Here is a 288358-nt window from a genome sequence, read left to right as displayed (position 1 = left end):
AAAATATTCTTTTCTGCATTTGAGGGTGGTGCTTCAGTACTTTGCTCTTACATCTACCTGGTAGAAATTGAAAATAAGCTACCTGTGAGGTTTTCTGTTTGTGTGGATGTTGCTGTTTAAACTCAGCTCTAGTTCAAGTGTTTCAGAAATACTTTGCTTCTCTTAGTCTTGAGTCTGATCTTCAGAAGAAAAAACAATAATGGTAAGATGTCATTTGTCAGCTGATTAAAAATTAAGTATGGTACAGTGGAGGCAACAAGACTGCAATGTGATTTCTTTGACTCATTGGTTCAGGTTACTTTACCAGAGACCCCAGCAATCTGGTGCTGATGCTGGATTGGATTAAGCTGCTTGATATTTTGTATTTGGGATTAGTTATAAAGAGATAAAAATCAGCTCCAGTGGTACTATTATGAAATATTTGACGTCATTGCCTCTCTTAGGCAGTGTCTTAACTTCTTATAAAAGCAGTGAGTGAACAATGAGCATTTAGCAGTTGTACTCTGAATTGTGGGTGTCTAGCTAGATTTTGAACAGACATACAACATTTTGCTATTTGCTTAGTACTGTAGCTGCTCAGGCTTTATTTTTCCCAAGAAAAATGTGGGAGGGGGAAAAAATTACATCTTATAAACTACCAGGAGTAGAAGCCTGGGTTTCACAGAACAGTCTCCACTAGGGGAAGATAAATTTTCTGATAATGGCAGTATACTTTGTTTCTATAGACAGCAAATTCAAAGAACACTTTAGAGTAAATATCGAGCCATACAATACGTCTCTTGGGATAGACATTAATTTGAATCCTGAATGATGTATCACTCTAATAAAGTCAAAGTCAGAAGGAGCTGAATAAAGGATGTCCTTCACCTGCTGCTTGGCCTGTCACGCATTTTGGAGATGAAGTAGTGGATTACATTCACACAACTAATGAAAGGTCTTAACAAATGGGAGGATATGCTAAAGAGACGGAGCAGTAGGTCTTGCTTCAATAAGGAACCAACTGTTCCCAAAGTGCTTTTTTTTTTCCTTCCCCCCCGTGATTAATCCGTATTTGAGACTGTTGACCCGAGTGATTGTTCCCAAATGATCATCTTTGCTTTCTCTCTGTTTAGTTACTACTAATTTAAAGCTGAAGCTCTATGCTTTCCTAAGATAGTTTCACTTGTTCTGCTTGTCTCAATAGGTGTTTTTAGAAGACATGTCTTTAATTAAACTTGGGAGGACTTAAAAAAAATCCCAGGGAGGGTTTTAGCACAAGGAATGAAGAACTGCTGAAGTTTAAATATTGAAACATTTTGGCAGAAATAATAAAGTACGTTCATTACATTTGCTAGGAAGAAGGAGGCTGGAATTCAACAAACTGAACAATGGCAAAGATTTAACACTTGGGTATAAGAACATCTTAGAAATAAATGTAAAGGGTGGTGATTTTCCAAGTGGGACTGGAAGTAAAATTAAAATCAGCTCAAGATGCATGAAAAGATATTGCATACCATTTTGGACTTGTGTTCTGTGATGCACTGACATTATTTTGGCAGTATGAAAAGTAGCACTTTTATAACTGAGTTCACACTCTCCTACTAATTCCAGCCATAGAGCTAGGACAACATAACTGGTGAAGAAAGATGAATATGATGGATTGGATAGAGTGCATGGATTAATAGGTGTCAGAGCAGAGAAAAAATGTGCAATGAAGAGAAATGGGGCATGGGAGGAGAAGGAAAACAGGTGTTGTGGCTTACTAGAATGTTTATGGAATTTGGCACAGAGCATGATTCCATGTTCACTGAAGCTGATGGCAAAGCTCCCATTAACTTTAATCATGCAGAATCCAGACATTTCCCAGGGTATCCAGAAGAAAGTAAGAAAGATTGCAGGGGAGCAAAATAATCATGAAAAGATGGGAACTTGGAGAACAGCAACACTGAAAAATACCAGCTTGTCAGGAGCCAGCCAACAGAATACAGTGATTTATTTATAATAATCTTACTCTGTCTTATTGACCAAGTGAATACAACCTCAAACAAAGGTAGAACTGGTTTAAAGAATTCCTGTTCTGTCATCTGCATCTATCTAAATAAATGTCCAAATGTCAACTCCTATGAATTAGCATGGCTCAGAGCAGTATGTCCAAGCAGTATTTGTTGATTGACTGGGATGATCCAGAAAGACTCTGTATTATTCTGTGTAGATGCTTCTAGCAATGATGAATGTCAGACAGTAGTCACTCATTCTTCCTTAAGGAAGAAGAGCTTGTCGGGCAGACATACACTCTAAATTTTGTGTGTTCAGGCTGTTTGTGGGTCCTTAAATTTGGTCAATTCTCTTCCCTATCTAAATGGTCTTTTAAAGGCGACGAAGGACATCTGGACAGGACTGGTGGGGTTCACTACAAGACATCTATTTTGAATACTACCACTTCAGTAGGAGAATGACTTCAGTTTTCCTGTTGAAACCACAGTTCTCTCAGTCTGTTCAAAGCCACCAGGCAGCGGGTCTTAAATTTAGTTTTGCCATGTATTGGTGAATGTGCCTTCAAGGTATTATTAGCCTCTGAGCTGTATCTGAGAGTACTTGAAAGTTATAGACTGTAAATAATCTATACACCTTATGCAATAGGGAGGAATTCTCAAAAACAAATTAAAAAGAACCCAGCCTGATTTGTACTTAAACTATCTCTCTATTGTTTTCTGTAGAAAAATCTGAATCACAGAAAAAGTGGAAATAAAAAATATTCTGATTAAGGGGTTATGAAACAAGATGCTTGGTGATATCTTGAGAGCTGGGACTGCTTAAAGGAAGGCTTTATGAATAGTGGAGAAAGTGGTATTGTTTTTACTGTTATTACGTGGTATAGCCACATTCAGTGGCATATATCCTTTTCTTTATTAGATTGCATGGTTCTGGAAGCAGTGATCTATGATCAGAAAAAGTCTTGGATTAGTTTACTTCTAAAATTCAATTGTCCAAAGTCACAGCACTATGAACAGTTTATAATTATTTTTGAGAAGTATGTGGGAATAGGAAAGAAGAATTTTTCATGGACTGTACCTAATAGTTTGGACCTAGGCTAAGGGCCTTATAACAAAAGTAGTCTGTGCCATGGTACCTTTTTGTCTGGTGTCAGTTACAGGACGCACTTGGTGTATGCAAGCTTACAACCAGGGAGAATTCAGCACCATTACTGAACGAATTGTTGAGAGGGACTAATGCAGCTGACTTTTCTAACAATTATTTCAGGCAACATAACTTTCGGTCTCTGGCACCTGGCTTTGCTCTTCATGAGAGCAGTCAGCGGATGCCAGGCCTACTCAATGAATCCTGTTTCAGCATACATGTGCGAAGCACTTTCCTATCCCTGTGCAGTTTGGTTGCTGTCACAGCCAAACGCTGCCAGCCAGGATGGTATCGGCAGCCCTGGCCTCCCTCTTTTGTATCAGAGAGGCGGTGACTGGGCTTTTTTGACTGCCTGTCTTTGGTTTGCAGGTTGTGCATCAGGCCAGGATATCTGTTATCTCTGTTACCAGCCGGCATCTCCTTTCTGTCTGGTGAAGAGTAGGCTCTCACTACCCCTGCTGATGGCTGTGATGTGGTACCCCTGGGACTGACCCTAGTGCAGATCTTAATTTCTGGCATCTCTGGGAGGGACTTGGTGGCTGCAGCAGCTGTGGCAAGCAGCCAGTTCTGCTGAGGACTGCCACAACTAAAAAGGCCATGTATAAACATCATAAAAAGAATCTGAAGGTTGCAATTTTGGCAACTCTGGCTTTTCAGTAGTATGAGATTATTTAGCGTTAACTACGATTTAATTCTTAGCTATCTTAGAACTTGCAGTATAGTACAATGGCTTGAGCCAGCCTGAAGAGCAAGGACACTGCACAATTAACGATAGCAAATATGCACATATTTTGCATTAATATGTGTTCAGGATCAATGATTATATACATTTGTCTAATTATCATAATTACAATCCAGTTATTTCTCCACATCTGAAAAACTGGTACTTTTTGGCTGAGGTATTGAAAATGAAAGTGCCCAGTCATCATCACCTTTACAATGTATTAATTGCATATACTTCTGTCTTGTTCTGTGCCTGGCTTTCATGTGCCCATCCACGTATATTTATTTTGTGAAAAGTGTGTAATATTAGATATAGATTTTATAGGCTGTTTTCTTATAAGGAGATCACAGTATTTATGTAACCTAAGAGCAATAAAAAGCAAAGGACGGAGGCAGTGTGCACATCAGCCTGAACACGGAGCTTGCTGAAGCTGTATTTGCTAAGCAGATGAAGAGCCCTGGGGGCAGGAGGATCTGCTGGTAGCCAAGCACAGCACTGAGTTTGTGAGAAAGTGAGCACTGGACCAGACTAATACCTTACAGGACAAACCTGTTAACCCAGACAATTATTTTCACTCTGACAAAAACCTTACTTGGTGTTTACTTATTCTGTTCCTTTCTCAGAACCTTTCTCTCTTTACAAGTAAACATGAACTTCACAGGTCTATAATTTAGATAGATAGATGCATCCATCTTTAACTCTCCTTAAATGTTACTTTTCTGTCTGTTACATTTATTAAGCACTTGACCTCGTTAATGCTGACAGAGACTTCAGCTACCTGAGTGCATGCCAGTACCAGCAAGACACTGATTATGACCTTTCCTGGGATTTGAGTGAGCCCTAAATCACAGATCATAAAGGCATGTACGTATTGTCAATGTCTGGGATTGTGTGTCTGGATGTTTGATTACAATGCTGACTGTCCCCAGCATATTCTATGGTCTAGCACTGGAAAGCTCAGCATAATGAATAAGACAGTTGCAAAATTCTGCAATCAAATATGAATTATAGGTTTAATTCCATGTTTCATTATGACTGTCTTCAATTTAATTCTCTAAGGCTGTAGAACTTACCTTATGAAAGTATCTATGATGAAATATAAATAATCTGCAGTACCCAGAATAGATATTTGAATATAGGCTTTAATTTAGTGATAGAAGGAGAAGTCTCTTGATTGTAGTAGAGCAGTGAGTTTCACATGGTTTTGAGTGACACTTTGTATAAAGTATTTCATAGCTTTCTGAATAACTTCTTGACAAAACTGACAAGAAACCTACAGAGAGTTTGTCTCATTTCAAACTTCTAAAATGTCTCTTGGATATAGATGTCTACATGTATGGAACCAAAGAAGCCTCCTCTCTCTCTGTAGTAAATAAAAAGGTAAACACTGGCATGCCACTCATTTAAAAATTACTCTATTAAGCTACTTTTGACATATTGTGTGTAAATAACTTGGGACTATGTACTGTCTTCCCTTGTTCAGGAACACATTTGAAAATGTGCTGATGGCAGGTGTAACAGACCACTACTTAGAAAGTGCTGCTCATACATTTTGTGTTGTCTCTACTTCTCCATTTCAAAGTAAATGCACTGTTTCTCCTCTGCCTTCCTCAGACCTTATTTCGCTGATCATAGTTGAAAAACGGAGTCCAATAACCTGAAATTACATTAAAGGGCAGTACCTGTTGCTCTGAAGTGGCAGTAATTGTACCTTGTATTCAAGATTTATGGCAGGGCAAACTTGCTCATCAACTTTGATTTCAGGGGACTATTTAAATCTTTAGCATGAATGTCTATAATCCAGAAACATTTTTGCTTTAAATTACCTGCAATGCCTCATGCCAGCTGAGCAATTCCACCCTGCTGTGAGGATAAACATGTTACATCTGCATTCAGTGCAGTATTTAAAGGTATCATAGATAGTTCTGTATGGAAATAACAGTGTTCATATAAAAGTGTTAAAAATGAGTCCCTGTGTGTTATTCTTGTGCTCACCTCTGAGCTATTTTTCTTCTGCTGTCCAATTAATCTACTAGAAAATGATAGGTTTACAAACGTGCCTCATGTTAGAATTATGATTCCTAAAGTCTCCAGCTTAGATTTGTGAGGTGTTATGCTAGGAGAAGCCAGTATTGCTGAAAACACCATCTCCAAGGGAGTGAAATACACAAGTCACACAAAAGCAGAAGGGAAGAAATATTATTATTCTAATCTCAGTATTAAGTAGATAAAGAACCAATCCAATGAAACTGAATGACGTGCCCCAATGTTATCCAAATTTTTTTTGTAGTAAAGCCAAGGAGATGATTTTGATTTCCCTAGTGCTTAACCCCACCCTTCCTTCACAATACCCTTTATTTTAAAACAATCCCTAAATCCTGTTCATATCAAGAGAGAGCAAAAGAAATTTTTGCATCTCCACACAGACATAGTATTAATTTGCAAAGAATGCCCAAAGCATCTACAGTATAAATCCAGAAATATCAAATAATTTATTGATGTGTTCCTTGTCACCAGGGTCTTTTTATACAGAGTTTTTTGTAAGGTATTTTTCTTTCTTCTTTTAACTATATGTAGAATGATAACTATATGTTAAAGTGTTCAATCTGCTTTCTCATTATTGGCAAGAGAAACAAATTTTGAACCTTCTTCTGGCACATCTCCATCCCTAAATCTGCTGCACATAGCTGTTCTAGCGTTTCCTTCTTTCTCTGGAGTAGGCACAATCACTCTTTGTCCTCTACAGAGCAGATCAGTGCACAGGGAAATCTCATCTCAGCCCCAGTACAACTTGACTCCTGTGGTGTTTCAGTACTGAATTCTGGCCATCTGTATCTTACTGCTTCAGCAAGTTTCCTCTTAGTATTGTCAGTAAGCATTTTCTGCACGCAGCCTTTGCACTTGGAAATGAGCAATGTTGTGTTAATCTAATTCTAGTGCATCATCTAGAGTGCGTAAATTTGTAGGGACACATTATTTGGACCAGAATACATATTTCTTTTCCATTAAATACATATTTCCCCCCCTTGCCACTAGTCTTCCAATCACTTTCTGTTCAGGTATCTGTCCTATTGCAGACTGCTAGTTACTTTACTCAGAAAAGAAACCCTGGCTTCCTCGGAAATATAGTGCCTCTTTATTATTGAAAATTATTAATCAGACCGTGTCCATTATAAGACACGATACAAACACATTTATGCAAGAGGAAGGGATCACAAAGCAGTTTAATTTTTGGTGATGTTCAGCTTGGATCCCTGTCACCTGCTGAATATTATGTACACAATCTTCAGTTGTGCAAGAATATAAATGTGCTTTTGAAGAGGTAAGCAAGCTTCTTTTACAGTGACTTCTCTATTGCCATTCAGCAAAGGTGTGTTATTTGTCTCATTAGAGATCTTAAAAAAAAAAACCAACAAAAAAACCCCAACCCTCACAAAATCAACCGACACAAAACAAACTAAAAACCAATAACACATTTGCTATTAAAAAATGAAAAGCAAGATTTCCTCTTTGCAATTAATAGTGAAGTAACAACCAGATGTCTCAGTTAGTGATGGGATACCTATTTCATTAGCTATTCTTCACAGCAAACAGATGGTTCCTGCCACAAAACACTAAACATCTAAATACATGATGCAAAATGAGCAGATATGGCAGTCAGGAAATGCAAAGAAACTCTATACAAGAGGCACTGAGTGCACAACTTAGGTGGCTTGTATGCACAAACCAATGTATGCCTTGATTACCCCTTCAGCTGCAGTAAAAGATGGGGGAAGATGGAAGTGGACAGTTCAGTAAAGCAAATCGACAGCTTCTATATAGACTGAAGCATCACCTGGCTCAGCTTGACACGTGCAGCTGAGAGCAGAGGGCTTTTGGGCACAGGCCTTCTACATTTCCAGTGCTACAGGGTCCTGGAAATTGCTGCAAGTGCAGAGTACTTCCTGCTTCTGGAAAGCCAGTGGTCTGTCTTCTCTTAATTATACATGTTTTCATCTGTTTATTGAATTTGAGTTCAACAGAGGGGCCTTAACTATTCCAGAACCATAAACTCATCTCTTTTTGAGCTTGTGAAGCCCGCTCCAAGAAAAGACAGACACGCTAGTGAATGTGTTCATGCATTTCTTTTCTCTTAGCTCTGGAGCACCCTTTATTTTGCAAAATGACTGTTTTGCAGAAAGAGCGTGAGGGGGTCCACTGCAGACTCTTAACTGCTGTAAGGACATGTGGTGTCATCTTAGTGATGATGAAGATAGTTGCTGTCATACAGCCCTGCTGCCACATGGCTGTTCCCAGCAGCTGGCTGGGCTGGCAGCTGTAGTTTTGTCTTTTCATCAACAGTACAGCTCCAGAAGCTTATTTTGTGGTTACTTAAGAAACAAGTTTTGTTCAGATTCACTGCCTTTGCTTGTCTTACTGACAGTTTTCCACTGCTCAGTTGCATGGTTAGGTTGGTAGGCTCCACACTTTTTCGTAATTTGTGGGCTTGAGTTAATTCAAGTTAAATGTTCAATGGGATTTTTTGACTGAACGTGATGCATGGGATGCCGGTTATTTTCTGTTACTCTTTTCATAGTTGGTAGTGACAGAGACCCCTGTGGTAGGGAGCAAGCAATTCTTAGCCTTACTTAATAGTTGTCTCATGTATCTGCATCATGTAATAGGCTACACAACCCTACTGAGTAGAAATAACTTGCTCAACAAAAATAAAGGGAAAGAAATTGCATCACGAGAAGGTGGTTCATAATGACCTGCATGAGATTTGCACAGAAGTGAATTAATCTGATCTATACTGACCCTATTTAAAAAGAAAAAGTCCTCTCAGATGAGTGGAAGAATTCCTCCTGATCCCACTAGGTGTTGGATGAGGGCATTCGTGGACCATTCCCCAAACTTGTTCAGAAAGTTGTAACTTGAGTATTCCGTGAATGTCCCAGAATAGGAATTGAATCTCTTTTTTTTATTATTATATTTCATGTCATATGAATTTGTGTGTGTATATATATATATATATATATATATATATTCCCCCCCCCCCCCCGCCCCCCCCGGACGATGAATATAACTGTCAGAAGAACTAAATTGGGCATAATGGGTGCTCCACAGCAGCTGAAAGTCCTTGGGTGAAGGACTCCAACTGCTGGCTTGTGCTGTGGTCTGGCACCTGTGAGCCAAGTGTGGTGAGAGCCTTGGATAATGAGAGAGGTTGATGAATGTAGGATAGTTTAGTTTGAGAAAGATTTTTTTTTTTTTTTTTTCTTTTTTTTTTTCTTTCCTCCTCATAACAGCACAGCAATTTGGAAAATATACAAATACATTTTAAATGTTCGGCTCTGGTTGTCAGATTTATTATTCTTTTAGGTTATTGCAGATGGTAAATTGTTTTTAATCTTCTTTTAATGTTCTGGACATTTGTTTATCAATTCCTTAACTTTAGGAACATCTGTATTTTGTTCTCCCTAGTATTATTAAAGTTGTGTCACATGCATCAGATTCACTTTCTGAATATCATTATGTGCAGCAGTGCTACCAGATTAGCGATGATTATGCTTATGAACTACCCATACATTTAATTCTCAGTTTTATGCCAGTCTGTAAGCTGGCTGAGTGGATCTGATTTGCAGCATTGCTGTTTTCTGCAATATGCAGATGATTAAGACCTATAATTAACTAATGATCTATACAGCAATTCAACAAATTCTTTTGCTCTGATTGCCTACTCCCCACAAAAACCTTTCTGTAGCTTCACAGCAATTTCCGCTCCTGGCTCCTTCAAACCTCAGCTATGAAACATCTTTTAATTTATAAAGGAAATTAACATTCCTCTTTATAGTGGCGGAGGTGGCTGTGCAAACCTCACAGCTTAGCATGGAGCATGAGGGGAAATAAAAACCCTAACAGCCACTAGGTAAAAGAAGAGGTTTTTACAGCTATCCTTTAACTGCAGCCAGCAGAGGTGTCAGCCAGCTATCCTCTGCAAAAGGTAAAGTTATAAACACAGCTTCTGAGGGCAGGGTGACCTGGCATTTCTGAAGTAACCATAAATGTAACATCTCCTTTAAGTGACAACCTGAAACAATAATAGCGTTTAGGGAAACAATGGCCTGTTAAGAGCAAGTGATGCTGGAACATGAGGAGCGTTGGCCGTCCTTGACTTTCTGACAGCCCGGGAGCCGGTGAGGAAGCGCAGATGGAGCCAGTCTGCGTAGGCCTCTTCACACTCACTTTTTTTTTTTTTTTCAAACAGCAGGAAAATATTGAAGAGTGCCAAAGTCTGAATGAGTCACTCCACATACAATAGGAAAAATCATAGAGCACTGAAGACCACCTTAGATGTGAGTTCAAAAGAAAAATGTGTATACACATCTTGCATGTATTGCTGATCTTCTTCCTTTAAATCCCCACTATGAATTTTCCAGGAAAACATGTGACAAACAACAAAGAGAAAGTTCTCTGATTTATATTGTATTCTAGAATGGTAGAAGAAAATGTTGGAAAATAATCAGGGCGATGTTTAAAAAAAAAAATATGGGGGCACATCTCAGAAAAGTTGATTTAGAGCCCTACCAATCTCCTATTTAAATCAGTGGCAAACCTCCAACTGGCTTGAGAGAGAGAAGGATCCAGCATGGAGAAAACAGACTGTGAACACATTTTTTAGCTTAGTCCGTCCGTCCCCCCCAACCCTTTTAAATGACTGAAAATGTAAACCACATTTAATGCAACTGGTTCTCACAGGTAATATGGAAAGCATGCAGTGGTGTTGCAACTAAATATTTCTGTTTTGACAATACCAGAAGCTGCAATAATCCCCAAAAGAAAAGTATAATTACTATGAAGGGTGGGTTTCAGCCACTAGAAGTAAACAAGAAAGCTCATATCCTGAATTAGAGGAAAGGTTTGGAAGAAAAAAATCATGATGGTGGAACAGTATGAAAGGCAAGTAAGAAAACTGAGGTTAAAGCCAAAGACCATCTGCAAGAATGGCAAACAAAGACCTGAATATCAGATTTCTTAGGGCCAATGAAACCTTTGACATCAGAGGAGATGTGCTGATTGATTTCAGTGGCTTTGAATTAGGGCTTTTAATTGGATTGAAATTATTATGCCAGAACATATATAGCAGCAAAGGTCTAAAACTAGATTTTTGCAAGCTGGTGGCCTAGTATGTGTGAGGGAGTCATGGTGGAATCAACAACTCAGGAGATGGTTGTATTTATTCTGCAAGTTGAATCATATTTTATATTTTGGTCTCCAGACTGTTTTGTTACATCTTCGTACTCCCTCAGCATTGACTGAAAAGATATTCATGGTTCATAACAGTTGGGCAAAAATTGAATTCCATCTGTTTCTTCCATAATAAGTAACTGGAATGAAGGTCTTAACAGAGGACTCCTCCTTGCTAAATACCACATCAATGCTATTTGTGGTTTTATGTCTGAAACTCTTGCTTAATGTATTTGTACAAAGAAAAACTGCTTTCCTATGCAGAAGTCCATATGATCAGACAGCAGTGCCAGCTGATCATCCAATCTGGTAAAAAAACCCACAGCCACTTCTGATGGGTAACAGCTCATGTTTTTTTGATGTGTACATCAAGATAATTTTCATAGGATATGAGTTTTCTGTGGAAAATTGAATGAATGAGAATTCCAGGTCTCTCTAACAAGCACTATAATTGTGACAAATTCTTCCAGAAATATGTGTAGGTTTATTAAAATGTTTCCTATTCTTTCATAAATTAGACTATTTAAGCTTTTTCTATCCAACTTTTTTCTTATTTTGTTTTAAATTGTGCTTACTGCTAATCTGCAAGCCAAGTAAAAATTAATGTTTTATGCAAGGACCTAAATGGTAGAATCTGGATGTTGAAAACCATCTGTCATTAGAAATTCAATCTAGTAAAATAGTCAGTTCTATTATTTGGATCTAGAAAGAAAGGTAATACAGAAAATAAACCCAGAGAAACTATGGTCATAGCCATCAAATACCCACAGCTCTAGTGACTCTTGGGGCCAGGGAGGAAGTAGATCTGGGGAGTATCAGAGCAAAGACAAAGGAAATTGGTAGTGACTATTGTATTAAAATAGTTTTGTATGTCTGATATAACTGAGGAGAATGTGAGCTGAATCTTAAATGTTATTGCATTTCAGCCACCTCACCCCAGCTTACTCTCTTATGTTACGAAGCTTATTCCCTAAGTTATGTAGAAATTGGCATAAATTCACTGACAGTTTGTTCTGAGTGATACTAGAAAGGGATGAACAGTCCATAGGTATCTGAAAGTAAGCATTGGCAGCCCCCGTTGACACAGAACTCAGCAGTGCAGTTCTTATATCCCAGTCGTTCCCTAATCATTGCCAGAGATACATAGCTATCTCTAGAGCAAATATTAACTCTGCTGCTAGATAAGATGTTTGTCATTAGAATAGATAAAACAGAAATTTGAGCTGAATATAGCTGTTCCTGACTAAAGGAACTAAAAGGTGGAGTCCAAGAGCTCTGGAATATGCTGGTTTTTTTCTTTTCCTGAGAAAAGAATGGATTGGAAACTATCACGTATTAATCGTTTTCATTATATTTCCTTTCTATGTGCCTCTAACATGTCCTTTCTGTCCAGTTTATGACTTCACATATAATTATAATCTAAAGGTGCAGGTCACCACGTTCAAACTGTTACACCCGTTTCTGGCAACATCCTCATAAATAGCCTGGAGCATATGCTTCCTGTATCGTCCCCTTCTCTTAGGCACAAAGGCTGTTATTGCTGATAACAAATCAGCTTCTCTGTGACTCATGGGAATAAAGAGCCAATACAATCTTAAACGTTTCTGTCTCACCCACAGCCTTACCACTTGATACTGTGTCCTTACTCAGGACTTCCTAGAATGGCGTGGTCATCACCTCCTGATGCTCTTTGGCATGAGTGAAGTCTAAAATGCCCTTGGGTAAAATGACTTCGCTTTTTGGAACAGAATTTTATTTCCTACGTCAGTAGTTTTCACTGATTCCATGGAAACTACTTTCAGGACCTCATCTATTTTCTACTTGAATTTATGGGCGATTTGCCTTTCAGCATTGGAATTATTTTTCCAATCAAATGTTGTTTCTCTGTGAGTGTGTACTTAAAAAAAATAATAATCCTTTAACAAACTAACTCCTAGTCGTCAGAGAGGTGATAAAAAATAGGCTATTTTCAAAAGTTGGCTCTTCTGCCACAGCCTGCTCCTCAGATAATGTGCTCTGGATATCAAAAATAGTGAAGGAAAATGCTTTATTTAGACCATTTGAAGCTCGTGGAACATGAAGGGCTCATTGGCTGAGCTAGTAAATGTTTCTTCAGAGAGATTTCATCTATGTCAGTTCTGCACAGTGTGTTTTGTGGATCCTTCACAGCAGGAACTGGGTATTACAACGAAGATTTCTTTTGATTTTTGGCAGAATCTCACAGATTCAGGGCAACCCTTTAAAGCTGTCTTTGTTACAACTTAATGATGCAAAGCAAATTACATTTTAGCCTAAAGCATATTGCAGGTCTGTTTTTCACCTAGAAAGCAATATTGTTTAAACCTATGACCTCCCCCTGCAAAAAAAGAAAAATAAAGAAACGCAGCTGTGAGTCTGATCTTGAAAAGATACAAAATAATAATAAAAAAATCCTAACAAAAGTAGCATCAGAACATTATTTTAATACTGTACTTGAAAACATTCTATGAGCTCCTTCCCCTTTAGATTCAACCTAAATATCTAGTTTGAGAACCTAGGCTATCATTAATTGCTCCTTTCAAGCAGAACTGGTATAATACCCTTGCATTCCTCAATCCATTTAATTGAATGATCAGCCTTACCTTCTGAAATCCAAGGATCATTTCATAGCATGTTGCCACAATGGTTTCCATTTACAACTCAATAAATATATATACATATGTATTTTAATGCAAAGCAGGCTGAGAAACATAACTTCAGTGAAGGCAGTGTTTGAGAGGTCTGTGACTAGCAGCACTGGAATTGCTTATAGTCCACATAATCCCTTGTGTTTTGGTAGCTGATTTGTCCGGGTTTGTCTCTCATTCTCACAAGCATGTCTGTGTAGCTGTCTGCCGGCCGTGGATTTGTTAATACATGTGTTGCAAACTCCAGCTGAAACTGGTGGAACCTGACGTTACGTAGCTTTTACACCAAAAATGTCAGGTCATCAGTAAATATGTTGTAGCTATGAAAATATCAGTTCCTGAGAGGCAGAGTCACTACTCTTTGCTTCAGATTTTTCTTTCCATATATGTTGGACTTGATTTTATTTAAAAATGTCAATGGAATGAAAAAAAAAAAAAGAACAAAAATCCCAAACAGCCCAGGAACCTCAACCGTGAAGCCAAGCAAGCCGTTCATAATTACAGATTTTTGACTCTTCTGCAAGTAGAAGCATTTGTCCATACGGAATGAAAACTGGCAAATATAAGCCCCATTTAGATTCAGTTTATCACATTCTCAATGTTTTACTGATTAATTAAAAGATCTCACCGTGTCCAATGGCACAATAAATTTAGCACATCTAGGAATGACTTTCTGAGCAGGATATACTAACGTCAGGGTTATTTTCTACCTTTCTCTGATAGTGATCCTACTTGCTGCATTATTTTTAGAAAGTTGTCTGTTGATAAAAAGCTCAGTAAGGATGACCTTTGAAGAAGCCAGGGTGATACTTTTCCCCTCGCACAACAGACTCTGCCTCCCCCCTCAATCCCACCTCAAAGCAGATGCTCCTGCCCCTTGGTATTAAAGGGTGCTACTTCACAAATAGAAGTCAGTATCTGACTTGATACTGTCATTTTCAGTTTCCTAGGGATTATAGGAAACATCACACATATTTATGTGTAGTATATTTTTTCATTGTCTGCTTTGTCCCACATCCCACAGATTTTTCTTTTCTTCTGACAGGAAAGCTGATTTCCACACACTGGTGCTTCTGGGGCAGGCAATAATAAAGCCTGGAATCCCCTCCCTCCACTCAATTTAACAGTAAGCTTTAAAGAAACCAAAGTAACCAGCAGGCTTTCTGCAGTGCATTAGTGAGTCGATTTCTTTATGTATTTTTCAATGTCCATTTAAATACCCTCTCTCCTTACCTCCAGTGGGAGGCATTTGAAGTCCTACCTCAGCAGTTATGGAGGTGTATCCAGTGGAGCAATGCAACGTTTTTCTTCCCACTGCACAGAAAGGAAGAAGAAAACTCTAGATGTCGGGTTGTCAATGGGTTCCTAGTTCACCAGGCTCTCAGATCGTCAAGGTGAAGTGGGCAGGAGGCATTGGCAAAGCCCAAAGATACACTGTAAGTCACGGTAGGAGGAATCTGGTGTGCTGCTGCTGGGATGAAATAGGCTCTGTGGAGCAGTGTTGCAGCTTCACAGTAGCTTAGGAGGATGGATAGGAGGTTTACTTGGCAATTACCATTCAGTCTGATCCTGGAAGGATCTAATTGTGAGTTTGTCCAAGCTTTCCACAAGATGTCTGAGCATTCAGCACCTCAAAGTGTGAGGGCCAGAAATGGGAAGAAAAGGGAAATGGTTGCTCATGATGACTGCCAAATCTCTGTATTTGTACAAATCTGGCACTTTATAAATAGCATGCTATGTCCTTGTAACAGTTTAATAAACTATAAACATTCATTACAATGTTTTCTAATCTAAATGTGAAGATTAGTTGTTGGTGGGGTTTTTTTGGGGTTTTTTTGTTTTTGTTTTTTGTTTTTTGTTTTTTCTTTAAAATGGGACAGGCATTAATTTATTAAAATCTTGGTGGAAGTAGAGAACTATTTCCCTGCTTATCTCCCCTGGGAAATTGGCCCATCAATTTTTAGCTCCTATAAAAGGGGATAGAAGAGAGTTCCCAAGGCCTAGACTTGGAAAGCAGATTGTGGAGGTCCATCTCATCCTACTTAATGCAGTTCAGATGTAGGAGGCTCCACCTACTCTAAAAGATGGTTAGCTTCTAGTGATTTTCCATAACTAGCATAATTAGATCATTTTTAATGCTGTACAGTGTCTGTCTGCAGTGAAATAGTTCTCATGAAGGAACTGACACAGACTGTATATCACAGCATATGTGTGTGCAGGAGAAATTTGTTTCTATCGTCCTATCTTGACCTCCCTCCTCCAGAATTAAATTTTCAGACACACCCAAGTTTACACTGATCCTTAAAAAACAAGCAGTTATGTTTAAAGGAATACAGAAAAGTCATTCTATTTTCGTCCAATTCTTTGACACAGACTGTGGGGGTAATAAGCTTTGAGGAACTGTGGTGTGAGTAATTCCAGTAAGAAGATTTGTAATCACAGGCTGTGTATCCTGTTAGTTAATTTGGAGTACGGAAACCAAGTTCCATCAAAAGTTTGTAGCAGCAAAATGATTTGTCTCCCTTAGGCACCCAACTGAATGCTCAAGGGAATCTGAAATTGGAGAATTAGAGTAGAAAGTGCATCTGGCAGCCCTCAAGCATTTGTTTGCCTCAGTACGCTTACCACACAAAGTCACCACAGTTTTTATTACCTTAAATTGATTGTGAAATGTGTAGAGTTTTGAGATTTCTTCACAACGTTTCAAATACAGTAGTAGAAGGGGCTTTCACATGATTTTAATGCAATTTGATCTCCATCTCAACTGGATCTAATGATGTTTCATATTATCCTTTTTGTTTGATCAAACATATCCTTTCAAAGTAAATCTTCTTGCGATCCTCTCCTTTCACTGCATTTTGGTTCGTACTTGGGAGTGCATGAGTTAGTCAGACTGCATTGCTTGTCCAGTGTAAGCACCCTGAAACCCATACAGCACCAATGGCAGGTCCTCTGTACTACTTGCCAATGTATAGTTATCCTGTATGTACACTGAATCACGTATTCGCGTAACTGAGCATATACCCTGGAGCAGTTTTCTATTCTCCATAATTACTTGGGGTTTAGTCTGGCAGGCTGGTGCACATCTCCTAATTCACTTAAAGCATCTTCCTTTTCACAAGCATGGAAGAATGAGACATCAAACTTTGAGCAAGCCAGCACTGTGCAGCACACAGCGCACTCTTCCCAAACCACGCTGGTACTCTGTGTTCAAGTGGCATGGCAACTGCTGCTATGGAAACTGCTTCCACGATGACCGGTGTCATAACTCCCCTATTTTATCAGCAAGCTATTGCACTTTCAGAATATCCAATCATACATTTGCCTTAACGAGTAGGACGATGTGAGAAAGTCACTAATTCAACTCCAGTTAGTAAATGTGACTGGTTTTTTTTTTTTTTTTTCGGAGTGTACATTAAAATAATTTCGCTGTTTCTTTCTTAGTTTATCTCCATCACATTCAGTTTTGCCAATCGTTTCCCAAGTACTGAGTATGTTAACATCTGTCTGAAAAGCTGCTGGTGATAACCCTGAAGATTTTTTTTTTTTTTTTTTCCTCCTTGAGTCCTCAGTATTGAATCTGAACAGTGAAGCTGGTACAGATGGAAAATAGAGAAGGGGAAATGTGAATATGTAAGAACCTGGAAAATGAGCATTGCCAAAGTCCCCTGCACAATGCCAAATGGAAAAGCTTGGTAGTAATTAGTGACCATCCCACCTCATGGAGCTGAGGACTGAGAGTGTCCTTTTAATATTTTCTCCTCTGCGATACCCCTGCTCATATCACTCTGAGGTATCCTGAGAAATCATTGCATAATTCAGGACCAGGGGAACTGACTGAGAGACCAGTCACTTCACTGGCTTGCTGCGTGACCTTGTATTGTTTCACTTCTGTGTGATGTTATTCTTTCCTCTCTAAATTCTGTTTAAAAATAATTTTTTCATAAATGATTCCTGAAGTGTAATTAACATTTGCAAAGGATTTTGTTTCACACAAAAAAGCAATGTAACAGCATCATGACATGACACTTACTACTTGGCTTTATGCATTTATTATTTGTCTGCAAATAGCTTTTTGGCTCAACCAAAAGGAGTGCTGGATGCAAAAATTCAGTGTCAGCAACTTCATATCCTCCCTATTGCCTTACTCACTTCTTTCTTGAAAAATCTCACTTGTGTTCTTAATTTTACTGAATGCTTGCTGATCAGTTTTCTCAGACAAATTGTGTTCTGCAGACAACACTTCCATACTTGTTGGTGGCAGGGATGGAACCATGTTGTTTTATCAGATTAGCAAATGTGATCTGGGAGAACTTCAGTTTATCTTAATAATCTCTATTTTCCAATTATTATTTTATGTTTCCTTAACTGATCTTTTAAAGAGCTGCCTTTCCACACGCTTTGGATTCTGCCTTGTTTATTTACCAGGATAAGTAAAACTAACACAAAAAGAATCTGGCATAAGAGTCTTCTCTGCTTGGTGCTGCGGTATCAGCGAGTGAGGATGGTACAGTGCCACCGTCAGAGAGGGTGCTGTATCCCATTGTCTCTGCACTATAGAGATGCTCTGCAAAAGTCACTGGATGATCTTCAAAATATCACAGCAATGTCATTAAAGATTTGCCAAGTACGATGATTGGGGGACTGTACAAAACACTGTTTCAGGACTACTGGAATTTTCCATGAAACACGGGGAGATGTGAAAAAAAAAAACAAAGCTGAAAAACATTGCAGATTATAAGCTAAATGTTTTAGTAAAGATTTGTGGATGTATAGGGATCACAGAACTTTGAGGGAAGCCTTCCACAGAAAGAGTATAAGATGATGCTACAACATCTGATGACTCAAATATATAAGAGAGTCAGGGTTTTCTATACATAATTATTTATACATGCATATGTCAACTTTCTATTGCATATCATGTTAAGTGTAAACTGGACAGCCTCCTTCTTTCCAGTTAAGGATTCCCTATACTTTATATATGGCTGCAGCAAAGAAAAAATTAAGAATAAACATAGGGCTTGGTTCTCCAGTAGAAAAAGGCTTTGTAAACCAATAGTAGTCCTTTGCTTAATGAGAAGCTAAGCAGAATATTTCTGCCAGCCCTGCTGGTGTAAGGGATTCAGAAGCAGTGTGTGGCCAAGGAACATAAGGAAGAGTGACCTTGGTATCCTTAAATCTGTTTCTTTCTGTTTCTTCTCTCTTTTGGTGAAGCTGTGCTAACTTGGAGAATTTGTCTTATTGTGATCCAAATGAGAAATAATATACTAGCCAAAGCTGCAAAACAAAAATTAAGTACCTTTGAAGTTGTTAAAATTATTTTAAAATACAGTTTTGAACATTTTTCTTAGTAGTTTTATCCTAAAGAATAAATGTTGAGTATGGTTACATTTTAAAAGCCACTTTAAGTCCAGATTTGATAAACTTTTTTTGTTCTACTTGCTCTCATCTGTCTGTCTTTTTTTTTTTTATGCTGATGGTTTTTTTCTGCTGTAATAATGTGACTGAGGCTATTTCTGTTGTCTGTTGCCTATATGTCTTTTTATAGAATTTACTACTTGGTCAAGCCTTGGGTTTTTTTTGATTGTTTCTCCTCTCAGTTTTAGCTCTTCCCCCCCTCCTATTCTTCTTTTTCTTCTCATATCTTACATATTTATCCCTCTTTTCCAATACTAATTTTTTCCCTCTTACCTGGGAACTCCTAAAATATAACTATTATTGTTTTACCTTTTAACGTCTATTTTAAAATAATTTTTTAATGTTATGTGTAGCTATGTAGAATATATAGAATTATGCCCATATATCTAATTCTGATTTAAGTGAAAAATTAAATAATTTCTTTTTTTTATGTGATCTAACAGGATCAAGTTAATTGACATGATCTCACAGGGTCAAGCAGAGAGTTTGTTAGTACTTACAGTAAAACTGAATAGATTTTTTTGACATCAGGGACATTGGATATTACTGCAGAAGGGCAGAAAATGATAAAGTTAGTGTCTATCTTTAAAGGGACTGAAAAAGAATTATTACCGATGAGTCAGCTTTGATTCAATGCATGGAAAAATACTGGAACTAAAAATCTAGCCAAGTATTTGTAAGTACTTTAAAAAAGGAGAGTAACAAAAGGAGGTAAGTTGTAGTCAACACAGGCCTGTCAAAAATATATTCAATCTATTTAATTTCCATCAGGACTGGCTAATACCCCTTTTCAGTAGAGAAAAGGTATTAGATATTGTTACATTAGTAGAGCTGTGGATATTCTTATAAGCAAAGGAAATACAGTCTAGACGCAAGATGAATCGTTAGAAGATGAATTCAGACTCAAAGACTACACTCAGCAATTTTCTGTGGTCCACTGTCAACTCTTTTAATTAGCTGCCTGGATAGTAGCTTAGAGAGAGTGTTCTCTTACTGTCTTTGTAGATGGCATCCTTCTGGGAGAGTCAGCAAGCGCTTTCAAGTAGGAGTTGGACTTCGAGATAAGCATTAGCCCTGGGAGCATTGTGGTATTGCGTCTCTCACCCAGGGTACAGGAGAAGACCACCATCTTTCCCAAGAGTTCAGTTTAGCTGATAGGGATCACAAATGAGCCTGGTTTACAGCTAATGTCATACAAAAATCTGTCAGTGGGGAGTGCTGTCGGTGTGACAGGGTATGCAATAGCTTCCACTCAGAGAGGTGAGAGCCTTGGAGCTGGTTTGTGGTGTCAGCCTTGGGGCACCACTCTTTCTGAAGGGATGGGCTTTTGGAGGTGGTCATTGGGTGAGCAGCCAAAATGATCAGAACCTATGAAACTGGGAAAGGACCGGACTGAATAAACCTTTGTTGAATCTAGAGGAGACAAGAAGAAAGCACGTTAAATCTTCGAATAAGTAAAATGTTTCTGCTAAAGCTGTCTGCTGTGGATAAAGCAAGAACCAATGAATTAACGGCAGCATGAAAGGTTTTTGTTAGATTTTAGCAAAATGTGATGGCTGATCGTAAGGTTAAATAAGTATTGGGATGGATTCTTGCAAAAGGGTTTCATTACTAAGGGCTTTAAAGGAGAAATTAGAGAAATATCTGTCAGGAATAGCTGACATGCAGTTTGATCCTGCTTGGTGGAGGTAGAGAGCTTAATGAACGACCTTTTTATTTCCCTTCTAGCTTTATGTTTTAAGATTTTATGATCAGAAGAAAAGATTCCAGAGCAAAAAGATAGCTTTATATTTCAGTCCTGCTGCTCACTGAGATTTTGGACATGGAGAGTGTTCTGAAGAGCTGAATTTCACATTTTGAAAATAGGCACATGTGAAGTTTGTTTGACAAGATACAAGAAAATTTAAAGATGGGCCCATGCAACCTTTAGAAGACCTCTATCTCCTTTTCTGTAATATGCTAGCAATTAGGGTGATTCTTCCTCTCCGTAATGCCACAGTGTCGTTTGATTTATGGACTGGCTGATGTTTTTCAAAGATTTTCTTTTTCCCCCCTTCATCTATAAAAACGGCTCTCTTGGAGGCTTTTGATTAACATGGAACAAAGAAACATTATTTCACTTGTGAGAATATTTTTGTGGTACTAGAAATATTCTCAAGGGTGTGAACTTTATGGGGAGTGTTTAGCAGCACAGATTCCACCTATTTTCCCACATTCGCTTTGTAATTTGAAGTTGGAGTTTAAAATTCAAGCATTACCACTCAAAGTTTTTCCTAGTAAAACCCTATTAAAACCATATTTCTGAAACAAAAATTACAGTATGACCAAAACAGTTGGAATGTTCTCACTAAGGCGTATCTGCAATACTTGATAGCTATTGGCATTTTAGATTTATGAAGGGCCAGCTGCAAGACTTTCACAAAACAGAACTTTTTATTTATTTATTATTAACTTTTGATTTGTTTATTATTAATAATAAGCAGAAACATGCATTAGAAAACAAATTGCACATGATAAGCTAATGAGTATTTATACTGTAGTAAATTCCTTGTGCCAAACATGTGATTGTGCATTTGCATAATGACTTCATTTGCTCATAAGTGGTCAGAAAAATGCCCCCCCCAAGTACAAAATTATTTCTTGCTTTGATTTTTTTTTTAAAGTTTACAAGATTAATAAACATGATGAAACTGCCTTTAAGCATATACCAGAAATTAGTTTTGTTGGTTGCTAGTAATCTGCTGTCAGAAAGCCATCAACTCATCCATGTGATCTTTAACTTTGAAAAATACATTCTTTTCTTTTTTCAGATATGTGTAGCTAATTGTTGTTTAATTGTTTACAGAACTACCAGGAGAACTACTGAAATTTGTTCAGTTGTTCAAGAGAGCTTGCCAGCTCATGCACCGATATTGACATCCATCCAGTTTCCCACTCATAGGGAGTTTCCTTTCTATTTCTCACTGGTATTTAGTTCTACCAAATATCTACCCAATGCCTCACTGGGATTTATCTAAAAATTTAACAATATTTAAATAAATCATTGTTTCACTTATTTTTTTTTTAATACATCTTTGATTAGGATGAAAAGTTGGAGCATTTTATAACATACTTGTAAGAACCTATTTCTGTACATGGGAATACATTATTATTGGCAGTGTGATGAAACAAACAGTTTATTAAATATGTGTAAGTCCATTTGCTTTAGGGAAGAACCATTTGGAAGACCAAAGTACTCACAGGTTTCTGTTTTTTGCAATGCCACTGGCTGATCTTGACATAGTTTCTATAATCAGATTTATCTAAATGTTCTTTTTTAATTGAGGGAGATGTATCTGATCTAGTGCAATTCTATCAAAGTAGCAGCGGCGCAAATCACACATTATTGAATGTATAAAATGGATTCCATTGATTGACTGTAGTTTAAATTCTGAGGCAATATAAGAAAAAGTCCTCAGCATGTTTACATACTAGAAGTAATAATAGAACTGGATAATATTTTCAAAATATCTTGTTTATTAGAGCATGCTGTTTAAGATTGTGATACCAAAGTATAACACTATCAATGTGTATTTTATCACATGGATATGAACTATCAGTAAGATTTTAAATTTAGTAATTAATAAAAATTGCTGTAGATTTGTAGTGGGATTTAAACTGGTACTATTTTCTGCAGCAAGTTTATCCCAAAGAATAGTCCTGTTTCCTAGCCATTGGTGTCCAATGACATACGCTCTCATTCTTTTGTTGCGCTTTAAGATTAACTTTAGATTGAAAGTAGGAACCATGGTGAAACTGTTTATATCAATGACACATCTCCCTTTGATCTCGATAAACCCATGCTCCATTATCCTTATATTTGTGTTTCAGGTCCCATGTGCATGTATGACATCATAGAGGTTGTAATCTCACATAGGTCTGTGTTTGCTAATTGTGGAAATGTAAGCTTACAGTATAAAATAGGTGCTTAACAAATACCTGTTTGAAAAAAGTAAATTAGAACTATAGTCCTACAGGACCACCTTTTCAAAACTGGTAATCTAATTTGGCTTTCTGCATTTGAACCTGCAAGCAACATCAGTAAAAAAGTGAATAGGTGCTTATTCTGAGTCTTGTCCAAAACCATTTCAGTGAATGACATGCACCTATTGAGATCAGTGGGCTTTGGCTCACATCCCATCTCATGCCTATAGGGGTTGAGATATGTAAAATAGATGAATACGTAGGTTTAATGGGCAATCAGGTTAGAAGAATGTCACCCTGCATGGTTACCATCCAGCTACGACTTTCTCACTTATGAGTTCTTTATGTCTCTCAAACCCTTATGGAAGTGGCATGAAAGATGCAGAGCTTTCCTTTCTGACTGTTCCAGCAAAATGCTTAAATTGGGTAAAGCTGCATAATATTGTCTGACAGTTTTGAAGCTCATCTAAAAGTCTATGTATGAATTTATTGTTTTGCATGGCAGCAGTCAAGGCCATTTACTGTAAAATGGACAGAAAAGTTAAATGTGACTTAGAAAGCTGACTCTTCAAGAAAGCAGGTATAGAGGTAAATTCAACTCTATAGGATATATTTAGTAAGCACTCCTGAAAGTTAAATAACCAAAGCAATCTAGTTTTGACTTGTTTTCAAAATCTGATATCCCTGATGTTTGGGAAAAATGTACCAGGAATATTTTTGTGAAATTCACGTTCCTATTTCAGGCTTAATTTTTAATGTCTGTCTTGTATGCTAGGTCCTCAATGTAAAGTGCGGAGTATGCTGTCTTTCATCCACCAAAACTCTGAACTTCTTGCTTCACTTTAAAGATGAACAAATCAAGATATCATTTATGATAGGGCTAAGAATTTCCTGACAGCTCATTTCTCTGCCAATAAGAAAATTTTGCCTTCCTAATATGGACCAGATTCTGCACTAGTGATCAAATAAAAGCATGCGATGACAGTGATGTCACTTTTTAAAGATAAAATTGTGAGAGAACTATTGATGAATGTTTATTATAATAACTTGTCTTTCCTGACACGGTATCAATAGTCACATGAATCAGAATTATTTCTCTAAATAAGGATTTAGTCTACTGCAAACTCCCTTGAGATTTTAGGAATCAGGCATATGTCTCTCTTGTAATATTTCTCCATTTTCTGCCTTGGAAAAACCTGGTCTTAAGCAGGTCTGTACTGTTTCTATGCTGGCAGAGAAGGAATATTCTGGAGAGCAGGGAACATCTCAAGGTATTTGGAAATTTACTTTTGTAGACTCACTCCATCCTGGGTGAGGAATATCTTGATGCTAACTGCTTGCTTGGAAATTATGGTAATCCACTGTAAGATAAAATATGGATAAAAATACGTTATCAGTTCATACATACTAAACAAGATAATTTAAAAATTTCATTCTGATGGGTAACAAAGTGAAAGGAAACCCCACCATTACAATCTTGGGACAGACCAAACCAAAAAGATGTTTCACTGATGTGAGAGGCTTTGGTTACCAGAACCATTCAGGCAGGGCTTTCACTTTGCTCTCATCTCAGTTACGGTTACAGCTGTTTGTGTGGATGTGTTATAAAATAGATCCACAAAATAATTCAGGTTAAGAGTAAACTCCTCACAGTGTCATTATTTATCAGTATAATTTCTTTATAAAGTGTGTATGTTTCAGTGCAAAGTGCCTCCATCCTCTGAGACTTGTAATTGGTCTCCTATAGACTGTCAAAAATACTTCATATATACATCTAGATGAGATTAATGCATGTGCCCCACAACAGGCTGTTGACTGAGCCTAGACATATTAGTAATTAAACACTTCAGGATCATAATGTGTATGAAGCAACCATGGCCAAAATCTGTATTGGAGAAAGCCTTCAAGAATATTCTTTGCAAGTAAATTGTAACACTGATTACCTCTGTGATGTAAACCTAAGACCTCTCAATATACAAGAGACCACATATCAAATAAATATGAATAAAATATAAATGATATTAGGTTCTCATTCATTTGGTGGTTTTTTTTTTTTTTTTTTTCCTGAGCAGCAATGGGCTTTTTATCCAGGTATATAAATAATATAAAGAATGAAATGGAAGTGCTGTTAAGAAATCCCAGATCAAATTGCTTTCAGAGCCTGGATAAGTTTTCTGTATTGGGGTTTTTTGGGGTGGTTTTTTTTTTTTCTTTTTTTTTTTTTCCTGGTACACCCACATATCTAATTCTCTCCAACTCCCAAATCTTGTACAGTCTCAGAATAACATCAAATCAATACACATCCAATACTCTTGCTTTTGCCTCAACAGAAAAGAGCTAATGGTGCTGACAGTTGAAAAGCTTTCCAGTTGGCCCAATACGGAATAAATCATCCTGAAAAAGAAGTAGAACTCTTTTCCAGCTATGCTATTATTGTAGTACATTCCATCAGCAATACCTTTAAGTGTTTAATAATACATTATAGCACAGAGAATAGACTAATGGAGGAATCTACCCTTACTACAGAAAAACTGGTGCATACTTTGTGTCTCCTGCTTTTTCTAAGAAAACTACTCCTCAAAGCAGGAACTGTGATTTTTATATTGTAGCTTCAAGCATTGATTCTTTAAGAAGTAAACACATTTAATGTAAAATGCCTGTGTAATTTCCTTAGGAAGTAGTTTAGGAAGAAAAAGGAGTGTAGCATTATGTTGCATTTTCTAAACATAGGTGCTAATTATGACTTTATTTCAAGAGGGTTCTTAAGCATGTGTCTCACTTCAATTCTGTAGATCTATTGATGCTATATGACTTCTTATGTATTAGGATTATACACATGTGTACTAAAGGATGTGGTCTTGCCACAAAAGGAGAAAGGATTTAATCTTGTGTCTCTCATTTGTTCTTCCTTCCTCTCCTGTTTTTTCTTTGCAAATGCCCTTGCCTTTATAGCTTCCTTCGCACAGATTTGACTTCATCTTCTGCCATTCCAGTACTTATCTATCCACTTCTCCAGAGAGGTAATCACACACATTTTGTTGATCAGAAGTGTTAGATGCAATACTAGTTTGGGCAATATCTATTACCTCATCACTATCCCCAGCCCTCCCTGCGTTGCTACCTCTTCAGCAGTGTCAACACAATCATTTGTAGAGTTGTGCAGTGAAACACCTCAGGGTGAAAAAACATAAACAGGATTTAATAGGCATTATTTAACAAATTCTGTTTTCAGGTTACTCATCTGGTTCATAGTGCAGTCTCAGACCTGGCTGGTTAGCACGACTGAGTTGCAGTTAACCACAGTTAACCACTGTACAGCAGTGGAAATAAGTGGGCAGTCATGGAAAGGGTCAGGGCAGTCATGGAGTAGCGCTTAATCTGGTATTTCTGCTAGTGCTTCATACCTGGGAATAAGGCCTGCGGGCGGCACTGCTTTAAGGTCTACCAGAAATGAAGGCAGCCTGATTTCCAGATGAGAAATTGTAAAGTCTGTGGGGTAACTGTAGCAGTTGTAGTTGAGGACAGCCTGACCTCTCCCATTTAGGAGGAAACTATCTGTACAGCAGTCAAAAATCAAGAGATTGTGTCAACTGATAATCATAAATGGTTTCTAAAAAATTATTAAATCCATAGGACTGCAGGCCATAAACAATTGGAGTTTGCTTGTTTATAACTTTAAACTTCTCTCCTCTTTAAACTTCTGCCTATAAAAAGTTGAGATACATGCTGTACTTACAAAGTACTTTCTGAGATCCCATGTGAAGTCAAGCTTTGATATTGTGATGCCAAGCTATAGAATTGCATTGAAAAGTCTGGGGGGCTGGCAGAGATACTGTAGATCTCATATGAGGGTGACACTATCATCCTATTCCTGAAATGAGTGTCTCCCCCAAACTCAGCATCCTGAAGTTAGAAAATAGCTGAAAACCAACAGTATTGATAAGTGATTTTGTGTGTGTATATGAATCTTTAAATGTGCACCTTTTTTTCCTACTCTTTTTATATTTTTTTCTGATTGTATAGTGAGTCCATCTGAATGAGCATAATGGCATTCACCTGCAGCTTTTGGTAATAACACTGTCTGCACTGGAGGATGATGGAAATTCCTTAAGTCTAACTTTTCAGAACATCTTTCAGAGTGAAACTCATCAGGTAGTGTTGTGGTTTAACCCCAGCCAGCAACTAAGCACCACGTAGCCGCTCACTCACTTCCCCCCACCCAGTGGGGTGGGGGAGAGAATCGGAAGGAAAAAAGCAAAACTCGTGGGTTGAGATAAGAACAGTTTAATAGAACAGAAAGGAAGAAAATAATGATGATAATAATAACAACAATAATAAAATGACAATAATAATAATAATAATAATAATAAAAGAATTGGAATATACAAAACAAGCGACGCACAATGCAATTGCTCACCACTCACCAACTGATGCCCAGTTAGTTCCCAAGCTGCGATCCACACCCTGGCCAACTCCCCCCAGTTTATATAGTGGACATGACGTCACATGGTATGCAATACTCCTTTGGCCAGTTTGGGTCAGCTGCCCTGGCTGTGTCCCCTTCCAACTTCTTGTGCCCCTCCAGCCTTCTTGCTGGCTGGGCATTAGAAGCTGAAAAATCCTTGACTTAGTCTAAACACTACTTAGCAACAACTGAAAACATCAGTGTGTTATCAACATTCTTCTCATACTGAATCCAAGACATAACACTATACCAGCTACTAGAAAGAAAATTAACTCTATCCCAGCCAAAACCAGAACAGATAGTTATATAAAAAATATAAAACCGGATTGTTCCTTGTTAAGAATCAGAAACTTTTCCCACCAAAATGTATGGTAATTTTTAAATAGAAGCTGAGTTTTACTATTTGTATGGTATCAACAAAAGGATTATTTTCAAATTTTTATTTAGTTTGCATATCATGAACAGAAAACATAAACAGTCACAGGATAAATTATTTATTCTGGCCAAGTTTCAGCTAACATCGTTCCATATATCTTTTTAAATAAGAAAAAGATTTTTGTAGATGCTCTGTTTTGTGCTTTTAAGTGCTCTTGGCATAAAGGATAGGCATAGAAAAGACATTCTACAGGAAGCTCTTTGCTCTCAGATTTTACCATTTGTTCTTAAGAGCTAGATATACAGATTGGGACAGCAAAAGAATAGCAGGAAATGATAAAAAACCAACAAACCCCAACCAAAAAACAACCAACAAAAATCCCCTAACAAGATTGTTTGTGGGGGTTGTAAATCAGAAGATCGACTACCATAAGCAAAGAGCTATTTTTCTTTATCAGTTAGTGGGTGGCAAATGTATCATTTCCATTTATTTAGTATTGCTTTTGGTTTGCAACCACACCATGGCTATGTTTTACAAGATTAGAATTCACCTGGGTAATTACACCCTATTAGCAAGGTTAAAAGGGCAATAAGAAAGAGATAGAGTGGGAGAAATAAAAAGCATTGGTGGTGTTTTAGTACCAAGAATGGATGGGAAACTGCATGAACTTCACAGTGAAATTGGGATATAGCTAGGGAGATAACGACATTATTCCTTCCCTTTTCAGTTATCTGGGATGAATATCGTTTTTTTGGTTTTGGGGGTTTGTTTTTTTAAAAGAAGTCTGAACTGTAATGGTAAATTCATCCACTCCAGATTGTGGGCATGTTATTCATGGCTGTGATATGACATATTTCCTGATGTCATGGTGGTAATGTTCTCCACTAATTCCTGGATTTATTGCCACACGAAACGAGTCTGTCATATGCTCATTATAAAAGAATCCCCATCAGATTGTCCAGCTGTAGCAAATCCCCGTTGCATTTGTCTTCATTTTAGGAAATTCTGGTTTGTTGCACAAGCGTCCACAGAAATGCTGAATACCTTATATCAGTTGATTTTATTTCAAAGATATTATCCTATATGATATTATCTACTAGTATATGGCATCTTCCTACATTGCAAATAACTGCAACACGTAAGATCTCAGACCAAGAGAAAGTTTACTAACTTTCCTAATGTCAAATACGAAATCCTTGACTCTTTGGTATTTTGGTAAAAGGAGCTCTCTACAGTCTTGAGAGTTTTTGATTGATTTGGCACGTATCTAGCTTAAAAAAAAAAAAAAAAGCCTTTCTTGCCTATGAAACCCAACTCTGGAAGTAATACTGAATGAGGAACGAATGACTGGGCTGCCTGATGCTAAGGGTAGAAGAAAAAGAGAGACATGGAAAATGTAGAGGTATTTTTCTATGATTCCCATTGCTATGGATATATATTATTATCATGTAAATAGAATCAACACATTGGTCTAGAGCTCTGGTTCTGTGTCTGCATTGCAGTTGGAGTTTATTGTTTGTAGAGCAGTGACCTTAAAAGCTGTGAACACAGAGCAGGTTTCCCAAGGTGCCCAGTCCTCTTCACATGCAGAAAGGGTGATTCCTCCAATGAGCAAGCTGTAATTATCCAAGTGTTAGGGGCAGAAGGGTGCTAGCTGAGATACACAGAGGTCCAAAGAACAGAAGATTCTAACTCTGTCATGAATCAAGTTTAAAATTACCATATTTGAGATTTTCAGGTTTGGATCTAAATTTTGTCCATTCTTTGGATTTATGAAGAATTCTGTTTCTACCAAGTGTATCTGTATACTTTCTCCTGAAGAACGTAAATTTACTTCAGTAAGCTAGCTGCTTCTCAGTAGCAAAATATATCATAGTTCCCACAACACTTCTCATTCCTTCCATTTTTTTAAAGTTTCCAAAGCTTACCATCTTGTTATAGATGACAAAATTAAGGACACAAAATATTTACATAGTGTTGCTTTTTACTTATCCATTCTGCAGTTTCCATAGTTCAAGATAATTCCATTTATTCTTCCTGATGGCAAGTGCATTCATTTATTATTTACTTGGATTCGTAGTTTACAGCAAGGATGCATGGAAATGAAAGGATGGACGTCTGAGGGAAGACTAGTTATACCTACTTGACCATCAGCCTGTAAATGACTAGAGCTCTGTATAATTTGTTGAAATACTTGGGAAAATTTCTGCTCAACCTTTTTTCTTATTATTTTGTTAAAAAAAAAAAAAAAAAGAAACTACTTTTGACTAGCAACCAAAAACTGGCAATGAATGAAAAGTAAGGAAAAGGAAAGGAAATATAACTGAAGAGCTGGAAAAGCTGGAACAGAAGCAGTGTCTGAATTTTCTTATGTCAAATTCTCTCAGTTTCAGCTTTCCACCCAGACACTTTGAAGGACTGTGATCATATTGTGTTTGCTAAGAGATATGCTTGCCATTTTTCCTCCTTTTCTTTTGCTTAACTGTTGATAGGAAGTACAAACCATCTCCTCTGTACTTGGTGCTAAAGTGAAGTTGCAGATCTGGCAGTTTAGCTTGGTGCTGATGGCTACCTTCCATTTCACCCAAAGGGAGTTCTTCTCACTGTTTTGATAAATTATAGTTGTTGCCAACAGATCCTTTCCTTCCCTTTCTTCAGCACTGCAATCCAGCTGTCTGTTGAGTACAGGGAAAATAGCCCAAGGTTAAAGCAAGAAGGACATTTTGCTCTTGCTGGAAAGCTAAGTGAGGAGAGTGACTCTGCCTGAAGAAAAGGACTTATCCAAAATACTCTTACTAAAAGATCTTTTCATTCCACTTGACATTCATGAGTCTACTGGTGGTAGTTATGTTGTTAGTGTATAACTCTAAATTGAAGGCAATCATGACAGCACTTTTTTTTAAAGCAAATTAACTCTAGTGGAAACTCAAAATTTTCCTGACATTTTTGGCATTGCTTTAAGGCATGTGCTTGCCTTTAACAGTAGCTCTTAGACACCATTTTGTTTCAGGAAAGAAGTTTTTTGTTTAAGATGGGTACAATCAAGTCTCCTCCTCTATAACAAACTGGTGTGTCACCTTATGAGGAAAGACGTATCTGAGATTAATGCTCTTGAAATAAATCTGAAGTTTGATTCTTACCATCTAGTCCGTACTCAACTTGAGGATCTTGTCATTAGAGGTTAGCCTTTGATGAACGACAACTTCAGCTTAAGCACTGAATAGCAACTCTATTAGTTAGAGAACTCTAATTCAGACTGCAGTACCTCAAGACACTGATATGTATGTTTTGAGTTGTAAGAAAGTCTGTAAAAATAATTATTTATATAGGAAAGAAAATTAAATGGTCACCAAATACTTGCTCAATATTATTTCAGCTGGTGAATTTCTGTACGCTAAGCACTTGCTAAAGGTTTAATGTATTGTTAGTCTTGAAAAGTTTTGTCAAGAAAGTGATAAGTAGCCTTTAACTGTCAGAGCAATCAAGAGTCAAAAGAAAGATTCCAGTTGACTCCTCATAGAGCTGCAAATAAGAGTAGCCTCTCTTTGTGCCACTGGTTCGAACTATACCTTGCTGCTGGTCGGCTTAATGTAAGTTCGATCTTCATTGATCTGTAGTCAGAACTTTCTGCTGAAGATAAAGAGAGCCAAGAAAGGTTAACTTTCTAACATTGTCATAAAAGTTTTCCTGCATCAAACCTATGGAAGCAAGTTGCTTTAAAATTGTTAGTTCCTTTAATGACCTTGCTATAAGTTCTTTGGTCTAAGATCTGAAAACATCTGCCAGAGCCTAACCACAAACGTTCACAGTCCCATATGACATTTTTCAGTTCTCTTAATAAAAATACTAAAATGAAAGAACATTTTTGCTTAACTCTACTGCTGTCATATGCAGAAAGCAGGTGAAAAGTTAATGCAAAAAGGGAAAAGCATAATTGTAAAGAAAAGCTTTGTAGCATGTGGTTCAAGAGCATGCCGGTCAGTGAAACAAAGTATTAGCATGGAAACAATGCCAGAGTAATACTGATTTCTTGCAGTGAACTAATAAACCTTCTCCTGCTCTCCCAGTGGCTTTGCATGAGGTTGATTTAAAGATTAGTGTCTGCATCAAATTGAAATTTGACCCTAAACTTATACTTGAACCGATGCCTGTGGTATTTGCTTGCTAGCGCTACACCTGAATTAAATCCCAGGTGATACATTAGTTGTAAAGGCACTCCTGAAAATACAGTCTTTAGAAGATAATTCACAAATTTAGAAAGTAAATCACAATGGCAGGCCAGTATCATTTTCTGCATGGTTGTATCCTTCTCAGAATACACCCTACTAAAGTTGAAGGATGACAAAAGTGATGATGGAAGACTGGCTGTTACCTTTACACAAAACTATGGATGTTCCTTTTACAGATTGAATTCTGTAAAATTTTAAGACTTTAAATTCTTGCCCGGGTGTGAAACACTAGCTATGTATCTCACACGTAATTGACATTTAGGCATAGTTTTAAATCAAAACCGACTGTTCAGAAATCTCTAAACAATGTTCTGCAGGTAGTGATTTTTTATGTTACAAGCAAGCTTTCTGCCAGTAAAGTATTATTTTTTTCTCATGCTCTTGATATTATTTGGGACTGACTCTGCATGGGGGATATATTTCCCTAAATCTCAGTTTGATTTGCATTAAGAATTAAAGAATTATTAAGTGTCTTTTGCCTCCAGTTTCAGTGAACGATGGGCTAAGCACTAAAATTGTTGCTCTTGCATTGATGCCATTGGATTATACCTAGGTTCCCTTCTTATTTTGAGTAGTAAATCCATGAAATGTAACACTGTACAACTCTTACAATTAAAAAGGGGTTCCTTTCGCATCTCATTATCATATTGCTTGGCTGAGTTTTTAAAAAATAAGCCATATTTAGCCAGAGAAGATTAAAGACTGAACTCTTATGCTGGAAGAGCTTTATGCAACCCTTTGCAGTAGGATGCTCCACTTTGCCCCATAGCTATCTGTCTCCACTTAAATCACCTGCCAGCTAATACATGCAGTTCTCATTTGTTACCATGAAAATGTGAATAAATCTTAGGCATCGCTTCATTTCCATCACTTGCTTGAGGCTCAGCAAGCATATCACATTGCCTCATGCCGCTTTTCCTGACTTTGTATCCTGGAGAACTTTGAACATCTTAATATTTAAGCATGAATGATGCATAGTGAGAACATGTTAATCAAGAATCAAACACTTCTGAAAATAAAACTGTTGTGGACAGTGAATCATCTTCATTCAGTAGTGTTGGTATTGATTTTCTGTAAACCAGCTGTTGCCAGTTTTACATGATCACAGATTTCTGAGCAATGAGCATGCTAATGGGGTTAAACATATAGCAGAATGACTAGGTATACTGTATTTTAGAAATGCAGTTTTTAAAATGTGATAATGAATCCTTAGATCATGACAGAGACATAAAATACTAGGGAGTCTGGCAGTGAATTGTGGCCCATGTACAGATCTGGCCTGAGATGTGGGTAACTAGCTCAAAACTTGAATTACAATTTAAGAATTTAAAAGCTCAGTAGATGATTTCTGTCTCCTAGAGAAAGAATGAGAAAGCCTTCAGCATTTTAAATGCACGATCAATCACCAAGGATAAAATTTACACAGTAAAGCTCCTACTTGCTACCTTGAACAGAGAAGAACTGTTTCCTCAAACAGGTACTGGTGCCCAATGACCACCCTCTGGGTTAGTAAAAGCCAGAGAGTTTTGCCTGCTTTCCACCACTGTGCTGGTATTTAAAAAGACGTATAGCTAAAAGCAGAAAGAAAGTCTCACACAGTGATAAAAAGCCTCGCAAGGTCTTGGACTCAGTTTATCCACCCAGGTGTTCTGGGTTCAGCGCAAGTTTCCCTCAGTTGCACCATGCTGGCCTAGCCCATCCCTTAGTGTGGTGGGATGGGCTTTTCCCTCGCCCTTTTCCCGAAGTGTGGTGATGCTGCTCTCGGGATCTACTTGCTCACGTACGACCTGTACCTGTCTCTCTCACCACACTCACCAGTGCTGAGTTTGTACAGAGCCATCACGGCCACCCCTGCACTTGTGGGGTGGACATGCCAGAGGTGGCAAAGCGCTAAGGCTCTTCACGCAGCAAACCTCTAAAGGAAAAGCTTCATCGAAAGAATAAGTTAAAGTGATTACAGTTATTTCTCCCTGCAGCTGCCTTAAAAAATTTAAGCACTTAGTATGAAATAGTGTTGCTATTATATATATCTTCTCAACAGGATTATTTATTGATGGGAAGTGTAAATTTTTTACATTAAAGTCTTAATGCTAGTAATAATAAACATATTAGGTGTATGTAATTACAGAATTTCACTACAGAAACAGCAAGTATACTTGTACGTTGAAGAAACCTTTGTTTCTTTGTGCATTGAATGCAAGTTTATATACAGCAAAATGCTACTCTAAGCCAGTGTGATTTGTTCTTCCAATTGAATTTAGTGTCTTATTAGAAAATACCACTTTTGGTACCTTTGTATACCTTTATGTTTTCATATGAATTTTAAAAAAGTTCCTTAAGGAACAAAATAATTTTAAAAAGAACCAGTTACTTAACGATGCTTTCTGCATTTCTTACCTTTATTCAGTCCAGTACACTAAAAGGATTTAGGAAATTTCTTCCTTGTTCTTAAGTCCCAGAGACTGTACTAAAAGCAGAACAACTGAACACATTGCTACGTAGATTTTAGTAAATCAACTAATTTTTACTTGAAAAAAATTGCATTTAGACTTGATCATATGTGATAGTTTACCCCAAATACATAGCATTATTTTAGTTAGTCAGGTAAAGAGATCTAATATTTTTCAAAGGTCTGTATTGGCAAAATCAGCAATTTTATTATTAAGACTGTTTACAGAAAGCCGAAGTCATAAATGCTAAGTGAGCGCATGCTTCTGCTTCAAATACCTTTTCACAAAGCTTTTTGTGGTGTTCATGCAGCTTTACTCTGGACCTTAAGACTGCTACTCATGCCTTAGCTTTATTTAGCTCCTTGAAAAGAGGTGGGGGGAGAAAGATCAGACTTTTCCTGCTGAGTGTATAGGCTTGAGTCATCTCTTTTCATCTCACTACCTTTTGCAGAACTGGCAGAAAGAATCCAAGCTGGTGAGGGAAAACAGGTTTTGATATTTCTGGGTAACATCTCCAGTGTTGGCTATGTGGTTCTTTCATCCAAGGCACTTTTATTTTCAAAATGAATAGCTGTCACAATAAATAATCTTTACAGGTTTCAAAGAGCATTATTTGCTCTGTTGAATCTCCTCTATGATCTTGATTCAAGTATCAAAAACTTTTCACAGAGGTGGAAAGCCTTTTCATTCCCAAACCGGGGAAACAGTTTCGGTGGTATAGCAATCGAGCCAGCTTTGCTTACAGAAAGGAATGCAGTTCTCCAGTCACTATGATGGAAAAAAACTTACGAGTCATTTCTACTGTCGCTCTTGTGGCTGTGGTTTCTTTTTCATGGTTCTGTTTCAATCCCTGTGACCTTGCAGCTGCTGCGGCCATGTTGCTTGGTCTCAGAAATGAGGCTTTAGCATTTTTTTCCTTTATGCTGCGAAGACCGTGACCCATTGACTTGTTATGATTTTTTAAAAGCTCTCCATAGAATTTAATCCAGTTGTTCACATCTGGAAAGAAGAAACAGAACTGTCTGAATATTTTTTTTTTTTGCAGTGGGGGGAATGAGGAGGGGAGGAGAGGTAAAGAAAAAGATCGAGATTTGGATTTTAGTTACTTCTACTGCTTGCTGAACTAGTATTAGTGGTTTGTAGAAATCTAACCTACACAGAAGGAGAGGCCCAGTTTTATTCTTCAGGCAATCAAAGTCTAACCCTGGGAAAACAGTTTTAAGATCATTTTACCTGCTCAGATATGGATGCACCAAGGCAGAAAACAGAAGAAAAGGTAGCAGAAGATTCAGGGGCCAGACAGACCCTCTGTGAGCAGTCAGTCCCGTTGGCCCCCCCCATGCACCCCAGACCCCAGGGCTGCACAGCAGAGTCCCCTCTGGAGAGCATCCCTCTCTGCAGTAGAGGTGTCACAACCTTTCTGGGCCACCTCTCTGCCAGGCTCATTGCCATTTCCTGGGGTCTAAGGCAAGTGTTGCTGCAGAGTTTATTTGATTGGGCTCAGTGCAGCACTTTATCTCTCCTAACGGTGTGCCTCAGTAGTGAAGTGCAGCTGATGAAACAGGAGAAGGTGCTCTGGTATCAGTAGCTGCTATCTAATCCAGGAGGCAAGCTGCATTTCAACCAAAAACCACAACAGAAAAGTCGACACCCAATTATCATACTGAAGCAGAGTGAAATTCAGTGAAGATGAAAGATAGATACCCTTTAATAAATAAATCTTGAGGTTTCTCAAGTGATTGAAACAACTTTACTGTACAGAAATCTCCATAGCGAGACACACTTATATGGCTGCTAGCCGAAAAGAAAATACCCCCACATTAAAATATGCCTTCATCCAGATTAAATACAACTTTTTGAGGTTACTAGGGGTTTCTGCTAAAATAAAATGACTCTGTCAAAAGTGGAACACACATCTCCTTAGAAACCTTTATTGGTGGGAATAGACTTTACAGGGGCTCAGGGCCTCGGTGGCTGCACTCCAGCCAGTTAGCTCCTCCCCGCTTACTTAAAATGGATTCAGACAGGTAGCAGAAAAAAGCTTTGGGGTTTGTGTGTTGGTTTTGTTGTTGTTGGGTTGGGTTTTTTTAATGATTTTTTGGGTATTATTTGAAATCATTTGTTCATTTAGCGCTGACTTTTCCAACCCCTTCCCCCAGCCCCACACACTTCCCCCCATTTCTGGGGGGGGAAATTAGTTGCAGTGGGAGCCAGTGAGCTGGACAGCAAGACCACATATTTTACAATCTAGATGTTTTCATTGTGCTAATTTGAATGTAAGACCTGTAATTGCATTGCTGATTGTCAGTGTGTTAACAGTACAGGACACCATCACATACTTCTCCAAGTATTACAAAAAACAGAAACAAGAGAGAGAGAAATAATTTACAAACTAGAAATCTCATGTGGTTCATGTTTATTGGCGCTATCTACAAGCTGACGCAACCTATAAATCTACAATGTTGCTGAAAGTTTATTTATTACTGTGCAGTCAGTGAAATTAGTAATGTTCATGGCAGTAGTTTTCTTACTGAAACAGTAAGAAAATTAGATGGTTTTACTGGCAACAACTACAGAGTTATACAATGAGATCTAGGAAATTCCTCAATTTGTTGGTAGTATAGAAGTGGTGGAGCTAATCTGGGAAAATGCAAGTCAGCAAAAATATTTCTAGTGAAGAAAAATTTATAATACAACATAGAGCTTAGTGTCCATATAAGACCTGAACTTTGACATGTGTTAAGAAAAGACCGGATTTATCTGGCTGCAACCATGAGGTGATATTCATTCCTGTATAATTAGATGTAGTAATATCTATGTGAATACATTTGGTCCTGAACACCAGAAATGCAGAAGAACGCCGAAGAAATACCTTAAATAAAGGGAATGATCAAACGTAAGGGTATTTGTAGATACAGCTAGGTGGCAGGTAAGGAAAGTAAGGTCAGTACAGCTGCATGAAGAATGAAACAGCAGAAGAGATAATATTGTATTCTATAATATTCTTTTCTAGAATATTATAGAATTTTGCATGATCAAGTTCATCATGAGTTGTCATCATCATCCTAATCCTCTGAAAATGACTGAGGTGTGATATTTCTTAGCAATAATAAAGTGGCATAACTTAAAGCAGTGAAAATAAACTGAAGGGAAAAATGTAATATTTTCAAAGGTTATAGTAAATGAATAAATGAAACATTTGCAAGCATCTTTGGAACTACTGTATGTGCATTACTAAACTGATCTGTTATACTTTGCATATTTTGGCAATTTATTCATTGTCATCTTTTCACAAGTCAATCTTTTCCACTCTACCTTTTTATGGTAAGATTGCTCAACATATTTTTGACTTAGTAGTCTATCTAACAAGGTCTGACCCTAAAATCTTCTACCTATTTTATGTTGTAGGTATACTAAAATGAGGCATTATGAAATACAATATTTAGAAGTTGTCAGATGTGTCATAATGGTTGTTTCTAACTCTTTCTATGAAACTAGTTCTACATGTATGTCATTGATTCTTAATATTTTATCATCTGATTCTTTCCAAGACTTCTCTCATATTCATTCATTCATTCTGTAGATAGGAAAACTTATGGATAACTTGGATTTACTCTTACCAAAAAAAAAAAAAAAGTACTATATCGAAACCATTTTGCAGGGCCGTACACCTTGATCAAATGCTGATTGTGCCTGAGCTATAAATAAGGAAATATATGGGTTCACTGTTTATTCCAGAACAGGAAATATGAGATCCAAATCTTATTAGTATAAAGGGTGAATAAAAACAACTTTAGAAAGAGAGTTAAATTAAATGGAAGGAAATTAAAAGCCAAAGATGTTAATATTTTTTCTATTAATGTATTTTTGTTCTCTTGATGTTGAAAAAACTGTCACAAAATTTCATATTGAGCAGTGTGTTCTACCTGTTAATGTTGTTAGATATTAACATTCAATCTGTTTGGACAAGAGAAACTCAGAAGTGATATTTCTACCCTGGCATTTCAAAATCATATAAGGTTTTTGTAGATTTTTTTTTTCTGGCAATGTTCACTTTTTCCAGTAAGTTGGACATCAAAAGTACTGTAGCTGCATAAACATGAGAAATATAAAGAAAACAGTTGATTTTCCTTTAAAATGTATCAATAAAAAGTGGGTTACAGGGTATGTTTGAATATATCTTAGTGGGTATTACTAGGAGTATGGATTAATTTGAGAGCACAAAATTTCTCAAGTGTACCATCTGTTATTTTTAGGTTGTACCTTTATTAATGAGAAATTTGCTCAGTGAAGATTTTGAACAGAGCTTATATAGCACAGTCAAATGGGACCCCCATATATACCATTTACCAGTGGTATAAATAGCAGTTTGGTTTTTTTCTTTTTCTTCACTGACTGCATCAGCTCCTGTTTGAAGTACTCACAGTAACTGTATAAAAATACAGAAGTTGTCAGAGGTGTCTCTGAAACATCAGATGATCTTATTCAGATATGAATAAATTTTTAATATTAGAGGTAGAATTATTTCCTCTAAAGCCAAGTTTGTGAATAGCCATTGTATTCTCAGCAGTCTGAATACTTTAAACTTTGAAGGAAATTAAAAACCTTATCAGAATTTGAAGTTTTGGCCTATCACTACCTCTTCATAAGAGCAAATTCAGCTTTAGTAAAATCATTGTGCTTAATAATAGCATGGAAGATGTCTTTGTCACTTCTGAGGCAGTAGGATAGGAGTGAGCTGTGCTGCTGGTTGCAAAAGCCGTGCATTTGCTTTGTGTGTATTTGGAACACCAGCATTGTGTCTGTGATGTGATAAGAATAATAAGCAATTCTCCTTATTTCAGGTAGTTCTAGGCTATTACTGCCTACCAAATAGAGAAGGTCACTGCGATTTCATTGGTATGGCGCCAGTCAGTGAAATTTAGTTGTTTGGGAAAGCATTTTGCTCTGCATTTGGTTTTGCTCAAAAATAATTGGGAACTGCCAATTCTAAAGCGAAAGGGCCTGTGTTCTTTTATTGAGCATTCTCTATAATTTTATTTCAGTAAAGGACTAAGTTAATGAGTGTTTTATGCAATCCACAGTTGTGAAGTTAAAAAATGAAATTCTAATCTAAAGTGTATAAAAGCAAACACACACTGGAGATTCAATCCTTCAGATGAAAACTGTTATCACTGAAATGAACAAAACTGAAATTATTTTTGCTAGCATTACGACAGCTTTTTGCCCTTTGTGGGATTTCTGAAATACATACAATAAGGCAAATAGTCGTACAACATTTTTTGTATAAAACTCTAACAACACTTTAAAAATATGCATGACTCACTCACACTGACCTTTTCATCTCACACACGTGTTATAACCATGACTAGATGAACAAACTCAGATACAGAGACATAGTTTGAGAATAGTGGTGGAAACGGCTAGAAAGACAGGGTTTTGAACCATCAGTGGCACTTGCCACTGGCAAATTGCAACCAAAGATGAGGAAAAGGCTGAGGTACTTAATGCCTTCTTTGCCTCAGTCTTTAACAGGGAGACCAGTTATCCTCAGGGTACTCTGCCCCCTGAGCTGGAAGACAGGGACGGAGAGCAGAATATACCCCCCATAATCCAGGAGGAAGTAGTTAATGACCTGCTATGCCACCTGGACACTGACAAATCTTTGGGACCAGATGGGATCCATCTGAGAGTACTGAGGGAGCTGGGAGAGGAGCTTGCCAAGCCACTCTCCATCACCCATCAGCAGTCCTGGTCAACAGGGGAGGTCCCAGAGGACTGGAGGCTTGCCAATGTGGCACCCATTTACAAGAAGGGTTGGAAAGAGGATCCAGGGAACTACAGACCTGTCAGCCTGACCTCGGTACCGGGGAAGATTATGGAGCGGTTCATCTTGAGTGTGCTCACACGGCATGTGCAGGAGAACCAGGGGATCAGGCCCAGCCAGCATGGTTTCATGAAAGGCAGGTCCTGCTTGACCAACCTGATCTCCTTCTATGACCAGGTGACCCGTCTAGTGGATGATGGAAAGGCTGTGGATGTTGTCTGCCTGGACTTCAGTAAGGCCTTTGACGCTGTCTCTCACAGTATACTCCTTGAGAAGCTGGTGTCTCATGGCTTAGACAGGTGTACTCTTCACTGGGTAATAAACTGGCTGGATGGACAAGCCCAGAGAGTTGTGGTGAATGGAGTTAAATCCAGTTGCCGGCCGGCCACAAGTGGTGTTCCTCAGGGCTCAGTATTGAGGCCAGTTCTCTTTAATATCTTTGTCAATGATCTGGACAAAGGGATTGAGTGCACCCTCAGTAAGTTTGCAGATGACACCAAGTTGGGAGGGAGGGTTCATCTGCTTGAGGGTAGGGAGGCTCTACAGAGAGATCTGGACAGGCTGGATGGATGGGCCGAGGCCAATTGTATGAGGTTCAACAAGGCCAAGTGCCGGGTCCTGCACTTGGGTCACAGCAACCCCATGCAGCGCTACAGGGTTGGGGAAGCGTGGCTGGAAAGTTGCCCAGCAGAAAAAGACCTGGGGGTGCTGGTTGACAGCTGGCTGAATATGAGCCAGCAGCGTGCCCAGGTGGCCAAGAAGGCCAACGGCATCCTGGCCTGTATCAGAAATAGTGTGGCCAGCAGGAGCAGGAAGTGATTGTCCCCCTGTACTGGGCACCGGTGAGGCCGCACCTCGAGTACTGTGTTCAGTTTTGGGCCCCTCACTACAAGAAAGACATTGAGTTGCTGGAGCGTGTTCAGAGAAGGGCAACCAAGTTGGTGAGGGGCCTGGAGCACGAGTCTTATGAGGAGCGGCTGAGGGAACTGGGGTTGTTTAGTCTGGAGAAAAGGACGCTGAGGGGAGACCTTATCACTCTCTACAACTACCTGAAAAGAGGTTGTAGCGAGGTGGGTACTGGTCTCTTCTCCCAGGTAACAACTGATAGGACCAAAGTAAATGGCCTCAAGTTGCAGCAGGGGAGGTTTAGATTGGATATTAGGAAAAATTTCTTTACTGAAAGGGTTGTCAGGCATTGGAACAGGTTGCCCAGGGAAGTGGTGGAGTCACCATCCCTGGGGGTGTTAAAAAAATGTGTAGATATGGCACTTCAGGACATGGTTTAGTGGGCATGGCAGTGTTGGGTTGACAGTTGGACTCGATGATATTAAAGGTCTTTTCCAACCTAAACTATTCTATGATTCTATGAAAGATTCTTGTGTCTTTCTGTCACTTTACAAGGAAGATGGATTTTGATTTTGCAGATATTCATGCAGAAGGGTTTGTGGTAACGTTCTACTTAATTTTGAAGAAGACTGCATTGTTAACCCAAGCAGGTAAACCCAATGTGTCACAGCCCTTCTGGAATGATCTGACTTGCTTGAAAATCAGAAGAGTTTTGCTATAGAAATACTATAGTCTCTTTATTGTCTCCTGTTTTTTGTTAGGTTTCACGGCTTCTAAATTTTTCTCTTTAACTATGAGGTCTAGGACTGGCAACGGTTGGGGGTGTGGTTATTTTTACTTTGTTTTGTTTTAAATAAAATCTCAGATTCTGCCATGATTATGCACTTCCTGAAGCCGTCTGTCTGCAAAATACTAACCACTGTTGCGACATGGCAACTCTGGCAGAAGGAGGAAACCCTCCGCTGTGAAGACCCTGGGGCCAGAGGAGGTGCTGAGCACTACCTAGAGCTCTTCTCTGGCTGGGAATGAAAGTGCTCCTCCAGCACAGAAACAGGAGGAATATTCCTCCTAATAAATGGAAGGAGTTGCAGGAAACAAAATGACATCTGAATCTTTTCAGCAGCATTATTGTACACACAACAGTTGACAGGCCTCCGAAAAGTGAAGCAAATATTTCAGAAGTCTCACTGTACATGTTATCTGCTCCTCTATGGATGGAAGATAGATTAACTGAAGTGAGTTCTTCCAGTCTGCAATTCTCCCATGACTAGATAAATAACAATAATAAAATTAAAAGCAGTGCTGCCCTGGGGACAGTAAGTCTCTCAAGATTACTAGTTTGTATTTTTACTGCGTCAGCAAGGATGTAGATTTGTAAATATCCCAGACTACCCAAAAGGGCAATAAGTTATTCATCTTTTGTTGTTTTCTTACGTAATATACTTCCTTATTTTCAGTAGAGAAGGAAATATAATGCTGAGAACCAGTGCTAGAAGTTGCCTACTCAGAGTCTTTCTCATAAATACAAGTGAGTCAGAAGTTGCCAATTTGTTCAGGAAAAGCTATGTAACACCACCACACAGAGATGAAAGAAATGTATTTTCTTAAGGATGCCTTGTACTACCAGAGTTTTAAAGGCTGATTAATTATAAAGGTCAGAAGTTAATGTTTGTTTTTAGGATAAAAACTCTGCTTTGGGAAAAACTTGAGTCATTTACTGTAGGCAGTGAAGACTTGGATTACATTAATTTATAGTTTGTATTCTGCCATACATTGTTGTGAAAAATGCCTCCAAAATGCTATTATGTTGAAATGATAGTGTCATAGGAAAGCATGTGTAATGAAGTCTGTGCTAAAGGATGTAGGTATCATTCTGGCCTCATTAAAGTAAAAGAGTTTCACTGTAGGCCTCAGTGAAGTTATGATTTCCACCCACCCCATCTCTACTAGACAGCTACCAGTCTTAAACTGACAGATCTGGCTGAGGTTTCCAGTAAAATCGTTCTCAATTGCTAGCTAAATTGCTTCTTTATGTGTCTTATTTCTACCATCATGTTAGCTGTAGTATCCAGGAAGCTTTTCAGCTGACTGGCTGCTGAAATGCTTATTTCATGCCTACAGGACTCCATGGGCACAGTGTAGTTGCCTAAACTTCACTATTTAGTGCTGTTTGGACTGCTCTGATGTATCTGAAGCACTTGGGCAAAAGAGAGAAGGTCTTCGAAGATGCAAGAATACATGTGAATTCAGTTCAATGAGTCCTCAGTTAAAGAGTGTGGCTAATGTATAAGGATATTAAAACACTATCCTGCAAAAATGTGCAATTTCAGTAAAGCCTTTGTGTTTTATTTTGCCTTTTTTGGTTTAGAGTCTTTCAAATTTTTGTTTTGAAAGTACATTTTTCTTTTAAAATGAACACAGTTATAGCAAATAAAAATGGGATTTAAAGTCTATACATAATATTGAACTCATGGAAGACAAATTCTGTTTTTTTAATTTTTTAAAAATAAACTTAAAATATTGACTTGGTTTCAGCGTGACCACATTTCCCACATGGTATTCTTTAGTTCAGGGCCTCAATTAACATAAATCCACCATTTGCTCAGCCCTTGACTCATGGCAATTACTGCTTTCCCACACAAATACTATGGCAAGGAGATTTCTTTTGGAGTAATTTTCTTAAACCTTCTTCCAATCTGAAGGAGGGATGGGATTTAAAAGGCGCTGTTTTCCTTTGTGTCTTGTCAACTTTGAAGACAGTAGTTTGAGCCAGAGCATTGCCTCATGGCATTGTCAGACCTCTGACTCCTCCCCAGCATTGTGTTAGTAACCTGGACTTCTGGCAAAGAGCTGTAGATTCCAGGGGCTGCCGGATGGTAGCTGAAGATTAAAAACAAATCCTCAAGTGATATTGAAGCTCCCATCTCCAACATCTTTAGCTCCTACGCAACTCTGAGCGCTTGGGCTTTAACTAGGTGGAATGAGTCCTGTTGTCAGAAAGTGAACGGCATGCCAGAATAGGTCTGCTCTGGATAATGACCTTTCTTCTCATTTTATGGCCTTGGTGTGAAGTTCTGATGCCATTTAGTAATAATTTTGCCTTGAACTGAACAGATTCCAGACTTGCTTTTATTTTTTCTCTTGAAACTGGAGCTATGTCGGCTTATCTATATTGCTGTTATAGAAACTTTTGTCAGCCTTTTGCCAAGATAAATAATTCTCTTAGTAACATAAATTGAAAAGATTTCATCTCATTCTGAGTCTAAATAATCTACTGATCTGTTTATCTAATCAGCCCACTTTCTTTCTAATCTGTTACATTGACATCTGAATTTGAGTCTGTTATATGATAGATTAAACCTAATCAAATTGTCCTCTAACACTTTGGTATTCTTCTCAAACTTCCCTCTCTGTTTCTTACCTACACAAGATGTTTCAGAGTGGAGATTTAAAGTATCCCAGACTGGCTTATATTATTTTTTTATTCAAGCTACAGGTTTCCAAACTGTGGCCTATTTTAAGCAAATTCTCTCTTTAGTAAATATCTCTGAAAAATCAAGTTACCTTTTGATCAGTGCTTTCAACTAGTGATGCTGTTTTGTGGAAGTGCTAGCATTATAAAGTATTATATCTAGATGTTTATATTTAAAATCATTCTTCTTATCTCATTGATTTTATTTGTAAAAATCAGAAATACAGCACTCAATCTTTTGGGGAGAGGCAAAGTTATAAAAGCACAACAAAACAGAAAGAAATGCAGTTTACAGTTAAAAAGTTCAGTTTTCTCAGTGTAGTTTTATCACACATTATTCAGACTTTGTCAAACTTTTAGCTAAAGTATGTTAACTGAAGTGACCTAGAGTTATTGTTCAATAGATACAATCATTCTTATTGTCTGTTTCTTATTGTGTGGGACTTTTTATTTGTTAGGTTAGACATGTTAGGTTCTTTGTTTCTGCCTACTTTGGTGTTCACCATGTTAGAGGGATTGTCCCCCTACAAGTTGCTCACATAAGTAATCACATTTTAATCCCTCTAAACTGCTAGAATCCCATTATATTCAAAAGTTTTCTGAGTCTATGGGTTTTATTCTGATTTTATTTTTCTGAGTAAGTAGAATATCTTCATGAAGAAAGGATAGCTCTCTGATTAAGTTATGGTGTAAATATCACTGTAATTCATCTAGCCTCTGTAATATGTTCTTGCATCATCCTCAGTCAAGTCTGTTTCTTTTTTTGGAAGAACTAGAAGATCTTTTTTCTGCTTTAAAAAAGAAAAGGTAAGGGCTTTACATTCTTTTTTCCCAGTTTTCTGTGACACCTCTGTAGGAATCTGTATATCCTGGCTTCTAATCCCTCAGAAAAGGGGGAAATGATCCACTGAGGTAGTGGTAGTAACTTCAAAGAATGAGTCCCTAGAACGTTTTAACTGAGAAAACAATACTTTCTTTATTCCTGCTTGAAAGAGTTCAATCACAGCCTGGATACTTGCAGCTGTATTTGCTATACTTCATGTGCCTATATCTATTTTTTCCATATAAAAAGGAATGATAGTATTCACATGTAGGATTAATGTTAGTAAGAAATCATGAGATGGAGGATGCCATGGAACTGAAAAATGTTCTGAGTATATTTCCAAAGTCCTGATTTTTGTGTTTTTCCCTTTGGATATGAGTGAATTTCCTGACTAAATTGTAACTGGGTCAATGAGTAGATAATTTATTCACATGACTACAAGTATTTTTTTAGAGTTGTTGTTTTCACTGTTTTTCTTCTTGTTTATCATTGTATATATTTAATGATATTGTGATACGTTCAGCTAATTTCCATTGCCTACTAGGTATGGCTTAGTTAACTACCGTGTGTATAGAAACCAGGGAGCAGGTCTTGCAAGGTTCTGTATGGTGTAAATTTTCCTTGACACCAGTAAAGTTTAGCACTTTCATTGCCTCCCAGGACTGTAATGGAAGATATGAAAATATTTTATTGCTTCATTTTAATATTTATAGTTTTGCCTTTCATGTGATGGGATTTGAAACCACACTATAAAGCGACAATGAAATGTGAAACTTCCAAGAGTTTGATTTTTGTATTGAAGGCATCATAGTGTTCCTGTTGAGAAAAGTGGTAATGTGCTGCAATTAGTAACTGAGCTGCAAAGAAGCAGCAGAATTATTCTTCTGAATACAGAATACTCATAAAAAATATACAGTCCAAGGAGTTTTTATTGGTTGGCGGCCACAGAACTTCGTTTTGCCTGGATCAGAACTATGTTGGCTTTCTGGTATTTTTCCTTAATACTCTTTAACAGTTCAGTTTAATCTAATTTTGATGTTTAATATTCCTTTGTTTAAATAGTATCTAGTTTTAAGAAAAATATTTTAAAGGGTATAATTGCACCCTCAGGTTTACATTAACGTCCTGTGAAATAAGATACATGCTAGATTAATACTGATCAGAAATTAACTACTACCATGAGGCCTCTGTGTTTCATCTTGCATTGTTAGCCTGCAAAAAGGGTGAAATTCAGGAAAACATCTAACTTCCCCCTCTTCTTACCAACACAGAATTTGTAATACTTGCAGCAAACCTGATGCCATTTCAATGGAAAAAACGAAAAGGAATATTACGTTTACTGCGATTAATAGCAGAATGAAATAATCTCTGTTGAAAAGCTACACATGAAAGCAAAAAGCCTGCATCTTCAAAAGCACTGAATATAATACCCTTCTGTCCAGCCTGTAGGATTTCTTCCTGGAGTCTCACCACAGCCTATGACAAAAATCTGGACACTGAGATATCATATGAAGAATCAGGCTCTAGTTTTGTGCCTGGTCATTTTATTCTGAGGCCACATAAGTCATCAATTAGCTTATTTGCTACTGGCTGTATATTTGTAATCACAGCATATCCTATCCAGCAACTGACCAAACCTTACTTGTGAAAACTGCCTTCTCCCACTCCCCTTCCTCCCATCCCCTAAACTAAATAATGCTTTTCCAGGATGTTAGAAAATATTTCTGAGTTATTGGAGGAGAGTTTTGGAGTACAATCAAAGCCAAACAGGAAATATTGAATCTACTTTGGTTTTGTCAAACAGATGTTTCAATTTTTTGCCTGAAATCACAAAGGAACTTAGGTGCCATTCTCAAGGTAAGACATAAGATAGGTTTATCTCCTATAACTTGTTAGGCAGTATACAGGCCAGAGCAGATATCTGAATACAAGCATGTGAGGAAAGTGTTCCAATTTCCAGATTTTAGAGTAATACAACACTGCTGCTTCTTCTATTAGTATTCCTCCACTATTCAGTGATTTAGAATTTGATTTTTATTTTCTAAGAATAGCTTCCAAATTACTATTCCAAGTGCTTTATTCAAACTTGAGTTAATGATGAACGCTGTACCCTTTCCATAGGTGATATTGCTACATAAAGAAGTTTTATCCTGCCTTTCATCCTCTCCCAAAATTTTGGAGAAAGTGAATGACACTAATATGTTTTCCTGTATGTTCATGACAAAATAGAAAAAATTATCATCCAAGCCTGGATCTGTTTGGTAAATACACTCAATATTTTCCTTTCTGTGCTCTCAGAAAAGAACTATATATATATATATATCAAAAAAAAAAAAAAAAGAATAGGCTGAGAAGCTGATTTTACATTATTACACATGTGCAATTTCCATTGGAAAACATAGTAATTTTTCATGTAATGGAGTTTAAAAACAAAATTAAAACCATTCAAAAGTAATTTCTCTATAGCAAGCTGTAAGTCCTCTACTTTTCCCACAATGTATACGAAAATTCTTTGTAATTTTGTATGAAATGAGTCCTTTCAAACAAAGCTGTATTTTTTTGGATCTCATGTAAATTACATTATAATATGTTTTTAATTGGAGAAAGAAAGGTACTGGCAGACTTACTGTGTTATGCAAACCAGACCTTTTAAACATGCAGAATAATTTATAGTAACTTGAACTTTTTAAAGTGTAAAAGGATCCCTTGCTTCTTATTTGAGCTTATTGAAGAGGTCAATATTTGTAAAGCCTGTTATAGTGGACTAAAGACTCCTCTGAGAAGAATTTTTTCCCTCAGTTTTGGCCTCTCTTGTTTCATTAACTGGTCTTACTCCTTGAAGCTGCATCTTTTACTCATAATAACACTTCTACATAGGAACTCTATATGCTTCTCAAACAATAATTGATTTAGCTCTGCAATATTTCAATGAGGACTGCAGTTGATGGGTGGGAATCGTGTTCAAGGAGACCTGGCATAATCACTGAAGAACTGTGTGTGATCCTCTGGCATAAGATGTAGGTCTCAAACCCCAGCCCTGTTCCTTAGCCACAGATTAAGGAACAGATAAGATGATGGTAGGCATTATAATGTGTTTACAGTGTTAAGCTCAGTAGGACGTAGAAGGTTGTATGTTAGAGTAGTGTAACTTCTATAGTTTTATGGGGGTGTCTTCAACACTTTCGACTTACAATACTACCATAGTAGAAATATTCAGTGTGACTAATATTTATATTTCATTCTGCATTCTAATTTTCAACTTCATATCAGTCTCTTGAAAAAGGCATGTTTCTGCCTGATTTCTTCATCTGAAAAACATAAGCATGTACTTAATTCTTGTACTAAGACAGAGGTATGGAAGGGTATTAAATGTTTTGAAGATAAAAATCACTGCATTCTTCCATCCCTACCTGATTTGCTCAACAGACGATTCCACAGAGACTAAAATACTAATTTTTTACATTACTTTTATAAAGTAATTTCTTGCTCTTTTAAAATAACACTGCTCTTGGTTTAAGTATTACTGACTCAAACAAACTGATGAAAATGAATTTGTCGTGGATACTCTGTTGCTAAACAGGCTAAGCTCTTTGTGAGTTCAAAGGCTAAACAATTGCCAGAATGAAATTTAAACTTGTCTCTGTTAAACATCTGTGCTCTCAGAGTTACCAGTGATGTGTCCCTTTGACCTGTTTCATTTGAACTTTGCTGGAAGTGAATTTTCAAACTACTAAATCTAACTTCAGGGTGTGAATCACTGCTGGGTGATGATAGGTAATTGGATGGTGAACTCACAAGGGGCATGAGAGTACCGGAGCTCCTATGTTCTCAAAGGAAAAAAACAAAAAATTGTAAAAGCAAGTTGGGAATGGGTGAGGGTGGAGTTTCTCTTTATTATAAAGAAAGCAGATTTTGCAGTGTGTTTGTTTTATGACAGTTAGTTTTTATATCAACCGATCAAATATTTTTACATATCATGTAGTAGTATATGTGATGATAACACAGAAAGATACGGGGTGGATGAAACATTCTTATTTGTAGCATGCAAATAAACCTATTTAAGCAGAAATTTTGAGCTGAATAAGCAGGAGCTTATTCTGCTATTGCAGGACTTGTAACATTCAAGAAGCATTAGGACTTCTGGATGGCTAGACCTGGGTGAGAGCAATCCTTGCCCACAGGCTACTTGGCAGCTCATCAGTTCTTGTGTACCCAGTGGCTAAAAGATACTACCTTAACCAGCATAGCATGGGATAGATGATGTGATATGCACAGCCTCATCTTGCAAAGATGGGCTTTACTAGTTCTACTACCTTTATTTCTATATGAAAGAGGCAGGATTTGCCTCTGTGTGCTGATGAAATTTGCTTGTAAATTCTTTCTGACTAGAACTATCCCATTCTACTAATGAAATTGGTTTCACCTATATCCAATTCTACTGATGAAATCAGTTTCACCTGTATTTTCTGAAACTTGGGAAACCACATCAGCCTCTGGTTTTCTAGCATTCTAGTCATTGTGTCAAATTCTCCTCTTGGTAACAGTCCTACTGACATGATGAGTTTGCTGGTGTTTTGAAACATATATGCTATCTACTATACATGTTTGCAATCTTGTTTCCATCTAAAATGACTTGTGTTAATTATTTTGGCCCTAATATGATACAACAGCCTTCTGCTGGGAATGTATTATCAGTGTGTTTCTGTGTAGATATAAGTTAAGTAAAGTGTGTATTGCTCCACAGGGAGAAAGATGGGTGAGAAGCGGGTGAGGTTTATTGTTGCAGTGAACTATACTAATGGGGATTCAAAACTTAGCGGAAAAGGACACTTTGGGATTCATTCAACAACATTCATAACCTTGGCACTGATCCCAGTGTATCAGTGTTGAACTGAATAAAACAAATATTGGATTGCTGAACGGAGCTTTCTGAAGTGTCTTGCATGTGTTTCTGCTTTACATGGTAAATATTTGTGGATCTGTTTTCAGTTAATGTTATTGACACAGATTAGGTGAGGAAAAGAGACCCAAACTCAAAAAACATTCAGAAGCTTGCTTAAACTATTAGTTTATCCCTTCTAATGCTCTGTGGTACTACTTCAGTATGTATTTATTTCTGTAGAAATACCAGAGTGTCTGATATGTGTTTCCTAACCCTAGCACATTTAATAGCACTTCTGAGAGAAAAGCTTACTGTATGATTGATATCATATTTTACTGAAGACACAATGAAAAACAAAAGGAACAAAAAGTAATAAAACCCTTAGTGCATCTTTGAATCTTATTTCTTTAATGATATATTGCATGATTAGAAGAATAGGAGGATGTGCAACTATTTTCTGTCTAATTAAAAAAAAGATCTAAGTAATGTTGCATTGAACCTCCTTTTTAGAACTTCTTTTTTTTTTTTTCTGAATAAGTCCATTGCGCTCTGGTTCCTGAATATTATGTCAGTGCAGGTTTTCCCATTATGGAAGCCCATCTGTACAGCTTTTCAGCCAGTAACTATGTGTTCTTTTCTAACTGAAACAAAATGGCTTCAGCAGCGCCTCACTTTCTGTTACCTTCACCCACACACAGGCACACTGGGCTGTGATAGCATTTGGCAGTTTTTTCAGATGTTTCTTCATAATTACTTGTGCCTGTTTTCTTTCTCATGTTTGCCTCTGTGAGAATGGCTTACAATTATGTTTATAGGAACAATGCTCTGTAGAAAAGACCCCCAAATAATGTAAATGTTATGTTACTAATTTATTAGCTGCTATTGTGAATTTGGAGGTAGAGTTTTATTAGGAGCACTTGTGCAAATAGTAATGGTTCATAATATGAAGCCTGAAACACGATGCCTTTAAAGCCCCTAAATCTAAGCGGCACTAGTCAGCCTGTCATTGCAGACCGTCCTTGGTAGGTTTGACAGCAAGTGGCTTTTAAAATTTTCTTACTGTGGACAATAAGTAGGCTAATAAAAACACTCACCTCAGCCCATGTTGAAGTTGTACACTATGTTGCCAGTACAGAAAAGCAAAAGCAGCAAAAAATTATCATCTCAAACACTAAGCAGAGACCAACATTTAGTGTGTCCTGCCCTACTTTCCCCAGCAGTCTCTGTGCAGCTGTGAAATCAGCACTGTTGGAGTGGTAGTCCCACCTGGACACCAGTGCCCGTGAATAGTTCACAAGGAGATTTGCAAAAGGTAGAAGTAGACATCCCTTTTCTGTCTCTGGGCTTTCTCTGCAGCAGCTGTTGTTGATAAGACACTGCTGTGTTCATGGAGGTCGAACGAGCATTACAGGTGATGGCTGGACATCTCTCTGGAGGGATGTACACAAGAGGAGTGTTGAAACATGACCCCTCCATTGCTGTAGCTCCTGTCTGAGAGTCTAAAAATAATCCCTTTTCAATCTTCTATGTTGTGAAACATGCAGTCAATACATGAGCTGGTCAGGGAGCTGCCAGCCTACGTCTCACTTCAATTGTTTCCTTGTAACTAAAAAAAGAAAATCACAAACCATCTAATTTTATGTCTTAAGTGGAAAGACTCTTCCTTTTATATTGCTTTCTCAGTTGAAAATATGCAGCAAAATATATAATAATAAATAGACATCAAAACAGCCTGAACGCACTTCTTTCTCTAGCAAGAATATTGGAGCAAATATATAGTAGAGGGAAGTCCTATTAGAAGGTGCTCACATAAGAGTAAATATTGAATTGAAACCATATTTCCATTCCCCACCTTGCTAAAGCTGCTAATCATAAATACCTGGTAAGCTTTCCTGCTATTACATTCAGAATTCTTTGCTTTATATCTATATTTGATAAAATATGATGTTCTGAGGTTTACAATCTAGGAACCAAGTGTCCTGGGAGACATGCATTTTTCTGGAACAGAATACAAGCAATAAATCACAGGAAAGGAAGTCTCTGGAGTAGAAAAAGATAAAGCTCATGAGGAGAAAGAAACAAATGTGGTAGGCATATGTGGCTATCTATACACATTCACAAAACTTAGCCTCATCCAGCTTTGGTCTCCTTAGTGGAAAACTTGCTGAAATGAAAGCTAAATTTAAAGTTCATGTGGATGTGTGTGATATTGCACCTTTAAAAGATGAATATTTACTGTTTCCTAAGTTTATTTGTCTTTTAATGGCATTTGTGCATTCAACACCAGGTAGAGCATACTAACAGTTTCTAGCCCTACTCAAGCTGTTATTGTTGGCATATTCTTCCACCAGTACAAAATCATTTTGGCAATCAGAGTGTGGCCAGTAGTGATTCTGGCCAATGGGTGTAGCTGTGAGAATATGTAGAAGTTCATTGGCTAGGTAAAGTCCTGCCAGAATTTCCATTACACATTATGCTGCTGGTAGGGTTTTAAATATCGGTCTTTGATAGTTCCTTTTGGGCTGAAAGCTGTCATGCATGAGTCTTGTGTTGTTTGCAATTAAAACCCAGTAATTTGGGATCTGAAATACCATATTTCATGATTCAAGTTGCATTTGTACCTACACAATCTGAATTCTTTTTTTGTAGATACAGGTTTTGGTTTTGATTTGAAAGTTGATTGTCTAAAACCCACTCCAACTGGCAAAGGGAGTAATAATGATTTTCTTATTCCTTTTTTTTTTCTTCTTCTTTAAAACCCACCCCAAAACACCCAAAGTAATTGTTAGATCAAATTGGAAACCTCAGTAAATGCAGTTTCCAAGTGATTAGTGTGTGAGGAGGCCATTCATAGAGATATTAGTCAAACGAAAAAGTTATGTGAGGAACAGTTTACTTGTTGAAGTATCTTCCCTCCTAAGGGACAACAGCGATCAGTGAAAATCAGTATCCTTTTGTATGACAAGTAAGGGATATATCCTTTCCTTCCCTTGACCCCATAGTCCCACAGCAGCAGTGGAGATCCTTGCATGCACCTCAGCTGGGCCTGAACTGAGCAGTGCTTGCCTTCAGTAAGCTGACCAGAACAGCAAGAGCTCAAGGATGTGTTTGAGGTGTCTATCTTCAGGGCCTACTGAGCCCTGCAGAGATTGGCAAGGCTGTGGGAGAGCCCAGGGAGTCCCTGAAAGCTTCATTTTAGTAGCACAGGATCCAGACTCATGGGCTATAATGCTTTTGGCCATCAGCTTTCTTGTGACTCGTTTCTGAGGAGTGGGGTGTCAGGAAGGTGGCTTTCTACCCATGGAAAAATGTATCTTCTGGTTCAGTGGTGAAATACACAGAGAGCCCTGACTTTCAGGCTCTGATGTTGGCATGTGGACCTCTAGCCCCAACACAAAGGATCACAGATGATGAGAAGCTGCATCTCTACCACAGGACTTCTTGTAAATTTTGAGCTGTACCCCACTGCTGGCTTATATCCCTTGCCCTACGTGCCCTGTGTGTGGCTTTCAGTTTTAGACTTGCACCAGCGTTGTTCAAGTAGCTTGCATATGCCAGCTCTGCTGACGTCTTCTCATTTTGCCACTTGGAAATTCTCCTAGAAGGAAGCTTACAGATGCAGGCATGGCCCTAGTACTGGGAGCCTGTTGGGCAGGATTCTGGTCTCTGGCAGTCATGGCATAGTACGTGCCGGGGGAGGGAGCCTGCTGGATGCGTCTTTTGGTTGCGTGCTGTTGCGTTGGGACATGAAGTCAGGTCATGAAACGGCATAGCACATTATAAGGCACACGGGCATATTAAGTTTGGGCAGGCTGGAAAAAAAGAAATTGCAGCAGGTTGTGTTGACAGTTTATGTATGTTTAGGACACCAGCACATATTGTCTCCTCTTTAGCATCTCTATTTCCTTAACACAAAACCTCTGTATTTCCCCTTAAAGTAGAGTCCAGGCAAAAAGTAATAGAAACATATTGGGTGGCTGTGGGAGATGGACATGTGATACTCCACTATGGCAGTGTAAATGCAGGTCAAAGCTACTACAGCATTTCAATAACTGTAGGCACAGGTGGCGGCTGAACAGTGGTTTCCAGGTCAGCACTTGCAGAATCCTGCCTAGTTCTTTTTTTGCATCAGATGCTTAGGAAAATTTCATAGTTATTGCTAGTGAACTTAATTGCACCAGCCATTTGGTCTTAAACTGGAACAAATACCACAGCAGTCAGTTTGACAGTAAGCATTTGGCCCCACAGCATAGCGCAACAACCTAGCCATGTCAGTGGGGCAGTCAGTCAGAGGTAACTAGCCTGCATGAAAAAAAAAAGTGCAAGGCAGGAACACCAGGATACAATTCTGGTACCAAAATGGCTCAGATAGTCTCCCATAACAGTGCATTATGCAGTGCAGATAAAGTATCTAGGCCAGGGCAGGCATTCCCACTTCCAATGTTCAGTAAATTAGTCCCTCTATGTTTTGACCAAGTGCAGGAGTGCTTAAAATGCTACAAGTCTTTGGGGGTTTATTGAAATATTTAATCTTATAAAGTGTGCTCATTGAAGGCAGGTACTGCTGTCATCACTACAGATGCAGTTCTCATCACTACATCACTGAAAGTTTCTCCCAGGACTAGTATCTGAATGTTCTGTCCTTACTTCTCTAAGCAGAGAGGCAACAGAATTCAAAACCCCTCATTCTCATCCTGGTATCTTCAGACTCTTTGCTACCACATTTTTAACAACATCACATATAAAATGAATACTCTTTGTGACAATTTTCTGTATTTGCATATTCCCAAGCTTAGATTGCACTTGGAGCTAACCTTGTACTTCAGCATCCAATCCATTTTAAATGTATTTCACAGTCTTACTTTTCTTGATCAGAAGCATCTAGCTCGAGGCATTTATACATTATTCATAAAAACACATACAAAAATTATATTGGATCAATATTCACAAACCAGCAGGGTTTCAAATAACATGTAGGCATTTAGCTCTAAGCTATTAAAGTCTGTTCCAGTTTTGAAAGAACTATTACTTTTAAATCCTCATAAATCTGTGGGAAATGATAATATTGATCCTTTTATTTTTGTCTTGCTGCACATTCAATTTGTATCCTACAGAGTGCACTATGTAACTTTTCCTGAAGCAAAAGGGACAGGATCATCTATACAGGAAACGGCTATGATATATTGCATATATAAAATAACTTTATAGTTGGACAGTGATTAAAAATAAAATGTGCATTGAATTAATCTCATATTTCTGTGTTCATATACATTGTCAAGAATCCCTGAGTAATGTGCTTATCAGGAATTGACAGAGTATTATGCAAACATTGACTTTTTATTGCAGCTTCAATCTGGATTTATGCCAAAAAACCTCTGTTATATAGTTATTTCAAGTAACGAGAGGCATTTATAATGCATTGAAGCATGAACAAATTTTGGAGGCAACTTTTATATCTCTCTGAGGTCTTTAGTTTGCTGAGACCCTGCAGTTGAAGTCTTCCAGGCCCAAGGATTTCTACAATAGTTAGATTTCAGATTTTTTTTTACGTATTAATTAGGGATTTTTCACTGTATGGAGACATATTTTAGGCACTCCCGGTCATTTTGAGAATTGTCTAGGATTCTAGGTTGGTTCAGAACCAGAATCACAGTTTCCTGGAAAACTAAAAATTAAACACACATGCATAAAATATCCTTCTAAAGCAGAACTGTGGAATGAGGTGGTGAAATTTCAGGTGGAGTAGAAGGTCCAAAATTTTCTTTTGAAGAAATCACAGCATGTTTTTCAGCTGCTTTTACAAGCTCCCCACAATGTTGGGAAAACAGCAGCAGTACGGGAAGGGTTTGAACATTGGTCCTTCTGAGCACCTGTGGTGTTAGAGAGTCCATTTGTTGAGCAGTTCTGGAGCCCCAAAGCTGGAAGCTAGTTTTCAGACTTTCGAGTCTCGAGCAATTTGCCAGAGGAATTGCGGAGGAATTCATCTGGCAAGCTAGAAGGAAACCAGGTACATTTATGATCAGACCTGTCTGGTTTTCATAGGAATTTTGTTGGAATTGATATATTCCTGGGAAGCAGTTATTTCCAAGGAACTGGCATTTTTGTTTAGAAAAACATTCTGTCAGAAAATACAGAGCTATCTCTACCACTGGGTTTGGCTGTCATTCTTAGAAATGGTTGGCGAAGATCTCAACGTGTCTGTGTAGAGAACGTTATTGTTTTCCTTTGTAGAGATGAGTTAAGCACTGCCACAGACAAAAGCTTCAGTCTCCTTTGCAACAGTCTGCTTTGACAGCCGGGTCTCCTCTGTAGCTCACATTCATGCATTTGGAAAATACAATTTTCCCCACATCTGTTACAGGGAAGACAAGCATGTTGATAGGCATTTATCTCATCATTTCAAGCAACAGCAGCAGTGGGGTTCTTTATGAGCAGAAGAGCTGGATAACAGCTTCTTCTTCTTCTCTCTATTTGTATAAATAGTTCCAGAGATGCTGATGACTCTATGCCCTATAGCAATGACTGGTTTTGAATTTAAATCTGCTGTACAAATAAGGGCAAGTGCTATTCTCTTTTAATACAGTTCTCATTTTTAACAACACAATTCTGGACAGAAAGAGAATGAGTTTAGTATTGCTTCAATTTGGGCCTAGGCTGGAAAGATAGGATGGCCTCCTTCTTTCCTTGGTAATTCTATTATCAGCTCCGTTGATGACTACAGACGTTGCTTTTTATCCTCAACACAGCTTTAGTAATATCTAGACAAATTTGAAATTATTTACAGCAAAAACTGTCTAGGTTACAAGGTCTTTAGGGTAGTACCTATATAATTTTAGTGTGTACACACTTGGGTACTTGCGATGTTCAAATAGAAAATAATGCATCTGTAATGATATGCAGGTGATATATCTGTATGTGGCGTGTATTGGGTTTGTGTGGCAAGGTTTCAGTAGCAGGGGGGTTACAGGGGTGGCTTCTGTGAGAAGCTGCTAGAAGCTTCCCCGATGTCCGACAGAGCTAGTGACAGCCAGCTCTAAGACAAACCCGCCGCTGGCCAAGGCTGAGCCCATCAGCGACAGTTGTAGCGCCTCTGGGATAACATATTTAAGAAGGGGTAAAAAGTTGCTGGAACACAGAAACTGTAGCAGGAGACAGGAGTGAGAACATAGGAGAGAAACAGCCCTACAGACCCCCAGGTCAGTGAAGAAGGAGAGGGAGGAGGTGCTCCAGGCGCCGGAGCAGAGATTCCCCTGCAGCCCGTGGGGAAGACCACGGTGAGGCAGGCTGTCCCCCTGCAGCCCACGGAGGTCCACAGTGGAGCAGATATCCACCTGCAGCCCCAGGGAGGACCCCACGCCAGAGCAGGTGGGTGCCCGAAGGAGGCTGTGACCCCGTGGGAAGCCCACGCTGAAGCAGGCTGCTGGCAGGACCTGTGGACCCGTGGAGAGAGAAGCCCACGCTGGAGCAGGTTTTCTGGCAGGACTTGTGACCCCACGGGGGACCCACGCTGGAGCAGTCTGTGCCTGAAGGACTGCACCCCATGGAAGGGACTCATGCTGGAGCAGTTCATGAAGAACTGCAGCCCATGGGAAGGACTCATGTTGGAGAAGTTCATGGAGGACTGACTCCTGTGGGAGGGACCCCGCAGTGGAGCATGGGAAGAGTGTGAGGAGACCTCCCCTGAGGAGGAAGGAGCGGCAGAGACAATGTGTGATGAACTGACCGTAAACCCCATTCCCTGTCTCCCTGCACCACTGGAGGGGCTAGGTAGAGAATCCGGGAGTGAAGTTGTGCCTGGGAAGAAGGGAGGGGTGGAAGGAAGGTGTTTTGAGATTTCGTTTTATTTCTCATTACCCTACTGTGGTTGATTGGCAATAAATTAAGTTAATTTTCCCCAAGTCGAGTCTGTTTTGCCCATGATGGTAATTGGTGAGTGATCTCTCCCTGTCCTTATCTTGACCCACAAGCCTCTCGTTATAGTTTCTCTCCCCTGTCCAGCTGAGAAGGGGAGTGATAGAGTGGCTTTGGTGGGAACCTGGCCTCCAGCCAGGGTCAACCTACCTCGTGGCATCACAGCAGATAAGTGTCAAAATTCTGTGCTCTCCGTTTAGAACAAAACCCAGTGTAAATATTTCATTGCAGAGTGGACTGGTCACAAACTGAAGTTCTATATTGAATTCCTGCAAAAAAGACATAATGGTTTTTGGCATTGGAAATTCAAATGCCTGGCAGATGGACTGTGTTCAGTTTACAAGCAAAAAGATGAGTATTTTCTTAATTGCCAGTAGTGCAACTGAGGCTAGTGCCTGAAATTCAAGAAGAGTATATTTGGTCACATGCCCGCAGTCATAGAGATGCTGCATTTAGAATTAAAATAGGGAATATTTTATGTACAACTAGATGGAAAACATTGTTTTCTGTTAGAATTAAGGAAACATTAATTGCTTTTCTTTGGTCTTATTGGTTTAAGTAAGTGAGAACCGAAATTCAAATGGTGAGATCAACTGCTCAGTTGGATCAACTACCTGACTGACCAGTACCTTCTTCACAGATTAACACTGCATTTTTACACTGACATACTCATAATTTCCCGTTCTGCTGGTGGATGAAGCTGGTTTTCATAGTATCTCAGGAGTTTTTTCCTGATAGGAATAGATAAGGAATACTTCAGGCTAAATTAGATCTAGTTAAAAAAGTAACTGCATTTTTCTCACGGAATAGTACAGGCTTCTTTCAGAAATATCTTCTCCCTTGATAAATACTGCTTTCAATTCTTTTTTTTTTATTGGGAAACTACAGTAAAATGTACAGAAAGGAGCTTGTGGTTTTTTGTGGTTTTTTTGTTTTAAATCCTTACATCTCCAGTTTTGAATTTTGTTTTCCCTTTCTCCCTCATTTGGCTATGGAATAAAAAAAAAAAAAGTATGTCATCTGGGACTTTCATGTATATGTTGCCTTTTATTCTAACTTTTCAAAACTTTGTCAAGCTTAGAAAAATAATTATGGGAAAACAAAAAAAAAAGTTTTGAAACTTTGCCACTGTGTACTTAAAGTATGGAGATATTTTGAAAAGACAAAGGGAAGAGGGGAAATATTAACATTATTATTTTTATTGTAGCTAGTATCAAAGCAAAGGGGGGAACAACAAAACCTTAAGAATCTGATATTTAAGCATTTGTGATTTCAGTGTCTTGTAATTTTTTTCAAACTCTTGTCTGGAAAACAATACGTAGCTTTAAAGTTTGCAAGTATTTGCTAAATGGTTTTGCAATAACTTAATGAGCTATAGAAGAACAGGAACCATTTTAAGATCATTAGGTATGAGCTTAACTTGGTCACCTTCTCAATGCTGTCAGGTCCAATTCTTCAAGGACCAGAAAGTACTCAGCAGTGACCGCTCAGTAATGTAGCTCCATTTATATCAATTAAGCTATAGGAATCTCCCCCAGCTGTTGATCTGACCTACATTTAGTGCCTGTCACTAACAGCTATGAGCAGGTTTTATTCTTGTTATCACTGAAGAACCTCACAGTTAAATTAAATTAGGTGTAACATAGAACACCCAAGAAAAGAAATTACTTCCGTGACTGGAAACTTAGCCAAATAATGGCTTATGAGCCATTAAATAAATTATATTTGGCTTCATAGCAGGACAGAACAAAGAGAGAAATAATTCAAATTTATTTCTGCCAGTCTCAAAAATTTTGAAGACACAGGGTTTTTTTCTGTTTTTTTATAAGAGAAGACCACAAAGAACTGTGTACTTGTCGGTGTCTCTTTTTAAGCAGCCTATTAATGTGGTGTACTGACACTTGATACAGCTTTTGAAGTGGTGTTAGCTGCATACTTGGGACGAGAAAAGCTTTTTCAGTATCTTATTCTGTTTTGCAAAATGCAAATTATTTTCACTGAGGAGTCAAGGACTTTTGTGTTTTGTTTTTCACAGAGATATGTTTGCTCATCTAACCTGACAATTTTTTTTTTTTTTAGTTCCGTTTCTAAAGCTACCTCATAACTAATCTTAAAAAAATTCTGTCCACAGTTAGGTCTTGCAACGTAGAGTACTAGGAATGTGACATATTATTATGAACTTAAAAAGAAAATGAATGTGCAGTAGTCAATATTGACCACTTACATAGTGCTTAGTTTTGAATAGAAAAGGTTTCCCTTAAGACACAGAAATGAAAATGTTATTGAAATTGTTGACATGTTTCCATCGTATTTTTAAGAACTATGGATCAAAAGGTGAAAGCAGCCATAAAACTCATGCAAAATGGTAACATCTTTCACAAAATTTCAATACCAGTAAACCTTATCTCTTCCTGCAGAATCCACCGAGGCCATCTTCCCATGCAGAGCTAGCTCCACTACAGTGCAAAAGCAGTATTCTGTATATTTTAACTCCACCCCACACTGAAGTCCCTTAGTGCAGTATTCTTTGGCTGTCATTCACTAACCAGAAGCCAAATCATCTGTGTTTGTGTAACTTGGTAAAAGAGAACTTTTAAATTCTATTCAGTTTAAAGGAGCTTCTGCTTCTAGGTCAGACAGACAATAACTTTTCTCTTTATTGTAAAGCCTTACGTGCTGGATCAGTAATTCTAGGCCATCTGAACAATAATATCTGAACATTATGGTATCATTTATGTATTCCCAAGGAACTAAAATGATTGCCTGAAGTATATTTTTCAGTCAGTCTTCAGTGAGGTCAGGTTTTTTTCCCTGAATAATTCTCCCTTGAAAATTTGAGGCAACATAAATGAATTGCATATGTAAAGACTCAGATTCACATGTCAACTTATCTCAGCAACCACTTAAATCTCTGTTCACTATCCAGCTATGGATGTACAAATGTAAGAATTCATTTGTCAATGAAGATGACTCATGAAAAGTGCGCCTACCGTCTTGAAGTTATACATAATTATTTTTGCACTAACTTTCTATAAGTAATAACCTTGTATATGATTATTTCAGCAATCACTTCCTAGCACTTCTAAATTAAATACTCATGTTTAATACAACTCAGGTGTTCTTTACATCTTGCATGAAATAGATGGTCATCTTTCCCAGTCAGAAATGTCTAGGTTATTCCTATGCCATATAGGAAAGAAGCTTTAAACCCCTATCAAATTCCATTCTTTTTTATCAGTGATGCCTCACCATGTCAGTCTGGCATGTGATCAGGTTATGAAGTAGAAAATTGAGACCCAAAAGGTGATTACAAGGTATCTGTACCATGTTGTTGAAAAAGGTTTTCCATGGATTACATTTTACCTAGCCTTAAAATCTGCCTCTGACTGAACAACAAAAAGCAGAGCTTCTGGACTTTGAGGCTACAAGCCAATCTGATAACTCAGAGTTTTGCTCTGTAGGAAAACTGAGATTGATCAGCTATTGTGATTTAAAACATGTCCCATGTTTTGCTACTTAAGAATGGGCCCCCAAAACATGTCACTAGAACATAAGAAAAATTGACTCTGAAATAGCTACCATCAATGCCTAGGGGAAAAAACCCAACAAACAAACATCTCAGATCTTGCAGTCATGTCTAGAGAGGTAAAACAGGGTTTCTAGTCCATTAAATTTTTGCTTAGATGTTTTTAGTCTGAACCGGATGGATGCCAGGATTTTTCTAATTTCTGGTAGAAATTAGCCAGAATTTCCAAGCAAACTTTGTTTTGGAAACATCAGAGCATGCATGGTCTTCCCTAAAGGAAAGTTGTTAAACACTGGCTATCCAGCTATGTGCTGCAATTGCTCTATTAAACTGGCAGGCTTGTCTGTTTTATCTCTGTGAATGTCATTTTCAATGGGCAGTAGGAGGAGGTCCTAAAATCTTTCACCTCAAGTCCTGGGTGACTTCATTTGGGCAGAATTTGCAGCATGTCTACTGTCAAGTAAGAATTCTCACTCCCCAGAGCTACAGAGCTTCAGGCTGGTCCTGGATTTTCCAGGCTCTGAATCTTAGCTCTGCAACAGGTAGCCCCAAGTGTAATAACCTGTGAAAAATAAAAGAAGGAAAGCAGGGAAGGAGTGGGCTGCCCAAGAGCCCAGGAGTAGGCTGGGCAAAGGTTTACTTGGGCCCTATCCTGAATCCAGTGTCCCTTAAGTCTTCAGAGTAAAACCCTTCAGTCCTGAAAAGTTGTTGGGGTTTCTTTTGGTTCATTGGTTGGTTTTTAAAGTTTGTATTTTTTTTTTTTCTTGGAAAGTTTCCAGCTAGCCCCTCTGTGGAGTGAATTAAATTTAGGTGATGCATGCTGGTCCTGTTATTGGCTAGAATCCAATTTTCCTTAGATATTCTGTAAATGCTTGGAAATTTCTCTGAACAGAAAATTGATGTCCACCAGGGTGTTACCAAATGCTTGACCTCACTCAGGAAGATGGAAAAGAGTTAATCACTGACTTAAAAGTAGCAGTTGACCAGGTACTAGTGGCTGCATTTCATAGAAATCAGTCTATATGTTTGGAACTTTAAAAGGACCAGTTTCCCAAAATTTAATGCCTTGTTGCTGTAAGTAACAGGGACCATAAATTCAAAAGAGGTAATGTTCATGGAAGCTGGCAACTGATTAGACAACCCACCGGATGCCCAAAAAGACACGATTTCATAGACATGAAGAAGTTATGCTGGGCAGAAAATAGCCTGGTTGTAAGAAACTGTTAAAATGGTGCTACAAAATAGAATACAAAATAAAACAAGTTTTCTGATGAATTTAAATAATTAATGACAATGAATATAACTTGAAAGTTTAAAAATGTGTCTGAGTAACAAGAAACTTAAAGACAGATTCATGCCAAGACAATCAGAAGATGTTTAAAACACAAAGAACAAACCAGGAATTCCATTTCTAGACGCAGATGGTAAAATCATAGACCATCAATGCAAAACAGGTAAAATAGTCAATAGATATTTCTATTATATATTTGGAACTAAGCTGTAGCTATAAAAAATTTATAGAATAGAATTACATTATAAAACAATTAGAAAATTTACCTCCTGTGGTAGAGGGGGGAATGAAACAGCATCTGTCCACCCCCACGTCCCCTCAGATCAATAGACCTAAATAACTAACTCTCACAAACTTTAAGAGAACTAACAGAGCCATATGACAAGCCAGTACTGTTTGTTTGTTTTTTTACAAACCTTGTAAGTTATTATACTATTATATTGTTTATTCTTTATTCTAGTGCCTAATTCTACCTACTTATTTCTTTTTTAGAAATTACTCTAAAGAAATTTTATTGAGAGCTACAATCATTTTATAGATATGTCTATCCCACCCACTGAGGGATATTGCTCCACATGTTGAGAGGCTGATGGGTTGGGTAGGTCACTTTCGTGAGCTTTTCTTTAATTTATCATTTTTCATTAATTTTCATATTCAGTTACTATTCTGTTCTAGGAGTATTTTGGGGGGTATGAGTTTATATTCATTTCTTTGGACTGAAGCTGGAGCATTTCCTGCATCATTTCAGAGCTGAGACATTGAGTTCCATTGGCCAGTGGACTGTAACTAGTTAGCAGATGTCAAATCACAAACCTTTCTCATAAAAGTTGTGGAAGTGCTAAATTGGCAAAGATTGAGATGAAGTCACTGTATTTAACTGATGCTTTGCTATAACATCCTTGAAGTTCATGATCAAACATATCCCAATGCATTATGCATCTGCTCAAATATATCACTGCTTAGCAGTATGTTTTTATTGGATTCAGCCCATGCAAATACCCTTCCTAGGGGTAGCATTTTACAGAAATTATATTAATTTCTTCTATGAGCTGTTAGGCTGGAAGTGAAGTCTCCTGTAGAAGAAATAATTGTAATCTAAGATCACAGGTTTTATTTATTGCATTTCAGTCAGGAAAAAAATTAAAAATATGTTTATTGCATTACAGATTAAAATAAATAACTTTAGGAATATCAATGCCACGGGAGTCTTCTCTCCATTTTCGACTCATTTCAGCCAGAAATATCCCTGCTATGTTGTGCTTAGGTCCTGACCTTCTTATAGGTTATAATAAAAGGGTGTTCTTGCCATTGAGCCTCTATTCAGCATGAAGAACTACTCTCAAACCTTATTTCCACTGCAAAAGGTTTCTTTTCATGCTTGCCTGCCATGTCCTTTTGAGACACTGTGATATACTCTGTAACCTCTCGTGGTTGATGCTTTATCACTAGAAATAAAATTGAAATAGCTCTTCACCTAATTTTGGCTGATAAATTTGGCTGTGTTTCTCCAGGGTAAAGAGATGGCAAGTTTTAGGTGAAGACTCCACAATGAGAAGCCTAAGCTGGTAAAGCCATTTATGTTCAGTTATTAAAAGATTATGAAGAGCTCTTTCCATGACAAAGAATAAAACTGAAATTGGATGGTGGCAGTGTCATGAGCTGGTAGGCACAAGACCTCAGTGACAGGCATGGAAGAGAAGCAACCTGAAGGGAATAAGCTCCCTCGCTTGTAAATGCTGACCGGGGATAGTGAGCTAGTGCAGGCTGCTGTGTGTCCTCTGCAGCTTTGGCAGTCTCTGTGGAGCATGTCAGTGCGATGCGCGGCCACCGGCCTTCTACCTATATGCTGCTTTGTGGATGGCTTGAAAACTGCTGCTTGCCCAAACAGGATTTGTATTAGGATATGATTTCTGAATGCTTCCAAGGCACCTTGCGGCTGCACTCACGCACGGTTGTCATTTTTGCATCGTTTCAGTCATATGTTTTACACTATGGTGTTATGTGCCATTGCTTCGTCACAGACGAGGAGTAGAAAGTTGTAGGGCAGGAGAAGGAAATGAACATCTGAAGGTGGAGGATTAGAGTGTAACTTGGGAAATGCTTATAGGAGCTCTGTTGCTGGAGAAATCATCTTGTGGAGTTACACTCTGAATGTGGAATTAAACGTAGCTGCAAGAGACTTCCCTGAACACTGCCCAGCTCCTATGACAGGAGTTCACCTCTAACCAGAAGCACTACTAGCATGGATGTGACTGTGATCTGCACGTAGGGCTGGGCTATGGGAAAACCGAAGGCAGTAATGTCTTTTCCAACTGTAGAAGATATGTGCTCTTCTGCAAAAAGCTACTGTAAAGAGCCATTTTACTGCAGACAGGAATCTTACCAAATGCTTACATATGACATAATATATAATTTGCTTTCATAACAGTAAATTGTGCTCAAACAAGCAAATCTAATTTTATTTAAAAAAAAAAAAAAGGTTGAAAGCGGCACAAGAAAAAGGTTGGTTGATTATTTTAAAAAGAAGTTACTTTATTATCTTAGTTACCACTGGAGAATGTGGTAAGCATTATGATTTAGCTGGTTTAATGTTCCACTTTAAGGACTTTCCAACAGAGTCCCTTCCTGCCCAACACATCCAGCTGAGGCTCCCCTGAGTTTTTTGATTCACAGGTACAACTGCTTCTCTGACGTGCGTAATGTCCCTGGCCATTGGAAAGTTTGGCATTAGCAGGTACAATTCCTTCTGAAGCCCATGAGATATCCACCAAAGTTGAGAGCTGGGTTTTACTCCTGAACTGTAATAGGACCAAAAACTTCTCCGTATGGTGCAACTGAGAACACATGATATCTCGAATCTTTGTTCACCTTATAACTAGAAATATTTGCAGCTTGCTGTGAATATGGTAGCATGTTACAGGAATATAATTGCAAAGGAAAACATGATGAATGACCTTGTCTGCTATCTTCACTACTGTTTAGCTTTGATGGTTTTACATGTGTTATTACTTTCTCTCTAACAATTTAATCTTGTATATTTGCCCTTGAATTTGACACTAATGTATGCAACATTTGTGGGGGCTTTTTTTTCCCAGATGGGGAAAATCATTGTTACAGAACAAAAAAAAAAAATCAATTTCTTAAAAAAATATAACTTCGCTTTGATCCAGTAAAAAAAAAAAAAGAAGCTGCTGTCATTATTAGCAAACCCAAGGGGACCATAAAATTTTCACTGGTGCCCAGATGAAAACATTTGCTTTCTGCTCAAGCTGTTATTTTAAATCTGTCTAAAATTTAAATTTAAATAAGATGTCTCTGAAAAAACTTGTTGAACTGATGTTTTATTTAGATATTCTTTATCTCCTACTGAACAGAGATTCTCCCTATAAACTATACTTATGGGAAATAGTTTGCTTTTGTCTCCAAGCTCTTTTGCATTTAGGACATAGAATAAAATCAGTAGCAGTGCTCTTGCAAAATACCTGTTGCAACAGGGCTGTGTTTTATTTTCTACCAGTCCTACCAATTGGTACTTTCAGGATTTAAAAACATATTTCTAACTTTAAAAGGGAATTAAGCTATTGCTAATAATTTAATGAAATCATTAGCCTTTCCATTTAGCATTAGGAATTCAACATTGTACTTCTGAGAAAGTGACCTCAGTATAAATTGAAATAGAAATTCTCTGGAAAAAAAAAGGCAGCAAGTAGGGCTTTTCTTTCTTGCTGAGCCAATTGCCAAAAGCCCTAAAACAGGCTAATGAAGTTCACTAGATTTAAAAAAAACCAACAAACTTAGATTAGCTTGAATATTCTCAATACTAATTACTTGCCTTTTACAGGGAGAATATATTTGTTGTACTTTTCTCCATTCTCTGTCTACAGCATCTCAGTATTTGCCTCTGTCTCCTTAAACTTCTCAAGCTGCTGTTTTCAGAAAATGTGTTTTTAAAGCATCTTTGGCTTCCCTGGGCATTTTCTCCCAGTTGTGCTCTCCTGCCATTTTTCTGCTAATCTCAAAGACTCTGCACACATGTTCCCATCTAGTAAAATTTTTTTTCCTCAGTCTTGGAAACTTCTTTCAGGCTGTTAGCATGATAAGCTTAACTAGAAAAACAGACAGATAAGGTGGGATATTATTTTGTTGCTTGGATACCATCAATCAAACACCCAGTATAGACTATGGAAGATGGTGCTATTTTTCTTCCTTCTCCATTTTTCTCTTGAAATTTGTAGGGCTCTGCACTAGAATCTCAACATTGATCATATATGTGTTCAATGGGTGTATGGACAAGGTTGGTAAGTAATGTTCAATTAGATGCCCACTGTGAAACTGTCAGTGGAGAATTTAGCCTTTTCATGTTTCAGTACAGAAACTGAGTCTGTCGTCACCAAAGAGCAACTAGCTAGAAGAAAGAAAGATTTTAACACTGGCTGCAGAGAGATTGTATCTAAACGGCTTGGATGTTTTAGATGTTTAGCTCCAGTTTGATGTAGTATCACATATACAAGTAATTCCTGTAAGAGGCAACAGGTTTTAATTCAATTAGAGCATATTCCTGAAAGTAAACCCATGCTTTTAAGTGATTTTCTAAGTAAAACTGTTTCCATGAATGAGGGCCTTAGAACGCAGGTCAGTAAATACTGTGCTTTTCCCCATTGATGCATCACTGTGGAAGGACAATTGGAACAGAAAGGTCTTTCTCCAACCACAGGGAGCACTCAGTTAGTCTTGACTCCTTGCCTCGGAGATGGATGTAGTTAGGAATCACAGTGATGTCCTACTTCATGAGCTGGGACATTCTCCCAGCTTCAAGAGACAGTTTATTATTATGAAGACTGGTAAATAATGCATATTATTTTTCAACATGCTCAGAACTTGGAATGAACGTTGATTGTACAGCTCCACTAGAAAATAATTCAGTCATCGTAGATAATTACTTTAGGTGATGACACATTTCCAGGGATATTTCCATGTTGCATGGATATTTTCCTTAGGGCATCTTTGTAAACACTTGGTCTATAAAGTGGTGAAGATATTTTACAGAATACACATTGGATGTGGTGTTTCTTGGATAGAGAAATTAAGCCTCTCTTTTTCTGTTGAATCACCTGTTACTGCATTTTCATAAGAGTTTGTAGAGGAAAAGCCCTGTCTGAAATTACCACTTAATTAATTAATAAAGCTTGAGTCAACACAGCTAAATCCTGCCTTATATTTAAAAAACTTTTATATCTAATGTGATTTTCCAGAGGAAACTGAATACAAATATATAATATCCATGTTCCGCTCGTGATTGTTTTTCATTATGGTCTTTGATGGCTATCAGGATTTTCTTTTGATGATTACTAAAGCCAACGCTTTAAAGAAATCTTTTCAAATAAACAAGTATCTATTGTTATGTTCAAGTGCTTGTGTGGTCAAACACTTCTGCTGAATAAACTTTGCTTAAATTTCTGTCACTTATTTATATGGAACTTTATTATGCTTGAATATTTGAATCTGATGGTTCCTCCCGGTCTGTCAAGTTTCAACAAGTACTAAAACTACAGTACCAAGCATTTATAAATGTAACTTAGAAATCAATCTGATGTGTGCAGAGACCAGATAAATGTACATCAGCTCAGGTTTCTCATCAGCATTTCTGATGTTAGATACTGAGGCAGAACAACAAAACTAGCATTGGCTCTCTGCAAGGGTGGCTTCAAAGAAAAACTACAGACAACTCTTGGGTCTTATTTTGCAACATGGATCCTCTTCATACATGAGATGGATCTCTTTTTCCAAACAAATGTTTACTAAGAATACATGTTACAACAACTTCTCTTGTGAATATAAATGTGTTTTGAAAAGTTATGCTTTCATTTGGTAGAGTTAAACCACATTCTGTAAGTGAAAGAAAATGCCCCAGTAAAAGCACAAAGTTTACGTAGCATAACTGGGCCCTGAATGAGAGATTTTAAAAGGCACCTGCTAAATTCAGGCCCACTTCTCTTCCCATCCCTGAGCAACCAAGGTCTGCCAGCAAAAATCAGTAGCATAAACTTTGCCTAATATTAGTTCACCCTGCACTGTTTTGCTGCTATCAAAAATTAGCTATTTTGTAATATCTAACAGTTTTCTTCAGTTAGTCTGACCACATTTACTAGTCAGGACGTAGAGGTCTACTTGCTTTATAACAATGCTGATGGTGAGCACTGAAGTTAGCAAACTGTCTCCGTTGAAGAAATAGGTTAATTTCTTTTGTTCTAATGTTAGCCAATGATTTGGTTAAAACATAAAGACCTGGCTCATGAGTAGTTTCTGTTATTTCTTACACTTCTGTAATTTTAGGCTTTTACATGGATTTGGTTTTTAGGCCTGTGGATTAAATTAATACTGATTTGACAATTAGCACTTTCATGCAAGGGTCCTGATATTGCAAATGTTTTCAGAAGTTATCCAACTTACAAGGGAGGGTTTACAGGGCAGTTAGCAGAGAAGTTAGCATGGTTGTTTGATGTTGTGTCAGAACATCTGGGTTTAGCACCAGCCTAACACTGTCATATGGAAGTAGTACATTTCCTTAAACTGGCATTTGGCTTTGTTTTACAAAATTCTTATTACAAAATTTATAGAAAATAATAAACATAAAAGGTCTCTACTCTACAGCTTAGTATAAAAACTTCTGTATGGTTTATTTCAATGTATAAATTTATTTTCTTGCTTGTTCTCAAGTGCTTTTAAAACAACAAAGTTATGAACCTCTATATTCAAATATTAATTAGAATTTATTTAAAAATTATTGACTGTCAATCAAAGCTGTAAATTGTCCACTGAATTCTTTCACTTGTGATTAAAGGGTCTTAGGAGTGACTGTTTTCAGGAGTCATGCAAAATAGCCATCAGAGCATAGGCAGAAGATGAGTTGTCTCAGTGCCCTAGAGATGCTGTTGGTTGGAGGGAACATATATTGCAACCTAAGGCACATTCCCTGAGTCCAAACCTAAAGCCAGACTACAAGAAACAAGTGAACAAGAAAAATGTACTTCACTGAATTTTTTTTTTAAATGAACAAATCCTAATGCAAATTTGTTTGCAGATTCCTTTTTCTGAATTGCAGAACTGAATGGCACTTTTCTACTTTCTTTATAGTCTCTCTTTCTCTCTGCTGTCCAACTACGATGTGCATGAACATACAAAAAAAGACATACTAATGAGGGTCTATTACCCCTTAGACAGTGTCATGGCGATTAGGGCACTTTCTGGAGGTAGGAAAGGTTGCTCAAACTCTCTTTAAGTTTCTCTAGCTCAGAGAAAGGAATGAAATAAGACTTTTTACTGTTCTTGGTGAGCAACATAATATTTGGACAATCTGTATTTCAGCGGCAATCTACAGCAGTCCTGCAGTATTGCTTGTGGACACAGGAAATTGGACACTTAAAAGCCATCTGAGGCTGAAAATGAGTGTAGTATAAACGACCAGCAAAGGTGGCAAAACTTCACTTTCATTTACAGTAGGGAGAGGTGGGCCACCTTCTTGATTTGGTTTATGGGCATCTGGTTTTCATCTGCAAACTTCTTGTCCTTTTATTTTAAAAATTAAGTTTGAAATGTCTCCTTTGGTGTGTGTAGGGGGAAGGTTCTGGTTTGCTTTTGTTAGGATCTTACACCATTTTTTTGCTTGTCTGGGGAAAAAAAGGGTTTCTCTGTTTGTTTGTATCAGGCTGACCTAGGATGTTTTTAGTTTTCAGTTCAAACACTGGAACAAAAGTACTCTCCAAACCTGCCCCACAGCCCCAGCCCTCTGTGTAACTTTACACTAGAACAGAACTGTAAGCCAGCTTGTCTGGCCCATATTTCCAAGGAGAGTCTGATATTTTTTAAGTATCTTCACATCAAACAAAACCACTAACAAAAGAAAGGCATTTTTTGCATTTTAATTCCAAATGAAGGTAGAGGAAGGAAAAATGAAACGTGTGTGTACTGAAGAGCAAAAACTGATAGGAGAGGTAAATAATCTTCCAAGTTTGCATAGAGTAGAAACGAGGCATTGTAACAACATAATATATTTAAAAATATAGCTCCTTTAATCTTCTTGCTGACTTGAATTTCAGCTTCAGTGAGGCTCAAGATCTTGCTAAAGAAATGTCTTTTCCTTGTTGTTTGTGACAGGAGAAAACAGCACTATTAATGACAGGGAATTATTAGGGAAATATCTTGGCATTTTTAATGTAAGAAAGGAAGCAAATCATAGTCATATGTATCTTTTGTCCGGCTCGGAATTATCTCTATCATGTTGGAAGTTTTTATTCGGAAGTCTGTGTTGACTCTAATGATTAGGGCCAGAAATCCTACAGCTGACAGGAAAGTGACCTATAAATAATGATCTATGATGGACTTGTCATTTAGTCACTAAATGAAATATTCTAGTACCTGCTTCCTTTGTCTTGTTTCTCAGTTTCCATCTTCTCTAAGGTTATTCTTTTTGACATATCCCGCTAGATATCTGGTAGGAATAGGTTTTCTTTGTCTTGTAAATGTATTCCATTTCCACCAGAAAAGTACCACTGAAATATTATCAGAATTATTTTTGTAAACAAGAACCCCACTTGAATACAACTGGATACAGTTAGTACTGGATTTCCAAGTCAAAGTTAAATAATTTTTTTAAAAAATAAAGGTTTATAAATACATGTATACAGATACATTAAAAAAACAGGACTAGAAGGAGTTGCTTACAATGCAGTATGAATTCTGGAGTTTTGAGCAAATGAAAAAGTCAGAATTTAGTAAGAATATAAATCTACAACACATCAAATACACTATAGTAATTACCTGCATGCATCCTCTAACTACCACGCTGTATAAAGAAAATCAGCCAGCTCATGGTAACAGCTCTCTTAGCCAATAATAAAACAGTTCTTCAGCAAGGAGTAAATTATTTAATTTCATTTAGTAATGGTGAAAAATGTGCATATGGGATGATAACATCATGTAGCAGCTGGTCTTTGAGTTTGCATCCCAGCTTTTTACGTGGTAACTTGTGTGGTCATGTCTTTAATGATAAGAATCCAACGCTTCCCCTGACACCTCTAATTGATAATTCCTAAAAGGATCTGTGCCAGGTCCATCCACAAAAAGGGGACATTCTTGTTATTGAGGTGGAGAAAGATGTTGGGAGAGAGAAATCTAGCACCACTGTAGTCCACGTGAATTTCACCGTTGAATTTGCTGAATCCAGGATTTCTCCCCAAACTTGCAGTTCAGATCTCCTTTGTTTACTCTGAGTAATGAGACAAACAGAAACACCCATGCCAAATGTGCTTGGTTAACACGCTTTCAGCAAGCCTGCCAAAAGTGAACTCCCCTTGCAACACAGTTCAGTAAGCATTATACACATAGCATTAGCAGTTGACACTGCTTAAAGTACCTTCCAGTACCTAAAGGGGGCCTACAAGAAAGCTAGAGAGGAACTTTTTACAAGGGCATGTAGTGACAGGACAAGGGGTAATGGTTTTAAACTGAAAGAGGGTAGATTTAGATTAGATAAGATATTAGGAAGAAATTCTTCACTGTGAGAGTGGTGAGGCAGTGGAACAGGTTGCCCAGAGAAGCTGTGGATGCCCCATCCCTGGAAGTGTTCGACGCCAGGTGGGATGAGGCTTTGAGCGACCTGGTCTAGTGGAAGGTGTCCCTGCCCGTGGCAGGGGGGTTGGACTAGATGATCTTTAAGGTCCCTTCCAACCCAAACCATTCTCTGATTCTATGATTAAAAGGCTCTGATAGAACACTGCATGAAAGAAGAACCATAAAAACTGGGGTTTGTACCATCTATGTTTCTGTAAAACTTGCAGAAATTTATGTTGGCAAATAAATTAGGGTAGGCTTAATGCAAAGTAATAACTCAGTTATTTTGACCTTTGTTTTTGTTTGTAAGCTTACATCATCGACAAGAAAAGGTGGTATGACTGCAAGATCCCCAGTGTTGTATCTGCCAGTCTCACCTTCCCTCTTTTTTGAAGCAAAGGTGATTACTACAGGAAAAGGAATTATAAATTTGTCTAAAAGTGGCTTAGTAGACCAGATACTTCCTCTTGAGATTATGCTTCGTTGATGGAATAAATCACAATATTTTTTGTTTCTAGTTGAATCTCAAGGATAACTTTTATCTCATGTATAATTCAGCTCACTGTGTTTGAGTAACTCAATACATACGCTGTTCACTCATCACTTGAATTCCAATTTTTTAGTCTACATCATTTTCTGTTGACCTGCAGTAGAAAATATGCTGTGATCTGTGCCATGGCCATTACTTGTAATGTCTAGTAAACAACTGGAGTGACTAACACATGTCTTTGAAGACTACTCATATATGAAAACTATGCTTATGATTTCATTTGCTTTAGCAAGGTTGTACATCTGCTCATAAAAATGTCGATTCTTGGCTGAGCTGGAAATGATGTTTTTCAACTGCAGTGCTGCAGTTCTGCTCATCTGGCTGGTCACACACTACTACAAAAAAGAGGAATCATAGTTCATAACTGGAGATGGAGCTATTCCACTCTTCTTTCCCTTTTGTTTAGCAAGCTTCAACAAATGAGGAGATACAGCAATAGGTGATGAAAGGCATGCTTGTAACAGTGCTAACATTAAAAGCCTTACAAATATCAATGCTGAATCAACTTTCTGTGTCTTTCCTTCTCTAATCAGCTGTACAAAACAGTCCGGGAGATATATAGTATAATAGCTGAAAGAAAGTGGATAGAAACACAATGTAGCTGATACAAACAGGGTGGCCAAAAATGTGTACAATGAGGGAACCAACGGTTTCATACTTGTACTCCAAGCATTTGCTTTAATGGCCACAATTGTGTCGGATGGAGTCAGCTACATTTTAGTCAAACTCTTCATAATGGGCCCTATCTACACACTTATTTTCATTAGAAAGAGTGTAGATTCCACACTATGACCTGGATAGTCTGAATGGCATGTATAGTATTCAATATAATATTAATATTGAAATTAGTTATGATCACTCTGTGACAGCAGAAGAATGAAAGCACATTAATATTCCCAATGCACCAGATGTGTCCTTTCAGACTGTTCAGGTATCACCTAGACAACTAAAGGAGTCCACTGCATTCAGTACCTGATTTCTAACTCCTCATCCTTGTGTAAAACAAACCTCTTCACAATGTGACAAGCAGCTTGCTATAGTGAAAGCATCCTAAAGGTATAGTTTCTCATACAGACAGTGTTTGGTTGCTGCAAAGGATACAGTAAAGGTGATATTAAGAGTACACAGCCTATAATGAAATAAGTTGGTGCATGCATACTTTAATCTGTAAAAAACCCTTTACCATAACAATAATTGAAGGAAATAAAGCCCTTGGATTTATCACCATTTGCCTAGTTGAGAGGACCCAAGTTTGTTCAAGATTAGGCTCTATCTTCCAGGATACTAGTGAGCAATTAATTTTAATTTTAGGATATTTCTATAAGCACAGGACCTAAAATTTGTATAGGAGTGCTTGGCCTATTATCCATCTGTTAGTAAACAACACATTATCTTTTCTTTTCCAAGTGATGGCTGGCCATTTCCTCATTTGCCCATCTGCTTTTGTAACCTTTTATAAAAGGATTGGAAAAATTCCTGTTTTGTATGTTTAGTTAAGAAATCTGAGATTCTGAACCATTTCTTAGTCTCCTTTAGATGCATCATTCAAAACCACACCTAGTAAGCTGTTAGGGGTTAGTAGCACACCAGAAATATGTAGATTTTCAACGATGCAGGAAATAGAGTTTGAATTTCTTGGTCTTACCATTGCAGAGAGTGTTACTCAGCAGAAAATATTTGTTTGCAAAAAAGCTTTCTTTGCCAGATGTGAGTTTCAAGATCGCATCAGTGCAAAAGATTTGAAATGCTTTCCTTTTCAGCAAAACAATTTTAATGGATGATTTTCTGATTAACTTACAGCACTTGCCAAAGCTTTTGCATAATTCTTCAGTTCTAATATATTTGACTGAATAGTAGCCTGCGGAGTAATGTCAAATAAACGCATATTTCAAACAAGAGCAGGGGGAAATGTAATTTTCCACCCACTAACAGGCTGACCATATATTCAGAAGTGGTATTTGGCAGGAGCTTGATTCAATAAGTTATGAATAGCCGCTGCCCACTGTTTTACTACACCCCCTACACAGGGCTGCAGTGAGGACCTGCAAAGTCTACAATTGCAAAGGGGACCTAAATTCCAGGATTGTAGGAGTCCAATATTTGAGATCAGCAGGAGAACTATGAAGCTGGCAATGAACAAGGAAGAAGCAGAACTCTAATCAAGACTGAATCAGTGCTGACGTGATGATTTGAAATCCAACTTTAAAAATAAAACAATAACAGATCTGGTTCTATACGGTCTGATATTGCCACCCAGCCTGAATTACTGTTGACAGCTCATAATTTTATTGCACCAGCATGCCTGATTGCTGTCACTGTGCCAGAGATTTGATACTTCTGAAATTCAAACTGGGAAGGAGAGTAGATCATATCTGAAAATAAACTATCAAGTGAAAATTTCTATGGCAGAGGCTTGTTTACCACATCTTCAGATGGGCAGCTCAGAGAGTCTGGAGGTTGCTGAGTATGAATTCCATGAGAAAAAAATTATAGGTACTATTAATACTTTGCAATTTCCATCCCTAAATCTGTACAATGTAACTGAGCATTTTTCATCTACCTTATGGGTTTAGAAACCAACATGTACAGCATTTAAGGAGAGATTTTGCAAAAGGGCATGAAAAAGGAGTTTGAATCCCAATTTCCTACTGTGGCAGAAGCCCAAGCCCACATAGGACTTGATCTAGCAAGAAACCAAAACAAAACCACTGGAAAGTCATCCACTGATTCCAATTGGATTTGAAACAGACCTACAAGTCAGTTTCAGATCTTAGAGACAGAGAGGTGTAACAGAGCCCTTCCTACATCTGCTAGCTAATGGCCAAAGCAAAACAGTGCAACAGTAACTGTTTCAGACAGGTATAACTTAAATCAAAGGAGTGATCTTCCATATTATTTTCTCCCTTGAAAAACTACAAACTGTTCTAATGTAGCAAGAAATATGAGCTGATTCTATGATATTAAAAAAAATATCCTTATATACATGACCTTTTAACCTTAATTAAAATGGACACTGTGAGGATGCTGCTGGAGTGAAGCACCTGCCACAGATATGAACACCATGAGTTATAGAGCGTGGGTTCCTCTCTTTGTGATGGGATATTGCTTAGCTGCAAGAGCAGCCCCTGTGCAACTTTGCTCAGTTGCTTTTGAAATAGCATAATCTGGAGAACTGTTGTCAGTCTGCGTAAGCAGCATTGGTCTGTGCGTGCAGCCTCCTATTACGGTGTTGCTCTGATATGTGCTATTGTATTTTCCTTTTAATGTTTTATACCGTTTGTAGTGTTTCAGTTTTTCTCTTCTGAAGGATACAATACTGATCGGTCTTGTGGAGGACCCCAAACTGCAATCCTTTGTTTAACAGCACTTCATGAGTAAGGATGAGATGCTGCTTCCTTTATTCTGTTATACTGCTCGATATTTCACAGCAGACTCACTCAGGCCACCAAAATCCACTGGAGGGCTATTTTTCCTCTCTACTTTGTGCAGAAGTGGAAAAATATCAATTAGAAAGTGTACTGATGCTTTCTGGATAGGACTTCTGAGTGCAAAGTGCAGTCCAAAAGACATTGGGAGAAAAAAGACATAAAGAGCACTGCAGCGAATAAGGTAACAGTGAGACAGTATGTGCCTATAGGCTGGCTGCATTGAAATGAACATCTCATTAAAATAAGGCAGATTTGTATAACCAGTTATACTCTTTGTAGTTCTCAATTTTAACATCTTAGCCAATGAAAATGTCATTTTGGCTAGCATCAGTTTGGTTTCTAGTCTAGTGCAGGGCCATCTCCAATCCTCAGGCACTGTCAGAAATACTTTCCTCTAAAACAAACTTCCATGACATTACTTCTGTGTCTACAGGTTTAGGAACATCAGCACTGCACTGCTGATCTTTTAGACTTTGGCAATACAATAAAACAATTACAAATTAGGTGGGGTTTCCCTTTTGCTTTAGAGATCTTGAGCACACCTACTTCCATCCTGACAGCAGCTACTTGACATTCCAACCATATTAGGGGCAGCTAATGCCATAAGAACAACGGCAAATCCACCCAAAAACATTTTGGAAAAGCAACAGGCAGGCTCTAACTGCTTCAGTTGTGTTGGTCAAAAAAATCCCCCAAGTCTACGAAAACTAGATCTAGCCATGTTCTGGCCAGTTGTTTCAAGATGCCAGGACCCAGCCCATTGGTACTTTATTTACATTCCTATGGTAGTACATGGCTCAATTCACATGCTAGTGTATTTATGGTGGAAACATGTAATAGAATTCCAACTGATGTGGCATACAGTCACTTTAAAACTGAGTAAACTGTATTGAAATCAGGGAGACATGAGGTGGAACATGCTATTAAGATAGGGTAACAGAGAAAGCCCAAAAGGAAATTGCAAAAAATACTTTTAAAAAATAGTTTTCTTTCACCGATCTTAAATTTTTTTGTAGTGGTTTGATTTGCTGTATGTCCCTCCATGCCTCATAAGAATGACATCTGTTCTTACTGATAGCCTGCAAACTGCACATCTGCTATTAGAATTTCATATTGGATACCTTCTGTCTTCATCCCGACTTACTTATTTATATACTTAAGGAGTTATGTTTGGTTTTGAATATACAAGCTCTTTGAAGCAAAAGTTTGTGTAAGATCACACAATCTTGGTGTGACCTGGCTCTGGATTTCAGGCCCTCTTACAGTGTCTGTCTATAGTTATATCTATATTTGTATATGTGTGTGTTTGTATATATATATAATAAGTTTATAAGCAAGTTACAGAAGCTGAGTTGTAAGAAAATGTAGGTGAAATTAATTTAAGTTCATTTTGCGTAATTAAATGGGCTGACTTTGGGCCTACATGGAGCTTAAAGACCACGTCCTATTGAAATCTGACTGTTCTTCATCTACAGCAGGTGGTTCAAAGAAAAATGCTCCTCTAGTACATTTTAGCTTTGGGCTGTCTATTTCCAGAGAGATCCATAAACTTTGTAAAACAGATGGCTACATTGACAGCTTGCCAGAAACCTAGGGACCACACTTAGTCTACATAAAAACATGAACAAAATTACTATTTCTACTTATAACACCTCTAATAACTGAATTGAACTGAACTGCTGCTGTTTAACCCCAACAGTGTTGGGTTTTATTGTAAAAAACTGTGGGGGTAAGTGGTGATGACAGTCCTAGTTTAAGACCTTTCCAGGTAGCACCTTAGATAACCCTTTCTTTGTTAAAAAAGCATGAGGGACCTTACTAGAAACTATTTAATTGAGTATGCTGGCAATCCGTGCTGTAGTCCTCTGAAGTGAGGAAATGGGATTTCCTGACATGGTTTGCCAATGCAAAAGGCATTACGTGCTACTAAGGGAGCCCCTGGCCCACCCAGTGCCAGGAGGCTCATTTAACAGTTTTGCTAACATGGTTTTCAGTGCAAGATACACTGCTTCTCTAGCTCGTTAACCTCTTCTGTGTTCTGAATATACCGGATACAAGGGAAAACTATGCTGCATGCACTGGTATATATACCGGGTAAGACTAAGACCAATAGCTTTTTCTTTATTCGATGAGAGTCAAGCAAAAATAGAAGATGTAACAACCATTGCTTACTATAGCTTTCTGCTGACATTCAAATATGGAAATGTTTTTTACTTTGTCTTCAATCTTTGAGCTATCCAGCCAACCTTGAATATTACCAGGAAGAAGTGCCACCTAAATCTCGGAGGCATATACATCAGAACACAGCATATTGTAGCTGCTGTTTCTTAACAGGTTTTTGAGCAGCTGCTGAAACTGAAGGAATTAAATATATATTAAACCAATGCAGCAATAAAGACCAAAAAGTTTTGTCCTAGCAGGGGGCTGAGTACACTTTGTATCATACAGTGTTTACTCCTTCTGCTTTCTCCTCTTGTTCAAACAGCAGGACTTCAAGGCAGACAGCCAAGATGGATTCAGCCCTTCGCTGAGGCTGATTCCACAAGTTTGCCATCCTTTCACGGGCACTAGGCTATACATTTGCAGAAGAGAGCTTGATTGACACTTCAGTGTGATGAAGCATAAACGCAATATTTGGATGCTACGTTTACTGGTAGCATGAAAAAATGAAAATTCCTTACTAGCGTCTTCCGAGCTGCCTGAAGCCTCCTGTGCAGCCTGACCTAGAGCTGACCTTGCACAGACACAGTAGAGGTTTCTAGTCAGCTTGTTAGGCAGCAAAGGAATCTGTGTGCAGGGTGAAGCTTGGGGCTCCCATGCAAAGTACTGTCAGAGGGGGGGTCTTTATTGAGCTCTTTCTTTAACTTTGAAATCCATGTGTGAGATTTGTCTTTTAATGACTGATGGGATTTGCAAGGAATCCCTTTGCTACCATCCTGGACATGTATGCAGTCCTGGGCTGCTAAAGTACTCTTGGCTGCAAGGATGGAGTTGATGATAATCACCTGTTTTTGCAGTGTACCACACAGCTTAGAGAGCGTTTTTTTTCCTCAGTTTCAATATTATGATCAGTCCTCTACAAGCCGAGACGAAATATCTCTGGGCGGTCTTCATAGGTGTCTGAGCCTGCACCAGAGAAACATTAGTACTATGTTGACAATAACTGATTGGGCTGGGAGTTATCTACCAGATTTTGCAATAACTATAGTTCTGCCACAAGTGCTGTGACCCCTTAACTCCCATTGCCCTTTAAGCTCTATAAGTTTTATTGTTAAGAGATTTCCAGCCCATCCCTATTCATTACCTTGGAAACATAAACAGAAGCATTACTGAAAATGACTAATAATGAATTTAGCCTAAGCACCCTACTGGGAGGTAGAGGAGCATTATTATCCCCATTTTACAGTTGAAGAATAAGTTCCAGAGTTCAAGGCTGTCCACCAGATCGCCTTCTGCCAAGTCTGTCCTGCCTATATAACTAAGCTATTAACGTGAATTCCTCTGCTGACCACTAATACAACAGAATCAATTGTCAAGATAGGTGGTCTCTCATGTAATCATATTCGAAACCTTTGAGGCTCACTCTATATTAAAACCAACAGTTTAAATCCTGCCCATAAACTTGCCAGCAGTCACTACAGGTTTCTGCAGCATCGGTTTAATAGTCTCTCTGTGTGATACACTACTTAATTAGAAGGCAGAATGCAGCTGCTGGAGCTTAAGTTTCTGTATCATCTCTACATGCAGCCCCTTTGCAAAGCCCAAAGCAACAGTTTAACCTGACTGTGACAATTGCACTGAGAACCGTGTCCTTCTCACTCTTTCACAGCAGAGATGAAAAAGTCATGGGTATCTCAGTTTTCCATGTAGCTATGGCTATGCTTATTCTAAGCATTGAGAAACCAAGACACTCGTTTAAAAATAATGAGATTTTAAACAGATACTACAGTTTCAGTTCTCTGAATTTGTCTTCATGTTTTGTGTGAGGAGGGTTCATGTTTTTAAGTATTTCCTCAAAAACAAAAGAACTTCAGGTTTGGTGGGTTTCTTCAGTGAAGGAGAAAGTTTTTGTATAATCTCTTGAATCCTATTGCATGGATTTTAACAAAACACCACAATTCTGGGTGCAAAGTATGGAAAAACCTCTCTTGCAAGCACCTTAAGCTCTGAGGTGGTGGTCACAGAAAGCCAGATGTTGCTAGTAGCATAGAAATTAAGAAAAAATCTCATGTGGTAGAATGGAGAAATTAAAAGACTCATTTTAGCTTCAACTCTTTGGCAAAGTAGAAGACACGTAAGGCAAGTTCAAAGAATGCTTGACTCCATATGCTCAAGAAATGGATGCTAGGCAGAAGGAAAATATTTAAGGTAATGTTATTTTGTACATTTTTAGTCTATTGAATACTTTTCTGTTAACTCAGGCAGATAAAATGAACTGTGAAGATATAATACTGTACTCTGGGTAAGGCAGCAAACTGGACTGTAGAAGAGACATTTTGAAAGGATTGAAAAGAAAAATTCTATTCAGAGCCTGTGCCTATGTGAAGAGAGCTAGGAAAGGCATTCACAACATAAAGGTGAACTAAGCTTACTCTGGCAGTATGGGACCAGACTGTGTTCAGTCAAAGATCTGGAAAAAGAAATGCACTGAACACAATTTGTAAACTGGATAATGTTGGTCGTGAACAAAAAGGACAGTAGTACCGCTAACTCAGATGAATGTTTTGTAGCTGCAAGTGGATGCAGTTTCAGTGAAAGATGAGTTGACTACCAACCAAAAGCATGTAGGATAGCCTTTCCTTTAAAATAGAGCATTTAACGTGACAGCAAAATGCTGGAAAAAACTCAAAAAACACACAGATAGATTAGAATTCAGGACACAAGGAGGAAAACTCACACTAGAAGAGTACATGAACCACTTATGACTGGGTATAAGCTTGGAAGACACATAGAAAGGTGCTAAAGAAAAGAGCATCCAGGGTTGGGTTAGAAGTCCATAAAGCTTTTGATCTCACCGAAAGGGGATGTGTGTTAGAGTGGTGGTGAGTGAAAAGCCTTTGATAGTGTTTTCTTGGGAAGAGAGTAATAATCAAGAATAGAGCAGAAGTGTTCAAATTTCCCATGCATTAAGTTACTGGGGAAAAATGAACTATAAAAACATTAATAAAAAAAGAAACACTTCTGTAAATGAAAGAATCAGGTATATGTAAGAGAAGGAAAGGAACTGAGGATAAGGCAAATGCTGCTTATTTGTGTACACTTGATGAATCCGCAGAATTCTGGCAGGTACTACTTGAAGTGGGATCCTTGTTTGCGCATGCATCCCTTCTTACATTTTTTTAGTTTCTCACTCTGTCGCTTGAACAACAAGGTGTTTCAAAGGGCTTCACGGAAAAAATTAAAATTCAAGGCACTAGGAAACCAGTTTCTCAGAAACAGGAAAATGAAGTAAAGTGGTATAAAGAAGGACTATTTTGGAAAGAGTTTGAGCTGTTGCATAAACAACAAATCCAGGGTGCACTTATAAGAAAAATTAAACCTGCAAATTTTATAGTTAAAGCTGCGAAAATACATGGATTCTGTGATTATCTAAAAGGGTTCAGTGGTAAGTTATGCAAAAAATTAAAAAAAGTGCTTACTATACTTGCTCAAAAGAGTAACCTGAGTGTGCTATTTGGAATAGATATCCAGAGTACATGAGAAACAACCTTTATTAAAGAGTTTGAGAAATGAGAGTTAATTAAGCTGCAGCCAGGAAGGATGTGGAATATGGCATAATTAACCTTATCCTATTACGCTTGTGCTGGCAGCTAGGTCCAGGAAGAAGGCTTAAAGTGAGAGGCACTGGACAGCCTTAGGAAACAAGAAGCTTGTCTCAAACTACTGCTTGCCTGAATCAATAGGTCTGGGAGTTTGTATACAAGTGTTGGGATAGTCTGTTGCAGCTGTGGGCTTGCCTGTGAAGAAAACCACTGGTCAGGCCAAATATTTATTTGAACTGTGCTCCCTTAAGAATCTGTCTTAAAGGCTTGGCTTCAGGGTCTTGAACTCCGTGTTAGGAGACAGAGCATAACTGGAGTGGATGCGAGCAAGACCAAAACTTTGGAACAGTGAGATAATTATTTTGCTTTTCTATACAGTATTTTACCAAGTTCCTATACATTACAAGTGGGGCTGTATTTTTTCTCCAGCTTTCTGGTGGTGTGGCAGAAATGTGCCAGAATTCTCTTGCATGGACCTGGAAGCAGCAGGGCCACATTTGTAACCCTGATCTGTGGGCAAACTGTCCTCTGGGGAAAAGAACTCCTGCTAGAAAGGCACATCCCACCTGAAGTATCTGCTTCTGCTATTTCAGCATTTGGGGGGCATAGCCGTTTCTAGTGTTCCAGTCCTAAGAGAAATCCAACAGAAATAACGTGCTGAGCTAGAGATGGGTTGCTAGTTAGAAAAGTCAAGGAACTGTTGTCATTTCCTATGTTTACAGAGCGGTATACCTTATATATGAATACTACATTAACAGCAAGAAATATAAGATGAGGAAGCTGATGGCACTGACTGGGAGCCAGAAGTGCTGTTCTTGCTCCTCCGTGGTGACATTTACACCAGTCCGGTGAAAAAATGTTAATTAAAATAATAGAAACTTACCCCTGACAGCTCAGTGCCTTCATCCCTTTATGCCGAATTTAAGGTAATAGTTTGTATCATTGCTTTCACCTAACTACCATGCTGGCAGGCACTCTGGTGTGAGCTTTTCTCAGTCCGTCCTGCATGAGCTTTTTAAATCTGCTTTAAAGCTATAAATACAGGGATATACACATGTCCATGGTGGGCAGGGCACCTGTTTAAGTCCTTCACTAGATGGCTAGTCACTTGGACAAACAAGAGTGCTGTTTTCTGTAGAGACTGAGAACACCTGTAACCACTGCAGTCACCAGTACAGGTTGAAGCAAGATTCCCCCCACCCCAGAGGTGAACACTGAATCCTGATCTTCACCCACATTCAGAGCATTTACTTTAGCTTCTTTTATCCAGTAGCTGGAGGGTTAGCCTCTCTTCCTTTCTTTTCCAGAAATCTAGTTTCTGTAAAAACAAAGCTTTTCTAGCTGAAAAGTTTCAATAGATTAGATGCAAACTGATTAGTCATTTGGGATGAACAAAACTACATGTTCTTAGTAAATGAAACATTTGTCAAAGTTACCTGCCTAGACCTACACAAGAACGTCTTACTCATGTTTTCATCCATAATGGCAATAATCAAAACCTCCACAATAATGCTGCTCATGAGGTAAAGAAAGACCCTTACTTGTGTTGGGTGGTAATCACAGCATGGCTTTCAAAGCTCTGTTTCCTTGAAAGTTGTATCTAGTGAATAAGAAGTTCCTTCAAGCATTTGCAATCTAAAAGAAGAAACAAAACCCAAAAGTGGAGAATGCCAGTCTTTACTCCATTTGAACTTTACCGTTTGTAGAAGAACACAAGTTATAAGCCTCCTGATAACAGGGAGCTTGGTGCACTGTAAAAGCTGTACTAGGAGAAATGATGATGCATACTGGCAGATGATACAAAGTGAAAGGAATGGAAAGCTCATGAGAGGAAATGATGACAGATGGATTCAAGAGCAGAGCTGAGAATTTGGCACTTGAGGCAAAGCCTAAATGAATTGTGAAAGTCTCCTACAGTAAAGGATGCAGCTGTCTCATGTTATCCACCTAATCTTCCATCTCCAAGAGCAAAAGATCTTTAATGAATGGTGCCAAACTTGTTCTCCTTGTCTTGCATGTGTTGAACAACATTCATAATATGGAATCTGTCCAGTATTTCTCTTTCTAAATGTCATAAGTCAGTCTTCCTCAGACTTCCTGTGGTCTTCTTCAGGGCGGAAGCTGTCCCTTTGCCAACCTCATCTTCACTGGGGAAGCTATACACAGGTTAGGTCCACCAGTGTCCCTTATTGTTCTTACATTGTAATTAAAAAAAATCAAACCATTGATAATGCATATTCTGTTCTTGCTAATTGCTTCAAGATCTCCTATTTCTACAGTAGCAATACCAGGTAAAACTGAACTTTGGATAAATCACTAACAGGGCTACAGTTGGGCCACATAAAATATTCACCTCATTTTTTTGATAGAGTGATTAAAGGGGTGTAATTCAAGATCAGGGTTTTCATGCAGCTGAGGGTACTCTTCACGATATCAGTCCAACTATCTTATATGCTGCTTGCTCTAGGTATTCCTGCTGTTGTCAAGACAGAACATTTGCAATAATACATATGGTATTCTGATAACTAGCGGGTTATTAATCAGTGATAAAGGACTGTCTGAAGGCTTACAAGAGAAATACACCATGTGTTCTCGTTAGTAGATACTAGTCTTGATTCTGTCTAAACTCTTGGTCAGTGCTTGGCTCAATGCTTGGCTCAAAATGGAGGGAGGATGATGTCAAATGCAAATGCAGCTGCCTACAGCAAGTGGTTTTCCCTGAGCTTTAAAAACTTACCCCTTTCTTGTTTAAAAATTTAAATAGGAAAGAAAAAAAGCTTTTGACTGGGTTTGGATTTATCTATTGATTTATTCAGTGATGACATAGCATATATTATTAATATAGCTTTTAATTCTTTTAATTTTATGCATCTAATTTATTGTTGCCCAGTCTCCTCTCTCTTGACCATGCACACACACAGTCTAGATATATTGAGGGTACAAACATAAAAATGTTGTTTATCACAGGTGGTGATCTCCCTTTGGCTTCTTGCCTGGATAGGTAGGTAGCAAATTTGTGTGAGTAAATAGCATGTTTATTTATCATCTGTGGTACCTGGAAAACCCCTGATAACACATATAGCATTAGTATCATTTTTCATGAAGACCCCAGGGTCAGGAAAGGCTATGGCAACTCTGAACTCTCATGACAGAACCTTTAAATGACTAGCAGAAAGTAAAACTCTATGTGCTTTCAATTCTTTGTACAAGTCTGCTTGTTTTGAGAGGAGGGTTGGCCAGAAAACAAGAATTCTATTTGCAAAACTATTTGAGGTTTAAAGTATACAACAATTTTGCAATGGAACATTCACATGACCTTTTAGAATTTCTTATAAGTATTGATTCATTCTGGCATAACTAATTACTTGTTGGGTAGAAAACTTTTCTTGGAGTGTGGAGGATTCCATACTCAAAGTTTCTTTCCTCTAGTATATAATGTTTTTCTTTTCTATCTTTCTTAATATTGGTATTTTATATATATATAGAATGGACAAAATGGTACAGCTCTTACAGAACAGAAAAATTCGAGCCAGGCAGTAGATGGAATCTGAAGCCTGAGTCACCCACAAGCCCTTCAAGTGCTCAGGCTATTAACTGTTTTGGATAAGGCTCTCTGATTTTGACCTGCAAGCCCATTCTGGACTGAAAAAAATCTAGCCAATAGTGCTGACATTGAAACCTGCACATTGATTTGATAAATTGTCAATACCTACAGAATTTTTAAAGCTCTTGATCAACCTGGCTGTGATTGTCTTCTGAAATCATAGTTAAGCTAGATTTAAGAAATTGTCAGGTTTTTAAGGATTTTTTTAAAAAGTCAGTCTGTTTTCCTTCTGGTTTAACATGCCTTGAAAAATATAGAGGACATAGTTCATGTCCAAGCACAAGACTTGTAATTACTGCAATCCAAGACCAGAAATTGGATTAAACTATGCTTATGATTTCTGTATGAAAGTACATCACGCAAGACTTAGATTGCTACACTCAATAAAGATTTCTTTCTGGTTGTTGATTGGTATAAGTTTATTGCTAAGAGTGTGAGGGTAGAAAAGAACTACTTGGAAATTATAAACTGCGTTAACTTTATAGTTTATAAATACTTTAAAACACACTGTAAGTATTCAGTATCCAAAGTGCTGATGTCTTCTGAAAAATTGTCTCCTAAAAAAAAAATAAATATTGGTCCTTCATTGTGGGTGTGGAATACTTTGCAGTTCTGGCTCTGACCTGAACACCTAGTGATACTCAAGCACTGACATATGAATACACCCTCACATCAGCATCCTATTTCTATTTGGCCCAGTTAACTCTTAGAAAAACAAATATTTCTAAACCAGCATAATTTTCCTTGATTCTGGCATGAAATAACTGAGCCACAGCATCTGATGGTGTGAAAGCGCTCTGCTTTCCCTGCCTTGCCCATGTCAAGCGTCAGTCTTCCACATGTTTTCGTGACACAGTCTTGTAGGAGTCAGCAGAGTGCCATATAGACTTTGGCCCGAACAGCTGGATGACTGACTGAATCTGCTCACTGACTTCAAATCACATGTTATCAGTGAAACCTTTGCTGCTGTGTTTCCTTTCATTGTGTCCTTAAGCTGACCATTTCCTGCTCATGTCCTTTAAGCAGAGAATATACAGAAGATCAGGGTCAGCCCCGACGCTGCAAACGCTTCACTTATGGTTTGGGAAGATAAAGCTGTTGTTTTACTAAGGTTTGAACAAACATAAAAGTTGCCTACACTTCTTTTTTTCTAATACAGTCACAAAGAACTGATCATAAAAATTTCCTTAATCATCAATTTTTAGCCAATATTGAACTGATTTCTTTAAATGTGGTGTGTAGTTCCAGCTGTGATAAATGCAAGCTATTGCAATCTGGTGGAGGAACCAGAATGTTTTTTAATGACCCTACACTGTGATCTAAGCCAAGCAAATATAATGATTCACCCAGGGAAGATAAATTATTGCCTGGAAAAATGCCAAAGCATTTTAATTTGTAACTGCAACATGTCTCTCTTGGAACCCATTGTAAAGTGTCTGGGATACGAAGTATTTTCCAAATTGTTATATAACTTCATAATTCACAGTGGGTTTTTTCCCCTTCCTCATCCAGCACAGGCATACATGTGCTTAATTTAGACAAAAAAATTGCTTTAAATAGCCACCTGAAAAGCCCTTTGCTATAACCCCATGGGGAAAAAAAAATTACCTTAGTTGTGATTGTCAGTAACGTTCAAGATTTGAAGTTGGAGCTGCAGCAGGTGTCAGGGGGCCACTTGTCACCACGGCTTGGAAATGTGACAAATCGTCAGAACCGGTTGGATGTCCTAGGCTGTTATTAGCCATCTGTTCACAGCTCTGGGCGGGTCAGCTGCCTGGACTTGACCAAAGCTACCCCTTAATTAGAGAATTTATAATTCCAGCCAATTTAGAGCTGATTTTGTTTATTGTTTATAAAAGGAAGACGCGTCATACAGCGCGGGGCAGACTTGTTTCTGGGATTTTGTGGAAATTGTGGTATACGATTTAGGATTCGACTGCCGGAGTCTCCCCTGGGCACAAAGTGGGTGTGAGTCTGTGCACTGCTCCAACTACCTTCACTTTCTGTAACTTCTTTTCTAACATGTCAGGACTTTCAGCTGTGTAGGAGAAGCTACTGTTCGCCTGTTTATATTCGGTGTATGTCATCCTTACAGTAACCAGGCACGGGGTTAATCTTGCAAAACCCCTCCTCAGCTGCCAGTGCTCATCTGTGTTCCCATAACAGTTGCCAGAGAAGTCACTCACTCCTCAGAAATTTGCAAGGTCAGTGACTAAAAAGGAGTAGGATACTATAGTGTCCCATTCCTCTAGCAGAATATTAAAGTTTCGTCATGTTCCTAACATTTCCAAGGGCAAATAAGTACTTGATAATAGGATAGAAAGAACTGTATTTTGATAGCTCTGGCAGGCTTTCCCTTTTTTCTCTGAAACACATTTGAAAATACTCTGTAGCTAATTGGAATCACTCTGCATACCAAGGGAGGTTGTGATGACGTAAGGATAAGGTTAAACAATATAAATTATTTGATTGTATTGTATACTTTGTTAGCTATCTAAAATATTTTCTGATATTCACTAATATAGAAGGATATTAATAATTCCACTTATATTTTTAAAAATTTCTTAGCGTACTAAAGTGTCTTTTAAGAAATTAATGGCACACTTAAAAATCCTGAAAAATTACGTAAATAATATTTTCTTGTACTAGCACAGAAAAAAAGTAAAATTCAGTTCATTTGATTCTCACTTTTTGTGCTATTGGTTTTCTTCTTGGGAAGAGTGTGGGCAGTGAAGATGATCTAATAAATTTTACATTCTTCTACTGCTTATAATACACTTTCCCTATTAAATAATAAAATGGACAGGAACATGTACTGTGCTTTGGAATGTGATTCAAGCTCGCTCTCACACCTCTTTCCCATAATTAGCCAGCACTATAGCTGAAAATAGCTATCATAAACTGACTCCTTACTATTACCTCCTCCTTCTGCGATTATAGCCTTCAGAATTCTGTCATGGTATACTAATGCAATATGAATGGACATGTTCACCATAATTTTGGTTGGAAGATCAGGGAAGAGAAAGCTCTTCTACTCAGGAATGTGGTATATGGCACGTTTCTAGAATGAGCCCGGATCGCTCATTCTATTTCTGTTTGTACTATAATGCACCTCTGCAGAACAGAGTCATGAAAGTTTTGAAAATCCATAAAATAATAGTTTATATATCTCATATATGACATGTATCAAAGTATAACATGGGCAATTCTGACTTCAGAGAGTATAGTTCCATTGAGAGTTTCTGCTAAGATCATGATATAAATCTTGAGCGGGTTGCACAGTTTAAAGAACGTTTAGATAGAATTCAAGACCCTTAGCTAAAGGTACCCAGGTTTACTTTTACAGTGAATGGATTAGACTTATATTGCATGTACATGTATGGCTCTGCATGCATCCTACCTACCCCTCAGTGCAATTCTTGGTTTTGTGAAACTATATACAAGATTTGGTGATCTTTTCTTTAGGGGTTGAAATGCACAGATTTCTTTGAAGTGGCATTTTTTTCCTCACTGAAGTTACTCTCGTTTCCCACCTCTTCCCGCGCAACTCATTTACAGCTTCTTTAGCATTCACAGAAAACAGGTGTTGGGAAATTCCCATTTGCCTGCACTATTAATGCTGTGGTAGCACAGTGTGACCACTACGCTACCACATATCAAGCCAGCCAGGTTACCTTGGGAGGTAAGACGAACGACGGTTTGAGGAGCAAACACTGCCCCAACAGCTGAGCATCTCCTCTCAGCCCAGCACCCAGAACCTATTGCATACGCTGGGATGGAGAGCAGAGAGCCAGAAGCTGTTGCCCAAGGAGAGGAGAGATGGATCTGTGCTTTGGTCAGTGGTGAGTGAGGATAAATTTGGCAACCAGTGGAGGAAGCAGGGGAACGGCCAAGCTGGACTGGCCTTGCAACTGCACTGTATTGTAGATATACCATGGAAGTCTGAGCTAAGCTGTCTGCTGTGTAACAGTGGCTGTTGTGATGGCAATTGTTGTCAGAGTGACGGTATCACACAGAACTGTACACAACCGATAAAGAATGATATGTTAAGTTGGTGTCCTAAAGTATAGGTGCCACGACGACATGCTCAGCTCTGGATTGAGTGTGTAGGTGCTCTCAATTTATAGTTTCCCTGTGGCTTTTCCTGTTTTCCATTCCTATAAGGACATTCGTTTCAGAAACATTTATGCCCACATTAACAAATTTTTTTTGTGGAAAAGAAGATGAAAGGTAGTTTAGAAAAGTGCAAATTGAACTATATTTTGCTGCAAAGTTTTAAATTATTTTAATATTCATCCAACATTGTTATGTTACTTGTATTGTGGGTTGCGCCATATGGTAGTAGAAAAGAGTACGTTCAATGAAACTTTCTTTTGGAAAAATTAGCTGCAAAAGAAGGTTAGTGATAGGACAAGGGGTAACGGTTTTAAACTGAAAGAGGGTAGATTTAGATTAGATATTAGGAAGAAATTCTTTATTGTGAGGTTGTTGAGACGCTGGAACAAGTTGCTCAGAGAAGTTGTGGATGCCCCATTCCTGGAAGCGTTCAAGGCCAGATTAGATAGGGCTTTGAGCAATCTGATCTAGTGGAAGATATTCCTGCCCATGGCAGGGGGGTTGGAACTAGATGATCTTTAAGGTCCCTTCCAACCCAAACCATTCTGTGATTCTCTGATTCTATGATAAGGTTCTCAACAAAATTCTATAGTTTTGTACTAATATATTCTACAGCTTTTTACTAATTTATGAAGTGAATGACAGCTTCCATCTCTAATCTTTTGTCCTATCTAGGTACTCTCAGCCTGTTCTAAATAGTAATGGAGGAAACCAGAGATGTATATAAAGCACATAGTATTCAGATGCCTATGCAACAATACTTGAATATCTTGGACCTTCCTGAGAAACCAAGGAGGGAAGAAGTTTATGAGAAGTGTGTATCACATAAGAAATAGTAAATGAATTCTCACTTGTATGATACTTGCTGAGAAGCTGAGATTGAATCAGTCTACACAACCTGTGTGACTCTCAAAAAGGTTTACAAAATTTTCTTAAATTTTAGAAAAGCTTATTTCAATGGAAACCAGACAAAAAGGTATGTCACGTATAACAAGTAACAGTCTTCTTGCCTCAGTGGGAACAGTCGTATATGTACATGTTAATTCACAGGAATCCACGGAAGTGCACGGACTTAAAATCAGTATGACTGATCAGAACTGTAACTGGATGGTTTTGTTCTTGATTTCTAAATTAATTAATAATACAAAGTCATTTTTTCTGCTGTTTTATTAGTGCCATTCATATACTAATGAACCTATTATACTGTGAAGGATCCCAAGGAGTTGGAAAACAGTCCAGGGGAAAGAGAAAATTAGTATATGTGGACGGAGGTGGGAGAGGTAAGTTCATCTTATGTGTGTGTATGTATGTTAAACTCAGTGTCTTTTATTTAAAAATGAAAATTAAAAAATCCTTTTTTGTTATGTGGTAAGTAGAAGTTTGTCTGTTTTTAAAGATCTGTTTAGTTAAAGATTTTGACTTAATTGGAGCAAGGAGTGTCTGAAGTCGTCTTTTGTCTGTTGAAGGATAACTAATTTGTAATACGCTCTCCCCTCAAAGGGAGGAGATTTATGTTTCCTAGTAATAGCGGAATGTCTGGACCACAGAATGAGTCTTACAAGCCCTATTTTGAAGAAACCTCTGCCAGTACTGGATTGTCACAGTACTGTTTCCTTTTTCTTCTGTTTTTCATGCATTATTTGGAAGGGAGGATCACACAGCACAGGGAACAGTGGTGTACCATAACCACCACTGAAATAACTACAGTCTGAGAAACTGTGCTCACAAGGACATGGAAGGTATTCAGGTTGGAATTACTGAAGATTTACCCTCCAAAGGCCACATAAATGTTCTTGTTCATTTTCATTTTAGTCATAGTGGGTTTCCAGTTTCTGCTGTGATCCAGTATCGCAATTAGATAGATACTCGTTGGATGCTGCTGGTCACTGGTTGTGCTTGAATGTTATCCAAACATAGCCAGTTAAGTACCTGCTACTACTTGTTCTTTTTATGTGCCAAAACCATAGCTTGATCTGCTAGGAGTCCATAAATATAAATAACAAATTTTAAGGCTTTTACTCGGAAGTTTGGGGTTTTTAGAGAGTAAAACAAATTTTCTTCTGAATCTTGGTCATCCAGTTTCAAACCTAAGTGTGAGGCGCTTTTCTGGGGAAGAGCTAAGTTTCATTATTAAAAGCAATAAAGATTTCCTCTGTCAATCAAATTCAGCATGCTAGAAATCAATGAAAAACAAAAAACATAACAACTTCAAATTATGCCACCAGCATTAAGCGCTAATTGGCCTAATTTCTAAGTTATGACTTTTATTGTACCTTGGCTATGTCTGTCAAGTTGGGCAGAACGAATACTAAATGTGGCATGCATATGAAATCTCTGCTGAGAACTTTTTTTTATTATTATTATTATTTTTAACCGTAAAATTTATAGTAGTGAAAAAGTAAAGAGTAGGATTTCGCATTTCATAATTGTGTTCTCTCTTTCAAATAAGATCCATATTGAAGGTTTCAAAGTTTATTAACATCTGCCAATAATTTGGACTCTAAATATGGATTGACCATAGTGTAATAAAATAAATCAATGAACAAAGAAAGTATTACAGATGTCTCCATGTGGTGACTATGCTTACAAGGGTATTTACATACGAATAGGTCTATCTGTATGCAAAAGCATACCTTGAGCTGCACAAATTATTCACAAGTGCATTTTCTGAATTGAACCTCATTACCCCAAATGATACTGATCCAAAGACATCTTATACTGTATTTTGCTCTTTTACCCTTGTACTTTGAATTCTTGTATTTAACAACCATTGCATTTGGCAATTAAGCACTTAAGCATTGGTAGCACCTCAGATCAGTATATATATTTCAGAGCTATGTGTGTTGTGCTATTCTTACATGATGGGGAAGGAGTTTCAGTCCTTCTTTTCATGAATTTGAGCTGGAGCATTCTCCATATTCAAACACAGGGCCTTTTATTCTCCTTTTGTAGTTTAATTACATACTTCAGTCTTCTCCCCAAATATCTAATTTCATTGAAATTGTTAGTAATTCTATCTTGACATATGCATATATATTGGGGAAAATACACTGAAAGTCTGGACTTGTTAGTGAATTGGAAAACTGATGTCAAATTTATCTTTTGAAAAGTGTGAATTGTGACTTTCAAGTGTAGAAAGGATGAAAGGATGATTTAAATTGTCTGGTTCCCTTGAACCTGTTCCAGTCATCTTGTCATTTTTAAAATCTTTGCTAAGATTAAAAGGTTTTCATTAAGAAATGTACTGGGCAAATTTTGCTGAAAGTGTCAGTAATAGCAGCTGCCTTTCCTTTATGAATTATCAGTAAAGTAAGACGTATTTGGGAGCTTTCAACAGAGAAGAAAACATACTACTTGCTATAATGGCAAGTTTTCGATTTCACTGTGTAGCACCGCTTAAGGGTCATCCTGTTCCCTCCCAGAAACACATTTGCACAACAGTTGCTTAAATGCGAAATGATAGGACAGGGACTTCTGTATTCCTGCTTTGTCTGGGTGCGATGTAGCAGATGAAATAAGAGTATACTGGGTGACTAGCTGACTCTGTGTGTAGACAAAAAGTAATCTCTGGACCAGTTATGGATTATAGGCCATGAACTACTGAACAAAGGGTGTGTTTGAGCTGTTCATTTCAGCTAAGATTTAAGATTTCTCTCAAACTGTTTCAGCTAACTGTTCGCTGTCTAATATTTGTGGTCGGTGACCAGATGACTGAAGGAGGGAAATCAGACGTTTGAGAAAGCCCTAATGAACATTCCTAGGCGTGAGCCTTTGTACAAGTACTCATGAGACTTCTTGTTTTCCGCAAGCATTTTGGCTAAAAAAATACTCACATGTTTTCTGAAAATAAATACAAAAGGTCATAAATACCACTGAGGTGAATTCATGGTTTTTAGTGTAATACATATCTCTGAGTACTTACTTCACAGTATTCACCCATGTCTGAAGAGTAACAAGGGAGCTCTTGGAACGCAAATGTTCTTTACCAGCAGGAAAACTAGCAACAAAATATATCTGTTCTAGAAGGGTTCATGCCTCTAGATCTGAATCTGCCACGTATGCAAAAACACAGAAGACAGTAAAACCGTTGAAGTAAAATTTCACTGTGCCTGGGAAAGGCTGAAGTAAAACAACATTAAAAGTAAATCACATTTAAACTGTGCAAAAAACACTGTATAAACTGCTAAATGCTACTGAGGGACTAGATGTGTTACAGCTGTGGCTGTTGATTTGTGATACTAGGCCATGCAAATGTTCTTCTAGGGACAAATACACTATAGAACTAAAATACAACTAATCTTTAAAATGTATGATATAGTACAGCTATCATTTGTATGAGGTAGGAGCCTTGACTCTGCAAGGAAAATCATTAGAGAGGGATTCTTCACCTAACATTGTTGATGTATGTGATCTTAGGAAATTATCTTCAGAAATGTTAATTTTAACAGAATTGTTGCTCTTGACAAGTTCCTACGTATATTTTAAATGATTCATCACAGTGCTGCAAGCAGAGCAGGCAAATAGGAGCTCTGGGGACTTCTTGGACCTCATTGACTGAACACTAAACACCCAGTTTTTCTTCAATCTGCCAGATGCTTTGTACAGACTGCTGAGCTGCTTCTAGAAATTAAATTAAATGCGAATTTTAGAAACCCTTTAGTCTTCATAATCAACTTACATTTCATAAGAGGCTCTTAATACATTTATGTATCATCATTTAAGCACTTCTGTCTATAAATGAAGCACTTCTGTCTATCTTCTTTTTTCTCTTTTTCAAAAGAAATGAAAATGTAGCAATTCTTCAAAAGAACTGACTTGGTTTACAGAGGTGTGGAATGCCTGTAGCTCTTGTATCCTTAGTAAATGAAAAGTTCATGAGATACTTTATAAACACTTTTAATGAGAGCAGAGCAAGTTAAAATTTGTAGAAAATATTTGATGTGATGTACAAAATTGGGAATTCCATAGCATTATGGGAGAATACGGATGTTATGCAGAGAAATTATTATTCTTAGAAAAAGTCTGTTTTGAATTTTTCAGAAGCTGACATAATATGGCATTCTTTCAGCTACAGTAATATAATGGCCATGGATGAATTTTCTGAATCTCTTCTTAAAATTTACATTGAGTTGGAAAAAGTGAAAATGAAAAGCATCAGGGTGACATGGAGAAGATGATTTACACCTTCTATTCAGATAAGAGCAAAATAACCATTTCCCTTTGACATTCTTACCATTTTTTTTTTTTTACTCTACTTATGGCCTGGGACATTCTTATTTGAACACCCTTTTAACACTACTTAGTATGTCCTTCAACACATGCACTATTGATATCAAAATTCATTGTTTTAGAAACATTTTATTAAGATTCATAGCCTTTGAACTTTGTATCGTTATCTGCCAAAACAAAATGACAATCAAATAATTCTCCCCCCACCCCCTTTTTTTCTGTCCTTCCACTTTTTTTCAACTTCCTTGCTTTTCATTATTACTGTTACTCTGAAATGACTTTATCACAGTGGAACATAAACAAGAGATTAGGTATCTCATCTGATTAGCTTCACAGCCTCTCTGCTTTTCACCCCCAAAAGCTCAATGACCTGCTAAAATATGGTATCAGCTGAGTTTTCTTTGGCCAGCTTGGTTCACTTGACTTGACACTAGCAAGATCAAACTACAGCAGACTGTCAGCATAAGGGATATCCTTTGAAAAACAGAAGTTTCTCTTCTTTAGAGTCAGACTTTTTTCCTAACTCTTTTCTCCTTTGTATTTTGGATTCCCCTTCCCATCTTCACAGGAGGAAAAAAAGCATTTGTATATCTACAGTTGCCCTCACAGTGTTGCTTAATTATATACTGAACGCTTCAGCAGAAATTACAAATCTATTTCGAAGATGAAAAGCAAGTAACAGTTTTTTCTGTATTTTAAAATTCAGATCTCAAAATTAAGAAAATTTTGCTTTTCAGTTTGCAGCATGTTTAAGTAACTGAAAGATAACTCCCCCAAATCATGCTAGTTTCAAATTCTGATATTAACATTGTTTTTTTCTTAACTTCATTATAGAAATGAGTAACTAATTAATTTTGAAATATTACCCTGCTAATAAAACTAGAGAAAAATGTGTGCATGGGAAAGCTTTTCTCAGTGGAAGACGAGACTGCTCTTTACTGGGGGAAAGCCTGTAGTTACACGACATGTGTCTGTCTTTACAAGTACATTCAGACAAAAATGTTTGCATGGTTAATGATTACATTTGCTGTGATAATGACAAGCACACTACAGTTCCATCCCTCCATTGAGGATACCATCTTTCCCCCTTATAAACATGTGTCTAAATATTCTGTTTGGTCCTGAGGGAATCATGAATTCTGAACAGAGTATGGCTTTCCAGTTGATTCATTTGTTCTGCTGGTGCAAATGCACTGATATCAAAGGATTTTAGGGACAAGCTTAGCTTATGGAAGCTGACTGTGTTGAAGGTTTGCAAGCCTCTTCCACAGATCTTGAGAGGAATTCTATTATGACCTAGTAATTTTTTTTTTTTTTTAATTAATCTGGAAATGGAACTGTGTTGTTACGGGCCATATGGCTTGGGACTGTATGGTGGTAAGATATGAGACTTGTTGAAATGGAAATAGTGCTACAGTTCACAAATTCAGGGTTAGAAGAATCAAAATTAGAAATGGAGGTTGAATTGCTTTTGCTGCTTTAGGCAATTCACAGATTTCATGCAGCTGCATAGATTGAATAGGAATCTAGTGGAATTACTAAAAATGGAATATTTTGGTTTGAGCTTTCCTGGATGAACACACAGAAAACCATTTCTATTTAGTGCTATTTTCATTGTTATTCTGCGAGATATACTAGCTTTTTCTATATGCTTTGCAACTCTACCAGAGAGAATGAGTTAGATACAAAAGGAAGACCTATAAATAAACATGTAGCCTGACAAGCTCAGCAGGGTGTCAAAGAATATGTTGACCTACTAATAAGTGAGGGGTATGAATTTTATAGCTGTGATGTCTATGAAATCTCTTCAGTGAACTGTGTATCACACTATCATGTAACGGTTATAAAATATTCAAGTTCTATCCTTTGGAAATGTTATAGTTTACTGAAAGTTAGCTTAAAAATAGCAGTTATTTTAGAATAGTAGATAGCAAGCTAGCTGGAAACAATACTGCTAGAAAAGAAATTTTAATCACAGAAACATAATAGAAAGAGCTGTAATATATAAATATAGGAAAATATGTCTATACTAGCTGAATTTATATGTCCTGTGTCTATCCAATTCCAAAGGCAATGTTATATGATCCCATTTTTTGCTTATAGGAGACTTCTTTTTCATTTATAATGACATTTCCAGCAGATATTATCAGCTCTTAAGTATGAGGCTTGGTGATCCTGGGTATAAGCATTATATATTATGGCATATAAAATTTCAGTGAGTTGCGATCAGTGAACAAGCTCCTACTTCTGAATGCTTTCTTCAACACTGTTCTAACAGTGTCACTTTGTGACAAGTCTACATGCAGGTGAGGAAGAAAAAGAATGGGCAAAAGCTAATAGTTACTGCGCCTGCCAACAAACCAATTAACAAAGGCTCCTGCCTCAAGCCACAGTATCAACAGGCAGACTTCAGTGGTTGTCTTGCAAATGCCTTGGGCTCAGCCCCTTGTTCGAGCTCCTGATCCTTCATCTGTAGCCCCACTCTTAGGGTGCATTATTTCTATCCAGCTCCTGCTGTGGACCACCTAGGCCGGCTTTGCTTCAGGCCCACATACACTTTTTCAGCGACTCTGGGTGCCGTGCCGATTTTCCCCCTTGCCTGCTTTTGGGTTGTGCTCTTGACTTGCTCTCCTGGGGCACATGGACTTCTTCCCTTAACCTCTGATGGTACTCCTGTTTTGCTTTCTCACTCCAGTTTTTCACCCTAGTTATCTGTGAGTATAGTACCTAACTCTTCAGTTACCTGTAATCCAGTCCACGCTTAGCCACTAAGTCTACCTGCTTATGTGCTGCTGTAAAAAGCTCTGTCCTCTCAGTAAATGCCAAAAACAGTCTTCAACTCGCTCCTCAGTGGCTCACTCTCACAATAGAAGAAGCTCTTACACAGCACATTAATGCATGATGGGAGCCACACAGACCAACTTTGCATTTATTTTTCTTAAATAAAACAAAAAAATAAAATTGCTCTGTTCTTTTTTTTCATCAAAGTTGGTGCACAGCCTGACCACAGAAAGGAGCTGGAACCAGACATTCCACTTTACTCAGCATAAAGGGTCCCCACGTTGCCCAGGCAGATGGAATATGTGCTTCTCTGCACAATATGTGTCTTTGTCAGCAGGAATTTCCATCATTTTAAATGCAATTTAAAATGCATTTTCATATTAAATTTGTTGCCAAAACTGTATTAGAGATGTTTGTTTTCCTTCATGCAGACTTTCCAGACATCTTTCTCTTTTTGAGATAACTAATACTGGGTGTGAACTGCTAATGTATAATGATGAGTTGTATTTTGCTAGTCATATCATTACAGCTAATCCAATAAACACTGGAGTGGCTTGATTTGATTACAGTATGCTGCATACACAGAAAACAACACTTTAAGGGAATAGTATATTTTGAAGGGATTCTGTCTGTTCAGTGTATCCTCTGAAGAGGCAGCCTACAGAACCAACGGCTGTTAACATAACGTACCTCTCAGTTTTAATTTATTTTTTATTTTTAGTCCCTATAAAGTTATTGCAAAGTGCAGAGAAGCATGCACACGTGTGTGCAACATTCATAGGTTTGCAGACTGAGTGACTGGTAATAGGGATAGAAAATCTCCCTCTTGTAGGCTACTGCTTCTTAATCTGATCCTGAAAACGAAGCTATTGCTTTAAGGCTGTTAAACTACTTTTCTTCAAGAGGAGAAGAAAAACCCTGCTATGAGTCATCACCTATGGTGTCATAGTCACATACACCTTTCAGCTGGACAAGAGTTGAAGAAAGTAATACGTTAATTTTTAACATGTTCAGCTTGGAAACTAGTAAGCCAAAAAGAGAATCACACATTCATTCCTGTTGCCCATAGTACAGAATGAAGCCCTGGCATAAGATGGTCAGCAGTTGCATCCTAGACCAACCCAATTAAAGTAATATTTTGGAGTCTTTATGAAGACAATTATAGAGCAGTTCAGATTTGGGGAGAAATTATTCACTAAATTGCTTTTGGCTAGTAAAAGCTAAAGCTTACACTGTGAACAATCACAAAAACATAGGTAAATTTCACTTAAGTTTTTGATAAACTTGTAGACTTGGCCTAAGATCTGAGAGTTTCAAGAAATTTTTGATTACAGATAATGCAGACAGGTGATCAGATACTCATCATGTTTTCCAAAGTGACATTGCAGCCCATAAGCTGCGTAAGTTTTGAGATGGCAGCATCTGTGGAAGAGTGATCCTCCTTTACAGAAATGAAAATAATAAAACCTTATTCACTTCTGGGGAGAAATGTAAACAGTGAGAAAAATTGACAGAGGCATGCACTTAGTTAGGGGGGGTTGATCTGTTAGTTCTCTAATACCTGGAGCAGGGGCTATTCATGAGCATAACTGGGCAAAACACGATCTCTCTTGTGGACACATGATATTCTGTTCTCTATTAAAACTTGACTGGAGCTGAGATTTCACCCTCACTTCACAGGAAAAGATACTAGGATGAGTAAAAAAAATGACTATACCTTAAAACCCCCAGGCATTCTCGGATACTCAGGGAATAAGCACAGTGTTACACGTGAGAACAAAATAAGGCAGAGAAAGGAAATCAAGTATTTGCTTCGTCCTTGATTTCTGTGGAACTGAGTCTTTAAAATAAGCTTCCTCACTGCCATTCTTAGAAGAGGAGGAGGAGGAGGAGGAAAGGTAGTAACCATGTCACATGGTTACCAATGTCCTTCTAATTAAAAAATTCAGCCAGGGCCCCACGGGGTTTGTTGGCTAGGCTGTCGACTGGGGGTGCCTACAGGTGATCAGCTTGTAACCTTCTCCCTTTTTCAGCCAAGTCTGTTTTGGTTACAGAAAACAATGATGAAGATACAATTTCTAAAAATATAATTTGATCACAAAGGCAGACGGTTTCATTTGTTCCATTCAGCTACCACTAGCTTGATACATTTTATTTATTCCCTATTAAATGAATGGAACTAAACCAGACATACAAGAGGAGTAGCTTCCTGGATGACAGTTATCCCAGGCTCTGCTGAAGTTTCTTATTTTCCAAAAATACCTCACGGATGAGCAGATTCTAAGGCTCCTAGATTAATAATATGTATCTAATAAAGGCTGATTTTATTCAATTCATGGCACTTTGGTAGTGTAAGTTGATAAAGGGAAGGAAGAGAATCCCATTTGAAACAAAAAGACTTTTAATAAACACTGTAAAGTCTGGAAATATTGTACTTATTGAACTTGAAATAATAAAAATGACGTAGGGATGTTTGGTATGTTACTGATTTAATGCAATTTTCTCTTATTTTCAAGTTCAGAAATTGAATATGCAAGTGGTGATACACCTGTAAGATCTGTGGATAAGAAAGAGAAATGTTTCTGATACAGAGTGCCTTTTAAAATTACTATAAGCCTTTCACTCATAGTCATAAGGATAAGATCACAATTTGCACAGCAATTTAACACTAGTTTTAATTATATTCTAGGTTCTTTTGCACACAGGGTACTAGTATCCTCCAGTTCTGTGGACTTGTATAATGACTTTTTAAAACTATAAAATAAAAATAAGCCTTATTTTCATTTGTTGCTGTTCCCTATACCCACATGTAAAAGGGAAGATGTATTTCTTCTTATAATAGTTTTCATTTCTTATAGCCCTGTTGATGCTCCAAAGCCTCTATTGTAGATGGAGTCAGCGGGTGCTGGAGAGCCTTCTGTCTAATCCATTCTTCCCTTGAGCATAGCGTGGTGTCAGCCGTGCAACTGTTGAAAACCGGTTGCTTGAGCCAAATGCACTTCCTTTTTCTTCCTTGCAATTCTTGAATGTGTTTCTGAGAAAAAATTTTCAGTTACCAGTGGAATAATTTTACTTATACCATACTACCAGATCTAATCCTGAAGTAGTTCATTTGCTTAGCCTGCCTTTAAGAAGCCGGTGGGGATAACAATGGGTTGTAAAAAGGCAATTTCCTGCCCTTCGTGCTGTTGACTGTTGGACTCTGGTCTCTCATGTTAGGCTGTACCACCGCGGGCCCTAGTGCACCCCTTCGCTAGGCAAGGCAGTGAAGATCTTTATGTTACAGAGCTGTAAGAATGTTTACAGTTGTATTTACTGAACAGGTTTTCTGGTAAAATCTTTGCTGCATTTGGAAAAGAAAGAAAGGGTAGGCAAGTTTCATTTACCTACGAGCACACAGTATCTGCGGGTGGTTTTCCATGCTGGGTACGTTTCTGATCACAAGGAAAAAGCCAATATGTCGTTGTGACAGAACTGAGGAGTCATTCTTGTGTTCAGTTCTGCACCACTTTCTAATGTGACCTTTTCCTCTGTATTACAGAATCTTTATAATCAGAGACAATTTCTTAATGTTTAAGACAAGGGGGAAAATAATATTCAGAGGAAGAAGCAAGTATGTCTTAAGGCTCTTCTGTGCTGGAAGTAGGAAAAGACAGAATCAGGATTTGGAAATGTCAAACTATCTGTGAATACAGGGCTAAAAATGAAGAAATATTATAAAACATTGGTTCAGGATTTTAAAGAGCTGCCTGGCTGTTCTCAGACTGAACATGCATGCATGCTTTGAAAGTAGGGATTTGCTACTTGTGAAATATTTTCTTTTTTGCTCCATATCACTCCACCTAATAGGTCTACAAGATATACCTCCGTGCATTGCCAGTTTGAATTACACACGGGGAAATAATCTTGCCAAAATGTTTTCCATCCCTAAGTGTTAGCGCCCCAGCTGAAAGCATGGCCAGTCTCATTGTGGTCAGCCTTGCGGCCAGCCTTCTTTCTCTTTCTTCCCCCATTTCCTTTCTATTGTGGAAGAACACAATAGAAGCTTCACGAAGAGGAAAGTACTTGTAGTATTTAGGGTGGGCCAAACACTAATTCAAGACCAAAGAGGACATTCATACAAATTACGAGATATAAAAATTATGCTCTTAACTAAAAATATCTATGCTTGCCCTAGGTGTACCATGTAGCAAAAGTCTATGCTAATGCTTTTTCCCAAGTTAAATTACTCATTATAAATCATCACAGATATTCTAAAAAATATTTGAAAAAGTAACAATGTGGCAGGCTGCTGTTTATGATACCATCTCATCTTCTACCTTTCTCTCCTGTTTTTTTCCACTTTAATCACAGGTTGCACCCAGACACTGAACAGTGGAAAATATTCACCCAGAAGCAATAATAGGAGACGTGGGCTGAAAACCTCATTTTCTCAGCAGCTTTGCTAACTGTTTTTCAAATGCCTTTGCTCAATCTGATCAAGGTGTTTGGGTTATGTGGAAACACTACAGTTGTCTAGAGGTAGATGACTGCAACAGCTGGCTAAGATATTTTGCTAAACTACTTACTATTTTCAAGGTATTTAATTTAAAATTATTTTGAGCATCTCTGTGCTGCACTGCAGAAAACACCAGGGACAAAACCATATTAATCACCTCTAGAATTATTTTGCTGATTCTAAGGCATGCATGATCATTGAACACTTTGATAAAGGGGTCTTCCACAAACCTCCTCTGAGACAAGCTTTGGATTCTGGTACTAAGATGACTTGCTCTGACTTTTTTTCCTTATGTAAGCGTGTGTGTTAGCCTCTAATGAAGTGTGAAAACTCACTGACTGTATAAGAAAGTCATGAGGAATCCATCATATGTAATAAAGACAGGGCTCCTGGCTGCAAGAGTATATCAGTACAACAGCAATATAGGAGGAAGACGCAGATGTGATTTGGTACAGAGTCAAGGTAGCTGCAGGGGACTCACTCTGAGATACTTAGGTCATGAGAAGAACAAGAATATTGCTGTAGGTAAACAGGACCTTAATCTCTTCCCAGCTAATGACAGAGTTACTCTGATGCACAGGCAATGCTTATATGGGGAAATTATACATTACAATCCTTCTTACCTATGCGTGTACACTCCTACAAGTTTTGTTCGTTCATTTGTAAACAGCTGAATGGTCCCATTGTAGTTGCCACTATGGGAAAGAACATGTGTGAGTTAATTAGAACAAGCTTTGTAAGCCTCAGCTCCTATTGATGTTGCTGCTGTAATCCAAACAGCAAAAATACTGTTTTCAGAAGTATTAGTGAGTCAATATTTCAAGTGAATTTAATGAGATCCTCTTTCTTTTCTTTATATATAATTTATTTTGTCTTTCTTCTTCCTGTAAAGGAAGTGTATGACTTTGTGGTTCCCTGTGAGTTCTAACAAGAATCCTAGGAAAAACTAAGATTGTGTTAAATAAATATCCATTTAGAAGAAACCATAGGGAGTCCAGCAACACATATCATCCAGCACCCCAACGGCCATCAGATCACTACTACCGTCAGTTAGTGATTCTCAGTGCCTAATACTTCAAAACATTTTCATTGATTTTTTTCCTTTTGTTTAAAAATCACCCTAAACTTAATTTTGTTGCCTTTAAAAACCTCTAAGAATTAAAAAGCAACTTTAATAAGACCTTGAAACACACAATAATATCCAAAACCATGTCAATTTTTAAGACTGTTGCATTCAAGTAAAAGCTGAAACTTTCAGGAACTGAAGTATTAACTGGTTTAAGATCACTTAGTTGAAAAGGAAAAGGACTCTACTTCAGGGTAACAGCTGCTTTTTTTCATAGTTTGGGGAAAAGATTTTATTTGTTTTTGCTGTAAGAATTTTGTAGGTGGGCAGTTGACAATTTAATAAAGCAAAAGTAGCTTTTGGACTGGTGCAGTGTCAGAACCGAGCTGTACTCATCTGCTAATCCACAATGAGCTCATTTTATAGCACAGGCCAAAGCAGTGCCAAAGCTATGGTATAACTTAAGAACAAACATGGAAAGAAGACATGAAATAGACAGAAAATGAACACTGAAATAATATAAAATAAATGCTGAAAATTAATTGTCTTTTAATTAAAGACAGAGAATAAAATGTGTCTGAGATTTGACAAAATGTACAGCTGGAAGAGCACTCAAATGAAAACAGTTTCTTTAGCATCTGAGGCTTAATTTATGGCATAGGTTGTTCTGTAAATTAGTTTGTAAAAGTCAAAGTTAAACTTGTAGATTAAATTTAAAAAGCATTTGTTTGGTGGATCTAGGTATACTGAAAGGGGTCGAGAAACCTTTTTCTCAATGTGAGTGCATTATCAGGCAAACCTATATTGCCCCATGCTGTGATAGGAAAACAGATAAGGTCTTTGCCATCTGTTCTGAAGGTCCTGAGTTTAATTCTCCCTGGGAGTTAGTACATGGTGCTAGTAGGAGGGGAGGAATTCATTTGGGAAACTGTTTATCTTTTCTTTTGAGAAAAAAGATTTTTTACATAATATTATTCTAATCAGAAGAGATTTTAAATCATTTCTCTGCTTTCCTGAGGTTTCCCAGTAAATTGTAAACTAATGATTCTTGTAAGAAATAAAAGACTATAGGAGACAGTGATATTTATTGAAAGTGCGCTTTTATTTTATTTGGGCTTAAAAGCAATGTATAAATATCCTGTTTATATTATATTCATGTTGACAAATTTTACATATGTACTACTTTCTAGAACTTAATGATGTCATGATGATTAAGCTCCACTCAGACAAAAAAAGATAATATTCTGATGTCTGAAAGAGAAAGAGCAAATTGGTGATATACAGCAACTGGAATATTCTTTAAAATTTTTTTTTTTGCTTGTTTTACTTTTTCCCCAAGTAGCAAACAAATTTTCAACCTGTTGGTCTGAAGAAGAGCTCTTTAGTCCTGGTACTTTTCTTCCAAATAACAAGAGAATGTAGGACACTGTACTCATCAAGTCTTTTCTTTCTTATCTTTCCCTACCAAAGACATTTTAAACAGATGATCATAGATGTCAGTCATTTAGGGCTACCACCTGCTGAGTTGTTCAAGTGGGTCATGTGAGGGTTCAGTTAAAGCTATGCCAAAGACCCTGTTTTCTTATTATATTTCTACCTTTATCATTGTGTGCGCAGAAATATCTTTATGAAATACATGTATGTGGTAAAGGTTTTGCACACATGTGCAAGGGCTTGGCACTGGCTGGCTGTTTTAGAGGCTTTTTTATAACAACATTCTTCTTGTTCAGCCAAAGTTAACACAGCCAGAAAGCCTCATTAATACAAAGTGAAGCTGAATTTGTAACAACTGGTTCTCCCTGCTCTCCAGTCTCAGAGTTTCCTGACTTTTGCCTATGGGATTGATTATTGGGGAAGTAATAGTGGTATATGAGCTGGTAAGTGATTCCGTCTTGCATATTGATCTTCTCTGACAAGACACCTTCAGAAGAGAGGCAGGAAAGCAATGTGGACGATTCTTGGAAGAATGGGAGACGCAGTTGCAAAGCTCTCCAAGTCCAGAGTTACACAGCTGTTTCATTCAAGCTGGGAATATGGAGATCAAAGGAGCTCTGCACGGTTAAACAGGCTCTCTGGAGAGAGGGAAGGAGACAGTGAGGATAGAGGGATGCAAGTAGGAATTATGAGTCTGCTGCTCTTGCTGACAGGGGCGGATGTGAGACATGGACATAGATCCCAGGGGGTGCAATATGAAGCAATTGGAGTGTTTCCCCAGCTTCTGGGGAATAGTAATCCACAGGGAATGATAGACAGTGAGTAAGTGTTGGGCTGTTTTAAAGTTCTGGTTTCTGGTAGATACTTCTAAGTGGGTAATGCTTTGATCCAAGGAGGCTGCCAGATGCCAGTGGCATAGCTCCTACAGGGACCAGGAACTAACCTGAAGCCACCGCCGCTGGGCTAGTTGCCACTAGTAGCAGCGGTCTGCAGGTATAGCTTCACTTTTGGGTGGATTGACTGCGCAATTGCACCCCTAGAGAAGTGACAGCTCCAGTTATAAGGTAGGATGTAGGGAAAGTGAAGTTATTTGGCATCGTTTCTCGATGGCCCTTATAAAGCTTTTCTTTCAGGAGACAGTGAGAAAACATCCCAGAAGAAAGAAACACCTATATCAGGAGATCTAAAATCTCACATTGTATATATGTAGGTATTAATCTGATTTCCTTATACTTCATTTTCAATTAAGAAAATCTGTCTATTTTCTAGGGTTCACGTGTACAGCGTGGCTGAAAATTCATTATTTTAACAAGATATTACAAAGCTCTTGGAATGACTTTTTAAGATGTGTTTTCAATTAAGTAACTTTTTAATATTATTACTGTTGGGTTTGATCTTAAATAAAGAATAATAGTTTGGTGATTGTAATAGTATTCAGGTTTACAAATTTACACAAAGTTTTTGTTTACATTAAAGAAAAAAAGTCCAGATCCTTACTGTTAAAAGGCATAAATTGAAATAAAGGACCAATGACCTTGTAGTCCAACAGCAAGATCTGTTCTTGTAATCAGGAATGACTTTGAATAGAAAGAGCTTCCAGAAGCCAAGAAAACTTAAATGTTTTGGTTCCCATCTGGGTTTAGAGTCATGGGATTTATGATTCTAACTTATTTAAGTGCTTATAAAAATTTTGCCCTTGCGTATTAAAAAATGTGATCAAGGGCCAAATACACTCAATGTTTAGATATGTCCTTAAGCCTCTTTGATTTCAAGGCAAATTGAGGGCCTAGAGGCTTTTGAAAATTCATTTAAACACCTAGTTCAGCTCAAAAGCTGAAGCCCAAGTTTGAAACTTGTGACAGAGTTGTATATAAAGAATTAATGCAAACATTATGGAACTGGACCTTTGGATAGTTTCGCATCTATTATATTAACTGCTTGTCAATGCTGAACACAGTTTCTTTTGTGATGACACAGATATTACTGCTACTGGGACTTTTTTTTTTTCTGAAAACATGCCTTTTACTTTATTTCAGGATAATAAATTGATTCGTTTAAGTTAGTAGGATAAATAACATGATGGACTTACTTACTTAAATATACATTTTGAATAATTAGGTTTTCAGCCTGTATCACTTCTGTTATGTGCTCTGCCAGTATGGAACTTTATGAATTAAATAAATAGTAATAATTTAATTTGCAATATATTTCTCTATAGTATTACTGTAACAGGAGATTGAAAAGCTGTGATGTAATTTGTATAACTCAAGAAAAAACCCAGTGACTTAAATTAGATCGCCAAGCACCTCTACTTACATTGCTTTAATTTGTACAGTTAAGGAAAGCAAAGGATGAGGTAGCAGAGAGAAGCTGTGGTGCTGTGGGTAGTGTACCTGTGTGTGCACATTTGCAGCTACACTCATAGATGGATTTATTTATACTTTCTTTCATGGCTGATGAGTGTGGAAGCAGGATGTGCTGTAACTAAACAATGCCACAGCTGCCTGAAGATGAGATGGGCAGACTGCATGGTTTGGATGTGGAAGGACTTGACAATTTTCCTATTAAAATTTTCTTATAAATTACTTTAAATAAGAAAGCAGGTAGTGATGGCAAGAATCTTTGGTGATCAGTTTTGGGGCTGGGGGTTTCTGAAATAGCCATTGTCAGTTATTATTCATAAATGCAAACAAACTCATAAATTGGATCCAATATGGCATATATTTTCAGTTAGAACGAACATTTCTGAAACATCCAAATAGTTTTGTCTGCACACATAAGAAAGCTAGCTTGAGATGCTCAAGAAAGAGGTGGTCCTCCTGTAAGTCTGAGTGCTAACATGCTTACTTGGGGAGCATGAAGAGGGTCCACTTTCCCCTCTCAGCCTGGTAAGAGGAAAGTTTTCCCATCCTCCAGGCAAGTGCCTTAAGCCTGGGGCTGTCAGGCATTTCCAAATGGAGATCTCCAGGGAAGAGACTCATCAGGCCAATGGAAGGAATGATTCTATATTTGTGTTATAGTATGAATAATACCTTACAAAAATGAAATATCATCTTATCTGTTTCAGTTCTGTGTCTCTGGACTGATGTCAGACCATTTGTCCTTCTGTTCCCCTACTCATCTTGCATGACCTTTTGAATAACAGCAAAAGAATATTGGTACTGCTCCAGTTTTCTGACGTTGACTCAAGTTATTAAAAAGTCTCAGTCAGAAAATAAAAACAATCAGTTGAAATCCTCTCAGAAACTCTTCTGGGAGTCCTGTGTGGAATTTAAAAATATTTAACTCTAGTTAGCATATGGTTTTTGGACATACTCTGTAGTTACTGGTCCACTCTGAAGAAGTTCATTCTCCACGTAAGATCATCCTTCTTCCCAGATAGAAAACAGCAGTGCATGGAATAAGCTTTTTCATCTATCTGTACTAGTAAACATTTTATTTTTGCTTTAGCCACTGCCAAATACACATACTTTCTTGATCTTCTCAGTTTTCTTTATCAATTTTGCCTAGGTTATTAATTTTAATTTATGTAGTTTATTTCTCTTTCTCCTGTTGTAAATGTGGTACTTTCCTAAATCACAGTGGAGAGGCTTTGTGTGGAGGTGTGGGAACTGCCTGATAACCTGATGGTTGCAATATCCTCCTGGGAGAGTGGGGCCCTTTTCCAAATCAGACTGACCGAGCACGTGAGCTGCAAGGAACTTCAGCTATCAGATATAGTCACAGCAGTTTCCAGACGCACTGGTTAGCCGTCTCCCTGATGTCTCTGCCCAAGTCCCAGCATGTAGAGCAGAAGGCCAAACAGAAGGGCTTTGGCTGGCAAATCACTGTGATATTTGGACTGGAAACCTACCTAGAAGCTGAACCTACCTTCCTCCCTGCTGACGGTCACTTGCAAGATGTTGCCTGACACCAATACTCGCCCATTTCGTTTTGTAGAGTTGGGCCTTTGCCTTCCCGAATTCTCTCCCTCAGTCTGCTCTCCCCCTCAATCCACGTGCCGTTTCATGCAATGGCACCAATATATTTACAGTTAACTTCCTTTGTGCTATTCTGTTTTATACAATGGGTCAATGAGGAGTTTTGAATTTACTGGAAACAGTGCATGCATTTCAGCATGCCATGCTCAGGAAAGGACGGTCAGCACATTTAGGTCTTCACCCATGCTCAAACCAAAACTGAGGAAACAATCTGCGATCCATGCTTTCCTTGTGATCTGTGGCTACTATCAATTACTGTGCAGTTGAAATGCATCCTGGTGTCAGCCTCTTTATCCAAATCACTTTACTGTTCCCTCATTTATGGCAACAAAATAAAACCAAGGCAGGAAGTACCCAAAATAATAGTGGTATTAGTGCATATCATACTAGACCAAAAAAAAGTCTTTGTTGCACACGTAGAACTAACATTGATTTGATGGTTTTCTAGAAACAGGCATCGATAGTATACGATAAAGCTAGAGATAGTGTTTCATTTGGTGGGATCAGTAAGTGCTTTGAAAGTGGAAATATTTAGCATGGAAGAGAGGAGACATTAAATGAATGTATTTTTATTGTACAGCTGGCTTTATAAAATGGCTTTGTAGTTTATTGGTTTGTGCCATGTGGCCCATTTCTGGCACTTTCTTTAGCTGCTCCAGGGAACCATGTTCTCAAGTATTCTCATATATTAATGACAGTTTGTATTGTTTTAGGGGGGAGCAGGTTGAGGAGAGGACCACAACCAGGGCTTGTGACAGCCTGCATTACATAGAAGGAAAGAGTCCAGAAAAAGATTTTTGTTGGATATGAAATAAAAGTCATCAAAAGAAACCTGATACAGTAAGGTTTTACATATTCACAGTTAAAGACCTAAACGGACAAGAGTGCAAAATGCACTATCTTGCCCTTTCAATCACAGAGCTGTATTATGGAAGTTGTCTGAACATATACTTCTGCCAGGAAAAAAAATGAGCTCAAATCTACTATGTATTGTTGAGCTGTTGTATTTTCAGGTTTTATGTTAGGATTTGGTTGCAAGTTTGGAATTTTATTATTCTCCTTTTATTACTTGAGACAGTGAAGGGGGCGAGGTGTTTGCACTGAAAACTTCTGATGTCTAGTTGCTAGGATACCCCTTTTTTTTTTCAAGTCTTTTATCAAGGAAAATGGAATATAATACCGTTTATTTTTTATTCTATCATGGATTTTGCATCAAAACACTTACAGTCATGAAAACTGGTGAAGATTTCTTTAGATCCTGCTTTTTTCTCTGAGCAGTTCGAACTCAGCATCTGAACATAAAACAATGGCTATGTTTTAGCCAAAAGTCAACTGTTTGTCACTATTTATATTTGGCAGGCTACATTTTGATATATGAAAAATAATTTGATCTATTCTGTTTGTACTTCCTAGGACCTTCTGTAACTCAGATGTGCACTGTATGAGAAGTCCCAGACATGCATTTCAAAATTAATACAACCATTTTCTAAGTATTGAATGACTTCAGGGGGAGGGGAGGAGAACAATTTGTGCACATTTAACAGATATTTATAATATTATAATAATTATATCTGGAAAGAAAATTGTTTCATGAATTTAAATGCATAAGATGAGTTGAAGTGACGAATTCAATGTTTCCATAATTGTCAGAATATATATAAGCAAGCATGACCATATTACAATATCTGTTATGTTTCAAGATAGGTCAAGAGAGTAGAATCATAGAATCACAGAATGGTTTGGGTTGGAAGGTACCTTAAAGATCATCCAGTCCAACTGCTCTGCCATGGGCAGGGACATCCCTCACTTGATAAGGTTGCTCAAAGCTCCTTCCAACCTGAACTTGAACACCTCCAATGAGGAGGCATCCACCACTTCTCTGGGCAGCTTGTTCCAGTGTCTCACCATCCCCACTGTAAAAATTCTTCCTTATATCCAATCTAAATCTACCCTCTTTCAGTTTAAAACTGTTGCCCCTTATCTTGTCGCTACAGGCCCTGGTAAAAAGTCTCCCTCCATCTTTCTTATAAGGTCCCTTTATATACTGAAAAGCTGCAAAAACATCTCTCTGGAACCTTCTCTTCTCCAGGCTAAACTCCAGCGCTCTCAGCCTTTCTTCACAGGAGAGGTGCTCCAGCCCCCTGATCGTTTTTGTGGCTCTCCTCTGGAACTGCTACTAATAAGGACACTCTACTTTCTTCCAAAAAAGACCCCACATTTTATTCTGATTCACTCATCATTAAAATATCATCTGTGCTTTATGCACAACTAGATTTTTGAACTGTTTCAGTACTGTATTTCATTTAAGTTTGTGTGAATGCTTTCTAATTAGAATTACAGTTCAATTACTTGAAAATTCTCCCAAGAGCAGCCTCTGCACCAGAAAGAGGACCAGGAAAACACCTATTCTTTGGAGATTTTAGTCCTATCTTGTAACATCAGAAAAATCTTTTAGCAAAACCAGCAGTGACAAAGCTATCATTCTTCTCACTCTAGGCCAAATCTTTGCATGAAAAGAGATACTGCTCCCAATCTCCTACACCACATCAATGAACTTGCCTCACATGCTAAATGTTTTTGAAAAGCCCATATAAAGGGTTCCATTTAGCACTGGCTGAATGAATTACTAAATGCACGTTTATGAATTTTGGTCATCTTCTCACTTAGAAAGCCCAGAGTGCTTTGCTATGTATCTTGGTTTTTAGTGAAATTATATAAAAATAGGTTACTATTTTGAAAACAGTCCACTGGAGTAATGAAGAGATGTAAAAATGCTATGATAAGCATACTTATCCAAACAGCATAATTTATTTTATGTAAGCAGTCAAATCTTGCATCTTTAACAGCTTGTTTTAACAACTTAATTAAGGTTGGATTTTCATGTATTTGGATAGCTGTTCAAGTACAGTCACATAAGTCACGACACCACTTTGTTCACTCTGTGGTCTGAAAAGCATGTTAGCAAGGGATGATGTCTATAAGCTTGTAAATCCTGCTTGGATGTGCTTCATAGAGAGGTTGAGAGGGTCAGCTTCTGAATCTCTGAAGAACTTTGGGACGATAAGATTTTGTGCAATGCTAGGTCAGAGTGCAAGTGGAACTAGTCCATGCCTGTCCGCATCTGACCACGCACCTAGGAGAGTACAGCAATAACATTGGGAGTGTAGTCAGCAGAGCACCCCAGTGCTCTACTGCCATTACCCCAAGATGATGTGTATCAACTGTGTTGCTGGATGCAATTTCTTGTTATAACACGGAAACATAGAAGATTTTTGGCATAACTGTCTTTGTTTGTTTCTCACAATATATCTGTACTGCTCTGAACGCTCAGTGCATCTGAAGTCCAGTGTCGCATAGCATCCACAAGCCCTGTGATATTCTTTCACACCGATAGGGAAAAGGAGCCAACATGCAACAGAGAATATGACCTGCTACCTTTTGTGTCAGAAGTGATCCAAGACATGATCACACTTTCTGATGTGAAAGCTTGTATGGCAGTCTAAGAACAGGTGTCCTGGCAAAACTCATGAAACAGCACCCTAGTATGCCCCAAGGTTCAACTGATTATGGCACCTTTTTTCACCATCTGTGCCACATTGCTTTGTTGTGTTGCTGTGCTAGTCACCACCTGTGCTTCACCCAAAAACCGTGTAGAAGCTGATGAAAGTCTTCCTACTTTGCTTCACAAGAATGCGATGAGCTTTAACTAAATAATGTTTGCAAGGTATTCTGTGGCTCTGGACAAAAAAAAAGATCCTTTATAAATTCAAAACAGTAACATACCTTTCTTCACTGAAACCTTTAGTTGTGAGTGCCTCAAGTTACAGTAGCAGCTTGTACTTACATGATTTTTATGTGGACATTTAAACAAGGCATTATTTTCAGTATTGCTGGACATTATTCTTAATTTAATAAAGCACTGCAACTGTGTATGATCTTCACACCGACAGCCTCAGAGACATTAGTTGAACCCCTGTGACATGCCTGTAAGGTGCAACACAGAGCTCACTGCCTAAGGAAAAGAGGGGTCGAGTGCTCTCTGGATCCTCCCAGTTCAGCGGCTCTCAAAGGGCTGAAGGCATCCTTAAGACTTAGAAATGGTTCTTGGAAGTGGAGTTCCAAGCACACATGATGGAAAAACCTCCAGAAGTGAAGAACAAAAGTTTTTACATCCTTTATGCTCTGTTAACTCTTGTTCCCAACATTAATGAGTTCAACTAGAGTTGAGGAACTTGTTCAACACTGCAGTCCCCAGAAGTTTACATTTCAACAAACATAAAATACGAACAAAGGAGACAAACAAAAAGAACAGAGAAAGGAAGGATATGGCTTCAAACAAATGAAGCCAATATAAGTCAAAATACAACTAAAGAAAGAGAGGAAGAGTAAATCCTTTAAATAAGCAATATTAGCCACAAAGCCCCAAATGAATATGGGAAAAAAAAGAACAAATGGGAATTATTCATAGAAGCTCACACCCTCCTCTGGAGGTTGCAAACTCCTGAATGTGCTGAGACTCTGCAGCCCCTGCTTTTCTTAACCATAACCCCAACACTAACTGTAACGCTTGTCATGCCCTGAACGTACTAATAGGCATTAACGGCCCTGAGCAGCCTCACCTGGGACCCCTGCCCACACACCCCCTGCCCACAGGCCCTGGGGCTCCATTTAAGCTCAGACCTGAGCCTTCAGTCCCTTCCTGAGCTATGCTGGGTCTATGTGTCTGCCTGTCCACCCCTGCCTCCCTTGCTGGACCTTGGACTTGGGTTGCAGGTGGTCTGTTGCTAGCCCTATCTCTTGGGTGGACCCTTCTGATTCAGGCTGTAGCCTTACCTCCGGTCTTGTCTCCAGCTGCTCTCTACTGGAGTGCCTGGATGGACCCTGTTTCCAGTACCCTCTCCTGCCCGTGGTGTTCGTGTGCTGTCGGACTGCACCCTAGCCACTGTGGGCATGGCCTTTGGGGTTGCCCTAGGCTCCTGCCTTGGCCCCCTTTGCAGAGCAGCCTTGCCTGGGCTGCTCCCTGACAGCACTAAGCTTAAGAGGCCTGGCATGCGGAGACAGAAAACATGAGGTATGATAGTCCCAAATCTGTTTCTCTGGGGCTTCAAATGAAAGTGCTTTCAGGGTCTAGAATTTCAGGGTGGAGGGATGTTTTTTCAAAATTATCTTTCTTTCTGCGGGATGGCTGTCAGGACTTGCAGGAGATCCAGCTCTTGGGAAGAGTCAAAGCATATTGAATATCCATTGTGTGGTTCAGGCTTTCAGCTTGAAAACAAGTTGTACATGTAGCAGAGACTTGTACTGGGGGAGGGGAGAACGGTGTCCATTTTGTGAGAGATTTAGAAGCTTAACACATTTAAATTAGAACTCTTATAAAATTTCCTTCAGAATGAAATTACCATTCTGTGTCCGACTTGACAGAGCACTCAGCAGAGAAATGGCAAGGCTGGGAGCAGGGTCTGTAGGATCTTTGTGTTTGTCAGGTAGGCTGTTGGCCTGGGGAATATGGATAGACTCATCAGCATCCTTCTGGCGTGAGCAAGTATGTGAGCTTGTGGGAATCAGACGGCAGGATTTGCAAATAGTTTAATCTGGCAGAATGTCATTAAAATTGAAAGATCTCTGGGAAACATTTAAACATTAATGGATAGGCAAATTGAGAATAGAAAAATGTTCAATAAAAATAACAGTGTTGTTGTTTTCCCCTCCAGTTGGCTCTACTGGTAATTCTCCTTGCATACCATATAGTAGTAGTTGGTATGGTTCCATGCGGCTGGTTTTTTGGCCTGAGGTTTTTGGTTATTTTAAAATGTCTTTGCTCAGAACTGTTGATGGTTACATTCAGAAAACAATATTAAAATAACTTGCAGTCTTAATCACTCAAGAGTTAAGAAACAGAATTAAGACTGTTGAGGCCGTTATAGTTCAGTCCCCGTGTACATTATGAGATAGTCTTTAATTACATGACCTCATTCTTTGTTTTCCCACAGGACCCTGCCTCATTCAGTGTGCAGGATGAACAGTGCTGGGAATGAATCAGCACAACACAGTGAAAGAGTCTGTTGTTTGCAAGACTCATCTCAGTTGTTGAGGAAGTTGGGATATGCGTTTTGAATGAGTTGGGATGTCAAGGAAAGAAAGGATGGTCTTGTAGCTGCGGAAACTGTATGTTGCCCTGGAGAATGAGTTTCTGTCACTGTCTTTGCCAAAAAGATCCTGTGAGGTACTGTTTTGGGGGAGAAAAAGCAAAAAACTTTTCTCAGGTATCCATTAACTGTGAACACCTGATTTTCCTAGAATCTGAGGGCATGGGTCCACATTCTGTACTACCAATATCAAACAAAACATTGAATTTAGTGAGCACTGTTCATTCTTGCACTTTGGGGAAAATGTAGTGTACAATCATAATTAAGAGCTGTTTTGCAAGGGAGTTGTATAAACGCCTCTTGTGCTTTCAATACTGCATATTCTGCACTCTTATTATAGCTATTTGATGTATTAATAACAAAGTTGTCTGTATACACTGTATACACACATCTAAAAGTTAACTGTTAAATAGAACACTAGAAAAAGTGACTAATAGTAAGTTAGTCTTTGGTATATATGGATATGAAATACTAGTGCAAACTACCTAACATCTTAATTATAGGTTTCCTAATTTGCAATGACAGTTTGTATTTATCTTTGTCATTCAGCTGTATATCCTACTACAGTAGCTGCAAACTGTCTGTGAAGGACTTGTTTTCTTTTGCCATCTTTTGAATTAACCTAGTTTATTTTCAGTTGTACGGGATTCTTTTAAAATCAGGGCCCAGATGAAACTGGTGTATCAACTTTCACGTATTCACCTTGCATCTAGTCTGTTCCCCATGTAACTCACTGTGGTTCTCCTTCCCATTTCCATTTTAACACCTATTTTTAGGCATCAGTTTAGCCAGTGCTACAGTGGTGTGGCCAGAATTAATTTTTCCTTATTCTAGAACAAAGCAGAAGTAAACTAGTTGGCCTCTGTTCCTGTGTAACTAGGCCTTACTTCAGACGGGCCTAATCAATGATCCGCACTGTACTCAGAGGTTGGACTGCAAGTGCCAGTCTGCTGAGACGAATTATGGCTAAAATTTGAATATTTTTTCTCTAAATCATAGTATCATAAGACCAAAAAAAGAAATCTTTTTTCTTATCTCTGACATCTTCAAACTCTATCACCTTCAGTAATACAAACAGGGTCTCTATGCCATAGCTCATAAGGGGATTCTCAACTTTCTAAGATATTACTGGTTTCTAGTCCTCATGGTTTGAAGCAACTGAACTGAAAATCGCCATGCTGTTTTACAGTGGAGAAAAACCCCTGCGATTCCCAGAATTTTACTCTTAATTTCTAACTGGTTGATCACTTAGCAAATACTCCCATTTTCTCTTCACCTGTTACGTGACGAAATGTAATGGCAATACATTAGCAGTCTAAAAATATTTCTTTGCATGTGAGCACTTATCGAATCTGTCATTATTCTGCATTTTAGCAGGTTTTTTTAAGGATTTGAACGTTGAAATCTTTTTTTTTCAGTGAGAGTTTGTATTCTGGATTTGGTGTGTCTTACAGCAAACAGTAAAGGGAGATCACCCTGATAGTTCTGCTGGGATCGAATAACCTTTTATGACTCTAAAAATATATATCTTTTTAAGTAGTTATTCATTATAGAAGCTAGGTAAAATCATAAACTCATATCGGATGTTTTTACTTGTGTTTTTATTCACAGCAATCAACCCTAGTCCAGGGTAATAAAAACTGAGCTTTATGAGAATATTGCAGGGTTGAGGAGGGTCCGGATGTGGCTGTGATTGTGAGTATGGAAGTGTGTGTACTCAGCACAGATGGGAAGGGGAATATTGCTGCCACTGCAGCACAAGTACCCTGAGCCACAGAGGAGTCAATCCAGCTGAGTAAGTGAGGCTTCCAGCCAGGGGTGCTCTCACAAAAGCACAGCCGTGCTGTGTGCCACATTGTAAGATGTAGCTTAAATCAGACTCCTCCAAAGCAAGGATATTGGGTCTAGAGAGTAGAGAATGACTTTGAGAAGGCCAGTTAAGTCATAGACCTTATTCTGTTGGGCTTATTCCTTATAGTACAAGCAACTTTGAACCTTCCCATAATCTTCTGAATCTTATGTTAGAATCAAATTAGAGTCTGAAAAAAAATTATGTAATTTAGGGCTTGTCTTCCTCATCTCCAGCTTATTTAGTCAGAGTAATAACTATGGGTCATTTCAAATGGTCAGAGCCGTCTGTTTCCTTAAATCTTTCTTTGGATAGACTCTGAGAAGTGCTACTTTGATTTTTCCTATTTCCTGTATCAACTATAGCAGTCTGATGTAATTCAGGTGGAGGACAGTATTTCTAAATCTGTCATGACAATAGAACTGTGTTCAAATAAATGAATGCAAAAATAATACTTAACCTTTTTGGCCCAGTGTTACTCAGAGACGTACAAAAGCAGAGACTGTGACAGATCAGGTGACATCAGCTTTTCCTTAACACTAATATTAGTAGCAAGCCTGGGGATATAGAAAGTACTGTGCAATTCATTGCTTTCTTTTTCAATGATCAAATCTCTTTGTATGAGAAGGGCTATAAATACTCTCTTTGTTTATCCTGCAGCCCAAGGGCAAATCTATGATAGAGACAAGATTCTGCAGTGGCAGAGTTATAGAAAACTCAGCGTTCTAGTGTGCCATTAATAGGAGCCTCTAAGTACTTTTGAGATGACTTAAAAATAAGTCAGTGCGGCTCTTCTGTTTTACAGACAAATGTGTTAGAGACATGGTGGGTGCGGGCAAAAGAAAACAAAAATGTATATGTAAACAAATCTTCAGAAGCAATGTTTTCTAAAGACTGTGTGTTTTGCAAATAGCAGGTAAAACTTGCACTTAAGTAAATGCCCAATGTGAAATCCACATCTAAATTAAAATTTAAAATAACTTGAAAATGTTGGTTGTGAGCCAGCCAACACTGAGAATCCTCTGTAATCAAGGTGCCTGTCACTTGTAGCAAAGAAGGATAATTCTAGTCTAAATAGATTCTGAGGCTACTACTGCAAAAAAAAAATCTCTCATCTGTTCCATTTCACTTACAAATAGACCAATTAAAACTGCCCACAATCAATGGCTGTAAGTAGCACTTACCATTATCAATTGATAAAGCCATAGCACCAATGACAAACCTTGGTTCAAGCCTGTAATGTAAATGAAAGATTGGGCTACTGGGACCTCCCTGGGACGTGGACTCCAGCACACTCTTAGACCAAGCAGACAGGTCATATGTTCTCTTTTGAACTCCCTTTGAAAATTAGATGGGATTTCTTCCTTCATTATTCCTTCTGCATGGCTGTGTCACAATCTCTCTCCCAATTTCAATGTCATTCTTGAGCAAGTTGTAGCCATTTTTTCCTTGTGCTGATGCTATTTTTGTTATGTAGTTAATTTGTTTCCCACTACGTTTATAGGAAGCTAACATATCCTTTCACATGATTTTGAAGTGCTCTCTTAATAGCCTCCTGGAAGAGAGGCTCTCCATTCCTTTGATCAAAAGAATGGTCAGGATTATATGCACCATCTCAAATAATGTTCATATATACTTGAGTTTGTAATAATGTCGTCAATGTTGCTTTTTTTTTTAATTGGAAATATCTTGCCTCAGATTCTTGGATTGTGTTTCTCTTTCATGGGTAGAGGAGGTTGATAATCATTTTGTCTGACTATTTAATCCATCTCGCTCTTTGATCACTCTTTATGCCTGAGATTCCAGAAAGAATTCTTGTTGTTACCCTTTATTTATGACCTTGCACTCTGTACAATTGATTTTCATCCAATTACTATTACTTTGGGTCCCAAGGTCATTCACTTCCAGTATGATAGTACAGTTCCCTTCTGCATGGATAATTCATCTCAGTGACGTATTATCAACAGATCTCAGGGGTGTATTTTTATTTTGTATAGTAAGTTTATGAATGAAAATATTAAATAATATTTGCCCTATGGTGGCTTTTTAAGGACTCCACCTAGAAATTTATAAGAACTTCTTCTGGTGCAGTATTGCTCTACAGTCTGTGTAAAGAAGGTAGATTCACAGTTTACTTAGCATCACTGAATTGTTGCTCCTTGCAACATTTGAGAAATACTTGCAAATGTTATGGGAACCTTGTGTTTACATCAGTAAGGATGATATTTACACAGAAAATAACTGGAATGGGATCAAAAGGTTTTAAAACTGAAAACAGGTGCACAGGAAAACAACGTAGGCTTATTCTGTACATTTACTTTGGTTGCACCTATGCAATATAGTATTAAAGCTCTTAGTCTGAAATGGGTAGTAAAAGACAAAGTGACAGTAGAAAAATTATCTTTCATTTGGAAAATGACAAGTCTGTGTTTCTTCTTTCTTTGAGAAGAAAAAAATACAGTTCTCTACAACAATATAAAGCAATGCTGACACCTACAGAGAATGTATGTAAATATCAACTCAGAATTTACATTATTTGGTAAAAGAAAAAATATTTTAAAGCAAGCTTTTATAACTGTTAAGAAAAATAAATCTTTATCTTCTGCTTAGGTCAATCCTTGGTAAATCAGATAAATCTTTGAACATAAACCATATGCTTTAAAAATTATACAATTTACTTTCAGTAATGTACACTTCCAATTGCATAAAAATAATTTTTTTACAAATTGATTCATACAGCTGTGAAGGACCCAACAGCCACAAACCAAGCCATCGGCATGATGTACGTTGCTGCACAGAACCCGGTTTACTGCCTCTGATGGGCTGTTTCCCCTTTCCTCCCTCACTGTGACACAAGAGGATTATATTAGTATTACTGGGGTTTGCAGCTTCTGTGCTCAGCCAAACAGGCCTATAAAAACTTCTGTGTAATAAAGACTGCCCACATGTGGAGTAAAGTTAAAGAAAAACTAGCCTAACGTATTAAGGAGAGATTACATAGAAGAGACATAGCTGTTTTATTGAGTATTTGTGTAGCAATATACTATTATGGGTTATGCAAGCTGTGATATTCACCGCACCGGTGCCGAAAGGTGGACTCCTCCTTTCCTTCAAAGCGTAAGATAGATATTTTGAATATACAGAAAAAGTATAACCAGTAATGAATTCTCTGCACTAGTCATTTTCTCAGAGACAATTTATAGGCTTGACAGTAACTTGCTTAAAATGGTGATTTAGCGAAGTGACCAAGGGATAGGAGGCACTAAGCCATTTAAAAGCAGCTTTGGAAAAATGGGAGATGGTAATTGCAGGCTCGTCCAACATTCATGTTATCCTTGCTCCCATTATGCCAACACCTGGGAGAATTTCAACTCCCAAAGGAAATTGCTTGAGAAAGTTTGAAGTAGGTTTCCAGATCCAAACTGCTGAAGATCTTTGAAATTTTTAGTTTTGGCTCTAAGTATGGCTTGGACCCAACTCAGCTTGTGAGCAAATGGAAACTTGGAAGACTGAATGACTAGAAAGCTTGCCTTGGAGTTTAGGGTTTTTTTTAACCATAGAGACCTACAAATCGGAAGGGAATACTACTCATAGTATTGAGGCACGTCATAAAGGCAGGTCATAATTATTTTTATGCAAAAGGCTGAATAAAAAGCCCTCGTTCTAGGCCTCTACTGCTTCTTCGGAAATGAATATATCACAGGACATTAATAAGCGTCTTTGAAAACCAGGTACGTTTCTATATCCTAGAATCTTTTCATCTGATAGATAACAGTGCTTTACCAGTCAGACTGTCAAGATCTTTCCATTGAAAAGTGAACCCTTTGGACTAGTTAATGTGCATTTTCATTTCTATTGGACAATCACAATATTAAAATTCTGGCATGTCTATCTTTAGCATTAGGTAGAATTCTTTGGGGGTTTATTAACGAATTGTAGGAATGAAAACAGCAGATCCAGCCCTTTCACGGTATAACTGTGGCCCTAAAAGCATGTGTACAGCATGCCTAAGCGCATAAACCGGTTTGATATATATATTATGTGTATATAAACACAGATATTCCCATGCATATACATGCATACCAAGCGGGTCTTCGTTGAGGGAACTGCACCGAGTTAAGAAATACCCTTTCCTCTTCAATATTTGCGTGTTTACATTTTTCAGCTTCTAATTCGTGTACGCGTTTTGAACAGAACCATTGTTTCAAATTCCATTGTTCTGGTGGATCTGAGCATGAGGACGACAGCAAAAAAGCTTAGCTTGCCATTTCGGACGCTGCGAGATTAACTTCTCACCAGCGTTTCCCAACGCCAGCAGGCAAACACACGCAGTTCCCACACCGATCGTCCTTATTTGCAAAGGCTTAGGCCTTACAGGGACGTAGCTCAGTCGACGAGCTCACCGAAGCGCAGGCGGCAACTTCATTTGTTTCCTTTCTGGGTGGTGCGTGGAAGATGGACGCTGCCTCTCGCCTCGCCCTCCCTCGCCGAGAGAGCTTACACCACCGGCAGCTTTCTGCGAAGTTGCAGTGCGGCCGGCGCGCCGCCCCGAAGCAGCCGAAGGCAACGCGTTATCGCGCCCGCCTAGCAGCCGCGTCCCGCTCCCTTCGTGGGGGGAAACGGAAGCCCCCAGAGGCAGGTTTCGCCCGTGACCTGGAAACAGTCCGCGCCGTGCCCAGCGCCCGCCGCCGCGGCCGGCTCCGGCCCGGGCCTCGAGGCGGGGACGGGGGGAGGCGGCTGCGGCCCGGCCGCCCCTGGCTCTCACTAGGGGTCGCAGGATGCCAAAAAATGGCGACCCGCTCGCGGAGGGCGGGGGGGGACGCCGAGCTCACCTGCGGCGGCACGGCGGGCAGGCCGGGGCCGGGGCCGAGCCCGAGCCCCGGGGAAAGGCGCAAGTGCCGCCGTCGTGGGGCCGCGAACCGGCCTCTCTCGCGGTGGCTCCGGCTGCTGGCTGAGAGCGGAGGTTTGCCGAGGACAGGAGGCTCGAGGCTGGGAAGGCGGCGGCGGCCGGTTGTTGTTGTTAAATACCCGTGCCGGGTAATCCGTACGAAGGGCCTAGCGCCGGTACGGGTGAGATTATTTTTGTGGCAGAGCATAATCTGGATGCTCGCTGGAGACTTGGCCGGGCAGTGTTTTCTGTATGGTGCTCGCTAAACGCTCACTGTTGAAAATCAATAGTAAGTTTTATTTGTAAGCACCAGTCTCTTCTTCCACAGCGAAGTCCTTGAGCTGCTACGGGTGTTCCACCACTTCTCTAGCAACCTACCCGATTAACTTAATTAGGTCTACGCTGTCTGAAGGACTACATTAAAAATGTAGGCTACATCAGCAATATTCCTTGTGAAAGCTCTGATACTAAAATATAATCACAGGCTGGGTTTCGGAAGGGAGTTTTCTCATCTAGTTTGCCACGGCTTCTTAAACCAAACCTCAGGCATGTTCCTACGTCTTTATTTCCCACACAAACAAATACTCTGTTACTGTGGTGACAGCGAGGATGGCAGTTAGAGAAAGAAATGTAACAAGCAATAACAACAAAAGGTCCAAATTTACTGATGGAGACAACTGGCAAACTGATCTGTTCATTAAAGTAAATGGAATTTGGACAGCAGCAGGGAACTCATTACAAATATATCAAGCAGCCTTATTCCGAGTCAACTGAAATATGCAAATGTCAAAAATTGTATTCAATAAATAGTTTGACATTTGACACCAATTGAAATAACAGTATCGATTTCTAAAGAAAGTTGAGTGACAAAGTAATGGCTTTCAGTGTATTTGTGTACGCATACAGAGAGAAGAAAACAGGCTTAGGAAGGAGTAGCAGTAGCAGAGCTTTTCACTAATTGAAGACTACTTGAATCATTTAGAAGTCATGAGCTATCGCTTCAGTGCAGTTAACTCATAAACCGGGAAGATTCTGACTGTTTTCACTGTTAGCATTTTGTGCAAAATTTGGGGGGGTTATGTCACAAATTTTTCTAGTACAAGGATTTTGATAATAGGTCTTGTTGCATTTATCTGTAATGTCTGTCCTGCAAACCACTATTCATGTCACTTCCTGAAAAAGAGGATCCACATAGATACAAATTGGCTTATGATAGGCTGAGTTAGGGGTTTTTTTAGTTGTTGGGAAGTAAGTGCAGTTTTTATATGGTAAGTGCAATTTTTTAACAAATAAAACGCACATGCACAGACATACTTAAAAAAAAAATATCTTGCCTGTTGTGGCAGTTCTACATAATAATGAACACGAGTACAAACATACACCTTGATTCTTATGCTCCATACTTGAAGATTCTGAGTTGTTCGTATGTGCAATGTTTTAAGCCCATACTCATAAAGTAAAGGCTTCGGTACCTAATCTGAAAAGGGCACTCCTGCCAGCACATGGGAAACCCAAACCTAGATGCCTGGAGTGTATAGCAAATCTGACTTTTCAGATCAGCAGCACATGCAGAAAGTAAATCTATAGTGCTTTTGCAGTGAGACTGGACTCTGTGTTATATGCAACGCAGAACTGTGCATGTGTAAGTGGTGCCCAGGACCTCTTTCACCGTTTTCTTGGAAGGCTGAAAGTTTTATGTAAATGGTGGTTCCATATTCTGGTTTAATTTTGGAAGTGTTTTGATCTCAGACTTTAGTTTGGGTCCTTTATATTGTGAGAGTGTGTGTGAGTGTGTACACATATGTGCACACAATTGGCAATAACTATCTCTAGTCAGTCATCTGTGACATCTCTAGTATTGCAAATTGTATAGTTTGGGGGGGCAAAAAATGAATGGCAATGGATTAGTGCTCTAACTGTGCTGAAGGAAAACTACTGAATTCTGTATAAATGTGTAATTACTGTAAAATATGTATCATTCACAGCAAATGCTGATTGGTGTTTGCACAAAACTATCACCTTAGTAAGTGAAAGAGCATCCATCTTTAAAATACAATATAATCCCCGAATCTTCCAGACAGAGGTTATTAATTATTGTTGCATGGTGCACCAGTGTCTTCTTTTAAAAGTAGTTTATGCTGCATAGTCTAGGAAAATGTTCTATTGTAGTAAAGAAGAATTGATAATAAGCACAGTACAAATAATTTGGGAGAGAGATGGATAATGTGAATGCAATTAAATTAGTTTTACCATAGACATTTATGATCTTATACCATTGAAGATTACAAAAAGGTACTAGCTAAGCCACCTTAAGTATATGAGGAATTTTTTGGATAGCTGCACTGTTTAAAAAAAAAAAAAAAAAAAAAAGAAAGTGGGAATGATACTACCTGTACTAATGAAATGTGTGTTAGACAATGTTGAAAGGGGTAACAGTTCTCTGCTGTGTAGAGAATTTATGTAAATATTACCACAAATAAAACAAGGCTAATAACCACAGGACAATATTGCTGTCATTGATAGTGCTTGCATCATAGTTTCTTGCTGCTTTCTGTAAGACAATTGGTATTCTTCCTCCTGGGAGTTGGTGATACGCCTTATTTATTTTCAGTGATCCAGAGTTAGAAGAATACGTTGTGTCTGTGTAGAAAACCCAATTAGGGCAGGGTTCCTCCATTTGCTTTGATTCCTTACCTCCAGTCTCGGTGTTACATGTTTTCTGTGGTAAGTGCCAGAGAGGTTATCGTAAGTGATCATAAGTGATAAATTACAATGTAAACTAAACCAGAGGTTTTTCATCTGAGGGGCATATGGCACAAAACAGTGAATCCTGTTCTGCAAGGTGCTGAGCTGCTTCATCTTCTAGGAATGAAGATCAAAATGCTCAGCAGTCACTCAAGATCAGGCTCATTAGAGGCTTTCTTCTGTCAAAAATCAGCCACTGACTCCCAGCTATGTGACAGTATGCTGAATACTGGAGGGTAAGATTAACCCTGTACACCTAGTCAGTCTAATAAAAAATGTCGCTTCTCAGTCTAACAGCAACATTTCTTCCTGGATAAAGGGTGAACAGGTCTAGGAGTAGTACTATCATTGTTATGGTTTATTAAACTTACATTAACATATAATTGCCAGAGAAACTATGTTCACTAGCTACCAATGTCTAGAATGATGACTGATAAGTGATCCTGTTCAGCTCCTACGCAAGTCAAACGCAAGTTTGCTGTCAACCTTGACAAGGAGCAGCCTCTTGCAAAGTTGAGAATTGAATCCTGAACACTTTACCAACCTGTAAAAATAAACTACAAACTTCAAAACAAACAGCTTTTAGCTGTTTTTTTGCATGCTAGACAATAAAGTAAACCAAACAAAATGAAGTTGGCAAACATTTAGATGTCAGTTTTTCATCTGGCAGTCCCTATCTATCTTCTGAAGAACTGCAAGCTAAGCTCTGCTAAGCTCAAAGCTCATAGACTTTGTTTTTTAATTAAGAGGAGGGCAGGATGCCTCCTAGTACTTGGAATGCAGCTGGTTTCAGACAAGTGAATATTTAATATGACCTCCTATACTAACCTCCTATACCTTCTAGCTTTGAACATTGCTTTAACAATTAAGCTCTTCTGGCCCTGTGTTTAAATAGCTGTCCACAGCTACTGCAAATTGATTTATTGCTTGATGAGGATCAGGGATGCTGAGCAAACACAGAACAGTTTCTAATTTAAGTAGTGCACCACTGGTTTTGTTGTTGTTACTTGATTACTCGTTTTAACATCAGTATTTGTTCTCAATGGAGTTTTATGCTCTTCTGCAGTTTTTAGAGCATTAAAAATGGAGTGGGCATAACACACATGATGTTATAAACAGAGTCTGGTTGGGTATCTAGCATTAAAATTCCCTGACACTGTCTGCTGATAGATGATGTTTAAGTTGCTTATATGCCTTTGCTTAATTGTAAAGATTTGGTATGACGTTTTGCATGCTAGGTATCTGCTGCAAGCTGATCTTTAGTTTTAATTTCTTGTTCTTCAACCTTTCTTTTAGAATATTAGCTTAAATTATCCAGGTATTTGAAAATGAAACTTGCAAATCTGTGGGTTTTCTCCCAATTAAAAATCATAGCAGTATTTTTGGAAGGGTTTCAGTATGCTCAGTCTTGTAGGAAATGTCGTTAAATCTTGAGCAGAACAGAAAGGAGGAGAGCATTAGCCCTTATGTCAAGGGATGTATCCTTTTTTTTCCTTTTAACTTTACTATGGACTTAAAACTTATCGCCACAGTCAGCCTTGAATACATGCAGTTTTAGCAGCTCTCTTACCCGAGTGTCTCACCTGCAGTGACATTTTACGTGATCATTTTGAGCTGTGCCTTGCTTGGATCTGGAACTTAATTGAGAAGAAGTGATGATTTCACATGCTTAATGCATCTCAGCTGTACCTATGGGATGAGGCAGGGAAGGCTGTCTGACTTGAATAGATGGGGAAGAAGACCTGATCTTGCAGCGTGGTAAAGTTGGCACAAAGCTCCCGAGAAAGAATGCGGGATGTGATTAGGAGAAATCAGCAATGGGAACACTGGATGTATTTTTGGGACAATGAAATTGTTTGCATGAGGAAACTTGGCCTGAGGAGTAACAGAGTGAAAGAAAAGAGGTAGATGGAGGGTTGCAGACAACCAAAACTGCCTGAACAGCAATGTAAGGGTTGGAGCTAGGATAACTCTGTAACTGGGAAATAAGGTCAAGGAGCCAGACCAACTTTGTGGTGCATACCTGGAGTAAAGAACAGGCAAGGAAGGTGAGTGCCAACATAACTAGAAGTTAAATCAGGTGAGGAGGCATAAGAAAAGGATCAACTAGATAATGGTAGTGAAAATAAAACAACAAAAAACCCCAACCCTGCACAGCTGAAGATGAATCTGAGAGTGAGGAGTCCCAGAATAAGATTAAAGAAAAGTGCAACTAGGACAGCTGGAACTGGGATGAGAACCAAACACTAGCATTAGCTAGATAAGAAAAACAAAACTGGGATGAACAGCCAAGACTGAAGAGAGAATGAAGACAGGTTAGAAATAACAAGCCAAGATAAGGCAAAACATGGACATGGGAAGCAAGCAGATGGGAGTGTGCTATTAAAAAACACCCTCTCCCAGAGCTTGGAAGGGATCCCAAGATTCGCTGTCCCTCTTCTGCCAGTAATAACTGTGAAATCCAGTGGTGAAGAGAGACACGTCTTTTCAAATGCTGGGCCAAACATGGGACTACCTACTCATGCTAACAGGTACTGCATGGAGGAGCAGAATATTCAGTGGTGGATGAATTATGTGGGTGTCATCAATGATGGGGCTGTTGCTGGCAGGAATCTGGTCATGTTTATTCTAGAAATGGAAGGAAGTATTGAAGAAAAAGAATTGTGGGAAGAGAAATGCTGTCTAAAGTCTTCTGAGAGCTGAATGGCTTGAAATTTGAGTCTTAGCCCTTGCCTCTGCCACAGAGTTCCTTGATAAAGCTGGTTCAAGGCTTTTAAATTATCCTTTTTGCTAATTATTTTCATTTTCAGATGCCTGAAAACTCCAGGGTTTGATTAGAAGTAGTTCTGGATACTCGGTGAGTAAAATTACTGCATCTGAAACCAGTGGGAACCAGGCCTTGAAAAAATAAGGTTTTCTGTAGTGCCAAGTCCTGACAGGTCTACAAGATATCAAAACAGGCAATCTATAACTCTTTCCCATGTGTAATATTCATATCCTGTCACAATATCCCCTCATCTGAGGGGTGTATTATGAAACTAAACTAATTAGTATTTTTGAAGCACATGAATACTGTAGCAACACGCTCCATAAAAAGCCCATGAGGAAATTAATAACTCTGTATGCAGAGTAGGATCTGAATAAGTGTGTAATGAATAAAGCATGGGGCATGTTTTCAAAAATAAAACAGAAAACACAGCATTGAAGGGCTTCTTGTTAATTAAGCACAGAGGTCTGTAGAAAAAGAAAGTATGTGAACATGCAGTGAACAACTTTAATAATACATGAGTAGATATGGGAGAGAATGGAGAAATAAAGTTTCACAGGTGAGCTCACTGCTGTTAAAAATCAGGCACTCGTGATCTTAACGTCAAAAGTTTAATTTTAGTTTATATAGTGTACTCAGTATATATCTATGATTGTGTATATGCCTGTTTGTTCCTGTAGACAGTCTATTTGCCACAATGCACTTTCAGCTTCAGTATTTCCCTACAGAATAACAAGTTGGGGAATTAGAAACTATTTTAACGTAGTTTCAGCTGTTTCAGAAGTGCTCTAGGTGCCTCAGAGACAAGGAATGGCTTTATCGGGAGACAAAAGCGGGAAGGTAACCAGCTGCCACTGAACTTCCCTGTGTTAGCCTCCTGAGAAATCCCACGACTCCCAGTCTCAAGGAGCTGACCAGCCATGGTCTTCAGTCTTCAAAGCCTTAGGCATGTGCTGAGCTTGATGTTTGTGAATAAGCCCATTGTGTCCACCCACCTAAAACTCCACACGAGATGGAGGCCTAAGCAGGAGACAGATAGCCAAAGAATGAGGAGGAGGTGTAAGCAACGATGTTTCAGATGTATTTTTTTAGTTCTGTGATTGTGTCTGTCTTTCTTGCATACTTGTCCTTTTTTTAAAGTTCTTCTTTTGTGTGGGAAGAGCAGAAAAGCCTCCAGCTTTCTGGATTAAAAAAAATATAAAAATATCACCACCACTTTTAACATAACTGCATTTACCATTATCTGTGTCCCTGTAATGTACCTCCAAATGAGGAAATTTAAAGGAAAAGGGAAAATGCTTGGAGTTTTGGTGTTGCTGTTGTTGTGTTCCTTTGGTTGGTTTCCTTCCAGCTTAAGCATTCTGTCTTCCTGGCTATGTGTTCGTTTCTTTGGAAACGGCTGTAGGATGGATTTTTGATTGACTGTGTTGTCAGATGGATTATCAGAGTTGTGAGCTTTTTGGAATGGTAGACATGAATGTGCAATAAGAAAAAAATATTTTGTACTTAAAATGTTTCAAAATTTTGCATCATGAAAGAAGCTAGATTGAATATTTAACAGGTTACTTGGGGAAAAACTTTATTTTTTTTAGAAAAGAAAGTCAACCGGTTTGGTTACTAGGAAAAAATTTCTCTTCATATGAGGAAAGGTTTTTACTAACGTGACTGATGGGAATATTAATACCTAAGCAATATAGAATAGTTTCTGCAGAGCTGCAACGCTTATTTTAAGCAGTAATTCTAATGTGTGGCTGCTCTGGATTACAGGCAGAAAACAGCTTTTACCCTGACCTATACACACATTTATTTGTTAACAGCACTTACGTGCCCGGATTTCTGCACGATTCCCATCTAGCGTTTCTGAGTTTGTTTCCTGTCTTAGTCAGGGCTCTGCAAGGCCAGCTGTCCTCGGGGCTGCGAGCGGTTTGGTGCTGCTCTGCTAGTGCTGGTGATGCCGAGGTCGGGGGCAGATTGCCGGCTGGAGGCTGGGGGTGACGTCAGCGCCTACCTTGCTGGGAGAGTTAATCTCCCGCTGGAGAGAGACTAATAATCTCCTCGCTGGGGAGACTGGCGTGTGAAGGATCGCATGTTGTACATTCCTCTTCTGGGGCTGTAAAGCAATCAGCAGAGTCAGTGCGTTTCTAAAGCTCTATTGACAAACACGTGTGCTTGTTAGACAGAGGTCGTTTCTTTTTGGGGTGGAGGTGCATAGGCGCAGGAAAGAAAATTAACTTTTTAAAGGTGTGCATGTATGAAACGAGACCGAGCAGAATAACAAAACCAGGTTAGGGAGGTCCAGTATGTGAAACGAGCATGTAATTAATGACACTGTAAGATAAACTATCTCTTTGTGGACATAAAAAACCCCCCAGAAACTAGATTTCAGATGGGATCAAACTGGTTTCTTTAGCAAAACACAGCCCACCACACCGTAACACTGTGCAAGCAAAGGTAGCCATCAACCCCGACACTGCTCTGATGGACTGACAGGAAGGGTCTCTGATAACTTCCTTGGGAGTCAGTTCCAAGCACCTGGGATAGCTGGTCACAGAAATTACATTGAGGAAGAGGGGAAGGGAACAGGCCACAAGTTTCTCAGGCTCTTCTGTGATCTGGCGCGTGGTGCTTTTTGCAGGCCTTGTGACACACAGCAAACTGACCTGCTGGGACAGAACGGTTATTCCTTACTGAAGGCTACAGCCTTTCCGTGGCAGCCACTCGTTCCTTGGCTTTCAACTTTGGAGCAACAAGATGGAGCTGGGAGTAATGCGGACACAACCTGGACGCCAGAAACGTCAGGAAGCACAACACACGGATGCTTCAAAGACACTGATGTTACTCGGTGCTAGACTCCTTAATATGCTCTGTTATTAAGCTGTCATTAGCTCTGTCTTAACCGACCTTTCTAGTTTTAACGGTATGAACTGCCGAGAGTACCTATCTATAGCAACACTAACCCTTTATTCGCAGGAGGGCAGGGGCAGACGGACCGCTCCGGGCAGGCAGTACGCTTTTTGTCTCGCCTTTCCTCCACCGCCGCCACGGTTTTGGGAGCAGCTCGGCCTCGATAGCGGCGATAGCAAGCTGTGCCTACCCCCTCGATAGCGGCGGCAGCAAGCTGTGCCTACCCGGAGTTTGCGTAATTGCCTTTCACCGCGCCGGTGCCGGCACCTGGGGCGGCGCGGAGGGCCCGCGCCCGCGGAGGGCAGGGGCGCGCAGGGCGGCTGCCCGGGAGGCGCTGCGCCCCGAGGCAGCGGTGAGGGGCGCGGCGCGCCGCCGGCTCTGCCTGCGCTCCTGGCACAGCCCCCGGGGAAGGGACTATCTCCGGATTTCCACCCCTGCGACAGGGGGAAGGCGAGCGGGAAGTGGTGCGTAGAGAGCCAGCCTGTGCGGGCTCGGACGTGAGAGAAAGACGCAGGCGCTTCTTCGCGGCAGCCCTTTCAAAAGTCCGTGTTAAATGTGACACCCCGGCGAAATGGGAGCAGGGGAAACTCCCCCTTACCCACCCCTCGTCCCCGTCCCCCCCCCGCCCTTTTCCATGGAAACTCGTAAAAGGAGGAGGAGGAGGAGAGTTTGCTACGGAAAAGTCTCACCTTGGTCTGAAACAGTTTCAGGCGTTTCTGCGGGATCGGAGCTGCCCGTCTCGGGGGAGGGGAGGAGGCAGGCAGGAAGGCAGGCAGGGAGGGAGGGAGAGAGATCTTTAGCTACCTATATATATATTTATATATATAATTTTTTTTTTCCGCTTGATCTTATTTTATTCCAGCAGCACGTATCTCCACCCCTCCTCCCTCCTCCCCCTTCCCTCCCTCCCTCCCTCCCTCTCCAGGTTGATCGGCTGAAATGAGGCTTTGCGCGCTGATCCCTTCTCGGGCTTTAAAACAAAACCCGGCCCCGCGCAGCCGGCAGCGGCTCGGGGCGCCTCGGCGCTGAAGCGCGGCGGGGCGAAGCAGGATACCGCGGAGCGGGGCGGCGGCTCCCGCGGAAACTTCGCTTGGAAAATAAACCTCCACCACTTTCCTGGAGATCCACGTGAGAACAGGAAAGCCCGACTGCAAGATCTCAGCGCTGCTGCTGCCTGCTGCAATTTTACTTTTTGTTTGCCTTGATTAATTTTTTTTTTTTCTGTTTGTTTGTTTGTGCTTACTTTCATTTTGGAACCGGTTCGCAGCTGCTTGGCTGAACTTCTGGAGACCAATGGACCTTTTATATTGCCTTCCTCTGTTTTAAACAAACTATGGACGCTTAAACTTTTCTCTTTCCCCCTCCCCCTCGCTCCTTAACCCCCACCCGTCAGCTCATGGGGCTAACACTGCAAAGCAGCCGCAGCAGAGGGAGAAATACAGAGTCACTGATTTATTTTCCCGTCTCCTAAATTGCAGTTAATTCTTCTCACCGTCCTCCTCATCACCCATTCTCTCGGGCTTTTCTGGCTGCCGGGTGTCGATCCGTGCATTGTTTTATCTGATCTCGATTCTTTTGTTGTTGTTGTTTAAATGCCATGCACTGCTTATCTAGAGAGAAAGCTATATGGAGATAGAGGCATATAGTGAATGCGCGTGTGTTTCCATAAGACTATCAAGGGAGCAGATCAGAAGCAGCCCGGATCCTGACCCTGACTGTATGAATAAGTAAGCAGGATGCTGACGACTGTGTGTTAGTTGCCTGTAAGGTTTTCGTAAGTTAAAGGGGGACGGAGGAGGGGGGGGGACAGACCAGAGACAGAGCTTAGACTAAGTGTTTGTGCGGAGGGGGGGAAGCTCTGACACTTTGCTCCCTCCAGCGTAGCTGCTGCCTCCCATCACTAGGGCTCCGCGGTTTGCTCTGGTGCACCCCACCCCCCCCCGCTCCCTTTTCTTTCCTTCCTTCTTTCTCTCTTTCTTTCTCTTTTCCCCCTCTCCCCGTGGTAGTTTGCTGATGTGCAGCCCGGATCCATCTTCTGGCGGCAGCAGCAGCGGGACCGGGGTCGGCGGCGCGGCGGGCGGCGGGCGCGCAGCGGGGCGCGGGCCGGGCGCGGAGCGGGACGCGGGCAGCGGCCGCCACCACCGCCGCCTCCTCCTCCTCCTCCGCGGGAAGTTTGGCTGGGGTTTGACAGAGGCGAGGGGACGCCCTGACAGACAGGATCTCCCGGCCTGAGTCCACCCCCTGCGCCCACCCACACACCCAGCGACTTCTCCCCGGCGAGGTGGCGGGCTGGGGGCAGGAGGGGCAGCGGCGCTCATGCTCCTCACGCTGTGTCGCACCCCTCTGACTGGGGCTACCTAGGGAGCACCGTCCCTCGGAAGAGCCTCCAGGTGGAGAAGGAAAAAAAAACCCCAAACCCAACAAAAAACAACCCCCAAGCCCACCCCAAACCTGTGGTTCCTCCATCCCTTACCCTCCTTCCCCAAGCCGGCGTGGACAGCTGAACCGGCCGCCTAATTCATCTGCTCCCTGCCCACCACCTCTCTGCCCGAGGGAGGATGAAAATGCTTTGCTGGAGGATGGCACTGTGGCTGGCCGGGTGGACTGTCTGTGGGAAGCCTTCCTCCTGCTCTGGCCTTGATTATGACTACACTTACGATTTCACTGAAGAGGATAAAGCTGAGGCGATAGATTATAAGGATCCTTGCAAAGCCGGTAAGTGACTTCCCCGTCTAACGCAGCTCCCCACCCCCTCCCCAGATGGTGACTTTGTCTCGGCTGTATTTACGGCGGGGTGCGTGAGGGGGGCAGTCCCGGGCTCACCTGCTCCCTCCCCGGGCAGCAGCGACCGGCGGAGCCGGAGCCCCTGCGCCCGGCTCCCTCACCTGGGGAAGGCACCCGCGACCCGCCTCGCCGGGACGGCTTCCCGAGCGCCTCCGGCGTAGGTGGGAGAGGGGCGCGGCGGCGGGCAGGGCAGGGCAGGGCAGGGCTGGGCTGGACCGGCCGCCTCGCTCCGCGGCCCCGGCGGCGCGCCGGACGGGCTCCCCGCGGCCGGCACGCCGCCGCCGCCGCCGGGGACGCGGAAGTTGCAGAAGGCATTTCGGCGGGGCTCGGAGGTTTCGAGGCGGGACCGTGCCCCGCGGCACAAGCCGGGAGCGCGGAGGGGCCGGGCCGGGCCCGGCGCCGGAGGGTGGCGGCGGCTCCTGCCGGGGCCCTGCCCGCCCCCGCGGCGGGAGCGGGTGCCGCCTCCCGCGGGCTCCCTCTCGCCGTCCTCTCTCTCAACCTGTCGCCCCCGGCCGGGCACCCCCTCGGATGGGGCCGGCCGGGGCGGACCCGGGGCGGGCCCTGGTCGCCCGCCGCCCTATGAATATGTATGCGATAAGTGCACAGCCCGAAGGGGGGTGGGTGGGGGGCTAACTAGCTGCTGGGTTTTCAGCCCTGCGAGCCCACGCGTGCCTATCTTATAAGCCGGCTGGTTGGTGGTGCGGTTGGGTCTCCCGCGGCGTGTGCCGTGGGGCCGCTGCTGTGCCCCCTGCTCGCTCGGTGCCTGACCGAGCCCGTTCTGAAAGCTGCGTGGGAAGAGTTGAGTTATTCGCAGAGCGAGTGAGGGCTTTTCTAGAACGTTTATCTTAACTGATTTAGGACTTCAGCCTCCTTAATGCCAGGTACAATTCTTCATCCATTAAAGTTATCAGCAACCAGAACTGACCTCAGGAACCGGGTTCACTGATATTTCAGTAGACAAGTGTATCTCGATGATGCTTCCCCCCTCCCACGCCCCCCCCCAACGTGTTACCAACAACAGTGGTGGTCCATTCTCAACAGCTCTATTGTTAAATAAGTGCTCAAGTTTTCCAGCAGCCTCTTTTGCATTAATTAGTTATTTTATATTCTGAAAACTAGTTCAGCCAAAGGTTGTGTTCGCTATGTCTGTGTGGTTTTGTTTAATTTATTGAGGAGAATGTGGTGAACGTTTATGCCAAATATGCAGACACTATGTTTTTCTAATCACAAAAATATTTTGTTCCTAAGTGTGAATCGTTAGGTCTTACTTGCTTACAACTGAGGAATGCTCAAGCTCAAAAAGAGCAGAAACAACTGCAAACAAAATGTTACTTTTTCCCAATTAGCACTCACAAATATATATCTAAGTAACTGGCCATCATTAACTTGAACGCTTTTCTTCTGGTCTGTAATTCTTTAGGAACATTCATATGCATCCTTTCATATAATTAGAAATGTGTATTTACTCTGTTTGCTGCGGGATTTTTTTAGTACTTCTTGTTTCATAGTGGGAATAATTAAAAATTATAATTCATGATACTAAGTGTTTTAAGGTCATGCATGAGAGAAAGACAACAGTAAAAGACTGTGCGATATGATCAGTGTTGACAATTCTCCGCCATCGTTTTGTTTTGTTTGGAGAAAGAAACATTTGTTTGGAAAGTTGGGCCCGTTGAAATGTTTTATGGAAGTTCTTGCTGCTGCTGCTTCTTCCCAAGGCACTTAGATGCTACTGTGTCGAGAGACAAGTAGATGCATGAAGAGTTAGTTGTGTGTAGTTCCCGTTAGTCTTAAAAGCAATCACTTTGAGGTTTTCTATTCAGTAAATAGCCCACTCACTTTTTTTTTTTTTAGCGTATAGTAGTTCTTCAGAAATGAAAATGTATGTCACTGCTGCACACTGGGTTTGTACCATGTGTGATTTTTAACAAAAATTAGAAGTTCTATATATTAATGAAATTGATCCTCCAACACTATTTCCCAGTTAATTTTCCTGCTAAACCTTCCCTAAATGCTCTATTAATCTTAGCCAGTGAATTACTGATACCTGATCAAAGGTGATGGGCATAGAGGGTGCTCAGCCTCTTTTAACAGCATAACCCAAATGTGTGTTCTCCCTAGGTCAGGTCTTACCGTCCGGGGTGGATTTTGGACTCCCATGAGTAATTTTACCAATATCTGCCATTAGGATGGTTTCCACAGTGAGGCCCTAAAGAAGGACAAAACTAGGCTTCACACTCAGGGGTGTGAGTTGTTCACACTCAAATTTGTATGGTCTCTCTATGCGTGAGATAACAGGATAAAACGGGATAATCCTTGCTGAAGATTGTGTTCGGTGCAAGCAAACTTTGTATCTTAGATATAATTAACACCTGCTTTTACTGCATCTCGAGGGCCTACAGCTGAAGCTGTAAAAGTGCTCTTTTTTTTAACTCTTCAGGCTGGTAACAGTTAGGTCCCAGATATAAGTGAATTTCTGCAACTCAGCCAGATAGGGGAATGCCCAAAGTCAGTTAGGGTTTTACCTAGTGACACACTTCAAAAACTCTTGTGAGCTCCATGCAGATTTTACAGGTGTGCTAGAATAATTTGACCTACCACAATTTGTGAGCAAATAAAATGCTTTGAAACCAACCACAACTAAGATGCCCCAAATATGCTGATGCAAGGTGGATTCACCTGTATTTTAAAAGTTGTTTGCATTCTGTTTTTCTTCAGTGAGTAGTGTTTGCTGCTTAGTTTTTATTCCATAGACCACATGAAAAAACCCTTTGTGATCTTGTGACAGAAAGCACAGTACGCGAGGCCTCAGATCTATAGTTAGATATAGTTATAATTCTATATAGATAACTCTTTATAGATAAAGTCCTAACTCTGTTGAATCAATCTTCTTTTGGTAGGTCCCTTTTCCCCTGTTTTTCCCTTTTGTGGAAGAGCTGGAGAAATTTACCAGAAACAGAAAGCGACAGCCTCTGAGGTGTTATTTATAGGTATTCTGTGGGATTATTTATGGGTATTCTGTGTGTATTTTAACATTTTCATAAGGAAGGCATCAATTTAGTGAGTGTACCTAGAATCACCCTGTTCCTCTGACTTGAAGTTCCCAGAAGCAGTGTAGTGCAGGATGCTATAGAGGCTGAAAAGTACATTTTCTTACAGTGTTTCCAGCTTTGTGAAAAATCTACAGGTAACAGCAGTCTGACAGATGCATAGTAGGGTTAGGAAATGTTTCTGGAAATGACGTTCCCAATGGCATCTAAAACAGCAGCTGTTTTATGCAACAACCCCAAAGTTCAGTCTTGGCAGTGAAGCCAGCACCTTGAGAGCCCTGGAGTAAGGGCTCCAGGGAAGAGAAGAGCCTGGAGAAGTGTTGTGACGGTGTTGAGGAGATGAGTGTTGGTAAGGAAGCTATTGACATTGTGCAGAAGAACTTGATGAGCTGTGTGGTTTCCTGTGTGTTTGTCTGCAGACCTTTAACCTATGTACGAATTTTGGGTCGTGCTACTTCTCCTTATAACAAGTATCCTGGCATGCCGTAACAGCGGGATGTGATGTAACACAGTTTCTGTGCTTCTGATGTCTCAGATATTTCCTCGTGCTTCTCTGCAGGATATTGCCCGCAGTGTTTACCATTGTGAAGTTCAAGTGTAAGGTGTTCATCTTCAGGGTCTAATTTGCCAGAAGATGTGAAACTGGGAATACCATACTCATTGCAATGTCAGGCTTTAAAGAATCTAAGAACATAGATCATGATTTCTATAAATCAGGTATTACTCCAAAAAATAAAATGCCTAGTTAGATTTAAATGGACACTGTCAAGCTTTTCAGATGGTAGCATGCATCTACATTTATCTGTGGATTCCCAAAGATTTTTTTTTCCATTGTTGCCACAGCTTATAATGTATTAAGGATATCTCTTGAGAAACATACAGAGTGGGATGGGTAGGAAAAGCATTTCCCATTCTGTAATACTTGGTCATAGTCTGCACTTAGTTGATATTAAAGGTTTTTTTGAAGGCTTTTGTTTTGTTTCCTTAAAACAAACAAACAAAAAAGACACACACATACATGCTGGTGTGATCTTCCAATTCAACACTGTGAACTATAGAAGATTAGGCAACAAGTCTTAGTTTTGTTACATATCCACACCACTGAGAACTGTTCCAGCCTCTGGGCAGCTGGCTGTCCTCAGATAAATCTCTTCTAGCATTTCTTCTGTGAGGTATTTCACTTCCTAAAAAAAAATGCTGAAGGTTTGGGGAATAGGCTCTAAGTTGAATTCCGTCTTGCACTGGGGAAACTTTTCTCAAGGGAGACTTCTCCCAAGGAACACTTCATTGAAACTTATATTCTCATTGTAGTTACTTTGGGTGACTTTTTTTTTTTTTTTTTTTTACACAAAACACTTAATTGGGATTTTTTTTCTTTCAAATTATGCATGAGTTGTTTGCCTTGGAACAGAGGCTTTTTATTTTTTTCCCAGTAAAGCTATATACAAATGTAAAAAAAAAAAAAAAATAAAGACAAACAATTAGATTTACAGCTTCATCACTTGGGAGTTGGTTAGCTTGCTGTTGTTTGTCTAAGAACAAGTTCTGTATGTATGTGTGCCTGCTTGAGAATAAGAGAAAAGGAAGAAAGCCTCTCCTCATTGTGTCCATTTCTCACTCCTGTGAGAATCTAAGGAACACATTTGGTTTCTTTGCACCTTTATAAATAATAATAAAAAAAGTTTGGTTTGTCCGTAACGGGGACCTCACTCAGGTGTGAAACCTAGTTATGTATTTTATTTGTAAAGTATCTGAACATGAAAAGTTAATGGTAAACATTAAGTATAATTATTATATGGTGTCTTCTGTAACTGCAATCTAACTTTTGTTTATTGATGTTATAGCAGCAGCCTTCTATACTGCTAGGTTGGTTTTTTTTAGTTTGTGTCTTGTATTCTGGGACATGTATTTTCAGCTGTAAGCATGCTAATCGTGCAGTCTGGTAACAAGACAATTCTTCAAACCTCTGATTATACATTTTGAATCTGTTGCATGATTTAGATAATTGAGATCTTTCATCTTTATATTTCAGTCATGCAGTAAATTCTGAAAGGTATATTGTGCAGTTTGTACTAATGTAGAGGTTGTACTGCTAATATCACTTGCCAGATTGACAGAACTGTGACTATTCATGTAGTAAATGCATAGTGTAGGCAGCTGAAACAGAAACAAGCTTTTCTGAATAGTCAGTTCCAATGGCCTCCATCCTGCTGTGGATAAACTTATAGGGTAAATCAGACTACTGAAGAATTTAATTTTTCAGTCATATTTCTTTTTTCAGAATTCTCCACCATTACTTATCTGTGATGCCCTTTAATGTCGTATCTCAACAACTTTGAAAGAAATTTGTGTGAACATAAAGTTGTCTTTCTCCTTGGCTTCACTGAGATTAATTCAATAGCGAAAGTCTGGGAAAACAGTATTAAATGAATATGTTTGATGTTCTAACTTTGTGAATATCCTTCCATACCAAAGGCTCAGTTTCATGTCCAGACCACTTTCCATAGGGATCTGTTTCTGAATATATTTCCGGTGTGTCGAACAAGTGACCTGCAAGGAGCAGTATTACATCACTGCAAAACCAGCCTAATTGACAAATCTAATTGAGCTTGGAATCAGGTCCCCCAGGCAAGCTCAGAAACATTCACCACACCTGGATGTCTGCCTTATGTCATTCTTATTGCCCCTCTGGAAAACAACGTTGATAGGCTTATGACATAATTCCATTCACTCCTTTTTGGAGAGAAACGGTCACGTCTGTGGTGCATGGTATTGAGAGAAGGGCTGTAAAATGGAAGAGTCAACTTCTGGTTTTCATAGGCACAGTGGACCTTGTGGAGGAAAACAGACCTTTTTTTTTGTTGTTGGTTTTTTTTTTGTTTTTCCCTTCCTGGATGCATTACAGTACTCTAAATTTTATAACAGTGAATAAACTAAACAAGGGGAGAAATCTCCATTCTTTGTTTAGACAGTGTGTGTTTTATCCTTAAACTGAAATAGGTTTTCATGGTCTGGCTTTAGACTCATTAAAAATGTTATGGTTATACAACATTTTTTTTTTTATTTTTTTTTTTAATATATATGAAAGAAAGATGATTCTAAGAGTATTCCAGAGCAAAACTAAGCTTTGGGCTTTCAAAGCTTTCAGTAGCATGGACAGTCTTTCGTAGTGTTTTTCTGACTTTTCTCAGCCTCCTCAAGGTCTATCTCATCTACTTTGTTCCAGTTATTAGTGAATGCAGTTCATTGCTCCCATTCTTGACCACAAACAACCTCTCTCCACCTCCCTACTACATCCCTTCAGAGATACAGCAACTGAAAGTGTGCCTAGAGAAGTCTTTGGGTATTTTTAGTTCTCTCTTCTCAGGATATTTTTCTTGGCTAAGAGAGCTGATGGCTAATCTGTTAATGTGTTTTAATGCATGTTCATTCTTTGTGTCTGCTGCTCATCCTCTGCTTCTTTCCCTGTCACCTCTTTCATTGTTCCTATGACAAGTTTCCTTGCTTCTGGATTCCTTGTCCCCACTGAATGTATTTTCTACTTGCTTTTCAGCTTTTCCCTGTGCTGCCTGGCCAGTCACCTAGCCCTCTGTTTTTTTTCCCTTGACATATTCTTCTCTTGCTCACAACTAGCAGTTATTACTACCTCCAAATATAACTTCTAGCTCATCATCAGGCTTTTTGTAAGATTGTCCTCTACTGCTTTGATAATTCTGTAGCAAAGAAACCGGGCACCTATGCTCACAGCTGGAAATGAGGAGGAGGAGAAGGACGAGTGGGCTGTGCATGACCAGCATGTTCTCAGAGGCCTTGCACTGGAGTGCTGCCAGTGGGGCAGCCAGTGGGCTGCCAGTGATTTGTGAAACACTGCACGTCAAACCTTGAAATATCCAGCTATAAATACTTATACAGAACACATACATGAACCTTCTGTCTCTGTTGGACTCAAGTACCTGAACAGCAAGATCTGATGTGAAGACTGTCCTTGCTGAACAATAGAAGTAAGAGTACTAGAAGTACTTGAAGTGTAAAACTTGTATACATTGTAACACACCAGTAGAGGTTGAGCTGCGCAGTGGGAAGGTGGAGGCTGTGCCGTGGACATATGTAGAGTGTCTGTGTGTGACCCTGAACAGGTGTGTAACCCATGTGAGTGGTTGCTCTTGCAGACTACTTTGGAGGCATGCGGATGCTCTCAGATGACTTTTATTGGGATTTTTGCCTGAGTAATGATCTGCAAGTGCAAATCTTGAGTGACTATAAATCTGTGAGCATCAAATGTTTGAGAATATTTGAGCACAATCAGATAGCTCTTACAGAGCAATAATGTGCCAAAATGTAGGTTTGTGGGTTTTCCCTTTAATATTTAAAAACAGAGATTGTCAAGATCAAAACACCAAAAAATCAATTTTTTTTTCTAAAATAACTCCTGATTTTTTTCTTGAGGTGTGTGAAATATGATGCCTAATAGGATATGCAGTATGTATTTAACCAGCTTCTTTTCTATATATACTTTATTGAGATAGTCTATCAATAATTGGCTAGGAATTGATTTTGAAGGTTTTTTATTCATATTGATGGTTATAAATTACATTTGCAGAACAATATGCCTGGTCTGAGGTATTCTTTTAGTAATTTAAAACATATGAACATTCTTAGCAATGATTTCTCTTACATGAAACGCTTAAAATTATAATTTTGCTTAATTTTTGTGTAAATTACATGGGAGTTTTAATTTTAAAATGGTCATAAATCATGCTTTAAAAGTTGGTGCTGCCCAGCAAAATAAGTGACTGTCAGTTAATGGCATGCCTTATCAGGATTCAAACTTTCAGAGGTTTCTGGGTTGGTATTCTCGTATGTCACTGACAAAATATCAAATTTTTAATATTATATTAAGGAATAGTAAGTATTGGAACTCTATCTCATCAGGAAATAATCAACAAAATCAGGACACAAAAATGCAAATGAATGATCTTTATTTTAAAACTTTTTTTCAGTGCGTTTAAATCTGAATTTAGGAATTATTGGTCTTGCTGTCCTGATGATTTTCATCCCTTTTCCTACAAAAACTGAATGACAGAGATACAGTGCTGCATTTGTAAGGTGCCAGGACCTCTCCAGCCACATTGTGGTTCTTGGATATTGTAAACTGTATGGCGGAGTTTAAATACCAACTCTTGGAAAAAGTGAGGGGGCATGGACATCAGCTGAGGGATGTATTTAAAGAGCTGTGCAGATGGGTTACATTATTCTCACGCTGGTAGCAGCAGTTAAACATATTCCTAGTAATAACTCTAATTGTTATTAAACAAAAATGAATCCATTTTTTTGGTGTCTGACTTAATAGGAGCTGGTTAGGTACATTTTTGCAGTCGTAGGTACTGTATCACTAAAGACCTTCAACATTGTTCAACTTCCCCAATAAAGTAGAAAGGATAGGGCATAACAATTCTAGAAAGAGTGGCCAAGAGGCAGAGCTTCTCTATGTTTCCAGATGATGTACTCAGATAAGTAAAGAAAATAATTTCAGATGGTTGTTATATAATATCAAGATTTATTTAAACAGTTTACTTGCACAGCCAATTATATTTGCTTTCATGAAGAGTAGTTTTAGAACAACTCTGCGGGTGTGAGAACATGACGATGAACTGCCCAATTTCTCCATCTGGTAAAATGTCCTTATATTTATAACAAATTTGCATACATCTTCATTTTTACTTGTACTCGCTTTTTTCCCCTTATTCAACATTACTCTTACAGTTGTGCTCTTACTTCAGTTTTATTTGCAGGTGGGTTAAGCACCACTACTTGACAACTGTTTCCATACTTATAATTATCTGTTTCTTCCCTTATAAAGGTGTACATGCATATAGGCAAATTGATAAATTAGGTATTTTCTGTTCAGGCAACCCACTTAGCCCTTTTCTGACTAAGAACATGCAAAACTGCCAGCGTCATGATGAAGGCATGTTACCCATCTTCTTGTGATTCGTTTGTGACTTCATTTTAGTACCAGGATCTTTGATCTGTCCATCAGCCCATCCTTTTGTCATCATATAAACTGCTCGGTCTTTGACTATGCAGCTATTCAAGATGATTGATTGAGGACTAAATTCTGGAATCCTTATTCTGGTGTTACTGATGTGCTGCAATGGCATTATGTTCAGAAAACTAATATAGATTAATCTTTCATGCCTGGAAAAGAAATTGCTAAAAAACCCCCCACAAACCCACAACAAACCCTCAGACAAAAAAATAATAATCAAACCTATAAATAGCCAAGGAACCAGATTCATGTGGATAAGTGTTTTATTCCACAAAGGTTAGATTATTGGAAAAACCGTTTAATGAAAACAGAGTAAAAAGATGGTTAGAAAACAGAAAATGAAAGAGAAGGGACATGGTAAACATGTACAATTTAAGAAATTATACAAGATGATAAAAAAGAAGCTTTTTGTTTCTACTCCTCTTAGTCTGTTAAATCCTGAAGTGGCAAATTCAGAACTGAGACAAGAAGATATGTGGGGTTTTTATACACTTTTTTTAGATTGAAGTCTGCTGAAGGATCCCACTGGGGCAGTATTCGGTTATATGATATGACATTTACATAGATAACAGGGGTATTTGGAGCTCTGATAATTAATAATGATAACATTTTCAAGTGGATATTATACCTCAGGCTTCAGAGTTCAAGCCAGTCTTTAGTAGCTGGAAACCAGGATGAACCCTAATGTGTGGCAAGATTATCCTCGTCTACCTACTGTAGATTCTTGTTTCTTTCTGTGAAGCAGCTGGTGGTGACTGCTGTCAGAGACAGGACCTTGGATATGATCCAGTGTTGCAGTTCCTTTGTTCCTCAGCCCTCCCTAAATGCTATTTCAAAAACTCATGTCTTGTAGCATGCCTGAAAGATAAATGCAATTTGGCTGTTTTGGGAAGTGAATGAATTTCAAAGCTCAGTATGATTGTAAATGCGTTGACCAACTGTATTAGATGAAAATGAATGCAGGCAAGCACACAAGAAGAAAAGTACTTTTACCTGATGTGTATAGATTCTCATGATGAGTCCAGTGGAGCACTTGTATACATGCTTATCTTTAAACACATGTATGCAAATGCTCACCTGATTACCTAAGGAAGTATTATTGAAGCATAGATGTCTGTAGAAGTATCTATACAGGATCTTTAAAGTTGTGTGTACAGATCGTGTGGGTGTCTGTCTTCTTTTTTTTTTTTCCTACACTGGGAAACGCCACGTTAATCTGTGTGTTAAACCTGATCTAGAGGCTATTGAACTCAGTGGGAATGTTTCCAGTTTCTTTAGAGATAATATTTATAGGTGAATAAGTAATAAAGTGCAGAGTTGACTAATTTACTCCCGTGTACTTGGGCTATGGCTTGCTTGTATTCATGTGCTCACATGTTTTGCAGGCACATTAATGAAGGCAGTTGGATTTTTGCCCCAGTTTCTGTAGTTGTCATCACTAACACAAGAGTATCATGAAATCTTACATTCGGTGACCTTGTGATTGCAGGTTCTTTCTTGCTGGACTGGGGTGTGAAAAAAAATCCAGCAGCTTGCAAGAGCATCTGATGGTTTTTGTTGTTCCCCTCCCCCCCCCCCCCCCCCCCCCCTCGTAAGAAGCCTCAGGATAAGACTGGATTTAGATTACTGCAATAATTTCTCAGCCTTTAGAGATAGGTTTCTTCTTGTCATAGCTGAATACTTTATTAATTGTTCAATCTGATGAATGGCTAAAGATGCTGACGAACATGATGGTTGCAGTTGCATATACAGTTCCTTATCTGTGTAATTTCAAGAAATGTAAAGTCAAAGGTAATAAGCCATTTGTTACAAAATACAGCAGTGAAACTGGTGTCAATGTTGTTTGTAGTAATATCAGGAAAATCATGTACCATCAGCTAAAGTTTGACAAGCACTGAAAGTCTCTTCAGTAATTTACAATATCCAAAAATTAAAACATTTCCTATCCCAGAGGCTGCTAGAAGCTAAAGAGATCTTGGAAAACTAGGAGGAACAGGTGTACTGATATCCCCATTTATTTAATAAGTTGAAGAATTAGTTAAATGGTAAAACAAAAACAGAGCCAAAAGTGTATTATTTTTTTTTTCCAGAGCTATGTATAATTTGGATGGATTGCAAAAACCCTAGATTGCAGTATAGACCCAAGTATCCTTATGACATAGTATAATTCAGTGCAAATCTTGCGTTTAACCACATAGTTTGTTACTTTCGTGTTTCACAAACTTTTGTTTTCTTTCTGATGTTGCTGCTTCAGTGTGTTGAACTTTAATCATAGCCTGAGTGAGAACTGCAAATGATAAATGGGTCTAGATTTGACTGAGGATTCTTGTTTGAAGAAAGTCCTTTACTTGGCTTTAGTTACAGAGTTTTCTGGAGTTATTTGGCAGGGGAAGGAAGGAGTAAAATCTTTGCCCATCATGAAAAGATTCTCCTTTTACAGTTTGTAGATCCTTTCATCCCTGAATTGAAGGAGCAGTGGAGAGTTGGGAGTGTAGGAAAGGGGTTTCCTTTTTTTTTTTTTTCAGTCCTTTATCTGCATTCTTGAAGATGAAACCCTTTCACACATGAAATACAGGTGAAAATACAGAAACTCAGTTCAGGTCTTTTGGGTGTTTTCATTCATAGTAACTTTACATTGGAAGAAGCTGAATTAAGTATAAATTGTAGCACTGATGGATCACAGTCTGTGTCTACAGAAGTGAAACTTGGGTAAAGAGAATTTAAAACATAGTCTCCCTTTTGCATTATGAAAGAGTCAAATACAGAGATGCCTCCTTGATCAGTAACTGTGTTTATGGAGATATGCAGATCTTAAGGGGGCTAAAACTAAAATGTTAGAGAGAAATGTAAGCTATTATATGGTGATTTAATTCAACAATGTGTAGAGCCAGCTAAAGTCATGACAATTTTTTCAACTTGGCCAAAATTAATTTTTCTTGGTATTTTTTAGATTTTTAAAAAAGCATCTGTTAGATTTATTTGGAGTATGGTACAGCATTGCATCACATATAATGTATTTTTGCTGATTCATTGATCTAGTCATTCTAGGGCCAAGGTTGTATGGGAAGTCAAAGGTTTCCTGAATTATACAGAAAGACTAGATTATAAACATAAACCTTTTGTTTGCCTTTCATAATAATGAACAAGCTCAGACTAAAGAGCAGCCCTAAGGAAAAAATCAACAAAAAATAACATAAATAGTAATAGTCAGTTCTAACTACATAATTCTATAGAAGAAGAAAAATTATTTGACCCTTGGTTTCTGCTCACATACTCTGGCTTGGCTTCATTGACCTAAAACGTCTTAGATCTTATCAGTGGAGAAACTCTCCTCTCCTCTCCTCTGCTTCCAACAAGCAGATGTCATAGCATGGAGATCAGCAAAGATCTAGATAAGATTTTGAATCCACTTGCATGTGCTAAAGAAACAATTTAACATCCCCATTTTTACATGCTAATCAATTCTGATTCCTTTTAGTTCTTTATGACTGTTCTGGCATCAAGATAAACCCTTTCTACAGCTGGCTGTCCACTGGAAAGGAGCACCCACAAGACTTGCCCCTGCACTGACAGAGCTGCAGGGACTCCTAGCTTCCCAGGGCACTGCCAAACACACGCTGCACCTCTCCTTCCTCTCCTCTTCATAATCAGTTTTGGATTTAGTTTTCCCTCCTGTTTTGGTGTCTGAAGAGTCACAGGTATCTGTGTTTAGCGTTGGATAGGTGCTTAGAGAAGTGATAGGGAATAAACCAACATCAGAAAGTGCTGCATGGGTTATCTGCTGGGGAAGCCAGGTAACCAGGTAAAAACTGAGATGCAAATGAGAGGTGAATTGTCCTGTGCTGAGACCTCTGCAGCTGTAGATAGGCGATTTCCAGCAGAAACTTCTGTAAGTGCATTTTGACTGCAGATCAAACTGCTCTCTGTATTCAGCTGCTGCTAAGGTAGTAACTTTTAATTAAAACAATGATACACACATTAACATTCCTAGTGGTATTTTGTTCCAACATGTCATTCAGTTAAATATGGATGAATTGCTTTCGCACAGATCTTTTGGTTTTGCTTTCGCACGCTGCTGTGGATGGATTGTTCAGTGGCTCTTCAACCTAGTAAAAGGCCATGGCTTTTAAAGATTGTGTGTCTGAAAGCTTGTTAGACTTTTTCTTTCTGTAAGATTGGTCTAAGAAAAGATAGTTACTTTCCTTGCAAACTTTGCATTTCATCTCTTTGGACCATCATAGCTACAGTAACACTGCATTGTATCCTGCCACGGGATAGAGCAGATCCTGGAGGTGGGATGTGGAAGAGCCTGCACTGATGATGTGTTGCGGGCCCTGGATTGTGTTAGGTGGACTCTGCAATAGGGAGCCATGCCCAGGGCAGGGACCCACAGCAGCCAATGAAGGTATTCTTTTTTTCACTTTATGACAAAGTAGTGTGTTCATTTTTTATCTGATTTGTGTGTCCTGGCATGTGTATACAGGAATATTAAGCAATATAAGGAATATTATGTTTGTGTGCTGTAACTTATGAGGCTGAATTCTTCACCCAGACTGCAGTTCCTCTCTGGATCTCTTGTTACTTCTAATGAGATGAATGGCATGGTGACATTCACCTTGATGAGGTCAGAATATGAACCTGACAAAAAATTACATTTAGGGCCACTTTACTGAGACTTACTGGAGGTATGTTTTTTCAACAGTCCATTACAATGGAGGCAAGAGGTAACCAGATAATTGGGGTATAATTTGCTTTTTGGTGTTTTGTGATGTTTTAAAATATATATATGTAGACATTGCAATGAAAGAATCTTTCTGAAGTGGCATTACACTAGACTAATTTCCAAGCGTAAATAGCTGGTTTAAAAAAAAAAAACAAACAATTAGCTGCTGTTCATGCACAGTACAGAAGCAGATAATCCATACAATTTAACTGGGCCCTTTGAATTGGATGCAAAGCAAAACTTTTTTAAAAAGCTTTTGTTGTTGTTCCCCCTCTACAGTGGGAAATTATATAGAGAGAAGATGTTGTAGCAAGGGCAAGCATAGAGGAACTGTTCTGCGCTGTGAGCCAAAGGACATCATTAGGAACACTCCTATTATCTGGAAGCTTGACTTCCTGTCTCAGTTTCCTCGTGGGTCTCAATGAATGGCAGAAGAAATGGAACACTTTCCTGCTTGGCCAAAAACGCCACTAAATGACTCCTTTGGCTGCATGCCACGCCATGCTCGGGAATAAATCCTGCAGCTCCCCCCGGAGTCTGGAGGGTACTTGCTGCAGTTCCTTGGGGCCAGTGGAGTGAATTTTAGAAAGCCTGTTGTAGCAAGACAGACCCAACCTTCCCATGAATGCCGTAATGCTTTAGGTGTCCTTTTGTACATTTTGAGAATTTTTTTTGTGATAGAGTGGTAGACGCATTGACATTTGTTAATGTAAACTTCCATGAGAATTAAGGGATGTTAAAGAACTGAAGTATGTTAGGACTTTCATATTGGGTAAATGACAGTATAGCATGCCTTACAAAAAGTACTAAAGATGTTTAAAATAAAAATACTTTTAGATATGCATTCAATAACTAATTTTCTGGTTCCCCCCCCCCCCCCCCCCGAAGCTTTACCACGTGAATTAGTATACGTACTGAAGTTCTAAATATAGTTTTATTGTAGAGTATAAAAATAGGGTAATAAAGATTTTAGTATGCCTCTTAAGAAAGAATGAAACATAAGTTGTAGACATCTTATTAATTGCTGTTTCAGTAAATGGTGCATCTGTCATCTTCTATGTAGAGAAGAGGATATTTTTAATCATTTTTGTCTTTTTTATTTGTTGTCTTTGGTACGTTTTCTCTGACATGCATATTAATACTCAAAACATTCAGAATCCTATCTTAGCTCTGATTTAAATTAAAGCCACAGCACCAAACTTTTGGTTCAATTGTTACTGTCAGTTCCTATACTTTCTATTTTAACTACATTTGGCATGTAAGAAACTCACAGCTGACTCAAAGGAAACTTGGCGAAATGTACACCATTTCCCAATAGCCTTTCTCTATAATAGAAGAGATACTGGGACAGTGTTTAATAATTTTTGGCTTGTTTTACCATATGCATCCAGGAGGAAAAATGTTCTTGATTCACTGGAGACGGGAAACGCTCACCATAGTTAGCATTCTGTATGTGTCATCTTTCAAAGGACTCATTCTCAAGCAGCTTTTCCAGCTGGAAATTTTGGGCATACGTGGAAAAGAGTACAGAAAAGACTTAACAGCTTGTGGTTGTTTTTTTTTCCTGCTAGTTTTTCTCATAGTTTTACTGTTTATACCTTGTTCAGACTTTCTGGAATTTTAACGTAAACTTAATTTGTGTGACTTTCATGGAGCACCATCAGAGGGGGTGATGTGAAACAGCATTTCTCCCACTGGAAGGGTTGTCAGCTTTTTAGCCTGTGTGGATGCAATCGTGCCATGCAGGCCTGATATTGAGGTCACTGCTGCTTTCAGGCAAACAGAACTGCTGGGTTATGCCCATCTTGTCAACTGGTCCTTTGGTCTGTCTTCAGTCTCCTTTGTGAAGGCAGCTAAGTGCTTTCTGAGAGGAGCTCCCCATGACTGCTAAGCAGTGCTCCCCATGTTGATGCCTGTGCGTTTTGGGACTTGGCATTAGGGAAGCAGAGTGGATGCTATTTTCTGAGAGTTGGCTACAGGAGGAAGGTGGAGACTGCCATTTTTTATGGCAGTTTTTTGATATTAAGGTCCTGATTTTGAAAGCTGAGAGTTGGGACATCTCATTTGTTCCCATCCCAGCAATGCCACTTTGCCCTTTGTGTTGCCGCTAAGGGTCGGTTCTCTCCCAGCCGTCCTTTTCCATATTTCCTCCTGATTCAAAGGAAGAGGGAGAAGACACTCCTGTGCCTACCTGCTGTGCCCAGGGGACACTGGTGAGATGCCAATGACTGTTCCTCATCCTTTGTGCACATGACACAAAATCTAAGATTTTTAACTAGCATACTGGAGAAATGTTGGTGTGTGCTGTTAATGTGGCTGTATTGTCAGTGTCCACAGTTAAGAATCTCTGGTTATTTTAAAAATGTGTCATATAGTTCCACATAATAATTGAAAAAAAATGAACTTCCTTTAGAAGACTTTTTTTGAGCTCCAAGGAGAGGGAACCCTAAATGGTGCACAGGACAGTGTGAATATATGTTTGCATATAACACAACTGTACGTGTATGGTTTTAAAAGTGTGTGTGAGAATGAGGTACATGGCAACTGAATTTTAAGGATACTTGTATCATTGGACAGTAAATTTGATCAGTAATTAAACATAACAGATTCACATATACAAGTTCAACTTTCATATATCTTATAATCAATCACAACAAAATAATATTAAAAGCTAGTATATGATTTAGTTAAAACTGCTGCTCAGATAATAAAATTATGCTTTTGGTAATAGACACGGAAATATATTTATGCTAAATATGAAACAACTGATTGGATACCGCACAAAACATTGCCTTGAAGTATATACAGTACACGTGGACGAAGTTAAAGTACCTATGTTATTCATGCTTTGCTTCTTATGGAAGCAAAACTAGCTGTTACAGGAAGAATCAAAATCAGCTTCATTATAAGGCCAGGCAATTTCTGTTGTCTTCAGTTGAAATCTGCCCCTGGTTTTACCCAAAGGGCTAGGTTTGTTTAACAAACGTAGTAGATTAGATTGTCAGTGGTTCTAATAATTTGTTGTGTAGTCAATTTTTTTCTTAAATGGTAACTGATAGAGAATTGTAAGTTTGATAATGTTTTCTTGTAGGAAGGACTATTTTGCTTCCATGTTGTAGGGTTCCCTGCCACCCCCCCCCACCCCCCCCCCGACTGTAGTTTTATTTACATGTAAGAGAGGCTAGTCTCACCACTTGTGATCTAAATGAATTCCTGTAGTTAAATGTAAATGTTCTTTCTGTAAGAAAAATACAGGCTAACAAATTCTGCTATTGCATGAACAAGCAGGGCAAAATTGTCTCAACTATTTACGTTATTTTCATCCTGACTTTTGAATCAAGGATTTGCGTCCATTATTAGATGTTTAGATTTCAGCCAGGTAAGCAATCTCTGGCCTGTTATGTTTTACCAGTATTGCACATCATCATATTATTTAGCTGTTTAATGTCTGTATTCAATATGTCATATTTATCTTATGATACTATATCACATCTATAGTTTACCTTAAAGGCTTTTGCTTTCCTGAGTTTGTAGATTTTTTGGGAGAAGTTGCTAATTCTCGGTGAAATAAAGCCTGCACAGAGTATCTTCATGTCAGTTTTCTTACATTCATGTAGGAAGAAGTAGGTATTTAGTAGACACACAGTCCTGCAAGTTTGTGAGACGGAGTAGTGCATCTGTATGTAGACTGGTCTATGGATTGATTGGTTTTGATTTTTTGGAATATAGCTAGTAATAAAATGTGATATTTATTGATGCATCCAGTAACATGTCTGTGAGGAAGCTTGTCAGTGCATCACAAGCTTGTAGAAGTGTAATTGAGATAAAAATATTCCTAAGGAGGACTGCCTGAGGGAGACTGTTGAAGTTTGCCCTGACTGGAGCTGTCAAGTTTCTGTTCAACAGAGAAGTTAACAGAGTAGTAAGAAACTGGGTATTTCTAAAATTATTATTCTAGTTGTTGCTTATATAAATGACATTGCATTTTAATTCTTATGTGTATGGGTAGCTGTGGCAGTTTGAAATTTTTGTTAGATCATCAGCTTAGACTTAGGATACTTATTGTACTAAAACATTTGCAAGTTTTGGTTATAAAATGTCTGATTCATTTATGCTATTGTAAGGAACATACATGGTTACAAAGTGAGACTTCACTCTTTTTTAGTGAGATCCATTAAGGTCAATTAAAACTGAGGGTGTTGGGACATTTAGCTGTAGAGTATGTTAACACAGAGACAGTTTGATAAACTGTAACCTGAATAAGTGCATGAACTTGAGTTTTAATTATGAAGATTTCATGGAATTTGGTAATATAAATGAAAAATGGGAAATTGCTGTTATTTGTTCTAGATAAAATCTTGCAGAAGCATTTGCCAGCCACTTCACTGATTTACAAAACAGGCTAATATTAAAATAAGAGTCATAAAATCTGCCTGGTGGACACTTTCATGTTTGAAGATGACTTGCTTTAAAAGCTTACTGTTCTATGTAGCATGCATATTTTTCCTGGAAACAAAGTATGTCTTTATTTTGATCCAGTTACTGTACTTGTGGAAATATGTTTGTGGTATAGGAGCTCATTTTCTAACAAAACAAGCCATACTGAAGTGAACTGCAAGTATGTAGTGAAAATGTTGATAAAAGTTACAAGAACATTACATAAGTTGCTTGGTCTCCTAAATATATTGCTTCATGCCTATTTCTCACAGAGAGAAAATAAACTCTCTGTACTCAGTAGCTGTACCAGTTAACATTTCTTCTGTTGCTTAAGGGCTGAGTCTTGTCCTCAGTCAAGTCAGTGGGAATTAACTTAACATCCACTGGCAAATCTGTCTTGGAACGCTGCTACATTAATAGTTTGGATGAGATCGAGTTGACTGCAAGGGAAAAATGAGCTGTCAGCCATATCTCATCCAAACATAAAACATGTTCATCTAGTAATAAAAAAAATGGTTAGTATTGAGCTAATGCATTGATGGACTATTTTGTGGGAGAATGAAAGCAAATTCTCCACTGAAGTGCAATATACAGCTGCCTTCAAAACCACATTTTTATTTATCAGTAGGAATGTGTCTGTGCCAAATTGTCTGCCCAAAATTGTAATCACCAGTTCAGATTTTGCAGACACTTGATGTGTGTTTATTTTTGTTTTGATTTTTTCAAAGGACACTGCTTACATTATGCACACGTTATAAAGGACAGCCTCTAACTATATATGCAGTATTGCCCTCACTATATACATTTCTTGCTTCTACTTTAAAGTGGCAGACAGCCACATTATCAAGGTCACTTTCAGCAAACCCTTGTGTGCACTCAAGTGTTGAATATTCACTTCAGGCTGCCCAAGAATCATCCTCACCAGTTGGACCTTCTGTTTATGGCTAAAACCCATTTCCAGTTGCTTTTATGTCGTGCAATGTAAAAAAGTGAAACAGCTGGTTGTTTCTGTGTCATATCTGTCGCCTAGAGTCTTACTCTCAGATCTGGCTGCATGGTTCTTAGCTTTCATCGGCAGCAAGCAAAATGCCCGCGCTGCCTGTTGCCAGCACCCAGGGCAAATACTCGCTCTCTGGGGACTCCAATTCCCTGAGAAACGGTAGTTAAGATGGACTAAGAAGAAAGCACCATAAAGCTGGGGCTTGCGGGGGACCTCCGAAGGTTTGCCACCATGGGAAGACAATTCCTGTTGTTCAGCCTCTCAACGCTTGGGCACAGAAAGAAGAGTGAGGACTGAGCAACGTGTTGGGACCAGCCGTAGGAGGGCGAGGAGCCAGATGGAAGGGGCGAAAAAAGAAACGATGTCTTTGCTGTGCTGGTTGTTGGGTAATTCCTAGAGAAGCTAAAATTCCTTATAGCCCAATGAAACGGTCCCGCACACAGCTGGTCATTCTTTTTGCATGTCAGGGACAGGTTTTGGTACAAATGCCGTATTCTAAAATGTACAGGTCCCTCCCGACAGTTTGATCGGTTTTCCAGATAGCTTTAGGTTCAGAAGGGAGTGTTACAGTTCCACACTTCTAAAGATGCATATCTTGTCTTCCACACTGGTCCTCCTTGTTCCCACTCAGGACAATATGTAGGTTTGTTATGGGCTTTTTTTTGTAATTAAAAAAAACCCCTTTGTGTACAGAGCCTTTTTAGATCTGCCTCGGCAGAGGTCTTTAATGAATCCCAGGATTTCTGTCCCTTCCTTTTTTATGGGGAAATTGCGAGAACTCAATCTTTTATTTTTGAATTTGGTGAATGGAAATTTGGAGAGGCAGGGTTTTTTTTTGATCAGGCATGCTCACTCCTGAACAGTCCCTGAAAGCTTTTATTGCCGTCTCAGCCCATCACAGACATCTTTCCCAGGAGCTCACCTCATGGAGTCAGGCTGTTGTGCACCAGTAGGCTGGAACTGGGCATCACCTTTCAGTTCGCCCAAGACACAGGCTTGTTAATAGAAACCCCAGCAATAAAAACTTGAACCCTGACTTCTGAATAATCAGCTAAAGTTTCTTTAGTGTAGGTCTGACCTTTGCCTTCCATCAGCACAACAAACACTCCATAAAACAATAACAGATAAGTAACTTTCATCTTACAAGCCACACTTATCTCCGTGAAACGAAATTGCTGTGTAGCATCTCCCCTTTATATCCAGTATTATTTTTTTTTTCCAAATGGACTTCCCTTCCAGAGCTTGAAAGTTATAAGGTTGTCTCTGGTTTTGTTGGATATATTTAGAAAGTTCCTATTATGTTTTTCTTTTATTTTCTTGTTTATACTGGCTGGAAGAACAAAATTAAAATTTTCATCTCAGGTTGAAGCATAACTTGGTGTGATTGCTCAGCTTCTGATCTCACTACCAAGAATGTCTTGTTTTAGGAGTTGATAAAAATATTTGGCTCTGTTTCACCTCAGTCACTCTTGGCAGTTCTTCATCTGCTCTTCTGGGGTTTCCATCTGCTCTTTTATTCTGCAGTTTTTTTCTTCAGGCCCCAATTCAGCACCAACAATTGCAAGTAAGTGAAAACCTGTCTGATTTTTCTGAGAGTACAGGATTGGATGCAGGTGCTATTCTGCATCTCGGTCAGAATCTTCCAGTAGTTTATCTCATTGCTAAAATGGAGAACACGGCGATTCCCTGCGGCTTTGAGTATTCCTTTGTTCTTCCTCCCTCTCAGGTGTCCAATGATTTAACCTAGAGCTGTATACATTACTTAAAACCCCCCTCAAACCAACTGATCTATAAAAGTAAATATGTCACAAGGGCTAAGTAAAATATTTTTATCTGATGAACTCTTCAAATTAAAGTCCTTTCAGTTGCAGAACAAAGCTTATGAAGTGCTTATGAATACATGTGAAATTAGATTTATTAAAAAGCTTTCGTTAATTTTTTCAGTAATTTCGTACTTGCCCTGTTATTTAAACACTTCTAATTTAAAAAAAAAAAAAATTCACAACTCATAATAAGGGTTATTGATGCTGAATAATCATTTGCTCTCGGCTGATTAAGCTGTTAACCAGCACACTGCACTATATATGAAAAAAAAAATCACACATATACATGACTGCTTACTTATGTATTTCACTTTCAAATGTGCTTCTCATTCTACATATTATTATTTTTTTTTTTAATCTCTTATCCATGGATTTTTTAGAGAAAGCACAATCAAAACTTCCCTTATCTAGCTAGTGAAAATGTAATTGTAGTTGTGTAGTGCTTGTGTACTGAAAGGCATTATGTTATAGTGAAAACCACATATTCGTTACTTGTAGGAGACAGCTTGTCTGACTAAATGTAAAGCTTAACTGGAAGATTTAGAAGGTAAAGTAACAGAAGAAGGAAGAACTTGGTAGTGAATAGATGCATAATGAATTGGTTGATTCAGTGCTTTTCTCATATTTTTTTTTCACCTGCTCTTGTAATGTACATTTTGACATACTGAGAATTTACTTAATTGTAGAAAAAAAAAAAGTAATAATCCAGTGTCTGCCTAGCACTGACATTTATGAAAGCCTCCCATTGAGTTAGCGGGTTTTTTGCCATATAGAATGTTGACAACTTATCATGTAAAAACTTTTCAATAACTTTATTAGTGAAAAAGATTATTGAACAAAAAAGTTATTTAATATGCCGAAAAATAAAAATCTTTAGGTTATCAATTTAATGAAGCATGCCATCCACACAGGCTCTTGTTGTTTTCCTTTCAAACAACCGTTTCTTATATTCCACTAGTACTTTTTGCTCTCTCCTATCTATGGTCTAAACTAGAGAGATTTACAGCAGAATTGTATGAGGAAGATTTTTGGTTTTTAAATTTATCTCCCTTTCACTTTCAAAAATAACCATGAACACTAAAGTGTTTTCCTTTGGTCACTAAAATCATTAGAATGCAATATTTACGTGCCTCTACTAGAGAGAAAGTCTAGGGAGTCTCAAAAAAAAAATCTTTTAAGCTTAAAAAAAAAAAAAAAATTACTAACATGTATTAACAAATCAGCTATTCAGGGTGTTTCCAGGCATAGTGATGTGATCATGGCAGACAAAATCTGGGGAGAAGAAATGTTGAACTGATTCATCTTTCATTCCTTACCCCCCAAATCTGCCTAAGTCAGCTTTTAACATTTCCCACTAACTCTGAGAGTTGAAGGCAGCTGGTTATTGCTCTCCCAGGTAACTGTGCCCAGTGTGCCTGGGGCAGCTGCTAGAAGAAAATTCTCATCCTGTAACTCCTGGCAGACTAAGCAGGAGTGCAGGTGGGGGCACTGCATCAGCACCCAACAGAGTTTGCAGACCTGCCGGCTACCGCCTTGATGAGCCTCTTAGCCCATGCAATCTCCTCTCTCTCTCTCTCTCTGTACCTTGCTGCCTAAATATACCTTCTTCCTTCTATCCATTTCAGAGTGTAAGAAGGTACCTGGTATATGGAATCTGTCTGGGATGTTGCCTCTGTCATATTTTCCAAAATCAGAAGGGAAAATTGATTCTTCCTTTATCAGAGGGGAAACTTGTTCCCAGATTTAAGCCCTGAGGGTTTAAATTAAATTTAGCAACACTTGACAAACCCTTTGTCACAAGAATCAATTGCATACCCCTACTGCATCATCTTCTGTATTCAGAAGTGACCCAGTTTCCACTCAGTTGGTCATGCCATAAACAGAATATTGCAAGTAGGTGCTTAGCGTCACTGCCACCAGTAAGTCCTGAAGGACCACTGCCTGCCAATGTCATGATCAGTAAGGGCTGGTGGATGGTCACTTACCTGCATTGCCGTGAAGAGCCGCTAGCAGGTAGGGGAGTCAACAGGAGGGGAGCTTTCCCACACTGCTGGCAGGGAAGAAGAATGAACTGAAAAGATTTGTTTCCTCTCTTGTTTCTGGAGAAAGTGTGGAAATGACAGGTTTTTGGAGTTCCTGAGGAGAAGAACTATTTCTGAGTGAGGAAGATGTTTTTGAGGAAAGCACTCATGTAAAAACTGACTGGCTTGTATTACAGCTTAATGTGGTAAAACTATACAAAACACCTGGTGAAGCAGAAGCTATGGTCAGAGGCCCATTTACTACTTCATTTTTACTTTAAAAGCTTGGAAAAATTTTGTATTGGCTTCTATACAGCTAGAATTTGTCCTTTGACTCTTTTGTTTTACTTATAACTAATGAATTGTTATCCTAAATACTTCTGTTCTGACTCAGTATAAAAATTTATGGTGGTCAGCATCAATGTTTGTAATATACTGGGTGTCACTGGACTGCAGTGTAAATCATTATAGGCATACATATGTAATACTGCCTAAAAGACACTGTTAGGTGGCAACGTGTAATAGTGGAGTTGGGTTTTTTTTTGTGATTTTAACTAACTTTGCAGATGGACAGCAGCTATTTATAACTTTGCGGTTATGTCCGCCTTGAGTCCAAGAAATTCAGGATAGTGGGTAAAAGAATAATATTGAGAAGAGGGTGCTTGCTTGGATAAGATTTGAAGGCTCAAAGGGAGAAAAACAGCCTTCCCATGGCTCTGTTTTTGCTGTGAAGTACTTTGTGTATAATCTTATCCTAGTTATTTATTCTACCTTATTCGTGCTGATACAGGGATAAAAATGGGATCTTTTTGAAATGGTTTTGCTTCTAGAGTACCTGAGGGCTTCAAATGAAATGTATTTTGCACTCCATCTGAAAAAATGATCTCTTGCAAACTTTGCCTAGGCAAATTCTATATTTGTATGGGTGGATGTCTGGCCTGGGAGATCATCTGTGGTGACTCAGTGCATATGCCAATATGTTGCTATTGACAAAAATGGAAATTCTGGCGCACACAAAATATTTCTTTCAGGGATCGTGTTAGGAGCTGCTTTGGGAGATATGGCCCTATAAGCACAAAGGGTATTTACAGTTCTCGTGGCAGTATTCCAGCACTGGTTCTAGATGGGAAACCAAGCTTCTATGAAAGATGTCACTGTTGCTGTATACTTTATTCCAAAAATCTTCACTTCCACTGCTGTTGGAAAATACAGCATATACCCTGATGCTCACTCAGATACTCAGGTCTCTGATATAGAGCAGAACTGTGTTACAAGTTATGTTGGTCTTCTGGGCAGGTATATTGGCTGAAAAACATAAAGGAAAAGACCAACAAGTTTCTCAGAAAGAAAATGATATGTTTCTGTAAAATTGATGTTGTTAATAGCTTTTCAGTTGGTTTCATGCAGTCAATGGACCTCACATACAAATGCTGTGGTTTTCTGCTTTTATATGTTTGTGTCTTTAGAAAGATGCATTATGCACATTACAGAGCAGGGTTTGGATTTCTTTGTTCCTTTTCTTTTTTTTTTCTCCTTTTAGTCCTTCCATAACTGTGATATTTATCCAATATTCTTGAAATCACTTCCTGAGTGGCCCAAAGCTCCCTTGGCCTCTTCCTAGTTTCTCAGAACCCCTTCCTCCCAGTCTTCCTCAGCTCTGAACTTTTCTTGAGAACCAGCTTCGCACAACGAAAACCCCTCTTCTAACTACACACAGACACAAAATATTGTCACAAAAGAAAACAACATGCCACATGTGTGAAATCAAGTGTGAAAGCAAGAAAATCTGCTACTGCCTAGCCCCTTGGCTTGTTTAGGGCATGATGTGATTATCTGTAGAGTGCCTTGCCCATGTATGGCAAGAGATCAGGTCAAATAAATAAATAAATAATAGTCCAAACTCTCGAGTTCTTTACTCTGGCAGTAAATGAAAGTAAATGAGAGTTTGCTTATGTAAAAAGCTAAATGAGTATGTCAGAGCAATAATAAGACGATGGAAAATACTTTATCCAAATACACTAGTACTGAAGAGCTATAGAAGGTCGACGCCAAACCGTGGATCAAACTGAACGCCCACGACCACAGCTGACACCAGAGGCGGGTGTGGAGTTCAGAGAGAGCCAAAAGTGAACTGGGATTTTTCCCTCTAGCAAAAGGACTGTAGTTTGCATATGTGCTTTATAAATGAAATCATGCAGGAGGTAATGAAACTTCTACTACTTTTTGCAGAAGTTTGTTGATTGTCTCAGCTGTAAAGGACAGTCTGCAGATAGCAAGGAGGAGATTTCCCAGCCACACCAGGAAGGTATTGGTAGCACGATATCTTTGAGCTCTCTCAGTGACAGAGCTTCCAGGGTTGGACTGATGTAGGGGTAAGGTGGCAAAATGGGAAAACTTGGGGAAAATTACATCAAATCCTTTGGCAATCTCTTTAGCTGTGTCTGTATGCCTAAAAATGTCCCTGAATACTGAGGCCAGCTGTTGTGGAGTGGCCCATGTCTGCGCTAGTAAATTTTTGTCTCTCTCCAACAATTGTGGCTGTATCTGAGCTGCCTACCCTTGGCCATGGGCTAAGGGTTGTTTCAACTGCCCCATCCTTCCTGGGAGCTGCTCAGGCGCAGGGCTGGTTGGGATGGACCAATTTCACACTAGGAAACTTTCCAGCAGTTTGCTAGTATACCCTCTATCACTTTGGGACTGTTCCATGCATTAATTTACAGATCCTGTATGTAATTTGTGCATAGTTATAGATGTATTGAATCTATGTAATCTGTAATTTAGGTAGATGTTGTCCATGTGTCCCAGGTAGCTTCATTTTCTAGTTGGCTACATCTTCCCTTCTTCTGATGCAGGTCAGTTATAGAAACAAAGACAAATGAGGCAGCCATGACACACAGAAAACAGTTAACATATTTCATGGATTAATGCTTTAGAAGAAAAATGTGAGGGTTTTGCCTAGTTTTTTTTAAATGTTCGGTTTTCACATGGAGCCAAGTAAAGTACTGGTGTATACTAGAGGAAATTGTGTCTTGCCTCTGAAAATCTCTGTTGGAAAGTGAAAGGGAAGAGGCATATGAGGCAGGAATGTACTTTGTTAATAATTGGTGCGATCTGATATAGCTAAAAGAATTGGGATTTGTGCCCATGTCGAACTTGCGCTGGTGCTCAACTGTATTTTATGCGTCTCCTTACGCTTAAATCAGTGTCCTGATTCCTGGATGAAGAAAGGAGGTTCACCTCTGCTGTTAGGGAATCTAGATGGTTGTTACTGATTACCAGGCAAGGAAGATGAGGTGAAAGGGGAAAAATCAAAGGCAGGAGAGAAGAATCTGAGAGAGGATAGACACAGGGATGGGAGGTATAAAATAGGAAAAAAGGAGAGAAAAATCTCACTTTGTTTATTGATCTGGATGTGAAAATAAAAGTAAGGGAATAGAATAGTAAGGGAGAAACCAATAGATTAACAAAGCCATGTCTCATATTTTACACAAATATAAAAATCTGAAGAAGCTATAAAAGGGATTGGAAAGGAGGGTATAGAGCAGCCTGGAAGCAAAATGCTGAGATTCAAAAAAGGCTAAGAAACTAGAGAACTCCCAAGAGACAAACTACATGGGAAGGAGTTGTATAGAGTTCTTTACAAGCCGTATGGGTTGTCCAGTGGCTGGTGAGGATAGTGTTAACTCTCCCAGGAGGAGAGGGGAAGCCACAGCTGCATGCCCTGGGCACAAGGATTGTCAGGCACCTGTCAGTGAAGCAAGTGAGGTGGGGCCCAGCCTCACTGAACTACGGTTTTCTCCCAAGGCTTTATAACAGGAGCGTGTGCACTGTCATCCACATAGGCTTTTATTATACAGAAAAAGGCAAGTGCTACTGGAGAAAAGCTTGTTATGCAGATTGCTTGTACGTGAAATTTGCTTTCACAAAGATATTCTTTTGTTTCTTTTACTTAGGCATAGACTGTGACAAATGAAATCCCTTTTGCTAAGTGTAAATTTTTCACTGAGTAATGCCTTTATTTTTTTCTGTGTGTGTGTGTTCATGCTGTGCCTGCATAGATTTTGGAAAAAATATTAGTCTATCCAGCCATGGCTTGCCGAAGTTATAATGGCTTAGTTCAATGTGGTGGCAAAACGGGTATCCATTTCTCCTCATCCTACACACAGAATGGTTAAAAATCTCTTCTTACTTGTCATGCAAATATAACTGTCCTAACAGCAGTTAGTACAGGGCAAGCTGGTTAAGGGGGAGTAATCAAACAAAGCCTTGTGTACCTAAACTTCAGTTCATTTTGGGTGCATGGTCCATCAAGCATTCTTCTCTCAGTATCCTTGAAGCCTACACCTTGTCAAGAGGCTGCGGTAACACAAAAGCCTTGTGTACACAAGAAAAGTGTAGCGATTAAATTAAGTAGGTTTAGAGATCAGTTTAGTTAAACGAGGCATTGCCTTCTTTAGGCATTCTTGCTTCAGTTTAAAAGCACCTTATGCTAATGTTTCAAAGTTAAATCAACATAAACCCTTCTTAAAGCAAAAAACTCCAGGAAACTTGGTGTGTAAACAGCATTAATTAGTCAAATCAGTTGCTAAAACAACCCTCTCGGACACAATTGAAGGTTCTTAAAAGAAGTTTCTTCTCCTTAATGCTTTATTGTAGACACAGTAGAAAATTATAGATTAAGATAGGGTTGTTAGTTTTACCTTGATAGTACAACTAAGAATAGATTTAGCATGAAAAAAAAAGTTGCTAGCCCATCTCCCCCTCACCTGTCAGCAGTGTAAAATGCTGGATCAATCTTTGTGCATTTATGTTCTGCTGGGCTTTGTGTAGGATGATGGGAAGACAAAGAATCTTAAAAGTTAATAGGAATGTTGATAGTAAACTGATTACCACTTAATAGCTTCAGCTGAGAGATGAAGAAATATGTAATCAAATTTTATTTTCACTTGTTTGATTTGGAAGTTTATTCCTTTGCTCTCATGTGAAACACTAGGTCAATGTAGTGGAGTCACAGTGACATATGTAGAATATTTTCTGATAGGGAGGATTTTTCTGAAGTAACACTTGTGGAGAAAGACGTGCATTTTTGTCCATCCAGTTAGAATGAAAAAGTAGCTCTTACCAAGTATGTATGAGTAATTGCATTTCTTTAATTTACTACAAACATTTAGTTTTATGACTTTTTTCAATTTTAGAACATATGAACAATAAAATACATATTGAATAACCATTGGTGTGATTTGTGAGATATAGTTCTTGGGTAAGCTTTAAAATATTTGAGACTATACCTACCTACCATTTAGCACAAATAGAGTTTTTTCAAGGGTGAGCCAAGAGAAAGACTGACTGAATGCTACCATTGAGATGACCTGATTTGGCGGAGTAGGGAACAGGCTAGCACAGATAGTAGTTCTACTGAAATTTAAATTAGTTTGGTTTTAGATGGAATTAAAGTCTGCTTTATAAAGACTGCTTCTCAAAATGGGGATATTTTGAAAACATGCTTACTAAACAGTGATCTGAACTTCTGTCTAGGTGTCTGATTTCTATCAGCGGTGTTTCAGTGTGTGGAATAAGAGGAAACCCAAATAAGGTAGAACGTGTGAAATGTTAAAGAGGCTGAATTGATTATACAAATTCAGAGAAAGATTGCAAAAAAGCAGCTGCAGTATTTTTTTAATTATGAAAGCATCTCACATCATAAAAACTGGAAGCACATGCTTTAAGTTAAATCTGTTATTCCATAGGTATTAGAAACAAGTCTAATAAAATTAAATTAAATAAAAAAATAAATTAAAAAAAATTAAGTTTAATTTTCATGGGTGCTCTCAGTAATCCACTTAATTTTTACAGTGAAGACTCTTGTTTGTCAAACATTATTTGATCCAGTTTAGCTGACTAAACAGAAGTCTTTTTGCTGTGCGTAAGGGCCTGGTGCGATAAGATGTTTCAAAAATTCCTGTTGCTAACCACTTTAAATGAAGTTAATTTTTATATGTTTGCTAAAACGGAAAGATAATAGCTTGTGCTTGTGACTTGAACTATTCTCCCACTTGCTCTGCAGCTGTAGTCAAATCATCTGAGTAGCTAAGGTGGGCCTGGCAAGTGCTGTTGAATAGAAGTGGTGGGCATGGTCCAGTTCCTCTGACTTTCTAAGCATGTTATCAATACAGATAAGCAGATTTTTGTCTTGTGAGCACTTAGCATAAGTCAATAAATACAGCTTCTGTTGACAGCCTTGGCCAGTTCCATTGGATGTTCTTGTAACTAAATATTTGCAGGATCAGAATTTATCTCAGTACACTAGTTGGATGTGCAGTGTTTGGTTCAAATAGAGATTATGTGTCCCTCTCTGCATTATGCTTCTGAAATCAAGCTTGAAGTTATCTTTGTTTCAGAACCTCTGATTAACAGCTTGTGGAATAAACTTCTGCTGTTAGTGGAACTGTAAAATAAATATTTATGTGACCAAATTTTTAATTTGTGCTTTGTAGGTGTATAATTTGTGCTTTGTAGGTATATATACAGATTACTCTTTGTGCATATTTAGAGGATAAATTACAGTGAACTTATTTTAATATGTGCAAATTTCACCCTTGTAATCCTGTTTTATTTTGTTTTTTAACCTGAGACTAAGCAGTGATTTGCAACGTCAGGTGTTACGTGCTGTAAATAACTCCCTAGGTAGATGTATTTACACAGTGACTGATTTATAAAATACAGGTTGCAACACTTAGAACAAAGTAGACAAAATTGCTATTCTTAAATGGATAGGAAGGTAACTGCTACATTAAAATAAGAAGCTACAAATGATCCTAAAATTGTGTGTACTTATCTTTCAAATTTCACTGAGGATCTGCCTCAGAAGAGTTTGGCCCTTTCTGTGTCTCTTCCTGTATGCTACTCTGATTAGGTATTCACTGAGGGATAAACTTGAAAGGATTACTGGTGAACAGGCTAGTGGATGAATTTTTTCTCTTGGATCCACATGATGGATTTTGGCACTGATAATCTGCACACGTGATTTCTAAGAATATTTCTCAGATTTAGAAATTGCCGATCAGCTGTGATACTGGTGTTTTTGCGCATCTAAGAGGGGAAATTGTTAATAATTTACAGTTAAGAAAATAAATGTATTTTACCTTTTGGTGAGTTTGGATGAACATATTCTCTAAATTATGTTTTGTTTTCTTCACATAAAATAGTCTCTTAAATACCAGCTGGCAGAGAAGTTGCCAGTTGCCTTTTGCAGAACAGATGATTTTTCACAGCAGTTACTTGATTCATTCCATAGCTGTCATTTTTCAAGGAACAGATTACAGCAAACATTCCTAAAAGTAGGAATTTTCTTCTTGACCCTTATCAAGACTGAGTCTGAAATGACGGAAACTTGCGGAGCTTGTTGCCCGCTATGGAAGAGTTTCTGATTTCCAATCCCTTTTGTTTATCGCTCATGATACTCTTTGGGTTAGAGCCCATCTTTCCCCCTCTGCTCCTTTCTGTTTCCTTTTTAAATGCATGATTAAGTCCCGAAGACATGGAGAGCTTTCCTTGTGCTTGAAACTGCCATTTCTCTCCCATATATATATATAAAAATATTTTTTTTTCCCAGTTCTTTTCTCTCCCGATCGCCGCCTTGTGCGTTAATTGCTGGGCAGCCCCAGTGCCACCGGCGGCTGGTCTGTGCGGGAGCACCGCCACCCCTCGCTATGCGTGCCTTCCTCCCATTGACGCTAATGGGACTTAATCACTCCTGTCAAAGGGGGAATAAACCACGGAGAGCCTGGGCCATCCCTTTGCCAGCGGCATGGGAATTTGTAGCTTGCCCCTGAATGCCTGCCTTCCTGCCCAGAAAGGGAACTTGGTGTCAGTTTTGCTAATATTGGCGGGGTGTGTGATCCTTTTTATGCTGGGCTTCATGACCATGTCTTGTGCTGTCTCAGTTTCGACTAGCTACAATCTAGATGCATCTCGTTTCGTAAATTCCTGGGGGTGGTGTTTTTTTGGTTCATTTGGTTTTGTTTGATTTTGAGGTGGTTTTTTTGTTGTTGGGGGTTTTTTTTGTGTATTTTTCTTTTTTTTGGCGGGGGGGAAGGGTTGTTTGTTTTGGGTTTTTTTGGCTGTTGTTTTTTTTTTATTTATTTAAATCCTGTCATTCCTGGAGCAGCAAGGATGCTTTGTTGCTTTAAGGTGCTAGAGATTATACCTAGCTTTCCTGATTTTGGTGTTACCTGTTCTTTAAACTTGGTCCTTTTGTCAATTATGCATTAGTCTATTTGCCTTTCAACTTGACTGTTTCTTTTCAGGGACTTACAATACTGTTGAGTTAAGGATTCTCACAGCAGATGGTAATGTTACTTACTGTTAAGTTTGTTTGAGTGCTGATTAAGTAAATGTTTCTAACTCTATTGCCTTAAGGCAATGTTTAAAGGGGCTTCATTTTCCTTCTTGTAGTAGAAAATGTAGTTTTAATGAACTTGGTTTTTATTTGTCAAGCACTAGGTTTTTCCTACTTGATATGCCTAAGAAAAAAATGTAGTGATACCCTCATTGTTCTTAATAAAATGGATTAATAAACTGTAAGAGGATTAAGCATTTTAGCTTCTGGCCTTTACACTTAATTTCAGAATACCCTTCTGGTGCCAAAAAAAAAAAAAATGATATGCCAGTGTTTCATGTTCTGCTTTGAAGTACTGCAGTTCTGGAGATAGTTTCCAGGTAAACTAGATGGTTCTCACCTACAAGTGTGTGTCATTTGAAAATCTGTCTTTCATTAATGAGAGAGTGAATGATTCTTCCTTGTATTTAGGCAAATCAGTAATTTAGTGGGTAGGTTAAATTATTCTCTAAATTGAAGTCATTGAAGTTTTGCCAATTAAGACTTTGTGTGATATCGTAATTTACATGAGATCTTGCTTTTCATCCAAGGACTTTAAAACATTTTCTAATTAGGCTCTGCAGTGTTTCTCTGAAATATATAGCCCATTTTTCAGAAATATAAACTAGTACTCAGAGATGTCAAATGATGCTTTTAAGACTAATAAGAAATACTCTTGAATCTTAAGCCCTGCTTAAACTTTGAGATAATGCTGCTGTTCAGACCCCTTTTCATAAACTTCAACAAGTGAAGAATCTTCCAGCTTCATAGGGAGTTCCAACATTGTGCTTTTAGGACAAATTGATGATTGTAATTGCGTGTATTCTTGGTGGTTCAAAGTATCTAAATAGTGCAAGCGCTGTGCTGTGGTCCACTGAAATGATGGTTTTTACAGCATGAGATGAAGGGTATACCTGGGGATATGTTGCCTGCCGTGCAGCGTGTCAGGAGAGGGCAGGTGAGCCTCTTGGGAGCTGAGCTGGTGGGATCTGAACTGGCAGTTTTTGTTGGGAAATGGTCCCTGGAGTGAGCTACATTTAAGACCATGCTTAAATTTTGTCTTGGAAATACCAAGCCGGAACAATTTGAAACAGAGTGAGGGAATGAACTAACAGTTAGGGAGTATGGATAATCACATGCCCTGTGCTCAGATTTGTTTGCTCTGGTCCCCTTTTTATTTAGCAGTGTAAGACCAGGAAGTCCATGAGAGTGCTATTTTTTAAATATCTCTAAACCTACTGAGGTAACTGATAAAACTTTTGACAGGGCCTTAGGACAAACTTGTCCAATGTACAGAGTTTTATGTATGGCTTAATTCAATTACTTTTATTCTGTTTTCTGTAATTGCTTTTAAACAAAGTTTAGTATAGTTTTTGTTTTAAGCCCACATCTTGATTGTCCGTCTGAGTTAGTTCTGAAATTAACTGTGCTTTTCTTAGACCAAATATTTTTTAAGTTTGTCATTGTTTGGTCTTTTACTTCTTAGGTAATTAGTCTGAGAATCTACAGGGAAGATTCTGTCCCATGTCCAATGTGGAACTCTGTTGCCAAAATTGCTAATTACCTGCAAAAGTTATTTCAGGGGACTGTGCAATTTTTGACAAAGATTAAGACATAATTTTGGCAAGCACCTTTAGGTATTCAGGTTGATGAGTAGCAACAGTAATTATGAAGACACATACTTACGAAAAAAAGAAAAGAAAAAAATAGAAAAACACATGAAGCTATTGATTTGTCTCCTCTGTTTCAGTTCACTGTTAGGTTAACATTTCAAATCCTAGAAACATGATCTAATAGAGGAAACAGAGGTAACTATAGTATCTTAAAATGTGCAGAATTCATTAATAGGAACTTAATGCACTGCTATTTTTTTATCTCAACAACATTATTTTGGGGTATTTTTTCTTTTCTTTTTGAAATCACCTTCTCACTTATGTATGTATAATCTTGTATTTTCTGAATTGCACACATGCCACGCTTGCCTGGTGCATGGAAGATCAGCTACGTTGCCGTTGCCGTTACTTCTTGTGCCTTCACTGAAGAATGTAATTATGCTGCAACAAAGAAGGCACAAAGTTGCATATTCATTTTCTATATTGTATCTGAAAAATACTGGGAAGGAAATGCGCTAAAGGATTAGAAACACATAAGATAGCATTTATCTCCCCTAAAGTTAGCCTTCTAAAAGACAGATGTTTAGTTTAAGCTGGTCATTTCTCATCCTGCTGTAATGAGTTGAAAGAGAGAGGTGGCATTATCAGTCAGTCACTAGATCTGCCTATTTTAGATACCTGTGTTAGACAGGGGTGCATGGCCTTGGCCTGGGTTGCCTGTTTTTCTATTTCTTCTTGCTGGAAGGATAGGTGAGTATAGGTGTTTAGGATCATATGAGATGCAGTTTGGATACTGTTGAGTTCAGAGGAAATATCTAGACTTCCCGATAGTCAACATTTTATGCCAAAGAAGAGAAAGCCCAAGGCTTTCCAAAAAAGTAATGCTACCTCCTCATCCTGAAAAGCAGATGGGAGGGAAAGAGCTCTTTGAAACAATTGATAGCTTTCTGTAGTCTGTAAGGTGTTTGGTGATGTGGTTGGCGAGGTGGGACTGTGGGGTAGCCTTCTTTTTATTCAGTGCAATGGAAGTGATGGATTATATAAATCAGCATGGTAGCTCCAAAACCTGTCTTACTAAACCATAGAAAGCAAGTAACAGGTAAAACTGTATATTATTATTCTTTGTTTGGTGAGTGCTCGGGTATTGTATCTATAGACAATAACAATAAGTTTTCAGAAAAGGCTTTCTCAATGTATGTATGAAAACCTTAGATAACTTTGACTTTTTTTTTTTTTTTTTTTTTCCCTATGAACTTTGTTTTTCTATATTGTCATTGTGTGCTTCCTGGAAGTTAGTTTTTGATCCACACTTAATGCTATTTTTGTGTAACAGCTAGTAACTACTGTTTTGCTTTATTTAAATTTTGTTTTGGATTCAAGAAAGATGTTTATTTTTAAAACTAATCAAATATGTATTTATATATTTTCAGATCATTCAAGAAACTTAGTGTTCAATTCCAGAGGTCCAGAATAAAGAGTGGATGGAAGCACAGAACTGAGGCATAAAATTAAAATTGTATAGAAAAACAAAACAAAGTTTATGTAAAACAAATGTTAGGATGTAATGGAAGTTGAGGGAAGATTACATGCCAATTGCAGTCCTAATTTAGCTTTGCATGTTATTGCTTTCAGTCTTCTCTGGGCATTCATAGACACATGTCTGTCTGTCTGTTCATCCATCCACCACATACTTGGAACACAAGAATCACTTTGGGCAACAAAGACAAATCTGTAAACTCTGTGTGAATCTACAATCACTATGTAAATCACCAACCGTACTTTATAGTTAGCATTTAGAAGAGACCAAGCCAAGGACAGGAATTATGCTTACATTGTCATTTGTAGATTAAGTAAATGGCAAATATTTCTGAGTTTGCTTACAAAGTTTTTCCTGCTGTTGAGAACATATAATCAAATAAGTATGAATGAACCCACCCCATTTCCTCAGCATTTTTGGACAAGATTTCTCATTGATAAAATATTAATTACACTAAATTTCCAGGCTATGTACACAAAATATAGGGACAAAAACTTTCTGACTGTAGCTTTGCTTTTTTTATTATTATAGGTGTTAGGAAGTCATGCAGAGCATGAAGTGTCTTACATGGCAATTCTAGGCTGTTGCAGGCATCTTGTGATGAAGGCTTTGATAAACCTGCCAAAAAAGCGGTCATTTATTTATAGTATTAGCACATGTCTGCTGGACAGTGGACTGAGCTTCACAAACACACTTCATATAGGCTTCCTCATAGTAAAATAGTAATGTCGGCTGATCATGAGATGTTCTAGGCTGGATTTCAGCTACTGATTTCAGAACAAAATTGGGCTTTGTTGCTGAAGAGGTGTCCCTTGCACTGTCAAGTGCCGTAGTCTGTGTTATGGCATTTGTCCATTTTGCCCTCTGTGCCTTATTGTAGACTGAAAGAATGAAGATCACAGTCCTCAAATGCAAATTCTTGCAAATGCACTGTCTATAATTTTATAATTGGAGCGGATTACTACACCTGTATGTAGACTGCATGTTGTGTTTGGTATTTTAACATTCCTTTGACTTTTAGGGGAGGGTGAGATAGAGAAAAGCTATTGCATTGCAAATCTTTGAAATTTGGAGGAGAAAAGGCCCTAGAGCTAGCAAAACACCTTTCCTTAATCCCATCCAATTTTATTCAGATTTAGTTGAGTTTAAACAGTTCAGACACACCATTTCCCTTCGCTTGCTTATTTTTCTTCAGGAAAATGGTGTCAACCTGCCAAATCAATGCCTGACCATGTCTGTTCCAGGGAGGGGGTCCCAGGCTGCCACCAAAGCATTAGACTGCATTATGCTGGGAGCTGACTGAGCAAATAGAACAATGTGAGTTGGAGGGAAGCAAGTTAGTGAAGTCCTACCTCCTATCCTTAACTACATCCCCGCTGCCTCTCAGAATACCTCTTGGGAGAAAAAGTTCTCACAATTCCTGGGAAACTTGGAGAGGCAGACAGCCTGGCCAGGCTTACTCCATAAAACCATAGTCTCAGCAACCCTTCTCCCTCCTTTGGGGGCACAAATATGTGGCACGGATCCCACCTCCAGGGTGGGAGAAAAGAGAGGGATAAATTGGGCTCCCCTGACTGCTGCTGGAGTTAGCTTAGCTCCAGGGGCCATTTCCCTCTCTGGGATAAAAGCTTTCCTCCATTGCCAATTAATGTCCTGCATCTCATCTGACAGAAGTCTGTGCTGTAATTTCAGGCTACAAACCCTGATGATGGATGCATGGTTCTTCTTGCTGTCCATATTAGAAACTTTTCTTTTCACTTTTTAAAGCAAAAGCTAGGAAATTACTTTAAAATAGTTTTTACCTGTTTTGTAACAATAGGTAGTGGATGGGTATTATGCCACAATCCTCAGTGATGTAGCAAATTATTTTGTCTTTAAAAATAGTCCTGTAACAAAAAAGATTTAAAATGGCTGCATATCTGTTATTTCTGAATTTAGGTTCTTTTACTGCTTGTTCACATGTGACTAATGTAGAAAACTCTTTTTTTTCCTAATCATAGTACATCATAATACAAAGCCCCAAATAAGAAGCATGGTGCAGTACTTTATTTTGTGGGAAAACTTACCTTTCTTTTAAGGTATTGACTTGTGTGAAATATCATGGGAGAGACTGAAGAGCTTCAGCTCCTCCAAAGGGTTTGTTTCAAATGTACACTACAAATGAAGTTCAGGTAAAAGGAAACTAAACATTATCATGAAAATTGCTGTATTTGCAAAACAACCTTAGTGTTATATCTGTTTCTTGAATTCATTATTTAAGGTCTGTTGGCAGACCTTATACAGAAAACCATGTGAGTTTTACTAGAGGGATAGTCTTACATTTTATAGCAATGAAATGACTAACAATGGATAGATACTTATCAGTTTTACAGAAAATTGTCTTGATGAATTATGCTATCTCTTTCTTTTCAGAAGGAGTAGTTTTTAAATTCAGTTTTATCTAAATGAAAGGTCATCTTAGCATACAGTTCAGATTAGTTTTTCTTCCAAACAAAACACCATTAAATTTTAGTACTGCCAGGTATTCCTGTCATGTTATTGTGAGGAAAGACGCGATGTGACTATTTGGCTGTTAGCTTATCTGATATCATCTTTTCTATTAAAGAGCAGAATGCACATTGCCAACCTTTTGTTATCTAGTTTCCCAACTGCAGTACAGTATCAGGTTCTGCCAAACTGGCTTACGTTTTGCAGGCGCTCACCATTGACTTTAGTTATCTTTTCCTGGTAGTCTGCATCCTGCCACTTAGCTGTAAATGTCACACACTCTTCTTCATTCATGCTTCCTACTAAGAATTATTTTTATTGAAATTGTATACAGTCATATGCAAGTCTGCAGGACAAAAATAATTAAATTTATTCCAGACATAAGTACCGTTGAAAAGACTTTCACAGGGAAAAAATAAAGGTATCATTCTTGATGTTTGTACACTATCTTGTGAGTGGAAAAATGGGAAAAGATGCGTAAGAAATGTCAGTATCTAGAAGATTTAAAAAATTGTTCTAATACCTTAAAGCATATTTCAGTGCGGACTCAGTTTTTTCCAGTTGTATTTGCGTAATATGTACCTAAATTTAGCTTTCATATTTTATCTGCAGGCGTTGATTTTTCAGATGTAATCTGACCCTTTCTGCTTTAATTAAAAAGAGAGGACAGAAATAATAGAAATGGAACAGAAGTCAGTATATGAAATACCAAAAATTGTTAACACTTAACTGGTTGCAGGATAAGTTTCTTTTAAGTATCTGATAGGGTGATCTGCTGACAGATTAAAACTATAGTGTGAAATGCACCATTAAACCACCTCCTTGCTATTTCTGAATAAAATTTTACTATACATCTCCAAGAGAGTTTTGCTTTTTAAGACATTTTACTGCAAGTAAAATCTTGTTATATATCCTTGCAGGAGATATTATGCAAGATTAGGGGAAAAAATGTTATTTTTTTCAAAACCAACTAAAAGACAGCTTTTAAACTGCTTTCATAGCAGGGAAGAAATTCCATGTACTCAGAAGAAAAAAATAAAATAATTTTCTCAGGAAAAAACCCTGCCTTTACATTATTCTAAGGAGTGTCAAAGCCATAATATTCAATAGCATAGTGTACCTACATTTGATAACAGTGTACTGTTGACTGTTAAAGAAGCAAGGAGTGTTAGATGCAAGTGTTGGAAAAGATGTGTACATAGCTGTACCCTATATGTGTATATTAGTGTCCTCTAGCTAATACTTACTGGTAGGAAATTAATTGCTTATCTTAGGTAGCTACTTATCACTAAATATTTGTTACATTTTAAAACTTGGTCAACATTTTTTCTCGTGTCTTTTTTTATGGTGACACAATTTCTGTTAAGGGTTTTGTTTTCTTTAGTTTTCTTTTTTCCTAAACCCAAGCTACCTTGTCTTCCAAACAAATTGGACAGAAGACCCAGTCAGGTGCTTTCTCTTTTTGCTGCTGAGTGCTGACCTGGGATTTTTGCTTTGTTGTAGTATTTCTCTGCTGAAGATGAGGGTGCTTCTGGGAGTTGCATTTTCGGTAAATACCTTTGTCAGTGGTGCGTTATTAATACCATTTGTACAGTGCTCCATGTTAAATTTCACCTCATTGATTATCATAATACAGAATTACTTCAGAAGTTTAGTTCTGCCCTGGTGGAAAATACCAAAGATGCCATTCCGGAAAGCTGCTTTTGCTTCACTGACAGATGACTTTGCCAGATCAAATAGGTTGACAGGAAAAACACAAGTGAGCAGATCAAAACTGTTCATTTATCTGTCCATCATGTATAGCCAAGAGATTTTTGCTGTTCAGATAACTTTACCGCAAGTCAAATCTTGTTATTGTCCTGTCTTGTCTTGTCTTTTTTGTGATTGCCCTAAACTCAGGGATCATGAGATTACTGTGAATCTTTGCTGTCATTTCCTGTGCCATTCAGAAAAATAACGCATATTTCTGTCAAGGCATCTGAAGCAACTGAAACCAGGTGCTAAGAATTCACCCTGTCTTTTCAATTCAGGATTTATACAGGTTTTTGGGGGTACTTTGAAGGTCCAAAGTAGAAAGTGGTTGGAAGTATGTTGTCCTTAACGTGCAAAAGTCATTCCAGCTGGTACCAAACCCGGTCAGAAGTGGAATGGCCACATCTTGTGATGACAATTTTGTAGTCAGCTGTGGCATGCTCGCTGACTAGCTGATTGCCACAAATACCTTAACAAGTTTTTGGGTGAAGCTAAGTTCTTCTGCAAAATGTCAGGCATCAAGGACAGCCAACAGAAGCCAAATCTGTGAAACATAGGCTGTCTCCTTGATGTGTGTATCCTGACCTCTCACTAAGCAGTGAGAATGAAAATGTTCTGTCAGTTTGTGTGTGCCAATTAAATCATCCTACGAAACTGTCTTGTGTGACTGCTGGGATTATTTTCTATATTTGTTAAACATCATAGCGTGTTTTACAACAAGAATTTTGCTTAAAAGCTACAGACAATAAAGAGCAGGTTTTCTGAAAGCACTGGAAGGTGTATATTTAAGCTTAATATTTAAAAAAAAACAAAACACAGAACCAAACTCTTGATTTGGTCAAATTTATCCTCTGAAAGAGGTGAGGGAGGTTCCACATTGTCTTGAGACACGAAGATTATTAGAGCAGCCTGTTATTCTAATTGCCCGTGCTAGGTACATGTTTTATCTCCAGCTTTCTTGAAATTGAGATGGTTTGCTCTTCCAGAACATAATAATGTTACTATTTTCTTTGATCAAGAAACTACTTAAGTTCTGCTGGCTGCTACTTCTGACAAACTCATATAAGAGTCATTTTCTTTTCTCAAGGTCCCTTTTCCAGATACTCCTGGATGTCTCCTTTGTACTGCCTCCAAGGAGAGACTTTGCTCTTCTTGTGGGGTCTGTAGACCAATGACAATTGTTTCTCTTCCCTTTAAACCTAGGGACTGAGTTTGCTTCAAATGCAGTGTTTTGGACTGGAGTTAAGTAGGCCATAAAAGGGGTATTTTCAATTGGTAATTCCCTTTAATGACTGTCATATCAAGTACTTATCCTTCCTTCTAACTGCTAAAATTCTGTCCATTTCGTTGCTTTCTATTGTGTTAAGATGGTACAGGGTCTACTTGCAGCCCGTTTTTTCTAGAGTGCAGAATACAGTCTCATTCTTGGTGAATTTTAGGAAACATGTAGTTAACATGTAAATTAATAAGAACAGTAATAATCCCGGATAGCTCAGTAGCTGTACTATTTGCTGAAAAAAAATAGTGACTTGGCAGACAGCTTTCTTTCAAAAAAGATTCTAAAGGCAAAAGGTAATGAGGAGTATTTAGCTTATGATCATTGGTGTTTTGTAAATGCCTTCCTAGCTCCATTATGCATTATTCTGTAATGATGTGTTATGTCCAGTTTGAATTTTCTTGTTACCAATTTCTATCTCTTTGCTTTGTCTTTTGTCAGCTGGACTAAGAAAAGTCACACAGTGAATAAACTTTTTCTCATGACTGTTTTATTGATGATCAAATCATTTAACATTGTTTCAATGAAGTTATATATACTGACTTCCTCAGGGCTCTCGCTGTACTCCTGAAAAATCATTTGCATGAATCCTTTCTGAACCTGTTCCAGTCTGTCAGCATTCTGTTGAGAGAGCATATCTCAAAGCTGAACTACCTGTTCTGCCAATGGCCTGCTAAGTTTGTTTACCAGGTAGAATACTTACTGTACCATACACCATCCCTCTGTTAAAATAGCTTACACTTTCTGGGCCATAATATTGTACTGAAAATCATGTTTACCTGGTTATTCACCATTCTGCTAATTCCATGTCCTGTTGGTAAGTGGGTCATTAGCAATTTTTATTGTTTCTATCCAGCTGCATCCCCAATGTACCCTGGGCTTTTCCCCAGCTCTCTCCCACGTTGTTTTCCGTGGCTTGCCAGCTTGTTAAGAGACCAAGCAGGTTCTGTTTGATCCATGTGCTTAACGCTTCTCTGATGAGATGGCCAGAGGTACGCAGTCTGGTAAGGTGGCCAAGAACTGCCTCTTAGTTGCCAGCCAAAGTCAAAAGGTGTGCGCTGCTTCTTGGCTGCTGTCAGTTTTCTAGGATACTGCCTGGCTTCCCATAATGTGACCTATGTTCTTCACAGGTACATGCATGTGTTTGCACATATTCTAAGCACATGAGCTTTCTAACATCCACCTGAGTTAGATGTTAACTGTTGTTTTGGACTGTTGTGGATTCAGTTTAGCAAGAAGTTCAGGTCACTCTGCGTTTATGACCTGTCTTTCTCATTGCATGCCTTTACAGTAGCCCCATGCCATTTGCTGATTTTTCGTAAATGTTTCTATATTTTCTTCTAGTTGAAAAATAGAAGTTGCATAGCTTTAAGCTAAGACGTAATTCTTGCAAGAAAAAAGATGCAGCTGAATGATAATTATTTGTACTTAATTATGCCTTCTTTTGTCAAAAGCCCATTTTAATAAATTTAATATGATTGATTTTGTCTAATGCTAGTAATACAGAGATAATTGCTTCAGTTGTGTATGGAAGAAGCGTTTAGTTTCTGGCATGAAATTGTGACATAGCTACCAAATTAAAGACAAAGTTAGTTTATCAATCTTATATTAATGTAGATATTTAAAAGTTTTAAAGTAATTGTTTTTATCTCTATGTGTAAGGTTTGTCTGATATGTTAACTCCTGTTGTCATTATGCCTTTCTTTAAGAATCCACTTATCTTCATTATTTTGCTAGTAATTTTAAGCTATAGCTATCTGTATCTTGCTGTGCAGTAGGACTTCAATCATTTTGATTGAAAATTATAATTTGGTAACATGAAGTATGTTGTCAGTTAAATGCTCTTACAGAAATTTATTGCATGGTAGGAATTCCAGTAATACTATCAAAAAAATTGTACTCTCTGACTTGATATATTTTAAACTCATACAGTAGGAATGGCCTCTTTTGCATTTGTGGTATTGGGTTATGAAAATTGAGTGGTAGTGTTAACACATTTTCCAAAAAATAGAAGTCTAAAGCCAAGTAACCAAGGTCAGCTTCAAATTGGAAGTATCACAGAAAAAAGTTTCAGTAGCAATAGTGAAGGCAATGTGCGGTTTTTAAAATGGTTATTGATAAATTATGGGAAGTTGCATATGATAAAGTTGATGGTGCCAGCAGGGTTCTGAATTCAGTAGCGTGACCGGTTATATATTTCTATGTTAACAAAACTTAAGAGTGAAATCTTTTTATTGTATTACTAAGTGCTGTGTTGTTCGAACAATGAACTTCTGGGTATTCCATGAAAATTTTGATTGGATATGTGATTGGACTTTTAATTTGGATACTATTGGACAGAGAAACTGGAAACTAACGTGGAAAAAAATAACAGGTATATTAGCTCATCACTCATGTTATCATGTTTTGTAGTTTCTGCTTTTACCCACTCAGTATTTATGTTTTGGGAGTTAAATAAAAGGAAAACCCAGTAAGATAAATTAAACCAAACCAGAGATTTCAATATTAGTTCTATTTTTGAAACATGGAGAACAGGAAAAATCCATTTACCAAATGGAAAACTATGTAATCATTAGGAGGAAATGTTATTTTCATACTCCCATGCTGGAACTAATAATATTCGATTCCATACCTGAAGAAAACATATTTGTTGATCTAGCAACAATAGTCTGGCATATTAGTGTTTTCATGTTCGCACACGAAGCTTTGCTGAGACTAGGGGCTAGGGATGCTCTTCGTAGGGCAACGCTGCCTGAGAAATCCCCTGGGGTAGCTCTCTGACGGGTGGTGCGTGAGATGCTGTGCAATACAGTGTAGCTCTGTGCTGGGGCCTGGGAGACAGATTATGGGCTGGTTACCACCATTAGTTAACAAGTAGTTAGCATTACTCTTTGTTCAGTACAGCCTGTGGAAGGAGAGCAATGGCAGCTGCATTTTGCTTTTCAGGATTTTTCTTAGTACTGAAAGTATCCCTGCGGAGTTAGCAGAGTACGTTATTTCCCAGAGGTGTTTGTCTCATTTTATCAAGATAATTTGTTTTAGTGCAAATCCAATAAATAACCTTCGAGGCATCACAAATTACCACAAATAGATTGGATCAGTCCAGTCACTCAGGCATAGGACTGGGAATAGAAGTATTGGTTTTAGTGACTCGGAAGCTTTTCGCTGTTTTCTTCCAAATGGATGGAGTTGTTGCAGGTGGTATAATACTGATGCTTGTTTTGCAGGGTTTTGTTTTAATCTCTTAAAATCCACATTCCACAGATCTTTAACCTACTATACTTTCTCAAGATTTGTAGAAACCTTGCAGTCCTTTCCATCCAGTTTTGGACTGTAAGGCTCTAGCTGGTTTTCTCTAAGTCCCAGAAATGTGATGTACCACTTTGCAAAAGCCAAACAAGCAATCAGAAAAGAAAATCCAACCCCCAAACCCCTCCTGCTAACTTCAGCTCTGATGCCTTAAAAAGCTCCAGAATCCTTTCCTGTCCTGCCAGATGTTCCTCCCATGTTTTATGAAAACAAATGAAGTCATTTTAGCACATGAAGATGTCTTCTGTTCTCAAACTTTGGGTTAGGTCATTTACTGCTCTCTGAAGTGTCCCTTGTGCATTCATGAATTTCTAAGACATTCATCAAAATTAAAAGAGTTTTTAGGATGCCACAAAGACAGTTTTCTGGTATATTCACAACCTAGAGCTAGGTTTCTTCCTTCTGTCTTCCATGAAAAAAACCCAAAACTCTTAAGTCCTGTAGTACAGGATTTTCTTTTTGTTTTCTTTCAAATTATGTCTTGTAGATTGCATGACAGTTTTCTGTCTCTATTCTGCCTTCTACCTCTTTAGCTATTTATTAGTTCTAAGATTAATATGTCAGTTCTGCAGCTGAAAACGAGTATGACATTTCTAAAAGATTCTGCTGATCTATTTCTACTGATTGTATTAAAAAGCTGAATATCTTTAAAATATTGAGCTTTTTTCCCCTTCAGGGATAGAAAGTAATGTACTTTCAGAACTAGACAAGTACAAGATTAATTTATAAACCACAAATGTCAATGATTTTCACATCTGTGAAGGTGCTTCTAATTGACACTTTTACAGATTAATTTTTATATGTCATTTGAATGAATTCTCCACTGAGATTTATTTATAGAAGTAATAGTAATGTTATGATAAAATTCTTTTATTTTTGGGAGTAACATTCTTGGGGAATAAGTTATAACTGAAAGGCACTGACTTTCACAATAGGAGTGTAATATTACAGCTCTCTAATACCTGAAGCAGTATTGCGGCTACCAATCCACAATCTGAAATATTGTTTTATAATCCTCCCTAGAAGAGCTTCAAACAGATAAATTTGTATAAAATGACAGTCTGTGGATATTTTAGTTGTGAACAGAAAATTTAGTTTAGGTGACTGGCATTCCTTTCCAAACCTTGGGAGTGGCCCGGGGTCGTTCACTTGAAATCTTATCTGTCCCAGAATACACTGCATTATTTGAGCACTCTCATATCCAAAGACCAATGGGTTGGCTGGCTTAAAAAGCATGGCTCCAGAGCGCTGGGTAAGCAAATCCTTCCATTTTGTCCTTCACTAGGAACTCTATTTTCAATTACTCTTGTGTTAACTCAGGGAAGTACTTAAAATGAGTATGTGTACTGCCACAATTTTCACGTGAGAAACATGGATGTTTAGGATTATGACTTACAGACTAGGATTCATATGACAAGAGATAGTGGGTAGAAGAAAGTGTATGTTTTGTATGGGTTTTTTTTTCTCCCACATGTAGAGCAGAAGTCTCAAATATTTACAGGAGCATGCCTTTTGATAATACAGGATTTTTCATTTAACATTTGGACATCGTGTGGTAGGCAAAGCTTTATAAACACAGTAGTAATACATATGATCTACAAAAGGGTAAGTGATACAGCAACACGTTTTCTGAGCGCTGAAGTTTTACTTTGTTAAGTGCTTTTCCTGTGGTTTTCTACATATTCATGTCTATTTATGAATAGCTTGCTTTGAAAGCATAAAAGAATAAAGAAAGAATAAAGAAAGAATAAAGATCATCTAGGAGTTAAGGAACCTATTAAAATTTTCTGTTTCCTAAAATCTTAATAGTCAAGGATTTTTTAAATATTAGACCCTAAATGCCATAGGCTAAATAGCAGTCATCTGAAAAGGGTAATATTTAATTTGGCATATTTGTTCTGAATTTTAGCTATATTAAATATTTGTATTTTCTCTGAGCTTGAAGCAAGTTTAGTATTTGCAGTATCTTGTGTAATTCCTACTTCCAGAGATATATTAAGAGGTTATTTGAGGCCACCACTGTGTTGCTGTCAAAAGACACACCCCTCATAGCCAGCAGACCATGCTAGCCCAGGGTGAGCTGGCTAGAAACATCATGTTTGGCTCATGTCCTTTGTTCCAGCTGCTGAATTGTATTCAAAGACATCTAAAAATACTCTGAGACTAATTTAGGCAGTAACATCTTTATTAATTGGAACTTGAAGGTATTAAAAACTATTAAATACTTAATACCTGTATTCATGTAAACAACAGCTGTAATTAAGACTGTTACAGTTGCAATGGGAGAAGCAATGTCCGTGAGTGGGATGGCAAATGGACCATGGTACGCTCTTCCTGCTAACATATGGGCTGCTATTATAAAGCAGTTTAAGAAATCCGGTGGTAAGCAGTACATAAGGAGCTGCAGTGGCTTAATGAAAGAAAGAAAAGAAGAATAATAGACCTGGAGAAAAAATCAGGATCTGTTATTTGGATTGGCCCTTCAGTGTCTCTGTTTGACATACAAACTAAAGTGCTTTATAAAATGAGGATCAGCATGAGACTCACTTTCTGGAAATGGGAAGCTTAACCAAGGTATAACTATTTGCTTTCTTTTAAGATTTGTGAAATTCTTGAACTTTTACATAGCTACCATTTTACACCACAAGTTTGTCTGTAATAAAATCCGTGGGACTCATAGGTGTTTTTCATTACTGGATTGCTTTTTTCTTAGTTTGCTTTTGGTACATTAGTCTGATAATCAGTTGCGAGTAAGTAGCAAACTCTCAGTCCTTATGTAAAATGCCACTGTAAATATGCACAATTTAACCTAATCAATTTTGTGGCAGCTTGGGGGTGGCAATAGTGGTTGCAGCCTCACAAGTTTGGGGATAAAGGCAGTCTTGCAAAGAAACTGTAGGGACAGGAGAAAGTTGAAGCTGTGTATTTTTTTTATCGCCCTCTCCCCGACCTCCTCCGCTTAGGTTCTGTTGATGATACTTGAATTACCAACAGTGCCAAAACCTAGGAAGTGAGTAAGCTTGGACTGCATGCAACATAATTCTCTTCAGAATGGGGCGGTGATTCTGCTGGCTTGCAGCAGAGTACTCGCAAAAGGCTAATACTCTTTACTGTTTAAAAACAAGGATTTAAAAAAGCTTTCAGCAGCTATGCAGCACTAGTTTTCTATAGCAGAATAGCATTTTTTGAGAGGGAACAAATGCAAAGCTGAGATGAGGTTTCATTGTCTCTATCAAGAGGCAAAATATTAGAATGATTGTATAAATTCTGTCTCAAGTACTAGCATGGCTAAAATTGCTCAGAATATTAAGCTATGTAAGATTCAGAAGTATGGAGCATTAAATTCTAACTAATAACTTGATACTAGGCATTAGATAATATCAGTGATTTTCCACTGTACATTTACTGTCGCCTCACTAACTCTGAGGATCTTTTTTCAGTTTCTGTTTTACTTGCTGTGTCCAAGAAATAATTAGCAGCTGTACAGAGTCTCCATGGGGAAAACAAAAAAAACCCACCCCAATCCCTTAAATTACAAATGCTGGGGAAAAAAAAAAAAAAAAAAATCATCTGTATTCAGTAACAAGCAAGCAAATAGTTGTGACGAATAGGACTAATTTCTATTTTAAACCATGGCGTGAATTGGATGATACAGAGTAAAACAATGGTTCAACTTTTTAGTTGTATTGACTAGAATTTGTACTCTGCTAAGAAAAAAATGTGATAGAAGACATCTATTGAATATGTGGACATGAATCTAGAATTATGTTGGTCCAACACCCAGAACTTGCTCTATTAAGCACAGGATCACTGCCAAAAAAAGCAGCATTAAGAGCTGTTTAGTCCCTTTCCTTGTCTCTTCTGCAGAGCTAGGTCGCAGAATGATGTGCTAAAAACCGAGATGGAGTGATTTAAGTGAGGTTTGTGACAAAAATGCCTGAAACAGGAAGCTGCAGCTGATAATGGAAATCACTTCTGAAGCCTAAATAAGGGTTTATTTATATATAGTTTAATAATTCTCCACGTTTGAATTTAAGACAGTACAAATGGAGCAACATTTATTTCATGTGGTATGATGAGAACCTTGATCCTGAATGCCAGATAATCCCTCAAATATGCACTTTCCTTTCTGTGCCATTTGGCTTTCTGCATAAATCTTTGATTGCATTTAATGATTATTCAGGGATTTTCTGTTTTAGAGGTACTACTTTAGCCTACTTGGGATTTTATGTCTGTAGAAAATGAAATACATTTTTTTCATTTCCCAAGGATAAGGAAAAGGTATAGAAGGAGAGGATTTCCACATAGATCAGTGCTGCTACACTGTAACATTAATATGATGTGTTTATTATATTCTAGTGCCAAGTTTTAAAGACAGTGTTACTGTATAAATATGTGGCCTCTTATTGTCATAGCACAATAAAATTACTATGGGAGTTATCTCATTTATTACTGAGTTCCTTACCCACTTCTACTCCATAGTAACAACCTGTAGCACTAGAAGAAAGACATTATGGTTGTGAAATTTCTTGAAGACCAGTATTTCCAAAGGGAGACATCTTAGCTAAACAGTAATTCCCAAACTTTTTTGGTAAATTAGCCTTCCTCTGGGTTGTCCTCCAAATCCCCAGACAGCTACTGCTGCTTCCCCCTGAAGGCTGCTGGCAGTGCCTCTGCTCTGCTGGCTCCAGCCATCCTCATGCTGAGCTCGGTCTCGCCAGTCCTTGCACCAGGACTCTTCCAGGGGCACTGTTCATATCCGACTTGCCTGAGTGTCTTCAGAAGCAGCAAACCCCCAGGAAAACATGCTTGCAAAGGCTCAAGACCTGGGAAACACTCATCTAAAATGCTCCTTCTCCTGTAACGTATATAAATCTATTCCTTCAGCTTATCAGAAACAATAATTTTTGACCCTGTAACTTTGTCACAGAAAGGCTAGGATGTTAAATTGAAGTTGAGACCAAAACAGGTTTGTCCTACACCCTCGGTAGTCTATTCAGGTGAATTTTGAGTGTTTTATTATTTTTGTTCTCCATCCTTGGAAAGGATATTATTCTCTGAAATCCTTACTGTTCAATAATATCTCCATTTTACTGAATGGGTTGGAACTTAACCTTTTAATTTTTTTTTTTGGTTGGTTTGGTTTGTTTTTTTTAAGGACTGGAAAGTGGAAAGACATATAAAGGATTTTATATTTATCCTCTGAAATACAAACATTCAGGCAAAGTCTGAAATTATCTTGGTCTTTCCAGCTCTTCCACCTCATTAAAGTTTTCTCTCTCCCCCCAAAAAAACCAAACAAAAAAAACCCCAAAATCATTGTAGGTGGCTAAAATGAAATACTCTAGCTGTTTGCCTTCTGCATGGTAATGGTCTTCCTAGTAGCCACATTCCTTCTCCTCCTTTTCTCTACTTTGTAGCTCTCTCCCATTGTGCTTCATTTGATTTAATTTCCTTGCTTCATTCAACCTCTGCTCGAACCTGCGTACCTTTTCTTAACGATGGGAGAGAAAGCATGGAACGGATTTGTAGTCCTGATGGTCTTTGCTCAAGAACGTGTATCTCACAGCTTCCACTTGATGTTGGTTTGTTCCCCTTTCTGTATGACAGTCATGTGGTGAACGTTTCCATGCTTGTTGACTGGTCAGGGTGCAGATGCCTAACTCCAAACTCCTGGAAAGGTTTTAGTTTGCAGCTACCTAGCCTGTAAAATGCCTTTGTCCTCACTGGGTCACATGTTTTTTTGCTTAAGTGATCTTTACTCATAACATTGGAACTCCACTTGCTCTTCCCAAGTTACGCTAATATGCATTGGGCTGAAGACCACAAGAGCTGCAAAAGTCTAGGAAACAAAATGAACTTTATCTCCAGTGTCTGATGGTTTGTTTGACAATTATGCTGCAGTTTCCTATCTTCAGACAGTGCTGTTACCTTCCTTCTCTTCTGAGGCTTCAAGATTGAAGCATCAAAGTCATCAAACTAGAAATTGATCTGTGTTTTGAACAGACTACTATGCAATAACACTTCCCCTGTCCCCAAATGCATTTGTGTGGGCGAATCTATACATAGAAACTTCTAGCTCCTTTTTTACCTTCTGGTTAGAAGGAAAATAATATTTCAGAACTCCCAAGTAAAACAAGAAAATTATTTTTCCTTTAATAACCATGCTGAACTGATTGAATTCAGTTTCTGGGACAAGAAACTAGTACTGTGCTCAAGTGATGCACAGTTGTTTCATGACAATGAAAGTATTATTTTAATTTAAAAATACCTAAGTCTGCTCTGAGCAAAAAAAGTGTTGTTAGTCATGTAGAAAAAGTTGTGAAAGGTATGGTACTTCACTTATAAAATGTAATTTATTTTGTGAACCTAGAGAAACTATTTTGACCTGAAGTTTAGACAGTATGAGGAAAATAAAAAGCTGTAAAACATCAGCTGAGTTATACAAAATTCTGCACAAAGTAGATATAGTTGATTAATACAGGTGTAATGGCAAAGAATAAAATAGTTTGTTTAATCCTTTGGCTTGTGCCATGCATTATCAGTTAGCTTGGTAACTCGATTCGGTGGTGCTATTTTGTTTTCTTGGTGTTCAAATGAAAATGTCTAAGGCTTGCATCTTTGGGGAGGCCTTCTAGCAGCTGCTGTGTCTGTCTCAGCTCTAACAGCTGTTTCATGTAGGCGACATGCTCAGACTGACAACTTTCTTTCCAGCAAGGGGTTTTCTCCATTCTTCTATATGCAGCTTATTTTTAAAGTTATCCATCTTCCCATTCTTTAAGGAATAGAATTAATTCAATTCTGTTCCAAATTTCTATTCTTAATTTTAAAACAATAAGTTTTGCTCTTTCTAGTTTTATACATTTATGTATTTTCTATATTTTTAAAAAGATTTCACTTTAAGTGTGATAATTTTACCTCATGGACTCTGTTCTTTTTACTGTAAGAAAGCTTAGCCATATAATTAACTTTGTAGATCTTGACCCTAAGGCTATTCACAGGATAATGGAGTTTCAAAGTAAAATGAAGATGAATATTATAGCATCATAGTGGTCATAGAGGGCTAACTGGGGTAATTATGACTGTTGTGATATTATAGACCTGAATTTCCCCCCCGGTGTATTTTTCTGGCCTCCTTAATGAAGCTAGCTATAGCAGAAGTAGTCAGCATTTGCAGGTGACTGGGGACAGCAAAAATACCCCACGACCCATCAGCCCTCTTTTCCTATGCCAGAAACCACAGTCTGTTATCACTAAATGAAAGGTCAGCAAATACTGGGGCAGTGGCTTCTGCTAGGGGTGACATGCACCGTTCCCAGGAAAAAGGAGAAATATTTCCCTCACTGTCTCTGTTATCCTGGTGGCAGAAGGAGTTACAGACCTAGGAAATGATGGTACTCTTGCATGTGGTTTCATATAAAGCAGGTCAGCATTTGTTGTGGTCAGAAAAATTAGCTGTGATTGCCCTATATTTTTGGCAATCATTGATCTTTCTGAGAGCCACTGGTTTCTTGGTGTGGCTTTCCTTTCAAAGTGATTGATAACTGCTCTTAAGAAAGGCTTGTGTTTCAATTTTTTTTTTTTCCCCACTTTTGACTCTTTTTGCAGTCTAAAAACTAGAAATAGTAGAAAATAATAATAATAAAAAGTTAATAGCAGGATGGGTAAATGGATCTCTTTCAGAGCATTTCTCCATAGGTTTGTTTTGCCAATATCTGGCCTGAGCCAGTGATCAGTGATGAAGAAAGTTCTTTGAGTAGCTGCTTGCTTTGCCAACGTAGCATGCAGACACCTTTACTGTTTGCTTAGCAGTGCCCTCTGCATTCAGTTCAGCAGTTAACCCATTACATGAGGAATAGATTTTACCAGTTACAAAGTGTGTGTGGTGTTGATGATGATCTTTCATTAAAAAACAAACAAACAAACAGAACCCACAAAACAACCAAAACCAAAAGTTACTGAAAGTCAGGAAGCTTGCCAGGTTGAACAGTTTATCCAAGAACCAAACCTTTCACAGAGGAGCTGTTGCATTGTTGAAGAGCCTGTCCTCAAAATACCATTCAGTAAATTCAGGAGCGAAGCTTGTCCTTTAACCGAAGATTGCAACTTCTGTCAAAGTAGTCTTTGCTTTCCTGAAGAATTTTTTTTTTTTTGTACTAATTGTAAAGGAGTATGAAAGCTGCCCCTCAAAAAAGGAAACAGAAAAAAATGGAATTGAAAAAGTCACTACTTTCAAATTAAGAACAAAGTAAAAGATGTAGTTAGCTCAGAGGAAACGGACATCTGTAAAGCAAGATTTATGCTGTATCATGGAGAAACATCTCTTGCAAATTAGTATCCCCTTTCACAAAGATCAAGCTCTACAAATGCTTCTTTTGGTAAGTGAAGATTTTACCATGATAAAGGGTGTCACAAATACTCCATTTTCCTTGAGAGTATTGCTTTCTATTGGAGATGTTTTCTGCTTTGAAAAACTTGGAACATGCCCCAGTGCTGCACGCCACTTAACCCATAGCCCATCTGTGCTATGATCTGATTGCCATGTGCCTGGGAGGAATGTGGAACCAGCTGGCTCTATAGGACGGGGGATGCCTCCCCAGCAATTATTTTTCTTCTCCCGCCTTTGGCTCTACAGCTGGTTTTTGTGTCCACAGTCAGGTCATACCTGGTAGCTTTTCTGTCCTAGTTGGGTCAGTTTGGTAATAACTTCCTGCAGCGTTTGGAGAACAGTGTGAAGGAGCTGCGGTGAAATGTTACATACCACAGATGGGGCTCCACAAGTGTAACTTGGCCCCAGCAGGGATGTTGCCGTGCCAGCACCTTACCTGTAAATGTGAACACATGGTGAAAGGAAGGAAGGAAGCTAAAAGCATTGTGTGTGGGCAACATAGGGGAAGTTTCTAAGAGTGGGTGACATGATGCAGTGGTGAGTTGTAGGTAATGATGTTAACAGGGAGACTGTGTCATTGAAAATTTGAGTAAATTGCATCAAAATTTGCGCTTCTAAGGCTACATCGCTGCCATACATAAGGTAGTTGATTTCAGGGTAACTTCACGTATGCCTATGCGAGCTGTTGTCAAGAGATGCCACATTCAAAAGACTGGAGAATTGTATTTCTAACTGGTATAGAGTCTGGAGGTGTTTAAAATATTCTGCCATCATTATTTCCTTTTCTGATAGAAGTGGAAATGATACGTTCCTTAGGGAAAATGGTGGCTTTCTGATGAGGAGTTTGAAGCAGGAGTCTTGAGAAACAGAATTTGTATGAGTGTTGATGGGCTTGCTATTTTACATAATTTACTTTTACAGTAAGTAGGAACATGGAAGGAGCCAGTCAAAGGTGTTATATCCCTTTTCAGGTGTGTCTGTGACCTTTTGGAAGTAAATCAAGAGGTTTCACTAACACTTGCTCATAGTCACGCACAGATTTGAAAATCCTGCATGGTGAAATTAATGAAGTAGCTAATTTCTTGTTTTGGTGTGTCTGTGAAAATAGGCTGCTTTGGTCTTCTATGTAATGTTAAAGTTTTGTTTAACTTTTTTTTTGCTGTCATATTTTTCTTCAATAAAAAGCCAAACTGATTTGGATAATTATCAAACACTTGATTAAATTAACTTCAATTTCAATTCATAAATTTCTTTTGAAAGTTCTGATCTCTGTATGGTAACACAGAAATTTAGCACATGGTTATGGCTGAAGGTAGCACTCATGACAAACAGTAATAGAAAGAGTTCGGGGTATGGCATGCAGTCTTAGGCTTGTGGTTGCACCTAAGATCTTTTGCTGTTTATTTGCCCTGTCTTGTTCTCATTTTAATGATTTCTAAGAGAAGTGTATTGCACATGAAAATCTTGGAAAGATTGAACTGATTTGAAGAGAGTAGGAATACAAAATCAGGTTAATTATAGCAGTGTAAGTTGTCTCCCTTGTAATGAAGTGAAATTATTTGTACTTATTTAGCTCTAAATTTTCCTTTTTCTATTCAGAGTTAGAGGCAGTTATGTAAGCTGTGAATGGATTGTATGGAACTAAATGTCTCACCAAGACAGACTATAATGCACATAGCTGTGTTGTTACAGGGAAGTACTCAATGACTCAGCTATAGAAGAGGCTGCTAATTGAAACCGCTGCACATGTGGGTTTAGATGAATATCTACCTTGAACCTCGGCCAACACACTTTTTGGCATCTCTTGCTGCATGAAATACTGGTCAGACTTTGAAAAGTGCTGGGTGTCCCACCTCCCACTGAAGGACGTTAAAGGAGCTCTTCAGATTTCAATTTTACCTTGCAGTAAACTTAAATATTTTTGTTGTCCGTTCTTGGCAGCTTCTATGAAGGGGTTGAAGCATAAACTTCCTGTGCTTTCCACTCCCAGTAGCATACCAAAATCTGAGGCTTTGCTTTTAAAATGTCTTCTGATATTGCCTTAATCCTTTCATTGGCATCTTCTCAGTACAGGAGTAATCTCCCTGTCACAATTCTGTGTCTGCTCACAGAGCAAGAGAATACCTGTGTGGCTGATCACAATTTCCATCTCTGAGAAAGTCTAAGAAAGAATTTCTCGAATTTTATTTTCACAAGTTTTCCAAATGTGGGAAAGTTGTATCTGAGTTGAACATTTTTCTAGTCTGCACAGTCATCAGAACAAATCACGTCATGAAGATGGTTTCTGGATCACAGTGGTCTCTGACGATGTCGGTCTCTTAGAGCTGTCCTTGGTAGCTGGGTGCTCCTCGCTTATCCCAAGGTAGAGCTGGTTTTCTTCTGGTTTGTAGGGGCAAACACTAGCAATCTTTACTTATGTGCATTTTATACTTTGTTACTAATATCAGTATGAATACTATCAGGAATATATTTTATTAAAAAATGGCTGTTTATGATTTGAGTTTTAAAAATTAATAATTGCAGGACAAATTGCGAAGGAAGTTTGACGTAGATAATTTCGTTATTGCAATTATAAGGAATATATACTCCTGTATATATTTTTCAGACTTACATGCTAATTGATATTTCAAATCCCAGAATGAGCCATCCTACCGCATATCGGAGCCCCATAGATTTAACCACATGATTTCTTTCTTGTTCCATGGACTTCTGACCATCTTCTATAGAGTCATGAAAGCCTTTTTTGTCCTGGGTATGCTAATTGATTCACACCATATGTGGTACATCCATATACTTAAAATAGTTTTCATCTCTTTTAAAAAAATTATTTACTATTATTTCCTATCCTTAGTAGCTTATTTTATATCTTTAGAATACTGGATATTTGATGCGGTGATGGTCTTGTTGGAAGAGAGTAGATTAGCAAAGAAAGCCTTACAAATGAATCTTAATTATTTATGATAAAATAATAGTTCCTGTTACAAGTAGTAGAATGTGGTTGTAGTTCCTGTGCTTGATCTGTATTTTATAGATAATTTTATTTTTCCTTTCCAATCACATTACATGTGTGGTAATATTAAGGTGCGTTTCTCTGGATGGGAGATATCTTTTCCAACCTACTCATTTTTCTGTGTGTTTTCATGTTTGTGAGCCGATTGTTTACATGTAGGAAACTTAGCTGCTTTACAGGGCAGTGTTTTGTCTATTAATAAAATAAGACCTTTTTGAAGGTGATGTTTGACCGAGGGCTCGGAGTTGTGTGAAAGCAAAACTGCATCTGCTGGCGAAGAGTATTTTCTGTTTTAACAGCTCCACATAAATCCTTTTTCACTGTTACAGAAAAACGTACTTTTACTGTGTAATCAGTTTGTGTCCATCTTTCTGAAACTGATGCATGTATTGCCTCTGTTGAATTTGTGTAAATGTATAATGTAGTGGCCATATAAAACATACCCCCACCCCCAATAAAAATGAAGTTGCATGAAATTTGGTATAACAGGATATATATCTCTTTATCAAGTATTGAACAGAAAGATCCATTTTCTTTTTTATTAAGAACCTATATCTAATAAAAGATATTTGAAATACCTTCCCCCTGTAATCAAAGATGCCTCAGGTTTTCAACAGATTTTTCCGAAGTTTATTGTCAATCTTGCATTTTCAAGTTAAATGAAAAAGCTGCCTGTAAACATCGAGTTTTCCTGATCACCAAATAGATAAGATAAGAGATAATATGAAGCAACCTGAAATAAGTAGAAGTACATTAAAGTTCTGTTTGGATAATTTTGAAAGTTCTTCCATCCTTTTGTTTCCTTTTTTTTTTTTTTTTTTTTTTGCATGCTAAGTGAATTGGTTATCAGATTCTTGTTAATTTTCTGGATGAAACTTATTAATTAAATATCTGTGAAAAATGAGGGAGGTGCAGAGCTGAACAGGTCAATTCTGTCAGAAGTTCCTTAGAGGGAGCTAATAAAGCTCTTAATCCTAACATGCTCTTAGCAAAGTCTTTAACATCATGCCTTGCATACCCAAACAATCTTCTGCTTGCTTTCTGTAAGGTTAAGACTGGTGTGTGACATGGTGAAGTATACAGAGTGACTTCTTCAGATAGTTTCAGGCCATAAAAATTTTAAAGCAGGAGATAAAAATACGGTCTTCTCTAGTTACAAAGTAGTTTGACACTTACACAGGGATTCAAAAAAAAAAAAAAAAAAAAAAGGATACTTTTAACAGTTGTGGGAGATACCTGGTTTTATTTTTTTTGACAATTCAAGTGGGGTTGTGCTTCAGTCTTTGAAGGGCAGAATTTATATTCAGTTCAGACCTTTCATTGGAAAAAAAGGTGTATTTTTTAAAAAGCAGTTATCAGCTCCCCTGTCTCAGTTGCTGATGGTTTGGACTATACTGAAATTAAATAGAATCAGTTAACTGTTGTTTCTTTTGCTAGGTATATATCTTCTCAGTTGCACTGAAATTAATTCAGAAAATCACAGGTTTATTTCAGTAAAAGTAAAATGGCAATTGTTAAATTGTTGCTGAAGTAAAATGAGTTAATTCTATCAAGGTCTCTGCCTTTCATCATGTTTATCTTTTATGTGTTTATTGTCTTCTGCAAAACAGAACTGCCTTGCATCAAAAAACCAGTGGCCTGAAGAAGGCTCCAAACTTTCCATTATATGTTTAGACAAACAATCACATATATTTCTTTCTTCATTCTTAACTCGTGTTTAGTTAATACATTAGAGAACCTAGCTCCTATTGGTCACACAGATTACTTGTTTACAGTTACGTCAAACTTGCATCAGCACTTACTGTTACATTACCATGGTTTTATTATTGTTAAACTTAACCTTGTGCTTGGTTGCTAATCAAAAACTAGCTAGCAGTCCAGATATTTAACAAAAATGGTGTAGCTTTGTTTTCCTTTCTAACCCAACAAAGTTACTATACCTTGCCTGAACACTGAGGTATATATTATATATGTGCACACAAATTCAATGCATTTATGTCAGACAAATTCACAGGGTTCAGTCTTTGCTATTTGTATTTTCATGGCAAAATGAATGTTACCACAGTGAAGTGATAAAGATGCATCATCAAGACTAGGGAGGATATTTTCCATGATTTTTTTTTTCCTACTTTTTTTCTGAAGTTTGATTTGCCTTGGGTTTTCATATTTATACATCAGTATTACACACTGAAACCAAAGTGATTTCTGCTAATGCATTTCCTTCAGTGAGTTATTTGTTGTGTCATCTATTGTTAATTCAGAACCTTCCTTTTGTTAACGCTCAATATTACCAGGAAAGAAAAATGGGCTTGCCATTAAGCTTTAGCACTTCCTTGAGTGTGGTGTGGGCAACCTGTGTGATCTCTGCTGGGGCACATCATGTTTTTGTAGACTGAAATGTTAGTAGTTGCTTCCTCTTCCCATTTTATTAAAGTTTGCAGTCTTTCACTGTGCTTATACAGTGGCCCCTGTTATGAATGACATCCAAGAGAAATCTCTAGAAGGTGTTTATAATAGTAATAATAAATAATATTTAACTCAAGTCAGATGGTCACTACTGACTTTCTCCCCTTGCTGTTCAAAACCCTGACAATTTGAGATCTCTTTCGTAGAAACTTAAGGGAAAAAACCCACCTAGAGCTGCCCCTAGCTCTGTCTCTTGACCTGGTGGTAAAAACCACCACTGGTGAGAGCAGGCTAGCCAGAGGAAAGATATCCCCAGTGTGCCCAATGTGAAGATGAGGAAATAGTGACCCATGGAAAGAGAGTGTTCAGAAATGTGTTAGAAGTGACTGAACAGTTTCAGAAATGGTCTCAAATACTTGTGGTTTCTAAGAAACATTATCTTTTTGTGTAAAAACAATATACATGGAAATATCCATATTTAGGGAAGACAGAAGATATTGGTTATGGTTTTAACTGAAAAGTTTGATTTTCATTTTGGAACTCTGTGTAGGTGATCTATTTTTTTTTTTTTTGAGGTGTTTTACAAGGCAGACCAAAGGCATTTGCAATGTGTTTTCTCCTAGTTGCCTTGCATTCAAGAAAAATAATGGAGATAGGAAGAAGTAGTGCAATATCTGGGAGTTCTTTAGAAATACATATCTTTTTGCCTAAGTGAAGACTTTTTTTGATATGGATTTGATGAAGTACTAATGAATGTGAGCATCAATAAATAAAGAAAAAGGTGACTTTTGCAGCAACAAGAAACTACTGAGAATATTATCTGAGGAATGGTCTCTACAACAGATATAAAGAACAAACAGAGAAAAAGAATACTAGTTAACAATAATGTTTAGGATCAGTTTGAATGGAAGTAGACCAGAGAGAATGATTTGGTAACAGCTGGGCTTTGGACAAGGTTTTAGTTTTATGGAAGAGAAGAAAGCAATTTGCTGTGGAACTGTATAACGACCAACCAAGCAGAGTTAGTGATGTCTTCCTGGATGGGAGAAAGAAAGGAAAGAGTTGAAGATGACACCAAGATTGAACCCAGGGGTTTTGTGACTCTGAGGGGACAAATATTAGAGCTATTGACAGAGAGAGTGAAAAGAGGGAAAAGGAAGAATTTGGAAGAAGATAATAAACAACCACTTCAGCTGATGTTAATTAGTGTATGCTCTGTTGACTTCATTCACAGCAGTTGAGGATATGGCCTGTTGAGTTCAGCTTTAATGATAAGTTTGAGTTGGCAGGGAGATCTCAGGATAAAATCTCAGCAAAAATAGGCAGAGATGAAAGACTGAGGTTATAGATCCCAAATTCTTGCAAGTGGGCCTATATCTTGGTTCACTAAGTTGTGATGGCAGCTTAGGGAAGATGAGTTAGCTATGCAAAAGTTGAACAGAAAAAACCTGAGAGAACCTGAAAGAGAACAGGAAAAGAGAGAAGAAACCCACCAAAAAGGCCAAAGAAAGGTTAAGAAGAAGAGAGACTGGAGCTTTGGGGGGAGAGGGGGGGGGAAGTATTTGAAAGAATCCTAATAGTGATATTAACTATAAAAGAAAAGCATACAAATAAAACAAGAGGAAAATGAAAAAGAAAGGGTTTTTTTCCACTCAGTTTTACAGAAAACAGATAAACATATTAATTCTCTGGGGCAAAATATGTAATATAGAAAGTGATTGGAACATAATAAAAATTACTTCAAATAATTCTCATTTTCAGGAAGATGTTAGGGAACGTAATAATTTCTCAGTACTGTACGTTTTTGACCTCATAGTTCAAATGTTAACATGTTTCAGTGCCTTTTATGCTTTGTTGTATTTACTTAGAGAAAACAACACATGCTGAAAATTTGTTAATAGACTGACATTACATTTAAATGATTGCATTTAGACAATGTGTGAAGAAACTAAAAAGACTGTAAGAATTTAGGAGAATACTGAAATTATTTGTCTTTTGCTAGGTAGTTTTCTTTCTTTGTATAAAAATATAGATCAGTAAGCAAATATATGTGATATAAATATATTTGTCATATATTTTCCCAAGGGTTGTAACATGGCATTATAGTCTTCAGGTTAGTTTTAATGTCTAAATAAATTCTTTAATTAAATTGAGCTCTTTTTTATTTAAAGCTGTCTTTTGGGGAGATATTGCCTTAGATGATGAAGACTTAAAAATCTTTCAAATTGACAGGACGATTGACCTTACGCAGCACTCCAACGAAAGACTTGGCCATAACACAGGTATGATATTTCAAGCTTGTTTTAACTATTTTTCCTGTTATTTACTTCTGCATAGAAGGCACTCTCTCTTTTAAATGTAGAAAGTCAGTATAATGTTTTGGGTAATATTAGTTTACACTTTAAAATGTTATTAAACAATGAGTATAAATTTGTTTTAGGGAAAGAAAAGCTAAAATTTTAATTTTATTCTGGCATTTCTGATTAAAAATATCTTCTTGAACTGAAGAGCAGAAGCTGGTAGGAACCATAAGTCCACTCTGCAGGCGGTTATGTGGGAAAGGAAATTGTACAAAGCTTTGCTTTCATCACTAAAATTTCCTGATAGCAGAGCCCAAATGCTGTATGGAGAACATACGTGGAAACCTAGAGGCCAGACTGGGGGTCTTGGATTACAACCCCTCATTTTGCTCTTTCAGTTCCATCTAAATCAGTACCGAGATCTAGAAGCAACACAAGAATGTGTCCTCCTTGCTAGAATTTGCCTTGTCTAAAAACCAACTATTTATCTGACATTTTAATAGATGTTTATTTGCTATTGTTAACATACAGTGCATTAGTGCCAGAAGGTGCAATCTGATTAACACAGGCAGTTGGATATTCAGACAGATAGATAAAGAGATATTATTTATGTGTAAATATATATGTGTGTGTGTGAGAGAGAGAAAACATAATCATGTCTAAATGGATGTCTGTCTAATGTCTGAAACCATCTATGCTTTCAGGCTCCAATTTGTAATTCGTAACTGAGAATTTGTAACCTGTCAGGTTATGGTACCAAAAAAGCCAAGTTACTTAGGAAAAGTGTGGAAAAAATGCTATTAGAAAATGTATAAATGCATAATTGAGGTTTATTTTCTAATGAGCATGTTCCATATGTTCCTGAACTGAGCTACTATTAACTTGATGATTCCTGATATGTAGAAATAAGGATCACTTTGAGGAATGATCAGAAAGGAATTTTTCAGACCAAAGAAGCAATTCTCAATTTAACCTTTCAATACTGATATATTTAAAATATTTTTACTCTTCCTAATTAGATGTTGTGATTAGACTATTTTTAGAACAACTTGAAAATTTGTTTTATCTCCTTTTAAAGCCACTTGTTTTTTTCAAGGCAGGAACACCTTTGATCATTTCTAGATCAAGACTGGATTTTAAAATGTTAATAGAGTCAGCAGTTTCCCTGCCCCCCTTTCCCCCAAACAAATAGTTTTAATTGGCTTTGAAGGTATTTCAGGCGCTAGTTTTGCTGACAAAATGTAGAGAGCAAGGTCGGTCATTTCCCCTTAAAGTGGATGCAGTCAAGTGATTTCTTTGGCCTGCTGACTTTCCTTTTTCTTCTTGCTTTTCTGTTTTTTTCTTTAACTGCACAGTTATTTTTTTGTCAATTGCCACAGAAAGAATATACATTTCTAAGCTGTTTTAAAATGATATTTAATATTCTATTATTTAATTTTCTTTCCTCATCTGTCTTGAGATTTGTGCATTATCTTTTCCTGTGGACAGTCTCCCATTCAGGATATTGAGTCATCCTACTGAGGATTACTAATGCATTTGGATCAAATTTTTCTACCTTTATTGCACAAGAGGAATCAATGCAACTGCAATGGTCAGTGGGACTGGACTTCAGAGAACAAATTCTGCTGAAGTTAATGATTTTGTAATGGCTCTCAGTGAACCCTCAACATTCTTGATTTTTCTAAAAACAGTTGGAGAACTCAATTTTACAATTTACAAATGTATTTTGATGCATAAACTAGGAGTTGAGCCTGGTTTTGCAAACTGCACAGCCTAGTGTGCTTTTTTTCTCTTTAGTTTCCAAAAGAGTAAATTGCCAACAGCTAACTAGTTGATATTAGGTAGCAACTGGAAAAGGAACATAAAATGTCTGTAAAATAGAAAAGAAATTAATATTTTACCTTAGTTACAGACACAATAAAAATTACAGGCTTGATTTCTGAGCACTTTCTGCTGTTGACCTTCACAAACTAAAGGTGACATCAGGCAGAAGGGTTAGATACTTGGGTGTGAAGCATCAAGAGGGAGTTGCAGAGTCACTTTTTTCATTGCAACTACTAATTAAAAACCCTGAGGCTCACAGGCTCTGATTCACATTATGTGACTACTCCTGTGGGTGACGATTATCTGCCTGGATTTACAAGGTCAGATACTTAATCTGTGAGCTTCTCAGAGCGTGGCTGTGTCATTTTATTTATCATTTTGTCCAAGCAATACACATAATCATTGTAAACAGAAACAACAGTAGAGCTGATAAAATTGTTATGTATATATTATTATGAGTCCAAACTGCCAAATGTATCCTCCTTTTCCTGCCTGAAGTATGAGAAGATGCAGCAAATATGATTTTTTTTTTTTTTTTTTTTTAAACTTTTTTTAGACTGTGGCTTGGCAAGGCTATATTTTATTCATATAAGCCAGATTAGTTATGTGAGATACTTTTTCTTCTTTAGTATTTCACTAAATGGAATACACAGTCTGTGTTAACACAGAAATGATAGTTTAAACTTTTTTTCTAGAAATAATTACATATAATAGTTTCTTTAAGTAAATAATGGATTCTTTGGTTGTTTTTTTTTTTTTTCTGTTATATCTGTGACAGTTGATGCTTTTAAGGATTTTTTAGTATTTGTTTGGAATCTTTAGTTATATGCCTTTTTTTATAAGATGAATGTTAACATGAGAGACAATTACATTAATGATGATCAATACAAGGAATGGAATTGTTATATTCTCTGTAGTGTATATTATAGTTACCGTGCAACGTGTTGGAAAGGAATGTGTTGAACTATTACCTCATCTATCTAAAATGTTTTAAAAAATTTGGAAAATTTTTCTCAAGGGAGCCAGCAGCTATGTGACAGTGCAATCCAAATAATTAGGCACATTGTTATTCACTGAGCAGCCACACATACTCACTTGCCTTATATGGAATTTTCTCATCTGTAATATGATTTTAACTTGCTCTTTAATAAATATATTTTCCACATATATATTGAAAAGTTTTTATGGGAAGTTGGGAAAGGTCTTGTGAGTGGCGGTTGGAGGTTTCAATGGTTCTTTTGTTTCTATCCTTTTACTTTTGCAGTTGTAAAAGTAGTTTGAAATCTCTCTTGTCCTATAACAGATATTGAATTTTAAAATACAACCTACTCCAAACTTCTGAAAATCACAAAACGTTCTGAACAATCCTGAATGATTTATTGACTAGTACAGTATTATCAGTGTTCTTTCTTCTGGTTTACTGGTGTTTGCAAAGGCACTTGCAGCCACAAAAGAATTATACGTGAAGGGAGTATGTGGCAGATGCATCAAACGTACACAGTAAACCCAGAAGTGTGTTGCATTTCTGTAAATGGGATGGTAAATGTTAAAATCAGGTACTTAATAGGTTTGTTTTTCTTGCTCATTGATTGCTGAATTGACACAGACATATATATATATATATATATATATATGCCTGTGAGGTCTTACTGCAATATACACCAGCATGTGATGTTTCAAAGCCTTTAGAGTGCATTGACATCTATTTGCATGCCAACAAAGAAAACCAAATCTTTCATGGTAAAATCAGCCAAATTAAGTTTGTATCAGTTTTGTTGTTTTTTTCTGATGAAACTTTGGGTATTGCTTTCCCTCTTTCCCCTCCCTTAAAATGAGAAGATTATGGCATGCATTCAGGAAATTTCTGTGAGAGTAAGGCTTTTAGCTGTCAATCAACATGGCTCTGAGGATGTCAAGGTCACCAGGAAGAAAAAAAGCTCCAAATAATAATTAGATGATGTAATTGTCATGACTCGTCTGAATAACAAAGACATGTTGGCTTACATTCTGGAATGCATATTAGAAAATTTTTCGGCTAAAAATGTGTTTTTCATTGTCAAGAATACTTGAAGAATTTGTATGCGAGTCATTGAAGAATGTTAAACTTCCTTTAAGATGCATTGCAGTTTTTACAGGGTATTTTCTAATCTCTCCAGGCTATATAGTTACTGTAGGTGTAAGATTCCATGTTTTAAACTTTTTAAAATTCCTTTTCTTTTTTTTTTCTTTTCTTTTTAAAGGTGGCTTTGGAGAGCATGGAATGTCAAAAAAACGAGGTGCCCTCTATCAGCTTATAGACAGGATAAGAAGATTTGGCTCTGGTATTTTCACTGTTTAAATTAGCAGGTTGCGTGATGTGATAATGTATCATGAACATTAATGGTGCTAGTACTTTAACACTTTAAAGCCTTTCTGTATTACTACTGGCATAAACAAACTATAAAATATATAGTACAAGAATAGTAATGAAGAGATTGGCTCTTTGTTGCATTTTCTTAGAAGTCTATTTCCAGCATCAAATCTGGAAGGTAAAATACATAGTTTTAAATCTTGTATTGAAAATTCTTTAGCTTTTTTGTGTTCACAGTTATCAGTTCAACTGAGATCAATACAATGTCTTTTCAGTACAAGTAGGCTGTGCTGCATAGCTGCTAATTTTATGGTTTTGTTTTTCTTTTTTTTTTTTTTTTCCCCTGGATCCAGTTGGGGCATTCTGATTCATACCGTGTGTGAAGCATTTATGGTGTGTTACACTGAACAAACATATTTTTATACTGATCATACTCTTGTCAGTATGAATGTAGTTGAATTCAGCAGGCTATATAAGTGGAATCCCCATTAATGCTGGCTGAGTTTACTCACCATATATGATGCAAGGAGACATCGCTTTAATGTCATGAAACCTCAGCCTCAAAAAGGAAAATATGTGAAACTCCATTGTAATCACACCACATCGTTATGTCTAAATGCATTGCTGCATGTCTTGTAAGATTAACCAGAGCACACTAACTGCCTTTGCAGATGTGCTCTGGTATATAACCTTCATTCTTTACAAGAGAATTACAATTCTAGTATTGCATAAATGCTTGTCACCTTTTGCATGCAATTTGGCATAAATTTCTTTCTTCTAGTTCAAATGAAAGTTGATAAAAAGAATTTTGAATGGTAAATCATCTATAGTAACATGTCATGACGTTCAGTAATGACTGCATATTAAATGTAACAATAGTTTTTCTCTGAAGTTTCTACCTGTGTTGTAGACTGTTGTGCAATTCTTATTTACACACTTACTAATTACAAGGATAAGTTCTTTGCTTTACCTGAGTGCTTTTTTTAAACTCTGAAATTTTCTGTCTTATTCCTGATATAAATTTGTTACGTGTTAGTTGTTACAAAGGCAGGCTTTTCTTCCTGCGTATCAAGAGCTTTCTCCCTGCCTTGTGCTGTTGCTTCTTCCCTTTCTTCTGCTGCTCTCCTAGCCCTGGGGCTATGTCAAGATACCCTACCATGATCCTGCTGGGGAATCCTCCCTGATTCTGACATAGCCATTAACGCTTAGGTGGAACTGGTATCCCAGGGGATACTCACAGGGGGAAGGTGTACTCTTCAATGAGGCGTAAGACTTCAAACCCACTGAGTAGGATTTGTCGACTGCCTTTCAAGTGATCTGTTTAATCAGCTGTCCTGATGTGCATACTAACTTATAAATTGCTTCAGAAGAAGCACCTGTTATGGTGTGCAAGTCCTTATCTAACTATCCTTATCCTCTTTCGTTGTCACAGTAAGTTTCAGCTGATTTGGGAAAGATTTGCCTGAAATAGGGTGGATGGTGGTAATATCTCTGAAAATAGTAGGCATTTTTTGGTCTTGTAAAAAAATTCCAGCCATGAGTAATACTTATCCATAGGGTTCCAAAAGCTCGTTTGTGAAAAATGTATATTTGCATCCTGAAGTGTTGTAGGGTTACTATCAAAATGAATTTTGTCATTTTTGTAAAAATTTTCATCCAAAATGTGTCTACTGGTAATAGCTACAGGTGATGGAGGTCGGAGGGACAAATGACCCTCTCTCACTTTTTCCATGTGTATACAACTTTGCAAATAATTCATCTATTTTTTCCTTGTAATTCCTGATAATAAAAGCTGATTTAATACTTCAAGGACTTCTTTCTGTCCAGTGCTTTAAGGATGGTCATGCACTTGCTTTTTCCAGCTCTTGCAATAAAAATGAAAGGGACACTGAATGCCTTGATTACTTTGGGCCTGTCCAAAGTCTTTCCTTCTTTGTTGGAAAAACCCTTATTTATTTAAAAAAAAAAACAACAAACAAACCAACAAAAAAACCCACAGGGAGTGTTATTTTTTAAAAAAACATATTATTATTATTAAATGAGAAAATTTAGATGAAATTATGCAATGTGCCTTCAAGTTGATAAATATATGTGCAAATTGTTACTGTAGATATGTTTGAAAAATGAAGATTTAGACTCCACTTTAAGCACTTCTCAGAAAACTAAGTAATGATAGACTGTTGCATAACAGCAATGTCCTACTTTTAAAGGGCATAAAGAAATAATCTGACTTTGACCTGCTGGAAAATAATTGTTCTCTTTTTGTGTGTGTGATCTCATGCAGTGTTTTAATTATCATTACAGGCTTTGAGCAAAATAATACATCTAAGGGAAGAACTACTGTAAAATTCTCAGGGAGAAATGAGAAAAACCGCTTTCCCAGAGCTGCTACATCACGAACAGAAAGAATATGGCCAGGGGGTGTCATTCCATATGTAATAGGTGGAAATTTCACTGGTAAGCTTTGTGCTTTGGATGGGGAGAAGGAATATGAATTTTTTTAGTTGCTGCCATTTTTTTTTTTTTTTTTTAAGCTAAAGTCATACTATGGAAGTTAATAGAAGGGTTTCTGTTGGATCAGGCCTGAAGTACATCTGTTCTGAAAATATTAGTCATACTTCAAAAAACTGTTCCCAAAGGCAAGCTACATAATAAAAATGTATAACTATGTTCTAGAAAGGGAAGGCTCTCTTTATTTGCCTAATATCTCTTGTTGCATGTTTGTTTTCAAGAGCCTAAGTAACAGAATGTCATGAAATCCTTTTTTAAAAATGCAGGGTATTTAGTACAAGAATATAACTAATTTAACTGGTGTGACATGTATTCTGCTAAACTGATTTCACTCAACAAACTGACTCAAATGTGCTTTGTAGTTCCTCAGTTTGGTTTTCAGATGGGTACACTGAAATGTGTTTCAGACATTATATATGACAAGAAGAAAGTCTGACTTCAAAATATATAGAACTCTTAAGAGAAAACTAGAAAAAGTTTAAAACATTTGTTATCCCTGAAACATGTAAATGGATCAATATCAATGTAGATGTAAGGTAATTTAAAACAAAAAAAGGAGGGAGAAAAGCAAAGATGGATGGGAAAAGATATGTAATAACATCTTATTTATTGTGCACAATAATACAGGGAACCAAAAGAACCAAAAGAAACATGCAAATGTTCACATATTGTATGAGTATGTATATAGAGAAACCAGAGTCGTTCCTTTCAAACTGACAGCTACAGTCAAACTTTTAGTTTGGGTATTTACAGAGTACTATACCAAATGTGACCTTTCCTTTAGGATTACCACCTTCTGAAATAATGGTAGGAAACTAAATGAAAACATATCATGTTAAACATTTTACCTTTTTCATAATGAAAGATAAATTCTAAAGCTTGGAAAACATTGCTTAAAGATAGAAGAAAAGGGCAAGATGGGATGAAATAACCTTTAATTTTTTGGATCTGACATGATTTGAACTTGCTGTTTGTATGAACTTTGAGGTTTTGTTGTCTTTAAAAAAGTTTGATTGTTTGTTTTGGTTTTGTTTTTAAATTATCCTATGCTGTAACATGCATCTTTGCAAACATCTGCAAGGTGGATCCATTTCTGCTAGCAAATTCATGCCAAATAGTACCATTATCTGTGGATTTCCAGCTCAGAAACAATACAGCTATATTTTTAGTTGCTGCCTGTAAGTTAATAAGCCTTGTTTTTTGTCAGGCCATGAAATTACATTGCTATACTATCTGAAGTACTGTATACTAGCTGGCTTTGTGTTCTGTGGTGAGAACTGGCCTGATTGTTTCTGCATCTAGAGTATAGTTTTGATTGTTTCTGAATGTGTTTCTCATTTTTAAAACAAATATCTAGGTATGCTTAGTATTGTGCCAAATTAAGAATTTCCCCCTTTTGGTGGAACATTTGATTTCCAAAAGATTTTGATGCAAAATGGAGACAGGTCCCTGTTCAAGACAGCATTATTAAAATCAAATGACTTAACTGGTATGCCTGTCTACATGGCTTAGGTTAAACTGGTCTCCAGATTTGAAGGCTGTAGGATTTTTTTTTTTTTCCTTTCTTTTTTGCTTCTGGCTAGATAGCTAGGATCCAGGGTTCCTGAATTTTCTTTCTTTTTTAATTTTTTTTTTTCTTTTTCTTTCTCTTTTTTCCCCAATGTGGTCCACTTCATAATTTCATCTGGGAAATTGCTTGGTAAATATTACATTAATGCAGGCACATAGGCAACACTACATTTTTTTCTGCTGTCTTCCTCTGGTGTAACATAGCTGTGTTTTTTATTGCAGGTTTTATGTTTTCTAGAGTGTGTTAGGTAGTATTGGTCCCCTTGCAGGCAGATACGTTATGATGAGCTGATGGTCTGAGTATCCCTTTAATTGGAATCTGGCAGTACATGGGACTGCCAGGACATAGGACTTCATGGGCCAGTGACTCCTTCCAGGCCGATATTCCTAGTATTGAAATCTGATTTTAAGGAGCAAGATGCAGTTAGAAAAGTCTCTTATTTCATCCCATTCAATTCTTCCAGGCACCCAGCGCGCCATGTTCAAACAGGCTATGCGACACTGGGAAAAGTACACATGCGTGACATTTATAGAACGAAGCGATGAAGAAAGTTATATTGTATTTACATACAGACCGTGTGGGTAAGTGAGGATGTATGGTAACAGATACTTGTGCTTTCAATGTTTGGCCATGTTTGTCAGCTCTGCAGTTATAAGTAAGTATATATATACTTCACAGGAAAATGAATAGACGGTTACTGCATTTAAGTGATACATGTGTTCTGCTTGGCTTTAGGTTCACTGAAAGCAGTATGTGTAGTAACTTTTTGAAGTTACGCCTCTTTTGACTATGTCTAGATAAAATGATCTTGCTATATATACATAGATATGAGACACTTATATTTGGCTCTCTGTCATGCTTTTAATATTTATATGTATTGTTCTAAAGGTATTTCAGGCTTATCATTTGATTATTCTTAGCTTTCTCCATGTCACATGTTGACTGCTGAATTATGTATGGACATCTATCCCATATTCCTTTTCCAGCTTAATTGTTGTTAATTGTAATTTTAACTCTTCTATTGTTAGACTGTCCTTGCCCAGATTTTTTAACCACCAGGTCACTGATGTGTAGAAGTAAACAAACCAGGTTTTACTACTCAATAGTGCAGCTCTCCATTAATCGCCATGTTCCATCTTCAGATATTTCTGCTTACAAGTGCTTCAGTGTCGTGATTTAACCCCAGCCAGCAACTAAAAGTCCCCCACAGCCACTCGCTCACTCCCCCTGTGTCAGGATGGGGGAGAGAATCAGAAGGGTAAAACTGAGAAAACTCATGGGCTGAGATAAAGACAGTTTAATAGGGAAAGCAAAAGCCACGCACACAAGCAAAGCAAAACAAGGAATTTATTCACCACTTCCCATGGGCAGGCAGGTGTTCAGCCATCTCCAGGAAAGCAGGGCTCCATCATGCGTAACTCTTACTTGGGAAGACAAACACCATCACTCTGAACATCCTCCCCTTCCTCCTTCTTCCCCCAGCTTTATCTGCTGAGCATGACGTCGTATGGTCTGGGACATCCCTTAGGTCAGTTGGGTCAGCTGTCCCAGCTGTGTCCCCTCCCAACTTCTTGTGCCCCCCCCAGCCTCCTCGCTGGTGGGGTGGGGGGAGAGGCAGAAAAGACCTTGGCTCTGTGTAAGCTCTGCTCAGCAGTAACGAAAACATCCCTGTGTTATCAACACTGTTTTCAGCACAAATCCAAAACGCAGCACTATACCAGCTGCTATGAAGAAAATTAACTCTATCCCAGCCCAAACCAGCACACTCAGTCAGCTATGTTTGTTATTTATTCCACTCAGAATTCTTAGTTTTATATAGTGGTCAGTGAACTTCCTGAGTGTACCATATTAATTTTCCAAGAAGAACGCTCACTACCTGTGGAAATACTGTACTTCTGATAGTCACCTTCTGTTTGGGTTGTAGGCTCCATAGTGAACAGTTCTCTGTCTTGCTGACTTCCTGAACAATGAATACTTTGCATGCCTGCTTTTGAATTTTTATGGGATAGGGTTGTGAATAGAAGTTTTGGGACCTCCTTGCATTGTAGGAATGATCCTGAGTGTACTTAATTATAGCCCATAAAATTACATGTAGACTTAACTGTTTAAATTACTCCTGACATTCTTCTTAAGGCATAGGACAATGTAATAAAACCCACTCCTAGGCTATTTTAAGAAAGGTGTCACCTTTGCCTTGGAAAGTCTCTGAGCCACAGATCCTTGCAATTGGATAGCTTATTCTACAGGAGCACCTGTGAACTTGCCTGTCATGTTCTTGTGCTCCCGTAGGTCTGCTGTAGACCCCTGTTAGAAACAGTGCCAAATGAAATGGACTTTTTTTCTGACCCAGCATGGCTGCTATTTCAGTTAATGATGCGACCCGTAAGATAGGATTCAAGGACATGACATATAGCTGGAAGAGAAATGGGAAGCAGAGAATAATCGTGATGATTCCCTGCACTCATATAGGTAGAAAGCAATGTGAATTTAAACAAAAGAGTGTGAAAAATATAAGTGGTCTCAGGTGCCTTAGAAAGAGAAGTATGCAGATATCTACGGAGATCTTGGTTTCGTGAAAAGTAAATTCTACAACTTAAAAATGCCCAAAGCCAAATGACAGAAAATCTCTCCAGCCCAAGCACTGTTCCTTGGGCTGGTTGATGCTTCATGAAATCAAGTCAATTTAGGGTGAAGGCTGGATTATAACCAATTTGAACCAGAAGGTTGAAATATACTCAGTGCCTACCTTCAAAGTCACCATTATCCTTTACAGTTAATGTTGTTTTGTTGATGGGTACTTTACAAATTCTAAGTAATTTACAAAGGCTGTAACAAGTTTAAAGTAAGGAAAAAACCAAGGAAGAGTGTGGCTATGAACAGTCCACCAGTGATGGAAAAAACAGGCTAAACAGAAGGGGCAGTTGAGTGGCTTTTTTGGAGATCCTGAATCCATAAGCCATTTTAGGAAAAGCCAGATAAATAAGAACATGTCTTCTCTGGGTGAATGGGAACCACTGTGCACTAACCACCGTCATACAGGGCTGATGCAGGATTTTCCATGGAAAGAGCCCAGACAAAAATGACACCAAACCATCTGCAAACACTTTCTGCTACATGGCCAGCAGAAATTAATCTCAGTTCTTTCCCATAGCACCCAGCTGTGTTGGTTTGTTAGCACATTGTGTCATTATTGTTTGCAGTACCATGGCAGCTAACATTCACAGATGAGGGAGACTTTATTGTACTTAGCACTGTTCAAATTAAAAATTAAATGATAAACCCTGCCCCGAAGAACACACAGTCAAAACATAACACATTTAATGAAACAGAAAGTGGATACAGTCATATATGTGGAAATTCAGGTGGCAATATCTACAAATGTCAGAGATGACAGCATTAGCACACTAGCAAGTGAAGTGTTATTGAGCTTTTGTAAACATTAAGGATATTTGGAAGGACCATAATGCATTATTTCTTGCAGCAGTTCATGGGAAGCTCATCCCAGAAGGGCAGTGATGAAAAAAGCATATTTGAAATATAGCAGCTGGTTATCAGAGATACATGACCTTGCTGAATTTGAGAGTTTACATATCAGCTATGAATGAAAGAGAAGTTTTGATTATCATAGACCCATAGGACTGCAAGGGATCTCAGAAAGATGTCTAATGTATTCTTAAGACAGAAACGACTATACCTAAGTCATTGCTGATATATACTTGTCTAACTTATTTCTAAAAACCTGCAAAAATGAATACTTCACAGCCTGCTAGGAAATGTAGTTCTTCAGTATCCTTAATATAAGAAATGTAGGAAGTCAGGTGCAGTATTTTTGGTCATAGCTAAACCAGATATTTCTTGCTCAATTAAAGTACGTTAACTTTCTTTCCTGCTCACCATGGCCATAGAAAATAAATTATTCCAGTTTCTTTTTTGAAAGAATCTATTATATACTTTGAGACTATTATTATGCCCACCCTCAGTTCTATTTTCTTTTAGGCTAGAAAACACCTAATTAATTTAATCTTTCCTGGTAAGTTGTGTTTTCTAGGTCTTTGATCACATTGTTATTCTCTTTGAGATTCTTTTCAACTAGTCCACATCTTTCTTGAAATTGAGGACTCAAAACTAGGGTGTGTTTGTCCAGATGAATCATTACTTCTGCTGAGCCAGTGCTAGAGCTAATTCATGTATCTTGTAGTCTTTCTTCCACTTGGGTACCTAAGCATGATGCCTCCCTATTTCTCAACAGCTGCCACATTTGACTTGTGATCAGTTGGGATGTGACTCCAAATAAAAGTCAGAGTTCTTTCCACAGCACTAATACGCTGTCACTGGTTCCAGCATGTGCCGTGTTTTGCCCATCTCAGGACGTGAAATAATTCTGTATTTCCCTTTTCAGATCTCTTCTCTAATCTGTTAAAGTAGCTATCAATTCCAGGCTTGTCTTCATGGTATTTAGCAGTCTTTTCTTAGACTGCAAGTTTAAAGAGCATCTTTTCTATCTTCACTTCATATAATATTCCAACCTGCTTCATACCCCGCTTTGTATCAGGGTTCTATAGTTTGTTTATGGGCAGCTTGTGTGGAAAAATGTCAAAAGCTTTACAGCTGGATCCCTCCTTCCCATCAGAATAATTTCATCTATTGCAGTCTTAAACTACAATTGTGTCAGCACGTCTTGTTTATTTAACCAGATTTTGAGAACAGTTAATTATTGAAATATTGTTTCTTAGTACAGCTGAAGCAATTAGTTTGAAATTTTGTAATTACTGATAGTCATTTATACCCATTAGCTGCAGATGTGAGAATAAGAATATAGTATTAAGATACTAGTGTTTATGATTCTTCTACCAAAGCAGTGTACATTGGCATTAATACCTATTACAGCAGCTATTTATGCAGCTAGTTGATTAGGGCAAGTAAAACTTAATTTGTAAACAGGTTCAAAACACTCTTTGTTCACTACTGCTTCTCTAGCCTTATGTTTCTTGTTATCAGATAGTAAGTGCCTGAAGACACAGTCAGTACACTTCTCTGTATGGAAAGCCAAAAAAGGTGTCAGCAAACTGGGATGGCCTATAGTCACATGCTCTTGATAAACATTACCGAGTACAAGATCAAACTTCTTTTTGTATAGTGAGACAAAAAAAGAACAATTAGTCATATGGTTCTGGCATCTCAGCATGCCTTTGATCTGACTTTGTGGCAATTTTTGTTCTCCACTGGAAGACTTAAGCACTTTTAATGAAAAATTTCAGATGACTTATTACAATCACTACCGTATCCTCTTGTATGGGTATTTGACAAAGCTGTCTGAGATACAGAGAGACCAAATCTCTTTCACGTGCTTCCCCAAACATTGTAGACTGAACACCTTCTGAATGTTTTAATGTTTTTTAAACTTGCTAGTATATTAAATAGGCCTTACAGGCAAGTCCTTAAAGTTGGTGAACCAGGTAAATTCATTGCCCGAGGTACCCTTCTGCAGCATTCTTTAGCTTTAAGAAGGTATACATGTTATAAAAGGTGCTCAATCACTTTTATGGAATGAGAAGAAATTCAGAGTTGTGCTAAATAATCCGTTGCACTAGGGCTGACTCATGCTCTCGGGTGGTAATTGACTCTAGCAGCTGGCACTCTTCCTGCCCACAGCAGCTGACACAGCTTCTCTGCTGGTTGTGGCGTGGCCTCCAGGATGGGTGTGACCAAGGTGTAGGTGAGCAGTTGCCCTAGTCTAAAACATAGTGCATTAACATAAACTGAATGAGGGGTGATGCGTGTTAATACACTGGGATAGGCAGCTGTTGGCTGAGGAACAGGCTCAGTTGGCTGTTCTTTATAATATTGGGGTAGTCGTCTCCATGGAGCAGACGAAGAAGCAGTAGCCGCTTCTGGCATCACAACAGGTCCTCTTAGGGCAGTGAATCAGAACATTTAGTAACCATGATTGTACTGATCCCTGACAATAAGCAAATTCATCAAGCCAGGTCATAGCCAATATCTCCTTTGTACAGAATGAGTTGTATATGTGATTGAAAGAGGCGTGTTTTCACCAAGAGAAAAACTCTGCTTCTTCAGTGAGATTTTGTTCGTGAATTTTGTGAACTTTCTCTTGCTTTGTCTAACATGTAGGTGATGATATGCATTCCTAGTATGTTTATGAAGTTCTGCAGCTTTTCATCCACAACTTCATACAGTCAGTGCCATGGCAAGCTGATGTTGTGGTCTATGAGGATTTTTATATTATCACACTCTGAAGAGTGCAGCTTTTTAAAAAAGGGCAACATTGACCCTACCCGATTCTCTCTTCCTTCATATTAATTTAAGAGCATTTTTGACAGTAGCTATGAAATAGTATTACTTAAAAGAATGAGTGTGTTGTTCCAGTCATTTCACTTTCTCTGTCATTTGTTTCTCTTTGCTCACCGTCATTGGTCAGCTAGACTGATTAAATGGAATTAGAGATTCATAAATAGTTACTGTCTCCAACTGCTGTCTGGTGCAATAAAGATTAAAGAGATGAGGAGCTTTAAAAGCTGCCAGTTGACTGAGTTTAAGGGGCATGACAAGTGGTCATACAGCAGAGAGAGGTCTTGGTCTTTTGCCAAACACACCTGGGGTCACACCCATGATATTGCAAATTAATTTTTTTCATAGATTTATTTATTTTAGTTTTCCTTACCCTTTGACTCAATGCAGCTGTTGAAATGATCAGAATCTTGTAGCTTAATTGCATGAATCTGGTGTGCTTGACATGACACTCAACCTAGCAAATCCTAATGACCCTCTATGAGTGTGCACTGCTGCTGTTATTTTAAGACTTGGTGTTAATTCTAATTTTTCTTTGGCATGTAAAGAAATACTCAATAAATTTGTTTATAATTTCTGGGAAGCACTTGAAATCTGTTAAGTAACCACTGTAAGGGAATTACCATACCCATCTGGCTGCTTGTTTTTAGGAGTGGGCCAGCACTAAAAAAATAATTCCTAATGTTGTTGGGTTTTAGGTGTTCAGTGTTAGACCACCTAGAGGAATACTATGTAAAAGATTGCAGTTAATTTTTTTTGTTCTGAAAAGAAAACGTCTTTCAAATGTGTCAGATGAGGTACCCAAAGCCACTACACACATTTGATAATGCCTAACTTCTCTTGTTTTTTGTGACTATAATAGTAAAATGTCAAATTATTTTTGCAAACACCTAAAAGTCTATCTGATCTATGAAATACCAATAAAAGCTTTCAGAGGTGATCTTAAGCACCTCTGTTCTCAAGAAACAATCAACTTTTTGGTATTGTTAATTGTATTTGGTAAATTGGTTAATGAGGTATTTATTTACCATATGTTCTTCTAAAAACAAATCGTCTTAATAACTTAATGTGTTATACAAGCCATTTTGTTGTTCTGCTATTATGGCACAATTATTGCCTGACCTTTTCCAAGATACAGTGCACGACCTTAAAAGGTTAAACCCTCTTTTGGTCCAAATGAAGTAAAAAGGATAGGAAGAGGTAGACTGTAGTTAAATTCTTGTTTTATTCTTTTGCCCTTGTTGCAAATAGTGTCAATAAAAGCAGAACTGGGGACATCATAGAGGGTGCTATCTGGAATATTTATTTATTATTTTTTCCCTTTTTCCTTTTCTCTGTTTGTCTCCAAAGTATCATTTTGCAAAAATTTTACTGAAAATCTATGGAAATTTTGAAGCCACCAAATATGTCTTTGCTAGTTGAAGCATGTAATGTACATGAAGTCAATAACATAAGCATGTTAAAACTATTGAAATTGTATTAAATATTCTACAACCTACAGTCTTAATAACCTATTGATTTGCTTTAAGCTATAAGAAATGATTAATGTTCTTTAGTTCTACACTGCAATTTTTCTCTATAGAGTTTCCACACAGTGGTAAACATGAAGACTCAGCAGAAGTGTTTCAACTGTTTTAAACTAAAGGATTTGTTCTGCCTTTTCATAACTATGCATGGTTATCCTAACTTTATTCTCATCAATCTCTTGCACTGCCATCATGTGTTGTATTCAGATCATAAAGGTTTTCAATTGCAAATTCAGTTCCAGGATTTAAACAAATGTGTTGAGTCTCCAAGGTGTATTTTGCAGAATTATAATTGAATGAAGAGCTAGATAGGTTAAAATCGGTTGTGTGGTTGGGCTTGTAGGGTTGTGGTTAATGGCTTGGACTCAGACTGTGACTGAAAGTGCAGTATCACAGGGGCCTAACCTGGGACCTGTCCTTTTTAACGTCTTTATCGATGACCGGTGAAGAGGTGACGTTGCATGCTCTCATAAGGTTTGCAGATGACACCAAGTTGGGGGACACACCAGATGATAGGCTCAGTGGTAGAGCTGCCACCCAGAAGGGCCCAGGCAGGCTGGAGGAAGTGACCAACAGGAACCTTATGAAGTTCAACAAGGTCAGATACAAAGTCCTGCACTTGCAAAGGAAGGGCAAGATAGGATGGGCACTGCCGGGTTGAGGAGTAGCTCTGTGCAGAAAGCCATGGGGCAGTGAGCTGGGCAGAAGTTGGCCATGGGCCCTGGCCACAAAGGCAGCCAGTAGTGTCTGGGGCTGTGTGAACAGAAGCACAGCTGGTGGTGGCTCAAGGGAAGGGGTTATCCCTCTTTGTGCACCACTTGCTGGATTACAGGTAGACCCTACATCCACTTGTGGGCTCTCAGTACAAGAAAGATATTAATAACCTGGAAGGACTTAAGCACAGGGCTGTCAAGATGCTCAGGAGGTGGAGCACTTGCCCTGTGAGGAGATGCTGACGGTCCAGGGTTTGCTCAGTCGGAGAAGAGTTGGCTTTAGGGAGACCCAGCAGGAGGCCTCAGTTCCTATGGGGAGGGATGTGAGGAGATGCTGTGCCCTGTGAGGAGATGCTGACGGTCCAGGGTTTGCTCAGTCGGAGAAGAGTTGGCTTTAGGGAGACCCAGCAGGAGGCCTCAGTTCCTATGGGGAGGGCAACAAGAAGAGGGAGCCAGGCTCTTCATGGTGGAAGAGCTTCGTGGGAGAACACAAGGCAACAGGCATAAGCTAAAGAAAGAGAGAATCAGACTGGATATAAGGAATAGATTTTTCACAGTGAGGACAGCCAAGCATTGGAGCAGGTTGTTCAGAGGGGCTATGCTGTCTCCATCCTTGGAGGTTTTCAAGAACCAACTGGATAAAGACCTGAGCAGCCCTGGTCTGACTTCATATCTGACCCAGCTTTGAGCAGAAAGTTAAACTGGAGACTGCCAGAGGTCGCTTCCAACCTGAATTATGCAAGAATCAGTGGAAATTTATCCATATTTAGTAGTCTGTAATGTGAATTCTAACAGACTGCATGCATTTTATGCTTTTCTGTTTTTAAAATAACCATCAGGCATTGTCAGTGCATTTTATCTCTTTGTACAAGTTAAGGTCAGTACAGCATAATTACCATAATGATGTACATGACCTTAACATAGGTAGGAAGCCCTAACTCGTTAAGTTCACCTAATATGGAAATGGTAAAAGGCTTTCACAGAATGTGGATTACTTCATCTGATTGTGTTTTCTACCATGGTTTCCTGCAGACTGCCAAGGAAAATGATACATCTTAGTTCTTGCTTCAAAGTGTTCAAAGATAAGGAGCAATGTTTTCTAAAAGGTTTAATGTTTGGGACCTAGGAACTGTGTTTGACAAATTTATTCAGTGCACGTAACGCAACTGCCTGTGACAGTGAATTGGGAATTCTGTACTGAGGACAGAAGGTCTTTAATGGCTTTTTAAATGAATGAACTTTTCTGAGAATGAAGAGTTACTGCAAATTCTACTACTTTTGGCTCAGAGTACAAAGTGTGTACTCCAGCATTCCTTGTCTAGTTGGATGGGACAGTAAACAACACTGTGTAGGAGGTTTAAAAAACAAACAAACAACAAAAAAAACCCCCAACAAAACAACAAAAATCCCCAAACCCTCTTAGGGATCCAAGTACTTCTCTGCCCAGGGTGAGCACAAGTGAATAAGAGAGTATATGAACTATGGTAATTTCCTTATTGCACAATAGAAACATATTCAAAGAGTTTACTGACTTGTGAAAGATAAAAACCAGGGTAAAAATGATATTGAAAATATCTGTAGTGCTTTAATTGTGTTTACATATTCACCTGTAGCCATAGTATTTATTCTGCAAACATGCAGTCTGAAAAATATGTTAAGCAAAACCATGTCAGCGTGTCAGGTGCAAAGGTGAAATCCACTGTGGAATCATGAGATAAAATGGTGTAACTGCTCTAAATTTTTATTTTAATCTTATTTCTGCTATCTGTTGCTCCTTTTTATCACCTGTGCTGTATTTTTAGGGCACATAAGGTAAATGAATAGGTCATAAATACTGTAAATAGTAATTTTGTGTTAATACAGTTTCTACAGAGTGAGGGAAATACACAGAGCAATACACAGGTGTTCTTTATTTTCTTTTACTGTGGCGTGGAACAGTAGCACATAAACCTGCAACATTGACAATGGCACAGAATTGTAGCAGGGAGTCTAAATTACCATTGTTTTTATTTACCTGCCTTGAAGAGAGCCTTGAAGAGGCTTAAGAAAAGCACCTTAAGAAAATAATTAAACATGATATTGCACAACTCTAGCTGAAGCACTGAGCCTGATTCAGTGCTTTGACCTAAAAAGGTGATTCATACCTATCCTTGGAACTATCTAAAGCAGGAAGAAAAGTGTTAACTTATTTTGAAGGTAGGAATACTTGAGAAGCAGTTGAGATAGCAAGGAATGATTTTAATGTGAAGAATAATTTTTCCTAAGAGTATTTTCAAATTAGTTTCAAAATTCTTGATACAACCCTCCTAGGCTGTTGTAGTAATACTTTCCTCTATAAAGTAATTTGTGTGGCCTTTATAATTTTAAGATATTACTATCTTTTTTTGGTATATCTGTCTTTGATTTTAACCATTAGTGCAAAACCAGTATATGTTTACTAAGAACAGGTATTGTGAGCTAAAATGCCATGGCTGTACTTCTCTAATATTCATATTTTAAAATTCTGGTTGTATTAGACACTAACAAAAATCAATGAAGATGACCAACCAAGACTGATTGACTAGCTAGCCAACTAACCAAAGTGAAAAGTGTCTTTGCCACCACAAAACCTGAAAAGGAGGAACAAGCTAAATGTTGTCTGTAGAATTTAATCCGCTGTGAGTATTGCTCCCATGGCTGCTCTTCCTTTATTGCCCACAGAGACATATGAAAGATAGGATCATTCACCACATTAGCATCGACCTCCTCAAGGGCCAAATATATTCTGCTATGTGAATGTTGCATCAGAAAACATGTTTTTATAAAAAAAGACGGAGGAGGGAGAGAGTGGAGGTGATCTGCTCAGTACAATTCCATTCCACCTGTGTCCTGGTTTCAGCTGGGATAGAGTTAACTGTCTTCCTAGTAGCTGGTACGGTGCTATGTTTTGAGTTCAGTATGTGAAGAATGTTGATAACACTGATGTTTTCAGTTGTTGCTGAGTAATGTTTAGTTTGAAGTCAAGGATTTTTCAGCTTCTCATGCCCAGCCAGTGAGAAAGCTGGAGGGGCACAAGAAGTTGGCACAGGACAGAGCCAGGGCAGCTGACCCAAACTGGTCAACGAGGTATTCCATACCATGTGACATCATGCCCAGTATATAAACTGGGGGGAGTGGGGGTGAGGGGATTGCCACTCAGGGACTAACGGGGCATCGATTGGCAGGTGGTGAGCAATTGCACTGTGAATCGCTTGTATATTCCAATCCTTTTATTATTACTGCTGTTATTTTATTAGTGTTGTCATTATCATTATTAGTTTCTTCCTTTCTGTTCTATTAAACCATTCTTATCTCAACCCACAAGTTTTACTTCTTTTCCCGATTTTCTCCCCCATCCCACTGGGTCGGGGGGAGTGAGTGAGTGGCTGCGTGGTGCTTAGTTGCTGGTTGGGGTTAAACCACGACAACGTGACAGATGGCAGAATTTACAGAGCAGAGATCTGCTCTGGGAATCAGGGAAATCAGGCTTTTATTAGGGAATATAATGCTGGCTTGAAATATTTAAGATCTTCAGAGGTGACAGAGAATCAGTTTACAAAACCTGAAATTGTCTTCCATTTTGCTAGGATTTGCTTTACTCTCATTTCTCTCCTTTTCCTAGCATAGTCAGCAGACTTTTTTCTAACCAAAAAGTGGACATCTCAGATAAATGCAGACAGTATGAAAGCTGAAAAGGGCATCTCTGTTCCATAAGTTTATACTGGAATCATGGAAGTGCAGCGGAACAGGAACGAAACATGAGAGCAGTTTTGAAGCGGGGTTTTTTGGGGTTGTTTGTGTTGGGTTTTTTCTTGTGAAAATATGGCTTTCTGGGACTAAGGTTCCTATTACAAGAAAACAGGAGTGAGAGAAAAAAACTCTTTGCACATATCCAGAGCGTTCAACCTCCTAATATACTGTTGTTGCAAATGACATTGTGTATCACCCATAGCCAGAGAAACAAAAAATGAGGAGGGGTTGCACAGTGGCATCACAGGATTCCGCATCTCATTCAGGATACCTTCCTTCTGGATTTTCAACTGCATGCTAAGTGCATCTTTTAAAGGACTACTATTTCACTTGCATCATTTCTGTACCCTTTATAGATGGAACTAATGAAGTAGAGTGACTTTTCAGATCAAAATAAAGCAAACTTATCAGAACTGAGTGACTAAAGTCTGGTGAGTGCTGTCAAGACACACAGCAGAAGTATGGCACAGAAGAAACCTTGCTTTACTTATTCTTTCCTCTTCCCTCTGTATGCCTCTTGAGTGTGCATGGGCAAGAAAGTAGTGATATGCATGGGTGAGGTGGTATGTCCAGTCAACTTTATTTTTATTGGTTCTTTGGGTGAAAAGCAGTTCCTGTGTCATTCTGAGATACAAGGCCACAAGCAACAATTCTATTGAGCATAGCTGGCATCTTTTAAGAAGACCTTGAATAAAAAAAACCCCGCAAACATTCATGTGTCCTTATTGGGTATTCTGAACAATAAGTTGTTCTTGCACTAGATCTAGACTTTGTGAGACGGCAGAAATTGCATAGTGTATTGTTCTGCTGATTTTTTTATATAATATTTTCCCATATTTTAACTGAATTTCCTATATAGTTTATAGAGATATGCATGAAAACTTTCATCTGTGTTTGTGTTTTAATTACAGGTGCTGTTCTTATGTGGGTCGAAGGGGAAATGGTCCTCAGGCTATATCTATTGGCAAGAATTGTGATAAATTTGGTATAGTTGTCCATGAGTTGGGTCATGTGATAGGTTTTTGGCACGAACATACACGACCAGACCGTGATGACCATGTCACCATCATTAGAGAAAACATCCAGCCTGGTGAGATATTCTGAGAAGTATTTTGGGAAAAAAAGTCTGTTTATTTTTGGTGTTTCCTTCATCTGCTCAGCTCTCTTAAAACTGAACGCTGAGTAGCAGAAATGAACTGAACAGCAGAAATGAACATTTATGCCTGCTATTCCTCTTAGCTAGCCTGGTCTCAAGCTGATTCGCAAATGAAATACTGCAACTAAAATATAAGCTTTTCTAAAGATCTGGTGAAGTAGCAAGCCATTAAATAGTATTGGCTAGAGGGAGAGAAGTAGTAATCATGCTCAAAAACTTTGAAGGAAACTATTGCTCTTAAAACCCTTTAAAAGTCCTGTTTCTGTGCTTAAGAAAGGGCTTTTCTTTTGTAGTCTTTAATGAATGGTGAGTAGAAGCACGTCAATAGCTTTTTAGCTGCCCAAGAGGTTTAGACTGGGGAGGTAAGCTGAGGAGGTTGAATCTGTGATAAAGATGGGCACTGTTCCCACCCCTACAGAGCTTGCAGCTTTAGTCAATGGGCTTGGCGTTGTTGAGACAAAGCATCTGAGGAACCTGAGAACTTTAAACTGTGACTGTCATCTCTTTGTCAGTCTAGTTCTTGTGCCCACACTTGTGTTGTGTGGGCAAGATGGGAGGGAATTAGGCATGTTTTATTTGCAGTGTTCATAAATGTGCATGGTCTTTGTGAAACACTGATTTTGACTTACAGGAATTCTCTGCTCAAGAAGGGGTCAAATCAGAAATTGTCCAATGATAGCTTGGAGTATTTGTTCCTACAGAAAATGTTTTAAAACAAAATAAATTTGAGATGCAAGAAATCTTTGCCACCTCAACTAGGACTTGGAAGATGACTGGCAGCTAATACACACTCCCACAAGTCTCTGAAGTCCTGAAAGGGCATGTGCCTTCCTTTTGTTTTCTCTGTGTTATTGACTTGTGTAGATGCCATAAGTGGTCTTCCCCTGTTCTTTTCCTGCGATGGGGAAAATCAGCTGGAGTGCCATCCTCAGCCTCCTGCTCTCTCCTTTCAGTTGTCTCTCTAGTTTCTGGCTGAAACCACTTCTTGTGGTGTGGCATGAGCTTGAGGATCACTAAATGGGATCAGGAAGTCATGACCACCAAGACATTTGAGTTTTGTTATATTATGGAAATTATGTTGGTTAATAATGTTAATGCCACCGCAGTTTTTTTTGCAAGACACCAATGGGAATATGAATTGGAATAAAGGGTGCTTTGCATTTCTTAATACGCTGATTAGGACAAAGAACTTCTGGTCTGGAATTATGAACTAAGTATAATTCTTTTGTTCCTCTTCTGCTTTCATTAAGTTGCAACAGCTGGCTCTTGAAAATGTGACTTTGTAGTGTTTGTATTACATGGGGGCTCAGAGAGTAGACTTTGCTGAAGCAAAGTCTCTTTAGCATCCAGTCTAATGAGCCTATGATGAGGAGGGTTCTTTCGGGGTCTTTGCTGTCAAAATTATTTCCTTCTGGAATTAAGAACCAAGCCAGCAAATTTTATGAATTCTACGTGAAGTGCAACATAACGTATGGGACCTTTATGTGGGTTAGGTGAATGAGAACAGTCTTTCTAAATGCCAAATACAGGAATTTGATGTGTGTTTCAGAAGACATGTCTGCCCTCTTGGTTAATAAAATCACACAGTTACTCCCAAATGGCTAAGATTTATGAATGTCAGTGAGTGATTAGGTTAGGATCTTTGTTGTTTTTCTTCTCCTGTTTGGTTTTTATCTTAAAAAAATAAAATTAAAGAAACTGATTATCAATCATTCGTAGGTCAGGAATACAACTTCTTGAAGATGGAGCCTGGAGAGGTGAACTCCCTTGGGGAACCGTATGACTTTGACAGCATTATGCACTATGCCAGGAACACCTTCTCAAGGTTGGAGTCTCAGGTTATACCTTTTGACTTTTAATTCTATTCCTCTCTGTGAATGCTAAGAACTATGCTTTAAGTATTCCGAAACTGCTTAAAATATCCCTCGCACTATAGTATTCTTACAGCAGTCAAAAAGCACAGCTTGTTTATTTTAAGTCAGAATAATTTAATTATATTTTTAAACATGGGGGTTTTTTTCTGTTCACTTTCAAAGAAGCCTTTTGATCTGGCTTCAGTTCTTTAGATTTTAAGACAAGATAATCTGGAAACATCACTTCATATAATACTCACTTTCTTTTTGTCTCCACAAAAATTTGAATTTAGAAAAAACAAATGAGTGAAATAGTTAGGAATTTTATGTGTAACTTGATCTGCTCTCTTAAAGAGAAATAACTTTTGATGCATAATGTCTGAGTAACTATGGGTTATGCAGGTAGAACACATTATGGTATTGGGACATCTACCATGCAAGCCACAGCCTTTGCTAAGGACTGCAGTCAACCATTTATAAGAGAGGCTGCAGCCTCTTCTCTATTGTTTGTACATGTTGTTACTGTCATCAAAAACATATAATAAAGAGTTCTGCTGGTTTTGCTCTGGCCTGTTGCAGGCTGACCCATTCCCAACTCCATAGTAACTCATGTGGGGCTCGCTCTGAAACTCTGCATGGTTGTGGGGAGCTGTACAAGGAGCTGTTCCCATAGGCTAGCCCTACTCTGGAGAATAAGTGAAGAAGGAGTCTTTCGCTTGGTCTCCTGTTATCTTTCATACCAAGTCACAGTTCACCTAATTAATCTCTAAAAATACCAGAGTAATGTAACTTAAAAGAAACCTCAAAAAATCCCCAACAAAAAATGCTAGTTTGAAAATTATGTGCTTAGCTTTTTTTCCCCCAATTCATGCTTTTTAAAGCAAAACTACTAGACAATCTGAGACTCTGGAATGAACCAAAGACCACCAGAAACCTCAACAGCCTTTGCAAATTTCTTAAGCTTGTTCTCCTCAATATAAATGACAGTATTTAAAAAAAAAAAAAAAAAATCCTACCAAAGTATGTATTCACCATACACATAATTCACCCCTGGAAGAGCGTGGGAATGAGCCATATGAGGTAGATATTAGTCACATTGCTTAATCCAGTTACAGATACCATTACCTTAAGGAAGAGATTATAAGAACGTATATAAAATACAGTAATTTAACAACCTGGAACCCCACCAGAGTCCTAGGGCAATGACAACATCAAGATAATTTGATTTGTGGGCCCTGATCTCACCACTTTCCAAGCTGGCAAAAACTGATATTGCTATGAGTAGGCATGCCCTGCCCCAAGGTACAAGAGGTTGTTACTTCATACTGTTTAAAAACAACCAGCAAACCCTTGAGGTCCTGTATTGATTTGCACTGATTTATCTTGAAAGCGTGAGTTGTGCTCAGTGAGGCATATTGCCAGCTGTTTGTTGTTAGACTTTACTCACCTGTATAAGTAGTAGAAATCATAAAACACCATAAAGTTCCAGTCACACACAGTGATGTTGTTCGTGCTGTATTAAAACTGTTACAGGTTCTTCTCTTATTAAAGTGCTAAGGCATTTAAGGGAGGATTGTTTTAACATTTTTCAAAATATGAATAGCATCAGTTTCAGGTTGTACTAAAAGTCAGTGGAAAATAAAATTATAATTTATAGATACAAACACATTTTTGAAATAGTAATGTGCCTTATTTCTAGTAACTGAATAATGCTGCAAGTAGTTTATTTCACTGTTTAGATTAGGGTAACATCCTGAGATGTTTCTTTTTTTTCCAGATTTCTAGTGATGCCACAAGAAATCTGACTGGGTAAAGAGAGCAGTATGTGCCTGCAATACACAAAATAGTTCGTTTATTATAATTTAAAAAACAATCCGTATTTATAAACAGTATTCCTAACTACAAAGATCCCTACTGTTCATTCATTTTTGGAGCTACCAGTTTTACTTTTCAATAAAAGCCCTACAAGTATACAAGAGAGTATTAAAAAAAATAAAGAGAATACAGAAAGATATTCATCTGTTAACTTCCATTTTACGGGATTTGAGGGATTTTCAAATTCTCTAACATGATAATAGAACCTAGTTTTGTACCTTACTCTTTTAAAATTTATGTGAGACTACCAAGATATTTTGATCATATTTAAAATTTGGGAAATTATGAATAAAACTGCACATTTGGAACTAGTGTGCTTCTCTATTATGTCTAGTCATTTAGGGTAAATGTTATTAAAATCACCTATGGTAAGTTGATATATTTTATTGTAAAGCAAGCAGAGGCTGGCAAGTAAACATTTCTGTTTCAAAAGCAGCAGTGGCTAGAGTAGAGTTAGATCTGTTATAACACCTGACAGAAGAATGATTAGCAAGCGTACCTGACTTTACCTGCTCTTACACATGTAAGTCAGACTTTAATACTTTGTTAGAAGTATATAACTTTGCTAGAAATAGGAACTTGGTGATTAAGAATTTTGTGTTAGGGCCTAATCTATGTATTTTTATATAATTTCATAATTTATTTTTTTCATTATAGCAAGTACTTAACAGCAGTACCTTTTTCCTGTGTAGTCTTAATGGTACTAAGAGATTTTCTTCCTGTTGTCTAACAGAAATATAAAAGCTGATATGTTAACTGATGTACTGAAAGAAGATTCTTTTTTGATAACTTTGCATAAAGTTTGCCAACCTGAGGAATTTTTATGACGTTTTCTGTATTTAAAGTTCTGCATTTTACCCTCTTATTTATGACAAATGTAAATTCTAGATTTACAAAATAGCATTATACATTCCTAAATCTCAGACAGTTTTATGACAGAAACCTGATAGGGGTTTTTGGGGTCTATTTTTATTTTTATTTTTTTTAGGGGCATGTTTCTGGATACCATTCTCCCTTCCCGTGATGATAATGGTATACGACCTGCCATTGGCCAGCGTACTCGTCTAAGTAAAGGAGATATTGCACAGGCAAGAAAGCTGTATAGATGTCCAGGTATTGCACCACAAACAAACAAAAACCACATACTAGCAACTGTTTGACTTGTTGTTCAAGAGGAATGATACATTTTTTTGAGTCAGCTGCTCAGCAGTCTTTTTCCATGTTGGCAACTGACGTAGGCAGTTCAAGAATTGAATCATAAAAAAATCTTATAGATAAGGTCTCTGGAACACAAAGCACTTAAGGACAGATAAACTGTATGAAACAACACTTAGTTCCATGACATTTCAGTCTTTGTTTTCCTTAGTTGTTCAATGACTAGGAAAAAAAAAAAAAAAAAAAGATGTTTAATATCACTTCTAGTTTGCCTATTGACTGGAGTCCTTTTTTATTTGAATTCAAGTAGGGTGCAGAAGGAGCAAATTAAATTATTGCAATCAGCTCTGAACATATTACATTTTTTGAAAATTTGACAAATAACAAGCCAGGACAACTAACTTGTAAACTCTTTTATGGATGCTCTGGTTAGATCTTAGTCCAAAATTTCTACAGTTTTAACAGATACTTTTAGTATTTGAATATCTTCTGCTGAATTCTAGCATCCTGTACTTTCAATACATGTGAATGTTTTATCTCAAAATAGTGTTGGGGTAGAGTTGTCTGTCACAGAGACATCAGTGGCAAGTCTGGGGTAACCCAGAGTCAGCCCTGTGGTTCTCATTGTTCTCTAGTGCTAGTTCTTCATTAAGTGCCGGCAGAGTGGTGGAAATCTCAAAGCAAAAGGTTTTGCTTTCCTTGCTCTAGTTATGGCTGATACCAGTTTTAACCTTTGGTGTCAACGGAAGCACTTCAGAAATGCCATCTCTCAGTCAGAATTTGCCAGCAAGGTCCTTGTGGGAGGCTAGACGTACCAGCTCTGTGCCACATAGGTTTTACAGCCCTCCTGCTCCTCACGGGAATAAATGAAGTCTCAGTAACTGTTTTAAGTCAGATATATGGCTACTTTTTACCACCTGATCAATACAGAAGGACTAAGATGAGGGATCAGGACTGAAGTGATGGAGCTGCTTCAAATTTATATCAGCAAGAGTGGGATCTACTGAAGATCTGGGGCATCTGATGTGCATTTGATGCACACGGTACAGCTGAAATATGCTTTTCCTTTGTGCTGTAAGTACACTGAATCATAATCTTCTATATACTGAGAACATGCACAGTGCTTCCGGGCCTACCAGAGGAAAAACCACTTTAGCACATTTTCTTTAACAACTGTTCCTTTTGGAATAATTTTTGCTCTTTCCTTTTGATACAGAAAGTACTTGAATAATGGCATTCTTCTTGGCAGCATTATTTCTAGTAAAAGTACACAGAGAGCAACAATTTCATAAACACAGAGAATACATACATATTGTGATAAAGACAAATTTTTGAGACAAAAATAGTCTATAGAATTAAAACTACTGTGAAAGTAGCTAGTATCTTATGATCACATTTACTTAAGAAAGAAAGAAAACAAATTACAGCCTAGGCTGTTTAGTGTGTATATAATACTCTAACATGCACTTTCAGTCAACTGAAAAAGTAGTGTGCTTTTTGAGCTAATGTTCAAATAGTTGTTCAGAGAAAATGTCCTTTTCATATAATTCATGAAAACGTGTAATGATGAGTTATCATTTCTTTCAATGTCTTGAAAATCTTTTTGAAAGTTGGTTTCACAGTATTATAAAACCATGGTTGTTCAGCAGTAGTGCACACTTTAAAAGTAAGATATTTTTTGCAGCACTGGTGAACACAGGTCAGAGGGATAATAAAAATGAATGGTTGTTGCAGGATCATGTTCATTTTCTGGCACTTTCCTTTGGCAAACTTTGGGATAAAAGACGTTGGTTTTCTAACCTTACTTAGGTGAGCCAGTCCATAAAAGAAAGTGAGTTTTAAGAGAGAGAAAAAGGCAGAAAGTTTTGCTACAAATTTTAAATAGCATACTATTTAACATGCTGGGGTTTTCGGTTAATATTTTTAATAGAAGCTGAATAACTGAATAACACAACATGAACTTAAACAACCAATAAAGAAAGCAGCTCTCTGAAAGTTGCACGGCACTTGTGATCTAATAAGTTTTCCAGCAAATAGTGAGACTGAAAATTCAGACATTAAGCTTTCAGTTTTATGAAAAGAATCATGCCATCATTGTAGTATATAGCAATAAAATCCCTGACAGTCTGTTATTTTTGGAGGCATGCTGTATTTCCTATTTCAGACAAAAGATGTTATTCATGATGTCTGCTTGTGATAAAACAGCAGTGAATATTTCAAACGTTAATAACATCTGCATTGTTTCATGTGTTCATTTGTGTTGCCTTAAATGTAATACAATGAAAATACAGAAAACAGTAACTTAAATAAATCACTATTTTCCAGAGATGCACACTTCTTTGATAAAGGATTTTGTGGTATTGTGCATGTTTCGTTTGGAGTTCTAGTTATTCCTGCAAGCAGTTTCTGGTCCAAGAAGCCGGCTGCGTTTTCTGGGGCCCATGAACATGAAGTAGAGCTCAGGGCTGCTGGAGAATAAAACTGATCCACACAGCTGTGAAGCAGCTGAGCCTTCTGGGTTGTTTAGCTAGTCAGGGTATTCAGGGTCATTATTCAGGAAAGGGCTTAGTGACCAAGGAACAGTTTTGAGCTTGGTGAAGCCAAGGCATGAGATTTGATAACCTGTCTTTCATCAGCTGAGTCAGTGCCAGGGCTCAACAACCTAGCAACAGCAGTTTTGGTTTGTTTTAAACTTTCTTAGGATTTTTGTGGAAGGAAAACATAATTGGTGTTAGGGATCTGTTACATTTTAATACTGAGTTACATTGTTACACGATAGAATAATAAGGAGAAAGCAAGGAACTAAGTTTAGGGTCCTTCCTCTGCCAATCTTATTTTGAACTTTGAGTGTCTTGGCATTTGAAAACAGATCTTGAACTTCAAGGCTGGATGTATTACAATAGTTTTCAGACTGTCTAATGGAGTACAGAATATGTTTTCTTCTGGTGTAGCTACTAAAATTTCAACACAGGTCTACCTTTATAGTTTTATATAGAAATTGTAGTTGATTTAAAATTCCTATGTAGTATTATAGGAGCAAAAGAATAAGGAAGAGAAATGATGGAGAAGGATACTCTTAGGCAGAAAGAGAGGAAAAGAAATAACTGGGTAGAGTGGGACTGAATAACTGATGGGAAGGGAGGCTCAGATTGGCAGGAGAAGGCTGTTCAGAGGAAGAGAAGGTACATGGAAGAAGTTCAGCAAATTTACAAATTGCCAGGGTCTGTGACAGTATGTGTGGAAGAGAGCAGATGAAGGATACCTAGCCTGGCTCTTTTCTGGGGCTATTGTCAGTGTTCCCCAGGCTTAACTTGCTCCCATCTCTATTAGAATAGAAAAGAGTGTTCACCTTCAAAAGTCAGCCTTTATTCACTACATAAGGAGGATTAAGGTTTTTAGATTAAGACTGTTTCCCTATAAAGGGGAATCAAGTCAACAGTAAGACACTGAGTTGTAGTAAACTAATTTAAGTTTTTTGTTTAACAAGTACATTATCAGCACCAGGTATTTGTAGGGCTCTGTGGCAGCTTTATATGCCATGTATGGATAGTTTTACAGACTTGGGTCTAAGTAAAAAGTATTAAAGATCTTAATTCTCTTTGGAAAAGGGTAAGCTTAAATTAGCCATATATGACAGTATGTATTTGCTAGTGCTATGGACAAAGGAATGAGAGTTGGTTTCCTAAGTGTCCTGGAGGATCTGGGCTTTGTCATTTGCAGATTTCATTATAATCCTTAATGGAACTTGACCGTGTGTGTAGGCCAACCCAAAGAGGTGTTATACACAGGCTGTGTAATTAAACACTGCTGCAGAGTTCACTGGTAGAAATTGCTTTGTATAAGCATATAATCTACCTGCTGCCTTTACACATTGCTAATCTTTACAAGGAGAAGGAAAAATGGTTTCCCTTTCCTTACCACAGAAAGGCTTATCAGAAGTCTAACCTTCTCAAGCTGTAAAACAGACAGGAGATTGTTTTTTTGGTTGGAGTGTGTGAGTGGGGAGAGCTAAAGTGACATTTCTGCAAGCAGTCTAGCCTAGTAAAATTGATATAAGGCATGACATTTGAGAAGGGGAAAAAAAGCATTAGAGAAAACATTGGCATTGTTAATGATTAACAATGGAATAAAAATGTACAAATGCTTTATAAAGCAAAGGTGCGTAAGACTGAAGTTGTAATTAATTTCTTCTGACATGAAATATACTAAGATTAGTTCTTAGGAAATTTAAATAAGTGGTCCTTACTACTCATTTTCCTTCTACGTTTCTTTCCCAAAGTGGACTCCATTACTAATGGACCATTACACGGTAAAATGTTTATAACATACCATTTTATAAGCCTAGTCATGAATTCCATAGTTGCCACAGTCCAATTACAGAGAAAACCTTTACATTCTCTACTGATAGAATTTTAACTGTTTCAATTACCATTGACCCATTGCAGAGGAATGTGCTTTTAAACAAGAAATGCCCAAATATCACCCTGTCTACAGCGGCTCTGGAAGCCAGCCTGGAATTCAGATCCCATAGATAATTAATTCAACTATTGATTAGTGTAAGCTGTTCTTGTTATAGTTCCCTTGAGTAACCAGGAATTTTAAATTAAATGGTAAATATGGTGAAAAACATAAAGCCCAAACATATTTTATAAATTCTAATTGTGTTAATTCTTAGTAGAAGTTATCCAATTAGAAGTTATCCAATTACAATTTTTCTTGAGCTTCCCTTAAATTCAGAGATATTTATGAAAATTTTGGATTGATAGAGAGCTCCCAGGCATTTAATATGGATAGAAGTTAAATTGTTGTATTAACTGGCTTTATTCTATAATTCCTAGAAAAAGATAATGTTCCATGGCACCTTTTGCAACTTAAAATCCATAGTTTTAAGGCTATATACAACTTCTGTATATGGAGCATGGAGTGTTATTAATTTGGAGAAAATAATCCTGCACTCTCTATAAGAGAGAAAAATTCTTAAATGTTTTAAAAAATGTAAAGCTATTATGCTTAATTCATTATATGTTTACTTTTATAAAGGGGTGATTTAGGGACTTCAATAGAGTAAGGAGTAGCTACTCCAGGGTCTTCCTTCTCTCCTCTTGCAGGGCTGCATTTGAACTGATATCTTGTATGTCCCACATATTTGATAGCATTTGGTTTGCTTACATACTTGATATTGTGTGGATGTGTGCATTGCATGACTTCATAATATTTGTGAGTTGAAGTTACAGTTAATTGAAAAAAATGCAATGTGAGCAGAAAAGAATGGACAAACAGCATTCCCCATCTCTCATCATGTCATCTGCTCAAGGCTTGCTTAGTAACTGTAGTGTTGGTGAAATTGTTATAGCTAGAGCAAACAGAAGATGTACTAAAGCTTGAAATAAGGTTGTATGCCTTGTGAGAGTATGCTGATGCGGTGTAGTCTCAATGAAGCCATGCATGGGGGGAAGAACACGAGAGGGCTCTAAAAACGGTGAGCAAAATACTTGGATCCTTGCAGATCTGAGTCGTGCGTGCATCTGCTGCACAGGGTATGTCCTCTTTGGGCTCTGCTTTCCTCTCCTCCTGTATGAGACTACTACGTTTTTCTCTTGGCCTTCTCTTAAGTGCTTTACATATGCGTTGTAAGCTACAATACAGTTCACTAGTGCTGGGTGTACCCATACAGTAGTCTGCGATTTATTTCAGTTTGCGTTCATTGCTGTGTTAGAAAAAAATCATGGTTAATTAGGGATATAGCCTTTTCATTGAAAAGGCTTTGTACAGAAATAATTATTTAGTGCTGAATACCTTTTTTGTATGTGTCATTTGCTGTGGCTGCCTGCAATTTTTTGAAGATAAACCCACATTTTTTTAAATGAGGGGAGGAAAAGAAATTTTTTTTTTTTTTTCTGTTTCATTCCTAAAGGACACAGTGATGGTGATTTTAGATGTTAAAATTTTGGATGCTGCACCAATCTTTCTTTTCTCTCCTCATCACAATAACCATTTCAGTGCCAGAGAGCATATTTAATGCCTTGAATGTAGCTTATGCCTGATATTACAGTGTAGTTGTCAGATTACATTTTTGACACGTTTTAACAAGACAGCCTTTACAGCTGTGTTGTCTGTCTTTGTCATATACAATCTCTTCCATTGTCCCCTTTTATTTAAAGATTTTCCAGATCATTTATAATTCATTGAGATTTTGATGATACAGTAGTTCACCTGCTGGCAGTGGTAGCACTGTAATTTGAAAGCACTACAGATCTGATTACACTGTCAGTCATGGGATAATATTCTCAAATTCACATCTCTCGTATCACACCTGCAAAACTGGTGGGTGAAACAACTTTATTAATGTCAAAAAAGATGACTGACTGAGGTGTACTGGAATCAGTTTTAGTGGTGGGGAATGGCAAGAGCTTCCAATGTTATATTTTAGTGTGAAGAGGAATTATTAACCAGTCTGCCAGCAGACAGTAGCATGACTGACAGCTGAGATATGGGTGCTAAAAGCATCAATAATAAAGAATATAAAAGCCTTTGGTATTTTAGGACTTTACATTTGCTTTGCTTTATTACTCATATCTCTACAAGTCACTGTTGCAAGAGATTTTGTTGAATATAGGATTTAGTTTTCTACACCGATATAAATGAGTGAGTTTGGGTCAGATCAGTCTCTCATGTGGGCAAAGTACTAAATTAAATGAAACCACTGACGAAATTCCAGTGTGGTGCCAATCATGCTGTGCCAGCTTTTGTTTTACTTTTGGTTTAGATCTTAAAGGATGTGTCTAAGGGTGTGGCTAACTTCTTTTTTCACCAAAGTGAAGTTATATGTATAATTTTGCAGTTGATTGACAGCAATGACATTTTTAAGACTGCTGTAATTTTGATTATGTCAGCAGACAGCACACAAGTGAAATAGTTCATGGAATAGAAACATCCTGTGTAAAATTGAATGAATGTCAGACTGGCTGAAAATCATTGTTTTGAATAAATCATTAAATAACTAGTCTGTTTTCCATTCTTCATCTGCAGTGAGTTAAATGTATTCTGAATAGATATCGGAAAGCTGCATTTTTCTCTGTTAGGCGCATTCAATTTTATATTTTTACTCTATTTTGTTTCTTTCAGCCTGTGGAGAAACACTGCAGGAATCTACAGGCAACTTTTCTTCTCCAGGATTTCCAAATGGTTATCCTTCCTACACACACTGCATATGGAGAATCTCTGTGACCCCAGGGGAGAAGGTATTTTAACATTCCCTTAGCTAAACACAGATACTATTTGCAAAATAAAATGTTGCATTTCTTTAGCTTTTCATTTAAGTTTAAAGCTTGCGTAATAATTGAAAACAATGGTATGCCATAAAAAATAGGACCATGAACTATGTGCTATTGACTTTGGTCTGTAGCATTAGAACCACGTCATCTATTTGGTGGCTGTCCATGTGAAATGAAGGCATGATTTCAGTCTGCTACATGTTTGCTTCATGAAATCCTTTTGAAACTGGTTTCCAATTCAGTTAGTGGTTTGGTGTAAAGGTGGAAGAGGTAGTCCAGGCTCCTGAATGGTGTCTTCTCCAGCACGGGCTCAGGCGAGCTGACTGAGCTGTGTGGGGTGGATAGCTGGGCTCTGCCTAAGGAAGCTCTTAGTATGATGAATGTTTCTAAAGTGAAACAGTAATAATGTGGGGTAAAGCAAGTGTCATTGTAGGTGTTCCCCGGTATCGGTTCTAGTGCGTATAGTTTTCCTTTCTGGGCATCATTTTTAGGGGAAAAAAAAATTGGCTTGGTGAGAGCAGTTCAGGAAGAGAAGTGTGCCATCCTAGTGAAAGCAAAACCTGTTCTTCTTGTGTACACTTTCAAAACATGCTAGCTGAATCTTGTTTTAAATTACTGGCTCAAATATAAGCCTGCCTCAAAATAAATAAGGGTAGAGGGAAGGATGGGAAGTTTCACCTGAGACAAAATACGTGGGGGGGGGGGGGGGGGGGGGGAAGTAAGTTTCTTTACAAGAAGCAGTGGCTGATATTAAGCAGTCAAATACAGCCTAAAGACTGAAATATAGAAGCCAGCCACCAGCCTCAGTACTGGACAGTCCAAAGAGAAAACCCAACATTTGCCCCCAGATATTTCAGTTAATTTTGTATGTGGTCTCCCACTCCATATTGGACATAGTTTTCTCCTGAGCGGATTACTTTATTCCATGTTTATTTCAAGTCAGGTCCTGGTAGACACCAAGAATATATGTTCTTGATGTACTAATAGATCCTGAGGAGCTGTAAGAGCATTTGCCACTGTGGGGGATGAAAGCAGTGTCATTTGGAAAGCGTTCGCCCTCCTCTGGGCAAGAGCCAGAGACAGGAGGGAAAATAAACACACTCTGTGCTGGGAGGGCGTGGGTGGCTCTGCAGGTTGGCAGGGAAAAACAAATGAAAACAGATTAATAAGAGAAGGTTTGCGCAAAAGATGCAAATTAATCTAGATAGAAAATTTTATGTCCCCACTGTTTGTGTTGCTTCTTAGACACTGCTATGATAACAACAAAAATTGCTTAGGTTTCTTTTCTGTTCCTCAGTTGAAAATTTAAAAATTTGTAGTGTTCATCTACAATTATTATTGGCTTTTGAAAACAATATTAATATATGAGTTAGAAAATGGTCATGCTTAAGTATTCATAGCACACTCCAACTTCGTGCAAACCTATCTGTGGATGTTAGTGTAACCGTAAGGTATTTGTAATACCATTATGTCTTGAGATTGTAACCACCACTGGAGCTGTATTATACTGTACGAAAGCGAAATGGGGGAAAGCCCCTGTCCTGAAGTCAGCAATGTAAGAAGACTGGCTCCTTTCCCATCTTACCTCCCACTCCAAATGGGGAAAAAGACTAAACAGAATTTTCTAATTGAAATTTGACGTGACAAGTCCTGTCTGTAGGACACTGTTCTGACCTCCAGCTCTCATAGTCTCCATATGGTTCATCAAGAACAAAGTAAATGATATTTGTGCTAGTCTCAAAAAGTCTGTATTGCCAGTGCTGTTCTCATAGGATATTGTCTGTCTTGAGATAAAGGACCCTATTTGCAGCAAGTACTTGATGTGAATAGCAGATAGCAGAAATGAGGTTTAAATCTTAACTAATGCAAGTATCACGGTACCTTGGACACACGTTATGGTTGATCCCAAATTTTCTCAGTAACTGATGATAACATATTCACATTATGAAGGGAAAATAAAAATATATTTAAATTTTTATTCCTTTGTTTGCTGCTTTGACCCTGATAGATCTCAGGAGTATTGTGTGGAGGTTAGACTGTGTATAAGTACATCACATCATGTTCTGAAACATCAGTGAGCACTTTAGTCACCTAAAAATAAATTGAAAAAGCACCAGTCCAGATTGTCTAGCTCTTGTCTCTTATTTATTGAGATTTAACATTGTGCTGTTTGAGCATAGTTTAGAGGACTTCTATCCATGCTGCTTTCTGCAGGTACAGACGCTTCCGATCTTTGATGGCAGGAAATTCAATGGAGGACGGGACTGCAGTGGTACGCACTAGCTGCAGCATTCCTTTTATTGATAGGCATCATAAATTGCCAGCCCAACCTAAAATGTGTGCGTGCCTATTACTAAAACAAGGCAGTTTATTCACCTCTCACTGTCTCTCAAGATTTAAGACTATATGGTAAACAGTTGTACACAGTATATCTATGGACAGAAAAATCTCTGGGGGAGGGTGCTGTTAGTAATACTGTATGCCCTCTGCCAGGGCGAATCCTGCCTTCTGGTGTGTAGAAATTTTGTTGGCATAGGGAGTTGCAACTATGCCAGTGGGTTTTTTTTAATCCACCTTTTTGAATAGGTTACCTTACTTTTCAATTTTCTTTAATGTTTTACATGAATGATAAAATAGGACAGATAAATCCTTGGCTGATATGGGAAAAAATGCCATCTGTGAAAACTTAGTTACTACTACCTGGTATTGCTATATATTTTGTGCTTTCTTATCCCAGGCAGCAGGAGGTATGACATATTCTCCCTGAAGCTGCAGTAGCACAATTGTATCTGCTGTGTAATCAATAATTCCTTAACTGTGCTGACAAATACCCATTGATTGTTTTTCCTATGAAGACTTTCAGCTATCCTGTCCCCTTGAACAAGCTCTGCCTTGTCTGTAGTTCTATTTAATACTTCGCAGAATTGCAAATCAGAATCTTAAATATACTTATACTTGTTTGGTTCCCGACCAGAAATCAAGCTGTGACAGATTGGGGGTTCTGCCTATGTACAGCTAATGAATTCTGGTCAAAGTTAAGGAATTGCTGTATCATCAAATACCTTGGCATGTCAGAGTGAGAAAAGGCTGTGAAGGTTATTTCATATAGTTTCAAAGGCAGGGGCCATTGAGGAGGTTCATTAAATTTTAATGGTTTCCATTTAGATAGCAGCACTTTGAGACAATGACATGACAACACCTAAGTAAAACCATCCTTTTCCCAACTCTATCCTGGCAACTAAGGTTTGGAAAAAGGCAAATTTCCAAACAGAAAACAGAAATCTGATGTTTCAGCTGTGTCATGGAAAATGGAAAACTTGTGGCTAGACTGGTGAGAGGCCTCCAGGCTCTACATAGCTGAGCCAATGGAGGAGGTATAGGTTGTGGCTTTCATAACTTGCTTCCAACAGAGACAGCTGGGTTTAGCTTAAGCAGCTGTGGAAGGTAGCCTGACCTTAATCGAGCTGTCTGCATCTCATCTGGGCAGAGAAAAAGGCTCCCCCTTGTGAACCCCTCTGTCTGCACAGCTGGGATGAGGTGGGCATGGGTGGAAAAGAACAAGGAGCTGCTGAGGGCAGTAGCGTTTTCAGGTATTATGGCTAGATACAAACAGAAATACCTACCTATGATCTGATAATCTAAGGGAAAAAAAAAAGAAGGTAAGAGTTTAGAAGGAATCTTAACTGCAAATTGGATGAGCGGAGGAGAAGAACAAAAATTTGTAGTTGGTGAGGCCTCTTTATTTGAAGGACAAGTTGAAGAAACAGCCTGCAAAGGACAGACAGAATTGCTGTGTGAATGAGAGAATATACAGGACGTCTCTGCCATCCTGAGAAATAGATTCAAACTGCACTTGAAAATGTAATAAAAAACTGAAGCACGGGGAAGCGTATGAATGATTGTACTTTTAGCCAGATCTGCATATTTCTCATGGAGAATAACATGGTAAGTAGGTGGTTTTGGAATTCTGATAATATTTGTGCATTTAATTCTTCAGTACTTGTTCTTGAAGGAGTGCCTGAATAGTAAAGTCCAAATGCCCTGTGGGTTAGATATGTGGGAAAGGGTGCACATAAGGTAGAAGAAGTTTGAGAGGTGTAGCAGTAGGCAAAAGCAAAGAGGTGAGTTGTGAGGTTCCCTTTCTGGGAAGGAATGGCACAGAAAGTCTGCATCCAGGAAATAAGACAGGGAAGTCGAAACAGGAGGTGCTGCAGTTATACTGAAAGAAGCATGAGAGCATGCGAGTGGACAAAACCACAGTAACCTAGTGAATGACAGCTGAGAGGATCAACTAATGCTTTGATGCATGCCATTTTTAGGTAAACAGTTCAATAGTCTGGAAATTGAGTAGTATGGCATTGAAAGTTTTATGTCAATTTTCTCAGTGACACTGGAAAGAAAACATTCTTCCTGTTTTGCAAAATTAAAAAAAAAATAAAAATCATTCTCCATCAAGGCCCTGGTGAAAAACTGGCAAGGGAGAAATGAGAGCTATCTGAAGAGAGATGTATCTTAATAGTTGGATTGAAGATAGAGGTTGTTAGGTAGAAACCCAGATTGAAGTGCTTGCTCTGCTGAGAGTGCATCCAAAGTGTGTGCTGTGCTTACTTGAATCATTCTAGTTGTCCCTCTGCTGTTGAAATTTGTTCTATTTAACCTGACTAGCCACATCCGAAATGGGAAAAGAGTTTTAAAGTCTAGCTTACAGAACTTGCAGAGATATAGGGGATCTAGAATCAAATCTTGGATGTCTCAGAGTTGGAAGTTCAAATCCTTGGAGTTCAACAGTGGACTGTCTGGACGATTTGCTTACTGGCTTTAAAAAAAAAAACCACAAAACAAAACCAAAACCAAACAAAAACCTCCCAAAAAGACACAAGCAACACTCCCTCCTTCCCCCCGCCCCCAATTCCCTACCTGCCTTAGCTGTAAAAGCACTGATTTGATTTATTTTCTATATAAAAACTTTATTGTTCTAATTTGCTGAATGATTAAATGGGTGAGCATTTCATTATCTTTTTAAATTCCATGCTTATGAACACTTCCCCTATCTACATAATGCAAGATATTAATTGAAACTGTTTTTTTCATTAGGACTTAATTTGCTTTTGTTTTTCAAAGTTCAGGGAAAGGGTATCTACATTGAAAAATAGTTCAAGGTATTAGAATATCTATTACTGCAAACCTTTCAGTATAAGGAACATGTTTTCCTTAAATATATTCATTTCTACTGTAATTTCTATTGCAACAAAAAGAAGGGATTGCACAGAAGTTGTGTCTGATTTCAGATTAGTCCGTTTTCATCTCTGAGCTCAGGAAGGAAGCCTACAATATAATTTGATGATTATTCATTGTTATAGGTCTTTATGATTCAAAGTGCCAATGGCAGCCTGGACATGAGTTAATATTACCTAAATATATTTCCAAAGTATCAAACTAACATTGAAGCAGATATTCTTTGCATATAGATCTGCGATTAAATTATTGCCTCCCTTTGTGGCCCTAAAATGACAGAAGGAAGGGGCCAAAAGAGAGAGGGTAGGCTATATTTGTTGCGTCTGCTACACTAAAAACATACCAAAGGTGCTTGCAGGATGCTCCCATGGAGAACACAGTGCTAGAGCAGACTGCTGTTTAAGCAACGCTTTTGCAGGTTTTGTGGATGCATTAGCAGCTTGTGGATATAAATGCTTGGCCGTACTCAACCATCAGAACAGGTATTCATTTATTCAGTGCTGTCCTGATGGTCCTTGGCATGCTTCGTGTCCCATACCTTCATCCCACAAGGCTGTGGCTGCTGGCATAACGTGCCTCACTGTACAGGACTTCTGGCTGTTGGGTTTTATGTGTAGCCTTATAGATGTTTTCTGTTTCCCATGGCATCATGGTAGTAAAGGCGAAAGCTGAATAGAATCACCTGTGAGCTTGGTCTAGAACCCAAATGATCAGTAGTGTCAGCACTAGGGTATAGGGGAAGAAACAGCTTTTAAGATTAAGTCAGAAAGTTTCCCATTCTCCACTGAAAACAAAAGAGATTTTTGAGAATGTAGTTGCTCGTATAGAGGTACTTAGTTATTTTTTTGTGGAAAGTAAGTGAAAGCAAAACCCCTGCTAGCCTAATATTAAGACACATAGTGTTTTGCTCTGAAAGATTGTCTCCATTTTGCATTGTTTGGAGAAGAGTCTTACCGTGACACTCTACCACCTACACACCCAAACCGCTGAGCTTTATGTTATCTTTAAATTAGCTTCCCCCAATAGCTAATATTTTTATCTTCTTAAAATCAAGCAGTCTGAAAAAGTTCCACCTTTCTGGTTTAATATTGTATTATGTTGTGGTTGGAGAGACACATGGTGCCTTCAGAGAAGATGGAAGTAAACCCATCCCATCTGACTATCTGGGCCCATTGTTCCAGTTATGGTGTTCTATATCCTCCTTGCAGCTGGACTAAGGGTAAATTCCTCTCCTTTCAACCGACACTCACAGCTGCTTCATAGGCTGCCATGGAGATGTATTTTTGCAGTGTGAGGTATTTGCTACCGTGCAGCAATTCCTGTTTGCTTTATAATAGCAGGTTTTGATTGTGAGTTCCTAGAGTCAAAGCTAAAAATAAATCCACTTCTATGCTCATATGTGAATAAAGAAGATTTTCAGTTAGGTTGAAATATTTATTAATCTACACTGAGGAACTGATTTGGAAGAAGATAAATTCTTTTTCCAAATACACCTAAATCCAATGAAAGGCTATGAATTGGAAATTATTTATAATATAAATATGATTTTATAATATAAAATATGAATTATTTTTAATCTTGTTGTTTGGACTTATCCCTGAAATTGCAGGACAGGATGCTAAGACTGTCCCAGTCAGTCAGGGTCCAAACTGTAGCTATTGTGTCATCCTGTAATCGAGGATGAATCCTATTCCTGTGTTGAAAGTGTAAGTTTATGGCAGTTTAGGATTAATATTTTTAAACCAAAGTGGGATAATGTAATGGTCTAGGGTAGTCCTGATATTAAGTATTGAAAATATGCCTATGCATAGGTATGCTCAGTAAAATTGAGAGTCCAAGTTCGAAAGTTCCAGAAATGCATGGAACTCAAATTTCTGTATAAAAAGCTTTATTATAGTTTCATTAAGAGTCATTAAGGGACTGTGTACCACTTGTTTTAGTGATATTGCTTTCAGCATTACTGTCTACCATTGTCAATATTTAACTTGTCTGAAAGTAAATTGTCTTGTCAAAACAGTCGTAGGAGACACAAACCAAAATAAAACAACATTTTTTTTTTTTATCAATGCTGATTATAGTCAGAATGTAATGGAAGAGGAATTGGCAGGAGAATTCTCAAATAACAAAATTATATTAGCACATTATTTTACCTTATTAGCATTCTCAAATTTTTATTTCTCAGTAAAAAGCTCCCTGTAAGCAATTAAATGTGAGTAGTCTGTCTTGAATCTGCTCAAATATGTAAGATTAAATAAAAAACCTTTAATGTTCCCAAACAACTTTTACTTACTCTAAGAAATAATTGAGGAGAGGTTAATTAAATGTCTAAGTAGTTGGAATCCTGTTACAGGTGACAACTCTGGCTTCAGTTCTGCAGAATATTGTTGTGATCATTTTCTAGTATTAAACACATGTGATTTAATTAGGTGTTCTCCTCTGATTGCAGATTGTTTTAAACTTCACCACCATGGACCTTTACAAGAGCAGTCTCTGTTGGTACGACTACATTGAAGTAAGAGATGGCTACTGGAGAAAATCACCTCTGCTTGGTATGCAACTGTTTAATGCTGCACTGTCCGTAGTTACCATACTTATTGAGTTCAGTGGACTTGCTTGATGTTGAACCCACAACAAACCTCTTGGTTTTTAGGTGCCCAGAATGTATCTAAACTTGGGGGTGGGAAATAACTCTAAATGGCCTCAAATAAGTTGTTTGTTTGACTTCAAGCCTCAAGCCTTCCTTTCATTGCAGCTAACTGTTATTCAGCTGCATGTGTGGAAAGATGAAAACTACAAAATGTGCAACTTTTTGCTTTGCTTCTGTATATTGAAATATGAAGTTACCATAGTTTTGTTCACAGAAATGGGGAAATAGTATACAGACAAATCTGTAGAGCACGTGATGGGAAATCCACAGAGCATGTGATGAGCACATGCGCTGTGGTTGAGAGCACCCACTATAGAGTTGTGCTTATGAGCTCTGTTCCTGTACTTTTAAAATTATGAATAGAAGATTACTTCTATTTCTTCTTTGCATGTCCTTCCCTGCCCCTGCAGAGAAAAGACATGCAAAGCAATAATGAACTAAGTCTTAGAGTTGCAACTAATACTCAGAAAGCTGCAGCCATCCTTTTCTTGAATCAGAGGGTTGGTGGGGAGATTTCACATGCCACAATGATCTTCTCTGATTGAAACAGGGGATTTCAGAGCATAGGAAATATGAACGCCTCCAACTTCTTGGGTCAGTTTTGTTGTTGTTTTTAGAATGAAGACTAAAACTATTTGTTAGTGTCCTAACGTCCATAATTTAAAACCAGCAAAACAGAAAGGAAAGGAAGCAGATACAGAGGACAGCTTTTTAACAGTAGTGCCTATTTTCTTGGCTTTACAAAGAACAGAAAGAAGAAACAATTAAGACCACCCAGTAATTATCCTTTTCTCTTGTTCCCTTCTCTATCACCTAGACAAACAGAAATTTCACCTATGTAGGCTGAATTCAAGAGGATAATATAGTCCAGGGTCATTTGGATGTTAGTTTTTAAATCTCTTTGGTCCTTAGATACAATGAGCAGTATTACTGTGGCCTAGATTATGTTCCTCTCTTAAGATTAGTACTCACTTTCCCCTTCCAAAATGCCTGGGTTTGTATGTGGGTTTGTGAGCCTGACTGCCATGAAAAGAAGTACTGAAAGCTTTATAATAAAATCTTTGTGTATTAGGTCCTGATCTGCAGAAACACATGTGCTTAACCATAAGCGTGTGAATAGTTCCACTGAGTTGGTTATGCTACTGCTGTTTATAATGTTAAACACTTGTATAAATGTTTGCAGCGTTTGGCTTCAGAGGCGGCAGAAAATGCAGTTACTGGTTGCATGTTTTTAGGCAGGTTTTGTGGTGACAAACTGCCAGAAGTCCTCGCATCCTCTGACAGCAGGATGTGGATTGAGTTCCGCAGCAGCAGCAACTGGGTTGGGAAAGGTTTTGCAGCAATTTATGAAGGTAAGCCTCTTATAGCATTAAAAATATCTTGATTATGGAGGAAAAATACTAACAGGATACCTTCCGCTATTTAAAAAAAAAAAAGTCAGAAATAACCTGATATGAAATCGGTATTTTACTACTAAAAGAGACAGTAGGTGTTAACTGACTAGACAGTACATTTTGAAACTCTTCCCATGATCAGATTTCAGATGACCTCTTTCCAGGGATACCACTGATAATATTCATAAGCATTTTTTACCAGTCGTTTAATTAACCAAATGTGCATGTTCTTGTGCTTAGTGTGTGGAAAGATTTTTTTTTTTTTTTTTTTTTTTTTTGAGTACCTTCTGTTTATTCTTCAGAAAAATCTGACTAAAGTTTTCCATATGCTCTGGGATTACTTAATAGAGACACTCCCACACACTGAGTATATTAGCAAGTCAACATTCACCTGTTTAAAATAGAGCCTCTTTTCTTAAATATTGAATCTATGGTAGTAAACTGTATGATATAGTTGATATTCACAGATTTTTACATGATTACTAGTATGGACTTTGAAAAGTGCATTTACTTTTCATGAAAATATTTTTTATTTATATTAGCTGTTTCTTCAAATTCAGTGTAAGCTTGAAGTGATAAACGGTAGATTAAAATGCATAGGTCATTATAAAATATGAGATTTTTCTCTCTCATTTGTCTCTTCTAAAGGTTAGTAAATATTAATGAAGAATGTTTATTAAATATATTTCAAAGGTGAAAAAAAGTAAAATTTGATTATTTTGACTTTTTAAATATATTCTGTAAAATGTCTAAATTCAGATTATCCATGATTCCAAAGTCTTCCTGAACATTGTAGACTTGTTTAGAGCTGCTAGAAATGCTGAATTATATTCTCTAACTGAAATATGTGTAGTGGTTTAAATGGATTGTGTTTTCAATAATTTGTCCTTGGAAGGCTTTTTAAGTCTTCTCCAGAATAATCTTATCATTAGTTTTAAAAAGGGAAGCATAAAATGTCAGTTTGGGCATGGGGAATAGAAAATGTCATTATTGACAATAAGAATTTTATGCTTTTATCAGCTATCTGTGGAGGTGAAATCCACAAAAATGAAGGCCAGATCCAGTCTCCCAATTATCCTGATGACTACAGACCAATGAAGGAATGTGTGTGGAAAATAACAGTGTCAGAAAACTACAATGTAGGATTAACCTTTCAAGCATTTGAGGTAAAGCCTTTTAACTGATCTCAGAAAAGCATCTAGTGGATAAGTGACAGTGACATTTAAGGGAATCCTCATTAAACCTGTGCATGAATTTAAGAATTCTCTATGAAAAATAAGCTCCAGAATCCAATTCTACTCTCCACGAAACCTTCCTTTCTGCAAATATTTTCAAGAAGATTAAAGGTTTTTCATGTCTTTTTATGCTATTTGAAGTAGAACATTTAATGTACTGACAATAGTCACAGGTTTAGCAAATACATAATCCAGTTCAGCAAGGCTGCTTTAATATTCTGTTAAATAATTGGGATTTTTTATCTTTGATAAATCTTATTGTTAAAAAGGATTGTCTATCTGGAAAGAAACCACTGTGGGTTTTGGCTTCTGTTTTGAGAAGAAATGAAAAAAAAAAAGCCTACTTAAATTCAGTTTACAAACCTTTATTTAGAGAGGAAACCTATATTTAGAGAGGGAAGAAAAAAGCCATGGTGAGTCATACTTGCATGTCTTTAGTGTACATCACTTTGTGTATAAATTTGCTAAACAGCAGTAAACTATTGTGTAACAAAGAAAAATAATATTTCATATGTCTTTTTATGAATACTGATACACTGGCTTGAAGCCTGTAGATAAATTTAGTAACATACTTTGAGTTCACTTGATTTATTTGAATATGCTTCAGCAGTAATGACGTGAACACTTTTTTAAAATCTAAACTTTTTGGCTTTATGGTGCACATAAATATAAACACAGGTATAGTAAATACAGATATAACTTTCAACCTGTAATTTTAGTCTTACTGACAGACTTCATAGGTATGGCACATTTTTGCTATGACTGATGAAAGGTCTGAGTATGAGATAACAAGGGCTTGGGACTTTATCAGCAATTATGAATATAAACAACAGAGTTTTAATAATTTCACAGATTCTACTCCATTTTCCCTTTTTCATATCCTGAATTAATGTTGGGTCTAGTGCAGACAAGATCAGCTCTCCCTGCCCAAAGAGTTTTCCAAATACTATTCAGACTCTGCATGGCCTGACTCAAGACTACTTAACTGAGTGTTTCAGTCTCTCTTTTTAAGCGCTGTTGAAAATGAGCAATGTTTTCAGTAACTTTATATAATTTACTGACTAGATATGGCGCTCTTCTAGTCTGCCATTGGTGCTTGGTATTTTTTAGTGTGATCCCTAGAGAAATGGCACTATGCTTCTGCATGAGAGAGTTGCCAGTGTGTTTGATCTCCATGCAGATGCTCAGCGTTGGTTTAGACGCACAGTACATTGTTGCTTGAATTGACCCCAGTTCAATATCACCTCTGGGAGAATCAAACTTCCATCTCTTCTTATCTTCCAGGACCTTTTTCTAATCACCAAATTATGGACTATTTGCAAGTGTGAAGATGGCATGTTCATGCCTCACCATATAGAAAATGATTAGAAGCAAAGGAGCAGCAAATGAGAGCACAATTTAGTAGGCTAGTGGTTAAGGCTGTAAGAAGAAATGTCCATTTTTTTCCCCCAGACTATTTAGTATTATGGCACTCTCTAGAGGTGAAACACGTGGACTGACACCTCATAAGAAGAAAGAGGAAATTGAGCAGAAGCATAGTTGAGTGCTAGTCTCAAATTAGTGCCCCTGCGAGATGTATTTTGAAATTAAAAAAAAAAAAAATTCCAACAGTAGGGACTTGAAAGGTACATACTTTTCCAGGGAGAGTCTGAGCTGTGATTCCAGAGTGGCAAGATGCCCTTGAGCACCAAATGAGGTGCCCCAGAAAGGCACAAAACTTCTGTTATATCTGTCTTCACAGCGTTTCTTACTGGCTCGTCCACAGGGCTCCCCACTGAGAGTGAGAGTTGCTTTGGAAACTGCTCTCAAGTGCCTTGCCTAGACATTCACCATTGGGTCTGATTTCCATTTCAGGTCCAAGCGCCTGAACGTAGGTGTTCTGTTTTTTGGTACGAAGTCCCTCTCTGGACTGAATCCTTGGTGCACTGCCCAGTAAAACAAAAAGTTGTTTAAGAATCATAGTTCTTCGTGCCAGCTGAGATCAAAAAAAGTAAATGTCAGGCCAAAGAGTTATTGCAGCGTGTTTGTGAGAAAATTACTTCTCTGTCGTTTGAAAGGTACAGTTAAGTAAGAGGAATTCTCATTATCCATATGTAATGCTAGAAAAAATAACTGTATAAATAACCTTCACTTTGAAATGAAAGCACTAGGGAAGCTGAGAATTTCAAACTGTATCAATGAGTCATCTTGTTTTGCCTGCTGTGGGCAGTGCATTTTCCACTGAGTGTGGAATTACCCTTTCTTATTTGGCTGCCTGATGGGCAGCCACACTTTCCAGTATCGAGATGGCAGCAGGGATGTTGGGACTGGTAACTCCATCTTTTTGCTTCATCATTACAACCACCTTTATTATATTGTTCTTTGAAAATTAGCAGTCTTTGTATTTTTTTTTTTTTTTTTAAAGAACTTCTGTTGGCACACGGTCTCACCAGCTAAGACAATCCAGAGAGTTTGTAGAGCTGAACCATATTAATCTTCCTCATTTGAGTGGCCCTCTTAATCTTTGTGCAGATAGTGTTCATTTAAATTATTTTTATGTAAGTCAGGGAATAAAATTTATCTGATCTTCTGATTCCACTAGGCATATATCCCACCCTTTATGACTGAAGTCTGTGACCATATGTTTACCTGTACTGGAATTTGACTCCATCAACAAATAAATTAACAATGACGAAGTAATTGGGAGCTTTCTCCTGAAATATCACGCCTCCCAGATTTGCTCTTCAAATCCTCTTCTCTTCCTTTTTTTTTTTTTTTTTTTTTTTAAATATATATATTTTTTCTGTTGAGGGAGTGCTACAAAACAAAGGTAGTCTGGAATTTTTAACCAAACGTATTTTAGTCTAAAGTAATATTTTTTTTTCAAAACTGAAACAACGTACAAGGAATTTTCTTTTGAGAATGGATGTTGAGAATGTCTCTGGCTTTCCATTTCACCAGGAGATTTCTTAGTGTTTTCCTGTCCTTATGTACCTGTCTTAGGAATTTTTCTGGCATTTTCTCAACGTAGTTCTCTAATGCCACTCAAATCCTGTGTTTGCTCCAAGGCCTTCAGGAGCTGATAGTATCTTTCATTCTCCTATAAGCAATACATTTTTCTGTAAAACCCATTTATTTATGCTTTTTTACATTTGCTAACATTTTGCATATTTCTCCTCATCCACATGTAATATCAATCTTGTGAAATTTTAATGCTCCAGTAAATAAGGTTTGCAGGATCAGCCCAGTTACAACTAAACTCACTGGAAGTCCTTTCATTAATTTGAGGAGATTTTCTACACTTGTAGTAGGAAGAATAAGAACTATTGCAAGTGTAATAGATCTTTGTATGGCAGTGTTCCCAGATGACAGTACCATGACGTCTTAAAACCTGAGGTACAGATAAGCAAAGCACATTTTATACTAGTTCTTTTTCATTGGTTACCAAGCACCGTAACACTGGTTACCATTTCTCAAAAACACAATATTTATCTGTTAGTTTATATATAGGTGTAACAATTTAATCACTTAATATAATAATATTGATAGTAATAATGGCATCACTTGCAGTAGTAGTACACTAAAAATAGATGAATATGGTAGAATGACCACCTTTCGAATTGTTTTATTGAAAATCAATAGCACTTTGTGAGTTGTTTTGTCTTTATAGTCTTAGGAAGTTTAGCAACTTACTGTGATAGGAAATGTATTTTTAGCTGTTGTCTTCTGCTAAAAATAGAGTGATTCTCAGAAAAGAAACTAACAATTCACCTCAGGGAATTTGGTACATGTAGCTCAGAGCTGCCCGTGGCCTGTGAAAAATCATAATTTCCATATTGCCCCATAGAATATGGAAACGTGGAAAAAACAGATGTTAATTAAAAGTCTTGAGTAGTGAAATGACCACAGACATGTGTGGGGAAAATACACAATTTCTTCATTGTTATTAGTAGGCTTTGGACCAGGTCACTTTTTTCTACATCAAAGTGCAATACGATTTTTACTGAGATAACAAGGCAGACTTTGTTTCAGATTGGAATATGATTTCATATGTTTAAACTTTATTATTTAGATTAATGAAAATTTGGAATCATTAATACAGCGTCAAAAATTTATCAGTGCTCAGGTAGACACATGTCTGACCACATTAGCTGCAAACATACACTTGCCATTGAAGTCAACAATAGGTGGTTGCACCTCAGATCTTCATGACTTTTCTCACTCATTTCCCAAACTTTGGCCCAAAGCAATTCCTGAGCAAACAGCTAAGAAATTACAGTAAATGGCAATATGGATTGTGCCAGAGAAGTGAGTGGGAGAAAATTACGTATGTAAATGCTTGAAGAATTGGAAAGTTGGAAAGAAGACAGACAAATTTTGTGTGTGCCATATTTTGATGCCATTAAAATGAAATAAAATCAAACAGTCCCTTCCCCCAATTTTTCCTCTTACATAAAAGAAGCAGAAATCCTAATGTGCTAAATGAAAGCTCCTTAGTCTGTGGTGGTTACTGAGCTTAGTGTTGGTCATAATGCACAATTAGAGCAGAGTGCCAGCAGCCACTTGTATTAACTGTGCAGCTTACGGGCAAGAAAAACTCTGTCTGGAGATAAGATGTGGATTTTTCTAGGTTTGGTTTGGCTTTGACTTGTCATTTTAACAGAATTTGGATGTGCTGAATTAAATTTGAGGCTTCTCCAACCCCTTCACCCTGACTGTGGTCCCCCGTTCCCGTCCCCCCCCCAAACCTACCTCACGATTCAACCACTTAGTTGAACAATAGCTTTCTTAGTGGAATTATTTTTGAATGCTTGGATTTAGTTAATTCTTTTGTAACTAAGACGCTATATTGCTTGAGTAATGTGAAGTAATCCTGCAATAAAATGACCCAGATAAGAAGGCTTTTAATTCTGTTAGGAAAGATACTCTCTCAATAAAGACAGGCATCATAAATTATCTAGGCTCAGGATAGGATCATATTTGGGCTGCTACTGCTTTCTTCTTTCGTGCAATTCCCACTCTGACTCTGCAAATACTATTATGTAAAGAGCACAAGGCTTGCTACCCAAGTAGAAATGCACACATGTCCTCTCACGTATTAGTCTATGTTTGGATGTCATCCAGCAGGACGTTTAAATGAGAGGGAAATTTTCAGTTGTTCTAGTTTCAGTAGGTTTCTCCATCAGTATGGCAACTATTCACTCATTGATCCAGAAAGTCAAAAGAAGACAGCTGAAATTAGGAATTGTGCAACAGAAGCCAGGCACTTCAGCTGCAGAAAAATAATGATGATTTTTTTTTTGTCATCTGTTCTATTGGCTACTTAAGAGCTGATAATTTTAGAAGTGTGTTTGGATCTAATTCTACAGATGCCCCAAACTCTTAACGCACTGTAATTTTTTTACAGTTACCCTGCAACATCAGTGGGTAGCGACAAAGATAAAATTTTGCACTGTGTTGAGGATAAAGGAAGAAGATAATATATTGATCACCACCTGAAATAGCACAGGTTGATAGTGTCTAAAAATTCTTATTCATATTAATCAAAATTGAGCTTTTTAATATTTCAAAACCAACTAATATTTCTGACCTGTTTAGTTGTTGAACCATTAATCTTGTATACTTAAGTGTACATGAGAAAAGAGGACTATACTTGAGCTCAGAGCAGGAATTTGACAGAACATTAGGAAGCTTAGAGGTGAGTGTGTCTTTTTAGTTACTTTTTTCCAGTTAGACTGTTGTGTCCCATGTAACATCTTAACAATTTTTTCTTGTAGAAAACAAGTATAGTTAAAAACAGTCCAGTGATGCTTGTCCATCTTCCTGATGTTTGAACCCTAACCAGAGAACCCTAACCTTAATTTTGAAAAATTTCTATTCTGTTTATTATCATTATTTGATATTTATGGTGAAGTTCAAATAGGTGACTTTAAAAACAATTTTTTACAGATTGAAAGACATGATAACTGTGCATATGACTACTTGGAAATTCGAGATGGAATGAATGAGAACAGTCCTTTAATTGGTCACTTTTGTGGCTATGACAAGCCAGAAGACATTAGATCTACCTCTAATACCCTGTGGATGAAGTTTGTCTCTGATGGAACTGTTAACAAAGCAGGGTTTGCAGCTAACTTTTTTAAAGGTAAATGTTAAAGCATATTTTGGGAGCTGTGAACTGCTTATCACTTTTTTTGTACTAGAAAAATTATGACAGAATATTAAACATATTTCTCAACCTATTTTTACTAATATCAGTTCTGTACAGTCTCCAGCATATTTTTTACCTTGGCATACAACTTTATCAAAACAAAACAGTAGAGGTATTTGAATCTCCTTGTAAAGTATGTCCAAAGAATGAAGGAACATATTAAGTGCAACTTCCTACTCTCTTCGGGTTCAAATAACCAGCTTAGTTCTGAAACATCTTTGAAACATATCTAATCTTGTAAAAAAATGGCTTTTTTGACATTGTGTTAACAAATATTAAGTTAAATATTATAATCACAAATGGGTCTTTTCTGTTAAGGTGTTTTTCTTTTGTCTAAATGTTGTGGTTTTTCTAATCCGTTCGTTGCGTTAGGCTGCTTTATCAATTTTATTACTTTCTCTGAGCAAGGATAAAAACCAAACCAGCTGAGAAATCATAGTGACCAACCACCTCACAGTCTTCCTCCAGTTTTAGGGTGTGTGCGTGTGTGTGTGTGTGTGATACAACTGCAGCTACGCCTGCAGCATTTGGTGCATGGAGAGTGTGGAATTCCTACCCTGTGCTGGCCATGGCACAGTGAAAGCCACTAGCACTGGTGTGGCCATGGTGACACCCGAAATACAGGTCAGGCCGCCAGGAGAACCTTTTTGCTCTTTTGAAAAGCCAGAAGCTGGGGCTTTTCTTACTCTAACTGTTAGTTTTCACTGTAGACAATCATAACCTTGAAGGCTGTAGACATGAGAGTGGGAGCTGGTTTATTCCTAAGAAATTACTTGTCCTCCTGTAAGGAAACAAAATTTCAACATCTGACGAATATTTTAACAATGAATCTCGTGGGTATACTTCAGAGCTGGTAGAGATAACACATTATTCCTTTCCCTCCCCCATCCCTGATGCATCTTGTTCCCTTTAATATCAGTAGAATGAAAACCTGGGATTTGAGGATTCTGTTAATCTGTTTTTGAGTATGAATTCGGGATAATGCATAAATTGATTCCGTGGGAGATAAAGTGCCCTTCAAGTGACCCTGCCGTGGATTTTCAATCTTTCTTTCAATACTTTATACAACCTTTAGATTACGGCTGCCTGAATTATTGTATGCTGCCCACAAAGTGCTTATAAATTAGGTCTGCAGCTGTCAGTAGGTATTGTTGTAAAAAAACCCACCCAAACCCCACAAAGGACAAATTTTTATTTTCTCCATTGCAGGTCTCTTTAGCATTTGAAAATCCTCTAGTCAGCAACCACAGTGTATTATGTAGTGTACCTTATAATAGCATGCATACAGCTTTCTGGGTTAATATCGATCCAGCAATTACAGCTGAGGAAGGTAATTATTTAACACATTTTTGCATTCTTCCCTGTCTTGGCAGAGGAAGATGAATGTGCCAAACCTGACAATGGTGGCTGTGAGCAGCGCTGTGTAAATACTCTGGGCAGTTACCAGTGCGCCTGTGATCCTGGCTATGAACTTGGTCCTGACAAAAAGAGTTGTGAAGGTACAGTGCGTTGCTGTGTTTTGGGCTCTTAAAGCTCACAGAGTGCCATCGCTTGAATGAAATGCTACACCTTTCATATGCTCTGTCCTAGCAGTGCGAGATCTGTGGAACCCAACCTGGAAAACCAGTGCTCCCTTTTAAGTAGTGGTGCCAGAATAATGTCTGTCCACAGCAGTCATGTTCATCCGATGTCTGTCAATAATTTAGCTTTACAGGTTTTGCTGTTAGTCGATCAGGAATGATGCAAAGCAGGACTTCGTACCTTCCCAAACCACTTCTTACATTATTCATACTCATTAAAGTCAAGTCTCCCACCATGCATAGGGAGACAATTATCAGCAGCGCAGTGTGCCACTGTCTCAGAATTGGAGTATTTAACTCTGACCACCTCTGGCTGGGGTGTGCCTGGGAAGCTGGCAGGTTTGAAGAGCAGGATCCTTTATTCTAGCTCAAAGCTCAGAGAAATCCTCCCCACTCCCAGTCCGATTGTGGACTTTTCTTGCTGGAAACAAATTCTACTTTCCAGGGTGAGAAAAGCGTGTTCAAATAATCATTTGGAGAAATAAAAACCTGATAAGTGGAAGCCTTTGTAAACATAGGATTGGACTGAGATAAGCTTTTGCATTCTATACATATTTCATATCAAAGGAAAGAAGCAAAAGCTTTTCATCATTATGCACCAATTATTGTTTGGGTTTTTATTCATAAACACCAATAAATTCAGGGATAGCACAAATTATTCTTATCTCAGTTCATCTGTTAGTCTGAGTAGTGAATGGAGTTTGAAAACTGGAGTGCTCAGAGTTACGGTTTTCTTCTGATGCGATTCACTGGTTTCTCTTTTTTCCAATTTCCTGGCTTTAATTCATGATTTGTCACACTTTGGGGTCATTCTGCTTAGTTTCTTTGCACTTTTTGTTCTTTTGCTTTTGGTTCTATGGGGTTGGTTTTGTTTGTTTGTTTGGTGTGTGTGTGAGTTTGTGTGAGGTGGTGATAGTCCTAGGCTGCAGGCGTGTTAGATTGTGGCTCTCATCAAGCTGGTTGGTTTTTCAGTTGTTGTACCCCTCCCTGCCCCCAACTTTAATAGTGAGCACATTGGAAAACCAATTTATTTAGATGTCTGCGTATTAGGCAGTATGCAGAAAGTGAGGTTAATCTAAGGGGGGCCATGAAGAGAGAGGTTTGATCTCTGGGCCTTTAATCATAAGCCCAAATTTATGTAGGGAATTTGGTTTAGTCTGCCTGCTGACCTGAGTCAGAATGTTAGGGAAGATTACCAGTCTTTCAGAAAACTCTTCCCGCTGCCTCTGAAAAATAAAGAAGGAATACCTCTCCAGCACCCAAACAGAAAAGCAACTCTGGTAAAAGGAGCAGTCACTCAAAGTAGTGCAGTGCAGTGTGGAGCAAAAACCCTGGGCTATCCCTAAAAGCATATATGCATTTGTTCCACATGATGTAGCACTCACTGTATGTAGGTACTGCTTGGGACTGCTGAATTAAAATCTCTGTGTAGTCACAGTGAGCATTACGTCCTAGTTATAGTTTGGGAATTTGAGGGGTGATCTAGCTGTATTAATTCACACATGATGCCAGAGCAGAAGCTTCTAACTCAGAAACTCTGCCCAATGCTTCACTGCAGTGTTGACATGCACAGAAAATTGCTTCATAGTCATCCAATTCAAATCTCCCCCGCTGGCATCATATTAGAAAGCTTGAAGGTTTTTTTTTTTCCCCAGTATTTCCACATTTCCTACCATTGCCTCAAGGAACAATGGAGTGACATTGAAAAGCAGAAATTGAAAACTAGCAGTAGTTGTCCTGACCCAGACTAGATCATTTGGGGGTACAGCTTGTGTCATCTAAGTGCAGTCTCTAAACCTGTGCCTGTTTTTTTTTTTTACACACTGGGGTGTGACCCAGGGTGTTAGTCCCCCCACCCCAGTCAGATCCTTTACATGTATACCAAGAAGTCTTTAGCATGGAAAGTCTGGTGCCAGGAGGAAGACTGGTATGTGTCTGAGTTGGCCAAATGAGCCCTGACACAGAAACTGGAGAGTTCTCCCAGGTGTGTTAGATGAAGGAGATGTAGTGTGTGAGACCGTCAGCTAGACAGGAATAGCCATTTTTTAAAGCATTCAGCGTTAGCACAGAACAGTTGGAAGAAGGTGGAGCTTTCCCCCACCAGCTCTTTAGAAACAGATTTGTGGATGATTTCCAGTGCTGTCACAGTGCTGTAATGGTATCAGTGCTGCAGAGTGTGATCGAGAACCACTGCAAATCCCATTACTTTCCTTTTTAAAAATAAATAAATAAATAAATTTCCACAGGCGGAAAAGATTAATGTGTTTATCCTTTGCTATCTGAACTGCATCCACAAACATAGTAGAGTATTGTTCTGTTGTATGGAGGTGACTATTCAGCATATATTTGGAAATAACAGGGTTTTTTTCTCTGTTACTTGAACATCCATACTTCAGCAAAAGTAATTGTGACTGAAGAGTACGTGACTGCTATTCCAAGGAAGTGACCCTATCTAGTAGGTTATGGGAGACATATACAGCTATATGAGCTGAGACAGGTAGGGCTGATTCTGGATCAATAATTAAGGAGAGAAGCTGGGGGAATGCGAGGCGCATCTTAAGTAGTTCGTCTGTCAGAAGAGAGGTGGTCAAGGTCCTGGGGAGGGTGGTGAGGTCAGAGGACTTGCATGGGAAAAGCTGTGAGAGAATAACCAGAGTCTCTGGAGGGAAGGGAAAAGAATGAATATGATAACGCCTTGTGTAGTCCTGAAACTTATCTCTGTCCGCAAACCTGCAAGCTGTTCAAGATAGGGGCTGTCTCTTTCTCTTTGTTTGCACCAAGCATGATAAAACAAGATTCTGATTAGTCTTAGTCTGTCTGGGCATTACAGCAGTATAAGTAATGAAAGGACTGAATCTTCTCAGTGTGCTTCTGTTTATAGTAAAACACAGTTTCAGTCAAGAAACGATGCTCTCCCTTTTAATTTTACAGCTGCTTGCGGAGGACTCCTGACAAAGCTAAATGGAACTATAACCACACCAGGGTGGCCCAAAGAGTATCCTCCAAACAAAAACTGTGTGTGGCAGGTGGTTGCCCCAACGCAATACCGAATCTCAATGAAGTTTGAGTTTTTTGAGTTAGAAGGGAATGAAGTAAGTAACCGTGAACAGAGCTGCACAGTCTGTTACATGCTAAACAGTTTCATGAGCATTCAAAAATAGATATTGTCTTATAAAACCCTTGCTGACCTTTCATATACTGACAATAACCATAGATATTCTTGTTTTCGTTTTGGGACCGTTTCTGGATTCTTTCAAAACAAACATGGAGAGAATAGCTCTCTTTTACATATCATCTAAATGTATATGTATTACAAGAAATTTAAAAGAAATGTTCTCTGTTGAGTCTCAGCTGACTTTTTTTTATCAACAAAGTAAAACAGAGCAAATGGCTGAGGCATATTGGAAAGAATTCAAGAGAAGAAAATCTGGAGAAACCAAATCATCTTTACAGGCAATGACTACAAAGAATACACATAAGCTGGGGTTAGTGACGGAGTGAGGAAGCATTTAAATCATTTACAAGTATCTCATGGGGGGAATATTTTAAAAGGAGCAGTACCAGAAATAAGGCACAATAGAACAACAGCAGTGTTTGAGCTGGGCAGCCCCTGGAGGCATGGGGGATCTTGTCCCCAGGTTGGGGAGGGGGGCAGGGCAGAGCTCTCCATGTGGTAAGGGCTGCTCCCTATAGCTTTAAACAAAGTGGTGGGGCTCACAGTGTTTTTTGGGTGAAAATCAGTAAAATATGGGTTTCAACGTCAACTTTTCAGCCTCTGTTCTGCTTCCTGGGCACTTCTCTGACATATTGCATTGCCATGCTCTAGACATAATGTGCTGTAGCCATCAAGTTTATCTGGATATTCTTCACACGGCATTAAGAACCCAAATCCCAGGACAATATTTCTGACTAGATGAATTTGTAGCAACATATTTGATATGAGGATGGGCCATGTTTTGGGTATGAGATCTGAAGTGGCAAAGGCTGGAGTTTAATTTGTAACTAAGAAACAAGTCAGACATGGTTTCTCCAAAATATCTCAAAATTATTTGCAGAGGAAGCAATGTGAGATTTTTTTTTTTTTTTAAATAATTTGGGGTCGGTTCTAAAGTCCATGAAATTCCAGCTTTTAATGATTTGTATGTTACACTCATGTCCTGTTATCATTATTACAAGAACTGCAAAAAAGCGTAGTAAAAACTTACAAATCCCAAAGATTTAAATTTAATTACCACTTGAACAAATCATAAAACATTTTTCCTGCACTTTCTTGTACTTAAGCCAGATTTGCAAAGAAGATATCTGGGGTGTAATGAAGTTAAAACAGTTTTCTAAGGTCATACAAGACACATAACTTAAGCAGATATGAAAAATACATACATAAAGGTTTTCAACATTTAGAACTTTGGCTTGATCCTCTCCTGTGCTACTAAATCTCAGCTTTATACTATTAAATAGTAGTTCTAAGAATCGTACCTGTGAAAATCAGAAGAAACATAATATCTGGAACATTCTAATATATTGTCTGAGTGCAGACATAAAACGTATATATTTAGCAAATGTTCTAAATTTTTTTGTTGTTGTTATAGGAGCTCCATTTAGGATCAAGTTTAATATGTCTTTTCAAATATTAGAATTTTAATATTTTACAATTACATTTTACAATTTTAATTTTACATTTAACTTGTAACATTTTTAAAAATATAGTCTAGTATGAAGAAAGATAGACCTATCTGAAATTACATTTCATTTCTAATCTAAAGCTATGAAACCATCAAAACTCACCAATATATTGCTGAAATTGCTGGGACTTATTAATGTTGCGAGCTATATTTGAAAATCACATGCATAAATATGAATTTATCTTACAATTAATATAAATCAGCATGTGGCAGTAACTCAAGTTTTATGAATCTTTGTGTTCTTTATATTGTATAAAAGTAGTTTCAACTGAATTAGTCACTTTACAACTCTGCAACATATGAAAATTGTTCCAGTAACAATGAAGATTTAATCTACATCTAGTATGTATTATATTAAAAACAACTGGAAATGTTGACAATCATTTAATATTTCATAGGGAGAGGGAGCAACAAGGCCAAAACATCCTTTTCTGTAGTTCCACTGCAGCTCCCCTGACATTTCTTTTTTGACTAGAAATTATAATTTATCAAATACAACTTGGATTTACTGGACAATCTAAGCTCTGTATGAATCCTTCTGGCCACTGTTTTCTCTTAAGCTATTAATTGCAGACAACTGGGACGTTTTTGATTAAATGATTGATAGTTGAGCCTAAGAAGCTTAGAAGTTTTTGGGTGGAAGGCTTTAGGGTGACCAAGGGATTATGCATTGAAAGTATTATCACGAGTAGTAGGCCTTGCATAAGGCTTTTTTATCACATTATTTTACTTTATTTTTAACCATTTAATGAAAATGAATGCATCAGCCTTCCAAATTATAGCTATGCTACTGTTAAAGAAAGCTGTATGGTTTAAATAGTGCAGATTTATATATTTATAAATAAATGAATATGTCTTAAATACATTATGGTAAAAACTTATCTTGTAAGTTTCTAAGTGAAAATCAATAATTTTTAAAAATCTATGAAATGCAAGCAGTAGAAGGTTTGTAGGTTCTGGGTATGTGGTTTATAGCACAAAGGTATGATTTTGGGGGGTGAATATTTCTAGACATTAGTCTAATGTCACTGGAATTTTTACTTTTTAGATTAAATAGAAATGCTACTATGCATCTTGAAATTTAGATACTAAACACAGATTAGTATCTATCAAAATATAGTTTTGAATGTAATGCATAGTATAGCTATGCCTCAATGACCTTAAAATATTCTTACACAAAATCAGTGAAAGTTTGTAAGCATTTACAAATGTTTTCAGAGTCAGGGAAAAGTGAAAAAAGAAATCATTAATCTATTATTAAGCAGCATATACCAATCAGCATTCTTGTATTTGTAAACTTTATGCTTTTCTTTTGGCTGGCTGAAAAAAAAAATTTCTTTCTTTTCTCAGGTTTGCAAATATGATTATGTGGAGATTCGTAGTGGCCTTTCTTCTGATTCTAAACTACATGGTAAATTCTGCGGTACAGAAGTGCCTGAAGTTATCACCTCTCAGTACAACAACATGCGAATTGAGTTCAGATCTGACAACACTGTGTCAAAAAAAGGCTTCAAGGCACACTTTTTCTCAGGTATAGAAAATTACTCTTGTGTACCTGTGAGTGCCTCTGAGCATACACTGACTAGGTGGAGTGAATACTATATTTTTGGTATGAAAGTGAGTGGCCTTTTCTGTTATAGTTTTCCTGGTAGCTTTGAATTTGTTTTATTTATACAAACATAAACCACTCTCCTGTGTTAAAATACTGTTCTGAATTCTGATGTCTGTAGAAAATATATGGAATGCATATACATATATATTAAATAACAGCACAGGCATATAAACTTAGAGATATTGAGGAAAAAGCAAATTTACTAATTGTTCCTAAATTTCATTTAGATTTCTTTTATCCCAATTTTTGTTGCTATTTTTTCAAATACCAGTTGTACTGTGATATGAATTACGTACTGTGTACACTTGTATTTTTTTCACTCAGGTTTCTTAATATATTGCATTAGTTATGATATTACCACTTTGTGCTACAACATTTGTTTAACATTATGGGTACTTTCTTGCCAAATTTTGCACTTCTTAATGTTTTGCAGAAGAACAGAGTTTAAGAACTTGCTTCTGCAAAAATATTAGTTAGTTATGAGCGTAATTGCACTGAGGCAGATCAGAGCGATGGAAGTTTATATCATCTGGCAACATGTATTGTTGAATAAAGATAGACATGAGTGAAGCTGAAGATGTGAGGAAATATTTGCATAAGAGTGGTCTCTGCAATTAACCATTGAGACTAGACTATAATAATCTGGCTGTGGCAGGATACCACCTGGTGTTAGTAGTGGAATTTTGCTTAGTGTTTTTCTTGTGTGTTTACACACACACATATGCATAGGTATTTTATCTCATGTAAAACAAAACAACAAAACAGGCCCTTCCACCCACCTGCCCAAGCTGGAAGTCATCCAGAAACATTTGGAATTTGAATTCTGCCCCAAGTTTTTTGACAGCAGTTAAAAATCTGAGTCTGGAGAATCCTGATTATGTTTAGCATGTAGCAAAATGCATTACCAGACACTGTTATTAGCATTCGTTTGCTAAAATATTTTATCAAAGTTGAAATGAAATGGTATTTCATTGGTTAGCTTTAATAACTGATAACTTAACTATGACCAAGTAATAAGAATCGGTATATTGTATAAGTGATGTGGTTTGGAAATTGTCAAGACAAACGGTTTAGACTTTCAATGTTTTCTCATTATGACCACTTTGATGTTTTTCTTAAGCAATTATGAAAGATGAAAAAAAAGTTTTTCACCTTATACAGGGAAATTAACAAACATTTTACATCCTCCAAAACACATTATTTTTTCTAGTAATCACATTTCTGTGGTCATAGTCTTTCACATTCATCTTTACATATAGTAGCATGTTTTACTTTTAAATTTATATTTTACATTAGCAAGAAGCTTTCAAAGTTTACTCCGTATTTGTAGTAAATACCTATATGCACATAACAGAGCTTCCTCCAAGAAACACTTACACAACTAGTCATTTCATGTTGGCCTAGTAGTGCCAGCAGGAATTGTCACATATTTAGACTTTTTTCAAGAGTAAGTATTGACATGTTCCAGTTCTAAGAATGCTCTGCAAATTAAGTTTGTTACATATGTTCAGGATCTATAAAGCTATGTCAGGTAAGATCGGCAATGATAGTTCTGCAATTTGTAAGCTCTGTAAGTCAGAAGTTCTGTTTTGTGGATGTGCTGAACATTTATACGTTTATAGTCAGTTAAATTTTGGTTTTCTTTAAAGTGATAGTCAATTTTCACAGATTTGTTTATTTATTTATTTAAGTGATTGTTTAAATAAGCTGTTAACATTCTGAGTGGGGTTTAGGAAGAAATCAGGCCAATGCTATATGTTGGGGAAAGACTGGGCTATAATTCATGGAGTTACGGAGGTTGTATCAGCAGGAGGTTGTAATCATTTGGAATCCTTATTTCCCTTGTGTTTTTCACTTCTGAATGAAATGTGTCCCCTCCCAGGTAAAAACAGCTTTTTCCTGGTAATTTAAAAAAGATAAGTTTTAAGTTACTCCATTGATCACGAGAATAAGTTCATTAGCCAGGGATAAATCTGAGCTAATGTGGGTTTTTTAATGAATAGAAATGCATTATGTGTCCTGGATATAGAATATATCTAATCCCCTTCGAAGAAAGATAGTTTGCAAATAATCTTTAAGTGTGTAAGTATATAAATTTAGTGAATGCTTCATAACACATTTCTGCCATAATCTCTTCTCTCATTTCATACAAGTTTGGATGATTTGTATTTTATTTTTATTCTTTCTGAATTCTCTTTCAGCTGTTACCATTTCTAGCAGATTCTATTCTTCTATGTTATCTGGCTTTCCCCTTTTGACAGTATTTCCTGATCAAAACAGAAACTTTGTAATGCTTGAGACAAATCAAACTTCTGAACTTAAAGTATCTAAAAAGAGGTTGTTATCCCTGAATATAATTCATCAGACAAAACTCTTATGGCTGTCAGAAAACACTGTTACTGTCTTACCCCTGAATTCCTTAATATGGACATAATATGCTATTGGTCTGTCAATGAAGAACAAACTTGAGACTTCAAGTATTTTGACTTCTGGGAGTTGATAGCTGATCACTGATCACTATTCAGCTGATGTAGTGGTGGTTTTGGTTTTTTTTTCTCCTACTTATATACTTGTGTTCAGAATACAATACTTTCAGAATGATATCTGTGGAGACATACTTAATGCTAGCATCTAAGATACTTGCTGGAAGGCATTTAACACTTTTATTAATTAAATCACAATAGAATGTGTAAGCATTTAGTTATAAAGACATACATCATGAGAAAAAATCAGTAATGAGTAAAACACTGCATCTTGCAGTCTATTCACCAGTAAAGGTCATATGCAATCCTCAGCAAAAGAGACAGGTGGGTAAGTCAGATTAGTTTGAAGATTAGGAACTGTAATGTGCTCCTCAAGCACAGCCAAAGAACTTTTTTTTTTTATTTTTTTGCAACTCTTTTGGTGGTGAATTCTGCAGCCACAGCTACAGTTGAGAAAGCATGGCCCAACTCCAGCTCAGATGACAGAAAGCAGTTTTTGGGTGGTTGGAACCCACTGTGATAAACTGTGAAAGCAAACAGTGACATAGGGCAACAGATGACCTGCGTTAGGAAGGTATTTATGTTGATATAAGACAACATGTAATTACATTTTTGGCTGTAAAATGGTGTTAACAGCCAGACAGGTGCTACTGGAAAGTGAGAAAAACTTTTTTTTCAACATTCTGTAAAATTTACATTTGATGGGACAGTTCTGAAGAAAGCTCAGTTGGGAGCCGTTGCAGGGATCTAACTAATCTCTAGAGACACTCGTGTATATTTATAATCAAGTTTATAAAGAGAAGAAACTAGGGAGTCATGATATATTAATTTTTTAAAAACTTTTATTAAAACTTTTTGGAATTGGATATTTGGCTTCTAAACTAAAAGCTTCCAGTAATTAGGGTTTTATTCTTTCTCTCTTTCTTCTGTCCTCCTCTCTCTCTCTTCTGCTTTTGTTACAAGACACTGACCTATTGCAGTCTGTTGGGCCCATAAGACTGGAGGAGTGTAAAATAACTTCATGAATTTACTCTAGGCAGGAAAAAAGATAACAATAATATATATTAAAAAAAATAATTCCGTGACGTTTCTGAGAAGATAGCCTAAGGATTTCTTTAAATAAGTCCTTGTGTAGTGGTATGATTAATATCCAGTGATACTATGTCACTAAACTGCTTCCAGTTATCATAGGTTTTAGAGTTACTTCAGTGTTTTAAATAAACATGATTCTTTGCATGACTGTTCAAAACTTACATGGTGTTTGATGTAATATAGAAATGAGGTTTGCGGGGACATTTTTTCTTGGGTGATGATTCATTGAGCAGTTAAAAAGAGAAAGCTAGAATGTTTCTAGCCTTGAGCAAATTTGTTTTGGAGCACAAACTCATCTCTGGTGCCATCCTGGTACATTTTTTTCCACAGACAAGAAAGCTGCCTGCAAAGAGAAAATTTTTGTTTTTGCATCTTGCAAGGACTTGATACAGGTCCCTTCAGGCCGAGTACGTATTATTCACAGACTGGTGGCCTCTGAGGGTCTCAGAGGTACGACCATTTGTCCTCTGAATGATTCAATCTAACATTTTGTTGCGAATGGATCTTTCCTTGTTCTGAGTACTGAAATGAGAAAAGAAAGAAAGTATCCATTCAAAACTGGGAGACTCATTTCCATCTGTCAGCATAACAAATGGCTTTGTTTTTATATGGCAAAACATTTGTTCCTATAACTAATACAGACTAATTTTTTTTCATGAATTTTGAAACTGGGCAATCAATTTGACAGAAAGTCTGTTCCAAATTATGAAGTGTGAGGAAGGCTCGTTCAACAGTTGCATCCTTGATTAACCATGTACAAGTAATTACTGTAGTTCAAATGTGTTCCAAAGCTGCTCCTTTCTACCTTCTGTCCATTGTTATATCTCTGAGGAGGTCCAACACAGGACTGTTTGCTTATGCACTTGTCTCTAAAGAGATTATTTTACAGAATATAAGCTTATTTAATGTTAAAATACTTTTCAGTATTTTCACACAGTTTGGTAGAAGATGAAAATGCACAGGGCTTTTATTTAGAATTTGTGTACCTACTCAGTACTCAAAAGCCTAACTTGAATGCATTTTGAGCTTGCCTTCCATTTGTTTTGTTATTTTGGTAGAAAACTACAAACTAATGCTTAGGAGGGGAAATACTGAAGAGTTTTGTTCATGTTACATCTAATTTCTGATTTGCTTGTTACTATTCTTCACTTGCAACATGGAATTAATTTATGATAGTGCTTGCTTTTGCAAAGATGAAAGATTATAATTTTTGTTTGAAATTAAATAGATTTACTACCTCAGTTTGGGACTTGCATTGCAGGGTGCATGAACAGTGTATTGTGGAGCTTTTATGCTTCTTTCATCATCAAAATGACAACTAGTATAAGCCTTTGGATCTACAATTCTGGGAGCTACCTATGTTTTCGACTGTTTCTTAATCTTCAAATCTGTTGACATGTGCAGAAAGCTTCCAAAAACTTTCAGTGCAAAGAGAGTTGAGATTTACAGGACAAAATGCAGTGGATGCTTGGGTTTGACTTGCAGAATTTATCTATAAATGTACATTATTATCATGTATTATAAGTAGAAGCTGATTTTTATAGAAAGACCTGCAAGTCAATGGATCAAGTGTTGCATACGTTTTGGCAGATAAAGCTGATGTGTATGCAATTATAATGCAAACTTCCTTTGTTGTGTTACTGAATATGAGCATCAGTAAAGGCAGGGAAAAAATGGATGAGTAAGACAACAATAGGAGACTTAAATTATCCGTAGTGGCTTGTAATCTATAGAAATTCTTACTGTGCCTACTAAAGTCTGAAACATCGCATGTTACCTTGTTTGGAGGTAATGCTTCCTGCTGCTTTCCAAGGTACATGTGGCTGAAGGGGGTGAATGCTCTGCATTCCAGCCCTGCAACAACTGGACCTCTAGGATGACCACAGTTTTGTTGCTCTTTTTCCTCTTCTCTTTTGCATGTTGTAATGACACATTTTGTAAGATATAGTTTCTTAATATGTGTGTGTGTTTATATATATTTATTTATATTGGCATATATTTTTATATCTCTGGATTTATATATATGTGTCTACATATATATATATATAGGTATATACATGTATGTGTATGTATATGTATATGTCAGGAGCAGTCTGCCTTTTAAATGGACCAGCCTCACCTAAAATGACAACAGCTGAATGACATAGAAGGGTGGCAGCTGAGGCTTCTTGCTAGAATGACAGCCTGTTAATCTAGTTTGGCTTTTGTCCATGCAATGAATTTGTAGCTGTTTAATGCAGGTCATATTTCCTCCCCTACTCTCTGCATTACTCCTAACACACTAAAAGCTCTTTTGAATGATTATTTGTTAATAAACAGAACTGCATGCTATATTGTAGATCTCCTTGAAGTAACTAATGCCTATTTCTTTTGTGTTTTTCAATGAAATGTTTTTCTTTTTGTGATGTTCTGTAATGTCCAGATTCATTAAAAGTAAAGCACACTGTCACTCTGCTGGGGAAAAAAAATTAACTTACTAAAAAAGTTTATGTTAAATCCTTCTTTTCTCACATGTTTAACCTGCAGAGCTTGGAACCTTGTTTGGCCTACATGTTCCTTTCAACATAGCACCATTAAATTGTGGAATTTGCATAAAGCTGGAATACTTTGTGTTGTCCATAAATTATGCTCCTGTTGTTTACTGAAATAAAGCTTTGGATGAGATATTTGTGAAATTTTTACCAGCTAGACCACTTGAAAGAGTAAATGCTGGCAACTGTCTTATCTCCTTTGATTTAGCTTGTTTGTTTTAGTAGTGTTCCTCTCCCCTAGGAACTACCTCTCATTTCCTAGAAAGATGAGACAAACTATTTGTGCCATGGTGCAAGGTTGCAGGCTGAGCAATGAGTGGCTAGAACTAAGGTACAACGAAACTGCCATACTGAGAAGAGTGACTGTGCCTTAGTTTATCTTCTTCTGGACTCAAACACTGTGCTAAACCTTTTTCTTTTTGGTAACGAGGAATACTGCTAGCTGTGCTTACCTGACCTTGTTGTGTATTTCTTAGACAAGGATGAGTGTTCAAAAGACAACGGTGGCTGCCAGCACGAGTGCATCAACACGGTAGGAAGCTACGTTTGCCAGTGCCGAAATGGATTTGTGCTACACGAAAACAAACATGACTGCAAGGAGGGTAAGTAGTGAGGTATTTGAATAGCTGATTATACAACTGTCTTGCAGAAAGCTCTCTGCAGCTCTCCTTCTAAAGAAAAGAAAGGAAAGAAAGAGATCTCGGTAATGGGAGCTTAGACATTTGGGCTTAAACACTCCCCCACCCCCCCCCCACCCCCCCTTTCCCATCCTCTCCATCCCCAGCATGTGTGTGGCTGAGTTTGAGGTCCACAGGAATGCAGTTTGGAAAACTTGGGATCATTGGCAGGAAGTGCTACTTTTAATAGTTCTGTGAAGTGTAGAACATTTGAAGCTGTGATAGAGTATTTATCTAACGCTGTATTAAACACAGGGATAGAGTTTCTGGAGAGAAGCCTGGTAAAGTTGTCATTTGCTCCTATCAGTAGCAGTTTCCTCGCAGTCAGGTTGAAACTGTATCTGCCCTTTCTGGGTCTATTTTAGGGGACATATTCAGACAATCTAAATTCCAGTCAAGTCTTTCTTATTTGCTGTCTCAAGGTGTGGCTACCTTCAAGAAAACAGTAGGCTTTGGGGCTTAAGTAGAATTTAGATTATCTGCAAATGAACCTCAAGCGTGCAGTATCATGTGAGCTACTGTAATTTCTCAAGGCTGTATTCTAGCATGGATTTAATTTGTGACTAAGGATGTGCCCTTTGTGAATCACTTACATTTTCACTGGTGTTGGAATGAAACTTGCCAGCTCTAAAAGATTCTTGTTGAATAATTCTCTGATATTTATAAAGCAATTTGAGATTGTTAAAAAACTAAATATAAAAATGAAACTAGTTTCTTTCTTGCCTTCTTTAATTTTTAGTTCTTTGTATTTATTCAGAGATGCATTTCTAGTGATTCAGTTATGACATGAATGACTAAGCTGTTCTTGGTACATACTCACAGTTTAGTCTTAGCTGTTCTCTAGTTGTATATATGTCCCTAGAAACTGTGGTTTAGAAACCAAAATGATTGCTTTGTGGCTGCAGTATGAAAATTAGCAAGAAGAGAGAAAAATAAATTGTTCAAGAAATATAATTTGAAGTTGGAGTAGCAACATTTCTCATATGGATTTTCATACTTACTTGTATGTAGAAGGGGGAGAATAGCAAAATATTTGATTAAATTTTAATATTTATGTATATTCCTTTATAATGTTTTTTCAAAAAAAAGGCCATCCATTGTAAACAACAGTGTATATTTCACAATAATCAATAAACAAGCATGCTGGGTTAATTGCCATGAATTGTGTGGGGAAGAGACACGATCGTACACACTGAAAAGCGTGCTTAGCTGTCCCCCTAAAGATCCTTTTCATTCAGCGGGTCCCCTGACAAAAAAGAGTACTTTTCTGGCTACCTCTGAATGCAGACCCCCAGACTAACTGATGCTATCCCTGTTGGCATAGCTGAGTGTGAACAGAAGATCCACAGTCCCAACGGCATCATCACGAGTCCCAACTGGCCTGACAAGTATCCCAGCAGAAAGGAGTGCACATGGGAAATCAGTGCCACCCCTGGGCAGAGGGTCAAATTGGTGAGTTTCTGCCTACCCTTCCTTTTTCTCTTGTCATCCACCAAACCTGCTTCTCAAATGACTACTCAATGATATGAAACTGTTACTAAACTTTACTATCCATTTGCAGCCCAGAGGTAAACTGTTTTAAAAACCTGCTGACTCCTGTCCATTCCTGGCCAACTGGGGCTACTCAATATCATAGAACTGTGAATTTAAGTTTGGGGTGATTGTAAATACTCTGGACAGCAAAGGGCAGGAGGAATGCTTTCCTCCTGTCAGACTTTACTATATCATTGTTGCAATTAATAAAATTTGCAGAAAGTTTTGACAAATATGACAGAGGCCATTTATGTAAACTCCAACATATAGAATAAGCAAAATTAGAAGTTATGAGCAGTCCTCTCCACACACCTTTTTCATTTCTATTCTGTAGTTTTCGAGGAGGAAAAGAAGATACAAAAAACAGACTTCTCATTTAAAAGTGGCTCCAAATTTTAGCATAAGTAGAAGCTGGCTGAGGACAGTGCTGGTGGCTGAAGACAGGCTAGCAGAGCTTAGGGAGCTTTGCAGACCTACTGAGGTTACGTAGCCTCTGTACAAAGCCAAAGGCACAGACCTGCCCAGCGGGCTTTTCAGCTTTGAGCTCAGCCGCAGTGTTCCTTCAGCCAGAGTACTCGGGACAGCCACAACAGAAGCTGGCCATACATATTTTAAAATCTGATAAATTGATTTAACGAATGTTTTGGAGCAAATAAACTTGAGAGATGTCTCTGCTTCAGAGAGGTAGAAGAAATAGCCAATATTGATGCAGGGATGAAAGAGGTATTGTCATCTCATAACTGCTGACCTCAGCCAAAACCATAACCCCTGTTACTGGTGCTGATGTGGGATTGTGTATTGATCCCTGTTCACCAGAAGTAAAATGGTTAAACTGTTCTGGGTGTGTGGGGGGCGGGTGGAAAATGAGTGGTGTGCATGCTCAGTCCATTCAAAGGGTTAAAAAACAGGTGTTTGATTCAGGCGGCCTTCCTACTGCCACTTCTGAGCAAGCATTCTTCGTCCTGGCTGAATAAACCAAAGCCAGCCAGGCATGGGCATATTACTGTAAAAGCTTCTTCAGTACTTTTAACCTCAGCAGGCAAAATTCCAGCATTCAGATTTCTTTAGTGAAATATCACATCATCTGTTTTAAAAGAAAAGGGGTTTATATTGGCTTTTGCCAATGAAATTGGAAAAAATTAGACAATTTTACTAGATAGACTTTTCAAAAATACCTCCATGATTTAGAGTCTGAAATTCACTTTTCTGTGCAAGTCAGTAGGGTCAATCTACTAAATTCTGAGTGTATAATATCCTTAACGTCTGTCTAGTACAGCAAGATGCCATATCAATAATATTAATACCATGCTTGCACTACAGATAAATATTTTTTCTTGGACTTTCACACCATATTTAAGTCTACTCCTCACAGTTTACTTAGTCAAATTGAACAAGGAGAGAATTGATTTCTTCATGGTAATAAAACACATGAATTAAGGCCCTCATTTTTTGAGGGTTGTATGTACAGAAACTAATCTTTTGTTGTGATTGCTCTCACTCTGATAATCATTGAAAAGTCTTTTCCTGAAAAGGTTCAAGTTAAGCATTTGGTGTAATTAAGAAGCCTATGAAAACAGTGGTATGTACTTCAGAATTTTTAAATGAAATGTGTAGATAAAGATGGCTTTGAAAATGTATGTAGCAGAGAGCGCAATTTTCATAGCTAATCAGCCGGATGTTTATAAGAGACAGACTTAAGTGTCCCATTCAGGCAGCTATCCATAAGTGCCACCAACATATCTACTCAGTTGAGTGCTATAGATAGAAAGAGCTGGATGTTCAGAAGCTATATGTAATGTTTCTGAATACCATTCCCACTAACGAGACAATCAAAATGGGGACTGTAGTCATGGTGTGGTAGGTATTCAACAGTATTTGTCCCAGGAAGACAGAGTGTGATTTAATTATCCTGCCAACTTTATGAAATTGTCTGTGAAACCTGTTGGCAGCAACTATTCAGTTATGTTCAACTTTAAGGAAAGTTTGTGTCAGTTCTCCTCTTTCAAGCCTGCTCTTAGTCCACTGCTGGGAACTGAATGCTTTTTAAAAAAAATGGAGATTGTCTGTGGGTATTTTGAAATATCAGGCATTTTGAGCTTTTAAACACTTAATATTAAGATCTGCTTTTCCTTTAAAAAACAAATTCCTTTCATTCTCTTTGTAATTGCTAGAATCAATTGCTAGACTTAAAACAGATTTAGGACTTTTTTCTGTTCTTCTTTGTGGGACCCAATATACATGTACTGTCCCCCTGCAGGCTTAGGAATCCCAGTGATAAGGCAAATATTAAAAATAACAGGTGTGTCTTACAGTTCATGGTAAGAAGTGCTTCCTAGAGAGTGGGGGTTTTTTGGTACTGATGAGAAGTGAACAAAACTGATACAATTTTCCTCTAAAAGAAAACGAAGTTCTGCAGGCTGTTCTTGGATCACATCTATTGCTCCCGTTGATTCCAAGTTGGCTTGACTCAATCCTATATTTAACTAACTCCCTTACAGTTAGTCTCTCAGCTTTCTGCCTTTTTTTTTTTTTTTTTTAATCCATCAGATTTTATTTGGGTATAAATGACAACACGTACTTGGCATCATAAAAGTAGGATGGCTGACTACAATTTAATAGCAGCAGGAGGGACTGCTGTACAGCTGTTTTCACTGCCTCTGCAGTTTCAATCCCTTCACATAAAACCCCAAACTTTCCTGTAGAATTGAATCTACATCCACTGCATCATGCAACTCTTCACTTTTCACAAAACAAAAGTGTTGTTCTGAATATTCCGGTTCTTTGGGCAAAAGACTTTGTGTTAGCTCTTTGTATTTCCTTTAGATCAGCTGTTAATATAAATTACCATCACATTTCACACTGGCTGGATTCCACAAGGGATTAATTGGGCCAGATTTGCTTTGGTGTACCAGACAGAATGCATAATTATGATATTTGCTCAGTATTTGACAGTTCAGTATAATTCCTTTGAATTATTGCTTCTTAATCCTGTAGTGTGGCTTTGGCTTTGTTTTTTTTTTTCATGAACAGTCAGCTATATGACTACTCATGGGAGCATCTATACTTAGTGTTTTTATGCTATTTTGTTGAACAAAACAGATTTTGAATTTCACCTTAAATTGCAGGTTATTTCTGAAAATTCAAAGATGTATATGTATATTACCATCTCAGTGTTTACATGAGAGGAAATTACCAGATATTAAGCTTTACTCTTCCATATTTGAAAAGCAGGTATTAGTTGTGTGTGTTTTAACATTTTCTGTAGGGTATGTCATACACCTTTCAGAAATGCCTTTGACTGGACACTCTGAGTTTGAGAAATCTAAATTCCAAAAGCTTTTAAAAGTGAGTTGGCCAGGCTCTGCTCCAAAGGACTTGCAATTTACAATTTTTAATAGACCTGAATTTGTCCTTACAAGCTGCCATGAGCACCGAGACTGAGAATCTCTAGGAGCTTAGAAACTAAGATAAATGCTTTGAAGTGTAGAAGAAACATCACAGATGTGAAATGAAATAAAATTTGTGAGCCCCAGTTTATGTTCAAACTATGGCAGCAATTTGAATTTTCTTGGGAGAGCTGAGGACAGCAAAAGTCTGCTGAAGTTTTTTTAATAAACAATCAACATAATTTTGTTATTTTTCACAATGATTTCACTAGCAAAAGTGTGATCTTAGCATGAAGGGTGCAGCCTGAAATAGCATTGTAATAATAAAAAATAGATCTCTAGATAATAGATTAGAAAATATAACTTTCATGCATAACCATTCATGTGGAAAGGTCATTCTCAAAGGCTTTAGTTGTGGTGTGAGAGAACTTTAAAAAAAAGGGGGGGGGTGCATTATGTTTCGCAGATGTTTCAATCAATCTTCAACCATCTGAGGAACCAATAATTTCTAGCTTTTTGCTGGTTTGAATGTTCTGTGAAATTTGGAATAATCCTACAAACAGTGCAAATTCAACAGAAAGGTCACTATTCTAGATTTAATGTTCTTTTATGGATATTCATTGGCTATAAACATTCTAATCCCTTTCTGTGTGAAGGGTGATGCCCTCTTAAAAGTTCACTGTCTTGTTATTCCACTTCTCAAAATCACTATGTTATTCAAAGCTACAGGTTTGTAGGGGCAGTAATGTTAAATCTGTCATCTTAACTACATCTACTTTGTATTCTGAAACATACTAACAGTACATATGTACCATGTAAGTACAGTAAACACAGTACTACATTGAGTCATTTTGCTTTTTTTTTTTCCCCGCCCCAGACCTTCAATGAGTTTGAGATCGAACAACATCAAGAATGTGCTTATGACCACTTGGAAGTGTTTGATGGTGAAAGTGAAAAATCACCAATTCTGGGACGCTTGTGTGGCAATAAGATACCAGATCCTCTTATTGCTACTGGAAACAAAATGTTTCTCCGCTTCATTTCTGATGCATCAGTTCAAAGAAAAGGCTTCCAAGCAACGCACTCTACAGGTCAGAAAATCAGGATGTACTTTACCGATAACTTCCCCTTTGTTCTCTAGTGGAAGGTATTCAGTCATTTATTTTATAGGAATGGGGTGAGTTAACAGATAAGACAATGTTACAACTAAATCTAATGAAACCTTAAGAACAGTAGGAAAAGTCTGAGATTGCAGAAAGTATTCTTTAATATTTTACACATTTCTTTCTCCTTCTCCCTCTCTCTCATAGGTAAGCAGTTAAAAGATATTGAAGCAAAATCCAATAAAATGAATATATTGGCATAGACAATCTGAGATATTTCTTAGGATTCATGCCATTAGTTTGTAAAAGATTCAATAGCTTTTCATTGTAGTTGTAACAGCAATACTTCATGGGTGCACGTGATGCACCTCCATTACTTTCCTGTTCTAATTTAAACAAAAGTCTGGGGTTTGTGTAAACAGCTATTACTTTCCAGTAGAGCTAAAAAGGAAAGACAAGGCAAAGAAGAATAAGAAAAAACAATACTGAAGACTTTATTAGGACCTTAAGAACATCATCTCCTTCATATTTACCATTTAATTTTGTTCTTTGGCAAAAATCACTGAAAATAGTGTTTGGCAATTGCATTAATAGATTTCTTGGGACATTTTCCTAGTGTGTACATTATTTCCCCAACGTTGCTTGGCTTACAGTGGCCCCTAGTGCTGAATCGCTGAACTTCCAGTGCCTGCTGTAAGACAAGGAGGTTCTGAGGTTTTTTTGGTTTTCTTCTTCAGCCATAATGTCTGTCTTTACTTTCCAAAGTTCATTCTTATTCATGCATTATTTGGCAATAAATATTAATACAGAAAATATTTATAAATATCTGTGCTAGTAGATAAGGTTTACTGACCGACAGCAGTTATTAATAGAAGATAGTAGTCAAGGTGATTTAGTCACTGTTAATATCATTTAATATTACCCAGAGTATCCATCAAGTTGATATGTAGTGCTCAGCTAACAAATCCTCATATATCAATGTTAGCATTTTCTCTTTTTTCCCCTTCTGCTTTGTTAAGAATAATTCTAAAACTTTATTAATTTAATTTCCCTTTTAGAGTAAGACAGTAAGTAACAGTATATGAACTATTCACTCTTCATGATCTGGGCCTGCAATGTGAAAAGTTTAGCTACCTGTAATTCAATTTGTTTTTCTTGTGGAAAATCCTCTTTTACAAGCATGCCATTGTTTGACTTCCATGCCAGAGTAACCCCTTCCCTTAGAAGGAAAATTAGATAGAAATGGTAATAATTACTCATTTTTAAATTACCTCGGGGTAAATAATTAAAGGTCAGAACTCTTGTTAGAAACAGGTGTTGTAAAACTACTGTCTCCTTCTTCTCACTTTCAATTTGCAGAATTGGAGCAGTCACTATGTGAAAGAACTTCAAATGTATACTCCCTAACTTCTCAAGATTGCCAGTTTTATTACGACTTGCTGGAATTTCCCTCATATCTGCTGAGTTTTATATGCCTTAACTGTAAAAACTTTCTTAGCATGCATAATAGTGCTTTTCTGAGAAAGTCTGAAGTATAAAATCTGCCCAGTTTTTAAGAATGTTGTAAAAATTATAGCTTGCCTTCTTAAGAGAGGACATTTATTTCTGTCAACTGCTGTTGCACAAAGTTCTCACTAAGTTGAACAGTACATCACCAGGTTGTGCTTTGAGGTAGCGTTTGAATGAGAGACAACTCGGATCTTGCAGCCTTTTCCTGCAGTCTTGAGCCTAACACAGATGCTCCATGGGAATTTTACCTCTGTGCTTTGGATGCACATGTGGGTGAATAGATATCTAACAAGTGTATAGACAGTGGATTGTATTTCCTTATTTTATTTTTTCTAGCAAATAATAATTGGCAGTATGCAATGGAAGTAGGCAAGGTTGCGCTCAATCCTGCATAGCTGCGCAGACAGACAGGGAGAGCTGAGGAAGCTGCTCCCTTCACTTCTGACCTGTTGGCAGATTTCACACAGTAGAAGGACTTGTGTAATATAACAGCAGTGAAAGAGTAACTGGATGCTCTGCTCAAAGGTGTCTGTGCTGCTGTATTCCTGGCATCTTCATGATATAATGGCCTCATATTCTAGTAGATCCTGATGCTGATGTTGATTTCCCTTCTGTGACACTTTTTGGCTTGAAATACTATCCGAATTCCAAATTTCCATTGAACATTTCAGAAAACAGGATAAAACTGTAGCAGCAGAGGCAGTAAAGTTTCAAAAAAAAAAAAAAAAAAAAAAAGATTGGAAAGAAAGGCTTCCCTGGGTGGAGCAAAACTTACAAAATGCTGTTTTTAAAGTGCAACACAGTTTTAGAAAGAGATTATGTTATATTTTCCCCTCTCACAAAAGGCATAACCCATCCAGAAGGAATTTATAAAAATGCTCCTGACAGAGCATTAAACATCATTGCTCAGGGGGTGATTTGGTTGCCTTAACACAGGCAGCTAATTCCCTTCTGGATGGCCCCATTTACATTGCCTGGCCTCCAGCCACTGCTGCAGGAGGTTGCAGGTCTGCTGTAGGTCCTGTTCCTATCTGTCAACCCTCGGGGGATGTCTCTGACAAATTTGGACATCTCAAATATCACTCGGTTTAGGATGCTGTGTTGCTTCCAAGATGACTGTAATACTTCAGTATGGCAATGCCGAATCAAATTTATAACGTTGCTTCACTAGTTCAGGTAGTGTGGGTTTAAGCTTCTCCCATCTGTCCAGCTTGTTAAAGAGCCAAGAGACTACTGCTTGATTTGCTCTTATGTTTGTAAGGGGTCTAAAAGCCCCTAGAAAGGTCAGGAAACACGAGGAGGGTTTTGTTCCTTAGCTGATCTAGAAAAAAAGTCTTTCACCTAGGGCTGTCAGATCAACAGCATTTGACAAGTTGGACATACGCCTTTACAGTTAGATGTGTGCATCGTACCTATGGCAGAGCAGACATACCTGCGCAATGGAGAAGAGCATGATGGGTGGTGCAGCTAGGTTAGTGATGGTATCAAGGCTAAGCAAGCGGTGCTGCGTAGCACTGCTCTATTCTGTGCAGACCCAACACAGCCTGTCCCACACGTCCTAATGCAGCGCAGTATTGTGCAGGCTGGATGTAGACTTTTGAAACTACAACTTAGTCCTTAAGAAATTGAAAATTTGACTTGTAATTTCTAAATTCAATACTTTATCCTAAAATATAAGGCTATAATCCATGGGAGAAGGGCAGGGGAAAGTGAATTGCCATTGTTAGTATGGCGACAACATTCCTTTAAGCTCCTGTCCACTGTAGCAAGCAGAGGGAAAAAATGCAGACAGTACATTAAACATTTTCTCCTTAGCAGCTGTTCCGTATCTGAAGCAGGGAGATGTTCTCAATGTTGGCAACAGTCCCGTCAAAAAAAAAAACCCAGGAAGTAAATGAAATCAAGAATAGGAAAAAAAAAGGGGGTGTGTGTGAAATCAGTATATTAGAATACCAATAACTCTTTGAACTATCCCATTTGACAAATTTTCTGTATTATGTGCTCCTATCCGTTCTTTAAAAGCAAAAAAAATTTGAAATTTCAGGTTGAACAACAGATCATGCATAATGGATTACGCTACTTACATAATTTATATTTCCTGTTTTGATTCCTTCATTTCCTTATTAAGAAAAAAACACACACATTTTTAAAATATAAGGATTTGCTTAATACTGTCATTAACTTCCAGGTGAAATGTGACTCCTCACAATATAACATTGCAATTCATCATGTTTAATGTGGGTGGAGTCCATGACACTGAAGTCAAATTCAAAGTATGTCTTCACCAAAGCTTAGAAATGTTTGAAACTTGCAATTTGTTTCAGGTTATTATAAAATGATCAACTTATAATATCTACATTTGATCAAAATGCAGATAGGATTATCTATTCATTTATTTATAAAAATTGAATCTAAACTTGTGACTCTCAGGTTTTGGTTGAAGCTCATTTCCACTTGGTGTTTTTATGGGTGCTGTAAGGGATGGTTTGTTCCTGATGTGAATCAAAAACTAAATTATGCTGTTTTCATTGAAATCCTTGTACCCGTAAAGTAAAATAGCCTCCACGCATCTCTTGGAAACATAATAAACAATGCATTTTTTCTTTTAAGTACAATTTTCCATCTGTTTTGGTTGCATTGTAATAGCACTTTTAATTGGCAAATGCATAAACCCTACACATTTAGGTTACTGTAGAAGCTGAATTCACTGGCTGTTTAGGATAGAATACTAGTTTTAATTATAGCTGCTGAAAATATTTAGAAAGGGTAAAGTACTAGCTACTGTATTTTTTTTTTTTTTCTTTTGTTCAGTGCATTTTCAGCAATTTCTGTTCTCCAGCAAACTGGCTAAAGAACAGCTTATTCAACTATATAGTAAAATTAATTCATATTTAATTATGAACTTTTTGAGCAGCTATAAACAAGCTCTAAAGCCCCACATACATTTTGCTACTGTGTAAAAATAGAGATTTATACTGAAATAATGGCTTTGTCATAAGGCAAGGATTTCCTGCTCAAGACTTGCCTCAAGAGGAGGCTTTAGCTACAAGACTTTCTCTGGTAGCAACAGCTTTCTCCCGGACACGATCTTTTGCAGAGAAAGACCTGCTCATGCCCATGAACTATGCAGCGAACAAGCTAGCTAGCTTGGCAGTGGTGTTTAGTATTAAGCTGGCTCTCCAGGCACCGCACGATGGTTAAAGCTGACACTCCTTTGAAACGCAAGACTTTTGCGCTTGATCGCTGATTACGTGTGTGCTAGAGCTGATCCTCCACTGCCACTTGCAAATGGTGTCATTAACCCATGTGGAAACGTTGTCACCACTGAAATGTGGATGCCCCACTTACAGCTTGCCTTGCTGGCCACAGGCACCTCTCACATGCCTACCCAAAGAATGTCCTACCACTTGAACCACATTCCTTATGACTTTGGTGTTCCCTGTCTTTTTGTCTTTCACTTGAAAATTATGAAATATGCTCAAGTCTCTGTAGTTATAAAACAGAATTTATATAGGAAAAACTCAGAATGATGGATTTGTATTCATTCTGGGTAGTACTTCACTCTACATCTTGTTTGATTGAGCTGCTTGTGGTATAAAAATGCACTCAGCCTGAATAAGGCTGGGCATCTATGAAAAGAAAATGCTAATTTGCACTGAATAAGCTTCTTCGTCCTTTTTTTTTTTTTTCCCCCTCCGTTTAGAGTGTGGTGGTCGGCTGAAAGCTGAAACCAAGCCCAAAGATCTGTACTCGCATGCTCAGTTTGGCGATAACAACTATCCGGTTCAGGCAGACTGCGACTGGCTCCTGGTGGCAGAGCGCAGCTGTCGAGTCGAGTTAATGTTTCAGACTTTTGAGGTTGAAGAAGAGGCAGACTGTGGTTACGATTACGTGGAGCTATTTGATGGTCATGATAAGACAGCTGTAAGACTTGGTCGATTTTGTGGATCTGGGGTAAGTAACCAGGTACTAAACTTCTTCTTTTTATTTCCACAACAAAAACAATAAGAAAGACAGGGCAGAGGAAGGAAAGGGTCAAGAAGGGAGTGAGGTTCACTTACTACACCATATAATGAAGATACTAGATTATCTGCTTCAGATTTTTTTTTTTAATATAAATTTGCAGGCTTGTAGTACAAACATTCCCTTGAAATATTATAAACAATAAATATTCTTAGCTAGTTTTTGACTGAAGTATCGTAATGTTGTGTCAAAATGTAGGTAGCTGACAGTGGAGTGTGTATCAGCACCCAAAAAAAAGTTAGCAGCTTTTTCCCTTACAGAGAGAGAAACATACTGGTGTTGAAAATTATCACATTAAAATTCTTTCAATTTGAAGAAGTCACATTTTATGGGGGGAGGGGTGCTTGGGAAGCATTTATAATATGCTTACCTACTATTTAAATCTGATTTTAGGAAAAAAAGTGCTCCTGAACTGTGTGCTTAATATGGGCCTTAAGAAAGCCTTGTCATCCCATATGCATCTCTGACATGTTTTGACTGTGAGGCAGGGAGGAAATTGGCCAGGTGACATCCTGAAAAATATATATATTATTTCTCCTTTTAGACTTGTATCGTTCTGTTGGCTGCCTGTTTTGTGAAAGCTGGTGCAATTATCCCACAAGTCTTCATCAATTCTGTATATGTGTTCAAAAGCCAGCATACTTTCATACATATGCTCTTTGCCTAGATAAAAGGTTTGAAAGACTCTACATGAGTTGATAGGAGCTCTTAATTAACCACATGCCACTTTTTTGATTCAGCCACAGTACTGGATCAAACATCTCAGTCATTCAGACAAGTTACCTGTAAGTTGGCTTAAATCATTTTAGGGCATTTTTGAACACTTAAAGATGCAGGACAGGTGCTACCACTGAACTGTAGGCAACATATTCTAATGAAAATGAATCAACTGAGCCCAGCATCTACTAATTTACACAAAACAATACTTTTCCTTGCAAGTTGCCCTATTTTACAAGTAGGAGAGCAGCAAACTGGAGAATAGCCCAACCTTGGGTTGAAATTTATTTTTTGGGGGGGGAGGGTGGTGGAGGGGGTGGTTTGGTTTTGTTGCCATTGTTTTGTTTTGGTTCTGGTAAGATATGGATGAATGGCTTCAGAGGCCGCATAGGAAAGATGGGAAAGACAGAATTAAATAGAAAAGCTATTGAAAGCAAAATAATCTGAAGTGAGAAAAAGGCACTATTAGTATATATTACCACCTTCTCAACTTTAGAAAAAGGACTTGGTAGTTCAGCTGGTACTTCTGATCAATGTGCTTCAGCAATAAAACAGGCCATCATGAGGGCTATGAAGAATATGATGGAAAAAAGGTACTGGCGTCTGTTGTTTATCTAAGATTAGAATATTGTGTATGGTCCTGCCCAGTCACTTACATGACTGCAGCAGAACTATAGAAGACATCTAGGAAGGATAAAAGTACGAGGAGCTTTGTTTGTCTCATAAGAAAAGATTGCAGAGATACTCCGTACAAATTGGAGAGGTCAAATCAGATTCAGAAAGTATGATGCCACATTTATTTAGATTGTGCAAAAAGATGTTTTGAGGCCCAAAGCTCAAGATTGAAAGAGTGCACATTTCTGCCAGCAGATAAAAATTCAAACATCATGATTTAAGCTGACCTCCAGCTTTTAGGTGTTTAGGTTGTCATTTCCTCAGTCTGCCTCAAAAATTCCTAGCCTATAATTGAGAGCTGACTGAGATAGAAGTTTTCTGTCACACAACAAGGCTTAACAGGAAAAGAGAAATATCCATAAGAGAAAAAATGTGAATGAAGGGGATAAATACACAGAGTGGACAGATAATTTATTTTATTCATTTATTTTAGCCACCAGAAGAAATTTATTCAGCAGGGGAAGCTCTTTTACTTCACTTTCATACTGATGATACAATCAACAAGAAAGGATTTCATATACGATACAGATGTATAAAATATCCAGATAGCGTGCACACCAAAAAATAACACAAGAACCTCTATGCCAGAGAAGGAGAGTGAGAAAGTAAGAACGCACAGTGGAAAGGAAGGAAGGCGTGTCTTTTTTTTTTAAACTGAAGTTATTAGCACAAATGTTTTATATGAGTTCAGTTGAAATGACGACTTGTAAGACCAGAGACTGAAATGAAATAAAAAAAGAAATCACCTATCCCAGTGGAATAGTCAAGATGATGATGTGCAGACTCTGTACTTGACTGTCTCTGCAAAGCTTGTGAAAGGACTTTGCATGCAGGGAGAATATAAAAGCTTTTGTTCATGGTTTGACATTTGTCATAGATGCGTGCAGATTCAATCAGTTGCATTCAGGGGATGTGACCCTGCAGACCGTTCTTCCTTCTGACAATTGTATGGTGTCCAGGAGGGAAAAAAAGCTCTTTCAGGTCACACGCTCAGAATACTGTCCTTATATCTAGTTGCTTTGACTTTGTATCCTGCAGAAGGTGTGTACAAGGACTTGAAAGAAGATATGAAACGAGAAGGTCTTCCTGCATTGTTCTGTATTTTTTACAAATCCATCTGTCATATCAGGTTATCAGTGTTTTGAAACTGGAAAATCCTACTTCTGAAACATAACTGATCTTTAGAGTATTTTGTTTTACTAATGACTGAGAAGTCTGAACTGTTACATCGGTCATCACTAGTTGACCAATCACTAGTTGACTGAATTTGAACAGTGTAAGCATCTGAATATGTTTGGTTTACTGGTTAAGTAAGCTATCTCTGATGATGTGCTCTTATTTTGCACTGAACATAGAATGAGACTGAGATGAAAACCTGTCCGAATCAAAATCTGTGTCCGTGAGAAACAGAAATAGTCAAGGATCATCTGAAACTCCTCCTACTGAATTTGTTTTCAGCAGTACATTTGGAACCACTACTAAGCTTTATTTCTTCAGACCTCTTTGTGAATGAGCTAATTGTCTGGTTTAGCTACTCAGAAATGAAGCTGCAGTAGTATTCAAGAGGGAGGTTTCCCAAAGAGTTTTTTTTCTGGGAGTAAGAGTATCTGTGATGGTGAAAAAAGCAAATCAAAACAACAGACCCAGGATTTGTTTGTTATCAAGAGTGAATTCCTATGGTGCTATTCCATGAACATTAAAAACAAAAACAAACCAAGAAGTTTTAGACTTTTGAGCCAACAGCTTGCAGATCATGAATGTCTCACTACGCCTGGCTGCATCTGGAGAAGGAAGGCTTTACTGCTCCAAGGGAGAGTGGGTTGCAACGGCAGCGCTAGTCCTGTGGAACAACTACTACTATTGCCTTAGAATCCTCGCACACGGTCAGACAGATCTTCCTGTAGATACACCTCTAATTTGATAAATAATTCGACGACTCAGACATCTTAGTGTATGCGAACAAAAGGATCTTCAAGCGAAAGCCCCATCTGCAGAGCGAGATCATCTGCTGTAAATACAGTGACCTGCTTTTGATGTAGAGATATGTTACGTTTAGAACTGAGATATTCTATGTGCTTTAGGCCATACATGGCTTTAGTCATAATGTATATGCATTATGTAAGTATTGTATGAATGAGTCTCCAGGGGAGTGAGAGGAATTGTATGAGTGAAAATGGAATTGTTTCTTTATGTGCCAAGTTCTATCAGGACCCTGTTTGACTGTAGCAACTTTTCTTTAAAGGCTTCATAGACAGATAACGAGGACTTCTAGTTGGCAAGAATCGAGTTTAAACAAAGTATTATGTTTCACTTACAAGAAATATTATTTTGATATCCTTTGATGTAAGTTGCTACTCAGATTAGCTTAGTTTCTGTTACCTTACTATGAACATACATTGGCACTAATAAATCTGATCTTTTTTTATAAAAATAAAAACCAAATGTCTGTATAGGTGTCTGGTTGTTTTAACAGCACTATTGCTGCTCATATATTACTGTTTTCCTTTCCAGACAGCTTAGATATATGAAGTTCAAAAACTGAGTAATTTCTGTATTTTTATAATGCTGCTCCACTGTCCTTTTGTTTGGTCTGTTTTTCAGGGTGTTTGCACAAGAAGTTAACTGCAAACATTTTTTCCAAGGTCTTTTACTACAAAATTCAGGCAGAAATATTACTATAGTTTAAAAAACCAAAAAGTATTCTTAACCTTGATACATAATTTATCAGCTGGGTGGAATTCCAGTGCTCGAATTTCTGAGAGGAAAAGCAAGCAGCAGCAGAAGCAGTGTCTCCCTGGCACGGGTAGTCAAAAGGAGTTGGGAAAGTGTGAGGCTGGGAGCAAAGCAAATTTCCCTGTTATCTTTTTCCACTTTTCTGTTTCAGTCTCCTCTTGATTTTATCGCCCTTCCATTTGCTAAACAAAATATTTTAAGTTTTCCTTTTCTCTAAATTTGGCTTTTTTATTCCTCTCAGGGTTACTTTAACAGCCACAGGGTTGAGCCAAGATTATTATTTTTTGGAAGGTTTTTTGTTGTTGTTGTTGATTCATACAGACCCTGTATAAATCCTACTATCCTATGTTAAGTAGTGCAACTGGAGTAGTTGGGGAAGAAGGTTAGAGTGGGCAAGCTGAGGGCAAGAACACCATATAGTGTATTTCCAAGACATCGTGGAAGGTGATTCTATGTGGTCATATCAAAGTATTGCTTTTGACCACGGTATGTCTGGGATTATTTCATATGCAATATGTAGAAGTCAGAAAAGAGTTGCCATAACTTTGAATACAAAGTTTAATTTTATTTCTCTAATTGCTTATTCCTTTGTAGATCCCATACACTTAAGAGTAGTGAAAATGAGGAAGGTGTTCTTAATGATTATCTTGATGATAAACGGACCATATGGATCATATATTTGCATTGGCCATGATCCTAGTCAATGCCTCATGGTGCTATCAGATGCTATTAAAAACTTAATTATTTCTGAGTCCTAGGAGGTTTTACCTGATGTAAAGAAAATCGCATATTCAGTTAACTCCACATTTAATGGAAGTATGCCTTATAAATAGCCTAACAATAAGAAAACAATGAAAAAATCATTTATGCTGATGAAATTGTGAAAAACATTGTGGGTTATCCTAAAAGTCTTTGAAATGGAGAAATTTATTCACAACATATTGATTAAAGATCTTGCCTGTTGAATAGTCAACAAAACAAGATGCAAAATCCAATGGGCTGGAAATCCAGTTTTGAGACCTAGTTACAATGCATTTACTGACAACACTCCCAGCAGGGTGAAGATGATACTTATTCTGCTTCCTATTTGACACAAACTTTCTTGACTGTGGGTAAGCTGCTGGATTCAAATTAATTTTCCTGTAACATCACGAAAAGTTTTCTTCTTAGCTACATAAAGAGCTTCTGATGTGTGCCGAGTATTATTCTTTAATGTTGTTATGTTCAACATAGTGTTAAGTTGATGGAATATGCTGGATCTGTGTGGCTGGCTGGCTCTTGAAGAATTAAAGTCTGTAGAAGACCAAATTCTGTGATCAATACCATGCTCAGATGAGAGGGAAGATATGTTTGTGAAAGGCTTTCCTCCATCCTTAAAAAAAAAAAAAAGAAAGAAAAAGAATAAAAATCATCAGTGAAAGTCAATTAAAATGGCTGCCTTACATAAGAGCTGCGAAGGTCTAGCTGAAGTGAATAAAGCAAGGTAAGTGTACACACAGCACATATTCTGTTCTTTGCTGGCCCTTTGTTATAATCTGCAATATATTTGAACAATCTTGCCTTGCTCTGAGACCCATGAAACAGCAAGTTGACCTAAGCATGGGTGAAAGCCAGATCAGATCCTTAACGTAGTATTGCAGCATTACTTTTTCATTTAAAGCAGATTGCTTTTGAACCACTGCAAAAAATTAGATTAATTGGGTGGAAGCTTTATCCACCTGGGGAATCAGTTTTGCAATTTTGCTATGTTGCCAGGGGTGCAAGTGGCACACCTAATTTTTTATAACAGAGGAAATTGTTGTTGACCTCACAGGTTGTCTGCTGCGCTAACTCTAGCTGTGTGCTGCACCACCATAGACTGTGGTCACTCCTGAGGCACACTGGAACTTTCTTTTATAATTAAATGGTTCTGTTCTGCCAAAATTTACAGATCTCAGAGTTTAGGGACCTGGTATGGGTATGTAATTTCAGGAAAGTATTCAGTCTTAAAATAGACCTGAGCAGTAACTGGAGGGGAATTTTCCTTTGACTTCAGGTCTTAAATTGGGTCCAAATGAGTAATAGGAGGGGATGGGTTTTATCACATTATGTGATAAAACATATGTGATCACGCCTATTGGCACAACCTTATCTAAGGACTTGCTCTTATTTTGAGTTTATCATTGATTATTTTGATTCGATTATTAATTGATCAGTCAAAAAAAGAAAGAGGAGGAAGAACAAATAAAATGCCTGGAAAAGGAAAATATAAAGATACCACAGATACAACTACCTTATATTAAAAAAAAAAAATAGATGTAGTCTCTAAAGTCAACACTGTTGCTGATATATTAATTTTTCAATGCGTCTTTCGTATTCTTTAAAAATGCTTTATGCTGTATTGCTTTCACTTACCTGAAGGAAGAGTTAGATGATTAATTACATTGGTTAGTGACTATTTCAAGCAGAGAACTGAAGACAACCTAAGGAATGACTTGCTTTTTGTTCCTAATGATGCATATCCTGAGTAACTACCTGTTTGTGAGAGGGAGTAACACTGGGCTATAGCTCTTACAGGTTGTTTTTTTTCCCCTCTAGCACTCTCAAGTTTTGCTGCTTTAAACTGAATACTTGGGGTAACATTTTGCATTATTCCTTGTGATCTACTTCAACCAATCAAAATAATAGGTAGCTGCTTAATACCGTTGTTTCATGAAATCAGGGTGAATGAAGTCTGATTAAAACAAAAAGAACAAAGGAAAATGCCATTTGCAAGCTATTCCTTGTTAGCAAATGTTCTCATTTCTCCTAGTTTCTCATTCTGAGTTCACAAAGGAAGCAAGCTGTAGCAGATGCAAAAGATATTTAGGGTATTCACACAAATATTGGGTGAGCAATGAAAGGAAACATTAGCAAGGCTTGGGTCTCTCTGTTTTGATTCCACCGCTGCAATTGTTTTCCCTCATGTTTTTTACTTGCAACCTGTCAAATCCCATCCTAATCCAAGATTAAGTGATATGACATATATATATATATATATATATATATGAAAGTAAGTTGGGGTTTTTTGGTTGTTTTTTTTTTTTTTTTTTTTTTTTTTTCCTTCAATGACCTTCAGTAGTAGTAATTCTTCCTGTGTTGTTGGGACTCCTGGAAAGGATCTTTAACTCTATGCATATATGTTAGATAATGTTTACCACGTGAGAGCAACTTCTGAAATGCAAGTAATATTAATAATCATTAGGAATGTAAAGTCTTAGAGGATGCTCAATGACCTTTCTCGCCCTCCATGGTAATGCTAGAATTGGCGCTTTCTAGGCACACGTCAGGTAAGTGGCCACACAATGAAATGCAATGAAGGAAAGTTATGATGGAGAAGGAAGAAGGAAAAGACATTTTTGGGTCTCACACAGCATGTGAATCCCACAGAGGAGAGTGAAATTCTTTAGAGCACATTACAAGAATATATGTAGGAGCAAAAGAGTAAATTTGAATGATACAATATCTAAGCTGAGTGTCAGGAGACCTTTTCAGTATTAGAGATGGAATAATTTCCCAGGGATGATAGTCCCATCTCTCAAATATGAGGAGCTATATTGTAAGAACACTGCCTAATGGAGCAAGACCAATACCCAAAGGTGCCTTTCAATTATGAAATTCTGTGCTCAAATCTGTGTGAAACATTTGCTATCTGATCAATGAATTTAATAGTAATAACGATACACTTTTGTAATTAAAAGAACTGAAGCTAGTGAAGACAAAAGCACTTCTATTACGATAGATAGAAAACAATAATGACCTACATCTACAACCTGGATATTTTTAGTCAAAATTCTAAAGTAGAATCTTAATATATAGCTGGTGCTGACAGTTGTTGAGGTACCTTTACTAAGCTGTTGATCTGAAGAGCTGCATGGCCAAAAGCTGATTTCTTTGAGACATCTTGGGATATTAATATGCTTGCTTTTTTTTATATTGTTGCAATTTCTTTGGATGATCATGATATACAAACAATTTTCATCAGTAAAATCCTTAGCCTTAGCTATGCTGTATAAGAAGACCATATGGAGGTGAGAATATTACCTATTGACATAATTAGTTACTTAAAAATTCTCATTGTTACGATGGCAGCAAAGGCAGTGATATAGTGAAGATACTGAAAACATCTTTGGAATATTTCTAGATAATCATGATAGTAAGTCAATTTTTGACCTTTCAATGTGAATCTTCCTTGAAATTGCTGCATCATTGACACAATATTTTTTAAAATGTGCATCTTAGAAAAGACAAACAAATCCTGAATTTTCTTGGTCAGTTTGACTTGTAGAGGCATAAAAATATTTTAGTGTTAATCTGAGTTTACAACTATTTAAAGAATGGGTTGTTCAGTTATATCGTTAAAAGAATTTTTTTTTTTTTTTTTTTTTTTTTTGTGCTATAAAGGAGGATCTTAACACTCGGGAAATTTATTGAGTGCTAAATTAACTGAGTGTGTGGTAACCTACCATAATGCCTATTAATGATGAGGGAGGGGCAACTCTCAATGTTTTTTACAGAAAACCTGACTTATAAATTCTCTATTGCAATGGGCGTGTTTGTATTATGTTTATGCATAGGCACAATGAAAATTTTGCTAAGATTGTCTCACAATACTTCTACCCTCCTCTGAATTTGCCTGAGAAAAATGTAGTTCAACTCAATGAAATCTTTGAGTTGAATGATACAAATTAAATGCCATAAGGTATCAAATAATTTTATCTAGTCACAATTCAAAATGTCCATTAAGAATATGCTGTTCTCCAATTCAACACAAAGTTTTCCACAGCAGTTTTATCTTAAAAGATATTTAAAAATTATTGATGCCTTTCTCTTTTAACAATTTTATTTGTATTTTTACTGCGCCATTAAATTTACATTTTGCTAATTTTGCTGTCTATAGAATCTTGCACTTAGATATTGCAAACTTTTCTAAACAGCCAATATTTCACATTTGAGGATGGTTTGGGTGCTAACTTTAATTTATTAAAACAGATGGCAAAGATTTCATGACATACATGATATTAGCCACTAAACAAAATGGTTTCAACTGCAAGCCTTTATTGAGATCTAATACTGTTTGGAAGTGAAGGAAGATTTCCATACTTTTTTTTAGGATTATCTTTTTAATTAAAATGAAGAATGTATATGAGAATTGCAAATAGAACTGAAGGAATGCTAGATTCTAGGGGGTGGGGAGCAATGTTAAATGTCACATCTCTAAGGCAGTTTTCAGGTAAGATAGTTTTTGGTATGTAATAATACCTAGAGGAAAGTTTCAGGAAACCTAGTGAAAATTTTTATTCTAACGAGCAGAGTATTTTAAATAAAAACTAGACTGACTGACTTTGATTTCGTTTTATTTTAGGAAAAGCATTATTTGTGCTTTAAATAATTTTGGAAAGGCAAACTCAATAGCCTCGTGTACCTAGTTCTGCCAAACCAATACCAAGAAAGACTTGGAATCACATCGTTATTGACAGAAGTAAACACATTATTAGCAAAATGAATGGCATGGTAAGTGCAGAATGCTAAATATATATTTGCAAATATAGTTGGAATATACATCAGGGAAGATACAAGGACTTCCTACTTCTTGTTTGTAGATTTTGCACAAAATGACAATTCAGAGATTGAATGGTCAATCCATAACTTGTCCATAGGCTGATTTTACTCTAGAATTCATCCAAATTACAGTTGTTCAGAATTCACAAAAACCAAAATACATAGTATGTATCGATTAGTGTTACAGGTGTTCATTTCCTCAAGTTAACAGGAAAAGAGAAGAGAATACTCCTTTGAAATACTTAAAGTATTTATTAGGGCTGTTTATCTATAAAAATCCCAGGCTATACTTGTCCCAACCGTGTGCCTGTGCCCCCACAGAGACTCTGGGTAAAAATAATGTAGCAAGAATAGCAGAGTAAGAACACAGACCTGTGCTTTGCCTGGTGGATGCTATGGTCCACACGGTGCCAGTGGTGGCTACAGGCTGTAGGGATGGAGGCAAAAGGAAGATGGACCAGATGTACCATGGCAGGCAGCTGCAACAGCCTCTGGGAGCCTGAACCTCCTAGAGCCAGACTGGCATGCAGAATGCCTTGCACGTACACCACACATCAAGCCATCCAGACACCTTCTCATCCCTGCCTTGTTATTGAAAGGTCCTTGGTCTTAGGATCTCCTTTCCTGAATAGACTGTTAGGCAGGCTATGTGGTTAGTTTCGCCGCTTGAAAAGACAATTGGCAATCCCTGCAGTTGCTGTTTTTTACCCAAGGAACTTGGACTTGTTGGTGTATTTGGTGGGTAGCGCTGAAAACAATAAAGAAACTATTTAGAAATATAAATTGGATTAAATTTGTTTACTTTATACTCAGGACTTCTGAATCAAAGTCAACTGGTAACAAAGAGATTAGTGAGAAGTAAGATTATGTATGTGAAATTGTCTCTCTTCCTTTACTTGAGCACAGCATATATTCCATCTCTTATAGGAAGCCACATATTCACTGCTTTTATCTAAAATTTGAAAACAAATGACCTTGCAAGAGCAAGTTGGAGAAAAACAATTTTTGAATCTCTAACCTTCCACTGCTAAAAATTATTTGGAATTGTCAGGATGTGTCTTCGTAAGGAACTCCTGAGTCTGAAAATGTCTAAATAGGATTTCAGACTATGGAGTAGAACTGCTGAGGGAGAACAGAAAAATGGAAAGGTTGTGATTAAATATGGTGGTGTTATTGCTTCTGCAGACAAGAGGAAACCTTTATTTTTTATTTTTACTTTTGGTCATGATCTTCACAGCTATAAGATTGCAGAAAATATCCCAAATGTGTCCTTTAAAATCCCTTCTTCTGGGTGAAGCTGTTGAATGAAGAACAGCTGTTTGCATCCTAAGTGAGATGGATTGTTTCAAGTGAAAAAATAGTCTCTGGAAATAGCATTCAAAAGAAAAATGTACACTACTGCCAACATCCTCAGTTCTTGATATCTCTCCAAAAAGCAGGGCTACAGTTGCCTGTTAAGGCACTTCATTAAATACTTTGTTCTGATACAAGTCACCTGAGGAATACTTCAGAATTTGTTCTTCAGTTTCCTACTCCATTTATTCAAATATCTAAGAAATACAGTGGATATCAGACATGAGTTCACAGCAAAATTTATGGTAAAATAACATCAGGACTGCATAATGAAATGGATCCCTGGCATGAACAGTAGAGTTCTGAAAGAGAGCTTACAGTTACCCCGGTTTACTTTCACATCTTGCTTGCTTTGTATTTTGTCATATTTCTTCACTGAATTAAATTCCCACCCGGAAAATCATTTATCAAGACCCTTTTTTAACTTGGTTTCATCTTTCCCACTGGAAATTTTTTTTGAGTGAAATGATCTCTTCTAGACAGTTTTAATTAACTGCTCTTAAGTAAGCATGAGGAACACAGAGACTTTGTTTATACGCGTTTCTGCTAAATTTTAATGGGTAACATGGCATGGTTTTTGACATTGTTTCTTTTGATTATTCCCTTATGGACTCTGAAATAAATTGTGAGTGCTTTGAAGAGGGTATGTTGGATTGACTGAATATGAGTGAGTTTTATACTGGTTAGCTGACTTCCCTTATTTCATTAGCATGTAGAAATTTCCATTCTATTCCTACACATCTCAAATATATTTCAGTGCAACAGTAGCTCACCAACTAATATTTCATTCTCTAGCATGCCCCTGCCCTTGCACGCAGAGCAGTACAGGTTGCAAGTGATTGAGCTTGTTTGTAGAATAAAGGCTCAACAGATAATTTGAAGATGCTAGAATCCATTGTATGACCTCCCTCAATACACTTTCAATGCTTTCTTCCTCATTTTCATCATGCCCTGCCTTGAGGGTCAAGATTAACTGAGACTGTTGTTCTTCTCGAAGATGGAGGAGGACAATTTTTACTTGACCTTTCAGTTCAAGAGCCCAAATTTGTTTAGATTTGGATCATAACACAAAACCTATCTGCTTAGCTTGACTTTTTCTAATAGGTGATATTAGCAAGGAGGAGAAAATTTCTTATGGGGAAACATGTTTTACTTGAAAAGCTGAAATTCATTAAGTGGTATTAACTGCTATTTTAAATACACTTAGAGGTAATAGATATACAAAAAGAAATACTATTCTTTCAGACTCATTCAACAAGTACATGTTATAAACGTGCCAATCTGTCCCATGTGGAATTTAATGCATAATTAAACCTGGCTAAAGCTATGTTAATGTAATGAGATGCACACTTTCAATATTCACTTGTGCCTACCTCAGAATTATTTTTTTTTAAAAGAAAGAAGTTTTTCTGGGACAACTTTGGACTTTGTCAGTTGTTTGCTTCAGCTTAATTCTGAGAACTCTTTCATGTTTCTGCCAACATAGACTGTATTTTGAACATGGAGATTGTCCACTTTCTGTATTGAGTTCTGCCTTCATACTCTTCGGTCAGGAGGAGTTCCTACCTCCAGACTAGTGATAGAAAATGGGTATATATTGAACATTACCCATTTAAATAGAGCATGCTTGGGCCAAAACGAGTCTTCACTGAGACAAACTTTCTTCAGGGCAAACTGATGAATCAGACAATATATCTTGATGTGCAGAGCCTTTGATTGCCAGAAAGTGACTAGAAAGAAGGAAAAATGAAATAAAGAACAGGATTAAAAAAAGAATCTTTCACAGGGTTTCTGCAAGAAAGAGAGAATCAGACCAAACACAGAAACAGAAAATTAATTACAGGAAAGAGAGAAATCTAGCAATTCCAGAAGGAAAGAGAAGATAAAGGACCTATAGTTTCTTAATCTGGCACTTTTCAGTTGTAAAGAAAATGTGAATGGTAGGATAACTGAGGCTGAGAAGAGCATGAAGATGTTTTATTACTTTGTCTAGATCCACATGCAACCAAAGAAGCAGAACAGTTAAATCATGACCAGGAAGATGGCATAGTACATCATCTTCAAATGCTGTGTACCTCTATGGCTCTGTAGAAGAGGCTGACTCTTGCCACAGTCTGGAAGGAATAGCTCCAGTGCTAGGGAATGGATGAATTCAGGTCATGAGGAATAATGATGAAATTCTGCACCAAAAGAATGTTCCAGGGAAACTGGAGATGGAAATGGTGGTTGTGGCTAGGTACTCCACAAAAGCTGCAGTGACATTTACAGAGGGAAAAGCATTTCACTGAGGTTTCTTTAAATGGCAGGAATGCTGTTCTTTTCCCCTTTTTTTTCTGATGAGATGATCATTGTATAGCACCTTTCTCTAACTGCTTTTGGCTTAGGTTTGTGGATGAATGGTAAAGCCTGCCAGATTTAAAACAAACTTTATTATCACATTTTTGTTCTGTACAGAATGGATTTAGCTCTTTCTACCTTATTTTACGAAGTCTACAGACTACTGCACTCTTCTCATGGTCTGTGCCAGGACCATGTGTCATTCATCTGGGATCACATGCTCAACGTAGGTAAGCCCCAGTCTGATTTATAGAGCTGATGATTGCTATTAATGAGCGTGGGATTTCTACAGTAACTTTATTGCTGTATACCGTAGCAGGGCCTAATGGCCTCATCCATTCAAGATCCAGTCAATTTCTGTTTTTCCAAGGTCTGTTTTTCATTCTACAGCCCTATCCAAAATACCTGTAATGTGACAAAAACTCAAAAAAAGAGATAATATTAAGCCATTAATTAAAACTGGAAAAGAATTGTTCCCACCAGTAAAGTCACTGTTACTTTAAATAATTTGTTACCATGTGCTGCAAATATGTAAATAACAAAGATACAACATTTTGTACTGAAATATTATTAGCTTTAACTTCTTTATGTGATGGAATTAATGCAAAGATCATGTGGAATTTTGAATTTTTTTGCCATTTCTTCAGAAGGCAAATCTTGTTTAAAAATAGACAGACACACGTACAAATGGGACAGTGCAATCACTGGGACATCTATGGCAGTAAGAAATGCATCAATACAATTTCCATATTTGTTGTATCTATCATAAAAGAAATCAACAGTAGCTTTTTTTTTGGAATTTACTTAGAGAACTACCTAATCAGAAACTGCTTTATGCATTTTCTTACCACTCCACATGGTCTTTAAATCTGCTATCAGAAGGAAAAATAATCATGTCTGTATGTTTGCAGAGAAATCTTAAAGAATAAACAAGCAGTCATGTGGGCTTTGGGGGGGTTGGAGTTTTTTAAACTTTTATTTCCTAGCAGGCAAAATTTCAGAAATATTTCCTTTGATTTTCTATGTTTAAGCCTATCATAGAATCATAAAATGATTTGGGTTGGAAAAGACCTTAAAGATCAACTAGTTCCAACCCCCCTGCCATAGGCAGGGACACCTTTCACTACATCAGGTTGCTCAAAGCCCCATCCAACCTGGCCTTGAGTTGCCAGTTCACTTACTTTTCCCCAAGATGCAGTTTATCCATTAGTATCATCAGAAGCAAATATGAAATATTTCTCTTAATGGCAGTCAATCTATCTTTTCGCCAATTTTACTTAAATTCAGTTTTCAAGGAAGACATATATTTTTATCTGAAGAGCAGTCTTTTCTAATCTGAATTTGAAGGACATTAAGATTTAGTAATTTACTTTTCTCCCATCTTAAATATTTATTTAAATTGAAGATTTATTACTAATATTCCTTTTATTCTTAAGCTTGCACTTCACTTGGACTGCAGAAGGCCCCTCTGTTTTTCTCATTTCCTCTACATTCAAAGATAGTCCATATTTCTTAGAACTCTAGTTCCTTATTTATCTGCCTGTCAATCATAGTGTCTCTTGGGACCACTAGGAAATCAGGTCTTTTTAGTTCTCTGTACAGCTGAAGTAATGAAGTTCTGCTCTGGGGTTGTGTAGGTCAGAATTTGACCCTTGCAGTTTATCACCCAACATCCTTCCGGAATTAAAAGACTTTAGCATCATTTATCTACTTATTTTTAACACCCAGATCAAAGCCAATATAAGACATCTCTGAAATTTAGTATAACCTTTAAGTCCTAAAGGAAAAAGATGGCAAGTTGTTTGCAGGAAACACTTATAAATACATTAGTAGACTCAAAGTAAAATGTATTCTTAACTGAAACAATAATCTTTCTTTTGTTTAAAGGAACTCTTCACCTCCTCTATCCCGTTCCCTTACGATTCCTTAAATAAGTGTTTAAACAAGTGCAATTGGCTACATGCGGACAGTGTACTGAAGAGGTCTTGAGGCATCAGTGATGTGGAAGAGTAAGACTGACGTGGGAAGGGTTGTTTAAAGTCCGCCATCATTAATGGGAAAGTAAGAAGTTGTCATTACACAGTTGCAATGGGTTGGACTTCTTTCTTGTTCAAATGTCACTTTTGTTTACTGGCTATCCTGCTATAATGATTATTTTGAGGGAAGCAGAGTGGTGCCTGTATTATGCTGGATGCAAGAAGTGAATGGGGTTGATGAAGCCTTGAGCTCCCCTTCTCTCCCTGCTGCACTGGGGTGGGGCATACAAAGCCGAAAATGAAGAGAGAATTTATGTAGTTTGGCTATGGAGCATTGCCTCAGTTTCTTGCTGCCTTTCTGCACCTGACACATACACAAATCATATACTCCTATACTATAGCCATCCTTGAGTCTTGGCAACATGACAAGGAAGGGAGTAGGTACTAACCCCTACCCTTTCTCTAAATCAGTACCTACAGCGACACATTTGGAAGTAAGGAGGAGAAAGTTGTGTCCCAGTGATGGAAGGGATCTGAATGGCCATACAGTAAGGACACAAAGGGTTGTTTCTCACAAGTGAAAACTGTTGAGGCAGATTGTATCCATCTTCCATCTAGGTTAGTAGCTGTGCAGCTTAATCCATGTAGGGAATTAGCAAATTCAGTCAAAAGCCTTTACCAAAAGAAAGTAAAAGCCAACAATATTGCTTTTGTGGTTCAGGCCACTGACCTGGGCATTATGCTCCAAGGTAAGGAATTTTAGTGTCTAGAGGGATTTATGATTGTTTCTTACCTATATTAGCTTTAATATGCTGGGATAATGAATTTGTACTACTGAATTGCAATTTGCTATCATTTAAAGTAGTAGGTGGAGTGAGTTGTCTGCTGCTTTCCGGGTATTGTTAGTCTAGTCTGAAAATAGTCTCTTTTGTCTTTAGGATTACATTGTGGGGTGGGTGCCTGGTATTGAAAGAGGAATTTTTGTCCCCACATTCCTGCTTGAGAGAAATGACTCCCTTTTCCTCTGGTGAGGAAGATGGTAAGACCTCAGATAGATTAACCCTCATTTTAATGTCATTTCACCCTTGTCCTTTGGGCTCTAATGACTGCAGGAAGGGGGTCCTCAACTCTGCTGGCCAGTGGGGCTGCTTCTGCTGTGATGTATTTGGATGAATATGAAAGGAAGAGAGAGAGGCTATCATGAATCACATCCCCACAGGAAGAGGCAAATCAATTACAAGACTCAAGGACACCAGTTACTGAGTTGAACATCTGTTTACACCTACACAGAAATCAGCAACCTTGGCTCACGTTCACACAGGGTCAGGGTGGGAAGACAGTTGATCATTTTCTCCTGGAGCATGAGATGAACACACACAAACACACAGCTAGTGTTCTGGCTAGAAGTTCTGTTTGGAGGTGGAGAGAGAAAGGGGAAAAGTCTTGCCAGGAAAAAATAGTGATATAAAGAAAGGATTAAGCTGTTCAAGGGTGTTCCTCATTCTGAAAGAATCAAGAACTTCCGTGCAGATAAACCTTGCTGTACTGTTGCTGCCTCCTTAGGCAAATAGCTCTTGCCATCCTAGCGAAGCGCTCTCCAACTCTTTTTAGTATCTTTCCTCCTTTGATGCCTCAAAGGATGCTACACTACCACTCATTAAATGGAAGTCCCTTTCAGAAACTGCTTTTGGTTTGAGGCCTTAGTACTAGGCAAGGTGAAAATGAGCAAGAGAGATCTTTTACTAATCAGATTGGTAAGCAAGATGATTAAGATCTAATTTAATTTAGATTATTTTCTTCTGGATGAGATCGATGACCGCAATTGCAGACCTGCCATAAAGAGCAAACATTAATATACCAATAGCTGTTGCTCTTGTTTCAGCTGCAGATTGCTCACAGAGTATAAAAATTAAGTCACTGTTTGCCTTTAAAAAGCAGCCAAGTAACTTCTGTAATGACAAACTATACAAATCTTCTCCCTACCAGTGCACTCTGCTAACAAGAATTGCTCCTTTGACATGCCACTCCTGAAAGCGAATACAGATGTTCATATCAACTTCACATTCTGCAACACAGTAACAGGCAATATCATTGCATGCTTCTTGACCAGGTGATCCAAATGACAGAAAGCAACACAGATGGCATCTGAACAGTGTCATCTAATGACCCCTAATTCCATTATAATGCTTCAAAAGAGGTGTCCAGCCCACTGTCAGTAAGTTCCTTCATTCGTCCCCAGATTAATTCAGGGAGCTGCAAATAAAGTGGGTCATCCTGAAACCCAAAAATTTCTGCTTCAGCTTTTTCATTCTTATCTTCTCCCCTGCTTCATGAACCCATGCTTTTAAGAGGCAATGTTTCTGGAAGTGACTGTGTTTCCTTCTGTTATGTGACAGCAGTGCTGTTTATCACCTCTTCCGCAAGAGCCCCTCTTCCTGGGGCTGCACTGTACATGCAGTGCCTTGGCAATCAGACAATGTTTAATTGTGTTCCCCACGCTGATTCAAGTCAGCGAGCAGATATTTAGCAAAGTAGAGGCTTGTATTTTGTAGCTTTTTGAAGCAAGGCACGAGAGATATCTTTTGTATGTAAATGTTGCATGTGCCTTGAAAACCCTGTTCTTAAACCAGTAATTTACAGTTTGTTGTATGTAGACTATACCAAAGGAGCTAGTGAAGGCAACTAAATAAAACGAATTCATATCTGCTGATCAGCAGACTCCATATATGAAAGTGACAGGATCCAATCTCCATGGAAATTGTTTTTAGGAAGCATATCTAAGGAAAATGTTCAGGTTACCTACATAAGGCAAAGAAATTGAGAACCACTGTGCGAAAGACTTTCAGCTAGGTCATCGTCACAGAATATGGCCATGGACACAGCATGGCTACAACCCAGATTGGTCAACAGCCACCAAAAGAGCAAAGCTATTGTGAAGCCACAATCTAATATGCTCTTTATTCATGTTCAGAAGACCACAAGTCTTGGTGCTTTTTTTTTTTAGCTAGAGGTGGCCATCAGTCAGGACTCCATCATAACCACTAATGATTTGCATTTCTCATGCCTATGAGGTAGAAAACAAACTGGGAGAAAGCTTGAGGAGGACAGTGGGCCTACTTGATTTGTTGCTCTGACCTTTGCATTTGATTTTTTTATTGAAAACAGGCTATTTTTCTGTTAGGCCTGCAGTATTGCAGTTAGATAGCTGAGCAGTGACTGAACCTCATTACTGACACTCTTACTGCGATGACAGGCATATTTTCTTGCCCATCATTAATG

The 288358-nt window shown here is 38.0% G+C and overlaps 1 protein-coding gene and 1 long non-coding RNA gene across 5 annotated transcripts; one reads left to right on the top strand and one right to left on the bottom strand.

Moving 5' to 3' along the window:
• Positions 1 to 29942: 29942 nt before the first annotated feature.
• LOC115347013 lies at positions 29943 to 83550 on the bottom strand. Its single transcript, XR_003925347.1, has 3 exons — positions 83446 to 83550; positions 35078 to 35634; positions 29943 to 30631 (listed from the first exon to the last, which is right to left on the bottom strand). It is a non-coding gene; the product is annotated as an uncharacterized LOC115347013 (long non-coding RNA).
• A 26522-nt stretch (positions 83551 to 110072) lies between these two features.
• On the top strand, positions 110073 to 272803 carry TLL1 (tolloid like 1). Of its 4 annotated transcripts, XM_041124304.1 has the most exons (22): positions 131497 to 133284; positions 192784 to 192894; positions 196977 to 197057; positions 199391 to 199543; positions 201631 to 201748; positions 214395 to 214573; positions 216359 to 216464; positions 219356 to 219480; positions 226648 to 226763; positions 234478 to 234580; positions 235914 to 236030; positions 237093 to 237238; positions 243236 to 243431; positions 244871 to 244996; positions 248009 to 248169; positions 251110 to 251290; positions 255277 to 255396; positions 257954 to 258079; positions 259479 to 259606; positions 263951 to 264164; positions 269389 to 269639; positions 271534 to 272803. In XM_041124304.1, the coding sequence occupies exons 1-22, from the start codon at positions 133128 to 133130 to the stop codon at positions 271666 to 271668; spliced, it is 3150 nt and encodes a 1049-aa protein (XP_040980238.1). In that variant the 5' UTR covers positions 131497 to 133127; the 3' UTR covers positions 271669 to 272803. The 4 variants fall into 4 exon arrangements, with proteins under 4 accessions (XP_029870936.1, XP_040980238.1, XP_029870919.1 ...); XM_030015076.2 differs by lacking the exons at positions 131497 to 133284; positions 255277 to 255396 and adding an exon at positions 110073 to 110110; XM_030015059.2 differs by lacking the exon at positions 255277 to 255396 and having other exon boundaries at positions 131667 to 133284.
• The last annotated feature ends 15555 nt before the right edge of the window (positions 272804 to 288358 follow it).

This window comes from Aquila chrysaetos, chromosome 1 (genome assembly GCF_900496995.4).
Source record: "Aquila chrysaetos chrysaetos chromosome 1, bAquChr1.4, whole genome shotgun sequence".
Lineage (NCBI taxonomy): Eukaryota > Metazoa > Chordata > Aves > Accipitriformes > Accipitridae > Aquila > Aquila chrysaetos.
The sequence above is the reverse complement of the archived record's forward strand: the minus strand, read 5'-3'. Positions and strand labels throughout refer to the sequence as shown.

Bases quoted from the DNA above. Each gene is read 5' to 3' on its own strand.
- TLL1 (XM_041124304.1), top strand. From the start codon at position 133,128: ATGAAAATGCTTTGCTGGAGGATGGCACTGTGGCTGGCCGGGTGGACT. The intron at 199,544-201,630 runs GTAAGCTTTGTG...CAATTCTTCCAG, and splicing joins AATAGGTGGAAATTTCACTG to GCACCCAGCGCGCCATGTTC. The intron at 244,997-248,008 runs GTACAGTGCGTT...TTAATTTTACAG, and splicing joins TGACAAAAAGAGTTGTGAAG to CTGCTTGCGGAGGACTCCTG.